Here is a 257,674-nt window from a genome sequence, read left to right as displayed (position 1 = left end):
TTCATTGATATCACACATTGTAGGAACACTTGATCTCCTGCACCCAGCAGAGAATTGCACTAGGCTTGTATTTTTACTCAAAGTGATCTCGGCTAAGAAAAGTTTGGTGACCACTGTTCTTGTCTATATTGGCTATGGCTGCCTATTGTGATTATTACAGTCATATTTGGGCATTATGTTCTAGTCTTGTAGTCTATTAATTAAGCTTTAGGCCTCTGGTTTATTATGTGTAGGTCTATGTGAGTTGCATGTTAAATGCAAGAGTCATGCATTTATGTAGGTCTACAAAACAAATTGGTCATTTAATGCAAAATCACATGGTTAAATGGTTTGTTGTGTGCGATTGATTACAGTAGGGTATAAGGTAGGCTATTCTTTAATGATAATTTAATGATTTGAGTGCCTAAATTTAGTTCCATTGTCACGCTCGTTATAATGATGATAGTCGGACTAAGGTGCAGCGTGAGTATAGTTCCACATCTTTTAATGAATAAGTGAAACTGAAAACAAAATAACACAATTTACAAAGACCCGTGACTACGTAGTGCTCAAACACACTATACATAAACAATATCCCATAACCCACAGGTGGAAAACATTCTACTTAAGTATGATCCCCAATAAGAGACAACGATAACCAGCTGCCTCTATTTGGGAATCATACAAATCACCAACATAGAAAATCAAACCTAGAACCCCACATAGAAAATATAAACTAGAACAACAACAAAAACTACTCACGCCCTGACCTACTCTACCATAGAAAATACAGGTTTTCTATGGTCAGGATGTGACACCCATCTAAATTTTTGATGGCCCTGCCATCAACGGATTTGTGTGCCTACACCACGTGTGTGTGTGTGTGTGTGTGTGTGTGTGTGTGTGTGTGTGTGTGTGTGTGTGTGTGTGTGTGTGTGTGTGTGTGTGTGTGTGTGTGTGTGTGTGTGTGTGTGTGTGTGTGTGTGTGTGTGTGTGTGTGTGTGTGTGTGTGCGGACATAACAATGGTATCCATGAGTTCATCTGACTCTGGGGAAGTAGATAAAGGGCTTTGCAAAATTGCAAAGTCCCTTTAAGCTTAGGGGTTAGGTTAAGGTTCAGTTTAGGAGTGAAGGTTAGAGTAACGGTTAGGTTTAGGAAAACTGTTTTTGATTGGAAATACATTTTATAAAGTGTTTGTTTTGTAAATTCCAGGTGCTTATGTGTTGATTCATATGGGACTTAGGTATGGCAGAGATCTCAATATGTGATAATATGGCTAAATTGGCATGTTTGTAATAGACTGTTAATAGCCTGTTATAATTACTCTACTCTTATAGTCAGGCTATTTGTTCTACTGTCACTAATAGCCCAGCTAGCGCATAACGTTCTGATAACCATACGTTTCTTAGAGCTTCGTACGAGCGTTTTTTTTCCCTCTGATTATTTTCAGGTGTGAAAGTAAGGCGCTATGGTCCGGTGCAAAATATATAGTGTTTCACTGTACATGAGCCTATCAAAATAATTAAAACAAAATGTCAAGAGAACTGTAGGCAATTACACCACCTTTTATCATTACTGCATGAAATATGAGCAAATGGACTTGAAAACTGTGTGTTGTAGAAACAACTGCTTTTGTAGTCGAGAACTGTTAAGCATTCACCCAGGGTTTATTCAATAGTGACCTGCGTAGGGGAGACCTTTTCTGGATGCAGCCAGCATTGGACTCTTAGACATAAATACATTTTAGCATATATAGGCAAGGAACATCTGGTTCAGTTCAGCACACTCCTCTCTACTGATGTTTCTTGGCAAGCTTATGTAACGGATGTGAAACGGCTAGCTTAGTGAGCGGTGGTGCGCGCTAAATAGCGTTTCAATCGGTGACATCACTTGCTCTGCAATTTTGTGGAGCGATGGGTAACAGCTTCGAGGGTGACTGTTGACGTGTGCAGAGCGTCCCTGGTTCGCGCCCAGGTCGGGGTGAGGGGACGGACGTAAAGTCTATACTGTTACACTTATCTATTACATAGTGGCATCCAAGTGATACAACCCCACCCCATCTCTTCAATGTATAACATGTGGGATTGCTGTTCCCCTTCTACAATCGTTATAACACACAGTACTGTTGTCTTAGAAAATTGTCATCTGTATCTTCATTTTTCCTTCACATTGGTATAGCCTATACTCCAAAATGTGATGTGGTTAGAAGAGAACACTGACATTTTGCCAAGGCAAAGGTGAGTTGGCGCCACCAAGACGCACACGGACAGCAGTTGACGCATAAATTCTGGCTTAATGCAGGAATGCAAACTAGTCACCTTTAGGTGAAATTCGCCGTTTTGAATCCAAAATAGGTGACCCAATCGTGTTTGGAGCTGTATCCAAGGCTTATCCAATCATTTACTCAGCCAATCTGGAAAGTCAGTTTGCCAGTTACAGAAGCACATCCCCTTTTATGTATTTATTTAACCAGGTAGGCTAGTTGAGGATAAGTTCTCATTTACAACTGCGACTTGGCCAAGATAAAGTAAAGCAGTTCGACACATACAACAACACAGAGTTACACATGGAATAAACAAACATACAGTCAATAAAACAGTAGAAAAATTATATATACAGTGTGTGCAAATGAGGTAAGATAAGGGAGGTAAGGCAATAAATAGGCCATGGTGGTGAAGTAATTACAATATAGCAATTAAACACTGGAGTGATAGATGTGCAAAACATGAATGTGCAAGTAGAGATACTGGGGTGCAAAGGAGCAAGATAAATCAATAAAGTATGGGGATGAGGTAGTTGGATGGGCTATTTACAGATGGGCAATGTACAGGTGCAGCGATCTGTGAGCTGCTCTGACAGCTGGTGCTTAAAGATAGTGAGGGATATATGAGTCTCCAGCTTCAGTGATTTTTGCAGTTCGTTCCGGTCATTGGCAGCAGAGGACTGGATGGAAAGGCCGCCAAAGTAGGAATTGGCTTTGGGGGTGACCAGTGAAATATACCTTCTGGAGCGTGTGCTACTGATGGGTGCTGCTATGGTGACCAGTGAGCTGAGATAAGGTGGGGCTTTACCTAGCATAGACTTATAGATGACCTGGAGCCAGTGGGGTTGGTGACGAATATGAAGCGAGGGCCAGCCAACGAGTGCATGCAGGTCGCAGCGGTGGGTGGTATATGGGACTTTGGTGACAAAATGGATGGCACTGTGATAGACTGCATCCAGTTTGTTGAGTAGAGAATTGGATTCTATTTTGTTAATGACATCGCCGAAATCAAGGATCGGTAGGATGGTCAGTTTTACGAGGGTATGTTTGGCAGTATGAGTGAAGGATGCTTTGTTGCGAAATAGGAAGCCGATTCTAAATTTAGTTTTTGATTGGAGATGCTTAATGTGAGTGGAGGGAGAGTTTACAGTCTAACCAGACACCTAGAATATGTGGACACTAACAAATACCGAAGTCAGAACCGTCCAGGGTAGTGATGTTGGATGGGCAGGCACGATAACGAAGAGGTAACGTTAGGTGAGAAGCCTGACCATGGAGATAGGGGTGAGAAAGTGATGAAGCATACTTCATGAGCTATAACTGAAAAACTACTGGCATTTGGAAAGTTTGAGGTGAGGGAGAAAGTGTGGTGGAACAAGTATTAGCATTAAGTATTTTGCTAGCTGGCTCGAATTCTCTGCTATCCAGAGAAATGTTGAGCAGCATTATCAGATCAAATAATTGAGTGTATGGTGTGAAAATGAGCTTGCTAATAAAATCAGACCGCTAACGTCAGCTAGCTAAAGTTACAACATCAGATGAGCTAACATTAGTAACCTAACCAATTCGCTATAGTATTAACTGGTATACGACTCCTTGCCGTTTCTCAAGTTATAACCTGTTAGATTGCCAGGGTCCAGTAAGCAACTATGTGAAATGTTAACTCGCTAACAAACTAACCACTATGCTAACTAATGTTTTCCCTGTACAGTATGTGGTTAATTTTCAGAGTGAGAGAATTAGGTGAAAATGAGGCATTGCTTGTTAAACAAGTGGATTCAGGGATCAAGTGTAGTTGGAGATGGGCCTGGCTTAAACTGGATGCCACTATAGAGGTGAAAGGAACACCACACATTTTCCCTCTTTCTCACTTTTGCTGATGTCCACAGACAGAAAGTGTACAATGTAATAATGTGCACTGTAGCCCAAATATATTGTTTTTGTTGTGTTGAACTTGACAGGAACACGTGGGTGAGGGGGGATTCTATATATGTTTTACTCAGTGAACGTTATTTTTGCCAATATAGCCTTGTGCACTTGATCGATGTCTACTATAGTGGCCACTATAATAGAGCAAAAATATAATCCCTGTTTGTTTCATTCTATTTCTACTTTAAGATGTTTTTTCCCAAGTGCAATATTCGTGTGTGGTCATAAACTTTCTATTATAAAGGCTGGCATGGCTAACAGTAAAGTCTAGGTAACAAATAACATTGGATTGCTTTCCTTACATTTTTTAGCTGTGAGTCAGGTTCACATGAACCACTTTTTATTTTACACATAGAGACTGATCATGTAGATCATATTCTTTGTTGTTTAATTAGTTAAAGCCTGCATTTCCCCCTAACAGGGATTTTTTTTGCATGTTTCAATGCAAAACAAAAGTGTCACCTTTTTGGGCCCTCAGCAGTTTGCATCCCTGTTAATGACGATCGGAAAATGTCATCACACATTTTGGTGTTTTGTGTAACAGATGTCTCTTTCCATTCACCACTGTTTGGAGGCTGTAAATATTTTGCGAGTGGATGAATGTCCGCGGGTAGAGACACATTATTATAAATGTTTATATACAGTTGAAGTCGGAAGTTTACATACACTTAGGTTGGAGTCATTAAAACTAGTTTTTTAACCACTCCACAAATTTCTTGTTAACAAACTATAGTTTTGGCAAGTCGGTTAGGACATCTACTTTGTGTATGACACAAGTAATTTTACCATCAATTGTTTACAGACAGATTATTTCACTTATAATTCACTGTATCACAATTCCAGTGGGTCAGAAGTTTACATACACTAAGTTTGTGCCTTTAAACAGCTTGGAAAATTCCAGTAAATTATGTCATGGCTTTAGGAGCTTCGGATAGGCTAATTGACATCATTTGAGTCAATTGTGGTGTACCTGTTGATGTATTTCAAGGCCTACCTTCAAACTCAGTGCCTCTTTGCTTGACATCATGGGAAAATCAAAAGAAATCAGCCAAGACCTCAGGAAAAAGAATTGTAGACCTCCACAAGTCTGGTTCATCCTTGGGAGCCATTTCCAAATGCCTGAAGGTACCACGTGTACTGTTGTTTGTACAGATGGACAAGTATAAACACCATGGGACCACGCAGACGTCATACCGCTCAGGAAGGAGATGCGTTCTGTCTCCTGGAGATGAACATACTTTGGTGCGAAAAGTGCAAATCAGTTACAGAACAAGAGCAAAGGAGCTTGTGAAGATGCTGGAGGAAACGGGTACAAAAGTATCTATATCCACAGTAAAATGAGTCCTATAGACATAACCTGAAAGGCCGCTCAGCAAGGAAGAAGCCACTGCTCCAAAACCGCCATAAAAAAAGCCAGACTATGATTTGCACCTGCACATGGGGACAAAGATCGTACTTTTTGGAGAAATGTCCTCTGGTTTGATGAAGCTAAAATAGAACTGTTTGGCCATAATGACCATTGTTATGTTTGGAGGAAAAAGGGGGACGCTTGCAAGCCGAAGAACGCCATCCCAACCGTGAAGCACGGGGGCTAAAGTGTATGTAAACTTCCGACTTCAACTGTATCTGCCTCACTCTCAGAGAAATAATTTGTACTGCTTGGTTTTACACAGTCAAATGTAACAAATAACTACTTTTTTATATGTCTGAACTGTAAAGAAATGTTCAAATGAATCAAATGATACATTTGTGATATTTTTGCATATTACCCAGCATCCTTTTCTGCACCTGTAGTTTTGAATTATATGTTGTTCCTCATATTTAGCTAAGTGAAATTTGATGTTCATTTTCCAACTGAATAATGTTGCACTTTTAATTATACTTAACACATTTTTTGTATGTTAATGTTTTACTGCAATGTGAACAACTGGTCACTCCAGCCACAACTATTTGTAAATAACTGTTGTAACATTGGCTGAGAAGATGCTTTGGTCAATCAAGGTAACCTTTGCATGGCTAATTACAATAGTTAATGTGGTTAATGATTAGGTCTATTTGTAAAAGTATGCTTGGAATATATTATAAATACACTATTTGTAAAGAAAATATAAATGACCAAATCATCCTCTAGTGGCGTCATGGGTAGAATGTTATAATTTCAGTTTTTTTTAAGTGTATCGCTCGTGTTTCTTTTTAAAACAGTTCTGTTATATTTCAGTCTGCTGTGATGTAAATAAAGTGTAATATTGGGATGCAACCTCAATGTAATACATTTAATGCTATATCTCACATGGTGCAGGCTTTTTAAGCCCATTCCCATGTGGATGAGGTGTATACTCTTGTTTCAAAGTAGATTTGTGTAATACTACCAATAAACACTCTGTGACCTTGATTTAGCCAACTGCAGTAAAAGGTTATTAATTGATCATGCTAGTATACTATAATACAATCACTTTGATTGGCAGTGATGTCAAGTAAAAATACTTAAAATGACTATTTAAGTCGTTTTGGGGGGTACTTTCCTTCACTATTTATATTTGTGACAACTTTTACGCCACTACATTCCTAAAGAAAATGTACTTTTACTCCCATACATTTTCCCTGATATCAAAAAAGTACTTGTTCAAAGAATCAGGAAGGACAGAATTGTGGTCCAATTCAAACCTATCAATATCATGCGTTGTCATCCCCACTGCGTTTAATCTGGCTGAGTCACTAAACGCAAGTACCCAGTTCGTAAATACTAATGTCTGAGTGTTGGAGTGTGCCCCTGTCTTTCACGTTTGTCGTAAGGATCGGACCAAGGCGCAGCATGAGAGTTCCACATTTTAAAAATCGAAACTCACGGAACAAATCAACAAACAACTAAACGAAACGTGCAGCTGCTGGTGCACACAGGCAACTAACCGTAGACAAGATCCCACAACACAAATGAGCGAAATGGCTACCTAAATATGATCGCCAATCAGAGACAACGATAAACAGCTGTCTCTGATTCGGAACCATATCAGGCCAACATAGATATACAAAAAACCATAGACATACAAAAACTAGAGTACACAGGGCGTGACACTGTCTGTAAACTAAAAAAAAAACAAGAACATCGTGCTGTTTGGTTTACTTAATGTAAGGAATTTGATGTATAGCATTTACTTGTACTTTTTATACTTTTACTCAAGTATGACAATTGAGTACTTTTTTCCAGCACTATACTTAATTACATTTAAAACTAGATAGTTTTAGACTTTTACTCAAGTAATATTTTACTTGTTGACTTTTACTTAAAGTAAAGATGCCTTAATCAAAAATGACTCAAGTATGACAATTGAGTACTTTTTCCACCACTGTTTATTGGTCAACTACATATAAATATTTGTTTACACTAAATTAGAATTGTAGTAAATACATAACTACTAATACGTTGAGAAATATACATAAAATGTACTCAAGGTTTATTCAAATTACAGTGCATTCTGAAAGTATTCAGACCCCTTCCCCTTTTCCACATTTTGTTAACAAAAAGTACATTTCACTCTACTTGAACTCAATCACAGATAATGTTTTCTGGAATACGGCTAAGTACTGAGTAGTAACTGCTGTATTTTATTAAGACTCAGCGGTTTCATAATAATGTCAGAATGGTGGTCCTGGAAAGTTTACATGATGCAGAATCAGAGTCCATAAATACCTTGGAAGACCACAAGATGTCTTCATTGAGTCAATTTCTGACTGATTGTAACAAGGGGCTCAAGTCAATAACTTGCAACATGTAGGCTACTCAGTAGAGTCACAGCGTGGTTGGGGAGAAATAGATGCTAGATTGAGAGCGAAAACATGAATCATAGACACAGGAAATAGTTGTTTTTACAGTACACTAGTCTAGTGTGTGTGTTGAGGCTACAATGACAAAAAAATTAAATTGTCCCCCAAAAAAGAAGTCCCCCATATCAGTGATAGTCAGTTTAGCACTGATTGAGGAGATGAAAGTTACTAATAGTACAACAGTAAAGCCCTGAGCAGCATAGAGCACACCTGGAATAGTAAGTCTATAGTAATAGTAATACATACTTGTTTCAAGCAGACCACCATAGTCCCTGTGCCCAAGGAAGCGAAGGTAACCTGCCTAAATTATTACCGCCCCGTAACACTCACACCGCCCCATAACACTCACATCAACAGCATCCTCCCGGATACCCTAGACCCACTCCAATTTGCATACTGCCCCAACAGATCCACAGATGACGCAATCTCAATCGCACTCCACACTGCCCTTTCTCACCTAGACAAAAGTGAGAATGCTGTTCATTGACTACAGCTCAGCGTTAAAAACACCATATTGCCCAAAAAGCTCATCACTAAGCTAAGGACCCTGGAACTAAACACTTCCCACTGCAACTGGATCCCGGACTTCCTGATGGACCGCCCCCAGGTGGTAAGAGTAGGCAACAACATGTCTGCCACGGTGATCCTCAACCGAGAGAGACCTAGCAGTGTGGTGCCAGGACAACAACCTCTCCCTCAATGTGAGCAAGATAAAGGAGCTGATCGTGGACTACAGGAAAAGGTGGGCCAAAAAGGCCCCCATTAACATCAACGGGGCTGTAGTGGAGTGGGTCGAGATTTTCAAGTTCCTTGGTGTCCACATCACCAACAAACTATCATGGTCCAAACACACCAAGACAGTCGTTAAGAGGGCACAACAACACCATTTCCCCTTCAGGAGACTGAAAAGATTTGGCATGGGTCCCCAGATCCTCAAAAGGTTCTACAGCTGCACCATCAAGAGCATCCTGACCGGTTGCATCACCGCCTGGTATAGCAATTGCTCAGCATCTGACCGTAAGGCGCTACAGAGGGTAGTGCATACAGCCCAGTACAACACTGGGGCCAAGCTTCCTGCCATCCAGGACCTACTGTATATACCAGGCTGTGTCAGAGGAAAGCCCAAAAAATGTCAGACTCTAGTCACCCAAGTAAAAAAAACGTTTAATCTGCTACCGCATGGCAAGCGGTACTGGAGTGCCAAGTCTAGGACCAAAAGGCTCCTTAACAGCTTCTACCCCCAAGCTATAAGACTGCTGAATAATTAATAAAATGGCCACCGGACTATTTACATTGACACCCACCCCCCCTTCCATTTGTTTTGTACACTGATGTTAATGGCTGTTTATTATCTATGCATAGTCACTTCACCCTTACCTACATGTACAAATGACCTTGACTAAACTTTTCCCCCAGTATATAGCCTATATATTGTTATTTTATTGTGTTACATTTTATACTTTTTTTTAGTTTAGCTTATTTGGTAAATATTTTCTAAACTCTTTCTTGAACTACACTGTTAAGGGCTTATAAGTAAGCATTTCACGGTGAGGTCTACACATGTTGTATTCGGCGTATGTGACAAATAAAGCTTGATTTGATGTCTTTGTGCAGAGCGTGGAAATGTACAGATAGTTTCAGACATCCCTAACATCATTACACTCCACAGACGTCTTTGTGTATCCACTAGAGCTCCTGAATGATCTGCTGCTGCCTGGGGTACAATACAGAACAGTAGTGTTTATTCCTGGCGACGTGTGGCTCGCCCTAGCTGTGATTAACATTGTTGGGGTTGAAAGGGGAAGACAGGCCCGAGGGCCATCCCTGGAGGATGCAGGCACACACCTAGCTCTTCACCACACAGCTAGTCCACATGTCAACATGACCTCAGCACAACTTCCTCAGGACAATTGGCCTCCGACAAGTGTGCCAACTACTGTATCTCCCTGATCAGTGGGGCTGCGGGGCAGAGAGCTGGCTGAATGGAGGGCAGCATCGTTGACCGTAAGCCACACATCCCCCTGTCCTCATTACAGGCAATTAGGAGGTTTCCTCCCGTGTAAATACTCACGTTCAATGATTCCTTACATCTCACAGCACCCTCCCCCTTTCTCTCGCTTGCTCGGTCTCTCTCTGTATCTCTGTCTCTCTCTATCTCTCATCTCTCTTTTCTCATCTCTCCATCTTGCTCTGTCTCGCGCTGCCTCTCTCTCCTACTAAACCTCTCTGTTCTTCTTTATCTGTGTGTCTATTATTTATTCTCTCTCCTTTTCTCCCTTGTACTATTCCTACGAGCATGGATAGATAATTACACAAAATCACAGCTGGAAAGAACACCCACAAACACACCCTTGCACAACTGACAGAGTAGACATACAATTACAGACTAAAGTTTAGGTCTCTATGATGTCTTGTTGTCCAGCTGCAGTGCAGGATGAGGGGGATCAGGGTAAGGAGCTGGGTTGCTATTGAGATATGGGCCTGAGGGATCTAGAGGGAGGGATGAGATGGGAGCTGTCCCACATCAGAGAAAAGGCAGGGCAGGATGACAAATCAAAACACATTTTCTAGCTTAGACAAACTAGTTTATTACTTAAACATAACAATTGCACAATTAAGCCTAAGTGTGTTTCACATCCAAAAAAAAACTTGTTTTCATAAATCTGGCACATGAACCCTTACACAAAGAGAAAGAATCTATTTTTTATGATAGTCAATTGATAGGTCATACACTGCATGTTTTGAGAATCGTGTCATTCTGTAGCACGAGCAGTAGCCATAGAAACCATATTCATGAGATATTGTCAGCACAACCATTAAAGACTACCTATTTCAACATGCTTCCTAGACTTGGGCATTAGTTGACAGTGGCCAGACTCCTCTTTTCAGTGGTTTCTGTAAATATTAAATTAGTGAGCTCCTACACCGAGGCTAGCATGCTAGCATGTTGACATCCAGTCATCCAGTAATTGGTTTGGGTCCTTGCCCTCTTGTCTGCAGCCATATATAGACGGCCTCTGCTTTCATCTAACACGAGACAACAGAGGTCACTGATCTCATAGTTTCCTATTTTCTTCTTGCCAAAATATCGCAATGCACTTGTCATTAGTATGGTGATTTTAAAGAGCTGTGTCTGTGGTTGTGAATAACTCAGACATGTAGTTCTATGGTGTAGGACTATTCAAGAAAAGTGTGTCGATTTTACTTAATTTCTCATATTTTGCAGTTAATGAACTTTTTATGCATGTATTTGATTGGTGGAGGCATGTTTTGTCAAGTGTTATGTGTATTGTTGAACTGATCCTTTCATTAATATTACACATGTTGTGTAAGGGCTCTGTTCTATGGAAGCCCATTTCCACAAACAAAGAAGAAAATCTGACTACGAGTTATGAGATAATAAGTCAGAAAATATGAGATGGTGAGTTATAAATGTGTGTGTGTGTGTGTGTGTGTGTGTGTGTGTGTGTGTGTGTGTGTGTGTGTGTGTGTGTGTGTGTGTGTGTGTGTGCGTGCGCGTGCGCGTGCGCGTGTGTGTGTGTGTGTGTGTGTGTGTGTGCGCGCTTGTGCGTATGTGTGTGTGTGTGTGTTTGCATGTCTATGTGAGAGAGCGAGCGAGAGTTTGTGTTGATATTGTTCCATTTTAATGCATTGGAGAGTTTTGTTGATGTGAGTTGGTGCCTGTTTGATGACATCTGGTTGACATCTGATTTAATGAATTCATTCATTCAATTCAATCCATTAAAGGGGCAATCTGTGATTGGTACATCCATTTTCGGACTTTTATATAAATTATTAATATATAGTCGTTGATTCTTGAAGAATGTAACTTAGAAAAGCCTCATGAGCAACAGTCTTACCCCATCAGAACCCCAAATATAAGCTTGTTTTATTCCATTGTTTGTAGACAATGTAATTATAAACAAACACTGCATAGCTTCAAAACACAGTTAAAACTATAATTTTGATCTCCATTCCTCAGCTGTTTAGCTCAGTTACCTTAGCTTTCTTGGGAACAGGGACAATGGTGGCCCTCTTGAAGGATGTGGGAGCAGCAGACTGGGATAAGGATTGATTGAATATGTCCATAAACACACCAGCCAGCTGGTCTGCGCATGCTCTGAGGATGCGGCTGGGGATACCGTCTGGGCCTGCAGCCTTGCGAGGGTTAACACGTTTAAATGTTTTACTCACATCGGCTGCAGTGAAGGAGAGTCCGCAGGTTTTGGTTGCAGTGGCACTGTATTGTCCTCAAAGTGGGCAAAAAAGTGATTTAGTCTGCCTGGGAGCAAGACATCCTGGTCTGTGACGGGGCTGGTTTTCTTTTTGTAACCCGTGATTGACTGTAGACCCTGCCACATACCTCTTGTGTCTGAGCTGTTGAATTGTGACTCTACTTTGTCTCTATACTGACGCTTAGCTTGTTTGATTGCCTTGCGGAGGGAATAGCTACACTGTTTGTATTCGGTTTCTGGTCACCTTGCCCTGGTTTAAAGCAGTGATTTGTGCTTTCAGTTTCACGCGAATGCTGCCATCAATCCACGGTTTCTGGTTTGGGAATGTTTTAATCGTTGCTATGGGAACGACATCGTCAATGCACTTTCTAATGAACTCGCTCACCGAATCAGCGTATTCGTAAATGTTGTTGTTGGAAGCAATGCGGAACATATCCCAATCCACGTGATGGAAGCAGTCTTGGAGTGTGGAATCAGATTGGTCGGACCAGCGTTGAACAGACCTGAGCGCGGGAGCTTCTTGTTTTAGTTTCTGTCTGTAGGCAGGGAGCAACAAAATGGAGTCGTGGTCAGCTTTTTCGAAAGGAGGGCGTGGGGGGGGAATTATATGCGTTGTGGAAGTTAGAATAGCAATGATCCAAGGTTTTACCAGACCTGGTTGCGCAATCGATATGCTGATACAATTTAGGGAGTCTTGTTTTCAGATTAGCCTTGTTAAAATCCCCAGCTTGATTGTGAGGAATTCTAAGTCAGGTGAACAGAAGGACTTGAGTTTTTGTATGTTGTTGTGATCACACCACGTCTCGTTAATCATCGTCTCGTTAATCATAAGGCATATGCCCCCGCCCCTCATCTTGTTTCTGTCGGCGCGAAGGTTGAAGATACTAGCTGGCTTCACCGATGTTGTCAAGAGACAGGACTTTGGCGAGTAGTATGCTAGGGAGTGGTGCCCGATGTGCCCGTCTCCCTAGCCTGACCAGAAGACTGCTTAGTTTGCCGCTTTTATGACGTTGTTGTTTTGGGTCGCAGGCTGGGATCCATTCCGTTGTCCTGGGTGGCGAAAGTCATATTCCTGGTCATACTGATGGTGAGTTGACGTTGCTCTTACATTCAGTAGTTCTTCCCGACTGTATGTAATGAAACCTAAGATTACCTGGGGTACCAATGTAAGAAATAACATGTAAAAAAAAAAAAATACTGCATAGTTTCCTAGGAACGCGAAGCGAGGCGGCCATCTCTGTCGGCGCCGGAAGTCTTTCGGAGCTTCTGATAGGCTAATTGACATAATTTGAGTCAATTGGAGGTGTACCTGTGGATGTTTTTCAAGGCCTACCTTCAAACTCAGTGCCTCTTTGCTTGACATCATGGGAAAATCAAAAGAATTCAGCCAAGACCTCAGAAAGAAAATTGTGGACCTCCACAAGTCTGGTTCATCCTTGGGAGCAATTTCCAAATGCCTGAAGGTACCACGGTCATCTGTGCAAACAATAGTACGCAAGTATAAACACCATGGGACCACGCAGCCGTCATACCGCTCAGGAAGGAGATGCATTCTGTCTCCTAGATATGAACGTCCTTTGGTGCGAAAGTGCGAATCAATCCACCAGAACAACAGCAAAGGACCTTGAGAAGATGCTGGAGGAAACAGGTACAAAAGTATCTATATCCACAGTAAAACGAGTCCTATTTCGACATAACCTGAAAGGCCACTCAGCAAGGAAGAAGCCACTGCTCCAAAACCGTCAGAAAAAAAGCCAGACTATGGTTTGCAACTGCACATGGGGACAAAGATCGCATGTTTTGTAGAAATGTCCTCTGGTCTGATGAATCAAAAATAAAACTGTTTGGCCATGATGACTGTCATTATGTTTGGAGGAAAAAGGGAGACTCTTGCAAGCTGAAGAACACCATCCCAACCGTGAAGCACAGGGGTGGCAGCATCATGAGGTGGGGGTGCTTTGCAGCAGGAGGGACTGGTGCACTTCACAAAATAGATGGCATCATGAGGCAGTAAAATTATGTGGATATATTGAAGCAACATCTCAAGACATCAGGAAGTTAAAGCTTGGTCGCAAATGGGTCTTGCAAATGAACAATGACCCCAAGCATACCTCCAAAGTTGTGGCAAAATGGCTTAAGGACAACAAGGTCAAGGTATTGGAGTCGCCATCACAAAGCCCTGACCTCAATCCTATAGACAATTGGTGGGCAGAACTGAAAAAGCGTGTGGGAGCAAGGAGGCCTACAAACCTGACTCAGTTACACCAGCTCTGTCAGGAGGAAGGGGCCACAAAATGCACCCAAATTATTGTTGGAAGCTTGTGGAAGGCTACCCAAAACGTTTGACCCAAGTTAAACAATTTACAGGCAATACTACCAAATACTAATTGAGTGTATGTAAACTTCTGACCCACTGGGAATGTGATGAAAGAAATAAAAGCTGAAATCATCATTCTCTCTACTATTATTCTGAGATTTCACATTCTTAAAATAAAGTGGTTATCCCTAAAACAGGGAATTTTTACTAAGATTAAATGTCAGGAATTGTGAAAAACGAAGTTTAAATGTATTTGGCTAAGGTGTATGTAAACTTCTGACTTCAACTGTAATTTAAAAATAAAAAAAATTATGAGAAATTCACCTTAAACTTTTTGGGATATTCTCAACCAAATAATTAAAAAACACTCAAATATTTAAGGTGCTACAGTATTTGTAAAAATAAATAAATAAATATTTATCCTTCATTGTTTTTACTCTATGCATGCATGTGTTGACCTAATACAGGTCAATTTGGATACGTAATACATTTTTGATGAACAGTTGTGATAATAATACTTTCATTATAAAGGGATAAAGGGCTTACAGCACAATAATTATTTTTTACTTCAAATGAAAGAGAAGAACACCATCTAGCATAATTTGAACTAAGTACGGGATATGGATACCCAATACAGTACAGCGGTCCTCTACCTTCATTCTTGAAGCTGCGGATGATGTTGGCGGTGGGCATGGCGGTGCGGTCATTGGCGAAGCGGTTGTACAACTCCATCATGTACTCAGGAGGCTCCACACGGGCACTGCCAGGCGGCTGGGCAGGAGGGCCCAGGCCACAGGTTGAAGGTCCGGAGAAACTGGCCTCTCAGATTCACCAGCAGGCTCTGCATGTCCACATCATTGTCCTGCTCCAACAGAGATGGGTCTATGACTCCCCTGTGGCTGTCCCTCAGCCCGGGAGCAGGGTGATGCCTCTCTGGGGCAAGGGATATGGGGCTGCCTTGCCCAGACAGGGGCCACATCAGGAGCAGCAAGAAGAGCAGGGGGAAGAGGATCCGGGTGATAAAGGTAGCTTCCAACCTGGGGAGCCCAGTTTCCGCCATGGAGAGGAGTGGTACTGTTGTTGTGTCCACAGGGACGATCCAAGGTTGTTTGCAATTGAACAGAATTAGATCTATCACACGTGTTAATCCAATGGTCCACATTCAGCTTGATGAAGGGTGAGAAACAGCAACCGTGTTTTTCTCTTGCTGATCCGGGTGGTTGTCGGGTCTCTGGTGACTTAAAATGTGCTGTTGAACCTTGGAGCTGATCCGTGTGGAGGTCTGTGTTCTGTCACGCTCTCTGTGTGTTCCTCTCTCTGTGTGTTTCTCTCTGTGGCTCGGAACCCAGAAAAACTACTTTTATTCTAGATCTCACACCCTTTATTCTCATGCACACCTTTTGATGTTGTTTACCAAAGAGGCATCTCTTTAGTTTTTTCTCCCAGTATATCCCTCTGTTCCCCCCCCCTCTCTCTCTCTCTCTCTCTCTCTCTCTCTCTCTCTCTCTCTCTCTCTCTCTCTCTCTCTCGCTTTCTTTCTGTCCCTTATCTATGATATGGTAAGCATTTTGTGTGTGCGTGTGTGTTATCTCACTACTTCCTTAACGACGATTTTGTAAACATTAGCCCCTTCCTTGTGAAAGCAATATTTTTGGGGGTCAGCAGGGATGATATTGTTTATGTGTTTATTTGTTTTGTAAATTGTGGATCTGCAGACACAGGACTTTGCTCCATTGACCAGTTCTTGTTTACAAATCCGTAAAGGGTTTGTTGATGTTTATGAATGCGACAGGATATGTCGCAACCTTCCCAATTGAATGTCATTTTAATGAGGTGTGAGATGTAATGGACATCAGTACATCTGCATAAAACCAACAGATTAAAATCAGTTGATGAGAACAGCACAACGCATAATCCTGCATTTCATTTTCATTTTATGACAGAAGTTGTATTATTTCATAAATTAGTTGTAATACTTAAAAATGGAATCCTAAAAAAACATTTGTTTTATTTTGAGAAAAAAGTAAAATGAGAGAGGAATATGTTGAGTTTATTAACAAAATGCTAATTTTTTACATTTATGTTTTTCAATCAGAAATTATGACTAATTGGTACCTTCATGTGTGTAAAATATTACTGGTCTCAGATTTTTTATTAATAGATTTCAGATGTATATGAAGTTTTTTTTGTTTTTGTTTTGTGAAACAATATGTATCCTCTGTTTAGCTATAATGGAATGTTCATATCCTGTATATTTGACTGTGATATGTGATTGTCTCACCTAGATATCTTAAGTCACTGTAAATCGCTCTGGATAAGAGCATCTGCTAAATGACTAAAATGTAAATGTTTTACATACAGAGCTCATATTACTGTATGAATTATAAATAAATAAAAATATTGATGTTACAAATGTATCATTTGTACATTTCTTTATTAAAACATGTAGTTATTTGTTACATTTAACTGTGTGACTTATTTCTCTGAGTGAGGCAGATATGCACTGAGTGTACAAAACATTAAGAACACCTGCTCTTTCCATGACATACAGTGCATTTGGAAAGTATTCAGACCCCTTGACTTTTTCCACATTTTGCTACATTACAGCTTTATTCCAAAATTGATTCAATTATTTTTTTCCCCTGATCAATCTACACACAATACCCCATGATGACGAAGCAAAAAATGGTTTTTGAAAATGTATTAAAAATAAAAAACAGAAATACCTTATTTACCTAAGTATTCACACCCTTTGTTATGAGACTCGAAATTGAGCTCAGGTGCATCCGTTTTCCATTGATCATCCTTGAAATTCTTCTACAACTTGATTTGAGTCCACTTGTGACAAATTCAATTAATGGTACATTATTTGGAAAGGCACACCTGTCTATATAAGGTCCCACAGCGGACAGTGCATGTCAGAGCAAAAACCAAGTCATGAAGTCGAAGGAATTGTCAGTAGAGCTCAGAGACAGGATAATGTCGAGGCACAGATCTGAGGAAGGGTACCAAAAAAGGGCTGCAGGAATGAAGGTCCCCAAGAACACAGTGGCCTCCATCATTCTTAAATGGAAGAAGTTAGGAACCACCAAGACTCTTCCGAGAGCTGGCCCCCTGGCCAAACTGAGCAATCTGGGGAGAAGGGCCTTGGTCAGAGAGGTGACCAAGAACCAGATGGTCACACAGACAGAGCTCTTGAGTTCCTCTGTGGAGATGGGAGAACCTTCCAGAAGGACAACCGTCTCTGCAGCACTCCACCAATCAGGCCTTTATGGTAGAGTGGCCAGACGGAAGTCACTCCTCAAGTTGTAGAAACATCTCAAGGATGATCAATGGAAACAAGATGCACCTGATCTCAATTTCGAGTCTCATAGCAAAGGGGCTGAATACTTATGTAGATAAGTTATTTCTGTTTTTGCTTGTCATTATGGGGTATTATGTGTAGATTGGTGAGGGAAAAAAGTATTTTAGGCTGTAACATAACAAAATGTGGAAAAATTCAAGGGGTCTGAATACTCCCCGAAGGCACTGTAGTCTGACCAGGTGAATCTGGGTGAAAGATATGATCCCTTATTGATGTCACCTTTTAAATCCACTTCATTCAGTGTAGATGAAGAGGAGGAGACAGGTTAAAGAAGGATTTTTAAGCCTTGAGACAATTGAGACATGGATTGTGTAGGTGTGCCGTTCAGAGGGTGAATGGGCAAGACAAAAGATTCAAGTTCCTTTGAGGAGGTATGGTAGTACGTGCCAGCTGCACTTGTTTAAGTGTGTCAAGAACTGCAACGCTGCTGGGGTTTTCACGCTCAATAGTTTCTCATGTGTATCAAGAATGGTCCACCACCCAAAGGACATCAAGCCAACTTGAAACAACTGTGGGAAGCATTGGAGTCAACATGGGCCAGCATCCCTGTGGAACGCTTTCAACACTTTGTAGAGTCCATGCCCTGACGAATTGAGGCTGTTATGAGGGCAAAACGGGGTGCAAATCAATATTAGGAAATAGTTACTAATGAGTGTATAGCATTTTGCAAAGAAACATGATTATTTGTCTATGTGAAATGAAACCATCAAGTGATAGATTTTATACAAATACGTCTGTAATTGAACAACCCCATGCCATGATCAGATAGTGAAAAAACACACCGATCTATTTCATAATTCCTTTAATCAATAACAGCTCATTTACCAACATTTCAGAAAATTGATATATAGCGTTGTTGTTTCCCCGTCTGTTGTGGAAACAGAGTAGACTACACAACAAAACACAACTTTCCCGTAATCCACCTAATTGAGTTTGGAAGTTTGCAACACTTAATGTAAGTACCCTTCCTCTTTTAGTAGGCTAACATGTTGCAGAAGTCACAGCAGTTTTGGAAATGAGTTATCTCTGTCTGGATGTCTGATCAAGAGGCCTCACTGCCTATTAAATGCACAGCAGGCAGGACTTCCAATTACTTCCAATGTGCCCTGTGCTGTTCCCTCACACGTCCCTCAGTTCAGTGGTTCTAAGGTCCTGAGTTTAGCTTTAGTCCAGATTCCACAGCCCAGAGTGGAGTGCAGGAGAGAGAGGGCTTTGCATGGGCAGACTGGTCTCCAAGCATTCCACTGTGATTGGGGAGACAGCATGGAGTCAAAGGTCAAACTAGAACTGCAACCTGGATGACTCAAGTTAGAACACTTCCCCACTGACCAGTGACCAGATGAGTAATCTACACTGAGTGCCCACTGTCTATACCTCTCAATCAATCAATCAATCAATCAATCAATCAATCAATCAATCATTGAAATGTATTTATAAAGCCCTTTTTACCTTCTCTCTCCGTCGATGACTGATTCCAAACATTGTGATTACAAACACTCAATACCTCATCACAACACTTCGTCTTCTCAGATTTGCCTAAAAGCTAGAATGTGAGATTAATTTATGCCACCATAAACTGCAGATCCTAAATTTAGACGTATCATTTAACTACACTTTCAAAATCTGTATGGATGCCACTGCTTAGTTCAACCACAATTCAGGGGTCCTCATTCCTGAGCTTCTGACTATGACCTGCAAAGATACACTCTTGATAGTGAGGAGGGGAGAACATGGGAAGGAACAGGCTCTTCCTTCCCCTGTTACTCATCCTCCAGGGTGACAGTTGACAGTGTGCTTATCTCCCCTGCAGTCCCATGTATGCAGTCCCTTCTCCCATCCTTCTCCTGTCATTGCTGAAGAATGTTTGATAACACCCCTGCCCCACTCTCTCTCTTTCGCTCTATCACGGCCTTTCTCACAAACACACAAGCACGAACAAACGTGCTCCCACACACACGAATGAACAAACAAATGTGCACACACACATATGCACACACTTCCCAGCAGCCATTTCTCCCCTGGCCTTACACACATGTTATCTACACTGATACACTATCTTTCCTCTGACCCCGTCAGTGTGAGTGACGACATTCACTTTGCCCCCCATTCATCCTTTCTATCTCTCTCTCTAGCACTCACTCTATGAAACATGATTATTATAGTAACACTTATTGTATTGCCAATCCCTCTTAAAAGGTTATAGTTCAACCCTGTAAGTCACAATAATGACAAACGGTGCAGATTATTGATCAGCCAAGTTGACTTATTCTGTTCCTCCTTTATTAATGTCTGGTCAAACAAAATATTAACAGGATTCAAACCTTAACAATTGAGCCGACATGCACAGCGTTCACCGTGAACATGATCTCCGCGAATGTAGGTCAAATTAATTTAATTAAAAACTGCAAAGTTGGCTTCCAGCGCGCAGTGCTGGGAATTGAATCCTGGCCGAAATACTTATATAGACCATTATAGTCCAATTGTCCTGGACATTCTCTTAACCTGGACATTATGCGCAACCTGCTATTTCATGTACATGCTCTAATCATCTGAGAATATAAATGTAACGGAGCCAGCATGGTCAACAACTATCAGCACTGTATAGGCTACTGCACATCACATGCATACTACACAATCAGATACACCGAGCAAAGGCCATTCATATACAGTCACAGTATTCCTTATTTTGTGTTTATAAAATGTGAAGTGTAGTCAACACAATGGCTGGTTTGACTAAAGAGTTTACCCATGGGTTTTCTCAACAAACCAACTTACAACCTACAGATATAGGATCTTAATTTGATCACCCTGTTCTTGCAGGACAGTTCATGCACAGCAGGAAATGCAAACTTGTAGTGTATTCAAGGTTTAAAAAGGCTTCTAAAGTTTGTAATGTGTACTTGAAAATGTCAGACTTGACTTGCCCTAACAAAAAATGTATCACCCCCTACAAAAATGTCCATTATTTGTAATCCACACAATAATTCACATTTCCTGTTAATGCAGGATTATTTTCCCACTGCAGGAATATTGTCAAATTAAGATCCTGCATCTGTAGCAACATGTTCCAGGTCCCAGCCAGAGTTACAGCTCTGGCCAAGACATTGACTCTCTACCTCTCGTAGAACAGCAGGTGGCCTCTGGTCAGCATGAGGCTGTGATGTCCACTGTGATGGGCTTTCTTCTCTATGTTGGAGATCTCTATATTGAGGGATCTCTATGTTATGTTACAGTTTAAAGATATCTATGTTAAATATCTATATACTTTATTGTGGGATCTCTTTGATAACTTAAGGCTATAGGCAGTTCTATGTTCTAGGTAGGCTTCATGGTTCCCTGGTGGGGAGCTATTGGATCTAGGTTGGACCTGTGGTTTTAGGTTGGCCCCTTCATGGTTCTAGGTTGGCCCCTTCGTGCTTCTAAGTTGGCCCTCATGGTTCTAAGTTGGCCCTTGTGGTTCTCTGCTGAGGAACTGCTGTATCTCTTGGTCCAGCTCCTGGTTACGTCTCTGGGCCTCGTCTCGGCTGTGTTCCGCGTTCCTCAGCCGGATCTCCAGAGCAGACACACAGCGCTTCTCTGCGTCCAGGGCTGACTGCAGTTCTGCTACTGTGGCACTCAGCTGTTTGTTCCTCTGCTGCAGGCTGCATGAGAGGGGAGAGATATTATTTATGAATGCAGAGTAAAGTATGTATTGGTCAGTGTGTGTGTGTGTGTGTGTGTGTGTGTGTGTGTGTGTGTGTGTGTGTGTGTGTGTGTGTGTGTGTGTGTGTGTGTGTGTGTGTGTGTGTGTGTGTGTGTGTGTGTGTGTGTGTGTGTGTGTGTGTGTGTGTGTGTGTGTGTGTGTGTGTGTGTGTGTGTGTGCGTGCGTGCGTGCGTGTGTGTGTGTGTGTGCATGCATTTATGTAATAATCTTACGAGTGTTGACATTTTGTCCTTTCCAATAAGATAGTGTCTGCTTCTCAAATAGCACCCAATTCCCTACAGTACATCATGTAAGGCATAGGGTGCCATTTAGGATGCAGACAGTATTCTTACCCCCATTATACAGACCTAGTACTGAGGTGCTCTGAGTTTCCCTGGCTGTCCTCTTGCTGGTCAGCCTTGCTGTCTGGTTGGAGGGCTGAAGATGGAACCACAGTTGTACTGGCCTCTGTCTTCTTCTCAGGGGTCGTGGACTGAGACTTTTGCTGGGGGTCATTGCTGGGTTTGGAAGAGGTGACTGTGATGTCACTTCCTCTCCTGGCTGTCCCTCTGTCCTCCCAGTCCTTTTGGGCACCTCCGAACAGAGACATCTTCTGCAGGTCCAGGATCTTAAAGATGTCCTCTGAGAGAGTCTTCTCTCCATTCTCCTCGCTGCTCTCCTGGATGCGGCTCCAGCGGTTCATGGCCTCCAGCTTGCGGGCCCTCCCGCTCCCAGGGACAGGGCAGTTCAATGTAGGCAGGGTCTGGGTGCGTTTGCGGGGGCTTCCAGACAAGGGGTCCAGGTCTGAGGATGAGAAAGGGTAGTGGGGCTGCTGGGGGATGGAGATGGTAACTGGCTCGGCCCCCAGGTTGTCTGTGTCTTCCTCCTCCTCCTCTGGAGACTCTGACTGAAAGCCCTCACACTGCAGGGACATAGAGGATGTGGAATATAGTATAGACAAAACTAGAGAATATATTTATATTGTTTAGCTTTATGCAATGCTTACTGGTATAATGTATCATACTATATTACTCACATTACCACATTCACAGTATGAAACAATAGGAGAGCTTCTTTAAGGTTACATCCTAAATTGTGCCCTATTCCCTTTATAGTGCACTACTTTCAATTAGGTCCATATGGGCTATGTTTGAAAATGTTATGTTGTTACCTCAGCAGACTCCCAGCCCACAAAGCTGCGTGGAGCACTGTTCTTCTTGCTCTCACTCTTCTTGCTGGGGGGTGAAGGAGCCACGTCTTTAGACGGAGGAAACAGAGCCTCATGCTGTCTGACCATCACTGTCATCAACTTCTGGATCTGAGGAGTCCCTGGAGGAGACAGACAAGTATACCGTCTGTTAACACACAAACACTTCTGAAAGGTAAACATATAGTGAGGATAAAGAAACCATTTGTTGATATAAAATCAAACAAAGTTGTATTTGTCACATGAGCCGAATACAACAGGTGTGAACCTTAGCGTGAAATGCTTACTTACAAGCCCTTAATCAAACAGTGCATCATGATTTGTATTTATTGCAGGTCAGTAAGGTCAGTTGGTCATGGCATCAAGCCGCAGCAGTATGTGATAAATAAAAGTAGAATAGAATACTACCCTGTTACAGTATGCACAAAGAGGATCCTGACAGTCTGGTCTCACCCGTCATCATAGTGATGGGGTCCTCGATCTGGGGCTTGAGCAGGTTGATCCCAATGACCGTGGCCAGGTTTTCAACACTCATCTTGTTCACCTTGGAGTTTTGCTGCACCTCAAATAAGAACCTGCAAAGAGAGGTTATGCAGCAAAGTCAGTCACACCAAAAATATGTACTAATCAAACAACAAATGCTGTATGAGGAAGCTATAGATGAAATATTACAGTGTAGTTATCAAATTGCTTTTCAAATGTTTTGCAAGGAGCTTCAAACTACAGGTTCCTTGAATTGTAGTTCAATCAATTACCCACTGATCCCCCTTATCCCCCTGATCCCCCTGATCCCCCTTATCCCCCTGATCCCCTTGATCTTTGGTTGTGTGACTGTAAGCTCACCTGCACATGTAGCTGAGGAGGTTATAGTTGGGTCTAGGAAGGAGGGTGATCTGCTTCTCCAGTCTTTCACGACCCTGAGCAAAGAGAGAGTTAGTAAGGCAAAACATTGATTCAGTTGGCCTACATAGGCTGTGTTTAAACAGGCAGCCCAATTCTGATATATTTTTCACATTATGGTCTTTTGCCCAAGCAGATGAGCTCTGAAAAAGATGTGACCTGAAAAGATATGGTGTGATTGGTCAAAATACCAATTATTGGGAAACTAAATAGGAATTGGGCTGTCTGTCTAAACGCAGACATATAGTAATTGTGGCACATTTGACAGAATAGAGCTAAATTACAAATTGTACCGAAAAAAATTGTTTATATGAATATTTGGCTACGGTCTTCGTTGAAAGGAAATCAAAAACACTCTGATTCAGTACATACTCATTTTAGAACACTTGACAGAAATAGAGCTAAATGACAAATTGTAGCCAAGAGAAAATGTTTATTTATAAGAATATTTGTTAAAGAATTAGTTTGTATTTATTCCTTTACAAGTTGATAGAAACGGTCCTAAATCACAAATTGTAGTGCAAAGGGTTTATTTATGACATTTGCCTAAGGTCTTCATTTAAGTAAATATGAGTTCCTACTGCAGCACTGTTGGGGTCCAGCATGGGACTGCAGTCTAGGAAGTCTTGGTACTGTGTCCAAGGAACCACTGGCTCAGGCAGATCCCTTAGGTACAACTTCAACAACGACGCTACTGTGTGGACATCTGTGTCACTGCAGGGCACAAAACAGTCAAACAGTGCATCCTGTACACAGGCTATACAAGCGCAGCCACACACACTACCGCACACACACACACACACACACACACACACACACACACACACACACACACACACACACACACACACACACACACACACACACACACACACACACACACACACACACACACACACACACACACACACACACACACACACACACACACACACAGTCGTGCTGAGTGTATTGGTATTTTGTGTTGAATCCAGCTCCAAAACAGTTTGTCCCCGTTTTCATTCATTTTGTCAAGAGAGTTAAGCGTGAGCAGAAGGTTCTTATAAGACTGTTCACTGTGATGTTGACTAACGTTGCACTCCTCTTCTCTGTCAAGTTGGACAGGATGTGGTGTAAGCAACAGAGCACAGAGAGCAGAAGAAGTGTATCAGGCTTCTCTGCACTATCATGCTGACTGCATCTCTCTCATGTCTCTATGCAACCTTTAGAGACAGTACCCCATCTGCAATGATAATTGGTTCATTTGAGTTTGTATAAAAAGGGTGTAATAGTTATCTGTTTGTATGTTGGGGCCCTAGCTCTGAGGCATCTCACCTTGGGAAGGAAGGTCTCTCTCCGGCGTTGAAAGCGTCCCTGAACTGTTTGACGGTGTTGTCTTGTCCCGGTAGTCTAAAGATGCCCTCCTCACTCAGTCCATGTTCTCTGATGAATTCAGCACACTTCTGCACCAGTACCGGCACCATGTGGGAGCCAAACCGCTGCTCATAGGTCACAGTATCACCCAAGCTCTTGCCAAATATCGCTGAGGGGGTAAGAGAGCAGTTAGAGTAAGTCACACATTTTTTTGTGGTTGAAATACTATCAACTTTTATGATGCTGATAAAGATAGATATCTAACTGCCTATTCACATTCTCTCAATCTGGAGAATCAAAAACACAGTTTCTCAAGTTGTGGGTCGAGGCTCGAGACCCACTGGTCTGGTGGGTAGCGGTGGCAGGCTACTCAAGCTTTGCGACCATGTAGGCCTACTGACCCATGGCTAGAAACAGTGGTATGGTTTATGTCATGGGCCCGAAGGCAACTCCAAAAAGAGTTCTCGAACCAAAAGTTAAGGAAATAAGTTCAGATGTTACACTAGAGCCCTGCATTTTTCCTGACCATGTGATCCAACCAGGAAAAATATATCCTAGCTATACGTTGTTTTTCCTGGTCAAGTACCTTGGTCAGGGAAATCTCCTGTCTCTAAATATGTTCAGCAAGCTCCCTGTACCTCCACTAGAGGGTGCTCCAACCACCCTGCGCAGCGTGCGGACCCACTCATCCATCTCACTGTGGGAGTTGGCCATGAGAATGTAGGGGCACCGCTCCCGATCACCACTGCTGCCTGGAATTCACAGAGATACAGAGAGGGTATGACCCTTCAACACACTGGGATACATCATACATAGATGGGTCTTGAGAGAGAGAGAGAGAGAGAGAGAGAGAGAGAGAGAGAGAGAGAGAGAGAGAGAGTGAGAGATGGTGAGACAGAGGGACAGAGAGAGGGTGAAAGAGAGATAGAGAGATCAAGGGGGAAAGAGAGAGAGAGAGAGACAGAGCGAAAGAGACCAGAGACAGTCTTCTGCTTACGCGGCATGATCTCAAACAGGAATTTCCCTGGGTCGTCTTGGTTCAGTGGGAGCTCATTTACTTTGCTGAACCTCAGTTGGATCACCCCCTAGGGACAGAGGGGCAGACAGGCACTGACATCTTAGTAAATAACACATATATGCTACAGGAAACACAGGAAATGACTTCAATAAAGATGGAAACATGCTAACTGAATATTGACAGCAGTAGTGTTGTTTGGATGCTTAAAGGTCCCTGAGTTTTTCCTAACGATATGACCTGTTCAGGAAACGCCATTAATGGATAGCTAGTGCCCCCTCTCTCACCTGGACACTCCCCTCCTTTTCGTCTTTATGGTAGGTCAGTGTGCTCCCTCTCAGGACAAAGTAACGCAGCTGCCAGTTCTTCACAATGGACCTCTGTTTCCTCAGCCAGCCGGCCTTCAGTGGCCTCTCCATGGAGGTGGTGGTGGAGCCGGGCGAGCCAGACCCAGGGCTGCCCTCTCCAGGCATCACACTCTTAGACCGCGCTGCAGCAGAGTGGGAACAAACACACCGTCTTAAGAGACTCTTTACTAAACACAGGCAGGATGTCAACAAGGCTCTCAACATCCGTCAAGTCAGGTCTTCCTCTTTTATTGATTTGATTATGCATCAATCTGACATTTGCAGTAGATAGAAGTCAGTGTGTGTGGCTGTGTGCATGGCTGCAGGCTGAAACTTGACAAGTGTATTTTTGTCCTCCTTGTGTGTGGTGGCCTGGCAGGATACAGCTGCCTCAATCTGACCTGCTATTGTAAATTATAGCTGTGATTGTTCAGTGGATGGAAAGTAGCAAACAACAAATACACTGAGCCTTCAACAGTAAAGTGCACTAGAGGAAAGAGCAAATCAGGAACAATAATACAGTATGGTCTCAACTCAGCCTGGTCTCATAGACCAGACGTAATATAGTACATTTTCAAATGAGGATGATATGTTATGTTTGGTATGGTTACATAGCACAGATGGTTACTGAAGGAGGGTGGTTGGTCAGGGTGGATGGGTAGGCGTATAACCTGAACATCTGGCAAACCAAAAGTTGCTAACGTTAAGCCTGTTAGCTTTTGTAAATTTGTAACATATATTATATATAAAATAATATGAATTGTAATTCATAACACATCATACGAAATGGGTGATGAACATCCACAAATGAATACATACCATATGAAACAAGGTTGAGTAACTTGTCCATGTTTGGGTTTCTTTACCCTTTACTAAAAGGCCATCCATTGCTCAGCAACATCCTGAGTGTCTTAGTCGTCTGTGTTTGATATCAGAGGAGAACATGAGAGAGAGAAAAATAATCGTATGAAGAAAGGATGGAAATGGAGGTAAAGTTGCAGGCTACGTGTCACACCAATAACGTTTGCCTGCCAGAGTGCTTAGGCGAGCCGAGTGCAAACTGATTTTATATTTAAAATCCCACAAAAATGTCAGCAAACTGCTGAAAGATCAGCAGATGAACTGGAGATTCACATTCAGTGGGATGTGTGCAACCCAAAGTCAGTGGAGAATCTTGAGGAACTTCTTCTTTTAAAATGTTTTTTTTTTTAATGTATGCTCTTCTGATTTCATTGCTTCCGTTTGTGTTGAAAAGCTAAGAGTTAATACTGAAGAAAAAATAATATCCAATCAGGAATTTTCTTTGGTGGCCTCTGGGGAGAAAAATCTAGCTAGTTCAGTCAGCCACTGGCTAGGCTTTCAGAAGCTGGAGAGAAGGACTCTGCCATTCAATTGTATTAGACAATGGAATAAACCAATCACATTTAGACTTGGAAAGGGTGGTGTCGTTTAAAATAAAAAAGGCCTTCTGGAAGGCCTAGACATGTCACTATTGACTGGGAGCCAATAGTGAGCAGTAGCCTAGTTTTCCCATGCTTTTGTTTGACAATGGGGTGGCTGTAGCAGGTGTTATCGAGGAGGATGTCTTGGCTAATATGTTGGCATTGCCCTTATCAAGGCTAACTTTCTATGAGAAGTTAAATGTTGTGCAGAGGGTGTGGCCAACACCAGCACTGCCCTAATTGGTACATTGTGGAAAGAGCTTTGAAAGGCATTTTCAAGCTAACAATTATGAGCGCTATCCATGGATGACCCAGTGTGAGTAAACCAGGAAACTGTTCTGCTGGGATTGTCTACTCTTCAGAACCTACAAAGCGTCAAACTGGGCCAGTACTGGTTTCAAAGTCCTACCCAGTTTTACGAAGTCAACTCTGCACCACCAAGACTCAACTTCACACCTGCAAGCTACAGTGAGTTCAAAAACATTTGGGGACACAAGTGTAGACATTCAGCTTAACAAACAGCTGCGTAGAGACTCTTTCTCACAACGATGAAGTCAGGCCGAACAGGGAGATTCTGGCCAAAGTAGGCTACGTGGCACAGGATGGAGAGAGAAAGCGACGGACGGAGTGACACAGACGGTGGCACCATAGGTTGCCGGAGAGATTAGACTGATTGCAATCGAGAGCTACTGCATCATCACTGGATTGGAGAAACACTTCGAAGGCCCCTACCTAGAAGTCAGACCCTTTGGTCAAAAGGCTCTGGATGAACCTTGGCTCTCACACAGGGATGTATGAGACACAACACCCTCTGGAACGATGGACACAGACCTTTGAGGAACTTGTCAACTAGACAGAGGACCTCCTAGACCCAATAGACCCATTGAACCAGAAATAAATGTTCAAATTCTCCATCAAGCCCAGCTGTTTTACGTCAAGTTGAATAATGTTAAATGAGTGAGACTTGATTGAACTGTGCAGCACTCACAGGATTATGAAGTTCCAAATGATCTCAATGACGTCCTGAAGAAAAAGTGAATGTTGAACCCTAGTTAAATAAAGGTCAAATGAAAACCCTATGCCTATGGGCCCTGGTCAAAAGTAACGCACTGAATAAGGTAACAACTTTAGCAGTTCAAATGACAGAACACACTTGCCCCGGTCAGCTGTGTAACTGTACATTTCAATGATGTGTATATATTTCGTATGCCTAGCTATGGAATGCCATTGACTTTCATACTTTCATAGTGTACTGGTGTAAGGAAAAATACAGTAGTGATGTAGAGAAGTACAACAGGCCTTCTCACATGGTTTCTCACACACACACGTGCGCACGCACACACAAACGCACACACACACACACACACACACACACACACACACACACACACACACACACACACACACACACACACACACACACACACACACACACACACACACACACACACACACACACACACACACACACACACACACACACTAGTAGTGTGCAGGTCAGCTGTTTGTTCAACCACACCCGCCTGCAATTGCTGATAACCCATATGCAAACGCCCCACTATATGTGATAAAGTGAAAATCTGAGGCCCACACCTGATCCTAACCCGCTAATATAGAAACTGTTCTGTAGGTCACAGTCAGAGACGGCAGAAACATTTTTGGACAGGGGGTCCAGATTCTTTGTTGTTGCCTGATTTAGATGTGTTTCTGCTTATCATTTCCAACATTTTGGCAGGCTATTTGTTAGTCAACTTGTCTATAATTAGATACATGCAGCTTCTCTTCTGTCATACAGTATGTTTCCCTATTAGCCTGAATAAACACCTGCTCACCAGAATAACATCATAAATCGGTAGAATAAATTATTCAATATACTAGTTGACATCGGTAACAAAGGTCTTTAGGGAGAAAATGCTAAAAAATCTGAAAATAATTTCTGTGCAAGATTTTCAAATGACATCAGTTTGACCAGTTGTAAGGAAATAGAAAGCTGTGACTGTCTCATTTGTGTACCGCCTCATAATCATCACATAAAGACTCTTTTACCATTTCACCAAATAGTTCCCAAATATTACTTTTATGGCCTCTGTGGATCAATATGAACTTTTTCTGCCCGTTGGAGTGTAGTCTACTTGACGTGTGTACAGCTTAGGCTTATAGCTTATAGCTATGCTAGATAGCCTAAGATAATGAAAGAAAAACCTCAATGTAGCCTATAGATATAAATTGCACAAGAATGATACATTTATGGATTTTTAAGATGCAATTTTCTCTTTATTCAACCCGCCACCCACCCACCCACCCACCCACCCACCCACCCACCCACCCTTCATCACACAATATTTCATGACCCTAAACCTTCCCGCCCCGTAGATATAACCGTGGGGATGGCAGGTTATGAGTCAACCCACGCATCACTAACATATACACACACTAATGAATATATGAAATACAATAAAATATCTATGTCCATATTGTCCATTAATTTATATTGGATAGACCATATGGATAAAGAGAAAATAGCCTAATTAATGAAAAAAGGATCTAATCAAAAATGACATAATAGACAATTAACTCTGCAGCTCTTCCAACTATTGACTTTTTTTCACAACTGCCACCACAAAGACATATGACATAGTAAAATAAATAAACGGGTTCAAAATATAAAGGATATTTCATGCTGAAACCCAACGGAAATACCAAAGGTGTTCACTAAGTTGATGGGTTATATTTAGGATCATGTTTTACAGCTTTGTCATTCATTAAAAAAAATATTTAAATCATTTTATTTTGTTAATTTACTAATTTGACATGTTATGACAATTCCATGAAATCCTATATTGGTAAACTTCCAAAGTTACTGGTAATATACCCTTCCTTTGCAAGCCTACTCATAGCTACTGTTCTGGCATTTCATCAGCTTCCTGCTGAAAGCACCACAGAGCACAGAGGAAATCAAAAACGCCTTACTGCCACTGGAGTAGCAGAAACCCCCACAGCTCTGACGAAATTAGCTCTCTCCGCCTTATGGAAAAATGTGTAGAATTGCATGAGATTAGCTATAAAACTACACATTCCTCTCTGCCCCATGGCAAGATGTGTAACAGCAACATTTTATTTCGGCCTCATGGAAAAATGTGTACAATAGCATGTGAATAGCTATAAAATTGCACACTTTTTCTCTTTGGCCCTTGGCAAAATATGTAGAATTGCAGGAAATGATCTGCTAATAATGTAATAACTTTATCATTTATAATGTAATACATTGCCAATAATGTAATAAATATGCGGAATGCATAACGCCTCACACAGAACGTGCCGCAGGTCCTAATTCAGGCACTTGTCATCTCCCGTCTGGCCTACTTCAACTTGCTGTTGGCTGGGCTTATCCAGAATGCTACAGCCCGCCTAGTGTTCAACCTTCCCAAGTTCTCTCATGTCACCCCGCTCCTCCGCAACCTCCACTGGCTTCCAGTCGAAGCTCGTATCCACTACAAGACCATGGTGCTTACCTACGGAACAGCAAGAGGAACTACCCCTCCGTACCTTCAGGCTATGCTCAAACATGACACCCCAACCTGAGCACTCTGTTCTGCCTCTGGTCTCTTGGCCCTCCCACCCCGGCACCAGCTCAGCTCAGTTCAAGGTCTTCTCTGTCCTAGCACCCCAATGGTGTAACCAGCTTCCCCCTAAAGCTAGGACAGCAGAGTCCTTGCCCATCCTCCGAAAACATCTGAAACCTTACCTCTTCAAAAGTTTCTTAAATAATCCCACAGCACCCCCAATCGCACCCCCCACCCCACACACAGTTGTGAATTTAATTTTTTTTAAATATTACATCACAAAGTGGATAAAACAAAACAAGTTAATCAACAGTGTAATAATTTAAACCACTAATAACCATTCATTAATGGGATGCATATTAAGTGTTACACACTTGAACACTTTTAATTTGCATCCATTGCCACAACAGACTTGCAAAGGGTGTTACTATTGCACTTCCATTCAAACATCCAGTGTCATTAGAGAGAAAAAACAACAATAATCCATTTGAAGACACACCTTGCAATCATGTGTAGCCAAATTCTAATGATCACAATAATATTCAAGAGTTTCAAGCCTCCTTATCTCCGAGTTGACCAGGCTACTTTGACTTACAGAGTGGAGATCGAACCAGACTCATGTCAGACAGACAGACAGACAGACAGACAGGCAGGCAGACTCACCGATTCACTCACTCACAGACTGATTGACTGATTGACTGATTGACTGATTCACTCACTCACTCACTCACTCACTCACTCACTCACTCACTCACTCACTCACTCACCCACCCACACTTAACCCATAGATGTAGTAAACAGGTCAATCGAACTCGACCAAAACAATGGATTTGCCAAGGAAACGCATGGGGGAAAGGTCCGTGGGGGATATATCCAGTCTCCTCATTGCCTCCCAGCCAAATTGGCCAACATTTAGGCTGTTTATATGTGTATTTCACACTATGTTGAGGTAAAAATCAGTGTCTAATGCTTATATGGATGTCAACACCAGCACATGTTTATGTCATCGTTACCAATCAATTGCATTGACCACCACCGATTTCTGTATGCTAGCTATGCTAACCAGCTTATACGAACAGGGGTTAGCATTAGGCAGTCACTGCTTCTAAACCTGAAAAGGGACAAGTTCTACATGTTATAAAGTGAAAACAGCCAAATATATCCAAATCAGACTTAAGTAACCACATTGTGGGCCTGTTACGATGCATAAATCATGACAGATTTGACAGATATCTATTTTGTTAAATCCGATTTGTTGAATGAGTGCCAACTGGTCATTGCCTGCGTTCCATTGACTATTTTACCACATCTATCGGCCCAAAGCCAAAATCATTTTTTTAGACTACTTTCATTTATCTGCCTTTACAGTCCTCTTATGACCCTCACATATGGAAATGTTACACGTTTTCTTTTTCAAATAGTACAAGAAGCATTTTAATACAAAGTTGCCTTCATGGCTCCATTTGACATATGTTCTATAGATATGACAACATGTTGGGATTATCTGTAGTATCTAAGTGTGTCGGAATTCAAATGAGAAAAAGATGAGTATGGCCCCTCCAACATTAGTCCACTGGTTTAATGAACTGTCCAGTTATAGTCCCTTATTAATATCAAATAAGGATTCAGGAATGTGGTATGGTGTGTAGTCAGTTATTACTGAAGCATGACACTTGATATGCATTAAAAAAAGACAGTGAATTTAGTTACTGTATTTTTTTATAGGATACTGTTTTAACCCACTTCATAATATCATAATTTACTCAATAAATGATTGCCAATTTATTACATTATGCTTATTATATGATGCTGAGGTGCACCCAGTATAGCCTACTAAAACTGTAAATACAAGTATCCAAGTATTTTCACTGACTCATGTTGATGACAACTACAATATTCCACATATAGTTAGAGCATGAATGAATTTATATGGTTATGTACTGTACTTCTGTATTCACATGGACTCATGCACTGTTATAGGTGCACCGCCCCACCTGTAATCAGGTGTACGATCCTGCTGGAAGCAAAGGCCGTGGACCACAAACACTGCTAAACACACTAATTATAACCAAGTCTGAGAATAACATTGCCACAGTCAACCTCATGTTACACCCACAGGTCCAGTCTCTTTACCTAGAGGCCTGTTACACACACTTTTGTACAATGCAACTGATCATAGAACAAACCTACTTACACAAATGCAATGACACCTAAGAATAGCTTTATGTTCAGTTTAACAACCAGTAACTTACCTATTTTGGCAGTTTCAGCTTTGAGGGTGCTGAAGTCCCAGTTCCGAGGTAGCTTGAGAGACATTCTCCCTCCTTCATAGGAAAGGTCAGTGTCTCACTTCACAACACAAATGCACACACGTACTCACATACACACAGCACACACACATCCATTAAGGGTTTTGTTGTAAATCTCCTGTCTGCCAGTCACACTAAAACTGTTCTGTATCTGACTTCCTACTTCCTGTATAGATATTAATCTTTTTTTTTTTCAAAACGTTAAAACACATTGTTGCTTGTCCCTTTCTACTTCTCTGTAGATACATGTTCTGCTATTCTAATGGTCCACTGTATGTTCTCCTATCTCCATGTAGGTAATAGCATTAGGTGCTCCATGATGGAAGGTTTCAAATGACCTAAAATTCAAAAGTGTCACTAAACCATTGGTCTCCTTGCCTTCTCTCTCAGGGGAAGTGGGTTCGTTTCATGGTTGCAGTCTCTTCAAACTGTGGCAATGATGCTTACAGGCAACATACAGCCAATGAGTTCACAGACACACATTTACCTTTTTCCTTTTATTGTCATCAAACATATGAACAAGATATTTACTGAAAGACCAAACACATTTTTCTGACATTATCAAAAATGTTTCCTAAAACAAATACAATTTAACACAAATCATTCCACAATATACGATAATAAACAGAAATCATAAAATATCAATATATATCAGAGCAAAAGCAAACCAACCAGAGTAGACCCAGAGGAGAAGCGTATGCTTGAACAGCCAAACATAGCAGATCCCCAAACATTCCATAATGTCCTGGATAACTTGATAAGATTCCTAACATATTAAAATAGAGCTGTGTAATAGGACATTTCACAGGGGTGGCCTATTCTGCAGAAAATATGTCTGCTCAATATTATGATTAACCTATTGGTGAGGGAAATTCTCATTTCTGTAAGAGCAAATTGCTAAGGAGGAATAATGATCCCCATTTCCCCCATAAGAAGTTTCAAGTTAACCTTAGGAGATGGAATGTTATCGAACAGCAGTGATGCAGAAGGTATAATCTTGCTGCTTTTACATGTAAGTGCAATACTGGCAGAGGCTCAATTTAATAGACCAAGGAGGATAACACAAAAATGATCTATTTTAAACTTTAGCACACTCAAGTGGCAGCTATCCATAATACTGACATGGAACTGGCACAATACTGTTATTACCGCCAATGAAGTCCAAGGAAAATATACCACCATTCTCACTGGTTGGTTTCCAATATTCCACTTGTTGACTTCTAACAACTTCTATCAATGCCTCTATCATTTACACAGCATGATACATTACAATAGGTTCCCTCTCTTGAATGCAGCACAAAGTTACCACAGATAGTTTCCATAGACCGACATCAGCCAATATCTTCAGAACTAGCTAATGCACCTGATACCACAGCAATAAGAGATAAAATAGTGACAAACACATTAAATATGTCCTATATTGCCTGAATATTTTTCTGAACTTTAGCTAAGTAAATCTGTGAGTTATGTAAATGTAAAAACTGAAGGATATATAGATAATATAATTTCCAAAACAGCAAGATTAGTATGATATAATAATATAATATCGAAAATCAAAGGTAGGTTTAATACCAGTAGAGTATACAAGTCAACATAGTAATACAAATAAGCAAGGTAAGTTAAAGACTGACAGGATCTCAAATAATTATCACAAAAAAAAAATATAGGAAAAATGTGCTTATGGAAGTAGGCATTTCAAAGAGTAGAGCTGCATGGTTTTAGGACTGTATAGAGGTTTCACTCTATTATGCTGCCTTCCATATTAGGGTCATGTCTAGACAAGATACAGCTTTTGTCCCAAATAGTTTTTTGTTGTTGTTGCTAATCGTAACCCTACACTTTTCCTAACCTTAACCTGCTAAATGATTTATCCTAATCTGCTGGGTAAATTCTTCTAACCTGCTACGAGGTAAATTTGGACAAAAGCTGTATTCCATCTTGACAAAACCCCATCTTAGTGGAGCTACATGACATGTATGGTGAGGATGTGAAGCACAGAGAGATGATAGTGGAGGTGCAGACAGTGCAGATCACCCAATCCCAAACATACCTCTATGGCTTTTTAGTGAACAGATTTCATATGAACTCTCCTCACTGTAAGTATTAGACCCTGCATGGACATTTCATATCCTACATATTGCTTTGTCTTTTACTGTTACAGAATAGAATCACAGAATATATGTGTTAGCGATGATACTTAATCCTACATTAAAAATGTTATTGGCAGAAACTGAGGTATATTTTCATTATCGGGGTGGCAAGTAGCCTAGTGGTTACAGCATTGGACTTGTAACCAAAAGGTTGCAAGATCAAATCCCTGAGCTGACAAGTTAAAAATATGTTGTTCTGACCCTGGACAAGGCAGTTAACCCACTGTTCCTAGGCTGTCATTGAAAATAAGAATTTGTTCTTAACTGACTTACCTGGCAAAATAGAAATCTGTGTAGCTAATTATTGTTCAAGATCCAGTTGCATGAACCTTTGATTTCAAGCATTTCACTACACCTGCAAAAACATCTGCAAAATATGTGTATGCAAACAATAACATTTGATTTGGATTGATTAAGTAAGACATAGGCTCCTCCAAAAATCTAATTTCAATAATGTACCACGTTGAACATTTATCCGTCTATGAATGGCAGTGGATTCTTTACATACACAATTTGATCCCAATCTGGAGTTACAGTAGACGTATGGCATCAATGGATGATTGAGGTGATCGATTGTAAAGTAAATCAGTATTGGGTCGTACTATATGTGATTAGGCAGAGTGAAAGAGGTAACAGTTTGTAAAATATTTCAGATTTGGGCCCTATGTGATCAGGCAGAGTGCTGAGATAATCTGTATGTGGGTCAATCACAGTTTACCACAGGCCCATCTCTTTAATTAAACACATCAATCCCTCAAATTTCCCTAAGTCATATACAGATGACCCTCTGGAGCCACATTCATAAAGCATCTAAGAGTAGGAGTGCTGATCCAGGATCAGCTCCTCCCTGTCCATATAATGTACATCCACTATGCTCTTAAAGGCTAAACTGATCCTAGATCACTTATACTCTGAGGCCCTGGTTTCCCCAATGTCATATCCTTACACTCAGATTGGTCCCTGTAAATGAACATGACAAAACTGAGATCAACCAAGGACAAGAGTTCAACCATTTATGTTGGATGTGACCACAAATTGAAAGTCACTTGGTGGTGATCTCACAATGGCTACAAGTGGAAAAACATCAACAGCATTAAAAGTAGCCTAACAAAATCTGTGAGATTGTCAGTGATTTTGGTATTGTGTATTACTACTGGCTTATTATGAGCCGTCCTCCCCTCAGCAGCCTCGCGTTACTGATTGTTCGCAACCCACAGGGATGTGTAACGACGGCAACTATCTGTGAGTGTGTCTGCATCCTAAATGGCACCCTATTCCCTTTATAGTGCACTACTTTTGACCAGGGCACATAGTGCTCTAGTCTCAAGTAATACACTACACTGAGTGTACCAAACATTAGGAACACCTTCCTAATATTGAGTCGTATCCTTCACTACAGTCCCATAGCTTTGGACACTGAACAGACAGCATGATCCCTTCACCCCACCATCCTGGTGTTTTCTATGCAACACTCTAACAGTTGAACAAATCTGCCTCTTAGGGGCCGTTTACAAACATATATTATACCAGCAGGGCAGGTAACAAAAGAGATAACGCCTGGTGGCCATTAGTAACTATCTATTCATCCATTACAATAACTGATGTAAACAACATGGATGGTGTCCCATCTCACATTCCTATCAGAACCTCAACAGTGGCAGTCAGAGCCAGAAATAAAGAGGGCATATAGTGTATAGCATTTATAGAGATCTATATATAAACACTGTACCAAGTTTGGACACACCTTCTCATTCCAGGGTTTTTCTTAATTTTTTGGGATGAGTTGAACCACAGTGTGAAGGAAAAGCAGCCAACAAGTGCTCAGCATGTGGGAACTCCTTCAAGACATTTGGAAAAGCATTCCTCATGAAGCTGGTTGAGAGAATGCCAAGAGTGTGCAAAGCTGTCAAGGCAAAGGGTGGCTACTTTGAAGAATTTGCTTAACACTTTTTGGGTTACTACATGTTTCCATATGTGTTATTCTGCAATCTAGAAAATAGGAAAATGAAGGAAAAATCCTTGAATGAGTAAGTGTGTCCAAACTTTTGACTGGTACTTTATATAAAACTCTGGTGGCTGTCATCCAGCGTGAACTGAAAGGACCCTTCACACATCGTCATCTCTGATAACGGAACTTGATTGGAAAATAAATAACCACAGCTGAAACCCTGATGTCCAACTCCCACACCAAAAGGAGATCACAATAGATTTAAATTAAGTTTAACATTAAGGCAGACCATTATGTAGTAGAATATTACATGGCAATGAAATATATTGTAAAATACATTCCTATACTATTCCTTTTGTCATTTTACACTTTCAAACATGTATTCTATTGCTCCTAGGGAATGTTTTACTAACCTCCATTTTGTAGCAATAATGATAGTCAATAATCCTGTCAAATCCAGTGGTGTTTTTCCCCCAATTTAGACAGTCCACTTCCTAGAACGGTGTGGCTGGGTGTGAATGAAGCTACAGGTGAAGCATGTGTCTACAATGGCACTCTGTTCCCTACATCAGGGTTCCCTAACTGGAGGCTCGCTAGCTGAATTTGTCCCATGGGCAAAAAATGTTTTTGGGGGGCATATGACTTAAAACACCAGCAAATCAGTGATTTTAATTTTGGAAATATATGTGATCTTATACAAATGTAAGCAAGGTTTTAAATTATTATGTTTTAGTCAAATATTATTTCTGCTTGGGCTTCTTGCGGTCAATTTGCAGTCTACAGATGATTTGTAATTATCTTCCGGTCCCCTGACCAGCCGCGCCTGAATCTTATTGATGATGCCTGGGCACATAGGGCTCTGGTCAGAAGTAGTGCACTATGTAGGAAATAGGGTACCATTTGGGACGCACTCCATGGTAACAGAGACAGAAACACACAGATATGCAGCATGACGTGCCAATAGCAGAGTGAACCTCTACCGGGTAAAATTCACATTGACTAACTATACAAAACAGGGATACAATGGAAGATTTCAATGTAAAAACTCAACCACACATATTATGTAATAGGTGGGGTGGCAGGGTAGTCTAGTGGTTAGAACATTGGACTAGTAACCAAAAGGTTACAAGATCAAATCCCCGAGCTGACAAGGTAAAAATCTGTCATTCTGCCCCTGAACAAGGCAGTTAACCCACTGTTCCTAGGCAGTCATTGAAAATAAGAGTTTGTTCTTAACTGACTTGCCTAGTTAAATAAAAGGTAAAATAAACAATTATAAATACAAACAATTATTACGATGAATGAAGCAAATAAAATTGTGGCAGATGAAGAGGACGATACAGTGTGACTATTTTGAGCAGTGCATTAAAACACAAATAAAATATATGTACCATAAAATATTCACACACATGTATACCTGACCTCATTGTGGTACACAGATCAAGTGGCATCACTGTGTTGTAGATACTATAGCTAACAAATTTACTCACAAAAACAACCTGAAGCACTGACAAAGGAAAACAGTTTAGGACACACTTTCTTTCATACTATATACACTCCCTCCCTCTGTCACACAGAAAATTGAATAACCCAAAGAATTTAGTTACTTTCTCAGATGTGTTCTTGCTCATACGAGCACCACACTTCTTCTCCCACACCTCCAGGGCTTTCTGGTGCCAGGCGCTGCCCTCCTCTCTATGTGCCCAGTAGGGTGACCTTGGGCTGACCGTGGGAGCCCTAGGCTACATCCTCCAGCAGACCCCTCTCTATCAAGTGGCTCTTTAAAGAGTTGAAGATGTTGAGCTGCTGGTCCAAACGCAGGGCTAAAAGCTGCTGAACCACCTTAGCAGGGTTAGGGCCCCTGAAGAGAGATTACACAATGGATTATTGATATACATACAGGGTGACATTTTGACAGCACAAATACGCCGTTAGTCAATTTGCTTGAGGCTGTACCTCATGTCTTCATGCAATAGGTAGAACATTGCTGTCGTTTGAGCCCATGGGACAGAGAAGATTACTAACTGAGTCGCTCTGGATAAGATTGTCTGCTAAATGACTAGAATAACATTAAAAAAGTTAAATGAATCACATACTGTAAAAGCCTTCAAGAATCACTTCCTCTTTAGCAATGCATTATTTTCATCAATCAACACACTGTCAGCCAAAAGCAGTTAAGACTGGCTCCTCTCTCTCTATGCACCACTGGCTACTCTCTTTATAAACAACGGGGTGTTCTAGAACGTTACCTGATGAAGCTGGCGATGTAGACATTGACGAACGTGGCCATGAGGTACTGGCAGTCGAAGCGGTCCATGATGCCACCGTGACCAGGGATGGTGTTGGCAAAGTCCTGGAACAACAACAAAAATAGAAATCTTGTGTTTCTCTCCATGGGCTGATATTTCTGTTCCACGGGACTGCCGTGCAGCTTTGAGGGAACATTGATCAGGAGCCCTGCCAACTGAGAGGCCACTCAATTCTAGTGAGTCCACCAGGTCCAGTGACAACAGGAGTCTCTTCTCCTCATACCCACCTTGATCTTAAAGGCCCTCTTGAAGCCGCTGGCAAAGAAGCCTCCGAAGGGTCCCATGAGGGAGGCAAAGGCAGAGAGGGAGATGCTGTGAATCTGGAATGGGTAGAGGCGCACTGTGGGCTAGAGAGAGAGAGGACAAGAGGGAGAGACAGAAGGGGAAGAGGGAGAGAGAGAGGATGACTACAGTCTCACATACAGTCAAACAGTTTCTTAACAAAGAGGAGAAACAATGACAAAAGGATTTAGGATATCAAAGCAGACTTCCAGACATAGACCAGCCAGGTCAGAAACAGAGACCAGCCAGCCAGCGGTCAGAAACAGACCAGCCAGCCAGATATCAGAAACAGAGACCAGCCAGCCAGAGATCAAACAGAGACCAGCCAGCCAGCGAGAGATCAGAAACAGAGCCCAGCCAGCCAGCCAGAGATCAGAAACAGAGCCCAGCCAGCCAGAGATCAGAAACAGAGCCCCGCCAGCCAGCAAGAGATCAGAAACAGAGCCCCGCCAGCCAGCCAGAGATCAGAAACAGAGCCCCGCCAGCCAGCAAGAGATCAGAAACAGAGCCCAGCCAGCCAGAGATCAGAAACAGAGCCCAGCCAGCCAGCCAGCCAGAGATCAGAAACAGAGCCCAGCCAGCCAGCCAGCCAGAGATCAGAAACAGAGCCCAGCCAGCCAGCCAGCCAGAGATCAGAAACAGAGCCCAGCCAGCCAGCCAGAGATCAGAAACAGAGCCCAGCCAGCCAGCCAGAGATCAGAAACAGAGCCCAGCCAGCCAGCCAGAGATCAGAAACAGAGCCCAGCCAGCCAGCCAGAGATCAGAAACAGAGCCCAGCCAGCCAGCCAGAGATCAGAGAGCCCAGCCAGCCAGCCAGAGATCAGAAACAGAGCCCCGCCAGCCAGCAAGAGATCAGAAACAGAGCCCAGCCAGCCAGCAAGAGATCAGAAACAGAGCCCAGCCAGCCAGAGATCAGAAACAGAGATCCACCAGCCAGAGAGATCAGAGACCCACCAGCAATCAATCAGAAACAGACCCGCCAGCCAGCCAGAAAGACAGATCAGAAACAGAGACCAGCCAGCCACACAATCAAACAGAGGGGACAGATCCGACTCACCCATCCAGTGAGGGACTCGAGGGTGGCCGGCAGGGCATAGTCCTGTAGCTGGAACAGATCAGAGGGCACACAGTCCACCTCAAAACTGTTATGGTCGCTGTTGAACTCCACTGGACACACAAAGAAGCTGTAGCCTGCCATCACATAGGACAACTGGAGAGAGAGAGAGAGAGGAGGGACAGAAGCAGAGAATAAAATAATAGGACTTGTGGGGAATTTGAAAGGAAACTTTTGCAGTTAGCTATGGCCGTGTCCTACCAGGATCCCAAACACAACAGTAGAAAAGAATCCGCCGATGAATCCTTCCCAGGTCTTCTTAGGAGACAGCTGTAGAGTACACAATCAGGACGTTGACACAGTACAGGGTGTTACCAATGGTATCCTTTGTACCAAATATCAAATGAACGATCCAAACTTCAGAAAATGCTACATACAGTAGTGGTGTAACAGTCTTGCTAACCTTAATGAGTGGAGTACGTCCAAAGAAGAAGCCAAACATGTAGGCCATGATGTCATTGCAGATCACACAGGAGATGGGCACGATGAACCTAGACGAGAAGGAGAGAGGTACTGGTATCAACACCTGGGGTGTATTCAGTGGGGTGTATAAAGCAGACATATGTATTTACTCTGAAGAGACAGAGCAGGTCTCTTCAACATAGTACATTTCTACCTGAACGTTCTGAAATGTTGTCGACTCCTGAATAAGCTTCAGATGTAGACCACCCTAATGCACTTGTCATTTGCATCACATGGTTGTAGGACAAGTCGTAATTACATCAGAGACTTTTCAACCTGCAATAAGTCCTCCCATTGTACAGCATGGAGACACTGGGCTAAGTGAAGACACTCCCATGCCCTAACTTGACAGAACAGATCCACTGGGTGTATCCCAAATTACACCTTATTCCCTATATAGTATACTACGTTGACCATGGTCCACAGGGCACTAAAAGTAGTGCACTATATAGGGAATAGAGTGCCATTTAGGTCACACCCAATGTCTGACTGAATTTGCCCTCTTATTGAATTTGAGTGAGTGACAGAGACATTTCTTACCAGATCATTCCCTCAAACAGGTTGTGGATGATGAGGTGGGACTGGGTCACTACGATCAGCAGAGTTACATGAGTCCAGCCAAACTGACAGGAAGGAAGGAAATTCATTTTCAGAAAGCTTAATTGTCCCAACATTTTTAATAAGTGATAAAGGAACATAGCTACCCCAAAGTGGCCAGAACACTGCAGTATATTTAAGTAATAAGACCCGAGGAGGTTTGGTATATGGCCAATATGCCACAACTAAGGACTGTTCTAAGGCACAACGCAACGCGGAGTGCCTGGATACAGCCCTTAGAGACGGAATATTGGACATATACCACAAACTCTCGAGGTGCCTTATTGCTATTATAAACTGGTTACCAATGTAAATAGAACAGTAATTTCTTGCCATACCGTGGTATAGTCTGATATAACATGGCTTTTAGCATTCAGGGCTCGAACCACCCAGTTTATAATTATTCATAGCACACTTTGTTTGTAATTTAGCATTAATGCTGTAAATGGCATTTTGCACAGAACAATCCTTACTGATAACAGGGCAATGATGACCAAGTTCTCTTTGCAACAACACAAACATATCCTTGAGGAGTGCTGAGACCTCAGCCCAGTCAGTGACATTTTGTCCACAACACTGAGTAAATGAGTTTTACTGCAGTATGCGGTGCTCTCAGTGGTATGTTACTGGGGTGTGTGTTTCCTAGCAGCGCTCAGCAATGTCACTGCCCTACATGGTCAATCCAGAGCCCAAAACAGAGCCACAGACAGTCAGTGTCGGTGTCTGTGTTTGACAAAGGCTGTAGCAGATCGGAATAGGGGCCTCATCTATATCCTGGAAAGGACCCAGATCACTGCTGGTGGGATTCCATGTTTCTGGGCCAGGCCCCTTCAATAATGAAGTAGCAGCCCAGAGGGTTCATAATACAGTACATACACACACACTATGCTACCCAACACATGCATGCGCGCACCACACACACACACACACACCATATAGAACTGCAGACGATAGTGTTTCTTCACCAGGCTCAGCACGAACATGCAGAAACCTGCACAACACAGAACAGAGGAAACAAGTCAACAAAGAGTAAATCAATTTGAATTCAATCTCTTTTTCACAGCACCCCATATGATTTGAACGAAACCTTCCATACATTTCTTCCCATTGTATAAGTGGTCAGAAAGTGACATTTTGGACCTGAATGCCAAAACACTACAGAGTTAAAAGGTGCTGAAAGTTGACCCATTTTGCATACCCCACCATACCAAGACACATCCATGTCTTCATCACTGGAAAAGATAAACGTTTGAGATTGATATAATTAAAAATCTTACAAACAGGGTTGTCAAACTATTTTCTCATTTCTGGGGAAAAAAATATTTTAACAAAAAGTATATAATTTAACGTTGATTATCTAATATTTATAATTTTCACATTTTGTAGCTTAGACCTTATTTGACATCATCTAAGGTTTTAGTGTTGTGCCCACCATTAGTTGAGTCAACATGCTCTTGAATACAGGGGTGGGTGTCATGTTTTGGCTGATAACATTTCAAATGTATTCCCATTTTAACTTTCAAACGATACCACAAAGATGGGTTGAGGTCCACACATCAGATAAATGTTAACTTGGATGGGAATATCGGTTGTTTTCAATAATACAGTCAATCCTATTAAAATCATAGAAATATAAATAATAGAACAGACATGACCATTTAAGTTGACATTAGACGTTGGGTGGACCGGCGGTCATCTTTGTGGTTGTAATTAAAAGTTCAAATTTCAATGGTGTACCAGCTAAATTGCAGTGGTCGACAGGTCAAGGTCCATTCTATGAATTATATTTATATAATTGAAATGACACCCATCCTGTATTCAAGAGCATGTTGTGTCTCAACCGATGGCAGGGAAAATATAAAAACCTCAGATGATGCAAAATAGGGTCTATGCTACAACATACTGTATGAAAATAAGAAAACAATCTGAGGTCTGAGGTAAAAAAAAAAAAATCAAATTATTAAAAATATATGTTTTTCTTTCAAGAAATAATCAAATAGTTTGATATCATTTTTAAGCTTACAGTGTTGTCAAACTCAACCATTTATCTTTTCCAGTGATGAAGACAGATGCCTCATTGTATGGTATGCAAAATGGGTGAACTTTGAGCACCGTCTATCTCCTGAATGTTTTGGCATTCAGGTCCAAACGGTCACTTTCTGACCATTTATTCCATGGGCAAACATGAATGAAAGGTTTAGTTTTAAATTAAAAGTGATTGAATTCAAATGGATTCACACCAAAGCATTTTTGGGTCAGACAGGTTTTAGAAGCTATTATTGTCATTCTTTGTTTTAAAACTGAGGACCAGCAACTGCATCATTGTAGTCATCCAAGCCATGTTCAATCAAACTCAATCACAATCTCTAGTGACATAAATTATGATTTGGTTTTGGGTTCAGAGGTTAAAAGCCTGCTAAAGTCAGTAACAGATTAAAAACACAATCACATGAATGCGCTGCATGTAAGTCTTGATTTCTTACACTTCCAATAATTATATCAATCCCCAAGGCTGGATCAAAGCAGAGTAAGAAGACGCCCTTGTGAGTAAGATGCTTTTATCGAATCTAACAAATTAGATAAAGCAGTCAGGTCAATAATTCAGTTAGGACAATTTGGACACCAGAATATTTCTACATCCATCCAATCCACATCAATTTGTTACACATGCTTCATCAGAGCACAACAATGCTAGCTTGGTACCAGATCAGTTTGTGCTGTCTTGCCAGCTTCTATGGTCATTGTAGTCACTGTATTATACTTCTGCTAAACTGTTTATCCTATTCTACTGAGTCATTTACTTTATGTTCGTAAACTTACCTTTCATTATTTCCTATTGTTGTTGCGTTGTCAAGAAGGAACCTGCAAGTGAGCATTTTGTTGGACAGTGTATACCATATGTGCATCCCGCACATATGACGAAGAATACTTGAAACTTGGCCTGATGAACAGATCTGGAACCAGGCTAGAACAAAGCACACAGTGTTCTGATTTATCTTTATATAACTACTTATAGATTCTGTGAAACTCCGCTCCTTCTACATTATCTGTCATTGGGGACACGACCCATTACCTTAAATGGCCCTTAAGATGGCCCTATTACCTTAAAAGAGATGGCCCTATTACTTTAAAAGAGATGGCCCTATTACCTTAAAAGAGATGGCCCTATTACCTTAAAAGAGATGGCCCTATTACCTTAAAAGAGATGGCCCTATTACCTTAAAAGAGATGGCCCTATTACTTTAAAAGAGATGGCCCTATTACCTTAAAAGAGATGGCCCTATTACCTTAAAAGAGATGGCCCTATTACCTTAAAAGAGATGGCCCTATTACCTTAAAAGAGATGGCCCTATTACCTTAAAAGAGATGGCCCTATTACCTTAAAAGAGATGGCCCTATTACCTTAAAAGAGATGGCCCTATTACCTTAAAAGAGATGGCCCTATTACTTTAAAAGAGATGGCCCTATTACTTTAAAAGAGATGGCCCTATTACTTTAAAAGAGATGGCCCTATTACTTTAAAAGAGATGGCCCTATTACTTTAAAAGAGATGGCCCTATTACCTTAAAAGAGATGGCCCTATTACCTTAAAAGAGATGGCCCTATTACTTTAAAAGAGATGGCCCTATTACCTTAAAAGAGATGGCCCTATTACCTTAAAAGCCTTTCCCTGCCAACACTTCTCCAGTAAACAACCCGGCCCTGTTTTGAAATGTACCCTAAGGGAGGTATGAATGAAGGAGGGATAGATGGGTATTAACTTTCCTCTTTCACCTTGAGCCACAGAGTCGAGGTATGATCATACAGTCACACAGAAACATCAGACATTTAGCGAGTGCTACCTTCACCACATCCTGCTGCCATGAACTGCCACTGCTGCACTGGTTGACTGAAAGAGGGAGGGTGTGGGGTTTCCTTCTGAAGCTTTTATAATTAAAAAAAACTTGTACCAAACCCTTTGTCAGGTAAAAACTGATTAAAAATGAAGAAGCTCCAACTAAAACACTAAACGTTCAAAAGAGGACTCCCCTTTCTCCCTCCCTCACTCTCCCTGGCTCTGTCTCACTCTCAATACTCTAAAATTGCTTCTTTATCACCAATAGGAAAAAGCACTAGATCGGTTTCCATCTGTCCTTGCCAGGTCAGTGATCATGAAGGAAAAGACATGAAAAAAGGAAGTTAGTCAGAACTTTTGAGACAGCCTGCATCTCACCTGTGAGGTACAGAGCGAAGGAGATGAGGCGGTGGTATTTGCTGAGGATGCGCAGCGGCTCCTCCCTCTGCACCAGATTAAAGAAGTAGTCTGTCACCGTTTCTCCGTAGAAGAAGTAGTTCACACAGAGCAGGAAGTACCTGACAGCGGGAGGAGAGGAGGGGAGGGAGAGGAGGAAGATGAAGGGAGGAAGAGGGGAGCAAGGGGTGAGGTCAGAACTATTATAACAGACTGAACATTCACTAGGCAACCTTTTCTGGAAAACCTGGAGCAATGGTGAACTTTTGGAGATGCAATATTCAAGTTATGAAGAACTGTACAAGTTATGATGTTTTATAATAACGAAATAGTATGTTAGCTCTGGTGTAAAAACTACAAATAGCATCACCACTACATGTAACATGATATAGTTTCTCTCTGCTAACTGGGTAAACATCACCATACCAACAAACCTCAGGAAGTCTGCAATGAAATAAAACATGCAACTCATTATCTCGGGTCAACAAACAGTTAGTTGCAGTATAACATTAAACACAGACATAAAATTGTGTGTGTGCGCACGCGCATCTCACCAACTCAACGTTCTGAACCAGGGCAGGTGGTAGGAGTGGTACACACTGTAACCGATGTGGATGATCTCCTGGAAGCATTTGATCTGCACACACAGCACCTGTAGAGAAAGATATTCCATTATTACGTTGAACAGGTCTGTAATAAATGACTGAGGATTGCCATTGACTGTCTGGGTTTTGGTATCAACTACATGGTATTCCCCTACCACACTTCACATTTGATATCACCCAGAAAACAGTATCTGGATGATTCCTTGTTGCTCATCTCCATCTCATTTAATCAGACATTTTGGTTCAATGTTCTTGTGTTGTGACTCTATAAAGAGTTTTTGTGTTCTCTGTTCACTTCCTGCAGCAAGCTTTCTCCCTACCAGCAGGTAGTAAAGCAGAGAAGAGTCTGTTATTTCCACTGAGCTACACTCTGAGCCTAAATCCATTAAGGACACAGACAGACAGCCGGCCCCAATTCAATCCCTTACCCTCTCTTTCGTTCCTAACCTTTTGTTTCCGCAGATCTGTAAGGTATGTACGCAATATGGTGGAAGCTCCATCACTGGACTGCATATACCTATCCTGAGACTGCAGATCTGGCAAAAGAGGAGTTCGGACCAAGGGAGACGGGTAGGGAGCGATTTGGGATCGGCTAACAAACTGACTGACAGACAGAAGGCTTATGGAAAGGAGGATGAGGATCACTCACAATCAGCATGAGCACCATGGGACCCAGATATATGATGATGAAGAAGAAGGAGATCATGGCCAGAGTCAGGATCCCTCGCACCCACCAGTTCTTCCATCTGAGAACACACACACAGTTAATCCCCATATACAGTGTGTAAGGAAAAGGTGAACAATAAGCATCCATATCAGTTGTCTGTGTGCCCAGTTGTCTGTGTGCTGGGCAATACATTCCTGAAGAATGTCAATATAGGCCTACACAGATCAATAGTTATATTGAGCATAGCAGATGGTATTTCATTAGCATTCAATAATCCCCATGTCTGAATAACAGGATGTTGTTAGGATGGAGGACCAAACCAAAGATAGTAAATAAAAAAATCTAGATGTTGGTTGTGTCCCAAATGGCACTCTATTCCCTATAGGCCTAGTGGCACTACTTTTGACCAGATACTTATGGGACACAGATATTACGTTTTGTAAATAGGTGATATTTCCCTTGTTCCAAACCGGAGGTTGTGATTACCATAAGAAAATAGTCAATTAAAAAAGAATATATATGTTGGAAGTGTTTACCGTGAGGACAGTCCAGATAGGGCTTTATTGAGAACCTCAGGGGTGTCATCAGCAGGGACAGGCACCTCCGGGAGCCCTGTATCAGGCTTGGTCTCGCTTTCAGACACCCCCTCTGCTTTCCCCTCATTCTCAGATCCCTACAGAGAGAGAAAGAGAGAGCGGGGAGAGAGAGAGAGGGGGGAGATAGAGAGACAGACACAGATATAGATAGAGTTAGTCATACAATGTAAACAAACACAGCTAGCCCCCTATGAGGAATGCTCCCCCACTTCCTTTCCGGGTCTATTTTATGTCAGTGAACAACATTGTGAGAGCAAGCTTGTAGTGCTTTTCCGCTTTGGTGTTAGGATAGTCTGTCTGATAAATATACGGCTGATGGTGACAGAGTAATCAACATATTTCATGGTGTCTGCCCCCTTGATACTGTCTGAAAGCGGATGACCCTCTGCTTTCCAAGGTAACAAAATGTGTCATTAGACATTGCAGACTGCTGTGCTGTCATCGTGGTCTCTCCCCCCTAGCTCTACCAAAATTGCACTGTTGTGTCACCTAACCTCCTATTAACACAACAGATAGCTGTTAGCCTACACTGCCTGTCTCGGTTGACAACACACATACTGTGTACACACATATAGCAGTAGGCCTAGCTATCAAGCTGATGGAACCCTCAGGCTTGCTGGTTCCCATTTCCTATCAGGCAGGATGCCCTGGATAAAAATAGCCCCTCCTTCCACACTCCTGTTACTGAAGAGACCCCTTTCATGTTCCGTGGGAGGCAAGGAGCAGCACTACACTACCCACACCTCGTTTTGTTTTTGTCTCTGGTCACATTATCAGAATCAAGAGATTTATTCAACCATGTTAAATAAGTAATGTAGGCCTATGCAATTTCCTTCTACCTTATCAACTACGCTACCACAATAATAGACATGCACATGCAGTCATACATACTATACACAACAAACAAGGGTCAGTGCTATCCGGGATCCTTGGGATGTCCCTAACCTTACCCCATTGAAATGTAAAAGGTTAGGGTAGGGGTTAACATCCAACAAACATGCCATTTCCTTTGGGTATAAATAAGCTGGATCTATTTTCCAGTGTCCTTAGGCTGTCACAATTTGACTTATATAACCATTCTTCAAACTTTCTGAGAGCAAGCCGAGTCAACTTTGGCTCAAATGATTTCAACTCAAAAACATTTTGTAGGCACAAGACAGAGACACTAAGTTATCCATGGAGAATTGATGATGCACCTGCAGGCACGGTCCTTCTACAGTGATGTCTGACAGAATCAAACTACAGAGCGCCACGGCCCTATACCACCAGCACAACACAGCTGCATGATGAAACCTGCCTAACCGAACGTAGCAGGAGTAGACAGACGCCAGAGCGGAGTCGTCAACCAGAAACATCCGCTTTCTGCCAACGTCGCTAAGGGGGGCACCAGGCTGGCAATCACTGATCAAAAACCAAGACGCAAAGGCCTACATTCTGAGGCGGGAATGCAAGTCAAAGTGGACTTGGAGGGGGGAACACAGCATGTATTTTACGGACCCTGAAACTAGTAAAGCCCCACAGTGGAGCCTGTGTGATGGATGAGGAGAGCAAATGCAACACAACAAAGCAGGTGGACACTTTTAATTAGAGCTCATAAAATACTTTAAAATGTTGGGCTGCACTGACTGGTTTGTGTTTTTACTTTACCTTTTATAATGGTATTTGAACGTTTGGTTTGTTAAATGTGATACGTCGTGTGTAACGTCCATTTTTATAGTTTACTCCGCTAAGTGAGTCATCTCTCTTCGCGCTCCCTCTCCATGCTGCTTTCCACACAGACCTATCCCCGAACCTGGCACTCAAAGACCGCATTTATTGTTGCCCGCCACGAGACACTTGCGTTCAGTCTTCATGGTTAACGCAGCACATGAAACAATGTTGACGACTACGATGCGGTTTTCACTTTGCTTCTGTAACAGTATTGCTTCCGTCCCTCTCCTCGCCCCTACCTGGGCTCGGACCCTCTGCACACACCAATTGACACCCTCGAAGCATTGTTACCTATCGCTCCACAAATGTCGCGGCCCATGCAGAGCAATATAAACAACTACGTCAAGATCTCAGAGCCAGTGATGTCACCGGTTGAAACGCTATTAGCGCGCACCCCATTAACTAGCTAGCCATTTGACACCGGTTACACTTCTGAATATAAATACACTAGTGTTCTATAATTACACTATTAGTTTGTTTATTTTCTTAGCAAGTTATGGCTAAGTTGTGTTAATTGCTAACGCCAAATCGCTAGTTAGCTGGCTCCACTGGAACAAAAGGAGCGACCCACAGGAGCAACCAGGGTCAAGCGCTCTGCTCAAGGGCATGTCGACAGATCTCCCACCAAGTCAAATCAGGGTCCCAAACCAGCGACCTATCAGCCCAAGCTCCCAGCCATCCAAGATCAGCCACAGTTCCCTGAGAACTACCGCCCCCTCAATTAAAAAAAAAAATATATATTATTTTTAAAACTCCCTCCACTCCTTCCTAACTCTTCTCAAACATCTCATTCCAAAATCATGGGCATTAATATGGAGTTGGTCCTACCTTTGCTGCTATAACAGCCTCCACTCTTCTGGGAAGGCTTTCCACTAGATGTTGGAACATTGCTGCAGGGACTTACTTCCATTCAGCCACAAGAGCATTAGTGAGGTTGGGCGATTAGGCCTGGCTCGCAGTCGGCATTCCAATTCATCCCAAAGGTGTTCGATGGGGTTGAAGTCAGGGCTTTCTGTGCAGGCCACTAAAGTTCTTCCACACCGATAGACAAAGCATTTCTGTATGAACCTCGCTTTGTGCACGGAGACATTGTCATGCTGAAAAAGGAAAGGGCCTTCCCCAAAATGTTGCCACAAAGTTGGAAGCACAGGATCGTCTTAAGACATCATTGTATGCTGTAGGACTAAGATTCCCCTTCACTGGAACTAAGGGGCCTAGCCCGAATCATGAAAAACACCCCAGACCATTATTCCTCATCCACCACACTTTACAATTGGCACTATGCAGTCGGGCAAGTAGCGTTCTCCTGGCATCCACCAAACCCAGATTTGTCCGTCGGACTGCCAGACAGTCAGGCGTGATTAATCGATCCTGAGAACGTGTATCCACTGCTCCAGAGTCCAATGACAGCAAGCTTTACACCACTCCAACCAAAGCTTGGCATTGCGCATGGTGATATTAGGCTTGTGTGCAACTGCTAGGCCATGGAAACCCATTCCATGAAGCTCCATGAAGCGGACGTTGCTTTCAGCTGCAGTTTGTAAATCGGTAATGAGTGTTGCAACCGAGGACAGACTATTTTTACGTGCTACAGCACTTAGCAGTCCCATTCTGTGAGCTTGTGTGGCCTACCACTTCGAGGCTGAGCCGTTGTTGCTCCTAGACGTTTCCACTTCACAATAACAGCACTTACAGTTGACAGGGGCAGGGCAGAAATTTGACAAACTGACATGTTGGAAAGGTGGCATCGTATGACGGCGCCACATTGAAAGTCACTGAGCTCTTCAGTAAGGCCATTCTACTGCCAATGTTTGTCTATGGAGATTGCATAGCTGTGTTTGATTTTATTCACCTGTCAGCAACAGGTGTGGCGGAAATAGCTGAATCCACAAATTTGAACGGATGGCTACATTATATATATAAATAGATAGATGTGTACTCTCTCCCTTGTTATTGCTAGCTTCAACTGATTCAAACCCATCCTGTGCCCAGTCAAACCCATTCTTCTCCCTTAACCAATTACCTGACTCCTTCTGAAAATATTCAACTTTTCCAAGCCAAACTCTATTTTTAGCCTCCTTAAAGAGACATGCTTAGCTCTGTAGTCCCTCCCCTCCATTTCAAACACCACTGCCATCCCACATGAATATGTTAGCTACATGAAGTAGCTAAGTGAAAACATTTAATGTAGCTAAAGATTATAGGGTCCCCTATGAAACACTGACCAAGACTTTGGTTCCTACCCTGTCACAATAACTCCTCCCTGGAATTTTAATTTGTTGTCATATCAAACAGCACTATATTCAAAGTGCCCACTATTATCTTCTAACTATAGAATTAGAATAATCATACGTTTTTCCATGATTCCAACAGTTTAAACTAAATCACAATTCAAATCGTGGTTAACATTTGGTTAAAAACAAGGCCAAGATTTTTTTGCCAATATCGTGCAACCCTACGTGTCAGTGTGGAAATTATCTCAAAAGAGTGCAGGAAATGCAGAAATTTATCAAAATGCAGAAAATTATTTTGGGTTGAAGTTTAATTGAACATTATAAAACAATCAGGGTGGAGAGAGACCTGTTAAAATAACTTAGAATGTATGTGTTGCCACCCACTACTCAAAGCAAATATATCACTTTTATTATCCAAAACATAAAATACCATCATTTGAAAAATACTGTGACATAATATTTTGACCATATTGCCCATCCCTAATTTAAATGTAAAGTAACTCGGTTTTTTATTCAAAACAGCCCACAACTGGCATCATACATACTAACTATAAATTTAGGCAGTGATGGTGATCTGTCGGTATTTGTATGTGGCTTGAAATGTGTATGTGGGTTGTCCTTCTTGCAGAGTTGATTGGCCATGGCCATTTCAATTCATCCTACCTCATGAGTTGAAATCCAATTCATACGTTTGAAAACTAGCCAGAGTTTATGACTAATACATGATTAAGTTAATTGAATAGAAACATCTACTTAAAAAGTGTGTTGCCCTGGCCACACAGTAAATGCACAACGCCAATGTTCAGTTGACTGGGGAGTAGGCAGAGAGGAATAGCTATACTTCTTGTTACTTTCAATGACAAGCTAGAGACAAACGTTAGATATAGATAGCTAGTTTAACCACCAATGGTATCTTGTAAATGTGTGCCATTCATGCCAGAGCTAATGTTAGCAGCAAGTCAGTATACAATTTGTTAGCGTGCTAGCTATGTTTTGCTAGCAAGCAAACTAGCGCAAATTAAATTGTAAACGTTCGACGTGGCTAGCTAACTATCCTGTCTTGTACGCTATTACAGCTAAATAATACTTATTATCCTAGTCACAATCATAATGTGTGGCATGATGTCCCATCTAGTGGGCCTTGGCTAGCTAACGGGTTTGTTCCAAATGGCAGTCCATAACCACTCCGTAGTACCGTAGGCTAGCTACCTTGTCTTCGGATTGTTGATATAGGTCGTTTTCAGTCGTTCCCCGGTGCCGTAGCTCTGTCATTTCTGCAACTCGTGTCCCAGCTACTACAGAGGGTGAGTGTATGTGACACAGGGTTGTTACAGTTTACCAGCTAGCTTGCTAAACAACAAAATACGACTGTTTCGTTCGACATAAATTATTCTTGTTAACCCCAGATGATTCACGTCCCTCTCACTGGGTTTCCACTAGATATTACACCCACAAAGTCTAAATGATCATATCTATATCGTAAAAATGTATGAAAACAAAAATGTGCAGTTTGGTCTTAGTCCAAGGTTAGGTTTAGGCTTACTGTTAGCAGTGTGTTTAGGTTTAAAATACACATTTAAGAAGAGCAATTGAGCACCCGATTACTCATCCTGCTGCCCACAGACATGGAATCACTGGTCACTTTAATGTTTACATACTGCTTTACTCATTTCATATGTATATACTGTATTCTACCATATTTTAGAAAATGCCTCTCCGAAATTATTTGACCTTTATATTTGTGACTTGTTGGATAATACTGCACTGTTGGAGCTAGGAACATAAGCATTTATCATTTCGCTACACCCGCAATAAAGTCCGCTAAATATGTATATTTGGCCAATACAATTTGATTTGATTTTGAGAAATGGGCGGGGGTTATGACTTTGTGGCTGTTGTAACTAGTGACGACCCTCGGTGTTGAATCGCGACGTTATTTATGGTCTGAAAATCAATTTTCACACTCTTGAAAACACTCTTGAAAATCAATTTTCTCTAGTCGAGACATCAAAAGTTAATGCGTTCCATAGTGGTAACTACTGGTTGTGTTTTTTGGGTTGTGGATTTCATTTCATTATATATATATATATATATATTAGTACCAGTCAAAAGTTTGGACACCTACTCATTCAAGGGTGTTTCTTTATTTTACTATTTTCTACATTGTTCTATGAAATAACACATGGAATAATGTAGTGACCAAAAAGGTGTTAAATCAAAATATAACCACCCTTTGCCTTTGACAGCTTTCAACACGCTTCGCATTCTCTCAACCAGCTTCATGAGGCAGTCACCTGGAATGCATTTCAATTAACAGGTGTGCCTTGTTAAAAGTTCATTTGTGGAATTTCTTTCCTTCTTAATTTGTTTGTGCCAATCAGTTGTGTTGTGACCAGGTTGGGGTGGTATACAAAAGATAGCCTTATTTGGTCAAATACCAAGTCCCTATTATTGCAAGAACAGCTCAAATAAGCAAAGAGAAATGACAGTCCATCATTACTTTAAGATATGAAGGTCAGTCAATATTGAACATTTCCATAATTTTCTTCAAGTGCAGTCACAAAAAACATCAGGCGCTATGATTTCAACTGGCTCTCATGAGGACTGCCACAGGAAGGAAGACCCAGAGTTACCTCTGCTGCAGAGGAGAAGTTAGAGTTACCAGCCCAAATAAATACATCACAGAGTTCAAGTAACAGACATCTCAACATCAAATGTTCAGAGGAGACTGTGTGAATCAGGCCTTCGTGTTCAGTTTTCTGCACAGAAATCACTACTAAGACACCAATAAGAAGAAGACATGCTTGGGCCAAGGAACACAGGCAATGGACATCTGATGAGTCTAAGTCCAAATTTGAGTTGGTGAACAGTATGTGTTGTTCCCACCGTGAAGCATGGAGGAGGAGTGATGGTGCTGGGGTGCTTTGCTGGTGACACGGTCAGTGTCTGTACACCTATGTAGATATTCCCCAAAACATCTGCCATTTCCAGCTACAATAGTCATTAACAATGTCTACACTGTATTTCTGATCAATTTGATGTTATTAATGGACAAAAAGTGCTTTTCCTTCAGTAATAAGGACATTTCTAATGCGTCTCCTTCCTGAGCGGTATGATGGCTGCGTGGTTCCATGGTGTTTATACTTGCGTACTATTGTTTGTACAGATGAACATGGTACCTTCAGGCATTTGGAAATTGCTCCCAAGAATGAACCAGACTTGTGGAGGTCTACAATTTCCTTTCTGCAGTATTGGCTGATTTCTTTTGATTTTCCCATGATGTCAAGCAAAGAGGCAGTGAGTTTGAAGGTAGGCCTTGAAATACATCCATAGGTACACATTCAGTTGACTCAAATGATGTCAATTAGCCTATCAGAAGCTTCTAAAGCCATGACATCATTTTCTGGATTTTTCCAAGCTGTTTAAAGGCACAGTCAACTTAGTGAATGTAAACTTCTGACCCACTAGAATTGTGATAAAGTGAACTATAAGTGAAATCATCTCTCTGTAAACAATTGTTGGAAAAATTACTTATGTCATGCACAAAGTAGATATCCTAACCAACTTGCCAAAACTATAGTTTGTCAATAAGACATTTGTGGAGTGGTTGAAAAACGAGTTTTAATGACTCCAACCTACGTAAGTGTAATAAAACTTCAGACTTAAACTGTAAGTAGATTAACGAAACAAATAAATTGATGATGGTGAGAAGCCAGCTTCAGAGAGTTCCTTCACGACGGAGTGTGCCCTCTCATGGCGGAGACTGGTGCGCTAGATGATCGATGCCAGACGATGCAGTTGGCTTGCTGATATCTCACCCTTATGGTACTTGAAGTGGGCTAAAACGAATGTGAAGTTGAAAGGTTTTTGTTTTGCAATTGACAGTTTTGACCCCAAGTGGCAGCAAAGGCTGACAAATGTATTGAATGAGGACTGTTTGAGATGCTTTGTGCAGCATGTATGCATGTGTGTGTATGCGTGCATTTGTGTGTATGCCTCTCCCCAGCAGCACAGAGATGTGATTCATCCCAGTGGCGTGACAGGGGTATGGAGAAGTGTAACTACTTAATGGCCTTCTGCAGAGTCGGAGTGAAGGGAAGGCAGCATTGCAGACAAAACACAAAAGCCAAGTTGTTATGCTTCTCAGGGCGTTTCCCCTCTTTTCTCCTCTCAATATTAAATTTTTCATAAGAGAGTACTAAAGGGTCATCAATAGTGGTGTAAAAAATTGTAAGGTAGGCTACGAATGAACTACAATTTCTATAAAAACATCAGTGCTTATGTTAAATAGGCCTACTGTGAAGTTGTTTTAAAAATTATTTATCAGTTCTTTAAATTACTTCCTTTGATTCTTGCATAATTCCATTGAGAGCCCTCTCACCACAGTAGCCCATGCTGGAGCACAGCACATAGATTTATGACCCATCAAAACCCCTGTAGTGCTGGAAGAGATAAATCAATCAATGGAAATTAATGCTATAAGCATATCCATTCTCTGTCTACCTTACGATCATTGTGATTCCACATTCCCTGACCGTATCACATCCACAGCGTATTGAGGGTGCTGCATACTGTATCTTGTTATTGGGTGAATGTATCTAAGACATATATTAGGGAGAGAGTTGTAAAGATCCATACATTTCTCGGTTCATTAACTGTTGAATAACCCTTTTCCTAAAAATGATAACTGTTTGTTTGCTGTATTATTATTTTTTAAACACAAAGCAATATAATAACCAATTTCACATAGTTACATTTTATCCTTGTACTGCAGTGTTGTGTCTGTGATCTGTGGTGTGGCGGTACTTCACCAGGTTCCTGCACCCGACTTTGCACAGTCATGCTATATTGCGTATGCATGAGGCAGGGTGCCCCCCTGCCCTGCTCAGTGGTGTGGTATCTTGCTGTACTGTATATCAGAGTGGCAGAACTTGGCTGGGGCTCCTCGGGGCTCTGGGACATCTGCAATGCAGAAGTCTATATATAGCGGTGGAGAAAGGATGCCAGAGAAATAGAGAGAGAGGGAGGTGAAAGAGAGAGAGAGAGAGAGAGAGAGAGGGAGAAACAGACAGAGAGTGAGAGAGGCTGAGAAGAGGGTGTGAAAGGGGAGCTGCTGAATGGTGGATGAGTGAAAACTCTTCTTGTACAGAAAAAGCAGGATGAGACAGATTTAGAGAAAGGGGAGAGATAGTGAGTATCAATGACACAAAGAATAATTGAGTAATTGTACCCTCAATTTGACAACTTCCTTTTTTATTAATCAGCAATATGTTGCTATTGACAACTGAATAAATCCCTTGGACCCTTTGAGAAGCCAAAAACCAGCACTGATCATTGGATAAAACTGCAGTGAGGCCCAGACTGAAAGACTGATAACTTGGTAACTTTGCCTAGATTACAATCAGCTTCCTCTGCCACATGTACTAATGAATTATGAAATACTTATCCTTATCACAAAGGAATCTTTTCTCTGATTATCAAGATGTCTGGGTAAACTCATTATCTTAATATAATGTATACATACATAACAGTAATAGTAGATTATGTTATATAAGTAGGTTCCTGACCCTTTCCCAAAGTCTCCGTTGACCGTACTGGAGATAAAGGGATAAGCAGTGGCAAGGTCCGAGAACTGTCTACCTGCCAGTAATCATCTTCTAATTCAGTTTCTAGTGGAAATGTCATTATTTGGCCATCAACATGGATAGAAGGAGGTGGTTGCTGATTACTGAGGCCAAGATTTCCGACCTTATCGCAGCAGGTCTCGGGAGTGCACCGAGAAAAAGATGCAGTTCAATTATGTCTGCATCTCCAGAACAACAAATCTGCCGACGTCATATCTCCCCGCATCGTGCGGAACCGCAATGCCGCCAAACAAATCAAGGACGGCTCCACCACGGCACAGCCACACACCGCAGAAAGGGATTGATCACATTCCTCTCTTTTCAATAAATCTGTCTAAGTACTATGCTCTGTCTTGCTGTGTTTGTGTGTGTGTGTGTCTTCTTCCATTGCAATCCTCCTGCAGAGTGATACATCCCTGGACCTTTCTCATTCACCCCACCTGGCCCTGCCAACCCATAACTCTCTCCATGGCACACAGATGACAGTGAATCAGCCATACTGTGCCTTGGCTTGTATACCGACACAAAGGTTGAGATTCACATGGCCACACATGCACTGTGTATACACACACAGAGAAGTTTTGAAGTAAATTAGACCTTGGTATCATATGAACCACCGGGTGGGGTGAATGAGAAAGGTCCAGGGATGTATCACTCTGCAGGAGGATTGCAATGGAAGAAGACACACACACACACAAAACATAGCAAGACAGAGCATAGTACTTAGACAGCTTTATTGAAAAGAGAGGAATGTGATCAAACCGTTTCTGCGGTGTGTGGCTGTGCCGTGGTGGAGCCGTCCTTGATTTGTTTGGCGGCATTGCGGTTCCGCACTATGCGGGGAGATATGACGTCGGCAGATTTGTTGTTCTGGAGATGCAGACATAATTGAACTGCATCTTTCCTCTTGCAGGCTTTGTCTTGTTTTCTGTGTTTCATTGATTTGTCCTTCGTGCTGATGATGACCTTTTGTCAATGCACTGATACATTTTTGTCCACACAGTATTACTGAGTGGCTGTGCAGATAGTAAAGATCCCCACTCTAAGATAAGGTGCTTGCTTCTGACAGCAGTGCTGGTGGCCACTGTGCTACTGTCATCCATCTTACCTTCTCATTCTCTCATCCTTTACCTTTGAAGCAGGCAGGAGAGAGAGGGAGCTGACATGGGGAGATATAGCCTGCAATCCAAATGCCACCCTATTCCATGTGGGCCCTGGTCAAAATGAGTGTACTAAATAGGGAATAGGGTGTAATTTGGCACGCAACCCTCCAACTCATCTAGAGGCCTAACTGACGTCATACATCACTTTCAGTCTGGTGGAGCAGTTCGTAAAACTTTCCTCCAACTAACTACACAAAAGTAAAGCATAATGTCTACTTCACATGATCATCATCTCTCAGTGAGTGATGGGACATAACTTTGATGTGTTATTATGTGGTATAGTCATTGCCGGTTGGCAAACCCAAATTGTTATGTCATATCAAATATATGATCATTTATGGTTTATTATAGGTTTGCCTATTCCACTCAGGTCAGTGAGTTATTGAAGAATGGCATTAGGTGGTAATGGCATGACTGACAACAATATCTGCTATGTCATGCTAATGGATCAACATAGTCTGATGGGCAGACAGTTTGAATAAAGTCTATTTATTGATGTGTTCCCTTTGTGGACTATTATTCATCTCTTTGACCATGTCCATTAGTGTAGTAATGATTTGATATCACAGATTGTTTTTCTATTTCAATCTAGAAACCTTAGTTGCTACATACATTCTTTTTACTTTAAATGAATGATTCTTGAAGAATATAACTTATAAATGCCTCATGAGCTTATTAGATCCACTGTCGTACCCACCAGACCCCAAAATATAAACTTGTTTTATTCCAAAGTTTGTAATCAAAGTAAACGTAAACACACACTATATAACCACAAAACATGGTTAAACTATAATGTTGATATCATGACAGTCAGTCCTTGTATCCATAGCTCTGTATATGAATTTGAAAGGGATTATATTTCTCTAGGTCCATCCCTCAGCATTTTTACTAAAACTGAGGCGGATGATCACTTTGTTAGTGTTCCAATTAAGTATTCTATCTTTAACATTTGTATTGTGTACTGTATGCATTTTCAATGCAAAATGCTTCAAATATTATAGCATTGTTTTTCGGTTTGTCCTTCTCGCTCTAAACCTGCGCCCAGTCATAAAATGTAGCTTATGTCGAATGGTTTTGATTATATGATATTATTGAAGACACTGCCGATGGTTGTAAGTGTTTGGTTAATAAATGGCTTTATTTGGCTTTGGGAGGAATACCACTGCATGAGATAGCAGCACATACAGTCACAGTAGTATGGCAGAATGGACGCTCAACGCTCCTGAACCACCTCGGAAACATGTGAAATGCAAGTGAGAACTCTTTTTATTGTTTTGATCATGGTTAAGGCAATTTCTTTTTTTTTTACACTCAACAAGCGGAATCTATCCCATGCCCAGTTTTAATGCTCCAAGAATCAGGCCATGCAGTCAATGCTTGTCGATTGATTCATTTCTCAAAGAAAGGAAAAAAAGAGTGAAATCTCGAACAGTTAAGGAAGGCCTTCCACCGTGTGCGGCAGTCTCAAAAAAGAACATATAACATTCTGTCAAGCTATACATTTGTCCACGGTAAGTGTACAAAAATGTTGGAGAGGACAGGGCATTTTACTGCTGTATAGGATTCTAAAGTACTTTGGCCGAATTCTTACAAAAAAATCCCTGTGCTCTCCATCCATTTGTATTTTTCCATTTATTATTCTTTCCCTGAACACACTTCCTGCAACACTATTCATTTAATCGCTGTACACCATACATGTCTCTGTCTTTAACATTTACACCTATTTTTTAAGCCTTACATATCAACCCACACAGTCACTGTACCCTGACCCACAGATAGTCCTGATATGGATAGCTTGGCACCAGTCATATCCGAGCTAACTTACAATATGCTATTATGGTCCCTCTCCTGCAGCTTGGGATGTCTGCCTGGGGTATACATACTGTTGCTGTCCATCTCAGACTGCAGTGGTGGTGGTGGTAGGGGGTATATTGTGATAATAGCCCTTATCTGTGGCTCTGCACCATGTGACCAATTATGACTCCAGTGGCGTCTTGACCGGCTGCCAACTGGTCCTGCAGTCAGAGTGGAGGGCTGTCTGTCACTCACTGTCACCCCCAGCTGTCCTGTTAGCGCAGCCTCAGGCCTCTTCACTGTCTGGAACAGAGCACACTGCTAAAAGGACCCACGGCTGTGTCTCAAATGGCATCCTATTCCCTATGTAATGCATTACTTTTGGCCAGCGCCGTATGGGCCATGATCAAAAGTAGTGCACAATATAGGGAATAGGGTGCCATTTGGGATGCAAACAACACACACTCCCCCAGTAAACAAACAAGACTCTGCGGGAAAGGAAGGGCCTAGGAAAGACATTTACCTCAGGTTTGGAGTGAGTTATCTTACTTGTAGGGTAGGGCAGGGCATATCCATTCAGTGACAAATGAATTAATCAAGAGGGGTATTTCTACATCAAATATAAGGGTATAATGTGATAAATAGTAGCATTTTAAAACTCTACATTTTTCATTCCTGAAAGGTGCCCTTCTGAAAACAGAAGAATCACTGCACAATGCACTTATCGCCTACCTTTGAAAATAGAAACCTCCCAAATAAAAGTTATGATGAAGTAATTTCGCAGAGCTCTGACCGTCGCAGTGACAGAGCGAGGGGGGGAAGGTGAATGGTGAAATGTTTAGTTTTCTGGCGATGAAAAGAAAGTGGGTCAATGGACTGAACATTCTATATATTTCACATGTGAATGAAAAAAGAGGAGTGAGGAGCATTCAGTGTGCCAGTTTGTGTCTGCAGCTCAAAATACATTATTGCACCTACGGGAATTATCTGGATTTCTGAGTCCCCAATATTATACACTAACATTCATGAAAAGGTTTACAAAGCATTTTCTACAATGAATTTCTCTAGACATTTGCAACTTTTCTTTGTCGAAATCAAAAGCACCTTTAAAAGTTGGACTGGTAAAAGTTGATCAAGTTTTATGCTCCAGACCTCTGTGCATATAGTAGTCTGTGTGTTACTACCAGGATCCTAATAATACTTTCAAGATTACAACGGCTCTTCACCACATTTCATATCATTAATGGCACATACAGACAGGACGTTACTGGGCAATATTATTCCTGACCTCTTAATATGACATCATACTTGCTTTAAGGCATTCTCTTACTGACTGACTGACTGGCTTACTACCGTAATGTTGAGCACCTTCTCTCTGCTCTCTGTTCTGTGATAACCATCATCTATGGTGTAAAACTGTGACATAGGATCCCGAGCACCCTATTCAGGAAATCTAGCTACAGGTTTATCTTCTGTCAGGGTAATACACCAACAGTATGTTCCTCTCTGTGATGTATCTTTCTGTTTTCCACCACACAGCTGATTGTTGAGACCCAGAGAAACAGAGGAGAAGGTATGTGTGTGTGAGGCATCTGGCGTGGGTACGGTAAGTGTGTCTGTGTGTCTGTGTGTTTGTGTGTCTGTGTGTCTGTGTGTTTGTGTGTGTATCCTTGTGAAACAGAGATGAGGTGACGAGGAAGGGATAAGATCCATATGAGTGAATGAGTGGACTGTAGTAGTGCGAAAGGCATTGATGATCGATGACACAAGCAGTTTAGCTCTTGGTGCTCTTGCTGGGAGCACTTCCCTTCTTCTCATCCTTGCCATTCTTCTCATCTGTCTTCTGATCTTCCTCCTCCTCTTCCTCCTCTTCCTCCTCATCACCGTTTCCATCCTCCTCTGCATTCTCATCTCCCTCCTCTCCTTCCTCTCCTTCTTCCTCATTCTCCTCTTCCTCTTCCTCCTTCTCTTCCTCATCCTCCTCCTCCTCTGGTTCCTCAGGCTTGGCTCCCCTCATCCTGTAGGGGGCAGAGGAACCCAGGGCGTAGGAGCGGCCGGACGAATAGGAGAATCCAGAATAGCCTGACTGCAGGATATTTCCGCCCACTGTACTCAGACGGCACTCTTCACCTTCCAGCAGCTTCCTGAAGAGGGGATGGAGATGGAGACATAGAGAGGTTGCGGAAGAGAGAGTCAGTTTACACATGTGTCAAATTCCACTGGTGTGCTGACTAAGTATTCACATTTTTTTAAAGGGGGAAAAGATGTTCATAAATCTTTCCAAGACACACTGTGGTGCATCAACATTGTGATGACTGCTGAGCTGACTGAACTACTGACTAAATCAGAGAAAGAGGGAGTCAGCTTACAAATGTACCAAACGCCGACCATTCATAATTGTCAAAGCAGTCATGTGAATGTTGTCAGTCACTCTGCTGACTTGGAATTCAAATGTGAAAAATGTGTTTAGTATACAGGAAAGGCACTGTGGTTTGGATCAATGATATGCTGCTGATTTAACATTATCAGACATAACTCTTAGACTCATATCAAGTGACGACTGACCTGTAAGCAGCGATCTCAATGTCCAGGGCCATTTTGACGTTCAACAGGTCCTGGTACTCACGCAAATGACGGGACATCTCACCCTTGGTGCTGCGGAGGGCAGACTCAAGCTGCTGGATGGTCTCCTGCAGGCAGATTAACATCTGGATGTATTACTAATGATAAAGACCTCACTATTCTACCTCACAATGTGCATGCCCTAATACCTTTTTACATGTGTTGTGCTACAGTCTAATTACAATTCCATCACACATACCATCTGTGATATGCAACTGTTACTTAGGAGGACATGATTCTATAGAATCCACAGGGTAAAGCCTGTACTGTAGCAATTACTGTGGTATACACAAATATTCACCCTGTCCTACTCCACGTACCTGCATCTCTCCCATCTCGTTGCTGTGGCGGTCTTCCATCTCAGCCATCTGCCTCTCCAGGGCCTCATTGTGGCCCCTGAGGGCTTCAATCTCCAGGGTACGGGCCTGCACCTGCCTGCGGTACTCATTTAGCTCCTCCCTGCTATGCTTAACTTGATCCTGGTTGCGGGCGGCCGCCTCATTCACACTGGCAAACTTGGAGCGGTACCACTCCTCCGCCTGGTTCTGGTTCTTGGCTGACAGGACCTCGTACTGGGCACGGATGTCCTTCAGGGCCACGGCCAGGTCGGGTTTACCCTCCCTCATATCCATCTCCACTGACACCTGGGACCAGGTAGGGACAGAGGGGTAAGTTAAAGGGTTAGGAATGATTACCAGGTGTTAGCACGGGGGAAAAGAATGCTTCACTGGCTGAATAGATACATCTCTAAGTTGCAGTGGAGATTGGAATATGAGAATGTTTGCTTTATTATTCGTTATTATATTAGTATTTTCGCAAAAATCCAAATGAAAATGTGAAATATCATAGTAAATCAAAACCAAAATAGTTGCAACATCCAGTTTTTCTAAAAATAACAAAAATATAGGTAAAGTTTTGATAATCACTATTGAAAATGTGAAATCTTTGTCAAACATCTTGCAGTAAACACCTGGGAGCTGTGAGCCTTGTGCTAATGTGGCTTTTACAGTCACGTTTACCCTTACCTTCCTACCTATCTACCTGTTCATATTACCTCACCTACCTTGTACCACTGCACATTGACTTGGTACCAGTACTCTCCTTGTATATAGCCTAGTTACTGTTATTTTATTGTGTCACTATTTCCTTTTTTATTTTATTTTTTACTTGCTAAACTTTTCTTCCTTTTTAACTCTGCATTGCTGGGAAATGGCTCGTAAGGAAGCATTTCACAGTAAAATCTACACCTGTTGTATTCAGCACATGTGAGAAATAAAATTTGATTTGATTTGAATTGATTATCTATCCAGTGAAGTAGAATGGCGAGGGCTGATGTATCGTAGCACTGAGTCAGGGCTCTGTTCACCACTATGGTGGTGCTGTCAATCGTTTATCACTTACATGGCAATTATACTGTATGTCCTGCATGGCAAAAGAAAAGCCCCATAGAGGAAACAAACAATTAATGCTCTTTCCAATGATGAAGATTCTATGCTGCATTGATTGACATGAAATTGTACATCATACTTTTTTGTTTGGTTTTAAGTCTTTAGAGTATTATCACCTTATCCAATGATTCATCCAAAATGCCACTGGCTTCTGGGACACTGTATAAAGCTACAATAATGCTGTTTAACTGTGACCTTGATTAATGATTATATTATTCAAACTAATCTTGTGTGGGACAACATCTATGCTATGTGGCAGTAGTAACCTATATTTAAAAAAAGTAATTTCTCCCAATCCTGTCAAATGAATTGACAAAGTGTGATAGTTGATCACCATGAGATTGTCTAGGTAAAATGCAACAAGGGCATGCACTGATCTATCTGTATTGAGTTTTCTGATGTTCTGAATTGACCCTGTCCAATCCCGCATCCCCCCTGCGTGATGGGACGACCACACCTAGATATTGCGCTACTATTTCTCTGCATCATCAGTGCCAGCGCCAGCACTGCTATCAACCCCAATGCTCCCCCTCTCTCCCTCTCTCCCTTTCCCTCTCTCTTATTTTAGCACACTCTCTGGCGCTTGACACTGTATATCACTTTCTCACTATGCAGACTCAATTTTCATTAGCCATATAAACCATTTCAATTATATTTTATAGTTACAAAACTTCCCTCATAGTTTCTATAGTTAGTGTCCTATGCCAGCGCCGGGTTTGGGGCACTGCAGATTAATTGTCAGACAGGGAAGGGAGTACTGCATGGTGCTGTTTTACACAGAACCGCACTGCCGTACATTTTACTGCCACTAATCGCAGTGCGCAATGTTCACTGGCTTCAGCACCAAGGACAGAGCATGTGCTGTGACTGAACAAAGGCTGCGTTTACACAGGCTGCCCAATTCTGATATTTTTTTCCCCAGGAATTGTTCTTTTGACCAATCACATCAGATATTTTCACATCAGAGCTTTTTCAGAGCTGATCTGATTGTTCAAAAAGGCCAATTAGAGAAACAATTGTCAGAATTGGGTTGCCAGTGTAAATGCAGGCTTATTTGACTTAGTGAATGTGGATCCATAGTGTGAATGATAAGATGATAACACGCTATGAACGTTATTAGGTATTTGGCACTGGCTATCACCATGTCACATAAAAGTTATCAGCAATTCATAGGCTACATAGCCTAACTTTTCCCTTGGTGTATATTTGGTGTGATATGTGCGGAGATGGGGAGATGTGGGTGACATCTGATGGGGGGTCATGAGGGGTGATGTAATGTCCCCACCTGTGTGGCTTGCAGGGAAGCCTGCAGCTCCTGCAGCTCCTCCTCGTGCACTTTCCTGAGGAAGGCGATCTCATCCAACAGCGACTCGACTTTCTTCTCCAGCTCGAGCCGGGACATCGTGGCATCATCCACGTCCTTGCGGTAGCTTATCAGGGTGCCCTCCGCCTCCTCGCGGAGCCTCGTCTCCTCGTCCAGCTTCTGCTTAACGCGGTCCAGCGTCTCGTTCATCTGCACGCAGTCCAGGTGCATCTGGCTCTTCTCGTGCGTCAGTTCCTCGACGCGCGCCCTCAGCTCGCGGATCTCTTGCTCGTACAGGTCGTGCAGTCGGGAGGGCTCAGTGTGGCGCTGGCGCAGCATGGTCACCTCGGCTTCCAGCACCTTGTTCTGCTGTTCCAGGTTGTGGACCTTCTCGATGAAGGAGACGAAGCGGTCGTTCAGGCCCTGGAGCTGCTCCTTCTCGTTGGTGCGGATGATTTTCATCTCGTTGGTGACGGCCGTGGACTGGTTCAGGTCCATAGAGTCGGACATGGAGGAGTGGAAGTTGCGCCCGGCGCCCACCTTGCGGTAGCCGGAGGATGTGAGCATGGACGGGGAGCCATAGTTGCGGTTTGCGCTGCTGGAGCGGAATCCGCTGGAAAGGCGAGAGGGGCTGCTGCCTACGGTCATGCGGCCGGAGTTCCGGGGCGCATCCCCGAAGATCTTCCGATAGGAACTGCTGGAGTAGACGTCACCGGAGTAGCTCATGTTTGCAGTTGGAGAAGTGGAATGCTAGTTATACCTTTGTTGCTTGCGAAGTCCTTTTGTGCGATTGTGTGTGGAGTGTGGGTGGGAGAGAGAAAGAGAGACGCAATTCATGTCTGGCCAAGACAGGTGCTTTTATAGTGATGGAGCTCCAGCATCATTTGACGCACGGGCGGCAGTAGAGACAGGGAAACCTGCAAGCTCCTGCAAAAAGCGATATTCTCAGGGGAACACGAATTCACTCATGCTGCTCCTTGCCTTGTATTTTGGCAACTCATTCTTTTCTTGAAAAAAATGTAATCCGCGTTGTACAGATAAGACAGTATAGACGTACGGTCACTTATATAGGGGACGGATAAACTCTAAATAATAATGAGGTCAATAGATAAGAATACTAACAACAATAGTAGGCCAACTAATATCCTAATGATAATGATGATATATAGTGATAGAAGTAAAACACGACTTCACTCTTATATGCTGGTATTGAGGCCAACATAGCACAGAATTTGTCTAATTAACACATCCTAGTCAATTTTGTATATCGTTTTGTGAAACTAGTTACATGTGCAGGTTATCCCATCCCACTAAACAATGTCATTGCAGTTTTGCACTGCGGTTGCAACAGTTCAGGCAGCATGGGATCGGTGCATGTGAAGTGTGGGCCAAGAGTCCGGAGTGAGGGTGTCTAAACAAGATTGCTGTATTGCAGCTTGGAGCCATGCACCCCTCACGCCCAACCACCGCAGTGTCTGAGTACAGGCAGGATGAGGCACAGAGACACAAAGGCCAATTTACATGACCCCACATGCGCACGTCTCAAATAAAATCAGTGCATGTCGCTTACTAGCCTAACACCTATACACAAATTTAGCCTTCATTGAAAACATAAGCCTGTGAAATAGGCCCAGTATATATTTTTCAGCGTCCCAGACCGCTTTGGGGTGATGATTCAGCATATTGGAGAACGTTATTGGTGGTGCTGCGCTGTCTTCTCCTCTCGCCTCGCGCAGCTGGAGCTGGCCTTGGTCCTGATCCAGGACACCGACCACGCCCCTATAGAGGACACCCACGCGCGCTCCTGCGCCCAGAGCTGTCAGGGGACTGCAGCTTTTCTACGGTTCGATCAGCACTTCTAAACGCCCGTGTAGATGTAGATCAGAACAAGCATCGTAATGCTCTGTACACATCCGCAGTCTAGCCTATAATTGTAATTTGATCAGGCACCAAGCCTTGCAGTCGTATTTTTGTCTACTCGAGGAATTGTCTCATCATGATTTGCGACCATTTGGACTCGTGTACAGCCGTGGTAGGCAAATGCACATTACAAGCTCACCTTTGAAAACAGCTAGACCTATAGCTATATGACCCCATATAGTAAACATTCAACACATTGTGAATATTCATTCACAATCACTTTTGCATTTGAAAGTATTCAGGAATATATTTACATTTCACACGTTCTAAACTAGTTGTTTAGTACATTTGACTGTTGATGGGTCAGCCTTGCCCTTGAAGATTCATGAGATATTGATCTCTTGATCTAGTCCTATATGCTTTTCTAAGATTGCAGCAGATAGTAATTTGGGGTATGTCTGACCAAGGGCATGTCATGATGGTCAAGGTATTCCCTAATCACATTTTATCCATGTCACTGAGGCTTTACATATGTTTAAAGTGTTATTGTCACATGCACAGGATACAGCAGGTGTAAACAGTGGCAACCTGTCATTCAAGGCAGGTGGGGCAGGCTTGCCTGTCTTGACAGTTATTTTGGCATTAATACGTGTCACATATCAGTTTGCAAACAATGTAAATAAAATATATATCATTAAGTGATTAAAGCTGCATACAAATATGGTCTCTTTTGTTTTCTTGAGTAAGGCAGCTCCAACATGCAGGTGTTTCAGCCCAACTCCGTGCTTTCTGTGGTGGTGGTGGGGCAAGCCAGCAGAAAATACTGAGCTTTGCGTTGTGATTGGCTCAGTGTTCTGTCACTCATGGGGACATTATGTCACCGCCAAGTCTAAGGGTAGAGCTAGATAATTCTAGCCCCTTGGGTGCGGCCCTAGAGTTACACTAGAAGTGCCCAGCCAAGAAGGCTCAAGGTCATTGGCCACAGATAAAATGACGTCAAATCACATTATATGTACAGTAGCTATGACTGGACTGATCATGTCAACATCATACTTTCAAAATCTTAGCTAGCAGTGATCATCATGAATCAAGTCGACAATCTACTGGAAAATATTTTTTTATCCTTGTCATAGGAAGAGAAATAATGAATAGAAATGAAAGGTAAAATGTATCGATGCTCATCGGCCATTGGACATAAACATTACACAACAAGTTGGAAATCACAAATTCAACAATAAGTGGTTTGGGAAATACTTTTTGAACGGTCATCAATCTCGGAATTGTAAATCCGGCCTCTTTCTAGAACTAGATCAATGACATCATCATGATTCAACCTCGTTTTTTGTGAGTTCTCAGTTGTTTTGAAAGCACCATAAATACAGAGAATGCCAGACTTTGATGACACAATTTGCCTACGAAGGACCGCCGTGCCACCTTCCTGTTCAAGTGAGCACAGCACAACAAGGTGAGTCCAAAAATGATTTGTGTGCCGCTGCATAAACGATGTAACATGCCAGAGAGACATGTATACTATAACTAAGAAAGTAATACCAAGTGTATGTTGTGTAGTAAGATGTTAGTAGCCCATGTGCCTCACCCTGACCATTTGGTATATTTACCCCTCTTAATTTCGCTTACTGTTCTGACTTGGTGGTGCACATGTAGCCTATGACCTGTTTTAGAGAAATGTAATCATAGAATATTGTAAGAGCTTTCATTGTCTGCTTATATGCCCCATTTATGTATACTACAGTTCTGACTTGGTGTACAGGGAGAACACTGTAAGAATGGCCCATGTTTTGAATGCTGTCGCTGTACATTTTAAAAGTGCTAAACAAATAGTTATATTGACCACGTCCACCCTAGCTCGCTCATTAATGTCTTAATCAAATTTACGGATTGTCTCTTATCCGCTTCCGTCCCATTATGCCATAGTTTGTACATCTCAATTGTCATTAGAAACCACATTTGTTTAAGCAAGTCAGCCATATCAGGTATGTTTTTTTTAAAGGCAGTAAATGAGGCTGAATGAACTGTTTCGCTGCCAGACAAGGCTCCGCTGATAGCCATGTGTAGCAGTGGTAATGTGTTGGGACTCTGCTGTTGGGACACCTTTATGTAGGCCCTAACAGTTTGGGCACCGTTTCTCACCGTTATAGTGCAATTACTGTATTGTTTAGCGTTGTGTAGTGTAGTGGCTTTGCTGGCATGCATCCCACATTAATAAAAAAATATAAAAAATCCCTCCCAAGATTTATTTACATGATAAAATCGCCACTGGGTGTAAAACAGCACAGTGAAACGCTTAACTTGCAAGCCACAAATGGAACCACAAATTCAAATTGCACCAGCAAATCACGGTTATTATCTGAACAGAAAATAAAATACCATTGACAAAAGTGACAAATATTTACACTAGATGCTTTGTTTAACGTGATGTAATACATTAATGGTAAAGTAAGTTAATGCCATTAATTTTCCAGATTCCCATTTTAACCACAAGGGGGCAGAACATGCTCAGTAATGTTCAACATCTCCACTTTGCCTTGAGAGATACAGGCCAAGTAAACAATGTGCTAACCTTCTCATCTCTAGTTCTACACTAATCCAAAACCATCAGCAACCAGACAGACTTTCTTTTCTGAGATCTTCATTAGAAAACAATATTGTCTTTTGCATAATCATAGTCTACACCTCCTCTATCCAAAACACCTCATCATTAGTGTGTGAGACATACACACATCCCACAAACCCTGCAGCACTTCACCTGCTGGCTCAGGCCAGCCATATCCAGCAGCTTCAACAGCAGGCAGAAACAAAAGCCCCTTTGAGACCCGAGAGACAGGAGATGCCTGGGTGTGAAGCAGGACAATTACAGGTATAGGTGTCACCTCTTTCTAGGCCAACGCTGGTATCATACGGCCTCCTTTTCCCCTTCTCCAGTTCAGTAAGTTGCTGAACCTCTAAATGGAACTTTGTTGTACTGAAAGAGAGATACTGAAAACAACTCACTGCTGTGAATGTGGAGGGTTTTTCCTTTCTTCATTAGATCTATTGAGAAATGACATTTTTGATTCACATACATTCACTTTGCTGTCTGCATCAGTTAATTTTCTGTTGGGATAAATGCCTTCTTTGTATGAAAAGCTGTACTACTTTGAGAGAAATTTCCTTTGAATGCTGCACTACTGATCTATGTCTATAGGATACCATGCTTAGGCTCTTACTCAAAGGGCTTGTTTGAAACATCCCTATCCCAGGTGCTTTGATTTGCCAGGTGCATATGTTGCAGTAGCTATACCCAGACCAACTGTCTGTTGCTGGCCAGTTCATATTTTCTTCTTCCTGTGTCCCTCTGGTCCCTTGAGACCCTCCTCCTCCTCGTCGTGCAAACTATCAGCTCCATCTGTCAACAAGCCCACTCATAATAAGGCCCCTAAGGTCCATTTTGTCTCAGTTGGGGGATGGGATGATCAGTCATGTCCCATCTCTCTTAACAGTTCCATTATACAGTATTCTACGACACGTAATCACTATGAGACAGTATTCTGTATTTGGTGCTGTAAATTAGGCAATTTATCTTACAGAGAGAATAGAACACAGCTTTAGTTAGTGTTTCATATGCCCGTTTTTATGTTTTAATAAGAGTGTGACTGTTGTGAATGTGAGTCTCTAAACATTTAGGTAGAATATCAATAGCAAGCATGTGCAGTGGTCAATGATTTGAACACTCTATATATGTTTTCTCCTATGCACAAACCACCTCCCTTTCTAGCCTGAGCGCCAACCCTCTCAGTGGCTGTCCTGGTGAGTCCATGCCCATAAATGTTGTGTAGTCGATGTTTATTTCCCAAGGGCATGGTGTGTGTTGTAATTGTTTCAATGTGTCATTCAAGCAGAGGTGTGTGTGTGTGTGTGCTGCCTGCATGTCATGGCTGTGTGCGTGGTCAGTGTGGTGGTAAAGGTTGTGGTAAATTGGGTCTGCAGGGTTGAAATAAACTGATAGATTTTCCTAATTTGACATTAACGGGGAGAGAGATGGGTCTCTGAACCCACTGACGGAATGTAAACACGACACACAAACACACTCATTACGGCATAGATGCACACATGAAAAATAAAGACTTAATTGATAAATCCCTCCTTTGTACACTCATCAAGTAGACAGTAGCAATGACAAAGACAGTACTATATCAGGTAGAGAAGGGTTGTGGGAAAGGATTTAGGGACAGCACTGCAATGCAAAACATTTAAGCCCCATGTAATGTCACGGATGGCATTCAGACTGTCCATTGATGTATTTTGTGTTGAGTCTGTGTATGTTCAAGGTTTTCCTTGACAGTTGTTGCTCCCCTACCCCATCTACTACCACCACCTGGGAGGGTAGACAGACTCACTCACATTACCTCTTTAGGAATATATCTTGAGGAAAGTGCTGGGGGATCCAACAGGTGAGGTCAAAATACTTTAAAAAGTCAATGCCTCTTCTGCACTGCTGGAGTCTATCAAAACACTAGTTCAGAACAGAATATGGCTTCAGATTTCCTTTGGCCAGTAGGCTAGAAGCACATAGCATCTCATACAGACTGATCTGGACATATTATTCCAGTCTGAATTAGATATTGGAAGAATACCTCATCTCAGTCACCAGGGAAGGGTCAGAAGCCTGCTGGAATCCTTTCATCAAGTGTTAGACAGCAACCCACACTAGAATATCCACACCGCACTCTCCTCTATCTCTGTGGGCAACCGGACAAGGACGGACTGTCACAAAGGTGCCAAGATAATGAAATTGTATTTCTGTGTTATTCGGAACTGTCTGTTTTCTGTTTATTCTGCTTGCCAGAGAGCTAGCTTTGATTACCTCCCAAGATGGTAGCTTTGTTTTCCCGTCTGGCATTCCTCCACATTGACAAGGTCTCCAAGCAAAGCTGAAGATCCCCTATATCGTCAATTTGCATTTTTACTACTATAGTATATAGGGATGTTCTGCATTAGATTGACATTACGGTCATTTAGCAAACACCCTTTCCAGAGCAACTTAGTCAGTGCATTAAATTAAGGTAAGCAAGACAGCCACATATCAGCATAAGCAGAAATAAATACATATTTCAAATAATCAGAATGAGCCATGAACACAAAGACAAGGAAAGTGGCTAGGTAAACAAGGCTTTCAAATGGTTTTATTCCTTTTATATCACTGGCAAATAGAAATGACTGCACCACACTTCCCAAAGATTGTTTTCACAAAGTTTAAAATCCCTAGTTCTAAAAAATGTGTGCAGAAAATGTCCACCTTTTTATAGTTTGACATAAACCCTTCCTTCAAAAGGCAGAGTCTGTTCTGATGTGTGTATGACAACGTGTGTATGTCTGTGTGTGTGTGTGTGAGGGAGAGCAACACCTGAGACACAGTTACAATGAAAATAATGACCTTTTTTGTAATAACATGTCTACACCTATATTATATATATGAACGTGTATAATATATACTTTACTATGGTTCTCTTACATCTGTCTGTTTTAAGGCTTAAGCCACTTCGTACGAACGTAACCCAAATATACACAACAAAACCAAAAAGAGAATTCCCAGGATGATATCCTATATAGCTTACACTGGACTACACAGAAGCCAACTGCATTGATCTCTTGTTCTTTTTTAAGAATCTACACCTGCTCTTAAGGCAGAGGCTGAAGCACCGAGGGTGTTAAGAGTGTTATACAGGGTGGGAGGACAGCTACAGCTATACTACACAGCCCAGTCTGCTCCCTCAGGCTCCCTCTGCACCATGGTGGCTGGTCCACAGCATGTGGAGGACGGTGGGGAACCACCATAGAAATGAATCAGGATCTCTTCTCTATGGAAGTCACATTCACACACAGGTAGGAGTGGAAGACATATAAAACAGGCCATGGACAGGGAGAGAGGGAAGGAGAGGAGTGTGGGGCTCCCCAATAACAGACCATGCTTAGCTTTAATAATACATTAGGTTTTCTTTGAAAAGCGATACTGTTTTTCACCTTTTTAATAGTAAACCAATAAAAACATCCATACAAATGCGACAGTGTTTTGCCATTAAAAACAACCCTCCCAAACCATTATATTTTCTCTCTGAAGACAGTGACAAGACATACATACACCTGCCCCATAGCACCAGTCTGAGTCGTGTACTCAATTCACAACATTCCCCTTCTAGCATGGCTACATGGTTCTCTTTTTGGATAGGGTTTTAAAATGACGTAGAAGTGCAGCATTCCACACAAATAGACTAAACAATCATACTCCTATTTTGTAAGGATTTTTTTGGTGTGTACCAACCGTCTTCCCGTTCTAACGAGATTCTGCAGTGACACAGTTTGAGGTTCCTTTGGCATTGTGCTGCAACAGTGCAGGGGGAGATATATTATAGGCTAGTCGACTACATTCAAATGCTGCTGCAAGCCTCCCCATCTTATCCCCTGGTTATTGAACCCACCAATTCCTCCTCTTTCTACAATGTGTTATAATCTCTTGGGTGGAGAAGCCATTTTGTTGAAGGTCCCCAGGCACAAAGGGAGAAAGCCCACTGTAACTTCCCACCATCCCAGCAATGCCAAAGCACAAACACACACGCCAGCTCCTCTTTTCAATGTAATACATTTTTATATTAATCTATATTTTTTTTGCATTATTTACCTGTTGACAAAGAGGATATATTTGAAATAGATAAATATAATCAACCACAAATAAAACAATTTCAATTCTAGGAGCACCGTGCCAATTTTGAAAGGACACAAAAGCCTATAGGCACAAATTACAGATCTAAAAAGCTCTGGATCGACTTTGCTGTGCAAACCAACTATACATTGAAACCCTCACAACAAAAACTAGTAAAGCGACAAGCAATTAAATAGATATATCTATATATTTACATCTAATATAAATATTTTTTTTTTAAATAAACAGATCTTTCCGCGTAAACTATTTACATAAACATAACATTTTGCATAAACAATATCTAAGTATATAGACAAGGCAGAGGAGAGTATCTTTAGTGTACAGTAGCCTTTCTGCTCTTTTCTTTCCAGAGGTGAACAAACTCACAAGACATTGATCTTGCTTGTACTGTGCTCTGACCCAAAGGCAAAGCAAGTCAGCACATCTGTTGTGTTCTGCTTGTGGGTAACCTGAAGCAGGTAGCTAGAACCTTCCTGGCTTTAAAAACCGAAAACACTCCCTCATAAATATGGATGAAGGTAATGCTCCATCTGGCCTACTTTCTCTGGAACATGGAATGTGCTTTAATCCCTCCATCTGGCCTACTTTCTCTGGAACATGGAATGTGCTTTAATCCCTCCACTGGTCTACTTTCTCTGGAACATGGAATGTGCTTTAATCCCTCCACTGGTCTACTTTCTCTGGAACATGGAATGTGCTTTAATCCCTACATCTGGCCTACTTTCTCTGGAACATGGAATGTGCTTTAATCCCTCCACTGGTCTACTTTCTCTGGAACATGGAATGTGCTTTAATCCCTCCATCTGGCCTACTTTCTCTGGAACATGGAATGTGCTTTAATCCCTCCACTGGTCTACTTTCTCTGGAACATGGAATGTGCTTTAATCCCTCCACTGGTCTACTTTCTCTGGAACATGGAATGTGCTTTAATCCCTCCATCTGGCCTACTTTCTCTGGAACATGGAATGTGCTTTAATCCCTCCACTGGTCTACTTTCTCTGGAACATGGAATGTGCTTTAATCCCTCCACTGGTCTTTCTCTGGAACATGGAATGTGCTTTAATCCCTCCATCTGGCCTACTTTCTCTGGAACATGGAATGTGCTTTAATCCCTCCATCTGGCCTACTTTCTCTGGAACATGGAATGTGCTTTAACCCCTCCATCTGGCCTACTTTCTCTGGAACATGGAATGTGCTTTAATCCATCCATCTGGCCTACTTTCTCTGGAACATGGAATGTGCTTTAATCCCTCCATCTGGCCTACTTTCTCTCGAACATGGAATGTGCTTTAATCCCTCCATCTGGCCTACTTTCTCTCGAACATGGAATATGCTTTAATCCCTCCATCTGGCCTACTTTCTCTCGAACATGGAATGTGCTTTAATCCCTCCATCTGGTCTACTTTCTCTGGAACATGGAATATGCTTTAATCCCTCCATCTGGTCTACTTTCTCTCGAACATGGAATGTGCTTTAATCCCTCCACTGGTCTACTTTCTCTGGAACATGGAATGTGCTTTAATCCCTCCATCTGGCCTACTTTCTCTGGAACATGGAATGTGCTTTAATCCCTCCATCTGGCCTACTTTATCTCGAACATGGAATGTGCTTTAATCCCTCCACTGGTCTACTTTCTCTGGAACATGGAATGTGCTTTAATCCCTCCACTGGTCTACTTTCTCTGGAACATGGAATGTGCTTTAATCCCTCCACTGGTCTACTTTCTCTGGAACATGGAATGTGCTTTAATCCCTCCACTGGTCTACTTTCTCTGAAACATGGAATGTGCTTTAATCCCTCCACTGGTCTACTTTCTCTGGAACATGGAATGTGCTTTAATCCCTCCACTGGTCTACTTTCTCTGGAACATGGAATGTGCTTTAATCCCTCCACTGGTCTACTTTCTCTGGAACATGGAATGTGCTTTAATCCCGCCACTGGTCTACTTTCTCTGAAACATGGAATGTGCTTTAATCCCTCCATCTGGCCTACTTTCTCTGGAACATGGAATGTGCTTTAATCCCTCCATCTGGCCTACTTTCTCTGGAACATGGAATGTGCTTTAATCCCTCCACTGGTCTACTTTCTCTGGAACATGGAATGTGCTTTAATCCCTCCATCTGGCCTACTTTCTCTGGAACATGGAATGTGCTTTAATCCCTCCATCTGGCCTACTTTCTCTGGAACATGGAATGTGCTTTAATCCCTCCATCTGGCCTACTTTCTCTGGAACATGGAATGTGCTTTAATCCCTCCATCTGGCCTACTTTCTCTGGAACATGGAATGTGCTTTAATCCCTCCACTGGTCTACTTTCTCTGGAACATGGAATGTGCTTTAATCCCTCCACTGGTCTACTTTCTCTGGAACATGGAATGTGCTTTAATCCCTCCACTGGTCTACTTTCTCTGGAACATGGAATGTGCTTTAATCCCTCCGTCTGGCCTACTTTCTCTCGAACATGGAATGTGCTTTAATCCCTCCACTGGTCTACTTTCTCTGGAACATGGAATGTGCTTTAATCCCTCCATCTGGCCTACTTTCTCTGGAACATGGAATGTGCTTTAATCCCTCCACTGGTCTACTTTCTCTGGAACATGGAATGTGCTTTAATCCCTCCACTGGTCTACTTTCAACAATTACCGGTAATTTACTGTCTGTCTGTATAACTTCAACACATATTCAAGTGACTACCACTGGCTACAGGACATGACTAGCAGCAACACAGACCATCACATTAAAAGATGAGTTAGACGCCATCGCCATCAGGGAGAGGAAGATAAAAGATACCCCATAACAATCTCATGCTGCGCATTCTTCATAACAAGTTTTTGTCCTCAATTTATTTTTCCTCATAAAAATTCAGAATGGCAGGTGAGGATTTGAAAGTACAGGGTATGCCAAAATAAAAACTAAAATGTAATAGCCCCCCATTATAAGAGCTAAAAACATGGAGGTATCTATCCAACCGCTAAGCCAGGTAGAGAGAGGGATTGATGTATTGCTGCCGATCGCAACAATGAAGTGGTTGTGGAACATGGATGACATCAAATCACACCCGTGCTTAGTGTTGTAGAACTCCCAGTGAGGACTTTACATGTAGACAGTGCAGGTAGACAATTATTTACCATAAAGACTTTCTAATAGACTACACCTGATAACATTACTACAATAGCTGCAATGTCTTTTAAGGAGACATACAGTATATTGATTACAATGACCACAGCTCTTTGACCCAGACAATCCCTTCCTATACTGTCTCTAAGTGCTAAATACCATCCATGCGCTGATTGTTTGTACCACCACCTATAGAGGGGAGATATGGGCGAGATGGGAGCTAGAGCTGGGGGTCGAGGGGGGCAGTGAGTTGTAGGTGTAGTGTTGTAATAACATTCTCTAGCTGAAGTCTTTCGTTCTCAGACGCTGGGAGCTGGAAGGGGGAAACAGCATGGATACGTGAAAACAGTCAAGTCACCTCTCTGCTCTTACACTGAAACTGACAGCAGAGCAGGTAGGGACGGAGGTGGTGGACACAGAAAGGGATGGACGGAGGGGTGTCTTCCAAATACTACTCATCTTATTGAGCCAGAGGCTCTGAATGTGCAGATCTTCCATTTTGGTTGGCCGATGGACGGTTGAAATGGGATGATGGGTGTCTCAGGTGTTGGAGGTCTGAGGGGGAAAGAGAGGTGGAATAGAGCTGGAGGAGAGGGCTTTGTCAGAAGGCCAGTCCTGCTGGAGGTGAGGTCTGATTGGCAGAGACTGGTTGGTGGGCGCGAGTTAACTTGACGATAGAGGGACGCCGTTGCACATGGGCCAGAGGTTGAGGGCTGTGCTCTTATAGGCTACAGCCCAACTGCTTGGCGTTCTCCTGAGTTTTCTGGTTCTGCAGACGCAGGCTGGCGCTTGAGTAGCCCTCATCACTGCAGCTGCTGCGCAGGCTTCCCCTCTCGTCAGAGTCACTCACACTGCTGGTGCTCCACTCCAGATCCCCCAGCAGGTAGTCAGTCCCCTCCACGTCCACATCCAGCTCCTCCTCTGTTACACACACTACAGATTAATACTATCACCCTAAAACACACGGCAGCTACAATGTAATCTCTACTGTGCCCACAACAGAACTACCTTGGATTACCAATGTGGGATGCGCCATATTTCTCATATGTAACATTTTTATACTAGGCAAGTCAGTTAAGAACACATTCTTATTTACAATGATGGCCTACATCACTGAACAGTGTCTTTATCTATACATTGGTGAACATAACAGCCATGGCCATCAACAAAAAAAGATTTACAGTGCCAGCTAATTTTGGTCATGTCTGGCGTGTGTGCTCACCCTGGTCTGCATCTGGATTGTCGGAGGAGACGGTGGATCCTGTGCTGTCCATACGTGTTCTCTCCACCCCTAGCTGCTCCAGACGTCGTTGGAGGTGCCTCTGCTCCCTCTGCAGCTGGTCTAAGGTATGCTGGGCTCTCCGCTCGCTCTCCTCCAACCTCTACAGCAGACACACACATACAGTCAGACAGCATTACACAGTCAGACAACATCCTCACTTTGTGTGTGCGCGCTTTGTGGCAGCTACTTTAAAACATGCTACCATCTCCTCTTGCCCTCCTGCAACCTCTGACCTCAGTACTGTATGTAACAGTGATACAGTAAAGTAACTGTCCAGTGAAAATCTAACTTTTAAACGTTCATATTCTGTTAACTCAAATAAATGTTGACTCATCCATTCCAACAGAAAAGCTGCTTTTTAACAAACTAGTGCTGAGTGATTAGTGCTTTTTGGTCTGTTCGGTTTCGGTTAAATTATTAAAAGATTATCACGGTCCTTCGATTTCGATTATTTGCGTGGAATGCTCTAACACAGAATAAACCTATTAATAAAAATCCCATGATGGTAGTGACTTTCCATTACCACTTATTAATCATTGTATACTCACATTATTTTAATAAAATATTTCAGATGTTGTGTGTATTATATTTGTTTTATTTGATGACTATTATTTCATTCTAAGACCTCATCTCATTTCTATAGAGCAGCTGCCTATGCTGTCTGACAAAATCACAATTTTAGTAGTTCTTCAAAGTAAATAAGGCATATTTTTTGACTGCTGAATACCAACTCTCAATCACTTAGATCATGAAAGAATCAGAGAATGGACAAGTAAATGTAAAATGGATATTGGTAATTTTAGTGAATTACCACGATTTATGCACGAAACTATGTAGAATATTGGCCTGTTGAAAACTACAAATCCCTACTACTTTGCACAGTTCAGACTGTATCTGATTATCTCTAGAGAAGCTGTGCAATGTGTGCATTGAGCTCAGAAAAAAATGAACAAACTGGAATTGAAATAATTGTACCGACGTTAGTCAATTAGTTGTTTAAAAACTGAAAAATAACCTACATTTTGGTTAATTGCTCAACACTATAACATACTTAATTACAATTTTAGACATCTGGACACACTGGACAGTTAACTTTAATATACTGTACTGGCCTCATCCACACATAGTTAACCATGGACTGGTTCCTCTACAGTAGTGGTTCCCAAACTTGTTATAGTCCCGTACCCCTTCAAACATTCAACCTCCAGCTAAGTACCCCCTCTAGCACCAGGGCACTCTCAAATGGCATCATTGTAAGCCTGCCACACACAATATACGATACATTTTTTAAACATAAGAATGAGTGTGAGTTTTTGTCATAACCCGGTGTGACAAAATAACAGGATGCACATAACTCTGCAATGTTGGGTTGCATTGGAGAGTCTCACTCTTAAATCATTTCCCAGTCTGTCCCTGTATTTAGTTTTCATCCCAGTGAGGGCCGAGAATCCGCTCTCACATAGGTACGTGGTTGCAAAGGGCGTCAGTGTCTTAACAGTACGATTTGCCAAGGCAGGACACTCTGAGCGCAGCCCAATCCAGTAGTCTGGCAGTGGCTTCTGATTAAATTCAATTTTCACAGAACCGCGTGTTGCAATTTTGATGAGGCTCTTGTTCAGATATCGTGGACTGGAGACAGGGCATGAAAGGGATAACGAACCCAGTGGTTTGTGTCGTCCGTTTCGGGAAAGTAGCTGTGTAATTGAGCACCCAGCTCACTCAGGTGCTTCGCTATACCACATTTGACATTGTCCGTAAACTTGAACTCATTTGCACACAAAAAAATCATACAATGATGGAAAGACCTGTGTGTTGTCCTTGTTAATGCAGACAGAGAAGAGCTCCATCTTCTTAATCAGCCTCAATTTTGTCCTGCACACTGAATATAGTTGCAGAGTCCCTGTAATCCTAGATTCAGATCATTCAGGCGAGATAAAACATCACCCAGATAGGCCAGTCGTGTGAGAAACTCGTCATCATGCAAGCAGTCAGACAAGAGAAAATGATGGTCAGTAAAGGAAACTTTAAACTTGTCTCTCAATTTAAAAATACATGTCAATACTTTGCACCTTGATAACCAGCGCACTTCTGTATGTTGTAAAAGTGTTACATGGTCGCTGCCCATATCATTGCATAGTGCAGAAAAAACACAAGTTCAGGAGCCTTGCTTTAACAAAGTTAACCATTTTTACTGTAGTGTCCGAAACGTCTTTCAAGCTGTCAGGCATTCCCTTGGCAGCAAGAGCCTTTCGTGGATGCTGCAGTGTACCCAAGTCGCGTCAGGAGCAACTGCTTGCACGTGCGTTACCACTCCACTATGTCTCCCTGTCATGGCTTTTGCGCCATCAGTACAGATAACAACATGAGCAGCAGCTATGTTTGGCTACATACGGACCGTTAGTGGAATTCCCGAGAGAGTAACGGTTAATGTGATTGGATGTTAATTATTTGACTAGTCTACCTGTATTTGACATTGTGTTGTTATTTCTCTGAACACGAGATGGTTTAATTTTATTTTTGGCAGTGAAATGAGACTACTCAGGCGAGAAAAAAATAAAATGTTTTTTAAAAATCCCTGCTCTATACAGGGTAGGTAACCCTGGTCCTTGAGTGATGCAGGGTTTACTTTTTAACAAGTTGCCACTTCACTCCACCTTAATCACCTAACCAACTGAGCTGCGTACTCTACAACAACCCTAGCTGTACACCAGTCACTCACCAGAGTTAATGCTATACTCATTACCCTCTAGCTAGCCAGGCTAACTGTTGGTGTAACCATGCAAAGGGGTTAGTTAAGGCAGAAACAGACAAGCCCCCTCTTCTGACCTCTACAATGGTCAATCAAATTGCCCTCTTGAATCAGAAACCACTTGGCACTGATTACTTCCCGGCACACACACCCCGATATGTTTCTTGGCCCTCATCAACAGGCTGAGGGTGGTATGCCTGTTGGAGTCTGGTCCCAATGGAACGAGGGATTTCAATCGCTCTAAACACAGCCGTAGGTGTGCTCTTCTGCAGAGAGAGAGAGAGAGAGAGAGAGAGAGAGAGAGAGAGAGGAGAGCGAAAGGAGAAGCATAATTAAATCAGTTCCCTTAAACCCTCTCAGCAGTCATTGTTCACCTCATATGGAGTCAGCTCTCGCTCCCTTTAGCTCTTCTGCAGTAATTTCACCCCTGACCTATGATCACTTTCATCCACAAACTTGTGCCTGTCTAGGGCCTGCACTTTCTCATGACTCTATAAATCAAATGGACTGCATCAAACAGTCTTCCAGAAATGTTGAATCTGTTCTGGTAAGGGAATGAGTGCGAGTAGGCCTAAACAACAAACACTTGAAGACATGTAGGTCCATTTTGAAGAGGAATGTATTTGATTATTTTCAAACATGGTAAACCAAGTCACATGTACAGTGGAATCATCTTCTATACAGATGTCCAATCTTAATTTGAACCCTTTCGTTGCAGGAGAATTTTAATATCAGAATAAATATTTAGAATCGCCACCAGGGGGCAGCCAGAAGCGGTGTTTGTATACAGTGCAGTCCCATACGTACAGTATATCTTATGTAGGCTAATTGAAGACTACAGCGCATCTCGTGTGAGTTCTTATGTGGGTTCTAATAAACTAACATTTGTAGGGGGTAGATGTATTTTTCATTAGGGAAACATTTTTTATAGATAAATTGTTTTATTATATATGTTGAAGGCAAGCAATAAGCAGAATACATGTTTGGTTATATCAGTGCCTATGTGGTCCAGTGGGTTACAGCTGCTTAACCCGGCACACATATTGCCAGAGACGGCATGGGTTCGAATCTGGCCCACTGCCCTTTGACTCATGAACAAATGTCTATTTTTGCTGCATTAATTATCTGTGGTTACAAGGTTAAAACAGAAACAACTAAAAATGGGTTAACAGTTTAGGCATTCATTCCGAGTGATTAAGGTTAGGGGTGGGCTATGGTTTGGGAAAGGCTTCAAACAAAATCATTCAAAACAACATGCCTATGTATCATCAGTATTCATAGAGGATGCACAAATATCATACCCCCAATACATGTATAATATTTGTGCGTCTAACTCTCATTAAATTGACAGTCTGCACTTTGACGTCAAAGTCCCTAAGTGCTGCAATACAGAGCGAAAACAAACACAAAGTCACTGTCTCAACAATTTTGGAGCTCATTGTATGTCTAGTTTAAACACAATATTTTAAATTATGCTAATTAGACTTCCGCGGGGGCGCGCGGACATCGACTCTGGGGGGTAAATTGCATTTATTTCAATGTTTTCAAGAAGTAAAACGAAGTCTGAATATACACATCAGAGAAAAGTGTCTCAGCTCAACGAAATCGTCTTTGGATAGGCTCAAATGCATAAACATCTTGACAGCTTTACAAAATGAATATATTAAAGCCACACAATACAGGCTTCCAATCCACACTAAAGACCATCAAAATGATACATAGCCTAACTAGAGCATCCACACTGGAGGAAAGTTTATCGCTCTACAGTAGAACTACATCTGTCAATCAACTGATGAGCTTCTCAACTCAGCCAGTGAAACAAACAGTAGTCCATTATAGGTTTTCACACCTTGTATTATATGACAATGGATAGGCTAATGGGTAGCCTACAGAATGTAGCCTGTTGGAATATAATCAAATGGCCTATTGCAAGTTGCAACCATCAATGGCACTAGATTAAAATCGACAGCTAATTCAACCACAATGCTGATCTCAATTACAACCACTTTTGGTAACCTCATTGCCACTCCCTAAAAGATGTTGGGGTTACCTCGTCCTGCTTGTGCAGCGTACATGAGTCGGTCATGGCCACGTGATGAGGTAGCCCCGCCTGTGAACTTCAAAACCAGTGTTTCACCATCTGGTTGGTGTTGTCATCAGAACAGCGTAGCCCTGTTTGAACAGACTAAGGGCGATTGACAATTATTCCGTTCAATAGGACAACTAATTTCCTTGTTTACCACAGCAAATCTACTGTGGCAATTTACCTGACACTGTGTATGAATGGAAACTAATGTTGGGTGTAGCCTATTGTTATTATGTAATTTGTTTCCTATTTATGTTATCTGAAACTTTCTCGTATGGTAATTTCTTATCAAGATCATGGGTAAAATATCCCTTGACTGTCCACATTTGAAATGTGTAACTTAATCAAGTCAATCAGGGGAATTGCGTTATTTGTGCCAGAAGTGCATGGGCCGGAATGGAACCCACAGCAACACGGTAGGCCTATACGTGAAGGCAGCGGCCCTAACCGCTAGACCAACCCAGATTCAACTCTATTTTGACAGTTCATTCATAACCTTAGGAAACACTTGACACTTGTATGTTGTAGCCTAGCGGAGACCGTGTGTTATTAAGCTATACAAAAAGACAGTTGTTGATATGTATGGCTGAATTTCAGATACTTGTTTATACATTTGAATGTTGCAGTATTAGGGCCTAGTGTTTGAGCGAGCGAGAGAGAGAATATTATTTTGATAGCAAACCTCAATGACTCGACTGCCCCCGCATGGAGAGAGAGAACTGCTCATTTTCAGGGATTCATAAGGCTCATTTGAATTTCCTGATGCAGAAGGAAAATTCTCAGCGATCAAATTAAGATCCGACATCTGTAGTTCCATGTACATTTGAACAACATTGTTACTAAACATAGAGGAGAGGTGATCACTAGATTTACATTAAGCTGTTCTGTATCCCTTTATTTATCCCCTTTATCTCCTCTCCTCACTTCCCACTCTCTCTGTGCAGCTAAAGATGACCACAAGATCATGCTACACAACACACATAAAACACCTCCAACTGGAGGCTGCTACATGCACACACAGGCAGGCGGGAGGAGGTACAACCAATTTTGTGTGTGTGTGTGTGTGTGTGTGTGTGTGTGTGTGTGTGTGTGTGTGTGTGTGTGTGTGTGTGTGTGTGTGTGTGTGTGTGTGTGTGTGTGTGTGTGTGTGTGTGTGTGTGTGTGTGTGTGTGTTTGTGTGTGTGCACCCCAAAGGCCACGTGTGCATGAGTGGGGTGAAATTGCACAAATGTGGGCTAGTTGAGAACATTTAAAATGTTATTGGAAGCTCAAGGCTAGGTGTATGGAGAATATTTGGTACTGGGAGTACTCCAGAGGGATATGTGATCATAGTATGTGTTTATCAATTTCAACTGCAGCATGAATGAGTAATAACTATTCTAATGCTCCTGGGTGAGAGAGCGACACAGAGCCACTGTGGAAAACACACACACCCCCTCTCGCTCTCCAATAAACACACAGGAGACAAACAAATACACAACGGAGTGGAACACATCCAGGCGATGTTCCTCAGCTGGCCCAAGGCTTAGCTTAGTATGAACTAGTCCAAAGGGCAGAACACTGGGATGCCATAACGTGACAGAGTCAGGTTACACAGTGGCCAGCTCCACCAGGCAGGCAGGCTAAGCTGCTATGGGACTCACTGTAACAGAGGACTTGGACTGAGACAGGGTGGTAGGCGTTTTAAGTGGGTTCATTCGAGCACACACACACACACACACACACACACACACACACACACACACACACACACACACACACACACACACACACACACACACACACACACACACACACACACACACACACACACACACACACACACACACACAGAAGTTGACAGAGGGAATGAGTCTCACTGTTCTCTCCTCCGGCAGTGTGTTAGTGGGCCAAAGAGAGACCAGGCACAGCCAGGGAGAGGCCAAAGAGAGACCAGTGGTCCCTTGTAGGATAAGCAGTAGGGTTATCATTCTGCACTGTTCATTTCCCGGTAATAACTCTCTGGTGCTCCTAACTATCCATGTGGGAATGAGGAGAGAGACGGAGAGACAGAAAGAGACAGAGAACTTGATGTGGGATTCGACCTACCTGTTCTTCTCCATCTCGTTGTGTATGGATCTGTAAACAGACAAGAGGGACACAGAGATTAGAAACTACCCGTACAAATCGTCGCCAAGTAAATTCAGTGTGCTTCAGTAAAGTGCTTTAAACCTTCCTCTCCTCTCTGTTTGCCACCACTGCAGTCAGCCATGGAGTTGTTAAAGCGAGAGAGAGGCTTGTGTTCGGCCCAGTCTCTGCCCATTTCCCAGCAGCTCTCTGAAGGAACTCAGTAGCATGGACCCCCTTCCACCACCTGCTGCAGCAGCCTGGAGGACTTTGAGGAAGCCTCCCCATGTCGCTAGCAGACTTCCATCCATCCTCCTCTCTCAGGTCACCCAACCTTGTGAACCCCGCTCTCACAAGGTTTGGCCCACAAGTTAGCAGAGGTCAGCACTCTGGTCTGGATGAGGGGATTGTGGAACATAGGGGAGCCACAAGGCTCCAGGCTGTGAAACGTCTCTGAACAGTTAAGAGTCTCTTTCCACACCCTAAGAACGGAGTAATAGTTGATATAATGACCTGCACAAGATCAAACAAGAACAAGTGCCTGTCGTATCCAAGGCCCCCTGCCCTCCTTAGAACAGCCCATGCAGCGTCTCACCAGCACACCCCATGCTGCTACAGAAGTCTCTGTGCAGCTTGTAGACAGAAAGCCTTCACCCTGCCAACTAGTCCTTGGTCCCTTCATGCTTTCCCCTGAAAGACATCAGTGGCAACAACACCACCATTTACACAACATAGCCATAATCTTGTCCACCAACCCCTCCCAATTTCTCTCCTGAGGTCCCCAAGAACACTCCTATGAGCTTCCTCCCTACCCAACTGTAGCTCCCCAGGAAGAGTATGAAATCAGAGTATGCATCAAAGCTGGGACCGAGAGATAAAAGCTGTTTTTCAATCTCAAGGCCATCAGACTGTTAAATAGCCATCACTAGCCGGCTACCACCTGGTTACTTGACCCTGCACCTTAGAGGCTGCTGCCCTATATACATAAAATCACTGGTCACTTTAATGTTTCCATACTGCCTTACTCATTTCATATGTATATACTGTATTCAATTCTACTGTATTTTAAATTAATGCCACTCCAACATTGCTCGTCCTAATATTTATATATTTCTTAACTCCATTATTTTACTTTAGATGTGTGTGTATTGTAGTGAAGTGTTAGATATTACTGCATTGTTGCAGCTAGGAACATAAGCATTTCGCTACACCCGCAGTAACATCTGCTAAATATGTGTATGTGACCAATAAAATGTGATTCTCTGGCCCATCTCCCCATAAATCAGACCCTCACTCTTCTCCCAGTTCACCTTAGCTGATACCGCCCCCTCACAGAGCAAACAAAAGAGACGGTGAGAGAACGAGAGAAAGCGATGGTCATATAGATAAGAGAGATAATTTAAAGGCCTCCTGCATTGCAGTGTACTGCACCGTTCACCAACAGCCTAAGGTCCTACCAGCTCTACCAACAAGGGCACACAGACACACAGATTTCACTCTTCAGGCTCCACACAGTGCCAGGAAGCCAGTCAAGTGTCTTTTTCTGAAATAATCTGCAGAGCAGGGTTGAGGTCAATTCGGAATTCCTGAATTGAAAACAATGAATTTGAATTGACCACACCCCACATCAAGCAGAATTTGAATAGAAAAAAATAACAATTCAACCAAGACATGAAACATGAGTCTCATTAATTTGACAAATATTTTATTACATTTTTCTTTGTCATGAGATGTTAGATTGTTCCCTTCCATACTGTAGTGTTTGATTTGATCCATTCTTATATATATGTGTATATATATATATATATATTTTTTTTTATCTTTAAGGGAATTATAAATTATTAATGACAACTCTAAACATGATCCTATAATATTTCCAGACCACTGAAATTATTTAAATGATTTTGTAGGAGAATCCGTTTTCAATCTTATGCTACATGCTACATGGTATTGGTAACCATACATGCCAAAATAACATGTTCTATGATGATGTTTAGAATCATTCATTCAGATTTAATTTAAATGATACTTCCTTTATTTTAAATTCAATTCAGATTCTGCTTCCTGTTAGTCTGTTAGCTGCAGAAAATAAAGACTTGTCCTGTCATGCTTATCAGTTTATAGGTTAATTTGTATAATTATGTGGAATTAAATTGGTGTCAGAATTTAACAAATCGTGTCAGTCATAAAACTGGACCAGTGCCTTGGTTGACTGGAATTATTATTTTGCCAAAAATAGTAGCTAATGTACAGTGAGTTTAGGGTTAGAAAGTAGCTTTCTAGCGTCAACTAAAGGCTGTCTCTAGTCAAGAGTTAGCTGTGAGCAAGAGCGGAGACTCGTTTCTAAGCAACTCACAGACAGGCTGCAGGGAGCAGTAGGAGTCTAGAGAGAGGAGCAGCATGAAGCAGCTAACAACAACAGCTAAACTATCAATCAGAAAAGTTTTACAGTATTTCTCTCCTGTTCTATTGGTTTTCATATCAACTTTCTTTCGTTGTCCAAAAGCCAAAGGCACAATCTTAGTAATATCAGAAACCCATCCTAGTTTTTGCATATTTCAGGGATGCAAACTGGTGAGGGCCCAAAAAGGTGACAAAAATCCCTGTTAGGGGGAAATGCCGGTTTTAACTAATTCAACAACAAAGAATATGATCTACATGATCAGTCTCTATGTGTAAAATAAAAAGTGGTTCATGTGAACCTAAGGAAAGCAATCCAATGTTATTTGTTGCCTAGACAATATACTAAGATTGCAGTTAGCCATGACAGCCTTCACAATAGAATGCTTGTGACCACACACAAATATTACACTTGGGAAAAAAACATCTTAAAGTAGAAATTGTTCCATTCTAACAGACATACAGTGGGGCAAAAAAGTATTTAGTCAGCCACCAATTGTGCAAGTTCTCCCACTTAAAAAGATGGAGTAATTTTCATCATAGGTACACTTCAACTATGAAATACAAAATGAGAAAAAAAATCCAGAAAATCACAATGTAGGATTTGTAATGAATTTATTAGCAAATTATGGTGGAAAATAAGTATTGGTCAATAGTTTATCTCAATACTTTGTTATATACCCTTTGTTGGCAATGACAGAGGTCAAACCTTTTCTGTAAGTCTTCACAAGGTTTTCACACACTGTTGCTGGTATTTTGGCCCATTCCTCCATGCAGATCTCCTCTAAAGCAGTGATGTTTTGGGGCTGTTGCTGGGCAACACGGACTTTCAACTCCCTCCAAAGATTTTCTATGGGGTTGAGATCTGAAGAATGGCTAGGCCACTCCAGGACATTGAAATGCTTCTTACGAAGCCACTCCTTCGTTGCCCGGGTGGTGTGTTTGGGATCATCGTCATGCTGAAAGACCCAGCCACGTTTCATCTTCAATGCCCTTGCTGATGGAAGGAGGTTTTCACTCAAAATCTCACGATACATGGCCCCATTCATTCTTTCCTTTACACGGATCAGTCGTCTGGTCCCTTTGCAGAAAAACAGCCCCAAAGCATGATGTTTCCAACCCCATGCTTCACAGAAGGTATGGTGTTCTTTGGATGCAACTCAGCATTCTTTGTACACCAAACACGACGAGTTGAGTTTTTCCCAAAAAGTTATATTTTAGTTTCATCTGACCATATGACATTCTCCCAATCTTCTTCTGGATCATCCAAATGCTCTCTAGCAAACTTCAGACGGGCCTGGACATGTACTGGCTTAAGCAGGGGGACACGTCTGGCACTGCAGGATTTGAGTCCCTGGCGGCGTAGTGTGTTACTGATGGTAGGCTTTGTTACTTTGGTCCCAGCTCCATTGGTCATTCACTAGGTCACCCCTTGTGGTTCTGTGATTTTTGCTCACCGTTCTTGTGATCATTTTGACCCCACGGGGTGAGATCTTGCGTGGAGCCCCAAATCGAGGGAGATTATCAGTGGTCTTGTATGTCTTCCATTTCCTAATAATTGCTCCCACAGTTGATTTCTTCAAACCAGCTGCTTACCTATTGCAGATGCAGTCTTCCCAGCCTGGTGCAGGTCTACAATTTGGTTTCTGGTGTCCTTTGGCAGCTATTTGGTCTTGGCCATAGCGGGGTTTGGAGTGTGACTGTTTGAGGTTGTGGACAGGTGTCTTTTATACTGATAACAAGTTCAAACAGGTGCCATTAACACAGGTAACGAGTGGAGGACAGAGGAGTATCTTAAAGAAGAAGTTTACAGGTCTGTGAGAGACAGATATCTTGCTTGTTTGTAGGTGACCAAATACTTATTTTCCACCATAATTTGCAAATAAATTCATTAAAAATCCTACAATGTGATTTTCTTGATTTTTTTCTCATTTTGTCTGTCATAGTTGAAGTGTACCTATGATGAAAATTACAGGTCTCTCATCTTTTTAAGTGGGAGAACTTGCACAATTGTTGGCTGACTAAATACTTTTTTTGCCCCACTGTATGTACTGGTGGCTCTGTCAGCCCAAGCTGGACAACTAAGCGACCCATCAGTCCAAACCAAATATTGTAATAACAGCAGGTTCCTATTACAATGAACTGAGGCTTAGGTATAAATAGACCAGTACAACCCCTCCTTTACACCTTAACACATATAGGCCTAGGTTAAGACCACTGTAGGAGGCTGTTTTCACAACTAGGTGTCTACAGTGCCTTGCGAAAGTATTCACCCCCTTGGCATTTTTCCTATTTTGTTGCCTTACAGCCTGGAATAAAAAAAAAAAAATGATTGGTTTGTATCATTTGATTTACACAACATGCCTACCACTTTGAAGATGCTAAATATTTTTTTAAATTGTGAAGCAAACAATAAATATTACTAAAAAACAGAACTTGAGTGTGCAAAACTATTCACTCCCTCAAAGTCAATACTTTGTAGAGACACCTTTTGCAGCAATTACAGCTGCAAGTCTCTTGGTATGTCTCTATATTCCCCTCGCTACATATTCGTCGCCAGACCCACTGGCTCCAGGTCATCTACAAGTCCATGCTAGGTAAAGCTCCGCCTTATCTCAGTTCACTGGTCACGATGGCAACACCCATCCTTAGCACGCGCTCCAGGTGTATCTCACTGATCATCCCTAAAGCCAACACCTCATTTGGCCGCCTTTTGTTCCAGTACTCTGCTGCCTGTGACTGGAACGAATTGCAATAATCGCTGAAGTTGGAGACTTTTATCTCCCTCACCAACTTCAAACATCAGCTATCTGAGCAGCTAACCGATCGCTGCAGCTGTACATAGTCTATTGGTAAATAGCCCACCCATTTTCAACTACCTCATCCCCATATTGTTTTTATTTATTTACTTTTCTGCTCTTTTGCACACCAATATCTCTACCTGTACATGACCATCTGATCATTTATCACTCCAGTGGTAATCTGCAAAATTGTAATTATTCGCCTACCTCCTCATGCCTTTTGCACACATTGTATATAGACTCCCCTTTTTTTCTACTGTGTTATTGACTTGTTAATTGTTTACTCCATGTGTAACTATGTGTTGTCTGTTCACACTGCTATGCTTTATCTTGGCCAGGTCGCAGTTGCAAATGAGAACTTGTTCTCAACTAGCCTACCTGGTTAAATAAAGGTGAAATAAAAAGTGGTAAGGTCTATTGAAGTGGTAGGTCTATAGAAGTAATAGGTAATAAGCTTGGCACATCTAGCCACTGGGATTTATGCCCATTCTTCAAGGTACAACTGCTCCAGCTCCTTCAAGTTGGATGGGTTCCTGCTGGTGTACAGCAATCTATAAGTCATACCACAGCTTTTCAATTGGACCTAGGTCTAGGTCATTCCAAGACATTTAAATGTTTCCTCTTAAACCACTTGAGTGTTGCTTTAGCAGTATGCTTAGGGTCATTGTCCTGCTGGAAAGTGAACCTCTGTTCTAGTCTCAAATCTCTGGAAGACTGAAACAGGTTTCCCTCAAGAATTTCTCTGTATTTAGCGCCATCCATCATTCCTTCAATTCTGACCAGTTTCCCAGTCCCTGCCGATGAAAAACATCCCCACAGCTGGGGATGCTATTCTCGGGGTGATGAGAGGTGTTGGGTTTGCGCTGGACATAGCGTTGTCCTTGATGGCTAAAAAGCAACATTTTAGTTTCATCTGACCAGAGTACCTTCTTCCATATGTTTGGGGAGTCTCCAACATGCCTTTTGATGAACACCAAACGTGTTTGCTCATTTTCTTTTTTAAAGCAAACGGCTTTTTTCTGGCCACTCTTCCTTAAAGCCCAGCTCTGTGTAGTGTACGGCTTAAAGTGGACCTATGGACAGATACTCCAATCTCAGCTGTGGAGCTTTTCAGCTCCTTCAGGGTTATCTTTGGTCTCTTTGTTGCCTCTCTGATTAATGCCCTCCTTGCCTGGTCTGTGAGTTTTAGCGGGCGGCCCTCTTTTGGCAGGTTTGTTGTGGTGCCATATTCTTTCCTTTTTTTAATAATGGATTTAATGGTGCTCCGTGGGATGTTCAAAGTTTCTGATATTTTTCTATAACCCAACCCTGATCTGTACTTCTCCATAACTTTGTCCCTGACCTGTTTGGAGAGCTCCTTGGTCTTCATGGTGCTGCTTGCTTGGTAGCGCCTCTTGCTTAGTGGTGTTGCAGTCTCTGGGGCCTTTCAAAACAGGTGTATATATACTGAGATCATGTGACAGATCATATGACACTTAGATTGCACACAGGTGGACTTTATTTCATTAATTATGTGACTTCTGAAGGTAATTGGTTGCACCAGATCTTATTTAGGGGCTTCACAGCAAAGGGGGTGAATACTTATGCACGCACCACTGTCCTGTTTAACTTTTTTTTCCCAACAAGTTATTTTTTTTTTTACATTTCACTTCACCAATTTGGACTATTTTGTGTATGTCCATTACATGAAATCCAAATCCATTTCAAGTACAGGTTGTAATGGAACAAAATAGGAAAAATGCCGAAGGGGGTGAATACTTTTGCAAGGCACTGTAGGTAAGCTGGATAACACCAGAAAGACAGACAAGACAATTGGCCAGGCAGGGTGAGGGTGTCCTGTCTTTCCAGGAGGGACGCCCGTCAGGGTGAACTGCCACAGTTTATCCTTGGACACCTTGATCGACCTCAAATGGCTTAGATTCCCCACTATTGTACTTGCTAAATTCTGTCTGAATCGGATTAATATTTTTCCCATCTGGGTCACTGTTGGGGCTAAAACTGGACAACGCAAAGGTCTTGTTCTCTGAAAAACTGATCTTGCAGTTATAGGGTATTCCCTTGAGGGGGTTTACTCTACACAAGGACGTATAGACAGAACTAGCTCAAATGACTATACCTGCTACTGGAGTTCTTCTTGCTTTTATTTTTCCGTTTCAAGCTGTCCTTCTCTTTGCTGCTGGTGAAAGGTAACATGGAGGCATAGCCATGTTCAGCTTCTGGAAATAAATTAGCAGGATATAAATCAATCCATCACTGTAATTAACAACACAGTGTGCAATGAATGCATTCAATGCAACCATAGACATTCCAATGAAAACAGAGCCATAAATGTGAGATGAGGGAATACTGTATTTTTTAGCTAGGTAAAAAGTTAACTATTATTTGTATCACGTTTGTAGTTATATAGCTTGAGTATTAACATACAATCTCGAATTATGATAATTTCCCCCCTTTTCAGCCAATGATGTCATCTGAACTGGTGTAAACCCTGCTGGCTCCCCAGCCTAACCACAAAAGAGAGAAGGGAGAGGTGGGAAATCGTCTGGACAGAACATCAAGATCAAATCCATTGGCGCAAGCATGAAGCTTTCCCGTTTGAATGTGACAAATAATATATTTTTCGATCAAACATGGTCATTTCTGCATGTCAGTAAAATTGCAACATTATACTTCAAAGTGTTTGTAATAGAAAATATCCCCTGCATGGTCGACTGTTTTTGCTGCTGTGCATTTGTTGTTGCTGTGAGCATATTGCTGCCAGCTGGCCCCCTTATTCGATGTACAATGCAATTATTAATTAATGTTTTTTTAAATCTGGTCTACATCAATAATCAATCATTTATAATGAACCTGGTAAATGGATTGACAGGTGCACTCCCCAGCAATTCAAATGAGGCAGGGTAGCTCACTAATGATATAAAAACAATATGATACACAAAATGCTAAATATGTTAACACTGTACCTCTTTCTCTGCGGTCAAGGTATTCTGCTGCTTCGATCAACATCTGCACCATTTCGATCGCCGCCATTTTCAACAATAACACTGATAAAATGACAATCAGATTCAGAATTTGGATAGCTAGCTACTCAACTGCTTCTGACTGTGGCTAGTCAGGGTACTTCACTTTCGGTAATGAAAATAAGCAAAGATGGATGCAAATTCTCGACAACAGAAGTCAGTTATCGGTGTGTGTGATACTTCTCTTGATAACTTAATTATTGACTAAATACTTTGACTAAATACTAATTCGCTTGGCCGATGCTGGCTCGTGGTTACAATCGCTGTTACGGGTGCAAGCAAGCTAAATGCTAGCTAGCTAAAATGTTTGTGGAATCCCTAACACAAATATTTCAGGCAGAAAGCCTTGTTCTTGAAAAAGTAAAAATGACAATCCGCAGATGGCTCTCAAAAGCAAATGACGTTATAATTTATTAGCCGAACAGAAAATGTACAGCAGCTCAAGCTGGAAAGAAAAACTAACGTCTAACCGGTTAACAAATTAACTTCATACAGTCTGCCTTAAATATCAAAATGAGGTACACTTGTGATAACCATATATTTAAAACATTCATGTGAGATCTATTCGAAATCTATTCGAAATTTTGAACCAGCGAATATAGTTAGCTATCCAACGTCAAAATAGCCTCGTCAAATTCAAATACTGTAACTAACAAGCGCCTAGTTATGCTGGCCGATCACGTGTGGGTCGTCTCGAGCTGCAAAGGCTGACACGAAAATGTTTATTTAAAAAAATACTAGGTCAAAAGAGAAGCTAAATAAACTGCTAACTTGCAATAGCGTTTATATAAACGACAGCAGTTTTGCTGGTAAACTACTGTGTTTGCCAGAGAGCTTATGGGTGCGTTCGTAAATTGACCCTGGAGTGACCGAGTGCGCTCTGGGCGTTCGTAAATTCAGAGCGTTACGCTCTCGGAGCGCACACTGGACGCTCTGGCCGAGGTGTAGGGTTGTGTAGGGACGCTTTTTTCCCCTTACGTTTACTGGCACTGGACATTCGTTAATCCATTCGTTATTCTGCACTCAGACGAGAGTTCTCTGAAATCGGAGTGAATTTACGAACGCGCCCTATGTGAGCTGTGATGCGATTGGGTATCCTAAATAGTAACACCAACAGGGCTGTCATGTGCGGAATTAACATTTTCGCGCCATCATATCATTGTTACAGGAAAAGAGCCACAGTGGAGTCTTGTTTCTCTACTGTTGTTGGGACCAAGTAAGTGTTTTGGCGTGATTGTTCTCACCGAGTCAAATCGCGATTCGTCAACAACTCTCGCACGGGGCGACATGCTGCTTTCGCTGTACACTGGTGATTGGTTTTTCAGTGTTGTTTGCTTTATTTAGAGTGGTTTGCGGAATTCACATGCTGCGCCACTATTGGGGCACTTGGTTTTGCAAGTCCCCCAATAGTGAGTGGCGATTTTTATTAAGGACCAATGGAGTGGTCTAAATTGTATACACTCCGCCTGACAGGTTTGCATGAACCAGTGCCCCTAACTTTACATTTGTATTTTCTACCTTTTTTTAACTAGGCAAGTCAGTTAAGAACACATTCTTATTTTCAATGACGGAACAGTGGTTTAACTGCCTTGTTCAGATGTTTACCTTGTCAGCTCAGGGATTCGATCTTGGAACCTTCCAGTCACTAGTCCAACGCTCTACCCACTAAGCTACCAGCCGCCCCCCTGGTCTGTATAGTGACAAGGAATTGTTTTTCTTACAAGGTAATGCAGAAGCAAGTTTTGCTGCAGAAGTCATTGAGCATTTTTTTTAAACCATAACTATTTTAAAAAATGTGAATTCTAGAAACCATGACAAGAGAGAACAGTCCTCAAATTCCCGTTCGGGTAAATTTACTTCAGAAGACCCATAACCACTTGGAATCTCCAAATATGCCTGAAAACCACATAGGTTGTTGATTGAAAGCAGGTTAGGAAATTGACATACTATGAGGGCAAGAGCCAGCGTTGAATTGTATGTGGTGGCAAAATATATTTTATGCGTGCTTGACTGCGCCATAGTTCGATTACACTTTAGGAAGATTCAGTTGTGATGTTCAGTTAGAATTGGATCAAAATGCCCAGAATTGCATCCATTTAATTGGAATGCAATTAAGTGCGACTGTACTATACTGAACAAAAATATAAACGCAACAATTTGTAAGATTTCGCTGAGTTACAGTTCAAGGATATCAGTTAATTTAAATGAATTCATTAGGCCCTAGTCTATGGATTTCACGACTAGGCAGGGGTGCATATCAGCCAATCAGAATGAGTTTTTCCCCACAAAAGGGCCTTTTTACCGACAGAAATACTTAAGAGGGCCTCCTGAATGTTGCTGTGGTCTAAGGCACTGCATCGCAATGCTTGAAGCATCACTGCATACCCGCGTTCGATCCCGGACTGTGACCAGGAGTCCCATAGAGTGGTGCAGCGTCGTCCGGGATAGGAGGGCTTTACTTGGCCGGGCGCCTGCAGGCTGACTTGGTTGTCAGTTGAACTGTGTTTTCTCCCACACATTAGTACAGGCTGGTGTTAATGAACGCAGTTTGGCGGGTCATGTTTTGGAGGACGCATAATTCAACCGTCGCCTCTCCCAAGCCCGTTGGGGAGTTGCAGCGATCAGACATAATTGTAATTAGGAGAAAAGGGGGTAAAATAAAAAATATAATACTCCTCCGCACCTAGACGATCCCACAGGTGAAAAAGCCTGGAGGTGGTCCTGGGCTTGCATGGTTACACGGAGGTGGCTTATGGTAGAGAAATTAACATTCAATGCTCTGGCAACAGCTCTGGTGGACATTCCTGCAGTCAGCATGCCAATTGCACAATCCATCAGACATTGTGGCAAAACTGAACATTTTAAAGTGGCATTTTTATTTATTTTTTTGTCCCCAGAATAAGCTTTGTGTACCTATGGAACATTTATGGGATCTTTCATGTCACCTCATGAAACATGGGATCAGCACTATATGTTGCTTTTTAATTTTTGTTCAGTGTAGTATGCAAAAAAAGACTACGGCTTGAGCACGCCTAAACCATCATTTCGCAAAATGGTATGCAGCATCTGGATGTGTGGAACAAAAGTTTAACATTCACTTTCTACCATTTCTGTCAAGACATCTACACATACAATTTGATGCATACATTCAATAAATCCAACCTATGAACCACACAGAACAATGCTGCAAGGCAAACACAGCGTTCCATTGGAAATGAATGTACTTCTGGTGTAGCAAAACACAATGACGCTGTAGGTGTGATCAAGGGGGAGGCAAGACAGAACACAAACGTCAGCCGTGAGCAGTACATCACGTAGGGAACCGAACAGAAAATATAGCTCACTGAATGAAAAGGGAACAGTATGCAACTAATGAATACATCCGTTTGGTGACGACAAATGGTGGAGATTCAACAAGTAGAATTGTTGGGAAACTAATAGAAATGACAGCAGACGTTGTGGTCAAAGGCGATAGGAAGGCTAACTGCTGATTTCAACCATTTGTCCTTAAAACCATATACAGAAGATGACATGAGAAATGAGCCAAGAGGGAATTTGAACACAACTGAAGAGGGGTTTGTGCTCAAATCCCACTCATTAAAATACTTGCCTTCAAAAATATTCTCATACCTTTCAGCAATCAATTAACTATCCCACTTAGAGCTTTACATTTCAATAATTTGGCAATTTACATAAATCGTAAAAATGAGAATGGGCCATGATCTGAATTAACGGTTTTAATCTGACCCAAAAACACCTTAATTAAAACGCACCCTGAAAAGCATATCGACCCAGGCATGTTGTCAACAAGACTAAAATAAACTAAACATATTACAGAAACATTTCATTATATTCAGTTGCATGGGTCTTTGCATAACTTAAATGCAGTGTAGGGTGTCAAAATGAAGAGAAAAAAAAATACATAATACAAAAAAATTAACTTCTATCACCAAAACACAGTCTAGAGACGACAAGGCTAAAATAGTATATTTTAGGGAACATCAATGAGTATGTTCTGTTTATCCTACTTCAAGCAATGAAATCCAGAGGTCTGTTGAATCCACCTTTTCTGTTCATGTACTGCCTGAAAAAAAGAAATAATACAAAACTGTTACCATTACATCATCATCATCTACCAATAGGAGAGCCAAAATGTCTGCATAGAAACACCTGCAGAGGTGATTGGCAGCAATGAGCATAGTCACTGTTCAGACTGCTCAATATCAGCCTGGACCTTGTGCCTTGCAGTTGGAATTGTTGATTTATAAACAAATGAAGCTAGTTGGTGCATAAATCAACAAGATACGCTACTTAATAACAGGTGACCTGAATGTGATGGAAAATAAATAATATCCTAACAAGAAGGACTAGATATTGGTAGTCCCACACATTGATATATTACATACTAAATGCAGTCTATATTACAGCATTTTCACAACTACACGTGAGCAGCTCCACCCAATTTTGTCATTTAAATGTTATTTGTGAAATAAAAAGCCACATAAGACAACTCTTGGGGTTAATGATAATGAATCAACAGACCTGTATTTCCTCTTCTGAGACACATTGATAGCATGCGCATTGACTGCTCCATTGGTCTTCTTTCCCTGTTGGCAACGACAACTACATTAATACATCACACATCCAGAAACATGAGGTTGTTCACCCTTCGTTCACCCGTGGCAGTAAACAATTAAGTTGTATCAAATCAAAACATCTTCCTGCAATAAAAAAAAAAACTGCTAGACAAATGGAGACCTAATTGAACTCCTTTGAAAAGAAATCACACCCATTTCAGATGATCTTAGTCTTACAACAAACTGTTTACCAAAAGTGGATCGTGTCAAGTTCTTAGAAATCACTATTATGATTGTTAGATCTTTAATTCTTGTTGGTGAAGGGCACCGTACAATCAGTTAGTTTTAGAAAACTGTGCCCCCTTGTGGTGAGTTGGACAATTTCAGCAATTATTCTGCAGACTCCAGATTAAATAAAAGCATATAATATCTACAGATATCTTTGGCAAGCCTAACCAGGAACCTCTAGATTTAAGATGAGTTGACAGAATCCTTACCTTTGTGGTGTCAAAGTTGCCAAATCCCATAATCTTCATCATCTCAATCTCCTCTTCTGTCTTGCCCTGCATGTCTTCCTCTATAAATAATACACACTTTTAGACACTGACATGCAACAGTAGTATTTCTCCATATTCTCACAGAAGGGGTGCATCCCAATTAGCACACGCAATATTGAGATTTTTGGCTCCAAACGCCATGTTTTTGTGAGACGTGTGATGGTGCTTTGCTGGTGACACTGATTTTATTTAGAATTCCAGGCACACTTAACCAGCATAGCTACCACAGCATCCTGCAGAGATACGCCATCCCATCTGTTTTGAGCTTATCCATTATCCATTACAGGATAATGACACAAAACAAAAGCAGCCAACAAGTGGTCAGCATATGTGGGAACTCCTTCAAGACGTTTGGAAAAGCACTCCAGTTAAAGCTGGTTGAGAGAACGCCAAGAGTGTGCAAAGCTGTCATAAAGGCAAAGGGTGGTTACTTAAAAGAATCTAAAATCTATTTTTATTTGATTAACACTTTTTTGGTTACTACATGATCCCATGTGTGTTGTTTCATAGTTTTGATGTCTTCACTACTATTCTACAATGTAGAAAACAGTAAAAATAAAGAAACACCTTGAATGAATAGGTGTCCAAAAGTTTGACTGGTACTGTATATATACACAGGGCTCTGGTCAAAAGTACTGCACCATGTAGAGAATCAAGTGTCATTTGAGACACATACAAGATCATAGCAGATAAACCACCTGAGATCTGATGCTCCTTTATTGGCTTATCCTTGGAATCTTTTTTATCTTCATCATCACGCCTGTCCTTCTGCCTGGAGGGGGAGCTGGAAGAAGAGCGCAGCCGGCGAGGAGACCTAAAGACAAGAGACAGAGATAGCTGGTGGACGGTTTATCTAGGCAGAGGTCCCATTCTATATCCTTCTTGAAGTGCCCATAAATCATTTTCCCTTATGGACTGGTTTAACAAATATGGTGGAAACTGGAAACACTCCCCCCACCCCAATCCAATGCTTGTAAATTCTTGAGGATGAGGAAGTGCACATTTGGGGAGAAGGGTGTGGAATCGGAATACAGCCCTGGTGATACTTTTGCAGTACAGAAATAGTCAAACTTCCCCCTAAGAGCACAAGGTATCACAGTCTCTTTAGCCAGATATATTTATGTCATTGGGAGTGTAGACCGAGGTTACACCACATAGGCCCAGAGAAGTAAACAATGACCCTGTGTGAGTCCACTGTCAACCCCCTTTTCGTTGAGATGACTCACTGGGTGTCTCTTCTCTCACCTTGAGCGCCGCCTTCGGGCTGGAGAGCGCGAGCGGCTCCTTCGCCTTTCCCTGTCCCGAGAACGGGAGCGTTCCCTCTCCCTGCGCTTTCGTTCGCGGTCCCTTGAACCCGAGCGAGAGCGTCGTCTCTCTGCAGACGAGGAACAAACAGACCAAGACATTACTTAATATGGCGGAGGACCAAGAACAGCATCCATGTTATGAATCCTTACATGAATAGAATTTTGTTTAGTGAATGGGTTCAATAGACTTTCATACTACCTCTATGTGAAGATGTTGCTAAAGTGTTGAATAATTTGTCTTTATATGCAGGGTGTCATTCCTCCAAAATACAAAAGTCCCTATATATTTTTTAGCACGTTATATACCACCAGACTAGCTCTGGTCCAGGTGCATGCAACAGAGGCACACGCAGGTTGTAGTGGAGATCCAACGCATGCACGTGGACCAGAGCTGGTCTGGTCATTTCTGTATTGTTTTAAATGACACCCTGTGCATACAGAGAAAGTATCTAACACTAGCAACATCTACACTTTGGTGAGTTACAAAAGTATATTAAAATTACTCTAAATACATTTTTGGGGGAAACTAAAAGAGTCAAAGGAATATTCCACAGAGTAGAGGCAACTTGTAGTTGTTGTGTGATGGACCAGAGAAAGACGCACTAGCTATGTTCATAGCATAGCATGTTCATAGCCCAGTCATAGTAGACCAGCAGAGGCTGCTAAGGGGCGGACGGCTTATAATAATGGCTGGAACGGAGTAGTATCAAGCACATCTGATGTTTGATACCATTCCAACCATTATGATGAGCCGTCTTCCCCTCAGCAGCCTCCACTGACTACAGGGACATCAAACGTTCAGCCTGCAGCACAGACCCTTTGGACGCTCTAGTCTAGAGCGCATGGTTAAATTGTGATCATGAGCATTTTTTTACATCTCTAAATGGTTAAACTACTGAGAAATATAAAGTATGTGATTACTGAAACAAATCTGTGTGTTTAACTTACTATCACGATAAATTAAGCTATACATTAATAAGATATGGGGCGGAAATTATGTTACTTTCCATGTTGTGGACAGTATTTGTTAATACATAACACAAGCTGACGTTTTGATAGCATCGGGTCATCAAATTTGAGCTTAAAACAGATTAATATATTTGGTTTTGTAATGTTTATTTTGTCATGTACACTGGGGTTTGCAGGATTTCGTTTTTTATATTTTTAAATGGCACTTATACGCACACCAATTGATTTCAACGTGATAACCGACGAGTCACGACAAAATAGTGTTGCGTTTCTTTCCGTTCTGGTGACCCCTGTATCAAAATGCAACATTCCAAAATGTAGTTGACTTATGCAGGTTGTCCTCTAACCAGTGATGTAGAAAATATCTCCAGTTTCCATGAGGTTTTTCAGTTGTGGTAGTCAATAGAAGGGTCAACAGAAGGGGTAACCCAGACATCACAGGGGCTATAAAGATGAAGCATTCATTTAGAACGTTCTCAACACCAAACGAGAGTTGAAGTCCAGTCACGGGTAGTGGAGAGGATGAACTAGGTGAAACTGGGCAAACATTCTGATAATTATCTCATCGATGAAACATCTCAATACATTATGTTCCCAAAACTACAATCTGTTACAAACACAGTGCACTAAGTTTAAGACTTAGTGTTTGAAATAGTGCAAGGTCAAATGGGGGTTGTGCACACACACTTCCCAGTGGAGGCGTTCCCTAAAGGAATTATATGCTACAATAGGATCTCCCTAGCTCCTGTTTGGCTTTACCCACCTCCTTGCTTGTTTTGCCCACTATGCCTAATTTTCTCCCACTATAAAAGGCACAGATTAACTATATTGGGTTAGACAGTATCTTCTTGCCAGGGGAGTTTTGTTAAGAACCCAGATGCTTGCTCTAACGTTAACATGCATTGTTTGCGGTAGTTTTGGAAACATAAGTAACAAATCAGTTGTAATTTTCTCAAAACAAAAAAAGGTTAAATTACTATACACATTTAAAGATGCGCCATGCTCCTCCATTTCCTGGTAGCTAAAATGTGTTTATGTGACAAAACAAGCAAGTATAGCATAGAGAATCATTGTACAATCTAAACCACTGTGATACAATATTTTTGCTTATGGAAAATGTTTATTTTCAGCTGGTTTACGAAACCGAAAGTAAAACACAAAAACGAAACTTGGGCACGGGAAGCATAGAAAGAGAGCACATAAAACAGATCTACCGCGTTTTAGACTTGCTTTCAATGAGAATGACAGCTCTATAATTCGGTCGTGTTGCCCAAAAAGTTACATACTGCAGCTTTAAATGGCTTTAGGGTTTACAAGCTGCATGCGTCTAATTCCCCCTACAGTTAACCAATCACAGATGAAGGGGCGTAGACTTCGGGCAAAATAAAAATAGCTGAAAAGAATGCAAAGACCAAAACGTCACAAAACATAATATATGCATTAACTCATTACGATGGGAATTATGTGGACAGCTTTACAGCCTTGCTTATTAAGTGTATATTTTTGCATTTGTTAAATTAACGTTATTCTTATGTGACAAGAAAGTAGGAGGCTTGATGTTTCTAAAAACGTATAGCAATCGAGAATCCATTCACTTTTAGTTGCCGTATTTGTCTGCCAAAGCCAGAAGGTCCTTTGACTATAGTCCGGAGTAACGCTGTTTGGCTCCTTTACTCCATTATGGGCGAGCGTGTACACAATTAAAAGTTAACCAGATCACTGTAGTTTAACTACAATGTTTAGGGCTATACGTACATGTTAGTTGCGAGACCGAAATAGTGGTTATTGTTATCGTCAACTTGCTAGCTGGAATACATATGGACCTGTTTGTAAATAACGTATGATGCTACTGTAGCTAACTTTAGCAAATTACTATTATTGTCATCGTTGGTTATTCATTGCTAATACAAACCTCGTTTTGGTGGGGATCGGCTTCTACTTCTGCCCATTTTTAGGGCCTTAAGTTCTTCAAACAATAAGCAAAGTGAAACCGTCGACAATTTAACAGATTTCTGCCGTTTGATTTCAGTAACTCATTGCTGTTCTCTCCGCAGATGAAAAAGACAGGAAACCGGAAGCCCTTAATTAACATAGAATGATATATTTACTGACCCCTAGCGGGCTGGAATGGATATGAATAGCGTTACCTGTTGATTTCGTAAATTCATGGATGAATCTCAATTTCATCCTCCTCGTGTCCTCTCATCGCCTCCTTCTCAAAATCTATCGGATGATAAAGCCAGAGGTCCCGCTGCTCTGACCATCTTCTCCAATGGATTTTGAGCAAGAGGCGAGAAGAGAGAATAGGACTCGAGAGTATACAATACCATTTTTCCCCATGTCTTTATAAACAAAAACATATCTAACCAAGATGCATTCAAAAATCATATATATTATATATATGTCGGCAAACATTAAGAATATTATTTTCCCTAAGTATCTGAACCAGAACTGGACTTTACTGTACCTGACACTCATATGATCAAGTAAAGGTTAACTGACAAATAACAGATCAAACCAAACTGGATTGAAATCAACTTAATATTTAATGACTTGGTACATTTTCACCTTGGAACTTTTCACTTTACATTCTAATATGAAATAATACATTAAAAAAAGATATCACACATCAGCATTTAGATAACAGCTACTGATCATAAAAATAATTACACCTGTAAAGACGTATTTTGTACACATATTTCAAATACAATTTTGGGGATAAGTGGAATGTTTAGTGCCTTTTAGTTGGGCTTCAGTTTGCAACATCAAGCAACAAGTTTATTCCATGATGCGTATATCATATCCTTGCTTGGTATTAGTGGCTTTTATAGCTTTCAGTTTAATGTTGGGAATTAAATTGTTTAAGTATTTATTACATTTTTTCTGCTGTCTATGACTTGAATAGTTTGTTTAAATGGAACAAGACTTCTGCCAAAAGGAGCACATTTTTATACCTGCATAATTCTACATATACTGCACCTGTGCTCGCATTAATATACATACCTGTGACCTTCACCTGACTATTAAAAACAAATAAATATGACAAGACCACTATGAGGATGCTTCAATGCAACATTGGTTTATATGCATACGTGTCGTAAGGGATGCATAATTCAGTTGGAGTGCTGTTGATTCTATTTCCCTTTGCATTGTTATGGATTGTTTCATGATCACTTGTGAGTTGGAGAGAAACAATGTTGCAAAAAACATAGAATTAGAATTACTTCTAAATCCTATGCGCAAAAACAAGTAATGTTTTAACAATTTGTTTGATAGTATAGATAGAAGCGTGTGGGCACAAAGACGTGATGAGAGGGACTGAACCATACATTTAGGAAATTTGAGTGAGTGTGTTTGCCTCTGTGTATGTGGCTAGAAATGGAGTGGTTTTTGTCAGAAGCATTTTACATGTCCCCTCAAGTTTCAGCTTTCTCTTTCTGCTCCTTCTTCTTGCTCTTCTTTAGAAATGAGGGGGCCTTGAACTTCTTTTTCTTCTTAGAGGGGGACTTGGAGGGGGATCCCTCAGGGGTGTTGCTGGGCAGTTTAGTGGGTGGCACAGCTGGGGGTGTAGAAGTGTCATTGGTAGACAAAGCCTTCATCCCTTTCTCCAGCTCCTCCGTGGTCTGCTTCTCCTCCTCTCCTTTCCCGTTCTGCACTGCCGTGGAGGCTGTCTTAGTCTCATCTTGTTGGATAATTGGCGTAAAAAACAAAACAAAGAAAGAAATGCAATCAGATGAAATGGCTTTGTTTGTGTTATCTGCATGGAACAGTACACAGCAGCCATGTCATGTCATTGCAGTTGTGTCCAACATGCTTGGCTATTGAGAGTGCAACAACTTCTTACAGTTTGTTTCTCAGTACTTAGTATTGAAACAATATCTCAGTACCAGAGGGGTGCCCTATGAGTCAGTGTAGATAGAGGAACATAGACAAACACGAACACAGAGACCGAAGGAGAGGGGTACATACAGTAGGTGTGGAGACAGATGGCCATCACAAGACAGCGCTGAAATGTGGCACATTTACAAAAACAACAACAACAACCACCACCAAACCTCACATCATCAGAACTGAAATCCCATGTTACTCAGACATTGAAATTCTTATACAATATCGTTCTAATTGAGATCCATGCACATCCCTCCATGCATGGATACCAATGTATGTTTAATGCAAAAGTCCAAGTTACACATCTCAATTTAGGATTTAAATATTTTAGATCACCTATACTGTTGCCCACATTCAGTGACTGTCAGCGCAAGAGGCATTGTCAATGAGCAGTTGAAGAGGCACATAGTGGAGGCAACAGTACAGGGTCCCGCATATTGTCATGTAGGAATTTGAGCAGTCCTTCTCTCCTGTATGCAAAGCAAGCAGAGACAGCTGAGTGTGTTCAGCACTCCCGGCCGAGTCTCACCTGAGGGAGGAGGATTGTAGGGGTGAGGGTTGTTGGTGGGGGTGGTAGCTGGGGGAGAGTCCTTCTCGTTCTCCACCTCATCCCCTACTCATGCACAGATAGACAGACAGCCAGCCAGCCAGCCAGCCAGACAGACACACACACGCACACGCACACGCACACACACACACACACACACACACACACACACACACACACACACACACACACACACACACACACACACACACACACACACACACACACACACACACACACACACACACACACACACACACACAGGAGAACATAGAGAGACAGCCAGTGTAGGGTGATGAGTACGTAGAGCTAATTCTAGTTAGCAATGTGCAAGAGTTGAGGCAGAGTTAGGAATGAATTAGTAATAGGTGAAAGAAAGACACATTAACTGTACAGTCTGAGGTTACAGTGCTGTAAGTATAGCGAGCAAGAGAGATAAGAGCAGGTGTAAGTAATTAAGGCAACATTTGGAGAGAGGGATAGTGTAAGCCACATGCAAAGTGTAAGTGAGGTATAGCTTTTGGTACAGATGTAGGATCTTAATTTGATCACTCTTTTGTTGCTGAGAATTTTCCTGCACCGTGAGCTTGTGAGCTTCGTGATTTACATAAATTCACTGAAAACCCACACTAACACAGTTACATTAACAGTATTGCACATTTCATGTATCTTACTTTTAGCCAGGTAATAACCTAACCACTGATTAGCAACTATTATGCTGTGACAATATAGTTCAAATTAAGATCTCTATCTGTAGCAGTGCACTCACCATCTGTGTGACCTTCTGCTTTCCTCTGCACCTCCTTGCGGTACTCCTCCAGCTCCTTGTCTGTCAGCTGGTTAAATGGGTTGGGGGTCTCCGGCTCAAGTTTTGCAAGTTCTGCCGGGTCTGGAGACTAGGATGAAAAGGAGAATGGAAGGATATTATCATTTTTGTGGTTTTGTTAATCATTGTCGACCCAAGGGGTTTCCCCATCTCATTTCAGTTTTGACACCCAAATAATGACTTAGGTTGCTAAGTCTTCCAAGTCTTCTTTGTGTTTGCTCCCAAGAGAGCTCATTGGTTTATAATTGTCTTCATGGTTCATGTCTTCTCAGACCATCTTATTTATTTGTTTACCTTGTGGACTGAGAGCACACAGTTTTACAGAAACGTGTTTTTTCTGTACCTGAGGGAGAGTAGCAGGGTGGAAGGTGAGGGGTTGAATGAATGAATGAATGAATGATACAATGAGAAGCAGGGAAGTGGGATGATTAGTGGGGATGGTTAGGTGGCCAAAGCAGCTTCTGCAGCTGGGATAGGAATTTTATTTAACCAGGACAACAGGTTAAACACCACATCTCTTGCAACAAGACCACAGGGCCTCCGTTTTCATTACATTTTGTTATAATATTTAATTTAAATGGGTTTGGAAGCAAATGTAAACAACCACACACATACAGTTGAAGTCGGAAGTTCACATACACCTTAGCCAAATACATTTAAACTCAGTTTTTCACAATTCCTGACATTTAATCCTCGTAAAAATTGTCTTGGGTCAGTTAGGATCACCACTTTATTTTAAGAATGTGAAATGTCAGAAAAATAGTAGAGATAATTATTCATTTCAGCTTTTAATTATTTCATCACATTCCCAGTGGGTCAGAAGTTTACATACACTCAATTAGTATTTGGGAGCATTGCCTTTCAATTGTTTAACTTGGGTCAAATCTTCCCACAATAAGTTGGGTGAGTTTTGGCAATTCCTCCTGACAGAGCTGGTGGAACTGAGTCAGGTTTGTAGGCCTCCTTGCTCCCACACGCTTTTTCAGTTCTGCCCACACATTTTCTGTAGGGTTGAGGTCAGGGCATTGTGATGGCCACTCCAATATCTTGACTTTGTTGTCCTTAAGCCATTTTGTAACAACTTTGGAAGTATGCTTGGGGTCATTGTTAATTTGGAAGACCCATTTGCGACCAAGCTTTAACTTCCTGACTGACTGTCTTGAGATGTTGTTTCAATATATCCACATCATTTTCCTGCCTCATGAGGCCATCTATTTTGTGAAGTGCACCAGTCCCTCCTGCAGCAAAGCACCCCCACAACATGATGCTGCCACCCCTGGGCTTCACGGTTGGGATGGTGTACTTCGGCTTGCAAGCCTCCCCTTTTTCCTCCAAACATAACGATGGTCATTATGGCCAAACAATTCTATTTTTGCTTCATCAGACCAGAGGACATTTCTCCAAAAAGTATGATATTTTTCCCCATGTGCAGTTGAAAACTGTAGTCTGGCTTTTCTATGGCGGTTTTGGAGCAGTGGCTTCTTCCTTGCTGATGTGTCGATATAGGACTTGTTTTACTGTGGATATAGATACTTTTGTACCTGTTTCCTCCAGCATCTTCACAAGGTCCTTTGCTGTTGTTCTAGGATTGATTTTCACTTTTCACACCAAAGTACATTCATCTCTAGGAGACAGAAAGCGTCTCCTTCCTGAGCGGTATGATGGCTACATGGTTCCATAGTGTTTATACTTACATATGATTGTTTGTACAGATGAACGTGGTACCTTCAGGCATTTGGAAATTGCTCCCAAGGATGAACCAGACTTGTGGAGTTCTACAGTTTTTTTCTGGGGTCTTGGCTGATTTCTTTTGATTTTCCCATTATGTCAAGCAAAGAGGCACTGAGTTTGAAGGTAGTCCTTGAAATACATCCACAGGTACACATCCAATTGACTCAAATTATGTAAATTAGTCTATCAGAATCTTCTAAAGCGATGATATCATTTTCTGGAATTTTACAAGCTGTTTAAAGGCACAGTCAACTTAGTGTATATAAACATCTGACCCACTGGAATTATGATACAGTGGATTAAAAGTGAAATGATCTGTCTGTAAACAATTGTTGGAAAAATTACTTGTGTCATGCACAAAGTAGATGTCCTAACCGAGTACCCAAAACTTTAGTTTGTTGACAATACATTTGCGGAGTGGTTGAAAAATGTGTTTTAATGACTCCAACCTAAGTGTATGTAAACTTATGACTTCAACTGTACATCTACACATATACAGTACATACTGTACATATACACACAGCAACATCACAGCCTCCATAGAATTCATAACATAACAATAATAATAATAATAATAATGTAGAGCTCTCTTTACTTGCACACAATATACTGTAGCTTGGTTGCCGGGCCCTGCCCCCAAGGGTCCACTACCCTGAAGGCCCCAACCCAACATAGGGCCTCAGTTTAACGTGAAAGACAGAAATACCGTACATCAAATCAAAACGGAAAAAACAAGCATTTACACATTCACCTGCACTAGCCATTAGCCACAGCACTGTAGGCCTAGTACTTGATCCTTACCGGTGGACTATCATCCGTTATGACACCGGCTAGTACTTGGGACTGGGGTCCTGCTGTTTTCATGTCCTGCCGGTTCTGCTGCCTGATCTGGAGATAAATAACAACATCAACAAACAACACCATCAACAACAACCCAAAAGGCTGAAAACCCAAAACCAAACCATGCGATCCCTGTGGTATATCCATACTGTGACATCGTGGCTTACTGAGAGCATTAGGGCAGAAGTTGTAAGTCGCTCTGGATAAGAGCGTCTGCTAAATGACTTAAATGTAAATGTAAGTACCTTATTTCGTGTTTCCAGCACCTCTTGAGGGTTGGTAAAAAGAGGAACAAACTGATTTGAGTTCTCAATCTTGATGGCTCCACTACCTTGTTGCATCTCCTCTGTCTTCAGCCACTAAGGAAGGGGAGATGACAGTGTTACAGGTCAGGAGTTCTGCAGCATTACCCATCCCATAAACATCCCATAAACATCCCATAAACATACTATAAACATTGCTTCAAATGCTTTTCCTCCATCAACACATTTGTGCTTTCAATTACAAAAACAAATGGACATTTCTCTTAAAGTTTCTCTTATATGAGAGAGAGAGAGAGAATGGCATTTGGCTGGGCAATGTATCTTTCTTGAAGGACATCCTCCTGATTTTCTATTGTATATAAACAACCTTGGCTGTTTGACTCTGCATTCATTTTTTTATAAAATCATAGCCATCTTTTTAAACCACTATTTTAATACAGTGTTGTTGTTGTCATTTTTTATGCAGTGTTATTATTATCACACGTGTTCTCAGACAGATGGACGGAAACATCACTAGCGTGCCTTTCCTTTCCACCACCAGAGGGCAGACTCAGCACTGCAGTAATCAACACCAGCACTGAGCTTTCCCCTGCAATGCAGAGGACAAGAGAAAGAGAGAGTGGGAGGTACAGGGGAGGAGAGAGAGAGAAAGGGGGAGAGCTAGTCTTCTCATAGAGTATGCAGGCCATGGAAGAACTGGGACATTTTAAGCTTCCAGGAATTGTTTACAGATCCTTGCAACATGCGCCCATGTATTATTCAAACTGATAAATGAGGTGATGGCAGTGGATAAATGGCACGGCAACAGGCCTCAGGATCTAGTCACGGTATATCTGTGCATTCAAATTGCTATCGATAAAATGCAATTGTAGCTTAGGCCTGCCCATACCCTAACCCCACCACCACCATCGGGTACTCTGTTCACAACATTGACATCAGCAAACCCTTCACCCACACGACACCATACATGCTGTCTGCCATCTGGCTGGTGCAGTTGAAACCGGGATTAATCTGTGAAGAGTACACTTCTCCAGCCTGCCAGTGGCCATCGAAGGTGAGGATTTGCACACTGAAATCGGTTACGACACCGAACTACAGTCAGGTCAAGACCCTAGTGAGGACGATGAGCACATTCAGATGCGCTTCCCTGAGACGGTTTGGTTGTGCAAACCCACAGTTTCATCAGCTGTCTAGGTGGTTGGTCTGAGACGATCCCGCAGGTGAAGAAGCTGGAATCGGAGGTCCTGGGCTGGCGTGGTTACATGTGGTCTGCGGTTGTGAGGGTGGTTGGATGAACTGCCAAATTCTCTAAAACGACATTGGAGGCGACTTATGATGGAGAAATTAACATTAAATTCTCTGGCAAAAGCTCTGGTGGGCCTTCCTGCAGTCAGCATGCCAATTGCACGCTCCCTCAAAATTTGAGACATCTGTGACATTTTGTTGTGTGACAAAACAAAACATTTTAGAGTGGCCTTTTATTGTCCCTAGCACAAGTTGCACCTGTGTAATGATCATGCTGTTTAATCAGCTCCTTGATATGCCACACCTGTCAGGGGGATGGATTATCTTGGCAAAGAAGAAATGCTCACTAAGAGGGACGTAAACTAATTTGTGTACAAAATAAGCTTTTTGTGTGTATGGAAAATGTCTGGGATCTTTCATTTTATTCATACATGTTGTATCCATTACCAGTTAGCATAAATGTTGGAATGAACATTGATTTGACAACAGAGATTGAGAATGGGCACAAAGGAGGTAGTGGTACTAGTCTATGTACTACCTTCTAGGCTCCTCCCCAGTCCCCCTCTGAAACAAAGTAAGAAAGAAAGCCTTGTCTTAGCTAGACCGGCCCATAGGGCAGTAGCATATCTTCTGTTTCTGTAGTGAGAGGCAGCTTGATGTGCAAGTACACCCCTGGACAGGCCGCTAGTCCCCCACTCTACTAAGGCCCCTTTATTGTGATGTGCTGATGTCCGGGGCTGGCCTAGTGCTCAGGTACTTACTGTGGTGTGCTGGTGTCCGGGGCTGGCCTGTGGTGTGCTGGTGTCCGGGGCTGGCCTAGTGCTCAGGTACTTACTGTGGTGTGCTGGTGTCCGGGGCTGGCCTAGCTCTCAGGTACTTACTGTGGTGTGCTGGTGTCCGGGGCTGGCCTAGTGCTCAGGTACTTACTGTGGTGTGCTGGTGTCCGGGGCTGGCTTGGTCCTGGTTTACCCTCAGGTAGGAGTTGGGGGTGTTGAGCCAGCGTGTCTTCGCCTGCTGCTGCCGCTGGGCGTAGGGGTGCTGGCGGGGTAACGGGTGCACCCCCTCCTCCTCAAACTGGAAGGAGTGGACCGTGGCGGGTACCTCTACCTCCCTCCGTGTCCGAGAGCGCTCCAGCAGCACAGGGAAGCGGTAGGCGTAGCCGGTACGGTAACCCTGGAGGGTGGGGAGCGGGAGGTTTATGTGTAATGTCCCCTGTCATGTCCAGTACTGTGTGTCTGACTGATGTATTGTCAATGTCCACATCCTGAAGTTTAAAGTAGGTTAGATCTGTGTCTGGACCACTGTTATTTTCTGCATTTTCTAAGTACTGTTTATGGTGGATGTCAATTCATTAAGGTAGGGGGTGAGAATATCTATTTTAGTGCACGTCCTAAAGAACATTATACCTGCCCTATTCATAATGACTGTCCCCATTACACTACTTTGAGAATTTTTGCAGCATTGTAAATTATTCCACTACATTGAGAATGCTTGCAGCATTGTACATTGTTCTGTGTTGTGATCTCACCAGGTTGTCCAGGGTCCTCATGAGAGCCTCAAACTCGTGCTCCCCGAGTCGACTCTTGGTCAGGGGGCCGAAAGTAGACCCGGCCCAGCCCACGGTGCCTGCAGCGATGGGTTTGTGGATGGAGCGGTCCAGCATGATCAGGTTCTGCTCCCCTCCAGCGCTGCACAATGCTGACACCTGTCAGCACATCAGAAGATTGCAGCAGTGTGTTATGCCTTGGGTTTGACACGCGGTACAGTTACAGTACTGCACATACGACAATCAAAGTACAAGGGTACTAAGGCAAGGACAAGCATTCAGGCGTGAAACTGCCAAAGCTGTTCATGCGAATGCTATAACTCTGTCTCTTATACATACACACAAAGTCAACGAGCTAACAATTCTGGCAGTTCTCCCTCCCTCCCTTCCTCCCTCCCCTCGCTCTTTAGCTCTCTTTGTTTCTCTCTCTTGTGCACACACAGTCACTGAGCTATGAGTCTGGGAGTTCTCTCACTCAATGGGGCAGTCTGAGTTGTGCCCCAAGCCTTTGGCAGGATGGAGCAGGCTGGATGGATGTCAGTATGTGAGTCTCTGTACCTGGATCTGACAGGCAGCCTGGATATGGTAGATGGTGTAGAAAGCCTCTTCCACTGACTCCCCCAGGGCCACGATACCATGGTTTCGAAGCACCAGCACCTAGGAATAAATATAGACTTCAGCAAGTGAAAAAACACTTACAGTGCGACCCTCTAGTAATCTCAGAGTACATACAGTCAAGGCCAAAAGTTTTGAGAATGACACAAATATTAATTTTCACAAAGTCTGCTGCCTCAGTTTGTATGATGGCAATTTGCATATACTCCAGAATGTTATGAAGAGTCATCAGATGAATTGCAATTAATTGTCAACCATGGTTATCTGCAAGGAAACACGTGCCGTCATCATTGCTTTGCACAAAAAGGGTTTTACAGGCAAGGATATTGCTGCCAGTAAGATTGCACCTAAATCAACCATTTATCGGATCAGCAAGAACTTCAAGGAGAGCGGTTCAATTGTCGTGAAGAAGGCTTCAGGGCGCCCAAGAAAGTCCAGCAAGCACCAGGACCGTCTCCTAAAGTTGATTCAGCTGCGGGATCTGGGCACCACCATTACAGAGCATGCTCAGGAATGGCAGCAGGCAAGTGTGAGTGCATCTGCACACACAGTGAGGCAAAGACTTTTGGAGGATGGCCTGGTGTCAAGAAGGGCAGCAAAGACTTCTCTCCAGGAAAAACATCAGGGATGGACTGATATTCTGCAAAAGGTACAGGGATTGGACAGCTGAGGACTGGTAAAGTCATTTTCTCTGATGAATCCCCTTTCCGATTGTTTGGGGCATCCGGAAAAAAGCTTGTCCGGAGAAGACAAGGTGAGCGCTACCATCAGTCCTGTGTCATGCCAACAGTAAAGCATCTTGAGACCACTCATGTGTGGGGTTGCTTCTCAGCCAATTGAGTGGGCTCACTCACAATTTTGCCTAAGAACACAGCGATGAATAAAGAATGGTACCAACACATCCTCCGAGAGTAACTTCTCCCAACGATCCAGGAAGAGTTTGGTGACAAACAATGCCTTTTCCAGCATGATGGAGCACCTTGCCATAAGTAAGTGGCCTGGGGAACAAAACATCAATATTTTGGGTCCATAGCCAGGAAACTCCCCAGACCTTAATCCCATTGAGAACTTGTGGTCAATCCTCAAGAGGAGGGTGGACAAACAGAAACCCACAAATTCTGACAAACTCCAAGCATTGATTATGCAAGAATGGGCTGCCATCAGTCAGGTTGTGGCCCAGAAGTTAATTGACAGCATGCCAGGGCAGATAGCAGAGGTCTTGAAAAAGAAGGGTCAACACTGCAAATATTGACTCTTTGCATCAACTTCATGTAATTGTCAATAAAAGCCTTTGGCACTAAGTGGCTTGAAATTATAATTCAGTATTTCATAGTAACATCTGACAAAAATATCTAAAGACACTGAAGCAGCAAACTTTGTGGAAATTAATATTTGTGTCATTCTCAAAACTTTTGGCCACGACTGTACATTGTTATTTTTCTTCGACCCTGTCATGACAATTCTTATGGTTTCACAAAAATATAGTAAATTGAGCTTGTGTTTTCCCTATTATTGGAGATATTTGTCTCAAGAAGCAAATGAACAGTCTCATAACTAAATCACAAGCATGTCACATTAACCCCTTGTTCTGCTGTAATGTCCTCACCTTACAGGTGGGCCCCAGGCTCTTCTGGAGCCCCACTCTGTCCTCCTCGTCCTCCATCAGCCTGTTGTAGTCGTAGTACGCTACCTCACCCACCAGCAAAGCCTCATGGGACAGCGGCAGGAGGCCACACTTCATGGCTGACACCTGCACATACAGACAACTAACTGTAAGTCACATTCTGTTGGATTTAGCAGGGTTTTTCATGACAAGTTTTGTCATCGGCGCCTAATCTTATATTGTTATCTAATAAATTGTTATATTATACCTATTATTATTGTACCTTTTAGTCGTTTATTCAGAGCGACTTACAGTAGTGAGTGGATACATTCTTCGTACTTGTCCCCCGTGGAAATCGAACCCACAACCCTTGTGTTGCAAGCTCCATGCTCTACCAACTGAGCCACACCTCCAAATCTCAAGTGCAGGAGTACTACTACTGTGTGAGTCCTAGGACTCCACTCCATTAGAAAAAAACATTCTAAACTAATTACAGTGCCTTGCGAAAGTATTCGGCCCCCTTGAACTTTGCGACCTTTTGCCACATTTCAGGCTTCAAACATAAAGATATAAAACTGTATTTTTTTGTGAAGAATCAACAACAAGTGGGACACAATCATGAAGTGGAACGATATTTATTGGATATTTCAAACTTTTTTAACAAATAAAAAACGGAAAATTTGGGCATGCAAAATTATTCAGCCCCCTTAAGTTAATACTTTGTAGCGCCACCTTTTGCTGCGATTACAGCTGTAAGTCGCTTGGGGTATGTCTCTATCAGTTTTGCACATCGAGAGACTGACATTTTTTCCCATTCCTCCTTGCAAAACAGCTCGAGCTCAGTGAGGTTGGACGGAGAGCATTTGTGAACAGCAGTTTTCAGTTCTTTCCACAGATTCTCGATTGGATTCAAGTCTGGACTTTGACTTGGCCATTCTAACACCTGGATATGTTTATTTTTTAACCATTCTATTGTAGATTTTGCTTTATTTTTTGGATCATTGTCTTGTTGGAAGACAAATCTCCGTCCCAGTCTCAGGTCTTTTGCAGACTCCATCAGGTTTTCTTCCAGAATGGTCCTGTATTTGGCTCCATCCATCTTCCCATCAATTTGAACCATCTTCCCTGTCCCTGCTGAAGAAAAGCAGGCCCAAACCATGATGCTGCCACCACCATGTTTGACAGTGGGGATGATGTATTCAGGGTGATGAGCTGTGTTGCTTTTATGCCAAACATAATGTTTTGCATTGTTGCCAAAAAGTTCAATTTTGGTTTCATCTGACCAGAGCACCTTCTTCCACATGTTTGGTGTGTCTCCCAGGTGGCTTGTGGCAAACTTTAAACGACACTTTTTATGGATATCTTTAATAAATGGCTTTCTTCTTGCCACTCTTCCATAAAGGCCAGATTTGTGCAATACACGACTGATTGTTGTCCTATGGACAGAGTCTCCCACCTCAGCTGTAGATCTCTGCAGTTCATCCAGAGTGATCATGGGCCTCTTGGCTGCATCTCTGATCAGTCTTCTCCTTGTATGAGCTGAAAGTTTAGAGGGAAGCCCAGGTCTTGGTAGATTTGCAGTGGTCTGATACTCCTTACATTTCAATATTGTCGCTTGCACAGTGCTCCTTTGGGATGTTTAAAGCTTGGGAAATCTTTTTGTATCCAAATCCGGCTTTAAACTTCTTCACAACAGTATCTCGGACCTGCCTGGTGTGTTCCTTGTTCTTCATGATGCTCTCTGCGCTTTTAACAGACCTCTGAGACTATCACAGTGCATGTGCATTTATACGGAGACTTGATTACACACAGGTGGATTGTATTTATCATCATTAGTCATTTAGGTCAACATTGGATCATTCAGAGATCCTCACTGAACTTCTGGAGAGAGTTTGCTGCACTGAAAGTAAAGGGGCTGAATAATTTTGCACGCCCAATTTTTCAGTTTTTGATTTGTTAAAAAAGTTTGAAATATCCAATAAATGTCGTTCCACTTCATGATTGTGTCCCACTTGTTGTTGATTCTTCACAAAAAAATACAGTTTTATATCTTTATGTTTGAAACCTGAAATGTGGCAAAAGGTCGCAAAGTTCAAGGGGGCCGAATACTTTCGCAAGGCACTGTACAAATGTGCAACAATGATTGTTGTGAGTATGCCATGTTTGTCACTCTGTCTGTGTGCCCTGTCCCTCTGGCAGTGCCCCAGCCCCCGTGTGTGTGTGTGTGTGTGTGTGTGTGTGTGTGTGTGTGTGTGTGTGTGTGTGTGTGTGTGTGTGTGTGTGTGTGTGTGTGTGTGTGTGTGTGTGTGTGTGTGTGTGTGTGTGTGTGTGTGTGTGTGTGTGTGTGTGTGTGTGACTCACAGCGGTAGTGGCGGGGGTGTGGAGGTGCAGCAGACAGCGTACGTCTGGCCGGGTGGAGTAAATGGCTGAGTGAAGGCTGAAGGAACCCAGGTCTACCCCCAGGGGGGTGCTGCCCCTCTCCACCACCTCCCCCAGGATGTTCACCTTCACCTGGGAGGAGACAACAACGCATCAACACCACCAGCAGCAGCACTGAGATCAGTTCTATTTGGATTTTACACTAGTTTGGAGACTTAGTTGTTCCTGACAAAACTGGCACCTGTATATATTTATGTAATGCCTATTACAGTGCATATTACCATTTTTATTATAATGCAAAGCAAACCAAAAAAGGTTGCTTGATGAAGACATTCTGTGACTGAGGTGAGCAAAAGCATTATTTAATAAGTTGGCTGAATAATTCGTACTTATCTATGTCAACCAGAAACAAATCAGCTTATGTTGTATCACACAATATCAAATATGGTTCAGGGTTAACCAGCAGCACACTTATTCCAGAATATTTGTTTTCCGATGAAGTGGACATCATTAGTTTCCTTTGTGACTGTGGAGCATCGTTAGCACAGTTAGAACAACGAGACAGATATTTCACCAGTGGTATTATGTGAAGCATCCGGTTGGTTTTTCCACTCACCACCAAATATGGTTATGAGAGGAAGCCCAGTGGCCGGCAGTGGGAGAAGATGGAGCCAGACGGATTTTGGCAGACATTCTGCTAATTTTCTCATTGAAGAAACATTTGATCTCCATACAATTTCCTGTTTCCAAAACTATCTGTAACAGAGTGGACTGTGTTTTGTAGACTTTACTCTTTGCCAAAGCTTCAAAAAATTGCATTGATTACAAGGTGTGCAAGGGCAAATTGAGTTATTGCACACACACACTTCACAGAGTAGGTGTTCCCTAATGGAAATATGCAAATAAATGCTTGAAAGCTCCGCCCACCTCCTTGCGTGTTCTGCCCACTATGATTAATTTGCGCCCATTGGAAACGACAGACTCTGGTCTGTCTTGGGTTAGTTATAAAAAATCTTCGACATTAGTAGTAAACTCACCAAGCTAGAGGCAGTGACCTCACCGTAGGCCAAGCCATTGGGCAGAACCAGGAAGTGCTCCTGTTCCTTACTGACACGCAGCTGACAGGAGACAACACACGCACAACTATGTCAGATATCAAACTTTACAAACAGAGAGAGGGATAGAGATAAGGAATGGATGGGTAGAAAAACAAACAGAGAGAGAATGAGGACAAATGTAAAAATAGAAAGCACAAAGAGAGAGAGAAAGTTAAGTAGTAACAAAAAAGCTGTGATGTTGACCTTTCAAAAAGAGTTCCATAAGTGCATAGTCAAGTATCTGCTTCAAATGTTCAATACCTGCATACAATTTTACCCTCATGGACGTTGTAATGGTAATTATGTTACTAAAACCATCTCTTTTGATAGTACTGCTTTTTTGCATTGTCAAAATAGGGTTCTAAAAGAACAAAGCAAAATAATGAAAGAAAGACCAAAAGAGTGTGTCAGCCAGGCAGGTCCACTCACAGTGAGGCAGGTGTGGCTGAGCTGGGCCCAGCCATAGAGGTCCAGAAGGCGGTGGACACTGGCCAGTTTACAACGCATCAGCCTCTCTCCCTTCACCATGCTTCCGGGCTCTGAGCCATGCAGGTCATTGATGGGCGTCACCATCATCATGCCTACACAGGGAAAGATTGAAAGTAGAGAGGAGTCAATAGCAGATCAGAGAAAATGATCTTGTGTGTTTGTTAATATTTTGGTCAGGTGATTTACTTGTCTGTGTCTTGGTGTTAGACGTATATTTGACGTGTATTTGAACCTGTACATCCATGAATATGTTTGTTTATGCGTGTGTGCTTATTTCTGAGTGTGTGTGTGTGTGTGTGTGTGTGTGTGTGTGTGTGTGTGTGTGTGTGTGTGTGTGTGTGTGTGTGTGTGTGTGTGTGTGTGTGTGTGTGTGTGTGTGTGTGTGTGTGTGTGTGTGTGTGTGTGTGTGTGTGTGTGTGTGTGTGTGTGTGTGTGTGTGTGTGTGTGTGTGTGTGTGTGTGTGTGTGTGTGTGTGTGTGTGTGTGTGTGTATATGTGCGTCCGCATGCATGTGTGTGTGTGTGTGTACCTACACATTACCTGTACTGGAGGGGGAGGTGGATAAGGCGGCAGGGGAGCCTTGAGAGGCCATGTAGTCAGCTATCTGCCTCAGAGCCCAGAGGTTGGAGCTGCTGCCTCCCTTCTTCATCTGTTCCTGGATCAGAACATCCAGCTCCTCCCGGAAAGACTATATATATATATATATATATATATATATATATATATATATATATATATATATATATATATATATATATATATATATATATATATATATATACAGTGGGGCAAAAAAGTATGAAGTCAGCCACCAACCAGTTCTCCCACTTAAAAAGATGAGAGAGGCCTGTAATTTTCATCATAGGTACACTTCAACTATGACAGACAAAGAAAAAAGAGAAAAGAGAAAGAGAAAAGCAATTCCAGAAAATCACATTGTAGGATTTTTAATGAATTTATTTGCAAATTGTGGTGGAAAATAAGTATTTGGTCACCTACAAACAAGCAAGATTTCTGGTTCTCACAGACCTGTAACTTCTTCTTTAAGAGGCTCTTAAAGAGGTGCCATACGATGGCACCTGTTTGAAAGGCACCTGTTTGAACTTGTTATCAGTATAAAAGACACCTGTCCACAACCTCAAACAGTCACACTCCAAACTCCAATATGGCCAAGACCAAATAGCTGTCAAAGGACACCAGAAACAAAATTGTAGACGTGCACCAGGCTGGGAAGACTGAATCTGCAATAGGTAAGCAGCTTGGTTTGAAGAAACCAACAGTGGGAGCAATTATTAGGAAATTGAAGACATACAAGACCACTGATAATCTCCCTCAATCTGGGGCTCCATGCAAGATTTCACCCCATGGGGTCAAAATGATCACTAGAACGGTGAGCAAAAATCCCAGAACCACACGGGGGGACCTAGTGAATGACTTGCAGAGAGCTGGGACCAAAGTAACAAAGCCTACCATCAGTAACACACTACACTGCCAGGGACTCAAATCCTGCAGTGCCAGACATGTCCCCCTGCTTAAGCCAGTACATGTCCAGGCCCGTCTGAAGTTTGCTAGAGAGCATTTGGATGATTCAGAAGAAGATTGGGCGAATGTCATATGGTCAGATGAAACCAAAATATAACTTTTTGGTAAAAACTCAACTCGTTGTGTTTGGAGAACAAAGAATGCTGAGTTGCATCCAAAGAACACCATACCTACTGTGAAGCATGGGGGTGGAAACATGATGCTTTGGGGCTGTTTTTCTGCAAAGGGACCAGGACGACTGATCCGTGTAAAGGACAGAATGAATGGGGCCATGTATCGTGAGATTTTGAGTGAAAACCTCCTTCCATCAGCAAGGGCATTGAAGATGAAACATGGCTGGGTCTTTCAGCATGACAATGATCCCAAACACACCGCCCGGGCAACGAAGGAGTGGCTTTGTAAGTCTAGCCAGTCTCCAGATCTCAAACCCATAGAAAATCTTTGGAGGGAGTCCGTGTTGCCCAGCAACAGCCCCAAAACTTCACTGCTTTAGAGAAGATCTGCATGGAGGAATTGGCCAAAATACCAGCAACAGTGTGTGAAAACCTTGTGAAGATTTACAGAAAACGTTTGATCTCTGTCATTGCCAACAAAGTATAACAAAGTATTGAGATAAGCTTTTGTTATTGACCAAATAGTTATTTTCCACCATAATTTGTAAATAAATTCATAAAAAATCCTACAGTGTGATTTTCTGGATTTTTCTTCTCATTTTGTCTGTCATAGTTGAATTGTACCTATGATGAAAATTACAGGCCTCTCTTATCTTTTTAAGTGGGAGAACTTGCACAATTGGTGGCTGACTAAAGACTTTTTTGCCCCACTGTGTATATATATATATATATATATATATATATATATATATATATATATATATATACAAAACACACACACACACACACACACACACACACACACACACACACACACACACACACACACACACACACACACACACACACACACACACACACACACACACACACACACACACACACACACACACACACACACACACACACACACACACACACACACACACACACACACACACACACACACACACATGGACACACACGGACACACATACACCCAGCACACAGCATGCAGCATGCATACGCACATACACACACAGGATAAGCTATTAACATGGTAGTTAAAATACACCCACAATTAGCCTGAGAGCTAAAACACTCAGAACGGTGCAAGCTAGTTGCTAGATTATTAGAAACTGGTGTGTTAGATAGGGTTGGAGTGAAAAGCTACAGGATGGTAGCTCTCCAGGAACAGGGTTGGAGAGCCCTAACAGACTGACCAGGTGAATCCAGGTGAAAGCTATGATCCCTTATTGATGTCACTTGTTAAATCCACTTCAATCAGTGTAGATGAAGGGGAGGAGACAGGTTAAAGAAGGATTGTTAAGCCTTGAGACAAAATGTATCGTGTGTGTGTGCCATTCAGAGGTTGAATGGGCAAGACAAAAGATTTAAGTGTCTTCAACTGGTTATGGTAGTAAGTGCCAGGCGCACCGGTTTGTGTCAAGAACTGCAACACTGCTGATACACACAGGTCCCTGTGTGTATCAAGAGGGTCTCTTTTAAGACTCTTGAAAAGTCTACAACACACATACAGTATGTGTATATGCACACACAGAGACACACAGATGTGTGTGCACACTCACACATAGACCCAAGCCAACTGGATGCACACACAAGAACATACACACACATGGTGAGTGTACTCACCGGGCTCTGCAGGAGGCTGGAGACTCGTTTCTTGTGTTGGGGCTCAGAGAAGCCGGGTGTGTAGTGTTGTGGAGACACCAGGGCCTCGGGGACCCTATCACTAGGGGCCCCATCAATGGGGTTCCACTGCACAGGCGTGCCCTTAGGGGTGGGCGAGGTGCTCATCTTCTACTGCTCACAGGGGGGTGCCACAGGACGATGAGTGGGAAGAGCTGGGGAGAGAGGAGAGGGAAAATAAAATGCATTGCCGTTTCAAAGAGATACATTTAGCATTTTGTGAAGAACTTAATTTAATGCAAAATGCAATGCACAATAAATACAGTGCATGCATATACTGTAATACATTTTAGTTTAATGTTGTCTAACCTGCTGCAGTTACCAATCATTAGCTTTAAAGATGGAGTCTGCAGTAGGGTAAACAGCCTCACTGGCCGCCCCACCACGGTTGTCACTGATTTTGTTGCCGAGCTGAGGAGCGTCGGGCAGCATGGTAAAACAACATTGCTGTACATATTTTGCTCTTCTATCGTGCGTGCAATGATGTCAGAGGGGAAAAAACTGTGTTTGTTGTTTGTTGTAATTTTGTTGTTTTAATATCACAAACTGATGGCTGTTTCACCATTAAGGATTCCAGCTTTAAACGTCAACATAGACACAAACACAGAAGCCTTCCTCCCACCCCACACTAGGGATGAGCTATTCCACAGAGTAAAGCCTGTGTGTGCCGTAGGCTAGCAAAACCAGTGGGGAGTGGAGAAATGCAGCATTAGCAGTAAGAGCTCAGACAGCAGCATTACAACGCCTGCCAGCAGGAAGTCAACTCAATCATAGATGACCAGTAATTGGAGAACCAGTAAAGAATTACCGTAGGTTTTCAAAAAGAGCCAACCAACCATCACCCAGTAAACACACACACTTACAGGCACTCACGCACACACACACACACACACACACACACACACACACACACACACACACACACACACACACACACACACACACACACACACACACACACACACACACACACACACACACACACACACACACACACACACACACACACACACACACACACACACACACACACACACACACACATATCTTAACACGTCACACCCCCTCTCCTGTGCTGACACAAATTCAAAACTGAACTGCTCAAATTAGCCACATATAGCTCACAACATCACATTACAATATCACGCCCTGGTAGTGTAAACATCTGAAGAACAGGCAAACATAGTGTCATGACGTTGGCCTGGGGGGTAGGTTTATGACAGTCATAAATACCTTTTCCCCCCTTTTTCCTCTCTCTACTCTACTGAGGTTACATTTACATTTGCACCCTTGGTTAACATAGAGATTCTGGGAACATCAGTAGGTGGGGGGAAATGAACTATATTCTGGTAATCCGAACAATTGAACATATGTGGTGGTACTTAATGAATATGATGTCAGTTCGGTTGTCATCTGAGACATTCTCATCAATGATAAGATGACATAAACTCCACAGTGGAAAGTCTACACATCAGAGTTATCGGATTCACATGGAATTGGTGTTCAATTTAAATGTTTGAATATGAAATTAATTGTGATGGGATGAAATGTGATTTTAGCTTCTAAAATGTGAGATGTGGGTTTTTATAAGATAGGGCTGCTCACTCAGTGGCCCGCCCACGGGAAGAGACATAGCTTGTAAACTATGAAACACACCCCATTTCTTCCTTCCTATATAAAGCCTTGATGACAAATGTGAGGACGACAGTCCTATGCCAGAATGGTTCAGATAATAACTACAGAATGAAGCCAACATCAGCGTGAGCTTTGATTGCGAATGGTATGAACTTTGAACTCTTATTCGCTACAGAAGTGATACCTCCTAGCCGTTAAGTTAGCAACAGCTGCTGCAAACAAGGGTTAGGAAGGAACAGACAGAGTATCCCGTCTATCACACAACGACGTTACTACAACTTATCCAATTGACCACCAGAGACATTCTTCAAAGGACAGAGGACTCGGTTTGGTAACATAGTCTTCCATCTACCACCAACCTTTTGAAGCGCAGCTCAGAGTAAATATGTATTGCATTTTCCTTTTCCAAAGGGGCGGTTATTTAGAATGCATAAGATACTGTATTTACGATAGCACAGCTTCTCCCTGTGTCCCTCAGTCTTCCCGCTCTTTCACACAAACCCAGCCCTTTTCCTTTGTGTAACAAGCTGTCATATCTGTTCTGCCCGCTAGGGACGTTTTCTTTATGACATCATTTGTAATCAAGTTATGATTTAAATATGTGTATGTGTAAATCTGTGTGATTAGTTAGGTATTCAGTAAATAAATAATTAAACCCAATTTTGTATTGCTGATTCAAATTGTTAGCCAGGGTTCGTGCAGATAACCAAGAATTTACATCTTTCAGATGAAACTGAATTAAGGTGACGATTGATATTGACTGCTATTGATGTAAAATATTACTAGGTCTTTAAGAGTTTATTCGGAACATAACAGCTCGATAAACATTCTTTGGTGGTGCCCGACTCTCTAGTTAATTACATTTACATGATTAGCTCAATCAGGTGATATTAATTACAGATAAATTATTTTATAGAATAGCATGTCATATCAATTAATCCGACATAGCCAAAGACACGCCAATAGTGATGAAATATACAATTAGCCTACACCAACTACAGGGACATCAGTGATGGTACATGTATAGTTAACCAAACTAATGTAGGCTATGTTCGTTTACAAATTACAAAAATTTATATTTTGTTTGAACTATCCCTTTAAATATTAAATGGTGAATTTCAGAATGCACTTTGTGTTGGTATGGTTTCCTAAGGTCGTAAACAGTTTTTAACCATAATCTGTAAACATTCAAGTATCTAAATGCACTCCTAACTCCTCCTCTAATGCATTCACTCTACTCCCAAACACTTACAACCAAGTCACTCCTACCTACCAGGCCTATACTTCTATGAACCACAGTGGAAGACAGATAATAATATGGATAAACTGCTGCCCACCTTTCACTGAAATTATTTTATTCTGTGGTGGTACAAACTGGAATCAGGTCCCTTCCTAGGGTCCTTCCTTTCTAGGGAGTTATTCCAAGCTGCTGTGTATCTACATCTGCACTGCTTGCTCTTTGGGTTTTAGGACAGGTATCTATATAAGCACTTTGTGACAACTGCTGATGTAAAAATGGCTTTATAAAATAAATGTGATTGATTGAAATTGTATTGAATGTGCCTTGGTAAACAGACACCAACAACACCAAGCTACTATTTTCTGGTTCTTACATTCACAATATCACAGCAAAAGCACAATTATGTGAACTGTATCACCACATTCAGGTGGATTTGTCACCTGTTTTAATGTAGGCTACTTATTTACTTACTTAAGCTTTACATCCATTCCTATTTCTGTCTTGATATAAACAGTCTCCATTCTGCTGCCTCTGCCCTGGTAGGTCTCAGTTCATGCTGGGATGTGGTTCGGAGTGTCTGCAAACCAAATGGCACCATATTTCCTATATAGTGCACTACACTTGACCAGGGCCCATAAGGCTATACTATATAGGGAAAAGGGTGTCATTTGGCACACAACCTGTGAGTGTGTCAAAACCTTCTGGTTCTTTGTGTGAGAGTCACTGCAAGTGGGCACAGCTGCTGAGAGGAGAGTAGTAGACAGAGAGCAGCTCACTCTCTCTCTCCAGGGAGGGCTATAATGACTAGGACGTCACATAGGTCGGGCTTTAGTAGTCGATACCCATTTCTACCTCCTTCTCCTTCCCCACTATTAGAGCACAACATTGCATTTGTGAAAACCAAGACCGTTCTCAGGGCAGGCCTGGTTGTAGCTAAATATGTTCAAGTCGCCTCCGGAACAATTTTCACATTTTAGCTAACCCTAACCTAATTCTCCTAACCCTAACCTAATTCTCCTAACCCTAACCTAATTCTCCTAACCCTAACCTAATTCTCCTAACCCTAACCTAATCCTCCTAACCTGCCACGCTAATCCTCCTAACCGGCCACGTACATTTTCCTAGCCTGCTGCTTAAGTTCTCCTAACCTGCTACGAAAGTCTCTTCTGCTAGTCAAAACAGGTAGACCTACCCTGAGAGCAGTGAGAGAATCCACTAATTCGATACTGCTACTAGAGCTGGGCAAGCCTCTTCACCTCAGCTCCAGGAAAACCCAGAGGAAAGAGAGGGAAGCTCTGACAGGCGAACCCTATGCCCTCAGTTCACTCACCTCCCATTGCTGCTGTTTATGATGAGCCTCTCTGCCAGTCCCATTTAGGAGCTGGACATGTGGAAACCACATTAAATGTCCATATGCATTACATGCATTTATCGACCCTTATAAATGCACAAATGTTCCAGACATGGCAGCCGAGTCTTTCTCCTAACTGAGAGCAGGAGATGCAGTTAGAGGAACTAGGGGGTGAATAAGAGTATAATGAGGGCTCCCACATGGCGCAGTGGTCTAAGGCACAGACCCTGGTTTGAATCCTGACTGTATCACAGCCGGCCGTGATTGGGAGTCCCATAGGGTGGTGCACAATTGTCCAGCGTCGTTAGGGTTTGCCGGGGTAGGCTGTCATTGTAAATAAGAATTTGTTCTTAACTAACTTGCCTATTTAAATAAGGTTAAATAAAAAATAAACACAAGTAATCCCAAATTGATTTCTCTGGCCAGGCTTTCATTAGGTTAATGAGGGAAATTGCAGTTAATGGGCATAAACTAATTATGTGGAAAAAGTCTGCATTGATTCTGTCTTGTTTACCCATGTTAACCCACTTTTAACTCAGTTGTCACAACTAACTAATTTAAAATAAGCTATATTGGTGAATATTATCTTCGTCATTGGAAATTTAGATCTTAAACACCCTCTCATTTTGAGTTCTAAAAATAGCAGAAAACTCAGTCTTAATATCTTCCTGCATATTTATGGACATAATGAGATAATCTTTAATAAATGAATAGTCCAAATTGCATTATCAGATTTTTAAAATCAAAGTCCCTCTTGGGCAGTAATGGGAGGGCAGTTAACATTTTAAATGAACCCTTGTATAATATCAGCAGTCTCATCTTCTGTGCTCTGGTCCTCATGATTTATTCAGATAATTTAATAGCATGGGTGTGTTGTTAAAGGAACAGACGCACAGGAAAGACAAAAGAGACACATTCATTTGTGATTGGACTGATAATACATTATGTAACATGATCGTGACCAGGGGTAAATGTTTTCATGTTCTGCTGTATAAGCTGCATTCAATAACCTTTCATTGGATAGAATCTGTCCAACCACCACCATCTAGACACACACAAAACATGTCCCAGGATTAGAACAGGCCTATTCTGAAAGGATGCTATGGTTTTCATTTATAGTTATCGACAATGACGCCAATAAACTGGACATAATAAATGATGGGTGGGCAGACTTCTGATCCTTTGACTGTCACGCATTATCTAGGTGAGAACAACACATCGTATGAAGGAAGTTAACTGGAATGAAATACGAAATTGTAATCTTCACAACAATAGAAACATCTAGGAGAAATAGATAAGCAGCTTGAAAGTTCCACTGATTAACTGTGATCTTGAGAATGCATTTTCATCATGACATTTTCTCTCCAGACAGCAATGTATCCCCTCTCCTCCCCTCCAGCATCCCTCTCACTTCCTCTTCAACCATTAGGTCTCTATACACTATTGATTTTTGACTAACTTCATACAGATAATGTTTATGATAAGTATCAGTAGAACATAAAATATATACCACATCTTACCTTACGTGTAGTTTCTCTGTATGTACCTGTACAATTGAACAGATTCCATCTAGTAGCTAAACTTTTCTGTTTTTATTGAATAACAAAAAATATATAATTCTGCCACTTATTTTCCTTCAAAATGTGTTTGCCTAATGATAGCCCGTATACACTTATCTACAGTTGAAGTCTGAAGTTTGCATACACCTTAGCCAAATACATTTAAACTCCGTTTTTCACAATTCTTGACATTTAATCCTAGTAAAAATTCCCTGTCTTAGGTCAGGTAGGATCACCACTTTATTTTGAGAATGTGAAATGTCAGAATAATAGTAGAGAGAATGACTTATTTAACCTTTTATTTCTTTCATCACATTCCCAGTGGGTCAGAAGTTTACATACTCTCAATTGGTATTTGGTAGCATTGGCTCTAAATTGTTTAACTTAGGTCAAACGTTTCGGGTAGCCTTCCACAAGCTTCCCACAATAAGTTGAGTAAATTTTGGCCCATTCCTCCTGACAGGGCTGGTGTAACTGAGTCAGGTGTGTAGGCCTCCTTGCTCCCACACGCTTTTTCAGTTCTGCCCACACATTTTCTATAAGATTGAGGTCAGGGCTTTGTGATGGCCACTCCAATACCTTGACTTCATTGTCCTTAAGCCATTTTGCAACAACTTTGGAAGTATGCTTGGGGTCATTGTCCATTTAGAAGACCCATTTGTGACCAAGCTTTAACTTCCTGACGGATGTCTTGAGATGTTGCTTCAATATGTTCACATCATTTTCCTACCTCATGATGCCTTCTATTTTGTGAAGTGTACCAGTCCCTCCTGCAGCAAAGCACCCCCACAACATGATGCTGCCACCCCCATGCTTCACGTTTGGGATGGTGTTCTTTGGCTTGCAAGCCGCAACCTTTTTCCTCCAAACATAACGATGTCATTGTGGCCAAACAATTCTATTTTTGCTTCATCAGACCAGAGGGCATTTCCAAAAAGTACAATCTTTGTCCCTGTGTGCAGTTGCAAACCGTAGTCTGGCTTTTTTTTATGGTGGTTTTGGAGCAGTGGCTTCTTCCTTGCTGAGCGGCCTTTCAGGTTATGTCGATATAGGACTTGTTTTACTGTGGATATAGATACTTTTCTACCGGTTTCCTCCAGCATCTTCACATGGTCCTTTGCTGTTGTTCTGGGATTGATTTGCACTTTTCGCACCAAAGTACATTCATCTCTAGGAGACAGAAGGTGTCTCCTTCCTGAGCGGTATGACGGCTGTGTGGTCCCATGGTGTTTATACTTGCATACTATTGTTTGTACAGATGAACGTGGTACCTTCAGGCGTTTGGAAATTGCTGAGGACTTGGCTGATTTCTTTTGATTTTCCCATGATGTCAAGCAAAGAGGCACTGAGTTTAACAATACATTCACAGGTACAGCTCCAATTGACTCAAATTATGTCAAATAGTCAATTATCAGAAGCTTCTAAAGCCATGACATAATTTTCTGGAATTTTCCAAGCTGTTTAAAGGCACAGTCAACTTAGTGTATGTGAACTTCTGACCCACTGGAATTGTGATACCGTGAATTATAAGTCAAATAATCTGTCTGTAAACAATTGTTGGAAAAATGACTTGTGTCATGCGCAGTAGATTTCCTAACCGACTTGCTAAAACTATAGTTTGATAACAAGATATTTTGGGAGTGGTTGAAAAACGAGTTTTAATGAATCAAACCTAAGTGTATGTTAACTTCCGACTTCAACAGTATATATTAAGAAACATCGTTTTTTTCTGTCAGAAAATAGACATTTCCCTTAAAGGGGGCGTTTTCTCCCAAGTTACCTTAACAATGATGTGATTATAATTGCTGATTCAAGCAATAGCTAATTATAAGATATACTTGATGAACAAACATGTATGAAGCCACTTGACTAGGATGACTAAAGCTTCTGTTCAACACAATTCATCATCCATTCAAAACAATGCTTTTGTGGTGGTGAATTACGATTCAAATGTCTCCTGAAAAAAAAATTAGGCCTAGCCCTTCCTATTTTGTACAGTTCCTTCATGACAGCATCTCTCATGGTGCCGCCGCCCCATGGCTGCCTAGCAACCAGACGAGCAGCGCTGCAACATCAGCACCAAGGTAGCACCCACTGCGCGACTGGTTTTTCAGCCCTGCCTGGCAGCTTGCTTGAAGATGACAAAGGTTAAGACAACGGTATTCTAATATCCCATGACTCTTTGCAACAATGGGACCAGCTATGCTAGTTAGCAATACCGCTGGTCCCAGATTTGTGACGGTCATCATTGTCTCAACCTGTAGAGTTTCGACCTAGCCTGGTAGGCAGATCTAAACGAATGGCTATGCACACGCAATATGCCAAGCTATAGAGCAGGAGCCTGTTATGGTGGTACCCAGACGGTACGTGTGAGGCGGAGGGGGGCACTTCTGTTCATCACGAATCCATTATAGCCTGCAAACACAAACCCCAATCTGCATAATAAAAAGCGAGTAACCAATCACCAAAAATAAAGAATGCATCCATGCAAGGCGGTCCTTCCCATGATATAATCCAATTCATGTTATGCGATTTAACGTTTGAAAATAAGAGCACTGTGCCGCGCATATCAGCAAACACAAACAAAACCATGTAATTCGTATAGAGCCAAGAGAAACGTATTTCTTCCATCGAAATAAATACATATGATATAATTCTGATGAATAATGCCTATAAACCGTAAGACTGCCTCCATGTTTGCTGCCGCAAAACAGCTTGCTGGTGATGATTAATTAGCAGGCGAATAAAAATGTATAGGCCGCAAAGTTGTTAGGAAACGGTGAAGCAGCTACCTCCTAGAATTAGTTTATTATAGGGAATTATAAATGTTATTACTTTCCGGTTAGAAACGATTTTATTTTCTACATCTGATACTGGTCATTGTCAGATCAGTGTTCTGGCATGCATCACACTACTAGCAAAGGATCAATGGACTACATTTCAATGGTGTATCGCCTAATGGATGGTCACGAATATGTTGATAGCTTAAATGACAAAAAACGAAATTACATCAAAGTAAAAAAAAAAAAACTTTGATAGCTGGTTATGTCTGTTCTTACCTCAGTGCATTCTTTGCTGCGTTTCTTTTGTGGATGCGCGTCACACCCACTGCCGTAGGACTTAAAAACCAAACAATATATAATATATAATTAAAATGCAACGCTAATGTTTATAGCCCTAGGTTATTCCGTTATGTCTTCCTATACCGCGGCCGCCTGCTGTATATCCCCGCTGTTTTTCATCGTTGAGCGCGCCTGTACTACCCCATTGCCACGCCTGCCCACACTCCAACACCCTGACCTCTGCAAGGGTCTTCTGCACGATTCCGACACCACCTGCACTCCCCAAAATTCGACAGCAATTCATTTTTCTGTAAGATTTAAATGCACTTAGGCGCAATTGTTTTCTTTGTGTGGTAAATTTCCACCTGGAATTTAATGCAAACGTAGTGCACACCAGCATGGTGTTATTGTTTTATTTTTGTCCTATGGCAACCTGGAATTGTAATATTGCAAAAACATTGAAGCTGTGACCACGAATTACAAACTGGCGCCACCTTGTGCTCAAAATAAGGACTCCAAGGAAACAAAATGCCCGGCCTGTGGGCTGGGGTCAATATTCAAGTATGATTAAATGTTAGTTAAATTACATTTAGAAGTGCATTTATTTTACATTGAGTGTTTGTTAAGTAATGGTATACATGTTTTGCAAGGACCTACAGTGCATACAAGTATTCATACTCCTTGACTTACTCCACATTGTTACAGCCTGCATTCAAAATTTATTAATATATTCTCACTCATCTACACACAATACCCCATAATAATATGGAAACATGTTTAGAAATGTTTGCAGATGTATTTAAAATTAAATATAGAAATATATAATTTAAATAAATATTCAAACCAGAGTCAATACTTTGTAGAAGCAACTTTATTAGCGATTACAGCTGTGTCTTTCTGTGTAAGTCTCCAAGAGGTTTGCACACCTGAATTGTACAACATTTTCCTGTTATTTACAAAATTCATGAAGCTCTCAAATTGGTTGATCTGTACTAGACAACCATTTTCAGTTCTTGCCATGGACTTAAGCAGATTTAAGTCAAAACAGTAATTCAGCCACTCAGGAGCATTCACTGTCTTCTTGGTAGAAATGTGAATTAAGTGTCTGGTGGAAAGCACACTGAACCAGGTTTTCCTCTAGGATTTTGCATGTGCTTAGCTTAATTCTGTATCATTTTTAACCTGAAAAACTTTCGTCCTTAACTTTATCCATAACACGAGTCAGCCACTACTATGCTTGAAAATGGAGAGCAGTACTCAGTAATGTTTTGGATTTGCTCCAAACATAACACTTGTATTCATGACAAAAAGTTAATTGCTTTGCCAATTTTTTAAAAATGTCTTTAGTGCCTTATTACAAACATTAATGTTTTGGAATATTTTATTCTGTACAGGTGTCCTTTTCACTTTGTCAATGATGTTAGTATTGTGGAGTAACTACAATCTTGAGTTCTATCACTGCCACTAAACTGCCTTTTAAAGTTAACATTGTCCTTGGAGAAATCCCTGAGCGGTTTCCTTCCTCTCCAGCAACTACGTTAGGAAGGACGCCTGTATCTTTGTAGTGACTGGGTGTATTGATACACCATCCAAATGGGCAATTCATAACTTCACCATGCTCAAAGGGATATTCAGTGTCTGCTTTTTACATTTTTACCCATCTACCAATAGGTGCCCTTCCCTGCGAGGCTTGGAAAAAACCTCCCTGTTCTGTGTGGTTGAATCTGTGTTTGAAATTCACTGCTTGACTGAGGGACCTGAAATATAATTGTATGTGTGGGGTGCAGAGATGAGGTAGTCATTCAAAAATCATGTTAAACACTATTATTGCAGACAGAGTCCATGCAACGTACACAGTATTATATGACATGTTAAGCTAATTTACTCCTGAACTCATTTAGCCTTGCCATAACAAAGGGGTTGAATACATTTAAACTTTTCAATACTTTGTAAAAATTTCAACAAACATAATTCCACGTTGACATCATGGGACATTGTGTGTGTAGGACAGTGACAAAAAAATCTAAATTCAATCAATACATTTTAAATTCAGGCTGTAACAACAAAACGTGGAAAAAGTCAATACTTCCTAAAGGCATTGTGACCTACTAATACCCTACTGTATATCTCTTTGCTAAATAAAAACATACAAACCACTCCATGCTTACCATTTTATTATAAGGGGCTGCTGAATATTGTAAAAAATAAATAAAATTTAACACAAAATTATGTACCAACCAAACTCATAAAATATAATTTAACAAATACAACATCCTTCCGTCTGTTTTTCTTCCGAGAACATTCTCCCATCTGAAGCATAGCCCCTAAATAAATAAAAAAACGTTATATTTGAACAAAATTCTGTATCAAAGTGTGAAAATACCTTTGTGTTCAACCAGCAAATTATGACTGCATCCCAAATGAAAGCATAATCCCTACACAGTGCACTATATAAGGAATAGGGTGCCATTTAGGATGACCACATAACTCTTGTAAACCTACCTGGAAGGTATGTTGAGTCCAGGCTGGGTCTCTCTACCATTCCTCTCAACTGGGCTGGAACATCTATAGAGAAGAAACAGTTCATACAGGGCTGTCTGCTAGCAGTCAAGACCCAAGAGAATATCACAGGTTATACACAGTATACAAAACATTAGGAACACGTTCCTAATATTGAGTTGCGCTAAAGTGTTCCACAGGGACGCTGGCCCATGTTCTGTCCTTGAGCAGTTCTTGTCTATTAATGTTCTGTATTATGTTTCATGTTTTGTGTGGACCACAGGAAGAGTAGCTGCTGCTTTTGCAACAGCTAATGGGGATCCTAAAATAATACCAAATACGCCAGTGCCTCCCAAAGTTGTGTCAAGTTGGCTGGATGTCCTTTGGGTGGTGGATCATTCTTGATCCAAATCAAATCAAACTTTGTCACATGAAAAGAAAAAGTAACACAATAAGAATAACGAGGCTATATACAGGGGCCACCGGTACCGAGTCAGTGTGCAGGGCTACAGACTAGTTGAGGTAATCTGTACATGTAGGTGGGGGCGAAGTGACACTATGCATAGGTAACAAACAAACAGCGAGTAGCAGCAGTGTACAAAAAGTCTTATGGCATGGGGGTAGAAGTTGTTAAGGAGTCTTTTGGTCCTAGACTTGGTGGTCCAGATCCTCTTGCCGTGCGGTATCAGAGAAAACAGTCTATAACTTGGGTGACTGGAGTCTGACAATTTTATGGGCTTTCCACTGACACTGCCTATTATGGGCTTTCCACTGACACTGCCTATTATATAGGTCCTAGATTGCAGTTAGCTTGGCCCCAGTGATGTACTGGGCTGTTCGACTACCCTCTCTAGCGTCTTACGGTCAGATGCCGAGCAGTTGCCATACCAGGCAGTGACGCAACCGGTCAGGATGCTCTCGATGGTGCAGCTGTAGAACCTTGAGGATCTGGGGACCCATGCCAAATCTTTTCAGTCTCCTGAGGGGGAAAAGGTTGTCGTGCCCTCTTAAATGATTGTCTTGGTATGTTTGGACCATGATAGTTTGTTGGTGATGTGGACACCAAGGAACTTGAAACTCTCGACCCACCCCACTACAGCCCCTTCGATGTTAATGGGAGCCTGTACTGTAGTCCACGATCAGCTCCTTAGTCTTGCTCACATTGAGGGAGTGGTTGTTGTCCTGGCACCACACTGCCAGTTCTCTGACCTCCTCCCTATAGGCAGTCTCATCGTTGTCGGTGATTCAGGCCTACCACCGTTGTGTCGTCAGCAAAGGATCAGCGTGGTAGACGTGTTGTTGCCTACTCTTACCACCTGGGGTCAGGAAGTCCAGGTTCCAGTTGCTGAGGGAGGTGATCAGTCCCAGAGTCCTTAGTGATGAGTTTTGTGGGCAATATGGTGTTGAACGCTAAGCTGTAGTCAATGAACAGCATTCTCATATAGTTGTTCCTTTTGTCTAGGTGAGAAAGGGCAGTGTGGAGTGCGATTGAGATTGCGTCATCTGTGGATCTGTTGAGGCGGTTTGCGAATTGGAGTGGGTCTAGGGTATCCAGGAAGATGCTGTTGACGTGAGTGCCACGGGCGGTAATCATTTAGACAGGTTACCATCGCTTCCTTAGGCACAGGGACTATGGTGGTCTGCTTGAAACATGTCAGTATTACAGACTCAGTCAGGGAGAAGTTGAAAATGTCAGAGAAGACACTTGACAGTTGGTCCGCGCATGCTTTGAGTACACGTAATTCGTCTGGCCCAGCGGTTTTGTGAACGTTGACTTGTTTAAAGGTTTTGTTCACATTGGCTACCGAGAGCATTATCACACAGTAATTCAGAACAGCTGGTGCTCTCGTGCATGCTTCAGTGTTGCTTGCCTCGAAGCGAGCATAAAAAGGCATTTCGCTCGTCTGGTAGGCTCACGTCACTGGGAAGCTTGTGTCTGGGTTTCCCTTTGTAGTCCGTAATAGTTTTCAAGCCCTGCCACATCTGACAAGCGTCAAAGCCGGTGTAGTAGGATTCAATCTTAATCCTGTATTGATGCTTTTCTTGTTTGATAGTTAATCTGTGGGCATAGCAGAATTTCTTATAGGTGTCCGGATTAGTGTCCTACTCCTTGAAAGTGGCAGCTTTAGCCTTTAGCTCGATGCGGATGATTGCACACAGGAAACGAGTGTTAAAAACCAGGATCATATGAGATAAGCTACCCGGGCAGTTGTTTAAACTGAGGACTATTTGTCTATAATAAAGCCCTTTTGTAGGGGGAAAAAATCATTCTGATTGGATGGGCCAGGTGACGGCCCTGCATAGTCATCTGAAATCCATAGATTATGGCCTAATGATTTCATTTCAATTGACTGATTTCCTTATATGCACTGGAACTCAGTAAATTTGTTGATTGTTGCATGTTGTGTTTATATTTTTGGTCAGTATAGTTGCCTTGATAAGAATCCAGTTCCATTTTCTGTATTTTGTGTTTGTTGGCTACTGTGAGAGCCTACTATTATGCAATTAAAGTAGTTTTCACTGAATTCATTGTCAGATATTCTTTTAGGCCTTGTGATGGACAACCCTTCACAGTTAGTCAAAGACATGGTCTGCATTCAAAATGGCACCCTTTTCAATAAACTACTTTTGACCAGGGCCCATAGGGCTCACTCTGATTAAAGTAGTGGTATAAATAGGGAATAGGGTGCCATTTGGGACGACGTCTTGGTGTGTTGCATTTATTACCATGGTCTGGTCCGGTGCCACCTGGATGATGTACTGGTAGGTGGGCATCACACAGTGGTGCAGCACCAGCCCACTCATGTCTCCATCTCCTGCTCCAAACCCTGTAGTCACCAAGGGAAGGGTCATAGTCACCCCGTCGGACAACTCACTACCGGACACTCCTGACACACTGTCCAGCAGCTGTGGGAGAAGAGGGTGAGATACAGAGAAGTTCAATAACTACTGTAATTTTTCATTTAATTCCTTAATAAGTAGTGGTCACTGCAGGGTTTTGTGCCAAACCAACTCTAACAGATCTATCATACCTGATTCAACTAATCTGACCAAGACAAGTGGAAACAGGTGGGTAGTGCTGGAATGGAACAAAAACCTGCACACTCAGGTGGTCTACAAGGCCATGAATTGTGACCACTGACCTACATATTGATAGCCTCGTATAACCAAACCGATTACCACTGCGCAGCAAAACAGAATGTCAGCTTGCGAGACTTCCGGATGGTTGTAGGAGGTTAGCATATTGGTTGTTGATGGATTGTTTTTAAACCCCATAAGGGTACACTGACACAATAGGTCTCACATGTAAACACAAGCAGCTATGAATGCACAAAGTAATTACCTCATCCACCCTCCACAGATCACCACACATCCCATCAGAAGTTGCATAGTTGATCGCATTCTTCAAGAAATCAGTCTTGCTCCCATTATTCTAACAAGCATAAAAATTACATGTCAATATGTTGAATCACAAGAGCAATGCAATTATGCCTGAAATATTGTAGCCTATTGCTGGTATGATGCATGCACCGCTAGTCTGAGCAACAACACCATCATATTAAACCTACTGTTTTATACTTACACTGTCAGAGTCCTGTAGTACAGCCACCAGTAGCTTGATGTATTCTGTGGCAGCCTTCAGCGTATCCACTTTACTGGGTTTACGGTCACGACGCATCAGTGGCACCATACGCTTCAAACGGGAGAACATGCTGTTCATGTTTTTGATCTAATGAAGCACATTACACAAGTCAGAGCACATACAAATTGAATAAATCAAAGGTGATGCTTTTTTTGTACAGTAGGCCTACTTCCACGCGACAGCGCTGCAGTATTTTGGGTCAATTTTCAAGTCAGACCTTTTGCCAGTTTTTTATTGACATGGCGCCTGGGCCTACAGTTACACTTACTCTCATTCGTTCCTTGGCGTTTACCAATTGTCTTCTCTTCACAATTTCACTCCAGTCCTCCGTGTGAACATAAAAGCCATCGTTCCCTCGTTTGAATTTAGCTATGTTGGAGTGACTTGGGAGCAAGGGCTCACCTGTTTCACTCACCAAAATGTTACCCATCAACTCACGCTCAGGGACACTCATCACCGCAGCATTAACTTCAAAGCTTTTCATAGTGATATATTTTACGTGTGTGGTCATATCCGATATCTTACAGTAGATAACGCAATCCAATTACAATGAGGCACTTTGAAGATAAATTACCATGTGTTTCGTTAATTAATTTAATCCAGCGCACACCTGTGAAACTGGAGTTACCAGTTTGTGACTTTTCACAATCACATCCACTTAATTATGCAAAGTGTCACGTGTTTGCTATTAAGGCCATGCATATCAAAATAGTTCAGGAACATAAGTGAGCGAATCCGTGTGATCGAAAACTGTACTTATAATGTTAGCCACTAGAGGTCAGGAGTGCCATAAAATGTCAAATAAATAAATAAATAAAATAAAACCAAGAACAAAAAAACAAGCTACAGTTTATCACATCATAATTTTTTTTTTTCAATATGACCTGGATTAGAGTGCATTCATTTATCTACATCTTTACTAAGGTCCACAAAAAACATTTGTGTGTTAAAACAAGAATGATATATGTGTGTTTTGCAATGAAGTACTTAAGTAAAATGCCATTTGAAATAAACCATAAAAAAACTGTTTTTGAACATTGTGTGTGTCCCTCTCTCTTTCATAGGCTACAGTCCAAATGGTTCGTGCGATTCAGTATCCTTGGGACATCCATACCCTAAACCCTAACCTTAATCCGTACCCATACTCTATCCTTAATCATAACCCTTACCTAACCCTAACCTTAACCCACTTTAATACTGGGAATTGATGGGAAATTATGTAAAGTATATCACTAGCCACTTTAAACAATGCTACCTTATATAATGTTACATACCCTACATTATTCATCTCACATGCATACGTATATACTGTACTCTATATCAACTACTGCATCCTTATGTAATACATGTACCACTTTAACTATGCCACTTTGTTTACATGCTCATCTCATATGTATATACTGTACTCGATACCATCTACTGTATCTTGCCTATGCTGCTCTATACCATCACTCATTCATATATCTTTATGTACATATTCTTTATCCCCTTACACTGTGTATAAGACAGTAGTTTTGGAATTGTTAGTTAGATTACTTGTTGGTTATTACTGCATTGTCGAACTAGAAGCACTGTGTATAAGACAGTAGTTTTGGAATTGTTAGTTAGATTACTTGTTGGTTATTACTGCATTGTCGGAACTAGAAGCACAATTATCTAGTTTATCCTGCATTTTATTCTCTCCTGTGCTACACTACGCATTAACATCTGCTTACCATGTGACATATTTGCATTCCGTGACAAATATAAAACAGGCAATTTTTTTTATTTCAGAGTTGAAAAAGTGCTTTGTCTTTATTTAACCAAGAAGTCAGTTAAGAACACATTCTTATTTTCAATGACGGCCTGGGAATATGAAACAGGAAGGGCTATGACTAGTCCAACACTAACCACTAGACGCTGGCTTTTAAATTGACAAAAACAGGTTTTGCTTCTGTTCATTTAATAATGATTTAATGTGGTACTGTGTACCGTTTTTTACAATGGCTTTGCTTCTGTTCATTTAATAATGAAATGGAACTGGAAAACAATATTGACAAGGGCAGACAGACATCAGACATGGCACTCCCTAGTGCACTACCATAGGGCTCTGGTCAAAAGTGCACTATACTGTGTATGGCCTGGTGCCATGTCTGACGGAAACAAAGAGTCATATACTGTAGGAGGAAAAGTTTAAGATGGATAGAGAGAAACAATGAGTATGTGAGAATTGGCAGAACGGCCAGCACACTGCCTGAGCACTGCGTAGGTACTGACAAAGAGACCATGTGTTCTGTTCTATTGTATTATGTGATGGAATATAGCGTTCTGATTCTCATATTCTATAAGCAGCAGCTGACACTGTCTGAGTCACACCATTTTCTGAAGGTGATATCTATCGTCATATACTGAAAGCCCCTGTTGAAATAACAAGATCACACAAAAAGCAATACTAAGACTGAAAAAGACAAAAAAACTACTTATTGAAAAGAAAACAAACAGTTGGGCTTGGAGATAACCATATAGAAGAAGAGAGATGCTGTTGGCATGGCTGGATACTGACTAAATAAATTACTATGAACGAAAACTTAAGACTAATTTAAAAAGCTTCAAAATGTATCAGAAGAATGCAAAATGACAGAATACGTTATTACGTTATGTCATTATGGTCATTGTGAAATATGAGTGAGCCCGTTCCGCTGAAATTCTAGATGGATAAAAGGACAACTAAAGATCATTATCTGTGCGGTGATGGGCAGAGGCATATGGTGATGGGTATCTGCCCAGGTGAAGTGCATAAAGCCTGCAAGCAAATCAAATCATCAAATCAAACCAAATCAATTTTTATTTGTTACATACACATGGTTAGCAGATGTTAATGCGAGTGTAGCGAAATGCTTGTGCTTCTAGTTCCGACAATGCAGCCACTCACAGTACTTTATCCTCTCATGAATTTTACCTATCAGGCTTAGCGCTAGTGTTTGGCTCAAAAATGTTTCCACCTCAGAGGCCTGCCCCCAAAAAAGCCAGAAAAAAAGTCCAAAAGCCTTGGGACGCAAACCTACCCTGACATGGGGCCAGACTGAGGCGGAGTGAGACTTCTCAGTGCTCTAGCTGAATCTTCAGGTCACTGCATCTTAGCCCCCATACAGTAAAGTAATATATGGCCATATATGGCTATATATATTGAAAAACGTGACATATATTTTTAAAAATATGATAATATATTTAAAACCAATATATGAATGTGCCATAGATAAAAAATAAATATGATCATATATTTGAAAAGCATATAGTGCATTTGGAAAGTATTCTGACCCCTCAACTGTTTCACATTTTGTAACATTTCAGCCTTATTCTAAAATTGATAGAATTGTTGTTTTCCCTCATCAAGCTACACAAAATACCCCATAACGACAAAGAAAAAACGTTTTTTTAATGTTTAAAATGTATTACAAATAAACAAACAAAATATTGCATTTACATAAGTATTCAGACCCTTTACTCAGTACTTTGTTGAAGCACCTTTGGCAGCGATTACAGCCTCGACTCTTTTTGAGTATGACGCTACAAGCTTGGCACGCCTGTATTTGGGGAATTTCTTCCATTTTTCTATGCAGATCCTCTCAAGCTCTGTCAGATTGGATGGGGGCGTTGCTGCACAGCTATTTTCAGGTCTCTCTAGAGATATTCGATCAGGTTCAAGTCTCGGCTCTGGCTGGCCACTCAAGGACATTCAGAGACTTTTCCTGAAGCCACTCCTGCATTGTCTTGGCTGTGTGCTTAGGGTCGTTGTCCTGTTGGAAGGTGAACCTTTGCCCCAGTTTGAGGTCCTGAGCAGTCTGGAGCAGGTTTTCATCAAGGATCTCTCTGTACTTTGCTCTGTTCATCTTTCATCTTTCCCTCAACCCTGACTTGTCATTCTTTACATCTAATTATATATGACATTAAACATGATATAAATTATATCATAAACATTCTAAACATCATAAATATCTATCAATTAATATCAAGTCTATATCTCACAATGAACACAACATATACCATACATACTGTATATATTTTTAAACAACGTCATAGGGTCGTTAGTGTGGTTGTTATGTTATTCGGCATACTTAGTTTTATTTTATTATTAGTGTGCTTGTGAAGTAACACGGCGGTCCAGAGCCTCCAGCGACGGTCTGCGGTCCAGAGCCTCCAGCGACGGTCTGCGGTCCAGAGCCTCCAGCGACGGTCGGCGGTCCAGAGCCTCCAGCTACGGTTGGCGGTACAGAGCCTCCAGCGACGGTCTGCGGTCCAGAGCCTCCAGCGACGGTCTGCGGTCCAGAGCCTCCAGCGACAGTCTGCGGTCCAGAGCCTCCAGCTACGGTTGGCAGTCCAGAGCCTCCAGCGACAGTCGCTGCCCACCAGGACCCTCAGGTTTTGCTGCCGGAGTCCGCACCTTTGGGGTGGGTGGGGGTACTGTCACGCTCTGACCATAGAGAGCTTTTTATTCTCTATGTTGGTTAGGTCAAAAAAAAAAAAGGTCGGGGTGTTACTAGGGTGGGTTATCTAGGTTATTATATATCTATGTTGGCCTGGTATGGTTCCCAATCAGAGGCAGCTGTTTATCGTTGTCTCTGATTGGGAATCATATTTAGGCAGCCTTTCCCCACTTGTTTGTTGTGGGATATTGTCTATGTATAGTTGCCTGCGAGCACTACATTAGCGTTGTGCTGCCATCCTGTTAGAAGATAACAGATTATTTTATTACAATGGTTAAATTGGATTTTCATTGTGTTCAATGGTGTTATTTTCCCCCCAGTGGCGCTTTCTGGTACTTAGAAAGACAACGCAAACGGGAAGTTCAGAATTGGTTTTGCACGCATAGAAGCAGCTACAGACATCGCTACGGTGTAGGTCTTTCAATGTAGTTATTTCTTGTCACGCTTCAGCCTTGGAAAAATATTTGTTTGTAAGTTTGATTCAAGCATTTAGCTAATGATGATAATCTTGTTATTGATAGAGTTTCTTACATATCAATGTTGGTTGCATTTACTCACAAATTGCAATGCCTTTTGTGTATGTCGTTAGCTGTATTACTTTGCTCATGCGTCATGCAAACGAATTGTAAAATATACAATACTGTAGTTTTGTTACTGTTTCTAGTGTAATATGCTTTGTTATTCTACATAGATGGTTATACATTATTAGAGTAATGAAAGGAGCAATTACCATATGGTTAACAATTAGCTATATGGTTTGGCATCATGCCAGATGCATGGTACTTTAGCACGTGCTTTGTATTATGCAACTTCAAATGTTTAATGTACAGCTACAGTATGTCGGTGTGAATTGAACACTAAAGTATATTCTTTTCTGTATTTTGCAGTTTCACAACATAAACGTTTCAATATATTCATTCAAGAAAAGTCACGCCTTGGGAGTTTTATTGAAGACTTAGTTGTTAGCTATCTGTCTAGTTTTGCATGGGAACGCAACTCAAGGGCAGAATAGTGAAAAAAACATCATCACAGTGGGCTCAAGCACAAGAATAACTGCACACGGTGGTTATGTTTCTACGTTCATCAGCCAACAAAGCCTCTTATCCTAGGGAAGACCAGCAGTCTACGATGCAACAACCAGAGCCAGGTGTTCAACAGAGAGAGATGGAAGAGCCTCTTCAGCACATTGGGACCAAGTCTCAATCTACAAGATCAAGGTCATCAAAACAGTCAAGCAGATCCTCAACAGCGAGTTCTGCAGCCGTCAAAGCACGCGCCAAGGCGGAGGCAGCACGCGCACAAGTCTCTTATGCTGAGAAGGAAGCTTCTGTGATGAAGCAAAAGGCCAGCTTGTTGAAGCAAAAGGCAGAAACAGAGAAGCAAAAAGCTGACCTCGAGGCAACTTTATATGTTCTCCAAGTTGAGAGAGCAGCTGCTGCTGCGTTGGCTGAAGCTGCAGCCTTTGAAGAAGCTGTAGAATCAGAACGCAGAGAGCTTCGCAAAGAACTAGACACCGGGACACAGCCCTTAAGTCCAGTCCAACGTACATGTGAGTACGTACAACAACATGCTAGGCCCTACTTTGCTGAACTTCCATTTGAAGTGGAGAAACAAGAGCTTAGTGTCGACCCAGCTTCATGCCATAATCCAGAAAGTAGCAAACAACAGAACATGAGCAGAGACTCTCCGTTCAAAAGAAATGAACAGCAGCATGGTGGAAATGGAAAGCAAGCCCACTTCCAGTCACACACACACAACTTCCCTGAGTCACAAGTGGCACCAGACCTCACCAAGTACCTCCTACGACGTGAGATGGTGAGTTCAGGACTCCTGAAGTTTGATGATCGCACTGAAAATTATTGGGCATGGAAAGCATCCTTTCTCAATGCAACCAGAGACTTGAATTTATCAGCCAGGGAAGAGTTAGATCTAATTACCAAGTGGCTAGGGGCAGAGTCGTCTGAGCAAGCAAACAGAATTAGATCTGTCCATATTTTCAACGCAACAGCAGGGCTTAACATGGTCTGGCAACGACTAGAAGAGTGCTATGGTACACCCGAAGTGATCGAGAATGCACTGTTGAAGAAAATTGATGATTTTCCAAAACTGACTAACAAAGACAATCACAAACTAAGAGAACTAGGTGACATTCTTCTCGAACTGGAGTGTGCTAAAGTAGAAGGGTACCTTCCAGGCCTCGCTTATCTGGACACATCTCGGGGGGTAAACCCTATTGTAGAGAAACTTCCATTCAGTTTACAAGAAAAATGGATAGCACAGGGATCCAAATATAAGGAGGACTATCGGGTAGCATTCCCACCATTCTCGTTCTTCTCGAGATTCATCAGGAACCAGGCGAAAATTAGAAATGACCCCAGCTTCACCCTCTACACCTCAACTAACCAGGTGTCCATGAAAAGTGAGAAACCTGCCAGGTACAGCAGCAAGACACCTGTGACTGTATACAAGACAGATGTGTCATCTGAGGCTTCAGACCACCAAACCAAACCCAGTAAGACAAAGGTTGAAAACCCTGACCGTCACTGCCCAATACATAACAAGCCTCATCCTCTTAAAAAGTGTCGTAGGTTTAGATACAAAACTCTAGATGAGCGCAAATCATATCTCAAAGACAATGGCATTTGTTTCCGATGTTGTGGGTCAACTCAGCACAGAGCTAAAGACTGTAAGGTTTCAATCAAGTGCTCTGAGTGCGACAGCGACAGGCATCTTGCTGCTCTGCATCCAGGCCCAGCCCCTACAAATACATACACCGCTACAGCAGAGACAGATAATGGCGGGGATCAAGGTGACGATGCTCTTCTATCTGTCACCTCAAAGTGTACAGAGATCTGTGGTGAGGCAGTCAATCCAAGATCATGTTCAAAAATATGCTTAGTCAAAGCTTATCCGGCTGGGAAAAGAGAGAAAGCTGTCAAAATGTATGTAATGCTTGATGAACAAAGTAACAAATCTCTGGCCAAGACAGAGTTTTTCAGTCTCTTCAACATCAATGACAACTCTGCTCCATACACCATGAAGACGTGTTCTGGGGTAACAGAGACTTCAGGCAGGAGAGCCGTCAACTTCATGGTGGAGTCTATAGATGGACACATGCAGCTCACTCTCCCTACTCTGATAGAGTGTGATATGATGCCAGACGATAGGATGGAGATTCCCTCCCCCGACATTGTGTATCATCATCCCCATCTGCAACCAGTTATGGACAGAATTCCAGCTGTGGACCCAGATGCTCCCATCCTCCTGCTCTTAGGACGAGACATCTTAAGGGTGCACAAGGTACGAGAGCAAATCAATGGGCCCCACGACACTCCTTATGCACAGCGACTCGACCTCGGGTGGGTCATTGTGGGTGAGGTCTGTCTGGGAACGGCTCACCGACCAGCCAATGTTAACGTGTTCAGGACAAAAATACTTCAAAATGGTCGCACATCCTATCTGAGCCCTTGTCCTGACATCATCCAGGTAAAAGAGAACTACAACAGCGTAGCTCAGAAACACATCTCTCCCTCTACAGTGCACTTGAGAGATCCAATCACAACTGTGAACACAGACAGCCTGGGATGTTCCGTGTTCGACAAAACACAAGACGATGATAAACCAGCACCATCAGTGGAGGACAAAGTCTTCTTGGACATTATGGACAAACAGGTTTTCCAGGATAATGGAAACAACTGGGTGGCTCCACTACCCTTTCGGCCCAATAGACGTCGCCTTCCTAATAACAGGGAGCAGGCCATGAACCGTCTCACATCACTTCGCAGGACTTTAGACAAAAAGCCTGACATGAAGCGTCATTTTATTGACTTCATGCAAAAGATGCTGGATAACGACCAAGCCGAACCTTCACAGCCACTAGAGGGAGACAAAGGTAAAAGAGAACTACAACAGCGTAGCTCAGAAACACATCTCTCCCTCTACAGTGCACTTGAGAGATCCAATCACAACTGTGAACACAGACAGCCATGTTCCGTGTTCGGACATTATGGACAAACAGGTTTTCCAGGATAATGGAAACAACTGGGTGGCTCCACTACCCTTTCGGCCCAATAGACGTCGCCTTCCTAATAACAGGGAGCAGGCCATGAACCGTCTCACATCACTTCGCAGGACTTTAGACAAAAAGCCTGGCATGAAGCGTCATTTTATTGACTTCATGCAAAAGATGCTGGATAACGACCAAGCCGAACCTTCACAGCCACTAGAGGGAGACAAAGAACGTTGGTATCTGCCCATATTTGGTGTTTACCATCCACAAAGCCTGAACAAATACGAGTAGTATTTGACTCCAGTGCTAAGTGTCAAGGCGTGTCACTTAACGATGTTCTGCTCAGTGGTCCAGACTTAAACAACACACTCTTGGGTGTCCTAATACGTTTCCGCAAGGATTGCATTGCACTAACAGCAGATGTGCAACAAATGTTTTACTGTTTTGGTGTACGTGAGGATCACAGAGATTACTTAAGGTTTCTCTGGTATGAAGACAACAACCCAGATAGAAACATAACTGAGTACAGGATGAAAGTCCATGTATTTGGGAACAGCCCTTCACCAGCCGTAGCCATCTACTGCATGAGACGAGCAGCGCTACAGGGTGAGAAGGAACACGGGCCAGAACCCAAGCAATATGTAGTGAGGAACTTCTACGTCGATGATGGTCTGACATCAGTAGCTACTACAGAAGAAGCTGTCAACATTCTAAGAAAAACACAAGCAATGTTGGCGGAGTCCAACATGAAACTACACAAGATTGCATCCAATAGCAAAACAGTTATGGAAGCCTTCCCTATGGAGGACCGTGCGAAAGACTTAAAAGATCTGGACCTAGGAGTGGATCCTCTCCCCTTTCAACAGAGTCTGGGACTTTCCTGGAACCTGGAAACAGACAGCTTCTCATTCCAGGTGTCCCACAATGAGAAGCCTTTTACTCGGAGAGGCATCCTGTCCACAGTGAATAGTCTTTATGACCGCCTTGGGTTCGTGGCTCCAATAACAATGCAAGGTAAAGCCTTAATCAGAGAACTCTCTTCTGATCAGAGTGAGTGGGATGTCACTCTTCCAACAGAAAAAGAAGAGAAATGGAAACAGTGGAAGCAAGTCCAGTGTCTCGCTGACACCTTTTGGAAAAGGTGGAGACAGGAGTACCTGACAACGCTGCAGAGACGCAGAAAATGGACAGCAGAAAAGCCAAATGTAAAAGTGAGAGATGTTGTCTTATTGAAAGACAGTCAGGCACACAGAAATGACTGGCCAGTCGGGCTTGTGGTAAAAACCTTTCCCAGTACTGACAAAAAGGTTAGGAAAGTAGAACTAAAAATTGTCAAGCAAGGAGCTGCTAAGGTGTTTCTGAGACCAATCTCAGAGATTGTTGTTCTTCTTTCTGAGGCATCCTAGAGACAAAAGATAAAAATAGAAAGGACATTTGTTTCTTGATATGTTTTATTTAATAGTGGCACAATTTCATTATACCAGGCGGGGAGTGTGCTGCCATCCTGTTAGAAGATAACAGATTATTTTATTACAATGGTTAAATAGGATTTTCATTGTGTTCAATGGTGTTATTTGCCCCCTAGTGGCGCTTTCTGGTACTTAGAAAGACAACGCAAACGGGAAGTTCAGAATTGGTTTTGCACGCATAGAAGCAGCTACAGACAACGCTACGGTGCAGGTCTTTCAATGTAGTTATTTCTTGTCACGCTTCAGCCTTGGAAAAATATTTGTTTGTAAGTTTGATTCAAGCATTTAGCTAATGATGATAATCTTGTTATTGATAGAGTTTCTTACATATCAATGTTGGTTGCATTTACTCACAAATTGCAATGCCTTTTGTCTATGTCGTTAGCTGTATTACTTTGCTCATGCGTCATGCAAACGAATTGTAAAATATACAATACTGTAGTTTTGTTACTGTTTCTAGTGTAATATGCTTTGTTATTCTACATAGATGGTTATACATTATTAGAGTAATGAAAGGAGCAATTACCATATGGTTAACAATTAGCTATATGGTTTGGCATCATGCCAGATGCATGGTACTTTAGCACGTGCTTTGTATTATGCAACTTCAAATGTTTAATGTACAGCTACAGTATGTCGGTGTGAATTGAACACTAAAGTATATTCTTTTCTGTATTTTGCAGTTTCACAACATAAACGTTTCAATATATTCATTCAAGAAAAGTCACGCCTTGGGAGTTTTATTGAAGACTTAGTTGTTAGCTATCTGTCTAGTTTTGCATGGGAACGCAACTCAAGGGCAGAATAAGCGTCACGTTTCATGCATTATTGTTTTCTGTGAGTTTCATTCAATTAAACATGTGTAACTCTACTCACGCTGTGCCTTGGTCCATTTACTCCAACGATCGTGACATCCCCACAGGGAGGAAATACTGAAGATTCTGAAATTTTGTGAAGAAGTTGTGTTTTTCACCCTCAAAGTACTGACCAATTGCATAGCAAGTGTTTCCACTTCCGAAATCTGCTACAATGTAAGTCTTGAAAGAGAAAGCGCTGTAATCATTCTTATTTTATTTCGCCTTTATTTAACTAGGTAGGCAAGTTGAGAACAAGTTCTCATTTACAACTGCGACCTGGCCAAGATAAAGCAAAGCAGTTTGACACATACAATACATAAATAAAACAAACATACAGTCAATAATACAGTAGAAAAATAAGTCTATATACAATATGATCAAATGAGGTGAGATAAGGGAGGTAAAGGCAATAAATAAGCAATGCTGGGCGAAATAAATACAATATAGAAATTAAAACACTGGAATGGTAGATTTGACAGTAGATGAGTGTGCAAAGTAGAAATACTGTGGTGCAAAGGAAAATAAATAAATAAATAAATACAGTAGAGGAAGAGGTAGATGTTTGGGCTATTTACAGATGGGCTATGTACAGGTGCAGCGATCTGTGAGCTCCTCCTCCTCCTCCTCTGGTGCTTAAAGCTAGTGAGGGCGATAAGTGGTTCCAGTTTCAGAGATTTTTGTAGTTCATCCAGTCATTGGCAGCAGAGAACTGGAAAGAGAGGCGACCAAAGGAGGAATTGGCTTTGAGGGTGACAAGTAAGATATACCTGCTAGAAGGCGTGCTACGGGTGGATGCAGCTATGGTGACCAGTGAACAGAGATAAGGCCTTTACCTAGCAGGGTCTTGTAGATGACCTGGAGCCAGCCAGTGAGTTTGGCGACGAGTATGAAGCGAGGGCCAGCCAACAAGAGTGTACAGTTCGCAGTGATGGGTAGTATATGGGGCTTTGAAGCTCATCTGGAGGGTTGTTAACACAGTGTCCAAAGAAGGGCTAGAAGTAGACAGAATGGTGTCGTCTGCGTAGAGGTGGATCAGAGAATCACCAGCAGCAAGAGCGACATCATTGATGTATACAGAGAAAAGAGTCGGCCCGAGAATTGAACCCTGTGTCACTCCTATAGAAACTGCCAGAGGTCTGGACAACATGCCCTCCGATTTGACACACTGAACTCTGTCTGAGAAGTAGTTGGTGAACCAGGCGAGGCAGTGATTTGAGAAACCAAGGCTGTTGAGTCTGCCAATAAGAATGTGGTGATTTACAGAGTCGAAAGCCTTGGCCAGGTCGATGAATACAGCTGCAAAGTATTGTCTCTTATCGATGGCGATTATGATATCGTTTAGGACCTTGAGCGTGGCTGAGGTGCACCCATGACCAGCTCGGAAACCAGATTGCATAGCGGAGAAGGTACGGTGGGATTCGAAATGGTCGGTTATCTGTTTGTTAACTTGGCTTTTGAATACCTTGGAAAGGCAGGTTAGGATAGATATAGGTCTGTAGCAGTTTGGGTCTAGAGTGTCTCCCCCTTTGAAGAGGTGGATGACTGCGACAGCTTTCCAATCTTTGGGAATCTCAGACAATACGAAAGAGAGGTTGAACAGGTTAGTAAATAGGTGTTGCAACAATTTCAGCAGATCATTTTTAGAAAGAGAGGGTCCAGATTGTCTAGCCCGGCTGAGTTGTAGGGGTCCAGATTTTGCAGCTCTTTCAGAACATCAGCTATCTGGATTTGGATGGATGAGAAATCGGGAGGCTTGGGCAAGTTGCGTTGGGGGGTGCAGGGCTGTTGACCGAGGAAGGGGTATTCAGGTGGAAAGCATGGCCAGCTGTAGAAAATACATATTTCCTAGCCTCAGTGCAGTGGGCAGCTGGGAGGAGGAGAACTTATTCTCCATGGAATTTACAGTGTCCCAGAGTTTTGTGCTACAGGATGCAGATTTCTGTTTGAAAAGGCTAGCCTTAGCTTTCCTGACTGCCTGTGTATATTGGTTCCTAACTTCCCTGAAAAGTTGCATATCGCGGGGGCTATTCGATGCTAATGCAATACGCCACAGGATGTTTTTGTGCTGGTCAAGGGCAGTCAGGTCTGGAGTGAACCAAGGGCTATATCTGTTCCTGGTTCAAGTTATTTTAAATGGAGCATGCTTATTTAAGATGGTGAGGAAAGCACTTTTAAAGAATAACCACGCATTCTCTACTGACGGAATGAGGTCAATATCTTTTCAGAATACCCGAGCCAAGTCGATTAGAAAGTTCTGCTCACTGAAGTGTTTTAGGGAGTGTTTGACCGTGATCAGGGGTGGTCGTTTGACAAGTTGGTTAGGATGATATCTATGAGGGTGCCTGTGTTTACAGATTTGGGGTTGTACCTGGTAGGTTCATTGACAATTTGTGTGAGATTGAGGGCATCGATCTTAGACTGTAGGGGTGTTAAGCATGTCCCCGTTTAGGTCACTTAACAGCATGAGCTCTGAAGATAGATGGGGGGCAATCAATTCACATATGGTGGCCAGGGCACAGCTGGAGGCTGAAGGTGATCTATAGCAAGCGGCAACAGTGAGAGACTTGTTTCTGGAAAGGTAGATTTTAAAAGTAGAAACTCAAATTGTTTGGGCACATACCTGGATAGTAAGACAGAACTCTGCAGGCTATCTCTGCAGTAGATTGCAACTCCGTCCCCTTTGCCAGTTCTATCTTGTCTGAAAATGTTATAGTTAGGGATAATCTCTACCCGAAAAAGAGGACTTTCCCGGTTCCTCTCTAGGTTTCTTCCTAGGTTTTGGCCTTTCTAGGGAGTTTTTCCTAGCCACCGCCTTCCTTTGAGATATCAGCTGATGTACAGGATGATGATGATGATGAAAATTTCAGGGTTTTGGTGGCCTTCCTAAGCCAGGACTCGGACACGGCTAGGACATCCAGGTTGGCAGAGTGTGCTAAAGCAATGAATAAAACAAACTTAGGGTGGAGGCTTCTAATGCAGGCCCTGAATTAACCTCTACATCACCAGAGGAACAGAGGAGGAGTAGGATACGGGCACGGCTAAAGGCTATAAGAACTGGTGGTCTAGTAGTTCGGAACAGAGAGTAAAAGGAGCAAGTTTCTGGGCGTGGTAGAATAGATTCAAGGCATAATGTACAAACAAAGGTATGGTAGGATGTGAATACAGTGGAGGTAAACCTAGGCATTGAGTGACGATAAGAGAGGTATTGTCTCTAGAGACAACATTTAAACCAGGTGAGGTCACTGCTAACCCTAGGTGGAAGCTCTTTGGCACCTTTCAGGGCTGGAGGCTCCTGAAATAAGACAGTAATCCTAACCAAAGCAGCAATGGACAAGGCATATTGACAATCTGCAGATGACCATTTTGCCAGTGAGTAGCAGGCAGGCAGAAACAGGATACAGACAGGGGCGGGTTTAGAAGGGCATTAGGGGACTTGTCATCTCAGAAGAAGTCTGTTGTAGATTACTGCAGACTGCAGGGCTTGGCTGGGGGTCCAGGCCAATGCCATAGGTAAAGCCCAAAAATTGGCTGATGGATCTCTTCAGAATATGCCTAGACAGCCCGTCTAGTGTTCAGATGGGCCTTCCCAGAGTGTTGAAAACCTCACGGGTTACGTCAGTAGTCCTCTTGAAAACTCTCGGCCAGGAGTCCGCCGCTCCCCGCTCGGACATCTCCAGGCTTGGCAGTATTGTAGCCCAGTGGCTGATGGACCCGCTAAAGACCATGGTGCTAAAACGGAGCTGTTTGCTTCGGGAGAAACATTAGGCAGCCTCAGCTACCTCCAGGCTTCTGATGCAGGCCCTGAGATATGGAGAAGAAGTCCGACTGGGTTGAATTGCATCCACCTCTGGCCTGACTGGCAGAACCACTGAGGACAGTACAGTTCCCGCTGCTACTAGCTAAAAGCTGTAGCTAGTTGCTGGCTAGCTGGGGGTTTCTCCCCAATGGTGGAACAGACCATACCACATTGGGTGAGTATGTTGGAGGTTAAGAAAAATACTAAAAGATATGAGAAGTCAAAAAATATATACACTTCACGGAGACAAAGACCTGACTGCTAGCCAATTTAGAGAGCTATATGAACTCTTTAAATCAAGGCATACCTGTTGGTTCATGGAGATAGGATACAACTGTTTTGTTCCCCATTAAATCCATCTTGGAAAACCAGTCCTCCATTCCTCCCTTCAAATATTTAGATGCACTATTGTAAGCCAGTGGTTGTTCCACTGGATGTCATTGGTGAATGAACAATGAACAACGTAAGTCGCTCTGGATAGTGAGCGTCTGCTAAATGACTTAAATGTAATGTAAATGTAGGTGAGGTCACTGCATGTGTGGGAGGTGGAACAAAAGAGTTAGCTAAGGCATATTGAGCAGGGCTGGAGGCTCTACAGTGAAATAAGACAGTAATCGCTAACCAAAGCAGCAATGGACAAGGCATATTGACAATAGTGGGAGGCATGTGTAGCCAAGTGATCATATGGTCCAGTGAGTAGCTAGGCAGGCGGGAGAAACAGCGATACAGACAGCTAGCGGGCCGGGGCTAGCAGGCTAGCAGAAGGGCATTAGAGGGACGTTGCGACAGAAGAAACGTCTGGGAGTAGCCCTCTCATCAGAGGGCAAGATAAGGAACGGTGGAAAAGACCAGTGATTGTGATGGATCAGCAGGGCTCCGATGGAGTAAAAGGGTCCAGGCCAATTGGCAAAATAGGTATAGTAGCCCAAATAATTGGCTGATGGATCTCTTCAGCTAACAGTCAGATATGCTCTAGACAGCTAGTGGGCCGCAGCTAGCAGGCTAGCAGATGGGCGTTCATTGGATGTCACGACAGAGGAGCCTGTTGAAAAACCCTCACCATCGTCAATGATGTGCATATAAGACTCTGCCTGCGATCCCGGGATCCCAAGCCCTGCACTGCCTTGTCATCAAGTAGCGGGTTACGTCAGTAGTCCAGTCGTGATGAATCGGCGGGGCTCCGTAATCGGCTAGGTGTAAAGGGGTCCAGGCCAATTGGCAAAATAGGTATTGTAAATAGCCCAAAATCAACATGAGTGGCTGATGGACCTCTTTATTTAGCCGGGAGATGGGCCTCAGCATAAGTTAGCTCCAGGCTAATTGGTGTTTGCTTCGGGACAGAAACATTAGCCAGGAGTAGCCACTCGGATAGCAGCTAGCTAGCTGCGATGATCCAAGTGAAAAGGTTCAGAGCCTGCAGTAGTAATCCGGAGATATGGAGAAGAAGTCCGATATGCTCTGGGTTGAATTGCTCTATGCAGACTGGCAGGAGTTGTCCAGGCTAAAAGTTAGCTGATGACAGCTAGCAGTGGCTAGCTGACTACTAGCTAGTAGTTACTAGCTAGTAGCTAGTTAGCTGGCTAGCTTCTGTTGGGGTTTCTGGTTCTAAAGTAAGGAAAATAGCAGATCCATACCACATTGGGTGAGTATGTTGAAGTTGAGGTTAAGAAAAATACTAAAAAGATATGAGAAGAAAAAATATATAAAAATATATATACACTGGACACGACAAGGCGAAGACAAAGACGCCTGACTGCTAGCCATCTTGGATTTAGAGAGCTATATGAACTTTAAATCAAGCAGCATCCAATTCGTGTTGGTTCATGGAGATCTTTATTTTGCCCCTGGCCTGCACAACTGTTTTGTTCCCCATTAAATCCATCTTGGAAAACCAGTCCTCCATTCCTCCCTTCATTTGTGTCCATAATTTGTCTTTTACTGCCTGCATCTTGGTATTCTCCTCCAACATCACCTTGTTATTGTTCTTGGGAGCCAGGGTCTGTGTCTTTTCCTGTAGGTCTACAGTGGACCTGAAAATCAATGTAATTGATCTAATCGAACAATGAACAACGTACATCGGACCTGCTCTGCAAGATAGTGAGAACAACTTCTTAACCGTTTAAGATTTATTGGTGATTGAATATCGCATGTTTTATAGTAATCCACAAAATATTGCTGTTTTCTGTTGTCAAAGGAGAGATCACTGCACTGGATAGAATCTTTGGCCACAGTTATATTCTAGCATTATAAGTAAAGAGAGGAACCATTGTGAATAGAATGTTCATGTTATGCAGGTGAATGAGGACCCAAAAGCGACTTGGCGAAAACAGAGTCTTTATTCCAGTAAAGGATATAAGCAATACTCCTGGACAATCAGAGCAGAAAACAAAACATAACAAACTTAATTCCACTCGTAGTGACGAGGACAGACTGGAGACTCGACCATTAACTGTAGGTTGCCTCGGGAAGGCACCGACCGTAGCAGACTCAGACACCTGCTCACACGCTGCATCTGAGGGAAACAAGACACGACAGGGCGAGACAGAGACACAGCACGGCGAACATCATACAAGGATCCGACAGGACAGAAACGGAAAACAAGGGGAGAAATAGGGACTCTAATCAGAGGGCAAGATAAGGAACAGGTGTGAAAAGACTAGATGATTGAGTAGGGGAATAGGAACAGCTGGGAGCAGGAACGGAACGATAGAGAGAGGAGAGAGAGGGAGGGAGAGAGAAAAAAGGGAACGAACCTAATAAGACCAGCAGGGGGAAACGAACAGAAGGGAAAGCAAAATGACAAGACAATATAAGACAAAACATGACAGTTCACACTTTTTCCCCAGTCTTTGAACAGCTGCTTCTGTTTGAGCTTCCTCTGCTTCTCCAGATACATCTGCTGCTCCTGCTCTGCCTCATCCTCCTCCAACAAAATTGGCTCTGGGGGGTGAAGTCCTCCGAAGGAAGAGTAAAGTGTGATGTCATAATATTGAACAAAACCAGGCATGAGTGAATCATACATTTGATTTGTATGTCTCCCTCACCATCGTCAATGATGTGCATGTCCACCATCCTTTTGTCATCGGACTGTTGGGGTACATCTAGTCCCGGTATGTGGACACCCTCATTTACAACCTCTTGGCCCTCCTGATCCAACTGCCTGCGATCCCGGGATCCCAAGCCCTGCACTGCCTTGTCATCAAGTAGCCAATGTTAGCATGCACGCTAATAATTGTCATTACGGCATTAGACAGATTATGCAATAGTCATGTGAACACGTTACTCTGTTTATCTTAATTCGACGTAAGGTCAAAATCGAATTAAGCATATGCCGATTAATAATATAATAATAATAATAATAATATATGCCATTTAGCAGACGCTTTTATCCAAAGCGACTTACAGTCATGTGTGCATACATTCTACGTATGGGTGGTCCTGCGGGAAGATCTGAATTTTTTTCCTTCTACCCTGGTCTTGCTGGGTCTCAGTCTGTTCGCCATGCTCTACCTGTTCTGTACAGAAGCCCTGGTTTTCTGAGAAATATTTAGAATTATTAGGACATGTAGGCCTAAACAGCTTAATCGGTGTTATCTAGGTGTATTTGATGTGCGCACAGGTCAGCATCGGGGTAGCGCAAGCTTCCTTCTTATGTGAGTGATGTGAGTTTGGAAAACTCTGAATCAAATAGTCTTCCCAAAATCAACATGCTCACTGTGATAGAACGTTTATTTAGATTGGCGATTTTCTGAATTGATCAAAATCCCATCAGTAGGTAGTCTAGTGTTAAGAGCGTTGGGCCAGTAACCAAAAGGTCACTAGTTTGACTCCCAGTGTTGTGCCGAAAATCTCCCCCCTGCCAGAATCCCCTTCCCCCTTAGTGAGAACATGCACACACTCAATTCTTCATTGCTGAGACTTGCTTGCTGGTTGAGATTTCTGCTCTTCACTCCGTTGTCAGTTTACCTACATTTCACTGATCTTAGTAGCAGAGAGCATTTATTTGTGTCCTTCAAGGCAGCTGTCAATGATCACGTTAGTCTGCGTTTCATTTTTTAAAAATGTCAGTTTGATAGTGGGGGAGGCACTAGTAATGTCTGCAGTTTTCGGTTTGGCTACTTGTTTCAAGTGTATTAGTCTATAAATTAATCTCTTTGCCAAAATGTGTAATCTCTCCCATGTCTTATTCGACCAGTAGTTGTTCTGAAATATTTATTGCTTGCCTACATTCTACTCCCTCCTCGATGTTTAATATAACACACACACAGTGGGGAGAACAAGTATTTGATACACTGCCGATTTTGCAAGTTTTCCTACTTACAAAGCATGTAGAGGTCTATAATTTTTATCATAGGTACACTTCAACTGTGAGAGACAGAATCTAAAACAAAAATCCAGAAAATCACATTGTATGATTTTTAAGTAATTCATTTGCATTTTATTGCATGACATAAGTATTTGATCACCTACCAACCATGAAGAATTCCGGCTCTCACAGACCTGTTAGTTTAAAAAAAGAAGCCCTCCTGTTCTCCACTCATTACCTGGATTAACTGCACCTGTTTGAACTCGTTACCTGTATAAAAGACACCTGTCCACACACTCAATCAAACAGACTCCAACCTCTCCACAATGGCCAAGACCAGAGAGGGTGTAAGGACATCAGGGATACAATTGTAGACCTGCACAAGGCTGGGATGGGCTACAGGACAATAGGCAAGCAGCTTGGTGAGAAGGCAACAACTGTTGGCGCAATTATTTGAAAATGGAAGAAGTTCAAGATGACAGTCAACCACCCTTGGTCTGGGGCTCCATGCAAGATCTCACCTCGTGGATCATCAATGATCATGAGAAAGGTGAGGGATCAGCCCAGAACTATACGGCAGGACCTGGTCAATGACCTGAAGAGAGCTGGGACCACAGTCTCAAAGAAAACCATTAGTAGCACACTACGCCGTAATGGATTAAAATCCTGCAGCGCATGCAAGGTCCCCCTGCTCAAGCCAGGGCATGTCCAGGCCCGTCTGAAGTTTGCCAATGACCATCTGGATGATCCAGAGGAGGAATGGGAGAAGTTCATGTGGTCTGATGAGACAAAAATAGAGCTTTTTGGTTTAAACTCCACTCGCTGTGTTTGGAGAAAGAAGGATGAGTACAACCCCAAGAACACCCTACCAACTGTGAAGCATGGAGGTTGAAACATCATTCTATTGGGATGCTTTTCTGCAAAGGGGACAGGACGACTGCACCGTATTGAGGGGAGGATGGATGGGGCCATGTATCGCGAGATCTTGGCCAACAGCCTCCTTCCCTCAGTAAGAGCATTGAAGATGGGTCGTGGCTGGGTCTTCCAGCATGACAATGACCCCAAACACACAGCCAGGGCAACTAAGGAGTGGCTCCGGAAGAAGCATCTCAAGGTCCTGGAGTGGCCTTGCCAGTCTCCAGACCTGAACCCAATAGAAAATCTTTGGAGGGAGCTGAAAGTCTGTATTGCCCAGTGACAGCCCCAAAACCTGAAGGACCTGGAGAAGGTCTGTATGGAGGAGTGGGCCAAAATCACTGCTGCAGTGTGTGAAAACCCTGTCTAGAACTACAGGAAATGTATGATCTCTGTAATTGCAAAGAAAGGTTTCTGTACCAAATATTAAGTTCTGCTTTTCTGATGTATCAAATAGTTATGTCACGCAATAAAATTTAAATAAATGACTTAAAAATCATACAATGTGATTTTCTGGATTTTTGTTTTAGATTCCGTCTCTCACAGTTGAAGTGTACCTATGATAAAAAATTACAGACCTCTACATGCTTTGTAAGTAGGAAAACCTGCAAAATCAGCAGTGTGTCAAATACTTGTTCTCCCCACTGTACATTAATTATGAATTACGGTTTACTTTTCTGAGTGAAGTTTGTTCAATAGAAAGTATTTGACTCTGAAAATTAATTAAGGAACTTAAGTGGGGGTTCGGCAAGGCCATTTTCTTGCCTCCCGAGGGAGTAAAATGTAGGCAAGCAATAAACATTTCAGAACAACTACTAGTCGAATAAGACATGGGAGAGATTTTTGAAAAGTTATTTATTTATAGACTAATACACAAATAGCCAAACCAAAAACTGCAGACATTACTAGTGCCTCCCCCACGAGCAAACCGCCATAGAAAATAAATAAAAATGAAACGCAGCCTAATGTGATCGTTGACAGCAGCCTTGAAGGACATAAATACATGATTTCTGCTACTAAGATCAGTGAAATGTAGGCTAAACTGACAACGGAGTGAAGATTAGAAATCTCAACTAGTAAGCAAGTCACAGTAATGAAGAATTGAGTATGTGTGTGTTCACACAAAGGGGGGGGGGGTGGACTTCTGTCAGGAGGGAGATTTTCGGCACAACACCGGAGTCAACTATGTGAAAAATCTGTACGATGTGCCCACGAGCAACGTACTTATGCTAACCCTAATTGCAGTCTGTAAAAATGTAAATGATTTCAGAAGTGTCCATTATTTGGGAAATAGTTATTCTTGCACAGCGTGTAAATGTTTTAAACAAACTATTATATTAACCTGACTATCCACAATAATCACATTGTGTGCATGTAACCATGCTCATTGTTTCCGAGGTCGGACAGGCAGACAGCAAGGTTTATACAAAATATCACTGTCGGAAATAAAATGCTAGGCTAGAATAGAAGCAGGAGGAAATAATGTCTAAAAATAAATGCATTATTACTTATAACTTTGGTCATGTGGCAGAGATAGAATGTTGGTCGCGTGTCTGTTTGTCCGTTAGCCCAGGGCTGTGGAATATGTGTGAATCCTTAGCCCAGGGCTAAAGCAGCCCAGGGTTAACAAATGCTTGTGTAAACACAGGCTAAGCTATCCCAGGGCCAGTCTAGACTGGGGATAAGATAGCCCGGGGCTAATAACAATGCAGTGTGAAATGGCCTTGTAATGCCTCGCTTTGTGGGATATGCAGATGCGATTTTGGTAGTTAGTATGATAAAAATTGTATTACTTGTTGCAGAGAATGACCTTGGCTTGGCGCATGTAATACAACCACACACGCACGCACACACGCACGCACACACACAGACACTGAGTGGCAGCTGGCTAGACAACAGTGTTGTGGAAATACTTCTCTCTGTCTTGTTGATTTTAGTGCCATACAAGGTTCTTCCCACACATTCTTGAGATTGACTTTTTTTCTATTCAGTACAAGAATGTGAAAATGTGCATTTTCACAGTGACAGAATCGGTCATTACAGAAACTTCATGCCAATAGATTGAACTACTCTCTGAGCGTAAGGACAAGTTCTTCACGTCTGGACTTTATGGCCATATACTCTTACAATCTCCACCCCTCAAAGCCTGATTCCTTTCTAGTTTCCTGCCTTTCTAGTGAGTTTTTCCTAGCCATTGTGCACTGTGCTTCTACATCTGCTTTGCTTGCTCTTTGGGGTTTTAGGCTAGGTATCTGTAAATCAAATAACATTTTATTGGTTGTGTACACATATTTTGCAAGTGTAGTGAAATACTTGTTCCTAGCTCCAACAGTGCAGCAATACCAAACAATACAAAGCATCACATGCAAATCCCAAAAACAAAAAGAAAGGAATAAAGAAATATAAGAAATAGTCCGGAATATATACACTACAGTTCAAAAGTTTTAAAACACCTACTCATTCAATGTTTTTTCTATTTTCTACATTGTAGAATAATAGTGAAGACATCAAAACTATGAAATAACACATATGGAATCATGTAACTATAAGAGTGTGCAAAGCTGTCATCAAGGCAAAGGGTGGCTACTTTGAAGAATCTAAAATCTAAAATATTTTGATTTCTATAACACTTTTTTGGTTACTACATGCATGATTCCATATGTGTTATTTCATACTTTTGATGTCTTCACTATTATTCTGTAGAAAAATATGTCATGGCTTTAGAAGCTTCTGATAGGCTAATTGACATAATTTGAGTCAAATGGAGGTGTACCTGTGGATGTATTTCAAGGCCTACCTTCAGTGCCTCTTTGCTTGACATCATGGAAAAATCCAAAGAAATCAGCCAAGACCTCAGAAAAAAATTGTAGACCTCCACAAGTCTGGTTCATCCTTAGGAGGAATTTCCAAATGGCTGAAGGCACCACATTCATCTGTACAAACAACAGTACGCAAGTATAAACGCCATGGGACCACGCAGCCATCATACCGCTCAGGAAGGAGACGCTTTCTGTCTCCTAGAGATGAACGTACTTTGTGGCAAAAGTGCAAATCAATCCCAGAACAAAAGCAAAGGACCTTGTGAAGATGCTGGAGGAAACAGGTACAAAAGTATCGATATCAACAGTAAAACGAGTCCTATATCGACATAACCTGAACCACTGCTCAGCAAGGAACAAGCCACTGCTCCAAAATCGCCATAAAAAAGCCAGACTACGGTTTGCAACTGCACATGGGGACAAAGATCGTACTTTTTGGAGAAATGTCCTCTGGTCTGATGAAACAAAAATAAAACTGTTTGGCCATAATGACCATCGTTACGTTTGGAGGAAAAAGGGGGAGGCTTGCAAGCCGAAGAACACCATCCAAAACGCGAAGCACGGGGGTGGCAGCATCATGTTGTGGGGGGGCTTTGCTGCAGGAGGGACTGGTGCACTTCACAAAATAGATGGCACCATGAGGAAGGAAAATTATGTGGATATATTGAAGCAGCATCTCAAGACATCAGTCAAGAAGTTAAAACTTGGACACATATGGGTCTTCCAAATGGACAATGACCCCAAGCATAGTTCCAAAGTTGTGGCAAAATGGCTTAAGGGACAACAAAGTCAAGGTATTGGAGTGGCCATCACAAAGCTCTGACCTCAATCAGGAGGAATGGGCCAAAACTCACCCAACTTATTGTGGGAAGCTTGTGGAAGGCTACCCAAAATGATTGACCCAAGATAAAAAATGTATAGGCAATGCTACCAAATACTAATCGAGTGTATGTAAACTTCTGACCCACTAGGAATGTGATGAAAGAAATAAAAGCTTAAATAAATTGTTCTCTGTGCTATTATTCTGACATTCTTAAAATGAAGTGGTGATCCTAACTGACCTAAGACAGGGAATTTTTATGAGGATTAAATGTCAAGAATTGGGAAAAACTGAGTTTAAATGTATTTGGCTAAGGTGTATGTAAACTTCCGACTTCATTGTATATAAATAATGGTGTGTATAGACGTTATGGACAGTATATGAATAGAACAGTTGTGTACAGCAATAGTTATATAGGATGTACCTTGACTAGAATACCTTATATACATATGAAGTGAGTAAATCAGTATGTAAACATTATTCAAGTTACCAGTACAACACTTTGTGACTACTGATGTAAAAACTACTCGTGTAAAATCGGTTTTATGAAATACATTTGATTAATTGATTGTTTGTATCTAGGCTGTATAGCAAGGTTTCCCTAACTCTGTCATTGGAACCCCAAGGGGTGCACATTTTGGTTTTTGACCGAGGACTACACAGCTGATTCAAATAATCAACTAATCATCAAGCTTTGATCATTTGAATCATTTGAGTAGTGTTAGGGCCAAACCCAAAAGGTGCAGAGTTTGGGAAACACTGTTATAGCTCTATGAGATACACTATTTTATTTTAAAAAGTAATTAAAAGTTGCTCTGAGAGATAATAAAATCATTATGTTGTGATCTCACGTTGACATAATACCAGTAACCAAGGTCAGTGTTGTTTTACAGAAATAAGATTATGGAGTTGTATCTCTATCAATAAGATACACTATATATCAAAGTAATCAAAAGTTGCTTTGAGAGTTAATTCAATCATGATATTTAATGCGATGTTGTATAATTGTGAGAATATTTGATTATAGGTAGGCTATCAAATCCATTCATAAACTATTCGAGTATATCATCATTTGCTTTTCATTATACGGCGACACGAAATAAGCCACACCTTCCTCGTGCCTGCAATAACTGTAAGAATACTCGTTATTCGCAAATGACTTGTTTGAAGTATGTGACTTCTGTAGTCTACATCTCTATAAAGTCGTAGTAGCTAACAGTGTTATTACGAAGGCCAGTGCAGATTCTGTTCAATGTTATGACTAGTTGCCGAATGTTTAACGAACAAGCCCGCAATTAGGAAATAATTAAATTAACATAGTTAGCTAGTTAAGTCGTAGAGGAGAAGGACATTCATAACGACGATGATAGCCTCTCATCTTCTGGCATACTACTTCACGGAGCTCCACCATGACAAGGTTCAACAAGTAAGTGGCTACTGGTTAGAAACATGTATTTTTGCTATTTTGAAGAAGCTAAGTTACTAGAAGGTACGCCACGTGACGTCTCTGATCATGTTGGCATTGCAGGGTCAGTGGAACATCAAGCCAGCCTCCTCGAGCCATTCACTATTCAGTTGAATTTACTCTTAGCAGTGGTAGCTAGCTAGTTTTATTTTCCGTCAAAATTGCACCACATCCATGTCTATCAACACTAGCTACGTAAATTAATTTTGAAGACTGGCGATTGGCGAGCTATGCTCAAATATAGACTTTTACTGATTTGTTATCAGATCTGCAATAAGCGCGCATCTTCTAGCGTCGGCACAATGCCTGTTAAAGCTGTTGGCCTGGTCTATGGATTGTGTTTGACTATGTTATGAAGGGGTGAAAGTAGATTTAATTTTTTACAGATATGGGGACCTCTTATGTGGCCGCTCAATCATAGAATTACATACAAAATCCATATGAATTTAATAGGATCTCTATGGGCCAAATAATAAAGATTTGTCCTTTTAACGTTTAAATGTACTAGCCTACCTTTTAATGTGGCGTGAACACAACCAATCATGTTGTTTTCATCTGATTGTCAAACCATTACTTCAAAAGGTTTATGTAGGCTACCTAAGCACGTTAATCAGGGATGGCTGAATGACATTGGATGCGGAAAAGTATTGAGAGGTTAACATGCTGACGAGACCGAGACGAGCGTTCGTCTGCGTGCGGCATTGCGCGCATGTTGATATTGTTCACACACACACCAGAAGCTATCAGGACAAATATAAAATATATTTTGAATTGTTTATCACTTTTTTTGGTTAGTACATGATTCCATATGTGTTATTTGATAGTTTTGATCTCTTCACTATTATTCTACAATGTGTCCAAACTTTTGACTAGTACTGTAGTTCAGGTGCAATTTCGAGGGGCCAGGCGTGCCGGCTGAGTAGAGCTCAGTAACTTTCAACATGGTACTGTCATAGGATGTCACCTTTCCAACAAGTCAGTTTGTCAAATTTCTGCCCTGCTAGAGCTGTCAACTGTAAGTGCTGTTATTGTGAAGTGGAAACGTCTAGGAGCAACAACGGCTCAGCCACAAAGTGGTAGGCTGAACAAGCTCACAGAACGGACCATCGAGTGCTGAAGCAAGTTGCGTGTCAAAATAATCTGTCCTCGCTTGTAACACTCACCACCAAGTTCCAAACTGCCTCTGGAAGCAACATCAGCACAATAACTGTTAGTTGGGAGCTTCATGAAATGGGTTTCCATGGCCGAGCAGCCGGAACACAAGCCTAAGGTCATCATGCGCAATGCCAAGTGTCTGCTGGAATGGTGTGTAGCTCGCCTCCATTGGACTCTGGAGCAGTGGAAACATATTATCTGGAGTGATGAATCACGTTTCACCCTCTGGGTGTCCAACGGACAAATCTGGGTTTGGCGGATGCTAGGAGAACGCTACCTGCCCCAAAGTAGTGGCAACTGTAAAGTTTAGTGGAGGAGGAATAATGGTCTGGGGCTGTTTTTTCATGGTTCGGGCTAGGGCCCTTAGTTTCAGTGAAGGACAATCTTAACGCTACAGCATACAATGACATTCTAGACAATTCTGTGCTTCCAACTTTGTGGCAACAGTTTCGGGAAGGCCCTTTACTGTTTCAGCATGACAAGGCCTCTGCACAAAACGAGGTCCATACAGAAATGGTTTGTTGAGATTGGTGTGGAAGGACTTGACTGGCCTGCACTACACTACAGCCTTGTTGATGTTCATGGGGGCCTGTTCGGCCCGCCTTTTCCTGTAGTCAACGATCAGCTCCTTTGTCTTGCTCACATTGAGGGAGTGGTTGTTGTCCTGGCACCACACTGCCAGTTCTTTAACCTCCTCCCTGTAGCCGTCTCATCATTGTCGGTGATCAGGCCTACCCCTGTTGTGTCATCAGCAAACTTGATGATGTTGGAGTCGTGTTTTGCCATGCGGTCGTGGGTGAACAGGTAGTACATGAGGAGACTAAGTACACACCCTTGAGGGGCCCCAGTGTTGAGGATCAGCGTGGTAGACGTGTTGTTGCCTACCCTTACCACCTGGGGGTAGCCCGTCAGGATGTCCAGGATCCAGTTGCAGAGGGAGGTATTTAGTTCCAGGGTCCTTAGCTTAGTGATGAGCTTAGTGGGCACTGTGGTGATTCGCAATAAACAGTATTCTCACAAAGGTGTTCCTTTTGTCTAGGTGGGAAAGGGCAGTATGAAGTGCGATTGAGATTGCGTCATCTTAGGATCTGTTGGGGCAGTATGCGATTTGGAGTGGGTCTAGGGTATCCAGGAGGATGCTGTTGATGTGAGCCATGACCAGCCTTTCAAAGCACTTCATGGCTACCGACGTGAGTGCTACGGGGCGGTAATTATTTAGGCAGGTTACCCTCGCATCCTTGGGCACAGGGACTATGGTGGTCTGCTTGAAACATGTAGGTATTACAGACTCAGTCAGGGAGAGATTGAAAATGTCAGTGAAGACTCTTGCCAGTTGGTCCGCGCATGCTTTGAGTACACGTCCTGGTAATCGATCTGACCCTGCGGCTTTGTGAATGTTGACCTGTTTAACCTCTCTGGGATATGTGGGATGGTAGCATCCCACCTCGCCAACAGCCAGTGAAATTGCATGGCGCCAAATTCAAAACAACAGAAATCCCATAATTAAAATTCCTCAAACATACAAGTATTTTACACCATTTTAAAGATTAACTTCTTGTAAATCCAGCCACAGTGTTCAATTTCAAATAGGCTTTGCGGCGAAAGCACACCAAATGATTATGTTAGGTCAGTACCTAGTCACAGAAAACATACAGCCATTTTCCAGCCAAGGAGAGGGCTCACAAAAATCAGAAATAGCGATTAAATTAATCACTAACCTTTGATCTTCATCAGATGGCACTCACAGGACTTCATGTTACACAATAAATGTGTGTTTTGTTCGATAAAGTTAATCTTTATGTCCAAAAACCTAATTTGAAATTGGTGTGTTATGATCAGAAATGCATTGTCTCAAACAAACATCCTGTGAAAGTGCAGAGAGACACATCAAATGACAGAAATACTCCAAATAAACATTGATAAAAGATACAAGTGTTATGCATGGAAATATAGACAAACTTCTCCTTAATGCAACCGCTGTGTCAGATTTCAAAAAGACTTTTCCCGCGAAAGCACACATTGCGATTATGTTAGGTTAGCGCTAGTCACAGAAAAACATCCAGCATTTTCCAAAGGAGAGGTGTCAGAAAAGTCAGAAATAGCATTATTAATATTCACTTACCTTTGATGATCTTGATCGGAATGCACTCCCAGGAATCCCAATTCCACAATAAATGTTTGTTTGTCCATTATTTATGTCCAAATACCTCCTTTTTGTTTGCGCGTTTAGCCCTGTAATCCAAATGCATATTGTGTGATCACTTTATGATCACTTATCATAAATCTTCAATATTGTTCCAACAGGAGAATTCCTTTGTCTTTAGAAATGCAATGGAACGCAGCTACCTCTCAAGGCCACGCGTGTGATCAGCTCATGGCACTCTGCCAGACTTCTGGTTTAAACAGCTCAAACTCAGTGCCTCTTTGCTTGACATCATGGGAAAATCAAAAGAAATCAGCCAAGACCTCAGAAAAAGAATTGTAGACCTCCACCTGTCTGGTTCATCCTTGGGAGCAATTTCCAAACGCCTGTAGGTACCATGTTCATCTGTACAAACAAGAGTACGCAAGTATAAACACCATGGGACCACGCAGCCGTCATACCGCTCAGGAAGGAGAGGCGTTCTGTCTCCTAGAGATGAGCGTACTTTGGTGTGAAAAGTGCAAATCAATCCCAGAACAGCAAAAGACCTTGTGAAGATTCTGGAGGGAATAGCCACAAAAGTATCTACTAGAGGTTGACCGATTAATCGGAATGGCCGATGAATTAGGGCCGATTTCAAGTTTTCATAACAATCGGAAATCTGTGTTTTTGGGCGCCGATGTGCCAATTAAAAAATATATATTTTTGTATCTATCTATATATATATGTAACTAGTCCAACGCAATAACGACCTGCCTCTCTCTCGTTGATCTCCACAAGGAGACTGCCTGTTACGCGAATGCAGTAAGCCAAGGTAAGTTGCTAGCTAGCATTAAACTTATCTTTTAAAAAACAATCAATCATAATCACTAGTTAACTACACATGGTTGATGATATTACTAAATATTATTTAGCGTGTCCTGCGTTGCATATAATCTGACTGAGCATACAAGCATACAAGTATCTAAGTTTCTGACTGAGCGGTGGTAGGCAGAAGCAGGCGCGTAAACATTCAGTCAAACAGCGCTATAGTGCGTTTTGCCAGCAGCTCTTCATTATGCATCAAGCATGGCACTGTTTATAACTTCAAGCCTATCAACTCCCGAGATGAGGCTGGTGTAACCGAAGTGAAATGGCTAGCTAGTTAGCGCGCGCTAATAGAGTTTCAAACGTCAGTCACTCTGAGGCTTCTAGTGATTGTTCCCCTTGCTCTGCATGCGTAACCCTGCTTCGATGGTGGCTGTTGTCGTTGTGTTGCGGTTTCGAGCCCAGGGAGGAGCAAGGAGAGGGACGAAAGCTATACTGTTACACTGGCAATACTAAAGTGCCTATAAGAACATCCAATAGACAAAGGTTAATGAAATACACATGGTATAGAGGGAAATAGTTCTATAATTCCTATAATAACTACAACCTAAAACTTCTTACCTGGGAATATTGAAGACTCATGTTAAAAGGAACCACCAGCTTTCATATGTTCTCATGTTCTGAGCAAGGAACTGAAACGTTAGCTTTCTTACATAGCACATATTGCACTTTTAGTTTCTTCTCCAACACTTTGTTTTTGCATTATTTAAACCAAATTGAACAAGTTTCATTATTTACTTGAGGCTAAATTGATATTATTGATGTATTATATTAAGTTAAAATAAGTGTTAATTCATTTTGTTGTAATTGTCTTTATTACAAAAAAAAATAGTTTTGTTTGGTAAAGTGCATATTTATATTAAAAAATCTAATTTTACATTGGCGTGTTACGTTCAGTAGGTCTAAAACATGCTATGATTTAGCTTAGAGCGTCATCAAATTACTGAAATATTCATAATAAACATTGATAAAGATACGACTTGTCATGTATTGTCATGTTATGTCTTGTTCCTGTTCTTTCTCTTCACTTCGTTTCCCCCTGCTGGTCGTATTAGGTTACCTTCTCTTCCTTTCCTTCCCCCAGCTGTTCCTCAGCTCCTCTAACGACCTCGTTTACTCTCTCCCACCTGTTCCCTTTTTTCCCTCTGATTAGGTCTCTATTTCTCTCTCTGTTTCTGCTTCTGTCTTTGTCAGATTCTCGTTTGCTTCACCCTTGTCCCGTCCTGTCGTAATCTGCCTCTTCATCATATGCTACGTGTGATCAGGTACCTCTGTCCTCTACAACCCGCGCCTACCCGGAGAGACCAGCAGTCTGTTGCCGCTAACCCTGCTATTCTCCTCTGCTGCTAGAAGGGCACTCTCCTGTAAAGATCAGAGGACTTTATGATTTATTTGTCGCCCTCTCTGCGGGTTGTCTATTTTGTCAATCGATACATCTGAAGAGGATATATGTCTTCCCTGTGTTTGGACATTAAAAGACTCTGTTTCTGTTAAACCGCTTTTGGGTCCCCTGGCCACCCAAGTCTCCGACCTCTCGAAACATATTCACCATCTCCGCCTCGATCCACCGGCCACTTCCAGGGCTTCCGAGTCTCCGGAGCCCAGAATTAATAACCCGTCGTGTTACTCTGGGGAGCCCACTGCATGCCGCTCGTTCCTCACCCAGTGTGATATTGTGTTTTCTCTCCAGCCCAACACGTACTCCAGGGGCACAGCTCATATCGCCTACGTCATATCTCTCCTTACTGGACGGGCTCGTGAGTGGGGCACGGCAATCTGGGAGGCGAGGGCTGAGTGTACTAACCAGTATCAGAACTTTAAGGAGGAGATGATACAGGTTTTTGATTGTTCTGTTTTTGGGGAAGAAGCTTCCAGGGCCCTGTCTTCCCTATGTCAAGGTAATCGATCCATAACTGATTACTCTATAGAATTTTGCACTCTTGCTGCCTCCAGTGACTGGAACAAGCCGGCTTTGCTCGCTCGTTTTCTGGAGGGTCTCCGCGCGGAGGTAAAGGATGAGATTCTCTCCCGGGAGGTTCCTTCCAGCGTGGATTCCTTGATTGAACTCGCTATTCGCATAGAACGACGGGTTGATCTTCGTCACCGAGCTCGTGGAAGGGAGCTCGCGTTATCCGTTGCCCCCCTCTCCGCATCACTACCATCTTCCTCCACTGGCTCGGGTGCTGAGCCTATGCAGCTGGGGGGTATTCGCATCTCGACTAAGGAGAGGGAACGGAGAATCACCAACCGCCTCTGTCTCTATTGCAGTTCCGCTGGTCATTTTGTCACTTCATGTCCAGTAAAAGCCAGAGCTCATCAGTAAGCGGAGGGCTACTGGTGAGCGCTACTACTCAGGTCTCTCCTTCAAGATCCTGTACTACCTTGTCGGTCCATCTACGCTGGACCGGTTCGGCAGCTTCCTGCAGTGCCTTGATAGACTCTGGGGCGTAGGGCTGTTTTATGGACGAAGCCTGGGCTCGGGAACATGACATTCCTCTCAGACGGTTAGGGGAGCCCACGGCCTTGTTCGCCTTGGATGGTAGTCCTCTCGCCAGGATTCAGCGTGAAACGATACCTTTAACCCTCACTGTCTCTGGTAATCATAGCGATCTGCGCACGGTGTTCAGTCGGTCCAGGGCCACCTCCCTTCCTCCGCACCGGTCGTATGATTGTAGTATTGATCTCCTTCCGGGAACCACTCCCCCCCGGGTAGACTATACTCTCTGTCGGCTCCCGAACGTAAGGCTCTCAAAGATTATTTGTCTGTAGCTCTCGACGCCGGTACCGTAGTCCCCTCCTCTCCAGCCGGAGCGGGGTTTTTTTTTTAAGAAGAAGGACGGGACCCTGCGCCCCTGCGTAGATTATCGAGGGCTGAATGACATAACGGTTAAGAATCGTTATCCGCTTCCCCTTATGTCTTCAGCCTTAGAGATCCTGCAGGGAGCCAGGTTTTTCACTAAGTTGGACCTTCGTAACGCTTACCATCTCGTGCGCATCAGGGAGGGGGACGAGTGGAAAACGGCGTTTAACACTCCGTTAGGGCACTTTGAATACTGGGTTCTGCCGTTCGGCCTCGCTAACGCTCCAGCTGTCTTTCAGGCATTAGTGAATGATGTACTGAGAGACATGCTGAACATCTTTGTTTTCGTTTACCTTGACGATATCCTGATTTTTTTTTTTCATTTTTTTTTTTTTCACCGTCACTCCAGATTTATGTTCAGCACGTTCGACGTGTCCTCCAGCGCCTTTTAGAGAATTGTCTTTATGTGAAGGCTGAGAAGTGCTCTTTTCATGCCTCCTCCGTCACATTTCTCGGTTCTGTTATTTCCGCTGAAGGCATTAAGATGGATCCCGCTAAGGTCCAAGCTGTCAGCGGTTGGCCCGTCCCTAAGTCACGTGTCGAGCTGCAGCGCTTTCTCGGCTTCGCAAATTTCTATCGTCGTTTCATCCGTAATTTCGGTCAGGTGGCAGCTCCTCTCACAGCCCTTACTTCTGTCATAAATGTTCAATAATGTTCCTACTGGAGAATTCCTATGTCTGTAGAAAAGCAATGGAACAGGAGCTAACTCTCTCGTGACTGCGCGTCATGAGACCAAGACACTCTGCCAGACCACTGACTCATACAGGTCTCATGAGCCCCTCCTTTATAGTAGAATCCTCAAACAAGTTTCTAAAGACGGTTGACATCTAGTGGAAGCCTTAGGAAGTGACAAATGACCCCATAGACACTGTGTATTCGATAGGCCATGCTTTGAAAACCTACAAACCTCAGATTTCCCACTTCCTGGTTGGATTCTTCTCGGGTTTTCGCTTGCCATATGAGTTCTGTTATACTCACAGACATCATTCAAACGGTTTTAGAAACTTCAGAGTGTTTTCTATCCAATACTATGCATATATTAGCATGTGGGACAGAGTAGCAGGCAGTTTACTTTGGGCACCTTATTCATCCAAGCTACTCAATACTGCCCCCCGTCACCAAGAAGTTTTAACTTCCTGACTGATGTCTTGAGATATTGCTTCAATATATCCACATAATTTTCCTACCTCATGATGCCATCTATTTTGTGAAGTGCACCAGTCCCTGCATTAATGCACCGCCTACAACATGATGCTGCCACCCCTGTGCTTCACGGTTGGGATGGTGTTCTTCGGCTTGCAAGCATCTCCCTTTTTCCTCCAAATATAACGATAGTCATTATGGCCAAACAGTTCTATTTTTGTTTCATCAGACCAGAGGACATTTCTCTAAAAAGTATGATCTTTGTCCCCATGTGCAGTTTCAAACCGTAGTCTCTCTTTTTTTTCATGGTGGTTTACAAACTATGGCTTCTTCCTTGCTCAGCAGCCTTTCAGGTTATGTCGATACTCCAAGCGGACTGCCATGTGCCTTTTACTGAGGACTGGCTTCTGTCTGGCCACTCTACCATAAAGGCCTGGTTGGTGGAGTGCTGCATAGATTGTTGTTGGTGGAAGATTCTCACATCTCCACAGTGGAACTCTGGAGCTCTGTCCATGTGACCATCAGGTTCTTGGTCACCTCCCTGACCAAGGCCCTTCTCCCCCGATTGCTCCGTTTGGCCGGGTCGGCCAGCTCTAGGAAGAGTCTTGGTGGTTCCAAACTACTTGTGTTCTTGAGTACCTTCAATGCTGCAGAAATGCCTAGATCTGTGCCTCGAGACAATCCTGTCTTGTAGCTCTACGGACAATTCCTTTGACCTTATGGCTTGGTTTTTGGCTCTGACATGCACTGTCAACTGTGGGACTTTATATAGACAGGTGTTTGCCTTTCCAAATCATGTGCAATCAATTTAATTTACTACGTGTGGACTCCAATCAAGTTGTATAAATATCTCAAGGATGATCAATGGAAACAGGATGCACCTGAGCTCAATTTTGAGTCTCATAGCAAAGGGTCTGAATACTTATGGAAATAAGGTGTTTTAAAAATAAAGGTATATTTGCTAAAAAATCTAAACCTGTTTTCACCTGTTTTGTCATTGTGGGGTATTTTGTGTAGATTGATGACATTGTTATTTATTTAATTATTTTAGAATCAAGCTGTAACTTAACAAAATGTGGAAAAGGGAAGTGGTCTGAATACTTTCTGTATTTATTTAAAGTACTGTGGTGGGCCCGTGGAGGACATCAGCTGCCAGTACATATGGCTGGTGCTAAGCAGAGGCATCTAGGCTTGTTCCTGGAGTTGGAGCAAACCAGTAGAGCAGGGGGTGGTTTTAGTTAGCCCTGGGGAAGTGTGACTCGTGTTCCAGTACAATAAAATGTTGTCAGAGGAAGGAGGCTTGATACAGAATGTTAATTTAAGGAGTTGAGAGAGAGGGCCTTCAGAAATAGTCAGATTTGGCTTTGTTAGACCGTGGTATGATTGACGAGAAACAAATTGGCCTAGACCTATTGTAGACGATGTACCTAACTGGAAATCTAAATAAGATAGAGAACATATATCATGATATTCCATTGTGTAGTCTGTGATGACTGCTTGTCTGTAATGTCACCTTGGCTGTGGAAACAATCTGAACCTATCAGAGGAATCAAGGTAAGACCCAAGTACAGACTATGTGAAGTAACAATGTTTATTGTAACCACAGAGGCAGGCAAACAACAGGTCATAGCAGGAAGGGGTCGATAATCCAGAGCTGAGGCCAAGGTACAGGACAGCAGTCAGTCTCAGGGTCAGGTCAGGCAGAGGTCGGTAAATCCAGAGGTGGAACAAAGGTACAGAATGGCAGGCAGGCTCAGGGTCAGAGACAGGCAGTGGTCGGGCGGGTACAGGGTCAGGACAAGTAAAAGTTAAAAACCAGGAGGATGAGAAAAAGAGAGACTAGGGGAAAAACAGGAGCTGAGACAAAACGCTGGTAGGCTTGAACAAACAAGGTGAACTGGAAAAAAACAGACAGAAAACACAGGTACAAATATACAGGGGATAATGGGGAAGATGGGTGACACCTTGAGGGTGTGGAGACATGGACTGGTGAAACAGATCAGGGTGTGACATGGTTTTAATTCTAGACACAGACAAGGTAGGAAAAATACGGAGGGTATGGGGCAACAGAGGACAAACAGCAGAGGGGCTAATGATCTTGGAGCGGGGGGGAAAGGTCTCTGCTTCTGGGGTAATAGCCGCGGCACTATAGCGGTGAGCCAGCGCCTCAGGCTTGACCTTCCTGGATACCGGTTGGTGCAGCAGAAGCGAAGTGGCCCGGGCCTTACTGAACCCCTCCCAGAGGTCCTGGTACTTGGTGGGGCAGACGGAGAGGTCCGGGGCAATTTCCAAGCCCCCAGGAAGACGTCCCTGGGCCCAGCGTCTTCTGGGTTTTGCCGTGGGTAGGCTGTCATTATAAATAAGAATTTGTTCTTAACTGACTTACCTAGTTAAATAAAATAAAATATCAGATTACTGTTGGCATTTCAGCAGGGTAGATTGTAGTATAATGAGTGCCAGATGTATTCTGTCAGAGGTGACAAGATGGTACTCCCACTGGCCCTAATGGCTCCGGCCCATAGCAACTAGGGTTGCACATTTTGGGGAATATTCAGAGGTGGGAATTAACAGGAATATATGAGTATTAATACCATTTAAATGTAGATATTTTTTGCGTTGGATATATTTACCACATCATATGGAGACAGAAACATAAGGTAAAAGGTTTCTTGTAAGTAGACATAATTGCAAATTATTAAATCCTTCCAATAGAAATAAAAACTTGAGTTACGAATTGAACTTTATTTAAATGAGTTGACTCTTCACATGGGATGATTTCACTGAACAACAAAATAAAGGGAATATTGAATGGTCCCCAATGATCCATTGTATCTCCCTTTTCAACATACATCTGTAAAATGATAGTCTAGAAACTAAAGCTTTGGTTGTCTTCCTCTCAGGCTTCCATGTCTTCTCTCTGGACCTCCTCAATGTCCACCTCTTGAACATCAGACTCTGAGGCCTCATCTTCACTGTCACTTTCTAACCTTGTTGAGGATGGCTCGTTGTCAGGCTCAAAAAGCCTCAAATTGTCCCGGACGGCCACCAATTTTCAACCCTTGTATTTGTCATCCTGTTGCATGCTTCGGTGTGTGTGTTCCCAAACAAGGACCAGTTGCACTCCGAGACGGCTGATTTTGGTGGGATTTGGAGGATGATGGAGGCAACAGGGGAAACTGCCTCATATCCACAAAGTTCCTTCCACCAGGTGACTGATGAGACATGTTGGCACGACTGCCATATTGCATCGCCATCCCAAAGCCCTTGCTTAGAAGTGTACTTCGCCAAACTGCCAAGAAGCCTGCCCTCATCCAGGCCAAGGTGACGAGACATGGTAGTAATGACACCATAGGCCTTGTTGATCTCTGCACCAGACAGGATGCTCTTGCCAGCATACTTGGGGTCCAACATGTATGCTGTGGCCTATTTGGGCTTCAGGCAGAAGTCTTCACGCTTTTTTATGTATTTCAGAACTGCAGTTTCCTCGGCTTGGAAACCACAGTGAAGTGGGAAGGGCAGTACAGATTTATTCTCTTACATCTGCAAGCTGAGTTCTGAACTTGAACACCTCGCTCGACAAGAAGTGTATTTTGAAAGATGAGACGTTGAGGATTATAATAAATAGGGCTTTGATGTTACACAAGCTAGGCAAACACCTGTGAGTCCAAATGTGCACATCACATTTCGAAATCATAAAACTTGTGTCATATACAGCTTCAACATTTATGATCACTATGTTTGATTTACAGTTACAAGACTAAATGGAATCATACCCTGAGTTGTTCTGAACAGAAGGAGCCTATGTTTAATTATTCTGAAAACTTGTCCGGGCGCATACACCTAAATGCTCTCAAGACTCCTTTTTATGATCTGTTTACCTTGTAAAAGCTGAATACTGTACGATCATATTTTATAACTTAGCTAGTTATGTTGGCAATAGAACAAGCTTTCCCCCCCAAAAAAGATGTTTGGTGATTTTTGAACAACAACAGTAATTTGTGATGCCAGTGATGCAGGGTTGTGATCCAAATGGAATGACCTACAAGTGTGCTTGCTCTAGTTCCTCAACAGCACAGTTAGAATAGCTCAAAAAAGTACCTTAAGGTTGATGACTCTTTGAGTCAGAATCACCCTTATAAGCCAAGTACATTTGCACATACTCAGAATTTGACTAGGTAATATGGTGTTGGTTGTGATCGACAACATTTAGAGACAGAATACAGACAGCATAGTTTAAAAAACACACATGATATAGAAATAGGTAGAGTGGGCATAGTGCTATGAGAATGAGCAGCTATACACATATACAGTGGATGTACAAATGTACACTATCAGTATGAATATATCTAAATGTTGAGAGATTAGCAGTATAGTGCAGTTATTTTGTGTACAGTTCAAGTCAGAGATGACTTGGTGCGGTGTGCAGCAGAGTTCATAATCCTTTAGTCATAAAAGTGCATTGAAATTGCTTAGGAACTGTGCATTCTTTAGAGGTGTGTGGCCACTTAGGGACACCAATTAGTCCTCTCACTTAAAACCTTGTAATTTGTTTGTCTTATTTTTTACCTACCCCACATTTTCCAGGAATAGTTGTATCATGTTACTGAATGTATCCAGGGTGTTTTTGGGTTTCGTTATCAACAAATGCATCAAAGTACAGTAAAAATAAAATCAACACTCTAATGTTCCATTTCTGTTAGTCACATGTCTGTGGAACTTGTTCAGTTTGTCTCATTTGTCCTTGTTTAAGAAAGAAAAGCAATATTTTTTTGTCCATTTTTAAAATAATATCAAATTGATCAGAAATACAGTGAACTGTAGACATTGAGCAAGAGGACAAGTACATTCAACGTCAACAGTGAAGAGATGACTCCGGGATGCTGGCCTTCTAGGCAGATTGGCAAAGAAAAAGCCATATCTCAGACTAGCCAATAAAAAGAAAAGATTCATTTGGGAAAACTAACACAGACACTGGAGAGAGGAACTCTGGAGTGGTTGAAAAACACTTTGGTTGGTGTCATTAAAACTTGTATGTAAACTTCCTACTTCAACTGTAATTGCAAAAGGGTTTTCTAATGATCTTGGATTTGGACTTGGATTAGCTAACACAACGTTTCACTGGAACACAGGAGTGATGGTTGCTGGTAATGGTCCTCTGTACGCCTATGTAGATATTCCATTAAAAAGCTGCGATTTCCATCTACAATTGTCATTTACAACATTAACAATGTCTACACTGTATTTCTGATAAATTTGAAGTTATTTTAATGGACGAAAAATGTGCTTTTCTTTCAAAAACAAGGACGTTTCTAAATGACCTCAACTTTTGAACAGTACTGAGTATTTGCAAAAATGTCTAAACCTGTTTTTGCTTCGTCATTATGGGGTATTTTTGTAGATTAATGGAAAAATAGAATTAATTCAATTTTAGAATAAGGATGTTAAGTAACAAAATGTGGAAAAAGTCCTTGGGTCTGAAAACTTTCCGAATGCGCTGTATATTTATCTTACTCTGTTTTCTTCCTCTCTCTCTCCCTCTTAAGGTGGATAAATTCTTGTACCACCTGCGGTTATTGGACGAAAACCTGATTGACGTGTCTGAGAGGTTCCGGAGGGAGATGGATAAGGGGCTGGGCCGTGACTCCAACCCTACGGCTGCTGTGAAGATGCTGCCCACGTTTGTGCGCTCCACCCCTGACGGGACAGGTAAGGGGGTCGGTGGAGGGGTCTGACAGACATCTGAGTAATTCTATTTTTATTTACGTTGTGTCCCAAATGGCACCACATTCCCTTTACAGTGGGACTGGCCAAAAGTACTGGTCAAAAGTAGTTCACTATAAAGGTAATAGGGTGCCATTTTGGGATGCAGACTTAAATGTTATTTAATCAGGAAGTCCCATCGAGGTCAGAAGACTTCTTTCTTCAGGGAGGCCTGGAGAAATCTCAGTACATCCATGCCGCAGGCCCTTCTTAGAGTCCATAGAGACCCATGCCTTGCCTACCAATGCACTTTACAGGAATAAGAAAAATTGCACAATCCTTCAATAATTTCATATTTGTAACTTGCTTAGATGAGGGCAGGCTGGTAGAATGAGAGACTGGTGGTGAAAAGCACATAAATCCTGAAGCTGTGTGTCTCAGCTGCAGAATATGACCTGTGTCAGTGAACTGTGTCAGAATGACACAGCTAAGCCCAGTTAAGAGCCATAGATGGATATATACTGTATATATTTATAACTATATGACTCTTGCCCCATCTAAAGTGTTTAAAAAATATATTATTTAACCTGTATTGAATGAAAAAGTGCCATTGGTGTCAGAAGACCTCTCTCCCAAGAGAGACCTGGCCATCAAGCCTTCTCATGCACAGTAATTGGAATCTTCAAGAAACAGCTTAGAAATATGTCAACTATGGACTGGTTGTTGAGGTGAGAATAGGAGGGAGTTTTTTTGTTTGACAGCCCTTTAGATCAGGATTTCTCAATCTTCGCCCTCGTTTCTCAATCTTGGCACCTTTTTGTTTTTGCCCTAGCATTCACCCATTTGATTCAACTAATCCACTCATCATCAAGCCTTTTGATTTAAATTGGGTGTGTGAGTGCTAGGTCAAGAACAAAATGTGCACCCCTTTGAATCCCCAGAACCATGATGAACCTTTAGCTAATGAGCGTATGCTGGTGAAGAATGGCACATAGAAAATCTGGGCTCTGTTATAATATCCATCTACACTAGCATACCACTTTTAAAGAAATTAATTGGACATGCACTCTAGGAGGGTTTTGTCTAGAAGGGACACAGCTTTTGTGAACTTACCAGCAGGTTAGGATAATTAATGTAGCAGCTTAGGAGAATTAGGTTAAGGTTAGGAAAAGGGTTAAGGTTAGGTAAAATGCCCCCCACCCCTTTGTTTTGACGTAGCTGTATCCCATCTAGACATTACACTCTAGCGGTAGCCCTATGCTGCATGAACATTGAAATGTCCCAGCTGCGTTTTCCTTTGAGTTTGACCTGTGTTAGTGACTGTGACTGGGGCATATCAAAAGTATATCAGGTGGCAAAAACCACTCTTGGAGACTGGGGAAGGTGATTTGTCGTAAGTGACTGGAGAGGAATGGTAAATGTGAATTGCAGAGAAAGTGCAAAAGCACCCAGGCCAAACCTCGGTTTGCTCCGCCTGTTGATTCTGGTCATTATTGGCATATTAAACTCCAACCTATCAGATAAGTGTCTATCCAGCTGAACCACTGTTATGTCTCCCTCCCTCTTTCTCATCACTCTCACTTTATCTGCCTCTCTATCTTGTCTTTCTCTCACACTTTTGACTAGTGTTGCACGATATACTGAAGCTTCTGTACTTTTTTTTTATACTAAAACATGAAAAGTGGGTTGGTACTAGAATTGTTGTTACTTTCTGTACTTATGTCAAATTTGTCTCACGTGACATCATATGTGGATTGAGAGGATCGGGTCTGAATCTTTGACAGACAAAGTATTGTTACTTTCTGTATTAATGTCAAAGGTGTCTCACGTGACATCAAAGATTCAGACAAATTACTGAAGGGGGCAGTAGCTAGCCAGGCTGCGTTTGCACATGCAGCTGACACCGAGCAAGCCAATTACTTAAGAATCAAGCAAGAAGAGCATGGCTTCTTCAAACGGTAATTTCATACCTTCACACACACAACTTTTATTATAGCTCAGTGTCCGCAGCTTGTTGACCAAACTGTCTGCAGAAGCGAACTATGGGAATACTTTGATTACAGTGCAGATGGGAGGCCAGCCCACCAAAACTCCTAAGTAAAAGGTGTTACAAAGCAGTACAGTGCACTTTATTAGGCTACAGATTAAATAAGTGATGAACTTCACAGGGTGGTGAATGTGCAAAGTGATGAGCTTGATGTTCCTTTCCAATATATAACGAGGGTTTTATTCTGGTGACATGATCAATGCTTGGTTGCCATTTGACAAATACAAATAGCTCTCTTATCCATAATAATCTCATAATTTGGGTAGCCTATCTGCGAGTTATTGTCTATAGCTCACATGCCAAGACCAGAGTGGGCACATTTGCTATATAAATGCAACAGTTTTTGACATAACCATCAGTAGAGTTGAAAATGCGAACGCATTTAACTTGCATTTAACTTGTATTTGTGTTCAGTACATGGACATTTAACTTGTATTTGTGTTCAGTACATGGACATTTAACTTGTATTTGTGTTCGACATTTTAACTTGTATTTGTGTTCAGTACATGGACATTTAACTTGTATTTGTGTTCGGTACATGGACATTTAACTTGTATTTGTGTTCAGTACATGGACATTTAACTTGTATTTGTGTTCAGTACATGGACATTTAACTTGTATTTGTGTTCAGTACATGGACATTTAACTTGTATTTGTGTTCAGTACATGGACATTTAACTTGTATTTGTGTTCAGTACATGGACATTTAACTTGTATTTGTGTTCAGTACATGGACATTTAACTTGTATTTGTGTTCAGTACATGGACATTTAACTTGTATTTGTGTTCAGTACATGGACATTTAACTTGTATTTGTGTTCAGTACATGGACATTTAACTTGTATTTGTGTTCGGTACATGGACATTTAACTTGTATTTGTGTTCAGTACATGGACATTTAACTTGTATTTGTGTTCAGTACATGGACATTTAACGTCAAAAGTTATTTTTATATGCACTACATCATCAAATAATCAAAGCTTGATGATGAGTTGGTTATTTGAATCAGTTGTTTAGTGCATGGGGGGGGACACTGCTGTAGACTAAATGTCTATGGTAGACTATTGCAGTATAGAAGCTTCAGCAGAAATGAGATATTCTATTTGTTATTTTATTTGTTCTACCAGTTATCAAAGTATTGTTCAATGTTTAAAAAAATCTGTATTGAAAAAAATCTGTGTGTGTGTGTGTGTGTGTGTGTGTGACAGCACTATTTCTGACTCTCTCTCCTCGTTCTCTCTTCGTTCTCTCTCCTTCCTTTCGATGTGTTTTTCTTTTCATTCTAAATTATGTGGTTAGCCACTGATGTTGAATGTTCAGTAGGCTATTCACTCAAATGTGACAGGATTCAAAACTTATTTTATACTTGTTTATTGCATTGAATAAAACCTTATAGTTTGGTAATTAACATTTTATGTTGGTTGTTACACATGATAAAATAAGGTCAGTCCATTGAAAGATTCCCCTTTATATCTCATAAAAATGGTAGAAGGTCATGGGTATGTTATTGGCAATGGGTGAAAGACATCACTTTTCAAAGAGGACTCCGATGTTCAGAAGGAGCCGACTGCTTCATGGTCAATGTCCTCTGTGGTTGTAATGAAATTCATTTTAGTCTGACTTGTGATCACCCCTGCTCCAATCAACATTATTGCTGCTCATGGTTATCTCTATTGCAGCTTTGTAACTTTCATAAAGATTGTGGTAGAAATGTATACACTCTTTATATAATAGTACTATGACATGAAAAATACCATTAGGCCTATTTTTGGTATATTCTTGGATTTATTGTTGTCCTCCATTTAGGCTGTTTGGAAGACTTGTTGTATATAATTGATTTACCCAGACAAGCACCACATTCCCACTTAAATATTTGGTATACCTGTTTTCTTTACCCTCTCTATTGCAGTTTAGTAGACGTAGAACTGTTAGTTTGTGTTTTTTGTATAAAAATGTTTTTCTTGCTTTGCAGCATTTTTGAGTATGTGTGTGTTTTTTCCCTGACTCTTGCAGAAAAGGGAGACTTCCTGGCTCTCGACCTGGGTGGGACCAACTTCCGGGTCCTGCTGGTGAAGGTGTCTGACAACGGGAAGCAGAAGGTGGAGATGGAGAACCAGATCTATGCCATTCGTGAGGAGCTGATGAGGGGCAGCGGCGAAGAGGTGAGAGGAGAAGGGGATTTTCATTTCAATGGACATCAGGAATGACCTAAATTCACACAGCAAATCCACGCAATGGGCCAGATGCTTGACCTTTGTCCTTATTACTGTGACCTCTTAAAGGGCCAATCATGAGTTTAAACAAAAACAAAGCAACCACTCCACCACTGTTTCTGTAAAAAGCTGATGGATGGGGCTGGAGAAATGTAATTAACACACAGACCTATGGATGCAAGGACTGACCATCCATGATATCAAAATTATAGTTTTAACTATGTTATGAGGCTGTAACTGGTTTGTTTTACATTTACTTTGTTTACAAACATTGGTGTAAAACAGTTTTCTATTTTGGGTTCTGATGGGGTACGAAACTAATAAGCTCATGTGTCATAAGTTATATTCTTCAAAAATCAACAGATACATAAAACAAAAACATATACATGAATGATATGTATGTAGCAACTGCTGATTGTCCCTTTAAACACTGCCTCATCGTCCAGACCAAGCAGTATCAATGTCGGTAGGTCTGATTTATGACATTTGTATAACATCGCTAACTTTGATGCTGGGAAGAACATCTGGTTCTGGAATAGGGGTTTCATAGGTATTTCTAATTCGAACTGTGTTGGGTAAAGACAGCATTTGGGGTGTTCAATAAGGGTTGAGGTTGGTAATGGCTTTTATGTCATATATGTCATATTTGACCATAACATCATAATTTTGCTAAAATACGAGAAAAATGGGGTGGGAAAACTCATAAATCATATCAATGAACTGAAGGGGTTACTAGCACATTGACCAGTTTGCTGCTGTATGTTAACACCCTCTGTTTCGCCCTTAGCTCTTCGACCATATTGCTGAGTGTCTTGCTAACTTCCTGGAGAAGCTGGGGATCAAGAACCAGAAGCTTCCTCTGGGCTTCACCTTCTCCTTCCCTTGCCAGCAGACCAAACTGGATGAGGTGAGGAATAAGGAGGTTCACTATTGGTCCTTCTGTAGCTCAGTTGGTAGAGCATGGCGCTTGTAACGCCAGGGTAGTGGGTTCGATCCCCGGGACCACCCATACGTAGAATGTATGCACACATGACTGTAAGTCGCTTTGGATAAAAGCGTCTGCTAAATGGCATATATTATTATTATTATATTACTATTGAGGACCGCATTTGAAATTTAAAGAGAAAAATGGAACTGTGATTTGGAGGTTTGAGCCTTCAGAATGATCCAGAAGTTGTCATTGTCTGTGTGCGTGTGTATGTTCATGCAGAGTATTCTGGTGTCATGGACCAAGGGCTTGAAGTCGCATGGGGTGGAAGGGAGAGATGTGGTCAGCCTTCTGAGGAAAGCCATCATAAAGAGAGGGGTGAGTCAGTGGAAAATGAATGGGCCAAGGTTATGCACCAGTGGCAGCACTCTCTGTGCCTACCACCTTGCCACATCATGCCTTTTTCCTTCCATACAGATAATGTATGGCCTCGTAGCAAACTCCCAGACATTGTGTGCTACAAAAGTAATCTGACCTATATAGGTTATGCTGAAAGTATAACATGAAGGCTTCAGGCCAGCAACATTAAGATCAACTGAAACCCAGTGTTTATTCAAGTTTAGAAAGAGACCATCACACTCAACCCACCAATATCAACATGCCATACAAATATACAGTACCAGTCAAACATTGTATAATAGTGAAGACATCAAAACTAGGAAATAACACACATGGAATAATGTAGTAACCAAAAAAGTGTTCAACGAATCAAAATGTATTTTATATTCTTCAAACTAGCAATCCTTTGCCTTGATGACAGCTTTGCACACTCTTGGCATTCTCTTGACCAGCTTCACCTGGAATGCTTTTCCAACAGTCTTGAAGGAGTTCCCACATATGCTGAGCACTTGTTGGCTGCTTTTCCTTCACTCTGCGGTCCAACTCATCCCAAACCATCTCTATTGGGTTGAGGTCGGGTGATTATGGAGGCCAGGTCATCTGACACAGCACTCCATCACTCTCCTTCTTAGTAGTCCTTGTGGTCCTTCTGTAGCTCAGTTGGTAGAGCATGGTGCTTGTAACGCCAGGGTAGTGGGTTCGATCCCCGGGACCACCCATACGTAGAATGTATGCACACATGACTGTAAGTCGCTTTGGATAAAAGCGTCTGCTAAATGGCATATATTATTATTATTAGTAAAATAGCCCTTACATAGCCTGGAGCTGTGTTGGGTCATTGTCCTGTTGAAAAACAAATGATAATCCCACGAAGCCCAAACCAGATGGGATGGCGAATCGCTGCAGAATGCTGTGGTAGCCATGCTAGTTAAGTGTGCCTTGAATTTTAAATAAATCACAGACAGTGTCACCAGCAAAGCACCCCCACAGCATCACACCTCCTCCTCCTTGCTTCATGGTGGGAACCACACATGCAGAGATCATCCGTTCACCTACTTTGCATCTCACAAAGACAGGGCGGTTGGAACCAAAAATCTCAAATTTGGACTCATCAGACCAAAGGAGAGATTTCCACTGGTCTACTGTCCATTGCTTGTGTTTCTTGGCCAAAGAAAGTCTCTTCTTCTTATTGGTGTCCTTTAGTAGTGGTTTCTTTAACCATGAAAGCCTGATTCACGCAGTCTCCTCTGAACAGTTGATGATGAGATGTATGTTACTTGAACTCTGTGATGCATTTATTTGGGCTGGTAACTCTGCTGCAGATGAGAAGTTCATTAGAGGTACTTCTGGGTCTTTCTTTCCTGTGGTGGTCCTCATGAGAGCCAGTTTCATCATGGACGCAAGAACCATCAAGCCCTGCAAGTTAAGAATCTTTCAAAGTTCTCGTAGTTTATTTGAGCTGTTCTTGCCATAATATGGACTTGGTCTTTTACCAAATAGGGCTATCTTCTGTATACCAACCCTACCTTGTCACAACATAACTGATTGGCTCAAACACATTAAGAAGGAAAGACATACCACAAATTAACTTTTACAAAGCACACCTGTTAATTGAAATGCATTCCAAGTGACTACCTCATGAAGCTGCTTGAGAGAATGCCAAGAGTGTGCATTAACTCGACTGGTACTGTATAATAAATCCAATAAATTAAGATTTTATAACACAAAAGAGAAATAACAACAAGGTTTTTGTTTTTGCAATTTTTGTATTTTATAACATCACACTTTGAATAATGCTTGTTAGTAGCTGACATGTCTGTGTGACTTTGTTCCCATGCTTAAATAAATGACAGCACTGATGAACCTTGGAGTATTTACCCATTTTGTATGGAACATTAAGTCAAACTCTTCCTACTGAGCTTTACAGTAGTTATCCTTTCATGTCTTAAGGTGTATTCAAAACTCGAGGGGGGGGGGGATAAGTCATAGGGCGCAGGTAATCTAGAGGTTAGAGCGTTGGGCCAGGTGTACGTAACCCTAAGGTGCTGTACTACTTTGGCTGACGCTATAAAACACATTTTACTGCACCCATTTGGTGTGACAATAAAACATATTTATTTTATAGCCCACTCTGTGATGGCTATTATGGGAATGTGCTGTGTGTGTATGTACACAAATCAAATCAAATGTATTTATATAGCCCTTCGTACATCAGCTGATATCTCAAAGTGCTGTACAGAAACCCAGCCTAAAACCCCAAACAGCAAGCAATGCAGGTGTAGAAGCACGGTGGCTAGGAAAAACTCCCTAGAAAGGCCAAAACCTAGGAAGAAACCTAGAGAGGAATCAGGCTATGTGGGGTGGCCTGTCCTCTTCTGGCTGTGCCGGGTGGAGATTATAACAGAACAAGGCCAAGATGTTCAAATGTTCATAAATTCCAGCATGGTCGAATAATAATAAGCCTGAACAGTTGAAACTGGAGCAGCAGTCAGGTGGACTGGGGACAGCAAGGAGTCATCATGTCAGGTAGTCCTGGGGCACGGTCCTAGGGCTCAGGTCCTCCGAGAGAGAGAGAGAAAGAAAGAGAATTAGAGAGAGCATATGTGGGGTGGCCAGTCCTCTTCTGGCTGTGCCGGGTGGAGATTATAACAGAACATGGCCAAGATGTTCAAATGTTCATAAATGACCAGCATGGTCGAATAATAGTAAGGCAGAACAGTTGAAATTGGAGCAGCAGCATGGCCAGGTGGACTGGGGACAGCAAGGAGTCATCATGTCAGGTAGTCCTGGGACATGGTCCTACGGCTCAGGTCACGCAGTGCGCAGTGCGTTTGGAAAGTAATTCAGGCCCCTTAACTTTTTACTGTTGTGGAAATTCTTAAACAGGGACACTCAAAGTAAATTTTAAATTAATCATTGTTTGTCAGCGAGCTGGAGAGTTTCCAACAAACTTAATGCACCATAGTGAATATCTGTCAGAAGCTCTGCTAGGGCAGTCCCAGCAGTTGTCTGTGTATAGCTGTGTATAAGACAAGTTATATTTGCATGATTTAGCATAATTAATTCATCATTACCGTTTTGTTTCATTCATAATGCCGACCAATACTGACTGGTTCATAACATGTGACATACCAATATCTCACGAGGCTTCTTCTCTTTAAGCTGAGACCTTGACATATTAAGTTGTCAAAACAAGGTCTAGGCGTACTGCCAAATTGCAGATACTGATAAGTGAGGATTTGTTCAGTCAGTCACTTGCTGTTATTAGAACAGCACGTGTATAAAATGTCAATTGCATTACAGCCTTGTTCTAACATTGATTACATACATTTTTTCCCTCATCAATATACACCAAACGCCCCATAAGGACAAAGCGAAAACGGGTTACATTTTTTAAAAATTTACAAATGTATTAATAATAAAGAGCAGACACCAAATTTCATAATTATTCAGACCCTTTGCTATGAGATTCAAGTGAGCTCAGGTGCATCCTGTTTCCATTGATCATCCTTGATGTTTCTACAACTTGATTGTGGTCTACCTGTGGTAAATTCAAATGATATGACATGATTTGGACAGGCACACCTGTCTGTATAAGTTCACACAGTTGACAGTGTATGTCAAAGCAAAAATCAAGCCGGACAATTGGAAGGAATTGTCAGTACAACTCCGAGACAGGATTGTGTCGAGGCACAGATCTAGGGAAGGTTACCAACAAATTTCTCTGCAGCATTGAAGTTCGCCAAGAACACAGTGGCCACAATCATTCTTAAATGGAAGACGTTTCGAACCATCAAGACTTCCTAGGGCTGGCTGCACGGTGATCATCTCAAGGATGATCACTGGAAACAGGATGCACCTGAGCTCAATTTCGAGTCCCATAGCAAATGGTTTGAATACTTCTGTAAATAACGTATTTGTTTTTTACTTTTAATAAATGTGCAAACATTTCTAACAATATTTTTTGTTTTGTCATTATGGGGTATTGTGTGTAGATTGAGGGGGGAAAAAATAATTTAATCAATTTTAGAACAAGGCTGTATTGTAACAAAATGTGGGAAAAGTCAAGGGGTCTAAATACTTTCCGAAGGCACTGTATATGTACAGTACCAGTCAAACGTTTGGACACCTTCTCATTCCAGTGTTTGTCTTTATTTGTTTATTTTCTACATTGTAGAATAATAGTGAAGATATCAGAACTATGAACTAAAATATGGAATCATGTAAGTTACCAAAAAAAGTGTTAAAGAAATCAGTAAATTGTGTATTTGAGTTTCTTCAAAGTAGCCACCCTTTGCCTTGATGAACACACTCTTGGCATTCTCTCAACCAGCTTCATGGAGGACAGTCCATCATTACATAAAGGTCAGTCAAAATGGTGCTGATAGAGGGCAGCTGTTCTTCTAGCCCCTAGGCAACTTTGCAGTATTTTTATTTTTGTGTTTTTTCTTACATTATTAGGTCAGAAACTTGTTATTACGTACAGCGCGGAATAACTTTTAGATATCAGAGCGGTGGTAACTTACCAGCATTACGATAAGGTATACGATTTCCCGAATCGGATCCTTTGTTCATACCCACGAGGGCAATAGAACTGTTTCCAAAGGCTGATCCAAAACACCGCTGGCGGAGTAGAGGTACTCAGAGGGGACTTCCAAGTATATTACTCGCTAATGTTCAGTCTCTGGACAATAAAGTTGATGAGCTGAGGGCATGGATTTCCTTGCAGAGAGACATCTAGGATTGTAACATGCTCTATTTCACAGAAACATGGCTCTCCGTACAGCCAGTTGGGTTCTCAGTTCAACCCGCAGACAGGATTAAATCTCTTCGGGAAGAAGGAGGGCGGGGATGTGTGATTAGGATAATATACAGGAACTCAAGTTTTTTTCCCGACCTAGTATACCTCAATCAAATGCCAATCCTATTACCTCCCAAGAGAATTCTCTTTGGTTAGTCACAGCCGTGTATATTCCCCCTCAAGCCGATACCACGGCAGCCCTTGAAGAACTTCACTGGACTTTATGCAAACTGGAAACCATATCCTGAGGACGCATTTATTGAAGCTGGGGATTTGAACAAAGCAAATTTTAGGAAAATGCTACCGAAGTTCTATCAACACATTGACTGAAGTACAATGGCTTGTGAAAGTATTCACCCCCTTGGCATTTTTCATATTTTCTTGCCTTATACCTGGAATTAAAATGTATTTTGGGGGGGTTTGTGTAATTGGATTTACACAACATGCATACCACTTTGAAGATGCAAAATGGTGTTTGTGAAACAAACAAGAAATAAGACAAAAAAACTTGAGTGTGCATAACTATTCACTCCCTCAAAGTCAATAGTTTGTAGAGACACCTTTTGCAGCAATTACAGCTGCAAGTCTCTTGGTATGTCTCTATAAGCTTGGGACATCTAGCCACTGGGATTTTTGCTCATTCTTCAAGGTACAACTGCTCCAGCTCCTTCGAGTTGGATGGGTTCCTGCTGGTGTACATCAATCTTTAAGTCATACCACAGATTCTCAATTGGATTGAGGTCTAGGCTTTTGACTAGGCCATTCCAAGACATTTAAGATGTTTCCCCTTAAACCACGTGAGTGTTGCTTTAGCAGTATGCTTAGGGTCATTGCCCTGCTGGAAGGTGAACCTATGTCCCAGTCTCAAATATCTGGAAGACTGAAACAGGTTTCCCGCAAGAATGTCCCTGTATTTAGCACTATCCATCATTCCTTCAATTCTGACCAGTTTCCCAGTCCCTGCTGATGAAAAACAGCCCCACTGCTTGATGCTGCCACCATGCTTCACCGTGGGGATGGTGTTCTCGGGTGATGGGGTGTTGAGTTTGCACCAGACATAGCATTTTCCTTGATGGACAAAAAGCTCATCTCATCTGACCAGAGTACCTTCTTCCACATGCTTGGGGAGTCTCCCACATGCCTTTTGGCAAACACCATTTTCTTTCGTTAAACAATGGCTTTTTCTGGCCGCTCTGTGCAGTGTACAGCTTAAGGTGGTCCTGTGGACAGATACTCCAATCTTCGCTGTGAAGCTTTGCAACTCCTTCAGGTTTATTTTTTGTCTTATCGTTGACTCTGTTTAATGCCCTCCTTGACTGGTCTGTGAGTTTTGGTGGGTGGGCCCTCTCTTGGCAGATTTGTGGTGGTGTCAAAATCTTTCAATTTTTCAATGGTGCTCCGTGGGATGTTCAAGGTTTCTGGTATTTTTTTTATAACCCAACCCTGATCTGTACTTCTCCACAACTTTGTCCCTGACCTGTTTGGAGAGCTCCTTGGTCTTCATAGTGCCGCTTGCTGGCTTGCTGGTGCCCCTTGCTTAGAGGTGTTGCAGACTCTGGGGCCTTTCAGAACAGGTGTAGATATCCTGAGATCATGTGATACTTAGATTGCACACTTGGACTTTAAATAATTATGTGACTTCTGAAAGTAATTGGTTGCACCAGATCTTATTTAGGGGCTTCATAGCAAAGGGGGTGAATACATATGCATGCACCACTTTTCCGTTTTTAATTTGAATTTGTTTTCAACAAATTTTTCACTTCACCAATTTGGACTATTTTGTATGCCCATTACATAAAATCCAAATAAAAATCCATTGAAATTACAGGTTGTAATGCATCAAAATAGGAAAAAACGCCAAGGGGGATGAACTTTTGCAAGGCACTGTACCCATTCAATGCTGGTCTGACCAGTCGGGATCCATAATTCATTATTGTTTTTATCACGAGGGCTAGGATATGTTCCGGGTAGCCTCTGAGAATAACATTGAATAAGCTGATATACGGTGACTGAGTTTATCAGGAAGTGTACAGGAGATGTGACTGACCATTAAAACCAACCCTTACCAGAAACCGTGGAGAGATGGCAGTATTTGTGCCAAACAAAGCGAGAAACCACTGCATTTAACCATGGCAAGATGACTGGGAATATGGTTGAATACAAACAGGGTTGTTATTCCCTCTGTAAGGCAATCACATGCAAAATGTCAGTATAGAGACAGAGTGGAGTAGCAATTCAATGTCTCATACACGAGACGTATGTGTCAGAGTCTACAGACAATCACAAACTACAAAAGGAAAACTTGCCACATCGGACACCAATGTCTTGCTTCCAGATAAGCTAAACACCTTCTTCGCCTGCTTTGAGGATAACACAGTGCCACTGAGGCGGTCCGCTACCAAGGACTGTAGGTTCTGCTTCTCCGTGGCCAACATGATTAAAACATTTAAGCTTGTTAACTCTCGCAAGGCTGCCGTGCCAGATGGCATCCCTAGCCTGTCCACCAAGCATGCACAGACCAGCTGGCTGGAGTGTTTACGGACATATTCAATCTCCCTGTCCCAGTCTGCTGTCCCCACATGCTTCAAGATGGCCACCATTTTTCCTGTACCCAAGAAAGCAAAGGTACCTGAACTAAATGTCTATTGCCCCATTGCATCCACTTCTGTCATTACAAACTCCAGCATTTCGCTATACCCGCAATAACATCTGCTAAACATGTATGTGACCAATAAAATTTGATTTCAATGAGAAAAATTAAGAACTTAACATTTCTTCAAGTGCAGTCCCAAAAACCATCAAGTGCTATTCACACTAAGCGCGAACTAGATGGGATATCATTGTTTTTCAACAGTACAATGACCCAAAACACAGCTCCAGGCTGTGTAAGGGCTATTTTGACCAAGAAGGAGAGTGATTGAGTGCTGCATCATATGAACTGGCCTCCACAATCACCTGACCTCAACCCAACTGAGAGGGTTTGTGATGGAGTTGGACCGCAGTATAATTGCACAAGGCGAGGCCCAAATGCAGACACAGGAGGCAGATGGTTGAGCTCAGATTTTTATTGCACCAAAAGGGTTAGGCAAAAAGGCAGGTTGGGGAAAGGCGAGGGTTCATAAACCAGGTCAGAGTCCAAGGGGATAGGCAGGCTAGAGGTTAGGCAGGCGGACCACAGGTTAGAGTGGTCAGGCAGGCGGATTCGGCGTCAGGACCGACAAGGGTCAAAACCATGAGGGCCAGGAAAAAACAGACTGGGAAAAATAGGAGCTAGGAGAAACGCTGGTTGACTTGGCAAAACAAGATGAACTGTCACAGAGAGAAACACAGGGATCAATACACCGGGGACTAATGATTGGGGACTAATCACCAAGACAGGTGAAATGGATGAAGGCATGACAGTACCCCCACCTCTAGGGACGCCACCTGGTTGACCGGGATTTCGGTGGTGAAAGTTGGCGATGAGGGCCGGGTTCAGGATGTCTCTAGCGGGAACCCAGCACCTCTCCTCCGGGCCATAACCATCCCAGTCAACCAGGTACTGGAAACCCCTGCCCCGTGGTCGAACACCCAGGAGGCATTTCTCTGTGTATGCCAGATGGCCATCGATGACGGGGGGAATGGGCCTGGAGACAGACGACTAAGGGATGTGAGACACAGGATTAATCCTAGACACATGGAAAGTTGTGTGAATACGGAGGGTACAGGGTAAAACAAGATGGACAGCAGTGGAACTAAGGACCCTAGAGATGGGAAAAGGACCAATGAGATAGGGGGAACAGTTTGCGGGACTCCACTTTAAGGTGCAGGTCCCGAGTGGGAGGCGCCATACCCTCTGCCCAATGCGGTAGCGGGGAGCTGGAGTCCGGCGACGGTCCACTTGTCGACGATACCTAAAGTTGGTCTTGAGAAGTGCCGCTTGAGTTCTTCTCCAGGTACATCGACAGTGGAGGACAAACATCTGGGCCGAGGGTATGTGGACCTCTTGCTCTGGGAAGAGTGGAGGTTGATACACCATAGAGCACTCAAAACGGGAGAGTCCTGTGGCTGAACAGGGAAGGGTGTTCCGAGTATACTCCACCCAGACCAGTTGTCGACTCCAGGTAGTGGGGTTGGTTGAGACCAGGCATCTTATGGTGGTTTCTAGGTCCTGGTTAGCTCGCGCCGACTGGCCGTTGGATTGGGGATGGAATCCGGAGGACAGGCTGGCCAACAACCCAATAAGGGTGCAGAAATGGGTGGCCTTGGAGAACCGGTCCACTACCGTCAGAATGACAATGTTGCCATCAGATGGAGGGAGCCCAGTGACCAAGTATACAAAGTATACAAGCGGTGGACACTTTTCCTGTGCTTTTAGGGCCCATAATGCAATTCTTCAATTCTTCCCAAAAATGGGTATGGCTTCACAACGGTTTCAGATTTTAAGAAAATGACGGAAAATATGCAGCCGAAGTCCAACAAGATCGGATACAAATTAATTTCTTTAACTAATTATGCCAAACATTAAAATGTTGAGTAATGTAACAAAGTCATGATTTAAATAAATTACATTACATGTTATGTTGGCTGACAATTTGTTAGCTACACTATCCTTACGAACCGCATAGCATTACAGCAGTATGTACCGGTATGCTAGTTACCTAATGTGAGTTGGCTACTAATACATCGAACTTGCCATGCAGTATATTAACTATATGCTAACTACGCAGCTTTTATTGACTTGATTATTCACTTCATTCTTAGCTAAGTGGTATAGTCGTGGTGCCTTCTCAATGGACATTGTTAATTCTGGCCATCTACTCTGATCTCAGAGCACTCTCTTCTGAGTGTTCCAGAGCGCAGAATAACTGAATTTATGAACACTCAAAACCTGTTGAATGCGGCTGGTGTCTGTAAACGTTGGCAAAAAAAGCATTATTTTGCCAGCAGTACATTTACAGTCACCAACGCTCTGAATAACATGAAAACAGCCTAATCAGCTCTGTTTGGGCAAGGAAAATGGTCAGAGTGAGGTGTTCTCTCATTTGTGTCTGGGTGTAGTTGGGAGGTCAAACCGCTTGGATCAACTCTACTCCTCGGCCAGAGCGTCCAGTGTGTGCTCTGAACGCTCTGAGCTAACAAACAGATAATCTGACACTGCTCTGGATTTTCAAATGCTCAGAGGGCACTCTGGCACTCCACATTGAATTTACGAATACACCCAAAATCGTAAGCTAGCAAGAGGTTTCATAGCAACAGCATCAATTTCCGATACAGGGAAAATGCTAATACGCTCAACTGAAACGATACTGTTCATAGCATGTTTTTCAAATGCTAAATTATCTGAAATTGATTGTGTAGCTTATCGAAGATGTTTTGGACATGAAGCACGACATGCATGGGATTTGTGCCACAAATGCTAAAATGTGTGGATTTGGAAACAGTCACAGGGTGACTAAATCAAAGCATGGATTGCTGTCATACCTACTTACAGGGTTAGGAAACCAATATGTAATTTGTGTGTGATTTAAATTGGCTGCTAATAACGGACCATTAGTGTTGATCTAGGATCAGTTTTGACATTTAGATGACAATTAATAAGATCACATGGACATGATGGACCTGATCCTGGAACTGCACTACTACCCTGATCACAACCTGTATCTTTACTTGTTGATCTTCATAGGTGTTGAGTCATGCGTAATGATGTCAATCACAGCACACTGGCTACTAGGTAAGTCACTTGATAAGTTAATTATGTCCTGTTTATTTCTTTCTAGGACTTTGACATTGACATTGTGTCGGTGATCAACGACAATGTGGGCACCATGATGACCTGTGGATACGATGACCATCACTGTGAAATAGGCCTAATTGTCGGTGAGTCTCACTAGGATCCTGTTGCACGTACAGTGGGGAGAACAAGTATTTGATACACTGCCGATTTTGCAGGTTTTCCTACTTAAAGTATGTAGAGGTCTGTAATTTTTATCGTAGGTACACTTCAACTGTGAGCGACGGAATCTAAAACAAAAATCCAGAAAATAACATTGTATGATTTTTAAGTAATTAATTAGCATTTTATTGCATGACAATAAAATACCAACCAGTAAGAATTCCGGCTCTCACAGACCTGTTTTTCTTTAAGAAGCCCACCTGTTCTCCACTCATTACCTGTATTATCTGCACCTGTTTGAACTCGTTACCTGTATAAAAGACACCTGTCCACACACTCAATCAAACAGACTCCGACCTCTCCACAATGGCCAAGACCGAAGAGCTGTGTAAGGACATCAGGGATAAAATTGTAGACCTGCACAAGGCTGGGATGGGCTACAGGACAATAGGCAAGCGCTTGGTGAGAAGGTAAAAACTGTTGGCTCAATTATTAGAAAATGGAAGAAGTTCAAGATGACGGTCAATCACCCTTGGTCTGGGGCTCCATGCAAGATCTCACCTCGTGGGGCATCAATGATCATGAGGAAGGTGAAGGATCAGCCCAGAACCACACGGCAGGGCAGGCAAGGTCCCTCTGCTCAAGCCACCGCATGTCCAGGCCCGTCTGAAGTTTGCCAATGACCATCTGGATGAGGAGGAATGGGAGAAGGTTATGTGGTCTGATGAGACAAAAATAGAGGTTTTTGGTCTAAACTCCACTCGCCGTGTTTGGAGGAAGAAGAAGGATGAGTACAACCCCAAGAACACCATCCCAACTGTGAAGCATGGAGGTGGGAACATCATTCTTTGGGGATGCTTTTCTGCAAAGGGGACAGGATGACTGCACCGTATTGAGCGGAGGATGGAAGGGGCCATGTATTGCGAGATCTTGGCCAACAACCTCCTTCCCTCAGTAAGAGCATTGAAGATGGGTCGTGGCTGGGTCTTCTAGCATGACAACGACCCGAAACACACAGCCAGGGCAACTAAGGAGTGGCTCCGTAAGAAGCATCTCAAGGTCCTGGAGTGGCCTAGCCAGTCTCCAGACCTGAACCCAACAGAAAATATTTGGAGGGAGCTGTTAGTCTGTATTTCCCAGCGACAGCCCCAAAACCTGAAGGATCTGGAGAAGGTCTGTATGGAGGAGTGGGCCAAAATCCCTGCTGCAGTGGGTGCAAACCTGGTCAAGAACTACAGGAAATGTATGATATCTGTAATTGCAAACAAAGGTTTCTGTACCAAATATTAAGTTCTGCTTTTCTGATGTATCAAATACTTATGTCATGCAATAAAATGCAAATGAATGACTTAAAAATCATACAATGTTATTTTCTGGATTTTGTTTTAGATTCTGTCTCTCACAGTTGAAGTGTACCTATGATAAAAATTACAGACCTCTACATGCTTGTAAGTAGGAAAACCTGCAAAATCGGCAGTGTATCAAATGTTCTCCCCACTGTATATGGGGATTAGTGAAAGTGTGACATAGCATAGTAGGGTTGGGTGTCTGATTTGACAGACAACGGTTTAGCCTATTTGAACTTGACTGGCGCCTCGCAGTGGCAGCGCACAGCACGAGTGACATTCCAAATATTTTTCCTATTTGCCATAACCCATTTCAATAAATGTTATATACATTTACATTTTAGTCATTTAGCAAACGATCTTATCCAGAGCGACTTAAAGTTGTTGCATTCATCTTAAGATGGCTAGGTTGGACAACAAAATACTGTATCTCAGTCATTCCTCAATAAAGTATCTATCAGCAAAGTCAGAACTAGTCGGGAGGGAAATCAAGTTCGTGCAAGGGTTTGATGGCACAAGCGGGGAGCCCATCCAAAAGCGTGTTGCAGTAGATGACAAGTGCCTGGGTTTGGGAAAGGGGGATACTTAGTCAGTTGTACAACTGAATGCCTTCAACTGAAATGTGTCTTCTGCATTTAACCCAACCACTCTGAATCAGAGAGGTACGGGGGCTGCCTTGACATCCACGTCTTTGGCGTCTGGGGAACAGTTGGTTAACTGCCTTGCTCAGGGGCAGAATGACAGCTCGGGATTCGACCCAGCAACCTTTTGGTTACTGGCCCAAGGCTCTAACCACTAGGCTACCTGCTGCCACTAGGACCTGTGCCGCTTCCTGTGTGAGGTAGGGTTGTACCCGAAGAATGTTGTAGAGCAGAGTCACTGAGTTTGATATTTGCAGAGAACGGCGGGGTGTTGTCCACGGTCACACCAAGGTTCTTTGCTCTACGGGAGGGGGACAGTCTTGAATCCTGACTGGTTTGGGTCAAGTAGATTGTTCTGAGAATATAGCGAGAGAGTTGGTCAGAGACTGCGCGCTGAAGTGTAATGGAAAGACAATGAATGGATACCGGTCTGTAGTGTGACGTCAGAGGGGTCGAGTGTTGGTTTTGAGGTGGGGAGCGACTCTGGCCATTTTGAAGGCAGAGGACGCAGCTAGTGGTCAGGGATGAGTTGATGAGAGAAGTGAGGAGTGGGAGAAGGTCCCCAGACATCTGGAGGACGGGATAGGGTCGAACAAGCAGGTTGTTGGTCGGCCGGACCTCACTAGTCGCAGGATTTCATCTGGAGAGAGAGGGGAGAAAGACTCAATAGTGGACTCAATAGGCTGAGTGAATGAGGAGTGGATGTCATCAACTTTCTTTTCAAAGTAGTTGACAAAGTCGTAGGGAGGGATTGGAGAATTAAGGAGGGAAAAGTTGGAAAATAGTTTCCTACGGTTAGAGGCAGAAGCTTAACATTTTGATTGATAGAAAGTGGCTCTAGCAGCAGAAGGTAGAGAGAAGGGAATGAAAGGATGATTGGTTGAAAACAAAACTTTTTCGCTCAGTTGCCCGCAGCCCTGTAAGCTCGCAATGAGTCTGAGTAGAGCTGAGCAGAAGGGGAGGGCCGCGCCGGGAGGAAAGAGGGCAGTGGGTGTCCTAGGATGCGGAAAGGGAGAAGAGTAAGGTTGAAGAGGCAATTTCAGGAGACGGGGAGAAGGATTTAGCAGAAGGGAGAGATGATAGGATAGAAGAAGAGAGAGTAGTGAGAACGAAGATTGCGACGGCGCTGCCCATCTGTGTAGGGTTGGAGGAGAGGGAGACAGAAAAGGAAACAAAGTAATGATCAGAGACCTGGAGGGGGGTTGCAGTGAGATTCCAGCCTCTAGTAAAGATGATGTAAAGCGTATTCCCTGCCTTGTGAGTGGGAGGGGACTGGGAAAGGGTGAGGTCAAAAGAGGCAAAGAGTGGGAAGAAATTAATTGAAGACAGACATCGGGAGGTTGAAGTCGCCCAGTACGAAGAGGGGTGACCATCAGGAAATTAGCTTATGAAGGTGTCAAGCTCATTGAGGAACTCTAAATGTACCTGGTGGGCAATAGATGACAACAATGTTAAGCTTAAGTGGACAAGTGACAGTAACAAGGAATTCAAATGAGGAGATTGACAGGTTAGTGAGGGAGAAAATATCATCTCCATTTAGGAGAAATTAGTAGGCCTGGGCAAGCACTTTGACAACCAGATGCTCTTGTACTACGAGAGAATACGTAGTCCGATGAAGATAGCAGCTGGAGTAGCAGTGTTCTCTGGGGTGGTCCAGGTCTCCGTCAGGGCCAAAAAGTCTAGGGACTGAATGGCAGCATAGGCTGAGATGAATTCAGCGCTCTTGACCGCAGATCGGCAGTTCCAAACACTGCCGGGAACCAGGAATCCATAGGTTGTGTCTGCACAGGGTACACTAAATTTAGAAGGGTTGCAGCAAAGGGGTGGGGAGCATCTAATGCCTAGAAGGAGACACAGGTATAGAAACCACACATGGTTGCCAATACTACAAAAGAGCAAAAGGAGATAATTTGAAAATAACAACGTTAGATCCTCAAGTGAGAGAGTGGTGCCTTCCTCAGACAACTCTGCAGAACTGTCTTTGTTTCGGCGACGAGACCGGTGCTGACACGACCGTCGCTTACAGCTGGGGCTGAGAAAACAGGGAAGACCTAAGTACTAACACTAATTGCTAATTTTCCTAGGAGAGGAGAAACTACTCCCCCTACAATGCAGCCACTGATTACCAAAACAACAACAGTCAAATATTGACCTGCTCATTAATCCTGGCTGCAAGTTATGAGCAGTGAGCAGTTTACACACCAAATAGGCTACTGGGAAGACAAGACGGCACTTAAAGTAGCTAGCAAAAAGACAGTACTAGACAAGAGATTAAGAAAATACTTATACTGAACGCAAAAGAGAGCAAAAAATGACACCAAAGCAGTGCAAAATGTCCAGTCAGAAAATATTGTTTTTCTCTCTGTCAGATGCAAGGGCCATATAGCCTAAACTTGTAAAAATGTTAAATAATGAACACTTCCTAAGTATCTCCATAAGTATTTAGAAGTTTTAAAAAAGTAGGCTATATTTCTTTCTCTTTCCATTCGATAGGCTTTGAATATGACTTTGGGCTACGCTTTCATCGTTTTAAGCATGCATGGCTTCCTCCTGATCAAACCATGAATAATTCTAACGGGAGTTCCATCTCAAAAAGTTGTTTCAATGGTCTAAAAAATGTAAGGTAGCCAGAGTAGGGATGGGCATTTTAAATAATTTCACTATCGAATAAATCTCTCGAATATCTGGATTTTCAAAATACATGTGTTTTAAAAAAATCATTGTTTAAATTTGGTAACTGGCTTGCTGTGCAGCCTATGCGACTTGGGAGATCTGTTTGCTTGCAGCAGTGTGGGAGATGGGCAGGGGCCAATAAGTTTGACATGAGGGAGAGAGTAGCCATGCAGACCCGCGCTAGTTTGACAAACTTGTAGATACCGTAGGTTATCTATCATCCCATCTTGTAGTGCTTCTCTTGACTGCATCAAATCGATGTGATGAAGTTAGCTGAAATAGATTAGCCTAAGATATCTAGGCTAATTGAAGCTATTTTCCTGAGCTTCCCATCCCTCTCTACAACAACTACATTCAGATTAAACAACAGCCTATCTAATGGTTGCTTGTTGTAGGCTACTCATTCTCATTTAGCTCATTTCATTCCATAATTTTTATTCAATTTTGCATTGATTAGAAATCTCCCACATTGCTTGCTACACATGGAGCCACAGATTGTAGCCTAGTGCCACTTTGATTGTCCGACAATAACAACGAATGTGTGAAACCTGTGTAGATTAAAGTGTGTATTTTTATGGGTCGCATGTCATAAAAACTATACTGAACAACAATATAACCGCAACATGCAGCAATTTCAACAATTTTACTGAGTTACAGTTCATGTAAGGAAATCAGTTAATTGAAATGAATTAGTCTATGGATTTCCCATGACTGGGCAGGGGCCTGGGAGGGCATAGGCCCACCCACTTGGGAGCCAAGCCCACCTACTGGTGAGCCAAGCCCAGCCAATTAAAAACGTTTTCCTCACAAAAGGGCTTCATTACAGACAGAAACGAGACCCCCAGCTCCGCTAAAACCATTGACAACTACATCATGTTTTCAAGGGATTGGGAAATAAATGTTATAACTATTTGTTTTAATATCATCACCTATTGAGCATAGTCGGAACTACAAATGTTTAATTATTCCATGCAAAACAATTGTGCACATTTAGCCCTATCATCAGAGTTGTACAGCAAATAACTATGCTTTTCATGATCCGTAAACATCAATGATCATGTAATGTCAGATACATGAAGGTACAGTTGAAGTCTGAAGTTTGCATAAACCTTAGCCAAATGTATTTAAACTCAGTTTTTCACAATTCCTGACATTTAATCCAAGTAAAAATTCCCTGTCTTATGTCAGTTAGGATCACCACTTAATTTTAAGAATGTGAAATGTCAGAATAATAGTAGAGAGAATGATTTATTTAAGCTTTTATATCTTACATCACATTCCCAGTGGGTCAGAAGTTTACATTAGTATTTGGTAGCATTGCCTTTAAATTGTTTAACTTGGGTCAAACGTTTCGGGTAGCCTTCCGCAAGCTTCCCACAATAAGTTGGGTGAGTTTTGGACCATTCCTCCTGACAGAGCTGGTGTAACTGAGTCAGGTTTGTAGGCCTCCTTGCTCGCACACGCTTTTCAGTTCTGCCCGCACATTTTATATAGGTTTGAGGTCAGGGCTTTGTGATGGCCATTCAAATACTGTAACGGCGTTCGTCTGTTGAAGAAAGAGAGTCGGACCGAAATGCAGCGTGTAGGTTACTCATGACTTTAATGAAAGATATGACGGTACATGAAATAACTGAAATACGAAAACAACAAACGAATCGTGAAACTAATTACAGCCTATCTGGTGAATACTACACAAAGATAGGAACAAACACCCATGAAATACAAAGCGAAAGTCAGGCTGCCTAAATACGGTTCCCAATCAGAGACAACGATAAGCACCTGCCTCTAATTGAGAATCGCCTCAGGCAGCCAAGCCTATACCACACTCTAATCAGCCGCGATCCCAAATAATACAAACCCCAATACGAAACACAACATATAAACCCATGTCACACCCTGGCCTACCCAAACATATACCAAAAACACAAAATACAATGACCAAGGCGTGACAAATATCTTGACTTTATTGTCCTTAAGCCATTTTGCCACAACTTTGGAAGTATGCTTGGGGTTATTGTCCATTTGGAAGACCCATTTGCGACTAAGCTTTAACTTCCAGACTGATGTCTTGAGATGTTGCTTCAATATATCCGCATAATTTTCCTACCTCATGAGGCCATCTCTTTTGTGAAGTGCACCAGGCCCTCCTGCAGCAAAGCACCCCCACAATATGATGCTGCCACCCCCGTGCTTCATGGTGTTCTTCGGCTTGCAAGCCTCCCCCTTTTTCCTCCAAACATAAAGATGGTCATTATTGCCAAACAGTTCTATTTTGTTTCATCAGACCAGAAGACATTTCTCCAAAAAGTACAATCTTTGTCCCCATGTGCAGTTTCAAACTGTAGTCTGGGTTTTTTATGGCAGATTTGGAGCAGTGGCTTCTTCCTTGCTGAGCAAGCCTTTCAGGTTGTCATTATAAGACTCATTTTACTGTGGCTATAGATACTTTTGTACCAGTTTCCTCCAGCATCTTCACAATGTCCTTTGCTGTTGTTCTGGGATTGATTTGCACTTTTCTCACCAAAGTACATTCATTTCTAGGAGACAGAATGCGTCTGCTTCCTGAGCGGTAGGACGGCTGCGTGGTCCCATGGTGTTTATACTTGTGTACTGTTGTTTGTACAGATGAACGTGGTACCTTCAGGCATTTGGAAATTGCTCCCAAGGATGAACCAGACTTGTGGAGGTCTTGGCTGATTTCTTTTGATTTTCCCATGATGTCAAGCAAAGGGGCACTGAGTTTGAAGGTAGGCCTTGAAATACATCCACAGGTACACCTCCAATTGACTCAAATTATGTCAGTTAGCCTATCAGAATCTTCCATGACATAATTTTCTGGAATTTTCCAACCTGTTTAAAGGCACAGTCTATTTAGTGTAGTTAAGTTTCTGACCCACTGGAATTGTGATTAAGTGAAATAATCTGTCAGTAAACAATTGTTGGAAAAATTACTTGTGTCATGCACAAAGTAGATGTTCTAACCAACTTGCCAAAACTACAGTTTGTTAATAAGAAATTTGTGGAGTGGTTGAAAAACTAGTTTTAATGACTCCAACCTAAGTGTAAGTAAACTTCAGACTTCAACTGTATGCATGTATGTGTATGACTGTGTATACAGTATGTATATATAATATTTAAGTAATCCCAAGTGGATGGGGTTTGTCGGGGGAAGGGGGGAACATATACCTATACCTTCGCTTTAATATATTGTCTTACTATCCTTCAAATATGCATATTGCATAGTATATCTTAGATAACTAAGGTTGTTCCCTTCAGAATCTCTTCCCTAGGTGTAAACTTGATCATGTTGGCTCTGGATAGAGCTCTACTGAGGTTCAGGTTTTCATGGTAGCATTTTGCTCTAGTCTAGGAGAGGTAGATGCAGCCTTCCAACAAGGGAAAGCCCAGCATAGGATCCAAGGTTTTCTTCTGGGTAGTTCTTTATGTTCTATTGCTCTGACCTTTCAGGACACTGGCCATGTAATCATACTAACATTCATTTCTGATGACTATGCCTAATTCACATACTCTAGGCTCCACATGCTTTATCAGCTGGGACGTGAAAGGAATTAACCAGGTGATCAAGCGTAGCCAAGTGTATCCTCATCTTAAGTCCTTAGGTCTGGACACTGTTTTTCTCCAAGAGGCCCATCTCCGGTCCAGCAACCATGACAAACTAAAGAGGATAGGTACACCAACTATTTCACTCCAACTTTGGTGCTAAGGCCAGCGGGGCAGCCATCCTTATCAGAAAAGGCACCCCCCCGTTTGTCTCCTCCAAAGTAATTTGAGATTCTTATTACAGATATATTACAATGATGGGGAAATTGTTTAGCACACAGGTTATTCTCGCTAACCTCTATGGTACTAATTGGGATGACATTCAATTTTTCTTTGACCTCATCACAACACTTCCCGACCTTAACTCTCATCATTTGATATTGGGTGGAGATTTAAATTGTGTATTGCATCCAAGTCTTGACAGATCCAGACCGAAGCCCAACAATGTAATTTCAAAATCAGGCGCAGTAATCAACTCATTTCTAGAATCCTATCATTTTTCTGATCGATGGAGGAGGAGCAGTCCCACTCCTTTTTTCCTCCAGTCCACCGCTCACACTCTAGGAATGACTTTTTCCTGCTGGACAATAGAATTCTTCTATTTTGTAACTAATAGCAAATATCACAGCATCGTTATCTCAGAAGATAGCCCTGTCCAGCTAGATATCTGCTTTCCGGACAGTACTGTGTCACAACGCGCTTGACGACTTGACCCACTACTACTATCCTGTAGTGCCTTTAAAAAATACATATCAACTCACATTGATGTATATTTATAGATACACTTTACCTGACGTGTCTCACTCTGTGTGGGAGTTGTTTAAAGCATATGTCAGGGGCCAAATGATTTCATACACAGAGTATGACAACAAACAGAGCACCAAACACTTATCGGAGCTATCTCAACACATGCTAGATGTGGACAATAGATATGCCTCTTTTCCAACTCCTGAAATCTACAAAGAGAGACTGCTACACCAATCCGAATTTGACAATATTTCCACCAACCAAACGGCGCAGCTTCTGTTTAAGTTGAGGCAAAAATTCTATGAAGACTGAGAGAAAGCTGGGAAGTTGTTATTGCACCCGCTTCGACAATCTGCTGCTAAGTCAAATCCACCAATGAGAAGGGTATATCTAGGGAGACATAAGCCCACAGGTGGGCTGGGCCTTCCCAAATGTTTACAGTACTACTGGTCAGCAAATATATCTAAATGTGTTTATTGGGTTTCTACATTTCAAAACAAGCATGACCCAACTTGGGCCGTCATGGAGTTACAGTCAAGCCTTCCAACTTCTCCGGTCCCGCTCCTGTACACCCCAATGTCCGTGAATCATGGCACCCATGTTTTGATTCCCATTGTTAAGAACTCCCTTAAAATCTTGTCCCAATTCCGAAATCACTTTAGCCTTAAACAAGCAAGCGGCTTCTCCCCATTAACATCTAATCATATCTTCCCAGCGTCACAGATTGACACAGCATTCCAGTGCTGGCATAGGAACAGTCTGGTGGGTTTTTTTGTGACCTATTTGTTGATAATACATTTGTCTCATTTGATACTCTGAAGGTTTACCATAATATTCTCAATACCCACGTTTTTAGATACTTGCAAACTCGCAGCTTTGCCAAAAAACATTTCCCTTCATTTCCACTCGAGCCTACTAAGTGTCCAGTCGAGAGATGCTTAGATTTTAACCCTTATCTGAAGGGCACAATCTCCAGATTATACGACATAATACAGAACATTAATCTGCCTTCCTTTGCAATACAAAATCTGCATGGGAGCAAGACGTAGGTGGCGAGCTACACAATGATATATGGCAACAAAGTATTGAGCGTATCCACACTAGAGGTCGACCGATGAATCGGAATGGCCGATTAATTAGGGCCGATTTCAAGTTATTTTTGGGCGCCGATGTGCCGATTTTATTTATATATATTATATATATTTTTTTTTTACACCTTTATTTAACGAGGCAAGTCAGTTAAGAACACATTCTTATTTTCAATGACTGCCGAGGAACGGTGGGTTAACTGCCTCGGTCAGGGGCAGAACGACAGATTTTCACTTTGTCAGCTCGGGGGATCCAATCTTGCAACCTTACAGTTAACTAGTCCAATGCAAAAGCCATCCGTTTTGTCACTAAAGCACCTTATACTACCCACCATTGCGACTTGTATGCTCTAGTCGGCTGGCCCTCGCTACATATTCGTTGCCAGACCCACTGGCTCCAGGTCATCTACAAGGCCATGCTAGGTAAAGCTCCGCCTTATCTCAGTTCACTGGTCACGATGGCAACACCCATCCGTAGCACGCGCTCCAGCAGGTGTATCTCACTGATCATCCCTAAAGCCAACACCTCATTCGGCCGCCTTTCGTTCCAGTACTCTGCTGCCTGTGACTGGAACGAATTGCAAAAATCGCTGAAGTTGGAGACTTTTATCTCCCTCACCAACTTCAAACATCAGCTATCTGAGCAGCTAACCGATCGCTGCAACTGTACATAGTCTATTGGTAAATAGCCCACCCATTTTCACCTACCTCATCACCACAGTTTTTATTTATTTACTTTTCTGCTCTTTTGCACACCAATATCTCTACCTGTACATGATCATCTGATCATTTATCACTCCAGTGTTAATCTGCAATATTGTAATTATTCGCCTACCTCATGCCTTTTGCACACATTGTATATAGACTCCCCCTTTTTTTCCTACTGTGTTATTGACTTGTTAATTGTTTACTCCATGTGTAACTCTGTTGTCTGTTCACACTGCTATGCTTTATTTTGGCCAGGTCGCAGTTGCAAATGAGAACTTGTTCTCAACTAGCCTACCTGGTTAAATAAAGGTGAAATTAAAAAAATGATACACTTGTCAACAACGGGTGTAGCTGAAATAGCCGAATCCACTAATTTGAAGGGGTGTCCACATACATTTGTACATATAGTAGATTTCACAATGTTTAATGAGTACATCATCACAATAGGACAAAGGTTGAGATCTCCCAACCCTATGGCACATTTCCAATGTTTTGAGTGAGGTACAAGGTACTGAGCCCTTAATCGATACAGTCCACACACAGGCCTAATCAATAGGACTCAATGTTCTTGCTCCCAATCTTTTCACTCCGTATGTTCTTGCCATATACAAATCCCCTATGAATTTATTTGGGCAGTCAACTTTCTCCGTCATCATTATTCAGGATTCATTCATAATTTTTCATAATCATTGTAGTAGAGGTCGACCGATTATGATTTTTCGATACCGATTATTGGAGGACCAAAAAAGCCGATACCGATTAATCGGCCGATTCTTTTAAATTATTTATTTGTAACAATGACAATTACAACAATACTGAATGAACGCTTATTTTAACTTAATATAATACATCAATAAAATCAATTTAGCCTCAAGTAAATAATGAAACATGTTCAATTTGGTTTAAATAATGCAAAAACAAAGTGTTGGAGAAGAAAGTAAAAGTGCGATATGTGTTATGTAAGAAAGCTAACGTTTCAGTTCCTTGCTCAGAACATGAGAACATATGAAAGCTGGTGGTTCCTTTTAACATGAGTCTTCAATATTCCCAGGTAAGAAGTTTTAGGTTGTAGTTATTATAGGAATTATAGGACTATTTCCCTCTATATGATTTGTATTTCATTAACCTTTGACTATTGGATGTTCTCATAGGCACTTTAGTATTGCCAGTGTAACAGTATAGCTTCCGTCCCTCTCCTCGCTCCTCCCTGGGCTCGAACCAGCAACACAACGACAACAGCCACCATCGAAGCAGGGTTACCCATGCAGAGCAAGGGGAACAACCACTAGAAGGCTCAGACCGAGTGATGTTTGAAACTCTTTTAGCGCGCGCTAACTAGCTAGCCATTTCACTTCGGTTACACCAGCCTCATCTCGGGAGTTGATAGGCTTGAAGTCATAAACCGCGCAATGCTCTGTCTTTGTGAGACACAGAGTAGGTGAATGGATGTTCACCGCATGTGTGGTTCCCACTGTGAAGCAATGGAGTGGAGGTGTGATGGTGACACTGTCTGTGATTTATTTAGAATACAAGGCAGACGTAATCAGCTTGGCTACCACAGCATTCTGCAGCGATATGCCATCCTATCTGGTTTGTGCTTCGTGGGACTATCATCAAAACACACCTCCAAGCTGTGTAAGGGCTATTTGACCAAGAAGGAGAGTGATGGAGTGCTGCATCAGATAACCTGGCCTCCACAATCACCTGACCTCAACCAATTGAGATGGTTTGGGATGAGTTGGACCGTAGAGAATATGTGGGAACTCCTTCAAGACAGTTGGAAAAGCATTCCAGGTGATGCTGGGTGAGAGAATACCAAGCGTGTGCAAAGCTGTCATACTTTCAAGAATACAAAATGTATTTTGATTTGTTTAACCCTTTTTTGTTTACTACATGATTCCATGTGTTATTTCATAGTTTTGATGTGTTTACTATTATTCTAAAATGTAGAAAGTAGTAAAAATAAAGAAAATCCTTGAATGAGTAGGTGTGACCAAACTTTTGACTGGTATTGTATTTGCAGAAAACATAATTTGAAACACAACCAGAACATATTGCAAAGGCATGCAACAAGTTTGTAGAGTCACAAGCTTGATATCATTGCATGCTAGGAATTTGGGACCAAATACTAATCTTTTGACTAAATTGAATACACTATAAGTGAATTTGTCCAAATACTTATGACACCTTCAAATGGGCGGACTATATATGTAAAGTGCATTTATTTCTAAACGGTAAAACAGACATGTATAAAATTACCCTTAAATTAAGAAGGCGACATTCTGTTTAAAACATTTGATCTCAAATTCAAAATGCTGGCGTATAGAGCCAAATTAAAAGTTTTAGCTTCACTGTCCAAATAAATATGTAGGGGAGTGTAATTGCATATTGAACACTGAAGGCCTCCATTGGGAACCCATTCCATACATAATTAGTAGGACTCAATCAGTATGTAAATAATGGAACTACTCTAGTTGTATTGTGACATGTTCAAGTGTGCTTTGGCATTAGGGTGAGAAAAGCTTACCGTTGAAACGTGTCTGTAAGTTTAGTACAATTATAAACCTAGAAGTGTGGTTGTTGAGGGAAGGTGAACCTATATGCAGGCTGGAAATGAAAAACTATTTACATCATCAGATTAGTCATACATTCTTAATATACAAATTATTTAATTTAAAACACTATTTGAAAAAGAAACACCCAGCATCTCGTGTTTATTGTTCAACAAAACAAACATTTCTTTCGCTGATCATCCCAAAAATGTAGCTGGCACAAATTTACAGCAGGGATACTCTGTTGTAACCAAGCCTGGAGGGCCAGATGGAGTACTGTTAGTTTCCAGATTTGAGAGAATCCTTGAATTACAGTATGGAGCCGAGCTCAAGACTAGTGTAATGTAGGGCTCACCTGGGCCTGGAAAAAGACTAGTGTAATGTAGGGCTCACCTGGGCCTGGAAAAAGACTAGTGTAATGTAGGGCTCACCTGGGCCTGGAAAAAGACTAGTGTAATGTAGGGCTCACCTGGGCCTGGAAAAAGACTAGTGTAATGTAGGGCTCACCTGGGCCTGGAAAAAGACTAGTGTAATGTAGGGCTCACCTGGGCCTGGAAAAAGACTAGTGTAATGTAGGGCTCACCTGGGCCTGGAAAAAGACTAGTGTAATGTAGGGCTCACCTGGGCCTGGAAAAAGACTAGTGTAATGTAGGGCTCACCTGGGCCTGGAAAAAGACTAGTGTAATGTAGGGCTCACCTGGGCCTGGAAAAAGACTAGTGTAATGTAGGGCTCACCTGGGCCTGGAAAAAGACTAGTGTAATGTAGGGCTCACCTGGGCCTGGAAAAAGACTAGTGTAATGTAGGGCTCACCTGGGCCTGGAAAAAGACTAGTGTAATGTAGGGCTCACCTGGGCCTGGAAAAAGACTAGTGTAATGTAGGGCTCACCTGGGCCTGGAAAAAGACTAGTGTAATGTAGGGCTCACCTGGGCCTGGAAAAAGACTAGTGTAATGTAGGGCTCACCTGGGCCTGGAAAAAGACTAGTGTAATGTAGGGCTCACCTGGGCCTGGAAAAAGACTAGTGTAATGTAGGGCTCACCTGGGCCTGGAAAAAGACTAGTGTAATGTAGGGCTCACCTGGGCCTGGAAAAAGACTAGTGTAATGTAGGGCTCACCTGGGCCTGGAAAAAGACTAGTGTAATGTAGGGCTCACCTGGGCCTGGAAAAAGACTAGTGTAATGTAGGGCTCACCTGGGCCTGGAAAAAGACTAGTGTAATGTAGGGCTCACCTGGGCCTGGAAAAAGACTAGTGTAATGTAGGGCTCACCTGGGCCTGGAAAAAGACTAGTGTAATGTAGGGCTCACCTGGGCCTGGAAAAAGACTAGTGTAATGTAGGGCTCACCTGGGCCTGGAAAAAGACTAGTGTAATGTAGGGCTCACCTGGGCCTGGAAAAAGACTAGTGTAATGTAGGGCTCACCTGGGCCTGGAAAAAGACTAGTGTAATGTAGGGCTCACCTGGGCCTGGAAAAAGGTGTCTAAAATAGCCCAGGACAGAAAGAGATAGAAGGGGGGCCCTTTTGAGGCCTTAAATGCCGCATGGCGTGATGAGGCCTTCGTAGGTAAGAAGTACAGTATGACCATGTTGTCTGTTGCTGCCCCCCAGGCACTGGCACCAACGCCTGCTACATGGAGGAGATGCGTCACCTGGAGCTGGTGGAAGGGGACGAGGGGAGGGTGTGTGTTAACATGGAGTGGGGGGCATTTGGGGACGATGGCGCTCTGTATGATCTTCGTACAGACTTCGACCAGGAGATCGACGCCGGCTCCCTCAACCCCGGCAAACAGCTGTGAGTGACAGACAGACAACTGGCCCGCCCTCTACTTCTACTATATTGTCTATTACACTAGTCCTCTCTGTCTGTTGCCCAATCCCACCTGGAAAAGATATCAACCTCCAGTTGCTATATAGATCTGGCTTTGTGTTGAAAGTGTAATTTTCAGTTTGATGTTAAGTGTCATCCTCAGAATTTACTCACAGCTAGCCAGGTGTTGTTGTAAATGTGTGACAGCCTGCTGTGTGTGTGTAGGTTTGAGAAGATGATCAGTGGGATGTACATGGGCAAGCTGGTGCGTCTGATCCTAGTAAAGATGGCAAAGGAGGACATGGTGTTTCAGGGTCACACCACCCCTGACCTCGTCACCAATGGACAACTCCAGACCAGCTTTGTCTCTGCCATCGAGAATGACAAGTTAGTAGTTTTTGTGTGTGTACGATATGTGGGCCTATCTTGATATAACTTGGTTCATGATGATGATGTTAATAGGTAGTAAATGTAATTCATACAAATACCAAACTGAATGTTATACTTTATAAGCTGGTATGTAACTGAGGTGGTACTATTTTCCTGACAGAGACAAGGAGGGTTTGGTGAGTGCAGAGAAGATGCTGAGGGGGCTGGGCCTGGACCCCTCTGTGGAGGACTGCGTGGCCACTCGGAGGGTGTGTCAGGTGGTGTCAACCCGGGCCGCCCACCTGTGTGCTGCCACCCTTGCTGCTGTGTTAAGACAGATCAGAGACAACAAGGCTGCAGAGAGGCTGACAACAATAGGAGTGGACGGCTCTGTCTACAAGAACCACCCACAGTGAGTGGGGGGGGGTGCGCGAGTGTGTGGGGTTGCGTGTGTGTGAGTGAGTGCTTGCGTATGTATTAGTGCGTGTGTGTATCTCCGTGTGTGAGCATGGAGATACTGTACTCTGGGGTTATCTCTAACATAGTTGGGGTCAATGATGCTGCCATTGCAGCTCCCTTAAATTCAGAATAGAACAGATGAAGTGTTGCACTTGACATGGCGCTCTGATAATCTACTCTGAAGCACTACTCACTGAAGTATAGAAGACATACTCTCATTGCTATTAGAATTAACTAAACTAGACTGCACAGTGAAATTACAGTGGAACTGACCCTCCGATCTTAAAGCTCCCATGCAGTCTTTAATTATTATTTTTAAGTCATCACTGTATGTCTAATACATCACTCTGTGTTTATTTAATAAAAATAACTCCAAATTATAAGTTTTATTATGTTTTTCCTTGAGCCCAGGGCCTAAACATGCTTTGTAAAGTTTCTAAAACAATAATTCATTTATTACTAGTAAGGTAGCCTGGCGGGTAGGAGTATTGGGCCACTAACCCGAAAGGTTGCTGGATCGTATCGCCGACATGTCTGTAAATGTAATTCTGACCCTGAGCAAGGCACTTAACCCCCAATAACAACTGCTCCCAGGGCGCCAAATATGTCGATTAAGGCAACCCCCATCACCACTCTTGATTCAGCCACCGGCACCACTCAAGGACATTCAGAGACTTGTCCTGAAGCCACTCCTGCATTGTCTTGGCTGTGTGCTTAGTGTCGTTGTCCTGTTGGAAGGTGAACCTTCGCCCAAGTCTGAGGTCTTGAGCACTCTGGAGCAGGTTTTGATCAAGGATCTCTTTGTACTTTGCGCCATTCATTCATCTTTCCCTCTATCCTGACTAGTCTCCCTGCCACTGCAAAACATCCCCCTTTTTATACCTGTGCACAGCGCTTCTAAAAATGAAGCTTTCACTCAGCCCTTCACGTGTACACAGCCCCCAGCCAGGCAGTGTTGCAGTGCGAGGTAGGATAGGTTAAGTAGGATTCGTAGTTCTTTGACTTAGTACAATTTAATTTACCAGCTATGAAACAAAACAGCAGAAATTCTTTGAAAACAGCTACTGTAGAATTTGTTTTGCTATAAATGTGATCATACTTGACTATTTTTATTGTTAAATGCTTGCACTGTGGAGCCCTGACCCCCCACCAACATGGCTGGTGAAATGGACAACTTACCCTCCAATGGCAAAATTTACTCACATTTGGCGGGTGTTAATTTTAAATCCTGCCTTAAGCTTTTGGCCAATGAAATGCTCAGTCTGATCGTGTGGACATTAGGACACAAATTTGAAGATATTTACATACAAAGCCCTGATTGGCTGATTGGATGGTCTAATCCTGAATGCTGATTGGTTAAAACCACATTCCAGCCGGTGTCTATTCCTGAAGTTGCCACAGATGCCTATTTACTCTTTATTATTTTGGTCAGGCCAGGGTGTGACATGGGTGATTTATGTGTCTTGTCTTGTCTAGGGGTTTATTAGATTTATGGGGTTGTGTGTAGTATAGTATTCTAGGTAAGTCTATGGTTGCCTAGAGTGGTTCTCAATCAGAGGCAGGTGTTTATCGTTGTCTCTGATTGGGAACCATATTTAGGCAGCCATATTCTTTGAGTATTTCGTGGGTGATTGTTCCGGTCTCTGTGTTTTGCACCAGTTCGGACTGTTTCGGTTTGCCACGGTTTCTTGTTTTGTATAAGTATAATGTTCATGTTATCATCTTTATTAAAGATGTTTATAAATAACCACACTGCATTTTGGTCCTCCACTCCTTCACCAGAAGAAAACCGTAACAATTAAATGTCAGGAATTGTGAAAAACTGATTTTAAATGTATCTGGCTAAGGTGTATGTAAACTTCTGACTTCAACTGTATATCCATAAAAAGATTCCAGCTAATTAATTATGTAGACTGGCTGAGAAACGCTGCCTACCTGTCTGTCTCGTCCAAACTCCTGACACGTTCATTACTATGGGACAGCAGGAGTTCGAATTTCAATATTGAAACAATGTTGCAAATGTCTGAGGGACAGACAGAAAATTTCCTGTTGAAAACAGAAAGCTCCACTCCATCCTGTCAAACGCCTTCTCAGCATCCAGTGAAGCCAGCAGGACAGAGGTCTTCTGTGCGTTTACTTGATCAATAATATCAAAAAGACTGCGAATGTTATCAGAAGAGTATCTGTCTCTAATAAATCCAGTTTGGTCTGCTTTTATTATTTTGGGAAGAAGAGTGTTTAGTCTTTTGGCGAGCAACTGGGTAATTATTTTATAGTCGAAATCCAACAAGCTTATGGGCCGGAAGGACGAGCAGGATAGGGGGTCCTTGTCCTTTTTGAGCAACACTGTAATGCGAGCTGTGTGCATTGAGTCTGGGAGAACTCCGTTTTTGCAAAAATCCTCCAGCATTGGCATGAAGATAGGGCTGAGCTGGGGCCAAAAAGCTTTCTAGAACTCTCTGTGGAATCCATCTGGGCCTGGGGACTTATTAGGTGGCATGGAGGTAATTGCCTCCAGGATCTCCTCAGGAGTGAAGGGGGAGTTGAGATCTTCTTGGTCGGTCTCTGATAGTTTAGGTAGCGAGATTCCCTCTAGGAAAGAGTGGAGTTCTGCCTCCGTGTGTTTTCTCTCAGAGGTATATAGTTTGCAGTAAAAATCATGAAAAGTTAAATTGATAATTTTTGGGTCATATGTGACCTCGTCCTCTGCTGTTCGGATAGCCATGATTGTACGCTCTGACTGCTCCTTTTTTAATTGGTAAGCAAGCAATCTACTGGGCCTATTGCTATACTCATGGTATTTCTGTTTAGTAAAGAAAACTTTTTTTTTTATCTCCCGAGTGTAGTCCAAATTTAGTTTGGCTTTGGCTGCTTTAAGATGACTCCAGGAGGTGCTGTCAGGATTGTTTATGTATTTTTTCACAGCATTCCAGCTCCCTCTCAAGATCTAGCCTGTGTGCCTCCATTGCTTTTTTCTTAGAGGAAGCATATGCAATTAGATTACCTCTTAGTGTGGCTTTAGCAGCGTTCCCACATTGTGGCCGGAGAAACAGGAGAATCTTTGTTGTCTTGTGTGTAGTTGTCTATCCATGTAGTTACCTATGTATGGAACGCTTTGTTTGATAGCATGGAGGTGTTGAATTTACAGCTCTTTGACCTTGGGATGTTTTTGCAGAGGTCAAAGCGGAGGTGGACAAAGGCGTGATCTGAAAGTGCTATGGGTCCGATTGTACATGTGGCTGAATTTATGAAACTCTTTGGGATAAAAATGTAATCTATACGGGAGTAGGTGTTATGGACATTAGAATAGTATGTATAGTCCATAGATGAGCTATTAGTCTCTCTCCAGATATCTATCAGTCCCATCTCTTTAGTAAGAGTTCAAAATCTTTGCAGATCTAGGATTTGTGGTGGGGACTTGAGATGATTTGTCTCGGGTTGGGTTAAGGGTACAATTAAAATCTCCACGCCAAAGGAAACACAATGCTCATTGAACAGGGTTATCATTTTTGACATGAAGGCAGGAGTATCTGTGTTAGGGGCATGTATGTTTAAGATAGTAATTGGTTGACCATATAGTGACCCAGTTATCAAAATAAATCTCCCCTACGGATCAGATATGTTTTTGTCAATTATGAATGGAACATTTTTATGGATAAGTATGGCTGTGCCTCTACTGTTTGATTTGAAATATGAGAAATACACTTGTCCCACCCAAGCTCTGCGGAGTTTGGCATGTTTAGCATCACAGAGGTGTGTCTCTTGTAATATCGCGATGTCTGCTTTTTCCTTTTTTAGAGCACATAGTATCTTTTTCCGTTTTATTGCATGACCTAGACCATGGCAGTTCCATGTTTATAATACAATCTCTGAACACCCCAGCCGAGTTCCCAAACAACTCGACACATCCCGTTGGATCTATTACCCCCCCGCTCAGTCTCAATTCTGTGTTCCGGAAGGAAAAAACGGGAAAAATTAGCAACGCACAACGTTTCCCCCTCCCCACCAAAGAAATGCCTCATCCTCTCCGCCCCACATTGAGTAAATGACACAGTAGCCCCTGTCCAGACCACGTTAAAAGAGGGAGAAAATAAAATCAATAGCCCAGCCTACATATACCTCCCCCAGGGGACATAGGAAACCACAGTAATAATATCAACAAAAAGATGGAAATAAAAGTAGGCTGAAACGTTAGCAGGCCTAGGTCAGGCTATAGAGCCTATCCCTCTCAGCTAAAGGAAAATAAATAGAGATTAGACGGCTATAATGACATTTAGCGGGGCGGGTGGCTCTTTGGATATCGGCTATATGTCGTCTTACCTCCTTTAGTAACAGCAGTAATCGCATTTAGTCATTGGTCCGTTTGTCATTGACCAGGATTGTCTTTCAAAAAACGTTTTGCCTCTTCGGGAGTTTTGAAGTGTCGCAAGGCTCCTTGGTGAAGAATCCTGAGCTCGTTTGGGTATTTGAATCCCCTGAAGATGCTTCGGTCAATTGAGTATTTCTTCACTTCGTCAAATTCTCGGCGTATTCCAGCTGACAGATCCTGGTGTAAAGTGAGTTTGGCATTTCCCACTTGGTTTGGTGTTGTTTTTCGCCGCCTGTAGGACTCGTTCCTTGACGGTGAATCTCAGCAAATGTATGGTGATTGGGCGCGGTGGTTGTCTGGCTGCTGGTGGGGGCCTCAGTGCTCAGTGAGCTCTCTCGAGTTCTATGGGCCTGTCGGTGGACAGGTGGAGCCACTCGGGAAGTTTGTCTTGCAGGTAGCGGATCAGTGGCATGTTTCCCTCTTCTTTTTCACCCAGATTGAATAGAACACAATTATTCCTTCGCCCCCTGTTTTCCAGGTCCTCTGTTTTCTCTTCCAGATGCTCTATTTTTTTTTAGCATATGCTATTGTTTCCATGGCATCTGTCAATAAGTTTTCCATGGATAGGATTCACCCCTCTGCCTCGTCCAGGCGCCCCGCGTTTATGGTTATCTTGTTGTTGATGTCAGGCAAAGCGTTTTCCAGTATTGTCACCTTGCCACCTATCGCACTGAGCTGAGAGTTAATGGCATCTAATTTAGTGTTTAGTTCTGTACGTTGGGATCTCAACTCAGAAAGGATGTCTTCGACAGAGTGCGAGGTTGGGCCTCGGGGGGAGCGGGTCCTCTTGCTCCTGGCTAAATGGCGCTAGTTTTTTCTGAAGCTAGCTTCTTCTTGGAGGCTTTTTCCGTCGCTAATGCCCGGGTAAAAATGTCACCTGTAGTGTCGCCTTTTGTAGCCGCCATTACTTTTTTTACTAAAGCTAAATGAGTTTGAACTTGGAGTGGAGGTAAGATTAGGAATTGGAAACTACTTGTGCGGAGCTCTTAGTTCATGCGGCCAACTCTTCAAGGGTCACGTGATCCCCTGTGAGGTGTTGTTTTAACTGTTTTTTTAAAATCTATTTTTATCTGATTTTACTGCTAGCTTGAGTTACCTGAGGTGGAGGAGAGTTCCATGTAGTCATGGCTCTATTATAATACTGTGTGTTTCCTAGCCTCTGTTCTGAACTTGGGAACTGTGAAAAGACCCCTGGTGGCATGTTTTGTGGGGTATGCATGGGTGTCTGAGCTGTGTGTTAGCTGTTTGAACAGTGCTTTCAACATGTCAATCTCTCCTCTACTTTGAGCCAGGAGAGATTGACATGCATGTTCTTGATATAAGCCCTATGTGTACATTTAAGGGCCGGTCGTGCTGCTCTGTTCTGGGCCAACTGTAATTTTCCTATGAGGTCATGACTCAAAAAATGAAATGCTATTGCACATTGTCAAGTTTTATATGAATAAATTCCAACTCAACTTGATACTCAAACAATCTACACCTCCCTGAGTTTCACAGCACTCTGAGCATGAGTCATATAAGGTACTGTATGAAATTTTTTACCCTATATATATTAAAGACGAGTGAGGAAGTAGACTTCCACTCTGATTCCAAAGAGGCTCGAATGCACTTCAGCTCCAGTCGTTTCAGGACATTAAAAATGAAATGCTATGGACAATGTCGAGTTTCATTTTAATGAATTCCAACTCAACTTGACAACAATCTACACCTCCCTGAGTTTCAATCTACACCTCCCTGAGAGCATGACTACTCAGAGCAATTCTCCTAGAATAGACTTAACTAAATTACACAGTGGATGAGGGAAATTACAATGGAGTTGACCCTTACATCTCAAGTGCCAGTTAAAATTACAAGACCAAGTAGGAAATGGCTTATACATACAGTACCAGTTAAAAGTTTGGACACACCTACTCATTCAAGGGTTTTTCTTTATTTTACTATTTTCTACATTGTAGAATAATAGGGAAGAAATCAAAACAATTAACTAACACATGGAATCATGTAGTAACCAAAACAATGTTAAACAAATCACAATATATTTTAGATGAAGTTGGTGCCTCTTCTTGTTCGGGCGGCGTTCGGCGGGCGGCGTCACTGGCCTTCTAGCCATCGCCGATCCACTTTTCATTTTCCATTTGTTTTGTCTTTGTTTTATACACCTGGTTTCAATTCCCCAATTACATGTTCATTATTTAACCCTCTGGTTTCCCCACGTTTTTTGTGCGTGAATACATTATTGTAAATTCCCTCCATATTGGTATTACTGGTATTACTTCATTACTGGTATTACTTCATGTATTTGGAAATTGAGTAAAGTTCCTTGTGTTACTCATCTCTGCTGTCCTGCGCCTGACTCCTCTGCACCAGCTACACCCAGATCCTTACAAGATGTTAGATTCAAAGTAGCCACCCTTTGCCCTGATGACAGCTTTGCACACTCTTGGCATTCTCTCAACCAGCTTCACCTGGAATGCTTTTCCAACAGGAGTTCCCACATATGCTGCGCACTTGTTGGCTGCTTTTCCTTCAGTTTGCAGTCCAACTCATCCCAAACCATTTCAATTGGGTTCAGGTTGGGTGATCTGATGCAGCACTCCATCACTCCTTCTTGGTCAAATAGCCTTTACACAGCCTGGAGCAGTGTTGGGTCATTGTCCTGTGGAAAAACAAATGATTGTGCCACTAAGCGCAAACCAGATGGGATGGCATATCGCTGCAGAATGCTGTGGTAGCCATGCTGGTTAAGTGTGCCTTGAATTCTAAATAAATCACTGACAGTGTCACTAGCAAAGAACCCCCACACCATCACACCTCCTCCTCCATGCTTCATGGTGGGAACCACACATGCGGCGATCAACGTTCACCTACTCTGTGTCTCACAAACACAGGGCGGTTGGAACCCAAATTCTCAAATTTGGACTTGTCAGACCAAAGGACAGATTTCCACTGGTCTAATGTCGATTGCTCATCTTGGCCCAAACAAGTCTCTTCGTATTATTGGTGTCCTTTAGTAGTGATTTCTTTGCAGCAATTTTGAGCTGATTCACACAGTCTACTCTGAACAATTTGTTTGTTTTATCCATTTTAGAATAAGGCTATAACGTAACAAAATGTGGAAAAAGTCAAGGGGTCTGAATACTTTCCGAAGGCACTGTATATACAGTACCAGTCAAAAGTTTGGACACACCTACTATTTATTCAAGGGTTTTTCTTTATTTTTACTATTTTCTACAATGTGTAATATCAGTGAGGACATAAACTATGAAATAACACATGGAATCATGTAGTAACCAAAACATTGTTCAACAAATCAAAATATATTTTATATTTGAGATTCTTCAAAGTAGCCACCCTTTGACTTGATGACAGCTCTTGGCATTCTCTCAACCAGGTTTACCTGGAATGTTTTTCCAACAGACTTGAAAGAGTTCCCACATACTCTGAGCGCTGTTGTCTCCTTTTCCTTCAGTTTGCGGTCCAACTCATCCCAAACCATCTCAATTTGTTTGAGGTTGGGTGATTATGGAGGCCAGGTCATCTGATGAAGCACTCCAACATTCTTCCACCGGTCTGGCTTCTTCCACCGGTCTGTTACGTGAACTCTGAAGCATTTATTTGGTCTGCAATTTCTGAGGCTGGGAACTCTAATGAACTTATCCTCTGCAGCGTAGGTAACTTTGGGTCTTCCTTTCCTGTGGCGGTCCTCATGAGAGCCAGTTTCATCATAGTGCTTGATGGTTTTTGCTACCCCACTTGAAAACTTTCAAAGTTCTTGAAATGTTCCGTATTGACTGACCTTCCTTTCTTAAAGTAATGATGGACTGTTGTTTCTCTTTGCTTAATTGAGCTGTTCTTGCCATAATATGGACTTGGTCTTTTTCCAAATTGGGCTATCTTCTGTATACCACCCTTACTTTGTCACAACCCAACTGATTTCCTCAAACGCATTAAGAAGGGAAGAAATTCCACAAATTCACTTTTAACAAGGCATATGTTACTTGAAATGCATTGCAGGTGACTACCTCATGAAGCTGGTTGAGAGAATGCCAAGAGTGTGCAAGGCGTGTCAATGCAAAGGGTGGCTACTTTCAATAATCTAATAATTTGATTTGTTTAACACTTTTTTGGTTACTACATGATTCCATATGAATTCTTCACTATTATTCTACAATGTAGAAAATAGTAAAAATGAAGAAAAACCCTTGAATGAGTAGGTGTCCAAACTTTTGACTGGTACTGTACATGTATTCACTAGTAACTGAAACATGATCAAATATATTTAATTTACAAACAGTTTACTAATAGCTAATGAGCCTTTTAATAATGTTTAATAAGCTTAAAATAAAGTTGTACCTCCTCTCCCAGGTTTGCGCGGCGGCTCCACAAGATGGTGCGGCGGCTGGTGCCGGATTGCGATGTACGTTTCCTGCGCCCGGAGGACGGAAGTGGGAAGGGAGCAGCCATGGTGACAGCAGTGGCGTTTCGGCTGGCTATCCAGCATGCCGAGCGGCAGCGTATCCTGGACGCTCTGTGTCTGAGCCAGGAGCAGCTGCTGGACGTGAAAAGGCGGATGGGAGAGGAGATGAACAGAGGCTTGGCCAAGGAGAGTCATGACCAGGCCACTGTCAAGATGCTGCCCACCTTTGTTCGCTCCATGCCCGACGGCACAGGTACAGGGTCAAGAGAAGAGAAGATGGAGAGAGGAGGGAGAGGGGTGTTATCTGTGGGAGAATCTCAATGGCATTTTCTTGATTCTCATGTAGTCTCTCCTTGCCCGCTTTTCAAAACCAATTGGATTAGAAAGTCAGAGGGGAGGGACCTCTGACCTCATCCAATGGGTTTTTAGGAGGTGAGGACAGGGGATGCGAAGAATCGGGTTAGGAATCGGGATTCTCCATGTGTGTATGGTAGGAGAGGGAGCCATAAGCTACTGATGGGCCTTGAAAATCCTTGAAAATAGATGGATGTCCTTGGCAGGGCTATAGCAGGAAACTGAGAAGAAAGCCTTAAGCTGTTACAAATAAAAACACAAACTCAATATACTTTCAAATTATTAAAACCAAATCGAATGAGAAATTATAATGGATTTATAATACAGTTTCTTGATTGTGTCTAGCTCGCTAATAGTCACCTAAATGAAAGCTAGACAGTCAGGGAGCATAGAAAATTCCAAAAACAATGGATAGAGGACGATCTTTATACAATTATTGACAGCGGGGAAATGTAATACATTTTCAGTACGGCCCTCCGGACCTTGTTTAAGACCCAATGCGGCTCCTGGGGTAAATTAGTTTGACACCCCTGGGTTAGAGAGATGGGCCAGCAATCAAAAGCTCAGCGGTTGGAAATCCATGGCTGACAAAATGTACATCAGGATTTGAGCACCTACTGCTGTTGTGGTCCTTAACAAGGCACATAACCCCCAAACTGCTAAATATAATTTTGGAGTGTTATCTTACTTTCTTAACTTCTCTCCCCATTGTGCCTATTGAACTCATCAGAGAGCGGTGAATTCTTGGCCCTGGACCTGGGAGGGACCAACTTCCGGGTTCTGCTGGTGCGTGTGCGGTGCGGGAAGAGACGCAGTGTGGAGATGCACAACAAGATCTACTCCATTCCCCAGGAGGCCATGCAGGGCACTGGAGAGGAGGTAAACCAGGTTTTCACTGACAGCCGTTCTGAACTTGAGCACCTCGTGCAATGAAGTTTCCCCCCAATCCCTCCTGCTAATTTGGGAACTTTAGGTTGTCTGTGTGTGAGAAATGCTGTAAATTAAGAGGACTCTATGTATTTTGAAAGATGAGACTTGAGGATTATATTCTTGTTCTCTTTGAAAGCGACAACTGTAGGACAACAGTACCTTCTTAGGCTATTCAAATGTTTGGGAAATAAGCTGCTGTTCACAACTTTCATTTGTCTTCAAGCTTTTATGATCGGCGTAGGAGGAGAGGTTGTTGGCCATTTACATTTTAACCTCACATGGAGGGATTCTTTCACCCTGCACTGATCATTTAAACTTGATTTAACTTGTCATTATATTTTTCCATAGGCCATTGATATGGTTTGTTCTCTTTCATTATCAGTCCCATGGATACCGTACGTTTTTAGGATATTCAAACAACTTTGAGATGGAACGCTGTTAGATTCATTCATTGTTTGGTCTGGAGAAAGCCATGCATGCATAAAACGATGAAAGCGTAGCTTTGCCCAAAGGTCATATTCATATTGAATGGAGAGAAGGGAATATAGCCTATGTTTTTTTTAAACAGCTGGACACTATAGTTAAGGAGTGTCAGTTATAAAACATGTACAAGTTTAGGCTATAAGGCCCATGCATTCGACAGAGAGAGAGAAAGAGAAACAATATTTTCTGAATGGACATTTTGTGCTGCTTTGGTGGAATTCTCTGCTGTCTAGCCTACATTCCTCTCTTGCGTTCTGTAGGCCTGTACAACATAGGCTATTTATTGAAATAAGCTAAAGCAAATAGGAATGGGAAGATTACTCGGAATGTCACTCGTGTGCTGCCCTACTCCATTCGTTACTGTGCTGCGCCAGTCAAGTTCAAATAGGCTAAACCACCGTCTGTCAATTCACTATGTCGTCACCATCGACAATGGCTTTCAATTATCATCCATAGATATAAAATATTGGCCAACCCCAATAGGTAGAGCTCATTCCCAGTCCACTGCATTGGTAATTTGACCTATCTTTTCTCTCTTTCTCACTCACTCTTTTCTATTTATCTTTCTCTCTGTCATCTCTCTCGTTCTCTCCTTCTCTTTCTGTTCTCTCTCTCCCTGTCAGCTGTTTGACTGCATCGCTGACTTCCTGGAGTACATGGGTATGAAAGGAGCGTCCTTGCCCCTCGGCTTCACCTTCTCCTTCCCCTGCCATCAGAGCAAACTGGACCAGGTAACAAAACACACACACACACACACACACACACACACACACACACACACACACACACACACACACACACACACACACACACACACACACACACACACACACACACACACACACACACACACACACACACACACACACACACACACACACACACACCACACAAAACACACACACCACATATACACACCACACATACACAAAAAGCAATGCATTTCAATCGTTTTTTTATCGATTGACCCACTACTGTTGAAACTCTCACAGACAAAACGTTGAGAAGACTAGAGAACACTCATCGTGCTCTGTCTGCACCTCATCATTCCCAGGGCAACGCTTGGAAGGACAAGTGTTGACAGGAGTGGTTGGAGTGCAACAGATGGTCTATTCACCCATGCTCTAGGTGCCTGTAGCCTGTGATCCTGACATAGCATAGACCTTTTTTGTGTGGGGTGCCAATTTACAATTTACCCTACCATTTCTAACGATCTGCATGCCAGTTAGGATTTTCATATGTGCATTTCAACTAATTGTGTCTATTGAATATCTAATTGCCCACAAATGGAAGAATTCCATAGCTCACTAAAGAGAGGTGCTGTCCATCAGCACCACAGGCTTGAGCTTGGAACACAGTTTCTCTTGGTGAATGATAGTGACATTTTCTTTTCTTTTACACCCCATTTCTCCCCAATTTCGATCTTGTCTCATCACTACAACTCCCCAACAGGCTTGGGAGAGGCGAAACATGACTCGCCAAACCATGCTCCTTAACACCCGCCAGCTTAACCCGGAAGCCAGCCACACCAATGTGTCTGAGGAAACACCGTTCAACTGGCGACCTGGGTCAGCCTGCATAGCGAGATGCGAGCGAGATGTTTTTAATATCGACACCTCTCTCCTCAAAATGATCTGTGAATGCTTTTGCTACATCTTCCCCTGTAGTAGTACCATGCATGGGTTATAGACCAAGCAGCTCCTCACATACCTGCTCTGGGTCACAGTATCTTGCAACAACCGTCAGACGTGGAATATCATTCACATCCACTCTCTCATCAGGGGCCACACTAAACATAGGTGCATCTTTCAACGCTACAGTTTGCTGTTGCTTTACATTTTCAACCATCTCCGTAACGCACCCTTCAACAGTTCTGGAGACAGGCATGTCTTTGAGGTGATTTTGTCTTTGTTAGTAGTTCTTAATTGGATGGATTGCCTAAGTAAAGCCTCCTTGATATATTCTCCATTAGTAAATGGTTTTCCATGTTTAGCAAAGCACTGCTCAACTTTGTAGCTCTCCTCTGTAGCTTGATTTTTGACTACATATAGATTTGTAAACACACTGCTTTGCTTTTCATACCTGGACACTGCCCTTTTGATTCCTTCAGCCTTGTCCGCCTCATCCATGAAGTTTTTCCCATGTCTCGTTTCAAAATGACGCCATACAATTAATGTCCAACAAACAACAGTTTTAGAACAGGGAGCGCAAATAGAATGGTCCTTCAGTAAAACACATTTATATTCCTCTGTCCAGTGTCTGTGTTCTTTTGCCCATCTTAATCTTTTCTGGTGGGGTAAGTGTGTGTGTCAGAGCTGTGTGTAAGTTGACTATGCAAATCATTTGGGATTTTCAACATATGAATGTTTCTTATAAAATGAAGAAGTGATGCAGTCAGTCTCTCCTCAACTCTTAGGCCAAGAAACAAAGAAAAAGCCATATCTCAGACTGGCCAATAAATATAAAATATTAAGATGGGGAAAAAGAACACAGACACTGGACAGAGGAACTTTGCCTAGAAGGCCAGCATCCCGAAGTAGCCTCTTCTACTGTTGACTTTGAAACTGGTGTTTTGCGGGTACTATTTAATGAAGCTGCCAGTTGAGGACTTGTGAGGCATCTGTTTCTCAAACTAGACACACTAATGTACTTGTCCTCTTGCTCAGTTGTGCACCGCGCCTCCCACTCCTCTTTCTATTCTGGCTAGAGCCAGTTTGTGCTGTTCTGTTCTGTGAGTAGTACACAGCGTTGTACGAGATCTTCAGTTTTTGGGCAATTTCTCGCATGGAATAGCCTTAATTTCTCAGAACAAGAATAGACTGAAGAGTTTCAGAAGAAAGTTCTTTGTTTCTGGCCATATTGAGCCTGTAATCGAACTCAAAAATGCTGATGCTCCAGATACTCAACTAGTCTAAAGAAGGCCAGTTTAATTGCCTCTTTAATCAGCACAACAGTTTACAGCTGTGCTAACATAATTGCAAAAGGGTTTTCTAATGATCAATTTGCCTTTTAAAATTATAAACTTCGATGAGCTAACACGATGTGCCATTGGAACATAGGAGTGATGGTTGCTGATAATGAGCCTCTACTCCTATGTAGATATTCCATTCAAAACCGTTTCCAGCTACAATAGTCATTTACAACATTAACAATTTCTACCTTGTATTTTTGATCAATTTGATGTAATTTTAATGGACAAAAAATGTGCTTTTCTTTCAAAAACAAGGTCATTTCTAAGTGACCCCAAACCTTTGAACGGAAGTACAGTGGGGCAAAAAAGTATTTACTCAGCCACCAATTGTGCAAGTTCTCCCACTTAAAAAGATGAGAGAGGCCTGTAATTTTCATCATAGGTACACTTCAACAATGACAGACAAAATAAGAAAATAAAATCCAGAAAATCACATTGTGGGATTTTTAATGAATTTATTTGCAAATTATGGTGGAAAATAAGTATTTGTCCTCACTGTTATTATACATTTGTATAATTTAAATAGTTCAAATAAAGAAAAACCCTGGAATGAGTAGGTGTGTCCAAACTTTTGACTGGAACTGTATATACAGTGCCTTCGGAAAGTATTCAGACCCCTTGACTTTTTCCACATTTTGTTACGTTACAGCCTTATTCTAAAATTGAATTTTTTTGTAAAATGCTCAGCAATCTACAGACAATACCCCATGATGACAAAGCATTTTTGCAAATGTATTAACAATAAGAAACAGAAATACCATGTATTCAGACCCTTTGCTATGAGACTTGAAATGAACTCAGGTGCATTCTGTATCCATGGATCATCCTTGATGTTTCTACAACTTTATTGGAGTCAACCTGTGGTAAATTCAATAGATTGGACATGACTTGGGGCTCCCGAGTGGCGCAGAGGTCTAAGGCACTGTGTGCTACAAACCCTGGTTCGATTCCAGGCTATATCACAACCGGCTATGATTGGGAGTCCCATAGGGCGGCGCACAATTGGCCCCGCGTCGTCAGGGTTTGGCCAGGGTAGGGTGTCATTGTCGCTCTTGCTGCTGGTGATTCTCTGATCCACCTCTACGCAGACGACACCATTCTGTATACCTCTGGCCCTTCTTTGGACACTGTGTTAACTAACCTCCAGACGAGCTTCAATGCCATACAGCTCTCCTTCCGTGGCCTCCAACTGCTCTTAAATGCAAGTAAAACTAAATGCATGCTCTTCAACCGATCACTGCCCTCACCTGCCCGCCCGTCCAGCATCACTACTCTGGACGGTTCTGCTTAGAATATGTGGACAACTATAAATACCTAGGTGTGTCTGGTTAGACTGTAAACTCTCCTTCCAGCCTCACATTAAGCATCACCAATCCAAAGTGAAAGCATCCTTCACTCATGCTTTCAAACATACCCTCGTAAAACTGACCATCCTACCGATCCTTGACTTCGGTGATGTCATTTACAAATTAGCCTCCAACACTATACTCAACCAATTGGATGCAGTCTATCACAGTGCCCTCCGTTACCCACCACTGCGACCTGTACGCTCTCGTTGGCTGACCCTCGCTTCATACTCGTTGCCAAACCCACTAGCTCCAGGTCATCTACAAGTCTCTGCTAGTTAAAGCCCCGCCTTATCTCAGCTCACTGGTCACCATAGCAGCACCCACCCGTAGCATGCGCTCCAGCAGGTATATCTCACTGGTCACCCCCAAAGCCAATTCTTCCTTTGGCCGCCTTTCCTTCCAGTTCTCTGCTGCCAATGACTGGAACGAACTGCAAAAATCACTGAAGCCGGAGACTCATATCTCTCTCACTAACTTCAAGCACCAGCTGTCAGAGTAGCTCACAGATCACCGCACCTGTACATAGCCCATCTGTAAATAGCCCATCCAACTACCCCATCCGCATACTGTATTTATTTATTTATCTTGCTCCTTGGCACCCTAGTATCTCTGCTTGCATATATATATATATATATATATATATATATATTCTCTCCACATCTACCATTCCAGTGTTTAATTGCCATAATGTAATTACTTCGCCACCATGGCCTATTTATTGTCTTACCTCCCTTATCCTACCTCATTTGCACACTATGTATATAGACGTTTTCTAATGTATTATTGACTGAATGTTTGTTTTACTCCATGTTTAACTCTGTGTTGTTGTATGTGTCAAACTGCTTTGCTTTATCTTGGCCAGGTCGCAGTTGCAAATGAGAACTTGTTCTCAACTAGCCTACCTGGTTAAATAAAGGTGAAATTAAAAAGTGTAAATAAGATTGTGTTCTTAACTGACTAACTGACTTGCCTAGTTAAATGAAGGTTAAATTGAATACATTTAATTAGAAAATGTTTAAATAAACGTTTAAATAAACGTTTAAATAAAATTTGAAAGGCACACACCTGTCTATATAAGGTCCCACAGTTGACAGTGCATGTCAGAGCAAAAACCAAGCCATGAGGTCGAAGGAATTGCCCGTAGAGCTTCAAGACAGGATTGTGTTGAGGCACATATCAGGGTAATGATACCAAAATAATTCTGCAGCATTGAAGGTCCCCAAGAACACAGTGGCCACCATCATTCATAAATGGAAGAAGTTTGCAACCACCAAGACTCTTCCTAGAGCTGGCCGCCTGGTCAAACTGAGCGATCAGGGGGAAAGGTCCTTGGTCAGGGAGGTGACCAAGAACCCGATGGTCACTCTTGACAGAGCTCTAGAGTTCCTCTGTGGCCTTTATGGTCGAGTGGCCAGAAGGAAGCCACTCATCAGTAAAAGGCACATGACAGCTCACTTGGAGTTAGCCAAAAGGCACCTAAATACTCTCGGACCATGAGAAACAAGAATCTCTGGTCTGATGAAATAAAGATTGAACTCTTTGGCCTGAATGCCAAGCATCACATCTTTAGGAAACCTGACACCATCCCTACGGTGAAGCATGGTGGTGGCAGCATCATGCTGTGGGGTTTTTCAGCAACATGGACTGGGAGACTAGTCATTATCGAGGCAAATATGAATGGAGGAAAGTACAGAGATCCTTGTTGAAAATCTGCTCAAGAGCGCTCAGGACATCAGACTGGGGTGAAATTTCATCTGCCAACAGGACAACGACCCTAAGCACACAGCCAAGACAACACAGGAGTGGCTTCGGGACAAGTCTCAATGTCCTTGAGTGGCCCAGCCAGAGCCTGGACTTGAATCTAATCGAACATCTCTGGAGAGACCTGAAAATAGAAGAATTGTAGAAATTCCCCAAATACAGGTGTGCCAAGCTTGTAATGTCATACTCAAGAAGACTCAATGGTGTAATTGCTGCTAAAGGTGCTTCAACAAAGTACTGAGTAAAGGGTCTGAATACATGTAAATGTGATTTTTCCGTTTTTTTATATTTAATAAATTAGGAAAAATGTATAACCTGTTTTTGCTTTGTCATGGTATATTGTGTGTAGATTAAGGGGGGGAAACAATTTAATCAATTTTATAATAAGTCTGGAACATAACAAATACATTTTTGGGAGGGGGTGGCTTGCCAAACCTTGGCGTTCCAAAACAAATACCCTCACGTGCCAAGGCTGGCCTTCATGTCTTAGGTTTCCGACTAATCAACACTCTGCTAAGGGCCAGATAAAGATGCCTGTCCTAATGTGATGTCCGTTCCTCTTCCTTCTCCTCCTCCAGGGCATCCTGCTAAAGTGGACCAAGGGTTTCAAAGCTACTGGCTGCGAGGGGGAGGATGTTGTCACTCTACTGAAGGATGCTATCTACCGCAGAGAGGTCAGAGGTCACACCTATTGACTGGGCTTTCTCAAAATCCTACACTGCCCAGAAACAAAACAGTAGGAAATCCTTTAAAAATGTAATATGATACCATGAAAGTACACCGTCGTAACCATTTTGGAATTTGATGTTAGTATACCAGTCTCAAATCTGAAATTCTCTGATTACAGCACACTGTTCCATGTTAGTGATCTGTACTTCTTCGTGTTGATGTTTTTGTAGGAGTTTGACCTGGACGCGGTTGCCATGGTGAATGATACGATGGGCACCATGATGACATGTGGCTACGAGGACTCACTGTGTGAGGTGGGCCTCATCGTAGGTGAGTCTCAGAGCCTACTGGATGTGCCTTTTGGGCCACAAGCACAGGCTGTAACAGATCAACAACGGTCTCCCATTTATTTCAATGAGTTTCCTCTCACTCACTCACTCACTCACTCACTCACTCACACTCACTCACTCACTCACTCACTTCCCCTCTTTCCAGCTACTGGCACCAACGTGTGCTACATGGAGGAGATGCAGAACATGGAGCTGTTGGATGGGAGCGAAGGGAAGATGTGTGTTAACATGGAGTGGGGGGCGTTCGGGGACGACTTCAGCACAGACTTCGACAAAGCCGTGGATGAGCACTCCGCCAACCCTGGAAAACAGACGTAGACTATTACTGTTTGTTTGCAGTAGTGTTATAATAAAGCAATAAGGCCAGAGGGGGTATGGTATATGGCCAATATACCATGGCTAAGGATTTCAGCCAATCAGCATTCAGGGCTTGATTCACCCAGTTTATAATAACGAAAGAACACCTTTAGTTGAGGTGTTGACTTACAAAGGATGAACTGAACAAAGAAAAAGTTACAAACTCATATCTCCTTCTTGTGAGTGTATTGGATTTATTATTTACTGTTTGTTCAAGTTGATTGATGTATCTTTGGAGGCTGGGGACCACTAGACACACACCAGGGCAATAACACTTTAATCCATAAAGCCTGATAGCTGGTTTTCCAGGAGTAAGCCACAGGAATCAAGTGTCTTTGTCTCGCTCTCTCTCTCTTGTTCTCTCTCGCTCTCTCTCTGTCAGGTATGAGAAGATGATCAGTGGGATGTACCTTGGGGAGATAGTGAGGAACGTACTGCTGGAGTTCACTACTAAGGGACTGCTGTTCCGTGGCAAAATCTGAGAGGCTCAAGACCAGAGGCATCTTTGAAACCAAGTTCCTCTCCCAGATCGAGAGGTGAGTCAGTGTCTCGTGTCTGGTCATGTTTGTGGTAACCACACCTTTAATCAATATCTAGTGTTGATGCATGACGAGCAAGAAGAAGATTGGAAAAGTGTTTCATTAAAAAAGTTGCTTAAAAGTTGACAACCATGGTGGGAGCAATGTGTGAATCCCTTTTTCTGTGTATCAAAGCTATTAGATTTTGATATATCTAGCATAGAATGGAGAATGTGTGCTATTTATGTTCATAAAAAGTGTCGATTTGATATAGATCTCGTTGATATTTACTTGACTGTTGTCTGTGCCCCCCTGTTAGTGACCGTCTGGCCCTGAGGCAGGTGCGCTCCATCCTGCAGCACCTGGGTCTGACCAGCTCTACTTGTGACGACAGCATCCTGGTGAAGGAGGTGTGTAGCGTGGTGGCTTGCCGCGCTGCCCAGCTCTGTGGTGCCGGCCTGGCCGCCGTGGTCGATAAGATCCGGCAGAACCGCAACCTCCCTGAGCTCAAAATCACAGTGGGTGTCGACGGAACACTCTACAAACTACACCCACAGTGAGTGTTTCTTTGTTGTGATAATACTGTCAGGTTAAAGCTCAAAACACCACAAAGCTCATTCAACCACAAAGACCAGGGAGGTTTTCCAATGTCTCGCAAAGAAGGGCACCTATTGGTAGGGGGGGGGGGGCAGGCAGAGATTGAATATCCCAACAAACAATAAAAATCCTTTTGAGCAATGTTAAGTTATTAATTACACCTAATCCTCCCTAACAAAGTTGCCGAAGAGGTAGGAACCCGCTCAGGGATTTCACAATGAGGCCTATGGTGAATTTAAAACAGTTACAGAGTTTAATGGCTGTGATAGGAGAAAACAAAGGATTTACTCCACAATACTAACCTAAATTACAGAGTGAAAAGAAGGAAGCCTGTAAAGAATATAAATATTCCAAAACATGCATTCTGTTTGTAATAAGGCACTCAAGTAAAACTGCAAAATGTGGCACAGAAATACATTTTATGTCCTGAATACGAAGCATTATGTTTGGGGCAAATCCAACACAACACATCACTGAGTACCACTCTTCATATTTTCAAGCATGGTGGTGACTGCATCATCTTATGGGTATGCTTAACATCGGCAGGGACTAGGGAGTTTTTTTAGGATGGGGAAAAAAACAGAATAGGGCTAAGCACTGGCAAAATCCTAGAGGAAAACCTGGTTCAGTCCTCTTTCCAACAGACACTGGGAGTCAAATTCAGCTATTCAGCAGACAATTACCTAAAACACAATGCCAAATAGGTTATACAAGGGAGTTGCTTACCAATACGGCATTGAATGTTCCTTAAATCAGCTTGAAAATCTATGGCAAAACTTGAAAATGGCTGTCTAGTAATGATCAACAAACATCTCGACAGACATGTTTTAAAAAGCTTGTCCAAATATTGAACAATCCAGGTGTGCAAAGCTCTTAGATTTACCCAGAAAGACTCAAAGCTGTAATCGCTGCCAAAGGTTTTAACCTACATTTAGTCAGGGGTGTGAATACATGTAAATGAGATATTTCATTTACAATAAATTAGCAAAAATGTCTAAAAACATGTTTTTGCTTTGTCATTATGGGGTATTGTATGTAGATAGGTGAGGGGAAAAACTATTGAAACCATTTTGAATTCAGGCTGTTACATAACAAAATGTAGAAAAGGTCAAGGGGTATGAATACTTTCTGAAGGCACTATAACTAGAAATATTGAAATGTTTTACCTTATAGTCTTTAGTTTCTCCTTCCAAAACAGTCCTTCTGTTATCCCTCTAGTGGTGTGGGGGCTGATTTTTTTGGCAAAGTGGGTGAGGAAATATCCCGCCTGTTTGGCCCTGTCCTGCGGTATTGTAGGACAGGGCCACAGTGTCTCCCGACAACTCCTGTCTCAGCCTCCAGTATTTACACTGCAATGGTTTGATAATAGCCTTTGAATCTATTTTCCTCTTGCAGAGGGAATAACTACACTGTTTGTATTCTGACATATTCCCAGTCACCTTGCCATGGTTAAATGCAGTGGTTCGCGCTTTTCAGTTTTGCGCAAATGCTGCCATCTATCCTTGGTTTCTGGTTAGGGTAGGTTTTAATAGTCACAGTGGGTACAACATCTCCTATACACTTCCTAATAAACTCAGTCACCGAATCAATGTATTTGTCAATATTATTCTCAGAAGCTACCCGGTCCGCCTATAGGAAGGGAGGAGCAAAATGTAGACGTGGTCAGATTTGCCGAAAGGAGGGTGGGGGAAGGCCTTGTAGGCTTCCCGGAAGTTGGAGTAGCAGTGGTCGAGTGTTTTGGCAGCGGAAGTACTACAGTCAATATGTTGATAGAACTTTGGCAGCCTTTTTCTCACATTTGCTTTGTAAAAATCCCCAGCTACAATAAATGTAGCCTCAGGATATGTGGTTTCCAGTTTGCATAAAGTCCAGTGGAGTTCTTTGAGGGCTGTCGTGGTATCAGCTTGAGGGGGGGATATACACGGCCGTGACTATAACTGAAGAAAATACTCTTGGGCGATAACACGGTGTGCATTTGATTGGGTGAACAAAAGGACTTCCTATATGTTATTACAATTACACCATGAGTCGTTAATCATGAAACATACACCCCAGCCCTTCTTCTTCCCAGAGAGATATTTATTCCTGTCTGCGCAATGAACTGAGAATCCAACTGGCTAGACCGATTCAGACAGTATATCCCGTGAGAGCCATGTTTCTGTGAAGAAGAATATGTTACAATCCATGATTTCTCTCAGGAAAGACACCCTCGCCCTGAGCAGGTCAACTTTATTATCCAGAGACTGAACATTAGCGAGTTATGTACTCGGAAGCGGTGGGTGGAGTGTGCGCCTCCTAAATTGGAGTAGAAGACCACTCCGAGTACCTCTCCTCCACCGGTGTTTTGGGTCGGCTTCTGGAATCAGTTCAATTGCCCTGGGGGGAGCAAACAAAAGATCCGCTTCGGGAAATTCGTATTCCTGGTCGTAATGCTGTTAGTGCTGATGAGTTACCGCCGCTCTGATATCCAATAGTTATTCCCGGCTGTATGTGATAAGACAAAAATGTTCCTGGGCTAATAATGTAAGAAATATCACATGAAAAACTAAATACGTAATAAATACGTAATAAGTTAACTGAGAGAAAGAAGCGAGGTAGCCCTCTGTCGGCGCCATCTTTGTCATTGAACAGATCTACTCCTTCTTAGGCTTACTTTAAATGACAACTCGCATTTCTATGAGAATTTGGTCGGGTCGCCCAAAAAATTACATATTGAACTTTTATGTACTTTTAAATTATAAGGCAATGCATTTCTCAGAGACCAATATACTTTATGAAGGAATAATATTTATTATAAAAAACAACTAAGGTTAAAAGTCCAATACAGATGTTTTGTTTTTTCTCTCAATATTGAATAATTTCTTGGTAACAATTCATTACTATGATTGTTTTGAATTAAAATGGTCAAAAATAGATTCTTAACAAAGAGCATTTCTCAAACAATAATTTTGCTAGGACTTTCTGGGAGTGGTCTCAGTTGGGAGGGGAAAACTGCAAATTAGGGGATTGGAACTCACCACCTTGTGATGTCACCAGACAGGTCAAAACTCCATCCCACGAAAACAGACAGGAATTTCAGGCAGTCTTTTCAAACAGCTCTCAAACTAAAAGGGCATTATCATAATTTTCACAGTATTATTCCAATCTCATAGTTTGGAAATATATATAAAACACTGGAAAATCATGGTTTTTGACTGTACTGAGAAAAACTGGATAGGATAATTATGAAGAGACAGGAATTTCAAGGATAAAAATAGGCAATAATAAAAGTAACAGATATAGATGACACAGTCAAATCAGGGAAAAGACAAGATGAGATGAAGCTAGACAAGATATGTCTGCACCCAAGGGTCTTCAGAGAACTCTCCAAGCATGCAGAGCCCGAAAAGGAAACTCCACTCCAAATAGAATTCCATAAGGTCCCCACTGGAGTGGCCTTGAATTGTTCTTTGGTTCATAAATGACAGCAACCATGTCTTGTCGCCAAACTGAACCCGAGGTGCTGTTTCAACGTTTTCCATTTTGTAGTCCTGCGACAGGAAGAGAAAAGGCCTCCTTTCAGGAGAGCTGTGATTGGTTCAGGTGAGGGAAGGGTTCCGCATGACTGCGAGAGTGCTTAGTAGACTTTCATAAAATCGTTATACGTTTGAGTCAAGAAGGTCCGATGGTACAGATATCAAACAGTATACTTTTCCGTGGACCAATAAGGGTAATACCTGTTAATGTCAGGAAAACATTACAACACATTCTAAATACAGTCTTATTAAACACACATCTCAACACTTTTGTAATAATCATTGCGCCGAATGGAATGGCTGACGTTTTACGGGCTCCTAACCAACTGTGCTATTTTGTTAGTTTTTTCGCATTGTTTGTAACTTATTATCTACATAAAGTTGCTGCTTCCACCTCTTATAATCGAAAAGAGCTCTGTACATCAGAACAGCTAGGTCCTCTCCTGTACTCAGTGTTCACCAATCATGACTCCAACACCATCATTAAGCTTGCCGAACAGGCCCCCATTTACATCAACGGGGCTGAAGTCGAGTGGGTCGAGAATTTCAAGTTCTTTGGTGTCCACATCACCAACAAACTATAATGGTCAAAACCAAGACAGTTGTGAAGAGGGCACGGCAACAAATTTTCCCCCTCAGGAGACTGAAAGAATTTGGCATGGGTCCTGAGATCCTCAAAAAGTTCTACAGCTGAGAGAATCATGACTGCTTGCATCACCGCCTGGTACGGCAACTGCTCGTATCTGACCACAAGGCGCTACAGAGGGTAGTGCATACATCCAAATACATCACTGGGGCCAAGCTTCCTGCCATCCAGGACCTATATACCAGGCGGTGTCAGAGGAAGGCCCAAAAAATTGTCAAAGACTCCAGTCACCCAAGTCATAGACTTTTCTCAATGCTACCGCACAGCAAGTGGTACCGAACGCCAAGTCTAGGTCAAAAAGGCTTCTATCCCCAAGCTAACTGCTGAACAGTTAATCAAATGGCCACCCAGACTATCTACGTTGACCGCCTCCTTTGTTTTTACACTGCTGCTACTTGCTGTTTATCATCTATGCATAGTCACTTTTCCTCTACCTACATGTACAAATTACCTCGACTACCTTGTACCCCTGCACATTTACTCGGTACCGGGCCCCCGATATATAGCCTCGTTATTGTTATGGAATTCTACTGTGTTACTTTTGATTTTTACTTTATTTTATTTAGTAAATATTGCACTGTTGGTTAAGGGATTGTAAGTAAGAATTTCATGGGAAGGACTACACCTGTTGTGGCACGTGACAAATAACATTTTATTTTATTTTATTTTACACTTGTCATTTTCAGTCAATTTACGCTGTTTACTTAAGAAAATCTGTGCAGACCATTGTTCTACAATGGAGAAGTTCCTTGGCTAAGTTGTCATCGTCACTCTTCATCAGAACCCTGTTGGGTCCATGTTTCCTACAGGCCGTCTGATTACCATTTGGTTCAATCAGGCTGATTGTTCTATGCTGGAAGTGTGAAATTAGCAAAAGGGGGGGAAGGACGATTCCTGCTGGGAACCTGCTGTGAGTCCCCCCCTCTTCATGGGTTCTCTGGCCAATGAAGAGAGGCCTATGTGTATTGTATTTGCTCTTGTTGTCTGGCATTGATGTGCAAAATCAACGCTGCTCTACAGTAAGTTAGTCTAGCCAGCTATATACTTGTAGTAATCATGGTTCAATTACCGACCGGGTAAGCAGGGCACATGCCCAGGTTCCCTGACCTCCAGGGACCCCAATGGGTTTTGTTAGTCACTCTCACAAAATGTAAATATTATAAGTCATGGCAAAATGAAGAAGAATTGCAGGAAATTAACTCTAAAACTTAAATTTCTTCTCTCTGCCATCAAGAGGGGGGTCACTAAAATATGATGCCCGTGAGGTGGTGGGGGCTGCTACAACACCTTTTCAGTATTCAGACTCTTTACTCAGTACTTTGTTGAAGCACCTTTGGCAGCGATTACAGCATTTAATCTTCTTGGGACTGACTCTACAAGCTTGGCACACCATCTCTTCATTCAAAGACTCAATCATGGACACTTGCTGACAGTTGTGGCTGCTTCACGTGATGCATTGTTTTCTCTACCTTCTTGCCCCTTTGTGCTGTTGTCTGTGCCCAATAATGTTTGTTCCATGTTTTGTGCTGCTACCATGTTGTTCTGCTACCATGTTGTCATGTTGTGTTGCTATCATGTTGTCTTAGATCCCTCTTTATGTAGAGTTGTGGTGTCTCTCTTGTTGTGATGTCTGTTTTAATCCTGTTTTTATTTTTAATCCAAGCCCCCGTCCCCTCAGGAAGCCTTTTGCCTTTTGGTAGGCCGTCATGCTAATTAAGAATTTTTCTTAACTGACTTGCCTACTTAAATAAAGGTTAAATAAAAAATTACAATTAAAATGGGGGAGTTTCTCCCATTCTTCTGTGCAGATCCACTCAAGCTCTGTCATGTTTGATAGGGACCATCGCTGCACAGCTTTATTCAGGTTTTTCCAGAGATTTTCGATCGGGTTCAAGTCTGAGCTCTGGCTGGGCCACTTAAGATTATTTAGAGACTTGTCCCGAAGCCACTCCTGAGTTGTCTTGACTGTGTGCTTAGGGTTGTTGTCCTGTTGGAAGGTGAACCTTCACTCTGGAGCAGGGTTTTCATCAAGGATCTCTCTGTACTTTGCTACGTTCACCTTTGCCACGATCCTGACTATTCTCCCAGTCCCTGCTGCTGAAAAACATCCCCATAACATGATGCTGCCACCATCATGCTTTCCCGTGTGGATGGTGCTATGTTTCCTCCAGACGTGACGCTTATTATTCAGGCCAAAGAGTTCAATCTTGGTTTCATCAAACCAGAGACTCTTGTTTCTCATGGTCTGAGAGTCTTTAGCAGCCTTTTGGCAAACTCCAAGTGGGCTGTCATGTGCCTTTTACTGAGGAGTGGCTTCCGTCTGGCCACTCTACCATAAAGGCCTGATTGGTGGAGTGCTGCAGAGATGGTTGTCCTTCTGGAAGGTTCTCCCATCTCCACAGAGTAACTCTAGATCTCTGTCAGAGTGATCGTCAGGTTCATGGTCACCTCCCTGACCAAGGCTCTTCTCCCCCTATTGGTCAGTTTGGCCGTTCAGCCAGCTCTAGGAAGAGTCTTGGTGGTTCTAAACTTCTTACCATTTTAGGATGATGGAGGCCACTGTGTTCTTGGGGACCTTCAATGCTGCAGACATCATTTGGCACCCTTCCCCAGATCTGTGCTTTGACACAATCCTGTCTTGGCGCTCTACGGACAATTTCTTCGACCTTATGGCTGTTTTTTTCACTGTCAACTGTGGGACCTTATATAGACAGATGTGTGCCTTTCCAAATCATGTCCAATCAATTGAATTGACCACAGGTGGACTCCAATCAAGTTGTAGAAACATCGCAAGGATGATCATGGAAACAGGATGCATCTGAGCTCAATTTTGAGTCTAATAGTAAAGGGTCTGAATACTTTAGTAAATATGGCATTTCTGTTTTTGCTTCGTCATTATGGGGTAGTGTGTGTAGTTTGCTGAGGATTTAAAAAAAGATCAATTTCAGAATAAGGCTGTAATGTAACAAAATGTGGAAAAATTCAAAGGGTCTGAATACTTCCCGAAGGCACTGTATAACATCAGCACAGGAGAAGTAAACAACAGTCACACTTTTTTCCATTCTGTTGAAAAATAGATCTATGGTATTGATGTACTGAATGGTAAATATTGTGTTGTCATATGGTGTCTCTTGTTAAAGGCTAAAGGGAATACAAGCCCGAGGTTTACTGTCTTGCCTTGGGAAACAGTGTAGACAAACACTGTTCACATTAGTTTACAACTCAACCAAATGTAAATCAAAACAAGACGTTGAAATGACATCTGTGGCCAGGGGGAACATTGGAAGGAATCAATACAAAGCGGTATCAAGGTCTAATGGCATTGGCAAGATTGTTATATTACCAACCCTTTATGTCATATTGAGAATGGACAACATAATGTATTCCTTTTACAAATTCGATACTTATACCACATTTGACCGTAACCAGCATTTTTTCTCATGTGAATGAGAAAAGCAAAGTGACATACCTGGCATTAATTGTTTCATGCCTAGAAGATTTGTGTGCCGCTGACATAGTCACGCTAGACTCTGGAATGTTTTAATGACCACTTATTATCGCTGTCTCATAGACAGACACACTCGAAATAGACCAATGGCCACACTCAATATGAACATAAATTCCAGGTCACACTAAATCCAATGGGGGTCACGGTGCAGGGTTAGAAATGCAATGTTTGTGGGATGCAAGGGAGAGCATAGAAATGCTACCAAAAATAGATTACTGAAACTTGTTACAAATGATTCACCAAATTATATCTTGAAGGAGGAAGCAAAGTACTTTCAGCATTTGTTTTGGTTTATCTCCTCTAACCGAAGCAAATTGTAAAGATTTTTTTCTATTAATAATGTAAAATTAACAGCGATAGAGAGACTCATGTGAAGGTGAAATTACAGAGAAGGAACTTCTTGATGCAATTAAAGCCTTTAAGTCTGGGAAAACTCCAGGTCTGGATGGCATATCTGTTGAGGTATACCAAACCTTTTTTGATACTGTATGTATACTCAGAGAACCGTTATTAGCATGTTTTAATCACTCATATGTAAATGGTAGATTATCAGACACTCAACAAGGTCTGATTTCATTATTACTGAAACAGGATACATGTGGAAAATATAAAGATCCAGTCCATTTAAAGAATTATAGGCCCCTTACACTTCAGTGATGTGATGAAAAATTCAAGCAACATGTATAGCACATAGAATTAAAAAGATATTGTCAGACATTCATTCTAATCAGACAGGTTTTTTACATGGACGATACATTGGGCATAAGGCAAGTACTGGAAACAATAGAATGCCATGAAAAATCTGGGAAAACAGGCCTGCTATTGATAGCGGACTTTGAAAAGGCTTTTGATGAAGTACGACTGGAATTTTTATATAAACGCCTGGAACATTTCCATTTTGGAGAATCTCTTATAAAATGGGTTAAAATCATGTATAGGAACCCTAAGTGTAAAATAGTAAATAATGGCTTCATCTCAGAAAGTTTTAAACTGTCAAGAGGAGTAAAACAAGGTGGTCCACTATCGGCATATCTATTTATTATGGCCATCGAAATGTTAGCAGTTTAAATTAGATCCAACAATAATATTAAGGGGTTAGAAATACAGGGCTTAAAAACAAAAGGTGTCATTGTAACCTGATGGTTTATGTTTTCTTTTAAATCCACAACTTGGATTCCTCCACAGCCTCATAGAGGATTTAGATCATTGTTCTAACCTCTCTGGATTACAACCAAATTATGATATGTTTACTACATTACATATTGGATCACTGAAAAAACGACTTTTACTTTACCATGTTGTTTACCAATAAAATGGTCTGAAGGTGATGTGGATATACTTGGTATACATATCCCGAAAGAAATGATTAATTAGCATTTTAAAATGATAAACTTGGATTAGCTAACACAATGTGCCATTGGAACACAGCAGTGATAGTTGCTGATAATGGGCCTCTGTACGCCTATGTAGATATTCCATAAAAAATCTGCCGTTTCCAGCTACAATAGTCATTGGAAGGAAGTGAAGCAGACAATTACATTGATGGAGTCTACAATCTATCTGCAATATTAAAGCTGATCTACCCCCTAATTAAACAAATTAAAATGTAATTTACATTTATTTTAAAGAGAGAGCATGTTTGAAAATGATATGACATTTGGCAAATTTGAGGTGTTTCGTCGTGGCTAGATTTGTGATTTGTGTTTTGTGTTTTGTGCATCTCTTACAAATGTGCTATTCTTGGACAATATGGTTTCATCAAATTCTGCTCACTATTTGAGAATGTGCCCACTCCACTCAATGCAATTTTGATAGCAAAATAGCTCAACTATGCCTTAGTCTGAAAAGTTTTGTGAAAGATTGCCATGTGGTTGTGTGACATGCCCCCATTTTTAAACACCATTGTTACAGGATGAATTGTGCAGTCTCCCATTGGATCTTTGGCAGGAAATGTTTTAGAAGAAAAAGCTGTCACGGTCTGTACTCTTCTTTCAGGCCTTAAATACTCAGTGATTCAGCTAGACCACGTGTCAAACTCATTCCATTGAGGGCCGAATGTCTGCGGGTTTTCTCTCCTCCCTTGTATTTGATTGATGAATTAAGGTCACTAATTAGTAGGGAACTCCCCTCACCTGGCTGTCTGGGTCTTAATTGAAAGGGAAAACCAAAAACCTGCAAACATTCGGAATGAGTTTGACTCCCCTGAGCTAGACAGTGACTAACTGCTTTTCCCCCTATAGGTCCGCATAACACACTTTTTCTGTGGTGTATGGGAACAATTATATTATATATATTATTAACACTTGAGATGGATAACAAGATGAATACCCAACCTGGTCTCAGAGCATTTTGTACTATTCTGTGTGTAAATCTGAGACACCCTATTTAGTATGAAATGTTATGTATTCATTTGTGGATGTTCATCACCCATTTCGTATGATATGCTATGAATTACAATTTGTATTATATATTACGATCTGCAAAACGTATTATATATTACGATTTGCAAAATGTACAATATGTTACGAATATCTAAAATGTATGATACGTTACAAATTCTAGCTAGGTGGCTAACATTAGCTAGCTGGTTAACATTAGCTAGGCTAGGGGTTAGGGCTATTGGAAGGGTTAGCTAAGGGGAAGGGCTAGCAAAAAGGGTTAAGGTTAGGGTTAGGGAAGGGTTAGCTAACATGCTAAGTAGTTGCAAAGTAGCTAAAAAGTAGTAAATAGTTGAAAATTTGCTAAATAGCTAAAATACTAAAGTTGTATGTGATGATATTTGAACTCGCAACCTTTGGGTTGCTAGACGTTTGCATTATAAGTTGTTAATTAGCTAAAATGCCAAAGTCATCTATGATGAAATTTGAATTTGTGTCCTTTGGGTTGCTAGACGTTTGCATTATACGCCCAACCAACCCTCCTACTTTCAGTTTTGCCATAAGTAACCATCTGTCTTATTTAGTCATACCAAACGTAACATATACTCATTTGAGTGCCAGGGATTAAAGTTGACTTTTTTACATCTATTCTATGAGACCTGGCTGCAATACCAATACCTGTTAGCTTATCAACAGGCCAATGGGTCGGTTGGAGATTTGTCCTTGCCTGATGATATCAATCTCCCTCTGGAGGACAGGAAAGACCTGGAGCTTCTGGAGACCAGGCTCCAGGAGAGACTTGTAAGTGTGTTCAGAATGTCATATAGCCATTGCTTTTTCTGGGAAAGAGCAAAAGACCCTGTTGTTGCAATCATTGTAACCCGATGTGACAGCAGCATGTTCTAAATCCCTCTGCTCAGAAATTTAACATAAGGAATTTATATTAACATTACCTGTAAATACTTATTGGAAATCTGACATCTGTCTTTACAGACTGTCACAATAAATGTATATAAAATATAGGGAGGAGGGGGAGGGAAATATATTAACATGGTGTGTCATTTCACAACTTTTGCATTTGTAGGTTAGGTTTCTGGCTGTAACGGGTGCCAACGACCTGAAGTCGACAGTGTGGCGGATGATACCGTGCATTCTGTCAAACCGTCTTGCCATCGACGCAACTTGGACTGGTTCAGGGGATAAGGCCTGTTTCAATGTCTTAAGACTATTCTTCACAGTAACTCTTGATGTAATTAAATGTTACTTTTAGGTAAACATTTGTTAACTTGTGTAAGACCTTCTGCAATTCAAATGTAACAAACTCAATGTTCTTTCTTTGTGTGTAAGTGCCATTCAGAAGAACCCTGCATCCCGAGATGCCACAGATAAGGGGGTCCAGATTCAGGTCACCCGTTACCAGTTAACATACACTCAATTAGTATTTGGTAGCATTGCCTTTAAATTGTTTAACTTGGGTCAAAGGTATTGGGTAGCCTTCCACAAGCTTCCTACATTAGTTGGGTGAATTTTGGTCCATTCCTCCTGACAGAGCTGGTGTAACTGAGTCAGGTTTGTAGGCCTCTTTGCTCACACACACTTTTTCAGTTCTGCCCACAAATTTTCTATAGGATTGATGTCAGGGCTTTGTGATGGCCACTCCAATACCTTGACGTTGTTGTCCTTAAGCCATTTTGCCACAACTTTGGAAGTATGCTTGGGGTCATTGTCCATTTGGAAGACCCATTTGGGACCAAGCTTTAACTTCCAGACTGATGTCTTGAGATGTTGCTTCAAGATATCCACATACTTTTCCTCCTCATGATGCCTTCTATTTTGTGAAGTGCACCAGTCCTTCAGGGAACTAATACAACTAAGTTTAAAACCATTCATTCTAATTATTAGTATGTTCTTGATTCTTATCCAAATGAACACGTTCATCAGTTGGATCATGGTGTATTGTTTATATAGTATCGTCATCATTAAAACATCTGCCTGAGTCAGCATGACACCTTTCATCTGTCTCTAGAGAACATTATTAACACAATAAATATACACTCACCGGTCGGTTTTATTAGGTACACACAAATGTACAGGCCGTGGCTTGCTGTATAAAGCAGGCAGACAGGCATCGAGGCATTCACTTAATGTTCGATTGAATGCTAGAATGGGTAAAATGAGTGACCTACGCGACGTTGAGCATGGTATGGTCGTATGTGCTAGACACTCAAATCAAATTTGATGAAACAGGTGTTATTACGGGTATAGCGAAATGCTTGTGTTTCTAGCTCCAACAGTGCATTTAATGTCTAACAAGTAATATCTAACAAATTCACAACAATACACACAAATCTAAGTAAAGGAATGGAATTAAGAATATATAAATATATGGATGAGCAATGTCAGAGCGGCATATACTAAGATACAGTAGAATAGAATACAATATATACATATAACATGAGTAATGCAAAATATGTAAACATTATTAAAGTGACTGGTGTTCCATTATTAATGTGGTCAGCGATTTCAAGTCTATGTTTATAGGCAGCAGGGATGGGCAATTCCAGTCCTCGAGGGCATCATTGGTGTCACAGTTTTGCCCTAGCCTCAGCTAACACACCTGACCCCAATAGTCACCTAATCATGATATTCAGTTTAGAATGCAATTTGATTGCTTAACTGTTTGCTAGGGATGGAGAAAAAGTGTGACACCAATCAGGCCCCCGAAGACAGGAGTTGCCCACCCCTGCTCTAAGGTGCTAGTGATGACTATTTAACAGTCTGATGGCCTTGAGATAGAAGCTGTTTTTCAGTCTCTCAGTCCCAGCTTTAATGCATGCACCTCTACTGACCTTGCCTTCTGGATGATAGCGGGGTTGTCACGCCCTGACCTGAGATATCTCTGTTTTCTTTATATTTTGGTTAGGTCAGGGTGTGACTAGGGTAGGTACGCTAGTTTTAGTATTGTCTAATGTTTTTTGTATGTCTAGGTGATTTGTATGTCTATGGTGGCCTGATATGGTTCCCAATCAGAGGCAGCTGTTTATCGTTGTCTCTGATTGGGAATCATATTTAGGTAGCCATTTCCCTTTGGTGTTTGTGGGATCTTGGCTATGTGTAGTTGCCTGTCAGCACTCGTTTGTATAGCGGCACGTTTAGTTTTGTTATTTTTTTCAGTTTTCAGTGTTCATTCTTTAAATAAAGAAGTATGTACGCATACCACGCTGTGCCTTGGTCCGATCCTTATAACGAATGTGACAGGGGTGAACAGGCAGTGGCTTGTGTGGTTGTTGTCCTCAATTTTTTTGGCCTTCCTGTGACATCTGGTGGTGTAGGTGTCCTGGAGGGCAGGTAGTTTGCACCAGGTGAAGCGTTGGGCAGACCACGCTACCCTCTTGGAGCTCTGCTGTTGCGTGCCGTGCAGTTGCGGTACCAGGCGATGATGCAGCCTGACAGGATGCTCTTAATTGTGCTCTGTAAACGTTTGAGGCTTTTAGGTGCCAGGACAAATTTCTTCAGCCTCACTGTTTTGCCTTCTTCATCACACTGTCTGTGTGGGTGGACCATTTCAGTTTGTCAGTGATGTGTTCGCCGAGGAACTTGAATCTTTCCACCTTCTCCACTGCAGTCCACGTTCGGCTCCTTTGTTTTGTTGATGTTGAGTGAGAGGTTTTTTTCCTGGCATCACACTCCCAGAGCCCTCACCTCCTCCCTGTAGGCTGTCCCGTCATAGTTGATAATCAAGCCAACTACTGTTGAGTCGTCTGCAAACTTGATGATTAGTTTTTGTCAATGTTATTCTCAGAGGCCACTCAGTAAATATCCCAGTCTGCGTGATCAAAAATATCTTGAAGAGTAGATTCTGAATGGTCAGACCAGCATTGAATAGTCCTTAGCACGGGTACTTCCTGTTTGAGTTTCTGCCCTATATGAATGGAGGAGCAAAATGAAGTCATGATCAGATTTGCCGAAGGGAGGGCTACAATAAATGCGGCCTCAGGATATGTGGTTTCCAGTTTGCATGAAGTCCAATGAAGTTCTTTGAGGGCCATCTTGTTATCCTCTTGAGGGGGAATATACACGGCTGTGACTATAACCGAAGAGAACCCTCTTGGGAGGTAATACGGTCGGGGGAACAAAATGACTTGAGTTCCTGTGTGTTATCATAATCACACCAAGAGTAGTTCATCAGGAAACATACATCCCCCCTTCTTCTTCCTGGAGAGATATTTATTCCTGTATGAGGGATGAACTGATAACCCAACTGGCTTTTCGGACTCCGACAGTATATTCCGAGAGAGCCATGTTTCCATGAAACAGAGTATGTTACAAACCATCAAACAATTATGAGAGACTCGGTTCCCCAAGCTCAACATGTGGACCCTCTTAACGGTTTATCAAAGGGTTCCGGTTAGGAGTCATCAGGAACAGTTGCAGTGTGTGATAATGTACAGTACTTTATGTTGAAGTGTCTGCGGATTTAAACCAACACAAAGGATTGTGTGGTTCAGTTGGTAGAACGTGGTGCTTGAAACGCCAAGGTTGTTGTTTTGCTTCCCATGTGGGACTAGTATGCATTGTAAGTATGTAGGTTTCTCTGGATAAGAGCATCTGCTAAAAGACTCAACTGTAAATAAAACAGATTGTGGACTTTCTGGATAGGGACAGGCTTTGGCAGAGGTGTTGTGAATATCAAATCAGGTGTACAGTGCTAACTGATTTCCAGTAAGCATATTACAATAGCATAAAATAATAAACTCAACAAATAGCCTCAATTATCCCATGAATCACAGCAACTGTGTAGCCCAGGATAAGATGTCTCTACCCCCAAAGAGGTTCTCAAAACAATTGAATGACTGGCAGAGTAAAAGCCCTACTATCATTATCCAATCAGTTTGATTTGTGCAATCATTGTAATTAGGGCATTAGCTTGTGAGAGGTGACTCAATCCATCAAGTCCATTGTCTTTGCTGCTATTCTAATTTGTCCAGTGAAAACGACTGGAGGAGGGGGGGGCTGGGCTTTCATTCAAGGACAAGGAGAGAACTGAAGAATGACTCTTGCTCTTTTTACGCCATTCTTTTATTTGTTTGGCTGCATGTGCAGGTGTACTGCAGAGAGGCCAGACAGTGTACAACTTTGTTATACTGGTTTCTACTCAATGCTACAGTAAGCTAAAGAACAACCTATTAAATTGAACAATTGAATATTATTAGATGTAATATAACACGTAATGGATTTAGGGTGAAGATACATTGTAATATTGTTACGCAAAGCGGAGCAGGTGAACCCAAGAGTAGACTCAGACGAGGAGATTAGGATAAGGGAACCAAGGTATTTATTGAAAAACAGGGGGAAGATAGCGTGCATGCCAAGGAAAGCTCAGGCGGGTTGCAGGGAGCCAGGTGCTGTGGCTGGAGCTAGGGAAATTGGGGCTGGGTAACCAGGACAGGGTAGCAGGACTGACGAGACATGGGACTGGAGACAGGGACCAAAGTCAGAGCGAACAGAACTGCAATGGAGAGGAAAACAGCATCAGGCAAGGGAAATAAGGCACAACACAAAAACAGGATCTATGGTGTAATAAACGGCTAAAACGCAGACCGACTAAGTAGAGGTTACGATCTGGCAGCGTGGCTCTGACTTAGAATACGTGGACAACTACAAATACTTAGGTGTCTGGTTAGACTGTAAACTCTCCTTCCAGACCCATATCAAACATCTCCAATCCAAAGTTAAATCTAGAATTGGCTTCCTATTTCGCAACAAAGCATCCTTCACTCATGCTGCCAAACATACCCTTGTAAAACTGACCATCCTACCAATCCTCGACTTTGGCAATGTCATTTACAAAATAGCCTCCAATACCCTACTCAACAAATTGGATGCAGTCTATCACAGTGCAATCCGTTTTGTCACCAAAGCCCCATATACTACCCACCATTGCGACCTGTACGCTCTCGTTGGCTGGCCCTCGCTTCATACTCGTCGCCAAACCCACTGGCTCCATGTCATCTACAAGACCCTGCTAGGTAAAGTCCCCCCTTATCTCAGCTCGCTGGTCACCATAGCATCTCCCACCTGTAGCACACGCTCCAGCAGGTATATCTCTCTAGTCACCCCCAAAACCAATTCTTTCTTTGGCCGCCTCTCCTTCCAGTTCTCTGCTGCCAATGACTGGAACGAACTACAAAAATCTCTGAAACTGGAAACACTTATCTCCCTCACTAGCTTTAAGCACCAACTGTCAGAGCATCTTACAGATTACTGCACCTGTACATAGCCCACCTATAATTTAGCCCAAACAACTACCTCTTTCCCAACTGTATTTAATTAATTAATTAATTTTGCTCCTTTGCACCCCATTGTTTTTATTTCTACTTTGCACATTCTTCCATTGCAAAACTACCATTCCAGTGTTTTACTTGCTATATTGTATTTACTTTGCCACCATGGCCTTTTTTGCCTTTACCTCCCTTCTCACCTCATTTGCTCACATTGTATATAGACTTGTTTATACTGTATTATTGACTGTATGTTTGTTTTACTCCATGTGTAACTCTGTGTCGTTGTATCTGTCGAACTGCTTTGCTTTATCTTGGCCAGGCCGCAATTGTAAATGAGAACTTGTTCTCAACTTGCCTACCTGGTTAAATAAAGGTGAAATAAAATAAATCAAATAAAATAAAGTGGAAGTGGCAGGGCTGAATATTTGTAGAGGTCTCCATCACACCTGTCTCCGCCCACACAATCTCTCTCTCTCTCTCTCTCACACACACACACACACGCACACGCACACGCACACGCACACACACAGTAGAGGTTGTGACAGACGCAGATGTAACATATATACACTGAACCAATATATAAACGACATGTAAAGTGTTGGTCCCATGTTTCATGAGCTGAAATGAAAGCTACCATATATTTTCCACATGTACCAACAGCTTATTTCTCTAAAATGTTGTAAAATAAATTGTGCACATCCTTGTCTTTTGGCGCATGAACCGCTAGCGGGACACCTACAACAACATCCGGTGAAATTGCAGAGCGCGAAATTCAAAATACAAAAATCGTAATATTAAACATTCATGAAAATACAAGGATCATACATCATTTAAAAGCTTAACTTCTTGTTAATCCAACCGCGTTGTCATATTTCAAAAAGGCTTTACGGTGAAAGCATACTATGCGATTATGTGAGGACAGCGCCCCACACCAAAATACTTTTTCAACCAGCACAGGCATCACAAAATCACAAATAGCGAGAAAATAAATCACTTACCTTTGAAGATCTGCCTCTGTTTGCAATCCCAAGGGTTCCAGCTACACAATGAATGGTCGTTTTGTTCGATAAAGTCCTTGATATTCAAAAAATATGTTGGTGCCAATGATCTCAGTAATCAAATCAAATCAAATGTATTTATATAGCCCTTCGTACATCAGCTGATATCTCAAAGTGCTGTACCGAAACCCAGCCCAAAACCCCAAACAGCAAGCAATGCAGGTGTAGAAGCACCACTCTTTCAACATGCATAGAAACTAATCCAAAAAGTTACCAATAAAGTTTGTCCAAACAAGTCAAACGATGTTTATAATTAATCCTCAGGTACTCTAATATCTAAATAAATGATATTTAAGCCGGAAATTAGTATGTTCAATAGGGAAGATAAATAACGAAGAGCGCGACCTCATTCACGCGCCAACAAGACCACTTTTCTAATGAGAGACACTTTGTAGTTCTTCCAACTACTTGTTCATTTTTCAAAAGAAAAGCTTTTCCACAAACGTCAGTGATTCCTTTCAAATGGTAACAAGAATATGCATATCCTTGCTTCAAGTCCTGAGCTACAGGCAGTTAGATTTGGTTATGTCATTTTAGGCGAAAATTGAGAAAAACGGTCCGTGTATAGTACCAGTCAAAAGTTGACACACATTCAAGGGTTTTTATTTATTTTACTGTTTTCTACATTGTAGAATAATAGTGAAGACATCAAAACTATGAAATAATACAAATGGAATCATGTACTAACCAAAAAAAGTGTTCAACAAATCAAAAAATGGTATATTTGAGATTCTTCAAAGTAGCCACCCTTTGCCTTGATGACAGCTTTGCACACTTTTGGCATTCTCTCAACCAGCTTCAGGAGGAATTGTCACGTTCTGACCTTAGTTCCTTTGTTTTGTCTTGTTTTAGTATGGTCAGGGCGTGACTTGGGTGGGTTGTCTATGTTAGTTTGTCTATGATTTTCTATTTCTGTGTTTGGCCTGGTATGGTTCTCAATCAGAGGCAGCTGTCAATCGTTGTCCCTGATTGAGAACCATATTTAGGTAGCCTGTTTTCCATTTGTTTTTGTGGGTGGTTGTTTCGTGTTTAGTGTTGTTGTTTCACCTTTCAGGACTGTTTGTTTGTCGGGTTTGTTGTTTTGACTAGTGTTGCATATTTCATTATATAATATGAACACTTACCACGCTGCACTTTGGTCCTCCTCTCCTTCCCCAGACAACAAGCGTTACAGAACCACCCACCAAAAAAGGACAAAGCAGTGTGGTATCGGGCAGCAGCGATCTCAGGACACCTGGATATGGGAGGAGATTCTGGACGGCAAAGGACCCTGGGCACAGCCAGGGGAATATCGTCGCCCCCAAAGCAGAGCTGGAGGCAGCGAAGGCAGAGAGGCGCTGGTATGAGGAGGCAGCACGGCTGCGCGGACAGATGCCAACCCAAACCCTCCCCTACAGGTTTAGGTTTTGCGGCCGGAGTCCGCACCTTTGGGAGGGGGGGGGGTACTGTCACGTTCTGACCCTAGTTCCCTTGTTTTGTCTTTTGTTTTAGTATGGTCAGGGGGTGAGTTGGGTGGATTGTCTATGTTAGTTTGTCTATGATTTTCTATTTCTGTGTTTGGCCTGGTATGGTTCTCAATCAGAGGCAGCTGTCAATCGTTGTCCCTGATTGAGAACCATATTTAGGTAGCCCGTTTTCCATCGTGTTTTGTGGGTGGTTGTTTCCTGTTTAGTGTTGTTGTTTCACCTTTCAGGACTGTTTGTTTGTCGGGTTTGTTGTTTTGACTAGTGTTGCATATTTCATTAAATAATATGAACACTTACCACGATGCACTTTGGTCCTCCTCTCCTTCCCCAGACGACAAACGTTACAGGAATGTTTTTCCAACAGTCTTGAAGGAGTTCCCACATATGCTGAGCACTTGTTGGCTGCTTTTCCTTCACTCTGCGGTCCAACTCTTCCCAAACCATCTCAATTGGGTTGTGGTCGGGTGATTATGGAGGCCAGGTCATCTGATGCAACACTCCATCACTCTCCTTCTTGGTCAAATAGCCCTTACACAGCCTGGAGATGTGTTTTGGGTCATTGTCCTGTTCAATGTGTAAACAAGTGTAAACCAGATGGGATGGCTTATTGCTGCAGAATTCTGTGGTAGCCATGCTGGTTAAGTGTGCCATGAATTCTAAATAAACCACTGACAGTGTCACCAGCAAAAGCACCCCCACACCATCACACCTCCTCCTCCATGCTTGAAGGTGGGAATCACACATGCAGAGATCACCTGTTCACATACTCTGTGTCTCACAAAGACACGGCGGTTGGAACCAAAAGCCTCAAACTTGGACTCATCGGACCAAAGGACAGATTTCTACTGGTCTAATGTCCATTGCTCGTGTTTCTTGGCCCAAGCAAGCCTCTTCTTATTATTGGTGTCCTTTCGTAGTGGTTTCTTTGCAGCAATTTGACCATGAAGGTCTGATTCAAGCAGTCTCCTCTCAACAGTTGATGTTGAGATGTGTCTGTTACTTAAACTCTGTGAAGCATTTTTTTGGACTACAATCTGAGGTGCAGTTAACTGTAATGAATTTATCATCTGCAGCAGAGTTAACTCTGGGTCTTCCTTTCCTATGGCGGTCCTCATGAGAGCCAGTTTCATCATAGCGCTTGATGGTTTTTGCGACCGCACATGAAGAAATATTTGAGTCAATTAGACCATGGCCATTTCAAGCTGTTATTTCTAAAAACAAAAAAGTTGTCAGAATATTACGACAAGTTAGCTGGGTAACTCCTTGATCCTGCTTTGAAGTATATCACTAATGTGGTAGCTAAATAACTTGTTAATTGTTTAGAAATAAATTAGTGAATGTGCTAGAAAGCTAAACAGCCACCTAGCTAGCTAGTTGACTGCTGTGGTTAGCCCAAAAGGGCTTGTATTGAAAGTTGGATAATCCTACCCTTTGAGGCTTTAATCGTGTTCTTATGCTATGATTTTTAACATTCAAAGCAACTGGTAAACATACATGGCAGTCACGGTTGTAACCTTAGCTTTCTACATAACTTCTGTGTGATAGGAAGCAGGAGCATCACCTATCAGCCCCACTTTATGGCGCACACACCCGTCGTTACTATGACAACTAGCATAGCCATGTCAGCAAAGGCCTGCTGTCTGAACACACACATCAGATAATTGTATGTGTGGGGTACAGAGATGGGGTACTCATTCAAAACTCATGTTAACCACTAGTATTGCACACATTTAGTCCGTACAACTTATTATCTGACTTGTTAAGGACATTTTTACTCCTGAAGATATTTAGGATTGCCATAACATTTGACATTTCAACTTTTCACTTTTGATTAATGTGTAAGAATATTTAATTCCACTTAGACATTAAGGGTATTGTATTAAGGGTATTGTGTCTAAATCTGTGTGCCACTGGTGTAGCGAGGAGTAGGCAGAAGGCAGTCGCAGGTTTAGAACTACTGAAGTTATTTAAGCACAATAGATCAAAGCGGGACGAAACCCAAACGCTGTTGTGCTCAAAATATATCTTCATAAACAAAAAGGCACAGGACGCACCCAAAGGGCAAAATATAAAGTACTCAGGAAAGAGTAGGAGAGATTCCTCTCAGGAAAACAATGACCGACAGAGACAAATGGCAGAGGGAGTCCTTCTGTAGCTCAGTTGGTAGAGCATGGCGCTTGTAACGCTTGTAACGCCAGGGTAGTGGGTTCGATTCCCGGGACCACCCATACGTAGAATGTATGCACACATGACTGTAAGTCGCTTTGGATAAAAGCGTCTGCTAAATGGCATATATACTATATATACTATATATATATATATATACAGCGATAGAGTGGGGATTGGAACCAGGTGTGTGTAATGATGACGAGACAAGTCCGGGGTTGATGAGTGAAGGGCGCCGAACGCTTGAGCTGGGCAGGAGGGGGAGCCAAAGCGAAGGCTGGTGTGACTGTGACACAAAATCTAAATTTAATACATTTTTAATTCAGGCTGTAACACAACAAAATGCGGAAAAAGTCAATGGGTGTGAATACTTTCTGAAGGAACATTAAAAATCTGAGTCTAATCTGAGTCTTGTGAGAAAATACAACAATAATTATTATCATCAACTATGCATATCAGAAGACTGCTCCTTACTGAGAGCGTCTGCTAAATGACTTAAATGTAAATGTAAATGATAAAATGATATATGACTAGATACATGTGCAATGTTCCCCATGTCAATCATTTAAAAAAAGAGAGGCGGCAAGAATATTTAGAATTCGGCCTGATATATATATTTTTTCAATAAAACAACAAATTGTTTATGGATTCAGGCAAAACTTCCTAGATATGTAGATGCACTAACCAATCTTTTGGTTTATATCTTTAGTTTATATCTTTTGTTATTTAGTTGTTACTTTGTGCCCGTGCTACTTTGTGCAACGAAGTATGCGGTTATAGCAGAAAGTATTGTTATCTGTAGTATAGCTTGGACATTGCCCGAAGAAACTTGTGTGTATTTAAAGGGGAAGTTTACCTAAAATCCAACATTTCCCAAGTGATTCCATACATTGAAACTATGTAGTTCGGTCAAGTTTGCCTTCTCCCCCTCTCTCCCCCTAAAGCCTACAACTTGAAAGCTGCAAAAACAACTTGCACAGTTACCTATTTCCACAGCTATTGCAGTTGGCCACATAAAGTAATAAAAAATATTGTGTTAGGTGTCAAATTATTTCCCCAGTAAAAACCGATAGTACTTTAGTAAAAAAAATAGCAATTTCAGCATAAGGACACATCACGAGTCACATGACCGTTTTTGCAGCTCTCCAGATCTAGACTAATTAGAGAAAGGGGAAGAAGGCAAACTCCACCTAACTAGTTTCAATGTTTGGAATCACTTGGGAAATGTGGGATTTTTTTCTCACCTTTATTTAACCAGGTAGGCCAGTTGAGAACAAGTTCTCATTTCCAACTGCGACCTGGCCAAGATAAAGCAAAGCAGTGCGACAAAAACAACAACACAGAGTTACACATGGAGTAAACAAACGTACAGTCAATATCACAATAGAAAACTCTCTATGCAGTGTGTGCAAGTTAAGTAAGGAGGAAAGGCAATAAATAGGCCAATAGTGGCGAAGTAATTACAATTTTGCAATTTCCACTGGAGTGATATATGTGCAGATGGGTAATATATGTGCAGATGAGGATGTGCAAGTAGAAATACTGGTGTGCAAAAGAGCAGAACAACAAAAACAAATATGGAGATGAGGTAGGGAGTTGTTTGGATGGGCTATTTACAGATTGGCTGTGTACAGGTACAGTGATCAGTAAACTGCTCTGACAGAGGTAATGAGGGAGATATACGTTTGTAAATTCAGTGATTTTTGCAACTCGTTCCAGTCATTGGCAGCAGAGAACTGGAAGGAATGGCGGCCAAAGAAAGTGTTGGCTTTGGGGATGACCAGTGAAATATACCTGCAAAGACTTTATAGATGACCTAGAGCCAGTGTATTTGGCCATGAATGGAACGGATGGCACTGTGATAGACTGCGTCCAATTTGCTGAGTAGAGTTTTGAAGGCTATTTTGTAAATGACATCGCCAAAGTCAAGGATCGGTAGGATAGTCAGTTTTACGAGGGTATGTTTGGCAGCATGAACGAAGGAAGATTTGTTGCGAAATAGGAAGCCGATTATAGATTTAAATTTGGAATGGAGATGCTTATTAATGTGAGGTGGAAAAGGTGGAAAGCATGGCCAGCTGTAGAGAAATGCTTATTGAAATTCTCCATGGGTTCAAGCTCTGATTCAGATTGGTCAACGAAGGAGGGAGAGAGGTGATGATGGTGCTGAATCTCCCACCGAAGGTTATCCAGATGGATGACCATCACGATAAGTGCGCCCAAGGAGAGGTTGTCATCTCCGCCAACTCTGTCTGGATCACCTCGCACAATCCTATCCTATTCCTACTCATTCCATCTGCTGGATGCTGCCACTGTCCTGAAGGTGAGGGCGTACTACATATTGGTCTGGCCTTCCTGCCATAGGTGGAGTAAGCACTCACCTCCAACTCTGCCCTCGGATGGATGGTTGAAGATCCCCCTGAACAGAGCCATGAACTCCTCATACAAATCCAGCTCCTGCTCTCCTCTCTCCCAGATGGCCGTAGCCCACTCCAAAGCCCGTCCAGTCAGAAGGGAAATAACCATGGCAATCTTGGACTTCTCAGCGGTGAGGGCTCCCATCTGATGAAAACATTTTTTATATATATATTTTTTTACCTTTATGTAACTTGGCAAGTCAGTTAAGAACAAATTCTTATTTTCAATGACAGCCTATGAACAGTGGGTTAACTGCCTTGTTCAGGGGCAGAACGACAGATTTTTACCTTGTCAGCTTGGGGATTCAATCTTGCAACCTTTTGGTTACTAGTCCAACGCTCTAACCACTAGGCTACCTGCCGCCCCAGGGAGCACTGGAGGGAGCAACGGAGTAGTATGCCACGGCATTTTGATGGAGTCCTGTTGTATTTGTCCAGCAGGGTCAAATGGAACTCGCTGACCTGAATGGACTGCTGGATGGGCTAGGATGCTGATTCACTGGATCGACACGCAGGAAAGGATCCTCTGCCCAAGGGAGGTGACGCCCCTCGGGTAACGTTGAGACGTTAGCCTTCCTCAGTCCATAGCCATCCCCAGTTGAGCCTGCTTCGACAATGCCAACCAGTCTGACTGGGACAGTTTACTTCCTTGTCACGAGGTGGCCTATCGTAGCGGTGTGCAGGCCAGGACTAACATACCCCTACGAAGTAGTATTTGGGCAGGAGTTTGTGCTACCTGTTGATATTCTCATGGACAGATGTGTGAGGGATTATGTGCATGCATTGAAACAGAGGCTGTGGTCAGTGGCCTGGTCCGTTCAAGGACAGCAGCGAGCGGCAGCTCAAAGCCAGAAAGCAATCCGTGACTTGAAAGTTGCCTATCTGTTTTATGAACTAGGGGAGAGGGTCTGGGTGTGAGATGAAAGGTGCCCTAAACTAAGAAGGCGGTATGCTGGACCCTTTGTCATTTTGCTGACTTCTATAGGCTAAAGGGAAGTAATGGGGACACTGTATTACATTTAAATAGCCTAAAACCATGTTATGACTATGATTACATTTTGGCTCCTGTAGACCCCAACGAAGCAGTTGACCCAGCCCAGGCAGAGCTGGCAGATCCACAGCCCCCATCCAGGCAGAGTGTGATAAACTGAGTTCATAAATTATATGGCCATGCACTGATTAATTCTCCAGGTAACTGGGGGGAACTGCACAGGTGCAAGTGAGACAGGACTCTATATTGGGACCGGGTAGGAAATCCTGTTCTCTTGTGTTGGAGAACTATTGTGTAAAGCAGGGGTGGGAAATTCCAGTCCTCGAGGGCCTGATTGGTGTCACAGTTTTGCCCCAGCTAACACATCTGACTCCAATAATCACCTAATCATCATCTTCAGTTTAGAATGCAATTTGATTAATCAGCGGTGTTTGCTAGGGATAGAGAAAAGGTGTGGCACCAATCAGGTCCTTGAGGACTGGAGTTGCCCACCCCTGGTGTAGAGGAAGCTGCAGGGGGTGGCGTAAAGCCAAACTCTGCTGATTCAGTATAGCATGAAGTTATAGTCAAGAGTATTGTTAACTGTAGCATAGCTTGGTCAGTGCCTGAAGTAATTGTGTGCATTTAAGTACGGCCAGAGTATTGGCCACTTAGGCCAGAAGAGTATCGCTATATGTAACATAGCTTAGCCTGGTTTATGCTGAAGACGTGTGAGGATGGCGTTTGCCACCGGCTGAGGATTTAGGAGACCCATTACCATATAAACTGAGTTTTGGGCCTCAACTTGCAGCTTCATTAAATAGTACCCACAAAACACCAGTCTCAACGTCAACACTGCAGAGGCGACTCTGGGCTGCTGGCCTTCTAGGCAGAGTTGCAAAGAAAAAGCCATATCTCAGACTGGCCAATAGAAAGAAAATAATAAGAGGGGCAAAAATAACACAGACACTGGACAAAGGAACTCTGCCTAGAAGGCCAGCATCCCGGAGTCGCCTCTTCACTGTTAATGTTGAGACTGGTGTTTTGCGGGTTCTATTTAAAAACGTCTTTGGGATAAGGGGCAGTATTCAGAAGTTCAGATGACTGAGATGCCCAAAGTAAACTGCCTGTTACTCAGAAGCTAGGATAAATAATTGCTAGTATTGGATAGAAAACACTCTGAAGTTTCTAAAACTGTTAAAATAATGTCTGTGGGTATAACAGAACTGATATGGCAGGAAAAACCCAAGGAGAATCCATCCGGAATGTTTTTTTGTCGTTGAGGTGACCACCCATTGAAATGGCTGTCTATGGGAAAATCAAAGGAAATCATCCCAAATTGCAGTTCCTATGGCTTCCACTAGATGTCAATAGTCTTTAGAAAGGGTTTTAGGCTTGTTTTTTGAAAAATTACCTAGAATTTTTCGTTTTTCAAGGTGGCTCTCACTTCGTTATTTATCTCCGGTATTGAACACACTATTGTCTGTCTTAAATGTGATCATTTATTTACATATTAGGGTACCTGAGGCTTGATTAGAAACATTGTTTGACTTGTGTGGACAAAGATTATTGATAACTTTTGGGATTCCTTTGTGTGCATTTTGAACGAGTGGAACAGGTGGATTGCTGAATCAAGTGCGCCAACTACACTGACATTTTTGGGATATAAAGAAGCACTTTATCGAACAAAACTACCATTTGTTATGTAGCTGGGACCCTTGGGATTGAAAACGATCTTCAAAGGTAAATGTTTTATTTTCTCGCTATTTCTGACTTTTGTGATGCCTCCGCTGGTTTGGTAAATGTTTTTTTAATGCTTATGTACATGGGGCGCTGTCCTCAGCATGGTATGCTTTCGCTGTAAAGCCTTTTTGAAATCTGACAAAGTGGCTGGATTAACAAGATGTTAAGCTTTTAAATTATGTTTTACACTTGTATTTACATGAATGTTTAATATTACGATTTTTGTATTTTGAATTTTGCGCTCTGCAATTTCACCGGATGTTGTCAAGGTGGATCGCTAGCAGCACGTCTAGCCCAAAGAGGTTAATGAAGCTGCCAGTTGAGGACTTGTGAAAGCGTCTGTTTCTCAAACTAGACACTCTAATGTCCTTGTCATCTTGCTCACTTGTGCACCAGGCCTCCCACTCCTCTTTCTATTCTGATTAGAGACAGTTTGTGCTGTTCTGTGAAGGGAGTAGTATACAGCGTTGTACGAGATCTTCAGTTTCTTGGCAATTTCTCGCATGGAATAGCCTTAATTTCTGAGAACAAGAATAGACTGATGAGTTTCAGAAGAAAGTTATTTGTTTCTGGCCATTATGAGTCTGTAATCGCTAATAGCTAACACAACGTGCCATTGGAACACAGGAGTCTCGATGGTTGCTGATAATGGGCCTCTGTACGCCTATGTAGATATTTCATTCAAAATCAGCCGTTTCCAGCTACAATAGTCATTTACAACATTAACAGTGCCTATACTGTTTTCCTGATCAATTTGTTGTAATTTTAATGGCCAAAAGATTTTCTTTCAAAAACAAGGACATTTCTAATCGACCCCAAACCTTTGAATGGAAGTGTGTGTATATATATATAATATATTGTAGCAGGCTCAAGGGTGTGGAGTTTCCACATCACCAGTTCAATAACCAAACACGCGCACAAGGAGCACTACTAGAATGCAAATGGAGAATTTATTATGTCACCTCTTTGATCCTCCAAAGGAACTTGAACAGCCACACGAACCGGGGGTTCTGCTTCTTAAAGTCAGGTGCTGTGGGAGGTTCCTGGTGGAGAGCCAGACGTGATCACCAGAATGGAAGATGGGAGCCTCACTGCGGTGGCGATCCGCCTGCTCGTTCTGGCGGCAGAGTCTCACGTGGGCATCGTTCCAAACCTCTTCTGAACCACTTGTCCATGGCAGGAGCGTCGGTCTGGCTTAAGGTCCACGGAGCCAAGGCTGGCTGATATCCCAGAACACAATGGAAGGAAATCAGCCCGGGGGAGAGTGACACAATGAATTCTGGGTGAACGCTGCCCAGGGAAGGAATTGGGCCCAATCCCCTAGCCGGTCCCAACCTCCCCAGCTCCTGGTTCATCCTCTCCACCTGCCCATTAGAATGAGGCTGGTACCTGGAAGTGAGGTTGACCGTGACCCCCAGCTTCTCTGTGAAGGCTTTCTATACCCATGACGTGTATTGGGGGCCACAGTCAGCCGGAAGACCTGATAGAACAGTGCCTGAGTGGCATGGAGAACTGGTAGGTAAACCAGAGAGAGGGATAAAATGGCATTTAGAGAATCTGTCCACAACCACCAAAATGTTGGTGAAACCATCAGAGGAAGGGAGATCTGAGGCATGGGAATGGGGAGGAGTTTCCCTGCTGGAGCGTGCCGAAATGATTTAGTAAAGGCACATACGGAACAGGGGTTGGCATAGCGAGCAATGTCCTGCGCCAAGGTGGGCCACCAGTATTTTTCAGAGATGGGTTGAATAGTTCTGGTGATACCTGGATGTCCAGCGATGACAGCTGTGTGTGCCCAGGTCAACAGCCAATCCCTTATCCCCGAGGGAATGTATGTGCACTCAGGAGGACAGGTAGCAGGTGAGGGTTCCCTCTTCAGGGCCTGGCGAATGTCCACATCGACATTCCAGAGCAAGGGGACTACGACTCAAAAGGGCGGAATTATGGGTGCCCTCAGGACAGTAACCTCTCCTGAATCGTAGAGACGGGACAGGGCATCGGTTTGGATGTTCTTTGAACCACTCCTCTAATGCCAACTTCACTGCCAGGAGCTCCCGATCACCAATATAACAGTGCCTCTCTGCAGAGACAATTTCTTTGAGTAATATGCACATTAATACAATTTCTGTGGATTACCTTGTCGTTGGGACAGGACAGCCCCCACACCAACTTCTGAAGCGCCCACCTCCACCATGAAGGGCAGCGTCGGATGTGGGTCCCTCTGCTTTCAAAGACCCCGGGTTGGAACGTACCCGACACCGTTGAAGCTAGTGTCACTAATGACCACAATAGGGACAGAGCGTTATCCAGATGGATGGCCATCGCGATGAGTGTGTCCAAAGAGAGGGTGTCGTCTCGTCACGCCAACTCTGTCTGAACCTCATGGCACAGTCCTCTTCTGAAGAATGTGCGGAGCGCCGACTCATTACACCCGCTGGATGCTGCCACTGTCCGGAAGGTGAGGGCGTATTCCGTAGCAGTCTGGCCTTCCTGCCGTAGTTGGAGTACGCATTCACCACACTCTCTGCCCTCTGGTGGATGATCAAAGACCCCCTGAACAACGCCATGAACCTCTCATAGGAACCCAGCAGGGAAATAACCATGGTAACCTTGTTCCGCTCGGTGGTGGGTGCTCCCATCTGATGGGCGAAATAGAGGGATCACTGGAGTAGGAAGCCACAGCATTTAGATGGAGTCCCGTCATATTTGTCCGGGAGGGACAATCGGGCACTGCTGAATGGGTTGGGGTGCTGGCTCACTGGGTCGACTCGTGGTCGAGAATCCTCTACTAGCTGGAGGTGACGATCCTCGGGTAATGTCGAGATGTTGAAGAACGTGGAGGACGTCATTCATAGCCATCCCCAGTTGCACTAGCTGGTCGTGGTGTTGGCGAAGTAGGTGTCCATGTTCGCCGACCATCTGGGACATGTCTTGATTACCTGCTGCTTCCAATTGTTGAGGTAGTATTCTGTAATGGAGATGCAGGGAGTCAGGAAGCAGGTGCAGTTGGTGAGTGTAATAATAATGAACATGGAGAGATACAAAACAAGAGAAGCTTCTGGACAAGAAAACATAACAAATACTGCCTGATGAGTGAGGCTACAGAGGAAGGGGAAGTAATCAAGGTAGTGATGAAGTCCTGGTGTGCATAATGATGGGGCGCAGGTGTGCATAATGATGGTTACCAGGTGTGCGTAATGATGGTTTGCCAGAACCAGTGGTTAGTAAACTGGAGACGTCAAGTGCCGGAGCGGGAGAGAGAGAGAGTAGGCGTGACAGATATTCTAAATCTAATATTTGAAGTGCTATTAATTTTTCCCCTTTTTGTTTAGTTTGTCTTTGAGTTGCAAGTAGGGTTGCAAGTGAAGAATGGTGTGATAGGCATTGACAGGTAGGGAAAGCGTTTAGGTATAACGAGTATATTTATATGGTCTGTACAAATAACTTAATGACATGGGTTGTGTAGCAAAATCATATGGATTGAGAAACTAACGTAAACATATGGGCCTGTGTTACTGTCAAAGCCAGTTATTGTGCCCCTACGGGGCAAGACCCTACTCTTTCCCCTAAAGAGGGACATGGTCAGCTCTGCTATTAATTCTGGCTGTAATAAACTGCAAACTTTGTCTGTGTTGTGTCCACTGCACACTCGACCCCATAATAGGTTTTACTACACACCTTACTATCCCTGTTGTGGTTTCATCAAAGAATGTTACTCATAACTGGACCAATACACCAATCAATATAAACTATTAGGCCAGTGTAGGCTAGATTTTGTGTTCATTTGTCAGTGAGAATGGAAAACAAATGAATGGAAAATATGTTATCCATTTATTTTCACCTATTTATTAGGACACAACGTTT

General features: G+C 42.3%; 7 protein-coding genes, 1 long non-coding RNA gene and 1 pseudogene across 13 annotated transcripts; 2 read left to right on the top strand and 7 right to left on the bottom strand.

Moving 5' to 3' along the window:
* Nucleotides 1-20,168: 20,168 nt before the first annotated feature.
* LOC124036485 (rho GTPase-activating protein 25-like) lies at nt 20,169-34,102 on the bottom strand. 2 transcript variants are annotated; one of them, XM_046351140.1, is made up of 12 exons: nt 33,672-34,102; nt 27,234-27,333; nt 26,355-26,557; nt 26,050-26,137; nt 25,691-25,804; nt 25,014-25,221; nt 24,281-24,413; nt 23,643-23,716; nt 23,253-23,374; nt 22,764-22,921; nt 21,961-22,514; nt 20,169-21,551 (listed from the first exon to the last, which is right to left on the bottom strand). In XM_046351140.1, exons 2-12 carry the CDS (start codon nt 27,262-27,264, stop codon nt 21,350-21,352), a joined length of 1,887 nt encoding a protein of 628 aa, XP_046207096.1. In that variant the 5' UTR covers nt 27,265-27,333; nt 33,672-34,102; the 3' UTR covers nt 20,169-21,349. The 2 variants fall into 2 exon arrangements, with proteins under 2 accessions (XP_046207096.1, XP_046207095.1); XM_046351139.1 differs by lacking the exon at nt 27,234-27,333.
* LOC124036488 lies at nt 28,047-50,257 on the top strand. The gene is made up of 3 exons (XR_006838913.1): nt 28,047-28,974; nt 33,684-33,756; nt 47,889-50,257. It is a non-coding gene; the product is annotated as an uncharacterized LOC124036488 (long non-coding RNA).
* LOC124036487 (phosphatidate cytidylyltransferase 2-like) lies at nt 37,741-54,229 on the bottom strand. The gene is made up of 13 exons (XM_046351141.1): nt 53,843-54,229; nt 48,630-48,766; nt 48,076-48,172; nt 47,376-47,473; nt 46,804-46,943; nt 43,523-43,581; nt 42,534-42,616; nt 41,935-42,022; nt 41,733-41,801; nt 41,475-41,627; nt 40,363-40,482; nt 40,076-40,179; nt 37,741-39,687 (listed from the first exon to the last, which is right to left on the bottom strand). Exons 1-13 carry the CDS (start codon nt 53,903-53,905, stop codon nt 39,564-39,566), a joined length of 1,335 nt encoding a protein of 444 aa, XP_046207097.1. The 5' UTR covers nt 53,906-54,229; the 3' UTR covers nt 37,741-39,563.
* Nucleotides 54,230-60,668: 6,439 nt separating this feature from the next.
* zgc:65851 (uncharacterized protein LOC321113 homolog) lies at nt 60,669-67,430 on the bottom strand. The gene is made up of 4 exons (XM_046351138.1): nt 66,570-67,430; nt 64,157-64,480; nt 63,780-63,904; nt 60,669-63,358 (listed from the first exon to the last, which is right to left on the bottom strand). Exons 1-4 carry the CDS (start codon nt 67,311-67,313, stop codon nt 62,989-62,991), a joined length of 1,563 nt encoding a protein of 520 aa, XP_046207094.1. The 5' UTR covers nt 67,314-67,430; the 3' UTR covers nt 60,669-62,988.
* A 6,174-nt stretch (nt 67,431-73,604) lies between these two features.
* mxd1 (MAX dimerization protein 1) lies at nt 73,605-98,302 on the bottom strand. 3 transcript variants are annotated; one of them, XM_046351135.1, is made up of 7 exons: nt 95,970-98,302; nt 94,669-94,749; nt 93,822-93,921; nt 86,487-86,516; nt 82,464-82,578; nt 79,504-79,663; nt 73,605-79,202 (listed from the first exon to the last, which is right to left on the bottom strand). In XM_046351135.1, exons 2-7 carry the CDS (start codon nt 94,733-94,735, stop codon nt 79,003-79,005), a joined length of 672 nt encoding a protein of 223 aa, XP_046207091.1. In that variant the 5' UTR covers nt 94,736-94,749; nt 95,970-98,302; the 3' UTR covers nt 73,605-79,002. The 3 variants fall into 3 exon arrangements, with proteins under 3 accessions (XP_046207091.1, XP_046207090.1, XP_046207092.1); XM_046351134.1 differs by having other exon boundaries at nt 94,669-98,302; XM_046351136.1 differs by having other exon boundaries at nt 93,822-93,918; nt 94,669-98,302.
* A 145-nt stretch (nt 98,303-98,447) lies between these two features.
* On the bottom strand, nt 98,448-104,210 carry snrnp27 (small nuclear ribonucleoprotein 27 (U4/U6.U5)). Its single transcript, XM_046351137.1, has 6 exons — nt 104,048-104,210; nt 101,105-101,234; nt 100,558-100,673; nt 99,800-99,879; nt 99,268-99,332; nt 98,448-98,809 (listed from the first exon to the last, which is right to left on the bottom strand). The coding sequence occupies exons 1-6, from the start codon at nt 104,082-104,084 to the stop codon at nt 98,755-98,757; spliced, it is 483 nt and encodes a 160-aa protein (XP_046207093.1). The 5' UTR covers nt 104,085-104,210; the 3' UTR covers nt 98,448-98,754.
* Nucleotides 104,211-104,658: 448 nt separating this feature from the next.
* Nucleotides 104,659-131,660, bottom strand: LOC124036481 (beta-adducin-like). 2 transcript variants are annotated; one of them, XM_046351132.1, is made up of 15 exons: nt 131,392-131,660; nt 122,491-122,702; nt 119,744-119,891; nt 119,145-119,296; nt 118,656-118,736; nt 117,601-117,750; nt 115,243-115,386; nt 113,580-113,678; nt 113,004-113,180; nt 112,403-112,648; nt 110,213-110,326; nt 109,929-110,015; nt 107,340-107,466; nt 106,553-106,636; nt 104,659-105,817 (listed from the first exon to the last, which is right to left on the bottom strand). In XM_046351132.1, the coding sequence occupies exons 2-15, from the start codon at nt 122,653-122,655 to the stop codon at nt 105,552-105,554; spliced, it is 2,040 nt and encodes a 679-aa protein (XP_046207088.1). In that variant the 5' UTR covers nt 122,656-122,702; nt 131,392-131,660; the 3' UTR covers nt 104,659-105,551. The 2 variants fall into 2 exon arrangements, with proteins under 2 accessions (XP_046207088.1, XP_046207089.1); XM_046351133.1 differs by lacking the exon at nt 106,553-106,636.
* A 1,891-nt stretch (nt 131,661-133,551) lies between these two features.
* On the bottom strand, nt 133,552-138,217 carry figla (folliculogenesis specific bHLH transcription factor). 2 transcript variants are annotated; one of them, XM_046348697.1, is made up of 6 exons: nt 137,805-138,217; nt 137,477-137,587; nt 137,237-137,326; nt 136,621-136,800; nt 133,897-133,959; nt 133,552-133,718 (listed from the first exon to the last, which is right to left on the bottom strand). In XM_046348697.1, exons 1-5 carry the CDS (start codon nt 138,045-138,047, stop codon nt 133,942-133,944), a joined length of 642 nt encoding a protein of 213 aa, XP_046204653.1. In that variant the 5' UTR covers nt 138,048-138,217; the 3' UTR covers nt 133,552-133,718; nt 133,897-133,941. The 2 variants fall into 2 exon arrangements, with proteins under 2 accessions (XP_046204653.1, XP_046204652.1); XM_046348696.1 differs by having other exon boundaries at nt 137,477-137,623; nt 137,805-138,203.
* Nucleotides 138,218-162,162: 23,945 nt separating this feature from the next.
* On the top strand, nt 162,163-239,250 carry LOC124036480 (annotated as a pseudogene).
* The last annotated feature ends 18,424 nt before the right edge of the window (nt 239,251-257,674 follow it).

Source organism: Oncorhynchus gorbuscha, linkage group LG05 (assembly GCF_021184085.1).
Source record: "Oncorhynchus gorbuscha isolate QuinsamMale2020 ecotype Even-year linkage group LG05, OgorEven_v1.0, whole genome shotgun sequence".
NCBI lineage: Eukaryota > Metazoa > Chordata > Actinopteri > Salmoniformes > Salmonidae > Oncorhynchus > Oncorhynchus gorbuscha.
The sequence above is the reverse complement of the archived record's forward strand: the minus strand, read 5'-3'. Positions and strand labels throughout refer to the sequence as shown.

What these genes read in the sequence shown, in the direction of transcription:
- LOC124036485 (XM_046351139.1), bottom strand. Translation starts at nt 33,735, where the DNA reads ATGTCTCTCAAGCTACCTCGGAACTGGGACTTCAGCACCCTCAAAGCT. An exon ending in AAAAGGAGGGGAGTGTCCAG is followed by an intron (nt 26,138 to 26,354) that starts GTGAGAGAGGGG and finishes CTCTGTCCCTAG; the next exon opens with GGGGTGATCCAACTGAGGTT. An exon ending in CTCCTCAGCTACATGTGCAG is followed by an intron (nt 23,375 to 23,642) that starts GTGAGCTTACAG and finishes CTCTCTTTGCAG; the next exon opens with GTTCTTATTTGAGGTGCAGC.
- LOC124036487 (XM_046351141.1), bottom strand. Translation starts at nt 53,905, where the DNA reads ATGACAGAGCTACGGCACCGGGGAACGACTGAAAACGACCTATATCAA. An exon ending in CTTCGCTCTGTACCTCACAG is followed by an intron (nt 43,582 to 46,803) that starts GTGAGATGCAGG and finishes TGTGTTGTGCAG; the next exon opens with GTTTCTGCATGTTCGTGCTG. An exon ending in AGAGGGCCTTTAAGATCAAG is followed by an intron (nt 40,180 to 40,362) that starts GTGGGTATGAGG and finishes TTGTTGTTCCAG; the next exon opens with GACTTTGCCAACACCATCCC.
- zgc:65851 (XM_046351138.1), bottom strand. Translation starts at nt 67,313, where the DNA reads ATGAGCTACTCCGGTGACGTCTACTCCAGCAGTTCCTATCGGAAGATC. An exon ending in ACGAGATGGGAGAGATGCAG is followed by an intron (nt 63,905 to 64,156) that starts GTACGTGGAGTA and finishes ATCTGCCTGCAG; the next exon opens with GAGACCATCCAGCAGCTTGA. An exon ending in ATTGAGATCGCTGCTTACAG is followed by an intron (nt 63,359 to 63,779) that starts GTCAGTCGTCAC and finishes TCCCCTCTTCAG; the next exon opens with GAAGCTGCTGGAAGGTGAAG.
- mxd1 (XM_046351134.1), bottom strand. Translation starts at nt 94,735, where the DNA reads ATGGCGGCGATCGAAATGGTGCAGATGTTGATCGAAGCAGCAGAATAC. An exon ending in CCTTGACCGCAGAGAAAGAG is followed by an intron (nt 93,922 to 94,668) that starts GTACAGTGTTAA and finishes ATTTATTTCCAG; the next exon opens with AAGCTGAACATGGCTATGCC. An exon ending in GGGCCAAGAAACATATCGGG is followed by an intron (nt 79,664 to 82,463) that starts GTGTGTGTGCCG and finishes TGTCTGCTGTAG; the next exon opens with AGGTTGGAGGAGAGCGAGCG.
- snrnp27 (XM_046351137.1), bottom strand. Translation starts at nt 104,084, where the DNA reads ATGGGCAGAAGTAGAAGCCGATCCCCACCAAAACGAG. An exon ending in CCGATCCCCACCAAAACGAG is followed by an intron (nt 101,235 to 104,047) that starts GTTTGTATTAGC and finishes CCTCGTCTGCAG; the next exon opens with AGAGACGACGCTCTCGCTCG. An exon ending in GCAACTTTGACACCACAAAG is followed by an intron (nt 99,333 to 99,799) that starts GTAAGGATTCTG and finishes CGTTGCCAACAG; the next exon opens with GGAAAGAAGACCAATGGAGC.
- LOC124036481 (XM_046351132.1), bottom strand. Translation starts at nt 122,655, where the DNA reads ATGAGCACCTCGCCCACCCCTAAGGGCACGCCTGTGCAGTGGAACCCC. An exon ending in CACCTCCCCCTCCAGTACAG is followed by an intron (nt 119,297 to 119,743) that starts GTAATGTGTAGG and finishes TTCCCTGTGTAG; the next exon opens with GCATGATGATGGTGACGCCC. An exon ending in CTACAATCCTCCTCCCTCAG is followed by an intron (nt 105,818 to 106,552) that starts GTGAGACTCGGC and finishes TTATCCAACAAG; the next exon opens with ATGAGACTAAGACAGCCTCC.
- figla (XM_046348696.1), bottom strand. Translation starts at nt 138,047, where the DNA reads ATGACCACACACGTAAAATATATCACTATGAAAAGCTTTGAAGTTAAT. An exon ending in ACGCCAAGGAACGAATGAGA is followed by an intron (nt 137,624 to 137,804) that starts GTAAGTGTAACT and finishes GTGCTTCATTAG; the next exon opens with ATCAAAAACATGAACAGCAT. An exon ending in ATCTGTGGAGGGTGGATGAG is followed by an intron (nt 136,801 to 137,236) that starts GTAATTACTTTG and finishes CTTCTCCCACAG; the next exon opens with CTGCTGGACAGTGTGTCAGG.